Here is a 249,810-nt window from a genome sequence, read left to right on the forward strand (position 1 = left end):
CTTGGGTCACTTCAGCCGGAATAGAATCTTCTGGACTTAAGCTGTCAGTTTGACTGAAGCCACCCTGTTCCTATGAGCCCTTTTCAGTCAGCCTCACTCAATTAGGTACTGATAAGGTTCACCCCTCTGCTCTTCACAGCAGGCGTTCCCTTCCCTTTGTTATTTCACATTCAAATAAGTCTGAGAAATACTGAATTAAACGAGGCTAAATAGGGCTTTTTTTTGTGTGTGTGTGTGTGCTTTCGGTTTTTATTTTTTGGTTAATCCTCACCAGAGGATATTTTTTCCATTGATTTGTAAAAAACATATATTTTTACTGATTTCAGAGAGATAGAAACATCAATGATGAGAGAGAATCATTGATCGGCTGCCTCCTGCAGGTCCCCAACTGGGGACCGAGCCCACAAGCCAGGCATGATCCCTTGACCAGAACTGAACCCAGGACCCTTCAATCATGGGCCGACGCTCTATCCACTGAACCAAACTGGCTAGGTCTAACTAAATAGGCTTTATTTCTCAGAGTATTTATCTACAATCTGTTCATGTGAATTGAATACCATATACATAATTTTCCACTTAGTTGACTTTGAAAATTTCTGCTTCTCAGAATATCTTGCAGGACTAGCACTCCATTGATTATTTGGGGGGAAAATTGCATTAGTTAAATAGAATAAATCCAGAAGAAAATAAAATTACTACAATTTTGAAAAAATTATCTTAAACTTACTACAGATAGAATATAGCATGCGAGTTGCATATGTATAAATAAATAACTAAAAAATAGATAAGTATTTTATTATTATTACTAGAGGCCTGATGCACAAAAATTCATGCAAGAGTAGGCCTTCCTTCCCCCCACTGCTGGCACTAGCTCCGCTCCGGCACCTGGGTCCCCGGCTGCTTTGCTCTGGCCACCACTGCCAGGCACCCGAACCGGACCGGGGGCTGCTTCATTCCAGCTGCTGCCGCCACCCACCCAAAACCTGGCTGCTTCTCTCTGGCCGTTGCAGCTACCCACCCGGTTCCCTGTTTGCCATGCTGCGATGGGAGCCTGCGGGCTGATGGGGAGGGATCGAGAGGTGGTCAATGCACCTCATAGCGACTGGTCGAGTGGTCATTCCGGTCGTTATGGTTGCTGGCCTTTTATTATATAGGATTATTTGTTAATCTCACCGAAGGATATTTTTTCATTGGTTTTTAGGGAGAGTGAAAGAGAAAGGGAAAGACGGAAACATCGATGTGAGAGAAACACATTGATGGGTTGTCTCCTGCATAAGCCCCAACCAGAGCCCTGGCCAGGAAGGAGCCTGCTATCAAGGTACATGCCCTTGACTGGAATCAAACCCAGGACACTTTGGTCCACAGGCTGACTCTCTATCCACTGAGCCAAACCAGCTAGGGCTAGATAAGTATTTTAAAACCTGAAATTTTATTTGAGCTATAAAAATCTACAAGCAAATAGAAAGTAAAATATTAATTAGAAGCTGTTTCTGAATCCCTAGGCAATATAAACTTAGACTGACTCAAGGAGAAATATTTTCCCTTTTCTTTTCCTTTAGATCAACTGGCTGTCAGCTGCAGGCCACATATCATCCACCTAGATCTATATCTAATTTTAGGATAAGCGTTTTAAAAGATGCTTGGGTATTGTTACTTCTCAAATGTACTCAGTAATATTTTAGTAACTGAAAAGTAACGGGAATTTTTCTCATTAGTGGTCTTTGAATCAATAAAGCATACAATTTTTGTTTTAAGAATACATATTATTTCAGCCTGGGACTCCATAAATGAACTATTTTGAATGAAAATTAAATGCAGCTTGCATAGGTTTTTAATTTTTCTGAACTGACATCCATGCCAAAAAGGTTATCACCAATGTAGACCAAAGTTGTTTATCTCTTCTTCTGATAAAAAGCCAGTATTTATAAAGCAAAACATTTGGGAAGTGCCTAGACCTGTTTTGGGCAGAAGGTTCCATCTTGGCTGGATTACTGCCTCCCTTAGTGTGACCCTATTGCATCCCATGTTGTGGCCTTACAGGTGTCCAGCCGTACTTTTCAATAATGGAGGAGAGTCCTCATGTGCCTGTTACCATTAGAGATGCTAGACATACTGTATCATTTTATTCATTTGGGTAAATAATCCTTAATTATCACTCTAGGAGGATTAAAATCCCAACACATGTCTATGGGCTGTGATGCTTGTTGTTTTAGCTGAGTAGATTTAGATGGCTTGTTCTGAGTGGAGGGAACAGCTAGGGTAAAAACATGGAAATTACAGTGTTGTCAGGACCTCAGATTTGAGTAGGAGAGTGGCAGGAAATGAAGCTGTGGTATTATGTGGGGCCAGATCACGGAAGGTCTTGTAGACCAAACTAAAGTTGGTTTAATGCCCAGTGTCCCAAACTTGCATAAGGTTCAGGCCTATTTGAAGGGAAATAATTATCCTAAAGCCCTGATGTTTATTTAAATTTATATTATAATATTACTCGAATATGTACTTTCATGAATCCATGTATAAAGTCCTTCTACTTACAGCTCTTATGCTATTATAAAGTTAACTTTAATGTACAAATTATGTACATACAAGACTACAGAATCAACACAACACTAATTTAATGTGGTGGATAATATTGTTTTGTTAAAATTAGATAATTGCTATAAATCATTTTCTTCTTTTTAATAAGTAACTAAGTCTTGAACACCTCCATTATATTTGGGGCCAATTTGATAGTGCATCTCAATATAAGTACTTCAAAAAATTTTTAAAGCAATACTTTATTTTATTCTAACTATCAACTTTACTGCTAATGAGCTTGGAAAGTTATTATTACAAAGATGGTAAGTGTATAATACTTTCCTTCATAAAATGAATGTGTGATGTGACTTGTAATGTAACTATACTACTGTGTAATACACGAACACCCAGCTAATCCCACTGTAGCTCTCTACTAATACTGTGAAACCTTTGTGTGCAAAACATGATATGATGTTTCCTAGCTGGTTTGGCTCAGTGGATAGGGTGTCGGCCTGCGGACTTAAGGGTCCCAGGTTCCATTCCAGGCAGGAGCACATGCCTGGGTTGCAGGCTTAATCCCCACCAGGGGACATTCAGCCAATCAATGATTCTCTCTCATCATTGGTGTATCTCTCTCTTCCTCTCTCCCTTCCTCTCTGAAATCAATAAAAATATTTTAAAAAACCCACACACGGTATGATGTCATTTGGCCTTTGTTTGGCATTGTTTACATCGTAAATACTCTTCTAATTTTCCTGAGACCATTGAAAAGGTACCTTATTCTGTCACACTATACTGTTTCCATGATGTCAAATAAAAGATTTAATTAATTATTTTTTTAAAGCCTTATTCCATGAAAATGACTTTCATGGCAAAATTGATCTTCAAAAGAGACATTTTGTCTTTATAACTGGCAGAAGAATTCAATGTGAGTACCACAGCAGATGTGGGGTGATGGTTACCACTGGACATTAATTAGCTTCTGACAAGCTGGCTAGAGGAGGGTGTCAGAAGGCTATTGTAGTAGAGTGCTTCTCATGTCAATGGACATAGCACCGTCCATCCGGTTCTGCAACCAGAAACCTATGCGTTTCCCTTGACACCTCTCTTTCTCAGCCATTACATCTGATTCATCAACAAGGTCTGTGATTTTATTTCTTAAATTGCTCTCAAGTCCACTTTTCTCCCTCTTTTCCACCACAATCCTAGTCCAAGCCTGCACCCTCTTTTCTGGACAACAATCACTTCTAGCTAGACTCTTCTCTTCTATTCTAGCTGCCTTATTCTTTCTCCAGTCTCCCAGTGTCTCCCAAACTTGCATAAGGTTCATATCAACTTGAAGTGAAATAATTATCCTAATGCAAATTTGATTTCTGAATGCTTAACTAAGCATTCACCTTTAAAAAAAAAATTCTGTTAAATTGCACGTATCTCCATTGAGAGGAGAAATGGTTGTTTCTGTTATATTAAAACTTTCTCTATGATACTAGCTGAACTTTACTCAGCTTGAATTTACAGCTGTACCTTTCTTCCATGCCCCACCCACCAAACACACCCAATCTGTTCAACATGATAAAGTCCTTACACACAAGATGTCATGTTCACATACATTTGTTTTTGTTTTGTTTTGTTTTGTTTTGTTTTTTCAAAATAAAACAACAGTTATGCTGGCAAGGGTGTTGAAATAAAGGGGACCCTTATGTTCCCAAAGCAACATTATTTTTCATGTCTATAAAGTATACATTTATTTTCACAAATGTGGCAAATTGTACCCTAACAGGACTTTGTCACCAAATCATCGACATAGGTATGGAAATCATCATTGAACTTGATGAAATACACAGAGGGTTTGGCTTCCACTTGGTGAATGGTCATGCCAATCCGTTTGGAGCCATCTTCTTTGGTATATTCCACATGCTTGCCTATCAGGCCATCTACGGTTCCTCCTGGCTCTGACTCTGCTGGAGGAGACTCCCTGGCATGATACGGAGGTCTCCTTTTTCATACTCATCTGAAAGCTGACACAAGACAGGTGCATGTACAAGACAGGAGCCTTATCACTGGTGATATAAAACCAGGCTTTCATTATTGGTGCTTGGGCTAAGACCACCCCTCTCTATTCACCCTTAGAACCATGCTTGTCCTCAACCATATGTTCCACAGCTTTACCAATTATGGTATTTGCAAGGTTTGCATCACTGAGTTGAGATGATGCCACCCTGTCAGAAAGAATTTTAGGAGACAAAACTCTTTCATCTTTGTGAAGTTCCAGTCCATAGACACAGTCAATTCTATCATATTTTGTGAGATAAAGAGAGGAATTTATAGGCACCTGATCCAGAATGGCTCCTTTCCACTGGGTGAGGTGATAGGTTCATTGCCTTCCTTCCATCTGTGCGAAATTCTGTAGCCCATGATGTGCCTGTGGGGCTGGGATGAAGGTCTGCCCTATGTTTCTTTTGGAAGTTTTTTGTTGTTGTTTTTTAAATCGTGTTTGCAGACCCAGTGGCCCATCCTGCTGGTGACCTGGGTTGTTTCTCTTTGGCTACCTGTAGGTTGGGGGTCTTTATGCCTCTGTGACTTATTTGTGGTCCTTCCTTCTTTTTTGATATTAAAACTTTTAAATTATGAAATACTTAAAGGCTATCCAAAACACAGCAAATGATATTTGAAGCACTCATATACCCACCTCCAAGCTTTGTTAAATTTTAATATTTATAAGTCATTTTATTTTTTTAAAATATATTTTATTAATTTTCCACAGAGAGGAAGGAAGAGAGATAGAGAGTTAGAAACATCGATGAGAGAGAAACATTGATCAGCTGCCTTCTGCACATCCCCTACTGGGGACATGCCCGCAACCCAGGTACATGCCCTTGACGGGAATCGAACCTGGCACCTTTCAGTCTGCAGGCTGATGCTCTATCCACTGAGCCAAACCGGTTTCGGCTATAAGTCATTTTAAAAAGAAATAAAATATTACAGAAACAGGTGATGTCCTTGTATGTCCCTCTTTTATCTTAGGCTCCTCCCTCCAATGGTAGAGTTAACTATCTATACATTGAAAGTGTTGTTTATCATGCCCAATACATGTGTGTATCCTTAAACAATGTATCACATGTTTATAAAATTAATACAAATGGAGTCACACAATTTGAGTCTTTTTGTAACTTATTTTTACTCAACATTGTTCTTGTGATTCATTCATATCTATATATATAAAAGCCCAGTGACCAGAATGGCAGAACGACCAGAATGACCAGTGGCTATGATGTGCACTATGGCAGCCAACCAGCCTGATCCAGTCCCTGTCGGCCCCCAGGACCCCGATCAGGGATGGGGCTGGCTGACCAACTGCCTGTGGCACCTCCCTGCCCTGCCGGCCTGCTCAATAGGCCCCCATCGGGGCAGGCTGGATGGACCCCACCATGCACAAATTCATGCACCAGTCCTCTAGTTGATACATAATAGACCTTGTTCTTTGACTGCTATATAATGTCCCATTGTACAAATACCATAACTAGTTATCTATTCCTTTATTAGTGAAATTTATATTCTTTCTACTATTACAGATCATGCACAATGAAAGTATCTCCTTGTGCAGATGTGTGAGAGACCCTTTGAGTCACCTTTTCTCAGCTAATTGCATTAAGCCCTAATGTCCTAAGGTATTCATTGTTTGTAATGAATTCACTTCTCCCCTGGGCATCTAGAATGACACTAGCTATATGCTATCCTTGGGAGAAATAAGAAAATAGTCACTCAAATAATTTTGTGTAGGGTTTAATTCACTTGCATAAGCTTCTGCTGATAAAGGTTAGTCTAGAGCCATGGTCTGCGAACCGCGGCTCACGAGCCACATGCGGCTCTTTGGCCCCTTGAGTGTGGCTCTTCCACAAAATACCACGTGCGGGCGAGCACCGACAGTGCGATTGAAACTTCGTGGCCCATGCGCAGAAGTCGGTATTTTGTGGAAGAGCCGGTATTTTGTGGAAGAGCCACACTCAAGGGGCCAAAGAGCTGCATGTGGCTCGCGAGCCACGGTTTTCCGAGCCGCGGTTTGCCAACCACTGGTCCTGAGCATATATGCAAAAGTGGAATTCCTGGGTTTAAGAATGGGCATTAAAAACCATTAGCTTTTACCAAAATCTCTTCTTGTCTTCTGTCATGTTAATAGAGTTGTAGATGGCTCATAACTGCTCTGCTGAGCATTGCATTTCCCAGTTTTTTCTCAGATGTGACCATCTGACTAAATTGTCACCAATAGAATGTGATTAGACATGAAGTATCCAGCTTCCTGGCTGGTGCCTGAAGACCAACCAGCTCATACCTCCACACTCCCTTTTTCCCTCCTCCCACCTGGATGACTGGTGGTAGCAATGAGCAGAGCAACGTAGGAAGCCAAATGTTGAACCTGAGAGAACCACGTTCACCTTGGGTCTCTGACAAACTGCAAGAAGCAGAACTGCACTGCTGATCTGGTACCCTCTCCTAGAAATGAACTCCTAGCACGAGAGACATAAACTTCTTGAGTTCAAGCCACTGAATGTTAGGGATCTACTTGAGGTCTAACAATACATCCCACTTCCAACCCACTGAGTTTGCCAAATTGTTCCTTAATGTGGTTCTATCAATGGATACGCACTCTACCAGCAATGTGTGAAATATCCTGTCTCTCCAGATCCTTGACAACACTTGGTGGTGTCAGATTTTTGGTTTCCCAGTCAGATGGGCATAAAATGGCATCTCAGCACTATTTTAATTTCCATTTCCCTGATTATTAGTGAGATTCGGTGTCTTTTCAAACATATTTGAATGGCTGTTCTTGTTTCCCTTTCTGTGAACAGCTTGTTCACATCATTTCCCTGTTTTCCTATTGGGTTATTTGCCACTTCTTACTGATCCGTAGAAATTATTTGTATATTGTACATTTAAGAACATAGTCAGTTATAACTTGTGCTTTGTCTTCACTTATGGCATCTTGGACAGAAGTTTAAATTTTAATGCAGTAAAAATTTATCAATCTTTCCTTTCTTATTTGTTTTTGTATCTTAAGACGTTCTTCTCTACTCTCAAGTTCACATAGATAGTTCACCTTTTCTTCTAAATGTGTTAAAGTTTTCTCGTTCACAGTTTAGGTCTTTGATCTACCTGAAATAGATTTTTCTGTGTGGTATGTACGAAGCAGTAATCACTGAGTATTTTAAAAATACGGATAACTATTATCCCAGCACTGTTTATGGAATCTTCTTTCTCTTCCTACTGATTTGTAATGGGTTTTTTTTTTCTTTCCTGTTACAGATCAAGTTTACATATATGCATTAATCTGCTTCTAGGCTCTTCATTCTATTATACTTGTCTATCAATCCATCTTTGCCTAAACACACTATATTAATTACTTTAGCTTTATGACACCTTAGTGTCTTCAAGTCACTTTACCTTCATGTATTTTATATATAAACCACGACCTCCCCTTCATAGGTCTACGCTCAACCACTGAGTCCCGCATGCCCGAGGGGCTTCATTTTTTAAAAAAAATTTAAATCTCTTAAATGGATCATCATAGTACCTACACACAGGTTGTTATGGAGAGTAAAAGAAAGAAGAATCACATGTAAAGCACCAGATAGAGTAGGTAGGCACTCAAGAGTAGTTATGTTATGATCCTGTTGAAGGTACAGATGAAACAGAGATAAAGTGATCGATCTTTTTGGGAACCTGATTCATGTATAAAAAGAAGGGGATGAGTTGGCAGACTGTGCCTATGGCTCTTGCCACTCTAAAAAAACGGTGATCCTGCCCTAGCCGGTTTGGCTCAGTGAGTAGAGCTTCGGCCTGCGGACTGAAGGGTCCCGGGTTCGATTCTGGCCAGCGGCACATGCCTGGGTTGCGGGCTCCATCCCCAGTGTGGGGCATGCCAGGAGGCAGCCAATCAATGATTCTCTCTCATCATTGATGTTTCTATCTCTCTCTCCCTCTCCTTTCCTCTCTGAAATCAATAAAAATATATATTTAAAAAAATAAAATAAAAACGGTGATCCTGGCATTGTATTATCTAGAAACAGGCAGCACACACTACGCGTTGGGCAGTGGGATAAAAGAAAGGCGATATCAGAATGCAGGGTGGATTCCCGAACCAGCACTCGTAAAATGCCAAGTGCACGGCAGATAAGGTTTGAGACTGGCTGGCGACCAGAGCATAGAAACTGCGGTGACCTTCACGGTGTTGCTGGTGCACACACGACCGCACACCGGCCGGATCACCTGCCTGCAAACCCTGGGCTGCCGGACCCCACGGGGCTCCCGTCCACCCTCCCCGCCGCCCGCGAGGGCACGCGGCTTCAGGGAGGACTGCAGACCGGGTCGTAGGAGAACGGAGAGCGATGGTGCAGCGCTAGGAGCGCGGGGGGAAAAGCACCCGCACCTCCCCCAGGGCGACTGCAGTGCTTCTGGGAAAGAGAGTCCTTTGCCGCGTGCCCAGCCCGGAGCTCCTGGCAGGGGGACTACAATTCCCTTCAGTCTTGGGGATTCTTTGTGCAGCACGCCTGCGCAGTCTGGCGGCCAATGCCGCTATAAAGGCTTGTTTTGCCCCGGAGCTGATGCTTGGGAGCGTGGTCGAGTGGCCGGCGCGGCGGTCTGGGACCTGGGGCACAGGTAAGTAGCGGCCGCCGCCGCCCCCCTTCCTTCTCCCTCGGTTGTCACTTGGATCCCTCCCCTGTGTTTCCTCCGGGGCCGGTGGGCTGTGATCGGGATACGGGCAGTACGGGAGAAGCCAGACACCTGAGAAACGGGGCCTGGCCTTCCTCAGGTGTCCCGCCGCCCCCTCCTTGGGACGCGACCCCTCGGGGCACGTGGTGAGGTGCAGGCCTGGGAAGGCGTGTAGGGTGGGATGAGTGGTCAAGAGTGCTGGCTACACTCCCGGATGCGGCCACCAGGGGGTGCTGCGCCCGCAGCCCGTGGGTGTGGGTCGCTATCGGCTCGCCAGGCCCCTACTGGACACGGGAACGCCCTAGGGTCCAGGGCATCCCAGGCGAAGCTGGCCAGAGAGAAGCCCCCATCCTCAAGTTGTGGGGATGACGGCCTGGGACACCCCGGCTCAAGCCACACACCGGACACTCTGAGCTGCCAGCGACCTGAGAAGCCATCCTCTCGGGTTTTTGGTGTTTTTTGTTTGTTTGTTTTGTTTTTGTTTTTGCAAATGGGCAGATGAGGTTCGTGACTTAAGCACGCACAGCAAACCCTGGGCAGAGCCCAGAATGGAACCCAGATCTCTTGACTTTCATCAGTGCCCTTTCCACTTCTTACCACACAGAGCTGCATGATGCTTTGTATTTATCACACAGGGCCCTTTTGGTTTCTGCACAGACGTGGGGAGGCAGGAGGCACGGGAATGGTTGGCAAAGTTTCAGGTTTTGATGGAGGAGATAGACCGTTATACTGGGGTCCAGAAGTAAAAGGTGCAGAAGGTTGGCAACACAACAAGTGGATTGGAAGAGGGTGGTACATAGGAATCCTCCTTGTAGCCTCAGGTCGGGTTCTCTTATGCAGTTTCAGGGCCTGGAACCAGTTTTCCTGAGATGTTGGAAACCTAAGTTATGAAGGCAATTTGGAAACCCCAGTCTGGCTAATTGAAGTTCTTAATCCTGTGCAACCCCCATCCCCCAGGCAGTGTCATCTGTTTCACTGTACACTTGTATCACTGGAAGGAGAGTCTTGATACAAAAGCAAGAGTGTTAGAGGTGTTGAATGAATTGAAATAAAGCGATTGAAAGAAACTTTGGTTATTGTGAGTTCTTATACAACTGAGGTGATCTTCATGTTCCTCTTGACATGGCATTTGATCACATAAATGAATTCCTTTGGCCTCCTCCCTCCTCTCCTCCTGCCTTTTTTTAAAAGTAGGACTAATCTTTTCAGCTTCCAGAAATTAGCTCGGCTCCAGAACCTTTGGAGGGGAAGGTTGGACTTTTGTGACCCTGGTAACAAGAAGGATTTACTATTATCTGCATCCAGACACTGGGGACGCTGGCTGGTGCCAGGTCTGTTTATAGTTTGGGCTTAATGAGGTCTCAGTGACGTGAGTGCTTATCGTGCAGTTTGTCATTGGACAAGGTGACTTTTTTTTTTGAGATAAGGAAATAAGTAGTATCAACTCTGAGTACTCAAATCAGACCTCTGAAAGGCAAGAAGTCAAGCTTCTTTTTTGTGCTGGAAGCACTTACCTATGGAGGAAATTTAGTCCTTGTTTAGAGGATTAGTAAGTATTCTTTTTTCTGATACCTTAAAAAATGAAGTGTAGCTGTCAGAATTTGGTCTACAGAGTAGTACTTTTAAGTTGCAGTGATTGCTAGCAGGAGTTGATGGAATTTAAAAGGCAACATGGATACACTTCTTTAATTTCTAGTGAGGCTGGTATGAATGGGGTTTTCTCAGCTTGTATCTGGGAAGGTTTGAACCATCATAGGGTGGGGGAAATGTTTCAGAGAGGTGTGTGTGTTTTATTTTTTCAAAAGTAACGGAAGTTGATAACTGGTTATTGACTAGAATTAGGACAGTTTCAGGTCATACTAGGTAAGCCCTTCACAGGGCAGGGTGGGCAGTTTGCTTTGGTTATTGTTTTTTAGTAACAGCTTTGTTGAGATGTACTATCATTTATAAACCATGCATGGAAATTCAGCCTTTTGAAGTGTTTTGTTAGTATAGTCACAGAATTGTGCATCACTACTATCTGATTTTAGAACACTTTCATGTCCCAAGGGGCATTTGTTTTTAAAGTGAAGGCATAATATTGTTTTGTATGTTAGCTATGTAACTCCATGGTACTTTAATATCAGCTTCTTCATTATCTAATTATAAAAATTCAAAGATGGGATAGATCATTGCTAGAATAAGTGTTTTGTAAGTTTTCATTTAGTAAAACTTAGTAGGAGGAATGATGTCCATTTTTAAATTGCGAAGTTTATAATCCTTAGGACAAACTTAACTTGTTTCCAGAAAGTCTTTTTTTTTTAAAAGACCTATATATACTCGGGTTTGAACCTAGGTGAAGAAGTTGGGTGTCTCTTTACCAGTGTGTCTATTTTTCTTATCTTTTTTGTTTTCCTTAGCAGTGGGAGGACATATTCTTGATCCTATTACATTGATTTTTTTTTTTCTCTTGAAAATATGAAGTACTTGAAAAAGATTTTAAATATTTTTTTATAGATATAAGGGTAAAAAATCTCAGTGCTTTTGCCCTTTTCCCTATTTTAAAACATTTTTGCATATTATTAAGCACAATTTAGGAAATATCTGTTCTTGGTGAATTTTTAATTTCAGAAATTCTCAAGTGGAACCAGGAGTCTGTGCGCCCTGGCGTCTCCAGTCAGAGAAGATGAAGGACATCGACATAGGAAAAGAGTATATCATCCCCAGTCCTGGTTATAGAAACGTGCGGGAGAGAGCCAGCACTTCCAGACAGGACAGAGAGGACTCCAAATACAGGAGAACGGGGCTGGTCAGTATGTCCTTTCTGAGTTCCTTGTCTTAGCTGCTTGTTGTACTAGACCACACCTTCTTTTTTTCATGTAATGCATAGTTTAAAAGAAGTTTCTTTTTCTTTATTGGCTTTAGATCACTGTTAAGAATTTATGGGGAGCCTTTGAGATCTTGTTCCCTGGCATGTCAGTTTGGCACAGATAAACTCATTTAAAAAAGAATTTATGGTTACTTACGAAAGAGGAGAGGTTGGCTCTCCGCCTTCCACCTATTTCTCCCTTTGCCTTCTCTCTGCCACTTACGCTCACCTTTGGTGCCTTCTGCAAAGGCTTTGCTTAAGAGAAGACAACTTATGGGAGGGGAGGGGGAATGGAACAGAGGAAATCTGAACCATTAAGCTTCTTTCATGGGCTTAAAATTATTTTCTTCCCCTCTGCTTCTGTTGTCTGTGTTTAAAATGACTCCTTTGGAGAGACTCATTCAGAATTTAGACAGTACTTGGGACAATTTTAGATTGTTGTAGGATAATTAGTAAGCTTTTCAAGTAAATCCATGTAATAACCTCGTTTCTCCTAAGGGAAATAATGAATATACATTTTAAACAGGAGAAAATGTCTTTTTTCTAAGAAAAGAGATTATGCCTTTTCGTGACTTGCAAAACTAACGAAAAGGGGATGTGGGGATAACTGGGTTTAAGAAGTCATGTAATTGTGTTCGTGTATTTGTTTTGTGAAAACTTGAGAAAGATGTGGGCTTTGCAGCTGACACTGGAGTTTCATTAGCCTAACATTAGCTGTCCCTCTTTAGCTGTCTTGTTAATTAACGTTTTCTCACTAATGGGTGTTTTCTGTCCCTGCTATAATCTATACAATACTTTCCCATTCAAGCTTAACTTTGGAGAAGCAGAGATTCAATGTAATCAGTGTCAAATCCTTAAGGTGTCAGCTTTATAACTTTTTTGTGTCCTTTTGTGTAGACCTTGTTAAACATTTTTTAATATCTTCTGAGTTTTTGACACTGTTAGTATAGCACTTAAATCTAGAAGAAGTCACAAAGGTAACATTGGAGCAGGGTTTGAAGGATGATTGGTTGGTGATGCTATCAAGCTACTTATATCATCTGTGCCTTAATGGTTTATGAATAAAATAGCATTGACAGGCCCTGGCCAGTGTGGCTCAGTTGGTTGGGTATGTATGGAAAGGTTGCCAGTTCAATTCCCGGTCAGGGCACATGCCTGAGTTGTGGGCTTGATCCTTGGTAAGGGGTGTGCCGATTGATATTTCGCTCTCACATCGATGTTTCTCTCTCTCTTCCTCTCTAAAAATCAGTTTTAAAAAATCTTTGTAAAAAATTTGTTAAAATAGCATTGATGGTAGAATTGAACTTGTAGGATCATTGAAGATTACATGAGGTAATACATATAAAATGCTTAGAATGGTGCCTGCCACATAACCTGTGCTCAATAGATGTTAGCTCTTAGAACTAGTTGTCTCGATTGTAGGATGTGTAAGGGAAATTCTGCATGTCATGCTTTACTACGGGTATTGGGGAGCTATTAGATGTCATTGAGGAGGGTTTTTTCATCTTTCAATTTTTTTATTTTGAGATAACTGTAGAGACACATGCTGTTGTAAAAAAAAATGTAGAGAGATCCATATGCACTTTATCCAGCTTCCCCCAATGGTAACTTCTTGAGTAACTATAGTAGAATATCACAATAGGAGATTGATTGACATTAATACAGTCCATCCACCTGATTAAGACTTCACCAACTTTACATGCACTCATTTACGTATGTGTACGTATTCTGTGCAGTTTTTTCACATGTATAGATTTGTTTGAACCTCTACCACAGTCAAAAAACACCTCCATCCCATGCTACCCTTTTATAACCACAGCCATCTCCCTATCCTCTCCCCTAAGCTCTGGCAACCATGATTCTGTTCTCCATCTCTATTTGTCATTTTAAGCATTGTATATAAATGGAATCTATACTATGGAATCTTAGAGATTGACTTTTTTCATTCAGCATTAGTCCCATAACACCCATCTAATTTGTGGTGTTTCAATATTTCTTCCCTTTTAATTGTGAGCAGTATTCCATGTTATAGATAAACCATAGTTTGTTTAACCATATACCTGTTGAAGGACATTAGAATTACTTCTAATTTTTCACTATTACAAATACAGCTGCTTTGAATATTTGTGTGTAGGATTTTGTGTGGATAAGCTTCACTTCTCTGGAATGCCCATGAATGCGATTGCTGAGTCATATGATAAGTACATGTTTAGTTTCGTAAGAAACATCAATACCCTTTTTCATAGTAGCTGTACAATTTTACATTCCCACCAATAATGCATGCATCCAGTTTCTCTGCATTCCTGCCAATATTTGGTGTTATCATTATCTTTATTTTTTTGAATTTACATGGGTTACATTGGTCAATAAAATTATATGGGCACAATTCTACAATATATCATTTGCACATTGCATTGTGTACTCGCCATCCAGGCTCTGCTCTTTCTGTCACCATTTATCCCATTTACCTTCTTCCAGCTGACCATACCCTCCCCCATAATCTTTATTTTAGCCATTCTGATAGGTATGTCTGCTATCTCACTGTAGCCTTAATACGTGTGACCTAATGACTAATGAGGTTGAGCTGATAAGGAATTTTGAAGACTTGATTTTATCTTAGGAGGATTAGTTTTGAGGCAGTTAAGGAAAAAACAGCTGTCCAAGGAGAGGGAGAAAGTGCAGGGAGCAGTCAGGAGGCTCTTGCGCTAGCCCATGTGAGAGAGGCCCCGGGCGTGTCTTCAGCGTAATGACGAGGTGGAGGAGATGGGAGAAATTTAGGGGCATCTCTGGAAGGGAAGGGGCACATTGGGGTGCCTAGGATTGCTGGTAAGAATGAGTTTGCTTTTAAGCATGTTGAGTTTGAAGTGCATCCAGGTAAAATGATCAGTAGATGGATAGAGCAGGGCAAGAAGAAGAACAGGAAACAAATTTAGAGTCATTAGTGCGTCCATGTAGATCAGGGGTGGGGAACCTTTTCTCCGCCAAGGGCTATTTGGGTATTTATAACATTCATGGGCCATATAAAATTATCAACTTAAAAATTAGCCTACTGCTCAGCCAGTGTAGCTCAGTGGTTGAGCATTGACCTATGAACCAGGGAGTCATGATTTGATTCCGTTCAGAGCACATGCCCAGGTTGCAGGCTCAACCCCCAGTGGGGGGCATGTGGGAGGTGGCTGATCAATGATTCTCTCTCATCATTGATGTTTCTATCTCTCTCTCCTTTCCTCTCTGAAATCAATAAAAGTATATTTTAAAAAAATTAGCCTGCTATATTTGGTCAAATATTTGGTGATGTTCCCCACCCCTGATGTAGATGAGGCCTTGGGAGTGTGCAGGCTTGTCCAAGGATGGCTTGTTGAGCAGGAAGAGGTCGAACCTAGGAAGCTGGGGTGTGGTCCTGTGAAATTTCTGGGGACAGGGTCCCTCCCAATTGAGTAGAGAAGAATTGGCATTGGGATGTGCAGTAAGCTTTTTCGTTGTAAGTAGAGAACTGGAAATAGAGTCACTGTTGTACCTTTTGTCCCCAAAATTAAAGTTAGGCATCAGACAACAAGTTTACTTTATGTGATTGAGCCTTATCTTAAAGAAACAAGAAGGCTAATACCACTTTTATAAAATTTCAGGAGTCTGTATGAATTTCATTTTTGTTATCCTTTTATCTTTCTTAAACTTTTAAATTTGAATCCTGTGGGGGTTTTCTTTTTAGTTTGTTGTGTGTGGTTTTTTTGTGTTGTTTTTTTAGTTTTTACCACATCCTTGTACCCTCTGAACTTTTATTACTTAAAATATTTTTCATTAGTTGTTTTTTTTTTCTTTTTGCTTATCCTTGACCTAAGCAATAAAATCATAGGTTTATGCAACCAATATTTTTATACACACTAAAGTGAATACATCAAATGTTTTTAAAAGTTTACATACCACCTAGAATGCTCTTGGATTTAACCTGTCAAAAGCCAAAATTTCTTAAGATTTATTGATCTTGAATTTGTCTACTGTGTTTAACAGTTTGCTGATAGATGGAACCAAAAAGATGACAAAAGATTTCTGGTTCAGAGATGATATAAAAAATGGATACTTTAAGTAGTTGGGAAGCAGAATGGCTATGTACAGCACATCGTTTTTTAAAATGTAAGCTGGTAATTAGAGATTAAAATTTCATGTCATATAATCATAACCATCATTTCTATAGGAGTTGTTAGAGAGGAAATCTGGGACCAGACATTCCAGTTGCCAGGTATAGTTACTGTCCCTCAGAAAGAAAAAAACTACTCCAAGTAACAAAAGATCAGAATACATCTGTGACTCTTAATTGAAAAACAAGGTTTTACTCACCTCCATTAGCCTTTGATAGGCCCAGTTGACCTGAAACTGTGTTAAACAGAAGTCAGAAGCAAAGCGCCAGGAACAGATTTTGATTTTAAACAGGCCCTTGATTTTTTTTCACTCTGTAAGCAAAGTTGCAGAGTGCACAGTTTGCCCATTCCTTAGTATTGTGGTCAAATCTTTCCTTTGAAATACTCTTTGGGAAAATTGCTCTAATCATGCACATCTTCAGATATTTGTATCACATCTGCTTAGAGATAATGAAGGTAAAATAATGTTAGTCACCCTAAAGATAGGGTGACTAACACCTACTTTTGTTTAGGACTATTAAGTTAATGCTGTGGCCACACACAATTCCATGCTTAGCAGACATGCTTTAATCCTGAAGTGCTAATAGGGTGCCTTCTGTTGCTGTTAGTTCTTTGGGCCTAAGTACTAACATTGGCTGGCATTATTTCAATAAACATGAAGATTTATGTCTAGCCCACTCCTTAACACTGTTTCTGTGTCTGAGGCATGGTTCAGGCACAGCTTCTTTTCTTATGATTGCATATATATATATATATATCACATAACTCCATGAGCCCTGGTTTGTTTATTTGTTTATTTTAAGATGTGATATTTATTCGTTTTCTTAATTCAGTGAACAGTTGAGCACTCTCCAAGATACATGCACAACACGGAATGAAGTGGTCTGATGCAAATAAAGATAAGTTGATGCTGGGTTTGCCTGTCCTCCAATAGAAGCTTAAACTCAGAATCATGTACATAGATGACTGTAATGTAGATGCTGTGGAAATTAATATGAAAAAGAGAGTTCAGTCTGTGAGGTCAGGGAAGACTTCAGGAGGAGGTAACATTTGATTGGAGATTTGAGGAATGGGTAGAATTTGGAGAAAGGAAGAGCATGCCTGGCAGAAGAAAGAGTTGTGGATAGGGCCAACTAGGACTCTGTTGGCTTTGAGCATAAAGTGTGAAGTCACAGATGTAGAGGGATAGGTTGGTGAGTTTCAGATGCTGTGTGTGTTCCTCAGTAATAGGCCAGGGAATTTGGATTTTAGTTGCTTTAAATTAAAATTTAAGCAAAAGCAAGACAAAGTTACTTAATGCTTTATACACCTTTTTATTATGTAGTTGTTTTCTTACTGCTCCCAGACCAGAGTTTAGGGTGACTTGTTTTTCATTAGCATGTCTAATCTAGAAAAGGAGGAAGAGTGGAAAATAAGCAGAAGTCAACCCAAGTTCATGTGCCCTTATGACTGCTCTCTTTTTCCCCCTCTTCGCTCAAAAGTGTTCCATTGGTGGAATTTTCTTTCTACCGTGTTAGACTGTCCTGCCTCTAGGAAGATGAGAAAGCAAGTATTCACAAAGCCCAATGACCGTCACCTAGTATTTCCTTTAGTTTTGTGTTGGGCTGACCCTTTAACCTTGGTTGGAGTTTTCATAATTAGTGAGTTGAAATATTTTGAAGCTATACCCTAGAAATCACCCTTATCCCCTCTACCCAGAGACAGTTATTGCTATGAAGTAGTTTTGTTTAGTGCCTTACATTTTTGAGAGTTTGACTCTGAAAGCTTTTCTTTAGGGACTAAGGGTGTGTGAATGTGTCCGTGCCCTAGTGTTTTCAGAGTTAAGAGTATTACCTGTGAGTCTTCTTGCTGTTAGGAAGGAGGAGGGCAGGGTGAAAGAGATTTGTATTTGCAGTCTCTGCATTACTTTACTCTAGATTGGTACTCAGTGACTCAGCACATTTTCTCAACAGCCAGTGACGGGATGAGTAAGAACACCTGCTCTCTGCAGCCCCCTCTAACCCCCACATCCATAAAGCTTTATAGAGCTCAGTGTATGATCCGGGTATCTGGCCTGGTGCCAGGTGTTGGTCTCCAATAGCAGTCCAGGGCTCTCTGGTAGAGATGACAACAGTGCTGCTATTGGTGCAGAGCCCAAGTGGCTTTTCTGGGTGGTGACTGAACCTGCAGCGCATGGGTCTCCTGAGGTTGGCCTTGATCATGAGCTCTTTTACGCCCTCTGCAGCAGGGCTGCTCCTGCTTTGCTAGGAAATGCTGCCTAAGGGAAATAAATATAGCCTGTTGGCATGAGTAGTTAAAGGAGCTTCTGTTAAAAAGGAAGAAAAGTACTGGAACCAGCTTCCTGTTTCTTTTATTGTTTTGTTTTTTAATATGTTTTTATTGCTTTCAGAGAGAGGAAGAGAGAGGAAGAAGGGGATAAAAACATTAAAGATAGGAATCATTGATCGGGCCCAGCCGGTGTTGCTCAGTGGTTGAGTGTTGACCTATGAACAAGGAGGTCACGGTTCCTGGTCAGGGCACATGCACAGGTTGTGGGCTTGATCCCCAGTGTGGGCATGCAGGAGGTGGTTGATCAATGATTCTCTCTCATCGATGTTTCTATCTCTCTCCCTCTCCCTTCCTCTCTATAATCAATAAAAAAATATATTTTTTTAAAAAAGAAGAATCATTGATCACCTGCCTCCTGCATACTCCCCCTATTGGGGATTGAGCCCGAAACCCAGCATGTACCCTGATCGGGAATTTGAACCTTGACCTTCTGGTACATGGGTAGATGCTCAAGCTTCCTGTTTTCTTAAGCAGTTTTAAATACCTCAGTCTTGCCGAAACCGGTTTGGCTCAGTGGATAGAGCGTCGGCCTGCGGACTGAAAGGTCCCAGGTTCGATTCCGGTCAAGGGCATGTACCTGGGTTGCGGGCACATCCCCGGTGGGGGATGTGCAGGAGGCGGCTGGTCGATGTTTCTCTCTCATCGATGTTTCTGACTCTCTCTCTCTCTTCCTCTCTGTAAAAAATCAATAAAATATATTTAAAAAAATAAAATAAAATAAATACCTCAGTCTTTATTTTGTGGAGATAGATAACTTGGAAGTTACAGATGGTTAATGAAAACTTTTGCAATGAAACCTTGGTTCTGCTTTTAGGTAGCCTTCTGCAAATTTTTCTTTAATGCCTCACTATTCATTTCCTTTCTCTTAATCAAAATTAAAAGGTCAATGCCGGAACAGGAAACCAGCCTGCAGAAGGTTTTGCAATGGTTGAATCTGTTAATATAAAAATTACAGACTAATGTGTGCCCTGGCTGGTGTGGCTCAGTTGGAGCATTATGCTGAGCACTGGAAGGTCTCAGGTTCGATTCCTGGTCCAAGCTCTTACCTAGGTGGTGGGTTTCATCCCCGGTTGGGGTGAGAGGCAACCAATCAATGTCTCTTTCTTTCTCCCTTCCTCTCTCTCTAAAATTCAATTAAAAAAGAATTGCAGCCCTAGCCTATTTTGCTCAGTGGATAGAGCAACGGCCTGTGGACTGAAGGGTCCTGGGTTCGATTCCCCAGCCCTGGTTGTGCATGCAGGAGGCAACCAATCAATGTGTCTCTCTCACATTGATGTTTCTCTCTCTCCCTCTCCTTTCCACTCTCTCTAAAAATCAATGGATCAAAAATATGATTAACAAAAAACCAAAAAATTTGCAGACTAATGTTAAGTTAATTTGCCACAATGAAGCTCACTGATTAGCAGAATTAAGCTTCTCTCTCCCTTTGTTTTCCACCCCCTTTTTAGGGAGTTAGCCTATTTCGATAAGTTGATGTTATATATGTTTAAATTATAAGATTATTTTTAAATAAGCTGTTCAAAGAATCAATTTAACTCTGTTATATCAGATGAAAACTTCTGTTTGCCAAAGCAGACATGGTGTTTAGTGATCACTTAGTTTTCTTAATGTTGTCGTCTCACAGTAGAAGAATAGCCAAACTGCTCAAATCTTCACCTTTGTGTTTGCTTCTCACCATTGTCAGCAGTTCCAGCCTGATCTGCAGTCCCATGGTCACATGATGGAACCACTGATGTCTTATACTAAGCATTTAACATGAGCATACACATGACACTAGGCACTGAAGAAAGTTTCATTTATAAATTTATTTTTTAAATTAAATCTTTATTGTTCAGATTATTAGATTAGTTACTCTTTTTTCCCACCATAACTCCCCTCCTCCCAGTTCCCACCCCACCCTCCGCCCTCACTCCCCACCCACTGCCCTCATCCATAGGTGCACGATTATTGTCCAATCTCTTCCCTCACCCCCACCCCCCTTTCCCCCCCCTCAAGAATAGTCAGTCCATTCCCTTTCTATGTCCCTGATTCTATTACAATCACCAGTTCATACTGTTCATCAGATTATTTATTCACTTGATTTTTAGATTCACTTGTTGATAGATGTGTATTTGTTGTTCATAATTTGTACCTTTTTCTTCTTCTTCCTCTTCTTAAAGGATACCTTTCAGCATTTCATATAATACTGGTTTGGTGGTGATGAACTCCTTTAGCTTTTCCTTACCTGTGAAGCTCTTTATCTGACCTTCACTTCTGAATGATAGCTTTGCTGGTAAAGTAGTCTTGGTTGTAGGTTCTTGGTATTCATCACTTTGAATATTTCTTGCCACTCCCTTCTGGCCTGCAAAGTTTCTGTTGAGAAATCAGCTGACAATCGTATGGGTACTCCCTTGTAGGTAACTGATTTTCTTTCTCTTGCTGCTTTTAAGATTCTCTCTTTGTCTTTTGCTCTTGGCATTTTAATTATGATGTGTCTTGGTGTGGTCCTCTTTGGATTCCTTTTGTTTGGGGTTCTCTGCGCTTCCTGGACTTGTAAGTCTATTTCTTTCACCAGGTAGGGGAAGTTTTCTGTCATTATTTCTTCAAATAGGTTTTCAATATCTTGCTGTCTCTCATCTTCTGGCACCCCTGTAATTCTGATGTTGGTACGCTTGAAGCTGTCCCAGAGGCTCCTTACACTATCTTCGTATTTTTGGATTCTTTTTTCATTTTGCTTTTCCGGTTGGGTGTTTTTTGCTTCTTCGTATTTCAAATCTTTGACTTGATTCTTGCTACCCTCTGGTCTGCTGTTGGGAGTCTGTATAATGTTCTTTATTTCAGTCAGTGTATGCTTAATTCCTAGTTGGTTCTTTATCACAACATCGAGGGTCTCATTAGATTTCTTGAGGATCTCACTACATTTATCGGCGGTCCCACCAGTCTTTTCGAGGGCCTTATTAAATTTATCGGCGGCTTCTAGACAGTTCTTTAAAGACCTTAAAAGTGTGGTTTTGAACTCTATATCCAACAGTTTGCTTTCCTCCAATTATGTCGTTTGTGTCCTCTTTCTTTGTCTCGGCATTTTTTATGCTTCACTGTGTCGATAGAGTGCCTTTCTGTGCTAAGTGTCCCAATTACCTGAGGTAGACACTCTTGGTGCACCCCCTTGTGGGCTTTGTGCAGTCTTGTTGTAATTAAGCCTTGATTGTTGTAGTTACCACTGTGAGGAATTGACCTCCACGCCAATTGGCTGTGAGAATCAGCTGTGTCTGCAGTGGGAGAACTTCTGTGCTGGAGACACCCCTCTGGGGCTAGACTTGCTTCAATGGGGCTTTGGTGCTCACTCTATAAATTTATTTTTTTTAAGCCAAAGCCTGAACTTAAGGGATTTTTGTCAAATGCAAAAGACCAGTATTCATCTATCTAAATCTGTGGTTCTCAGCCCAGGCTGCATATTAAAGTCATTTGAAGAGCCTTTGAAAAAAATACCAATACAGGACCCTATCCCAGACCAATTAAACCAGTCTCTGGGGTTGGAGTCGGGCTTCAGCGTTGCTTTAAAGCTCCCCTGGTTATTCTGTTGTGTAGGCAGCACTGAGAACCTCTGCCCTAAATCCCTTGGGATAAAATCTCTTCCCCTCAACCAATGGGGCTCCAAGTGTTCCCTGTAAGGTTTTTTCCCCTGTGACTCAGGTTCAGTGTAATCTTTTGAAACCTTATCATTGTAATAACAAAGTTAATTTCACGCACCAGTGTAATGGGAACTTTGAATAAGTTCCTTGGAAGTTAGCATATTTATAAAACAACTAAAAGCCCTCAAATTTCTGCTGATTATAGAGTAATACCAGATTATGAACTGTGGGAAAACACCTGTTTTGCTATGGTGATGTTGTGCAGTTATATCCATTGGTATATTAACAGCCGATCCTCAGCACGAGGCACTATAGCATAAGGAGTGAACAGGTAGTTACCGATGAGGTGCATGAGTTATTCATAGCTGCTAAGTCGGAGAATTTTGCTGTCTCTCTTGATTGAAGTGGCCACTATTTGGAAGTTCTTAAGGGAAGAGCTTGAGATGGTCAGGATCATGTAAATACTCATTGGAGTAAGGATGTGTTGAGAATTGGGAGAGGAAATGTCCGTGGTAGTTTCTTTAACTTGGGGATAGGGACGATGGGAAAGCCGGATGTCAGCAGTCCTTGGGAGGACATCATCTTTTTTAATTTAAAAGAAAATTTTAATTTCCTTTTAATTTAGTTTTTAATATTTTGAGTCTCCTGAAACCTGTATCTAAAATTGTACAGCAGTTCTCCTTAAAGAGATGTCTCCCAAAATGTTCGTCATAAAGGCAGCTATGGGACCGGGACTTGTACAGGAAAGCTTTGACTTGGGCCAGAAAGGTTGATGAGAAGAGGCTGCCCGTTCAGTGTCTGTGTTAAGACCTGGTGATTACGGAGAGGGGAGGGGAATACCCTGTAGGATCTGAGGCCTGTCCATTCTGATCATACCCCAGGGGGTGTGCCAGTCAGGAGAATTGCAGCCTTCAATCTGCCTGCCGTCTCTGCATCCATAAGAACTTGGCTGAATCCTCAGTCTCCAGGTTTAGGAAGGCCACCTGCTGTTGTCCTGCTGTCAGGCAGGGACTGCTCAGCCCGGAGAATGATTTCTGGCCCCTGCTATCTTGTCCCAGAGGCCTCCATGCAGGGGAAAGCCCATGTCGCCCTGTCAGCAGACATTCCGCTCTGGCAGCCTGAGAAAATGAGATGGGACAAAGCAGACAAGCGGTGTCCCGCGGTGTGGTGGGTGCACCAATGAGCACAGCCACGGGGGTGGTGTGAATGCACGCAGCAGGGAAGTCTCTTGCGCAAGCATGGCTGTTTGCTCCTGGATCGAAGTTCCTTGTTTCCCTCACCAGATGGGCACGTAGGTGACTGTGTGCTTCCCTGACCTTCGTGTGAACCGTAGCAGACCCTGAACTTCATTGTCCCCTATTAGCTCTCCAGGTGTCCCCACCCTGCCCCAACTGTGTCACTTTGGTAGGAAAAAAAATACTCAGTGTCTCCTAGCCATGTAGTCCTCGGGAATATATAAATAGCAACAGTATTTCCTTGTCTAATGTTTTCTCAGCTCTGGATCAAACAGTATTTCCCCTTTGGAAAGAATGAACTGCTGGGGACACCTCTCCCTGTGCGTGTCTGTCATCTGGCCATGGAAAGGCATTCAGTGTGCAGACAGTGCCCCTTAAGAGAAACAAAGAGAGATGGGGGCCCTCCTCCCTTCTCAGGAGAGGCTTTAAAAAGTTACTTCTAACAAGGATTTAAAGCACCATAGCTTACAGAACAGGCCTCCTAAAATACATCACCTAGACCAGCGTACAAGCACTGTCTTAGCTGTGTAGCTAGCTAGAGCTACCTTAGCACGACTGACATTTGGGGCCACAGACACTTCTCTGTTTCGGGGGCTGTCCTGTGCATTGTAGGATGTTCAGCAGTGTCCCTGGCCTCTATCCACTAAATGCTAGAAGTGGCAAACGTCTCTAAACGTTGCCAGATGTGCCCTGGGCAAGCAAAATCGCCCTCCCTTCAGAACTGCTGGGCTACACTGTCCAGGACTCTAGCCGTGAGCCACATTAGCTATCAAGCATTGGGAACGTGGCCAGTCCTAATTGAGATGTGGTGTATATATCAAATACACACCGGATTTCCCCTGATGATCCTATTGTGTAGCCAGCCAGACTTAGTTTAAAAAAAAAAAGTGTAAAATAGCTCATTAATAAGTTTTTATTGATTACATGTTAAAAAGATAAGATTTTGTATAGGTTGGGATAAATATACAGGGTGTCCCAAAAAATGTATACACGCTTGAATAGCTGATAGCACAATTTTGAAAGTGAAATGTATTTTAATAAACACTGCCTTTATCATTATTCAAAGTATATGTATACACTTTTTTGGGACACCCTATATTATTAAAATTAATTCCACTCAGAGGCAGGGAGTGGGATGGGGTGGGGGCTGGGGGTGGTGGGTAAAAGGAGGGAGAATGGGGGACATCTATAATAGTGTCAACAATAAAAAAATTAATTTCACCTGTATCTTTTTCTTTCTTAATGTGCATACTAGAAAAATTTAAATGACATTTGTGGCTTGCGTTATACTTACATTGGGCGGCACTAGGTGTAGTGTAACCATTAATCTTGTTTGAAGCATTTAGTTCCTAGTAAAATACTGGATTTAAATTCTTTTTTGTCTTTGGAAAATTTTCCTTCATATAGTGGAGTTATGGAGACAGAGTATTTAAAATGTTATGTATTACCAGTTGGTTTTTCTGAGTACCCACTAGTGGCATATTACAAAGTGGTGCAATGGACATTTACTTTTTATTCAGTTTCTTCTTAAAGTGGAGAAAACTCTTTGTAAACGTCCTAAAGAAATATAGTAGCTTTCTGTTCACCCTTTGCAAGTAAAAAGGGTGGATCGTTCCACTACTGACATACACACATCCTTAATAATAAAAGCATAGCCCTAGCTGGTTTGGCTCAGTGGATAGGTCCCAGGTTCGATTCCAGTCAAGGGCACATGCCCGGGTTGTCGGCTTGATCCCCAGTGGGGGACTTGCAGGAGGCAGCCAATCCATGATTCTCTCTCACCATGGATGTTTCTATCTCTCTCTCCCTCTTCCTTCCTCTCTGAAATCAATAAAAATGTATTAAACAAACAAAAAAACTAACAATAATAAAAGCATAATATGCTAATTAGACCAGACAGCCGAAGGACCTTCCGGAGGTCCTTCCCGGATGAAGCTGCGGTGGCGGGGGTTGAGGCAGAGGCAATTAGGGGCGATCAGGAAGGCAGGCAGAGTGGTTAGTGGTGATCAGGCAGGCAGGCGAGTGGTTATGGGCGATCAGGCAGGCAGGCAGGTGAGCCGTTAGGAGCCAGTGGTCCCAGATTATGAGAAGGATGTCCGACTGCCAGTTTAGGCCTGATCCCTGAGGGGTTCTGGATTGTGAGAGGGTGCAGGCCGGGCTGAGGGACCCCCCCCCTTCCCCTGTGCACAAATTTTGTGCACTGGGCCTCTAATGTATATATATAATTAGTGCGGTGTTCAGATGATTTTATGTTTGTCTTACCTTTTCTCCTTCATGTATTAGATTTTATCTCTATTTTTATTAAGGTATACTTAATTTTATTTTTAAATTTAACTTATACAGTGGGGCCTTGACTTATGAGTTTAATTCGTTCCATGATGGAGCTCGTAACTCAAATTACTCGTATGTCAAATCAGTTTTCACCGTTACAATGAATTGAATGCTGGGCTGATGTTGTGGCGTTCACTGTGACGTTCGCTGCGCCAACTAGCGGTGGGGTATCTGAAGCTGGCTTGTAACCCGAACTTTAGCTCGCAACTCAAAGCAAAAAATCGGCCGAGAGACGCCTTGTATCTCGAAAAACTCGTTAGTCGGAACACTCATAAGTCAAGGCCCCACTGTATTTCTTGGTTGATAACATTGAATTGAGAGTTTGAGAGAACCAATTTAGAAGGTTATTCTGGATTTTCACCTTTTAGAAATACTAGAATGTACCCAGCATTAAGGCGGTGATTTTGAGGTGGGGGTCTGTTTGTTTACTCCTGCATCCCCAGCACCTGCAGCAGAGCCTGGTCCTGAGCCCCTCAACAAATATTCATTGAGTGATGGACTATAAAATCATGTCTTTTTCAGAAAAGCTAGCTGTTCAAAATATATTATATTACCTGGTCATTTCTTTAACTTTATTCCCCTTCCCTTTAATGCTAATTTCATTATACAAAAAGTTTTCCTCTTCATATTTAAACTCATCCATCTTTAATAGTTCCTGGCTTTGGGGGAAAATGGAGGCGATCCCCCTTCCATAGCTGGATTAAATATGCCATTTAATTTTCTCTGTCCTATTTATGTGATCATTTTTATATAACTTTTTGGGGTTAATTCCAAATGGATTAATGTATGTGTGAAACCTGGATATCAGTTAGTTCATCTCCAAAATATTAGTCCCCAAAATAGTCTCTGACTCACGTTTCTCTACCCTGTCAAGTTATTTATGTCTTTCTATAGTATAGCTTGAATAAATTACGTAAGTCTTTTCTTTTGGTTCATTTCTATTTTTAATTCATTCACCCTTAGCATATTGATAACTCACTTTACAAAATGTTAATGTGGTAGGATAAATTTATTTTTACCTTTAAACAGGAATCCTTTTTTTTTTCTGGCATGCTTGGCCAGGTCAGCTTTTTTAGGAAGCCTAGAGAGGAAGAGAAATTGGGCATCCAACCAGATAGTTACAAGCATGGAACATCTGTGCAGTTGCTGATGTTTTATGCTTTGCTTGCTTCTATTTTATGTTTAAATTCCAGTCTATAATGTATCTATCTTTTAGCATCTGCTCATCTTTGGCTTAAAAACTATCAGGAAGTACATTTTTGTAATTAAGTAAAAATAGTTCATTTACATCCTAGTGTTCCAGTCATGTACTTGTGACTTTGACTCTGGAAACTACCATTTGCTTATAATGAGATTAGTTAGGAGAGTCATAGTTTACTTTCATCTGATACTCACCCCAGGGAGGAGAGGAGAGCGGTCTAAAAGGGTGCATATGAGGTCATTGTGTACAGTCAATATTTGTTTGCTTATCTTTTTCTTTTAAAGGCACGTAACGTAGTGATTAGGAGCCTCAGCTATGGAGCCTGGATTCCGATCCCTGCTGTTGTGTAACACGTGTGCCTCAGTGTCCTCAGCTGTAAGATGGGGGTGATAATAGTACCTGCCTCATAGGGTTGTAATGAGGACTAAGTGAGTTAGTGTCTGTAAAGCATTTAAAACAATGCCTGGCACATAGTAAATGCCATGCTGGTTTGTTACAAATTAACTGTCATCTTCGAGGAAGCAGTTTACAGATACACAATAGTCATGAGATCTGGCTATAAACAAGGAAGATTGCCCTTGTGGTGGGGTGGGGTCTCAGGGAGTCAGCAGAGTTCAGAAGGCCCAAGCCAACCAAGATGTGGCCGTGTGAAGGGAGAGCGCTGCATTGAAATGGTAGCACCCGTCAAGTGAGCAGGAGAAGATGGCCCCACCTCAGAGCCACACAACTCAGTCTCTCCCTCCTGGAGAGCCTTCAAGAGAGTCTGTACCAAGGGCCTGAGCTGGCCACAGCCAGCTGACTGCTCTGTAGGGGCCTCGAGGGGTTGGGAAAGGGGGCGCGGTGGATCGCCCATGTGGGGGCTGCACTGGGTCAGGTGCTTGCAGAGGGAGGGATGGCCCCTGCCCAGAGCCTGTACCCAGCTCGGTCTCTGACACCTCTGAATTCACCCTCAAGAGCCCTCCAAAAAAGTCTACCCCAGGGGCCCAGGAAGCTGACTCCCTTGCAGAGCGTGAGCTCAGCAGGGTGGTGACAGGGAGTTGGGAGTATGGGCTGATGCCGTACGGAGGGGAGTGTTCAGCTCAGGTAAGATGGCGAGTGTGGGAGAGAAACTTAGCACAGGGACCCTGGCAGCTGTCCCTTCAGCTCTTTCCCTGGAGCCACACAGCCCGATCTGTCCTCACAGAACGCCAGTCCACTCCAAGCCATCCTCCCTCTGCTGGAGCCCAGGGTGAGTGGCCGCAAAGGAGATTTGGTGCATTGGCCCTTTAAGAGGGCGCCTGGGTTTCTAGCAGACCCGTCTCTCCCTGAGAATCCCTGCTGACTTTCACAGCCAGATGTTCGTGGGCTCCTCTCTGTCTCTGGTGCTCTAGTCTGGGGAGCCCGCATGGAGCTGCGATCCCACGCTCCCCACAGGGACCTTTGTAGCCGAGCAATCCCTCTGGATTCGCAGCTGCCACATGTGGGGGCGGGGCCAGCCCTTTCTACCTCTCTGCTTTCCTAGCAGTCTCCATGGGGTTTCTTTTGTAAATTCTTGGTTTCAAGACTTATGTTCAGTCTTCACTTGGTTATTCAGGTTGATTGTTCTGTATTTTAGTTGTGATTCCAGTTTGGACCTGGGAGGAGGTGAGTGTAACTTCCACCTTACTCTGCCGCCATCTTGGATCTCCAGGCTAAGCACTTTAAAATAAATAAATAAATATATATATACATATATATTTATTGATTTTAGAGAGGGAGGGAGGGAAGGAGGGAGAGAGAAAGACAGAGAGAGACAGAGAGAGACAGAGAAGGAGGGGAACATCAATGATGAGAGAGAATCATTGATTGGCTGCCTCCTGCACGCCCCACACTGGGGATCAAGCCCACAGCCCAGGCACGTGCCCTGACTGGGAATCAAAGGGGCTCATAGGTCGATGCCCAACCACTGAGCGTTTGAATTTGGCATTCTCCAGTACAGGAAGTGACTTACTACCTGGGGATGGCAGAACATGGCCTTGTTATTGAGAGTCAAAGAAACAAACAGGCAATAAGAGGATTTCGTTGTTGTTAAGTTTGTTCACTTTTTTGTTCCTGGGGTTTTTGTTTGTTTTTATGGCTATTAGTAGTCTTTATTTTACTTTTGTACTTTGTTTTTCGGAAGAATGTACCAAGAATGCTCTAGCCTCCCCCTCATAATGTGTCTGTGTTGTTTATCTCTGACATATACTCACTTGCTCACCACAAACCTCAGTGCCGGGGAGCCCCATGTGGGAGCTGGCCCTTCCGTCTCCCGGATTCCCCGGCTGTCTCTTCAGGCTCCACCTGGAGCCCCTGGCCTGCCTTCGGACAGGCCCTGGAGTGTGGGTTCCCGCTCCAGGCACTAGAGCCTCTGCCCTGGGGTAGGGGCACAGCTCCTAGATAGCCCCTGAGCTTTCTTGCAAGAAACTGGCCGGGGGCCCGGTTGGAGCGTCGTTCCGTACACCCAAAGGTGGCAGGTTAGATTCCGGGTCAGAGCACATACCCAGGTTATGGATTTGATCTCTGGTTGGGGTTGGGGTACATGTGGGAAGCAGCCAATCGATGTTTCACTCTCATGTTGATGTTTCTCTCCTTCTCCCTTCCTCTCTAGAATCAACAAAAGCATTTCCTCAAGTGAGGATAGATAGATGATAGATAGATAGATAGGTAGATAGATAGATAGATAAATTGCTTTTAAAAAAAGAAAGGAACTGGATGCTTTGGAGCCTGGAGAACTCTGCTCCAGAGTTCACGTGCCATCATTGTGTGTGTTGGGATGGGCTCGAGCCATCCAGGCGTTATCCAAGTGGGGTGCCCTGAGTCTCTTTCACACCACTGTGTTCTGGTGGGTTTGATTTCCTCAGCAGTTGGGCTCCCAAGATCTTGGCCTGGTTTGCAAGTCCGGCTTGGGTGTGTGGGGATGATTCTGGAAGAATGAGCTGGGCCAGCCACTCACTGCTGAGAGATAGGCCTGTTAGGTTTTTCAAAACAGGAGGTGCAGGCCGGGCAGGGCTGGGTGCCACGCAGCCCTCAGGAAGAGAGGGTGAGGGAGCAGAGGAGCCGTAGGCCTGCCCTTCGGCCCCAGAGTGAAGGAAAGGTGGACTCTGCACTGGATCTGCCAGCAGGACCGAGTGCAGCAAGGGAGGAGAGGCCACCTGGGAGCCAGGCTGTGGAGACAGCTGGTGGTGAGGGCTCAGGTACTTCACAGGAGCCCCGGGCCAGGTGTGATCCCCTGGTGGGTTTCCGTCTGCAGTGCCCAGGCTGGCAGAGCCACCACGGGGCCTTTACAGCCAGAGACCCCGAGTCCTTCCCATTGGTGCTTCTGCCTGAGGGGGTGTGGTTCCCACCTGTTTCCATCTCTAGTTGACTTTCTAATGTTTTCGGTTTTGTTAAACACCCACTCTCTCACCAGCAAGATAAGTAATGTGACTTCTGTAGGGGATTTATGTGCATCTGCACCTGGGATGTCTCTAAGGGGGAAGTACCTGAGATATTTGGGCAGATAGATGTCCCCTTGCCTCGTGACATAATTTTACACTTAAAAATGGCAAATTTTATGCTATATATATTTGCCACAATTTAAAAAATGCCATTTAATTCAGCCATTCAGTAGCTGCCCCGGTGAGGTCTGGACGGCCCTGGTGAGGCTGAAATGGCCCCGGTGAGGTTGAAACGGCCCCGGTGAGGTCGGGACGGCCCCAGTTAGGTTGAAACGGCCCCAGTGAGGCTGAGACGGCCCCAGTGAGGTTGGGACTGCTCCAGTGAGGTTGGGACAGATAACGAGGACCAGTATAGACTGATGAACAGGGGTAGATGCAGAGGCAGAGCAACATTGAACAGACTGTCAAACTACAGTGGGAAGCCTGGGGAGGGTTTGGGGGGGGGGATTAAGAGATCAACCGAAGGACTTATATGCATGCATATAAGATTAACCAATGGACACAAGACACCGGAGGGGGTAGGGACCGGGGGAATGTCAAGGGGGGGGGGGGGAAGGAGACATATGTAATAGTCTTTGTAATACTTTAAGAAATAAAAATTATAAAAAAAAAAATTTAAAAAAAGAAAAAAAAGAAATGATTAATCTGCAATGTAATCCTATATAATAAAAGCCTAATATGCAAATTCACCGAATGGAAAGACCAGTTGGGGGGGTGGGCAGGGCCTACGAGTGGGTGGTGCCAGGCCAGCCAAGGTGGGTACCAGCGGGCAGAGAAAGGCAACCAGGCACTGCCGCGCGTTCCCCCCCACCCCCCCATCGCCTGCCCGTGGCCTCCCGTAGAGGTTTATTCAGCTCGGCCTCACTGGCCTTTCTACTTTATATTCCGGTTCAACCACAGCATTTGTAAGATGAGATTGTGGGGAGCGCATGCCCTTCCTGCTGGACACAGGGACTTGAGTGCCGGCCTCATCTGCGTCCCCAGGTCGCCAGCAGAGTCCCCAGGTCACCAGCAGAGTCGCCAGCAGACCTTGGCCACGACGGGTGCCCTGCGCCCTCCCCGCCACCTTCCTCCTCGGAGCCGGTGTCCCTGACCGCAAAGCGGGCTCCCCCCCCCCCCCCCCCCCCGCCAGGGACCCTGACAGGAGGGAGGAGGGAGCCCGATTCCTCCTGGCCGGCGTCGGTGACAGAATATGTCTGAAGACCAAATGATATATGTAAATTTGATTTATTTGCAAAGTAATAGCTAAAATTCATGTCATTAAATTTCAGAAACACGGACTGCCTCATGCTCACATATTATTGATATTAGATAGCGAATCCAAATTACGAACGGAAGATGATGTTGACCATATAGTTAAGGCAGAAATTCCGGATGTAGATCAGTGTCCTCGACTTTTTCAAATTGTAAAATCAAATATGGTACATGGGCCATGTGGAATACAAAATCCAGATAGTCCATGTATGGAAAATGGAAAATGTTCAAAGGGATATCCGAAAGAATTTCAAAATGCAACCATTGGAAATATTGATGGGTATCCCAAATACAAACGAAGATCTGGTAGCACCATGTCTATTGGAAATAAAGTCGATAACACTTGGATTGTCCCTTATAACCCATATTTGTGCCTTAAATATAACTGTCATATAAACATTGAAATCTGTGCATCAATTAAAAGTGTCAAATATTTCTTTAAATACATCTATAAAGGGCACGATTGTGCAAATATTTAAATTTCTGAAAAAAATACTATCAATCATGACAAAGTACAGGACTTCATTGACTCCAGGTATGTGAGCGCCCTTGAGGCTGTTTGGAGACTTTTTGCAATGTGAATGCATGACCAATCTCATGCAGTCACAATATTAGCTATTCATTTGCCAAATGATCAGAATTTGTATTTTTATACCGATGATTTTGCTGAAGTTATAGATAGGGCTAAGAGGCATAACTTGACTTTGATGGTTTGGTTCTTATTGAGTAGAGAAGATTCCCACGTGCGTAATTATTATTATTAGGAGATTCCACAGCATTATGTGTTTGTAATAATTCTTCTTGGAGAAAATGCCAAAAGGGTGGGAATAAAGTATTAGGTAGACTGTTCACTGTGAGCTTTCAAAAACCAGAACAATATTACCTTAGACTTTTGCTTCTGCATGTAAAAGGTGCAGTAAGTTTTGATGATCTGCGAACTGTAGGAGGTGTAATTTATGATACATTTCGTGAAGCTGCTAAACATCGAGGATTATTAATCGATGACACTGTCTGGAAAGATACGATTGACGATGCAATCATCCTTAATATGCCCAAACAACTATGGCAACTTTTTGCATATATATGTGTGTGTGGATGTCCTTCTGATGCAGACAAATTATGGGATGAGAATAAATCTCATTTTATTGAAGATTTTTGTTGGAAATTACACTGAAGAGAAGGTGCTTGTATGAACTGTGAAATGCATGTCCTTAATGAAATTCAAGAGGTATTCACATTGCATGGAATGAAATGTTAGCATTTCAAACTTCCGGACTATCCTATATCAGCGGTTCTCAACCTGTGGGTTGAGAACAATGAAAATATATCCTGCATATCAAATATTTACATTATGATTCATAACTAGCAAAATTACAGTTATGAAATAGCAACAAAAATAATTTTATGGTTGGGGGTCACCACAACATGAGGAACTGTATTAAGGGGTCGCGGTATTAGGAAGGTTGAGAACCACTGTCTATATAAACGAATACAAATACATGTGATGAATTGTACAAGCGACAACAGGCAGAGGTTTTGATAATTTCTCTGAATGATGAACAGTTGGCAGCCTTTCAGACTATAACTTCAGCCATCGAAGATCAAACTGTACACCCCAAATGCTTTTTCTTGGATGTTCCAGGTAGTAGTGGAAAAACATATCTGTATAAAGTTTTAATACATTATATTAGAGGTTGTGGTGGTACTGTTTTACCCACAGCATCTACAGGAATTGCTGCAAATTTACTTCTCGGTGGAAGATCCTTTCATTCCCAATATAAATTACCAATTCCATTAAATGAAACTTCAATTTCTAGACTCAATATAAAGAGTGAAGTTGCTAAAACCATTAAAAAGGCTCAACTTCTCATTATTGATGAATGCACTACGACATCCAGTCATGCTATAAACACCATAGATAGAATACTAAGAGAAATTATGAATTTGAATGTTGCATTTGGTGGGAAAGTTCTCCTTCTCGGAGGGGATTTTCGACAATGTCTCAGTATTGTGCCACATGCTATGTGACCAGCCATAGTACAAACAAGTTTAAAGCACTGTAGTGTTTGGGGATGTTTCAGAAAGTTGTCTCTTAAAACAAATATGAGATCAGAGGATTCTGCTTTTAGCAAATGGTTAGTAAAACTTGGAGATGGCAAACTTGATAGCAGTTTTCATTTAGGAATGAATATTATTGAAATCCCCTGTGAAATGATTTGTAACGGATCTATTATTAAAGCTACCTTTGGAAATAGTATATCTATAGATAATATTAAAAATATATCTAAATGTGTGATTTTTTTTGTCCAAAAAATGAGCATGTTCAAAAATTAAATGAAGTAAATTTGGATATACTCGTTGGAGATTTTCACACATATTTGAGTGATGATTCCATCGATTCAACGGATGATGCTGAAAAGGAAAATTTTCCCATCGAATTTCTTAATAGTATTACTCCTTCGGGTGCAGTTATCTTGCTACTGAGAAATCTGAATAGTAAATGGGGTCTTTGTAACGGTACTAGATTTATTATCAAAAGATTACAACCTAACATAGTCGAAGCTGAAGTATTAACAGGATCTGCAGAAGGAGTGGTGTTCTGATTCAAAAATAGATTTGTCCCTGTCTAACACTGGCCTTTCATTTAAATTAATTCGAAGACAGTTTCCTGTGATGCCAGCATTTGCGATGACTATTAATAAATCATAAGGACAAACTCTAGATAGAGTAGGAATATTCCTACCTGAACCCGTTTTTGGACATGGTCAGTTATATGTTGTTTTCTCTCTCAAGTTCAAAGAGCGTGTGACATTAAAGTTAAAGTTGTAAATACTTCATCACAAGGGAAATTAGTCAAGCACTCTGAAAGTGTTTTTACTCTTAATGTGGTATACAGGGAGATATTAGAATAAGTTTAATCAATTTATCAGTCATTGTTTGTATCAATGTTGTTTTTGTATAATGTTTTTATATCATGTTTTATATCAATGTTGTTTTTATATCATGTCTTTGTTATATCATGTTATTGTTTATTTATTAATAAATTTATTGTTTTCATGTACATTTTACTAATTTTCTTTCATCTCTGACACTTCTGTTATAGAGAAAGAGCAAATAGCAATATTAAAATATTTCTTCTAATTAATTCACTTTCAATGTGCATGAATTCATGCACCGGGCCACTAGTGTCATAATAAAAGCAGATGTCAAGAGAAATATCTGATAGAATTCTATAATGCCTTCCAAGAGGTAAATATGTTCAATTAAAGTCATATACTCATGGGTTGCTTTTCAGTATTTCGCAGTACTTATCTGTGTGAAAAGACATTTTCAGAGATGAAATTGTAAAATCTTGTCACAAATCAGCATTAACAGAGGATGATTTGTAACCGATTTTGATGAAAAGGAAAACCATTTTAAACTCCAGTTAAGTGGCTGCTTCCCTGTGTTTGTTTCAGTGTATTAGGTAGAGCTGCTATGTCTCCTGGAATTGATAGAGTGTCCTTGTGTAGTAGGTGTCTTGTAGCGCCCAGTGGCTCAGCCTCCCTGTCACCTGAGCTGGGCCCTCTAGGTGGGCTGTATGCACAGTCTTGTTGTAGTTGAGCCTTGATTGCTGTTGGCATCACTGGGAGGAATTGACCTTCAGGCCAATTAACTGTTAGGACCAGTGGGAGAGCTGCTGTGCAGGAGGCACCCTTTGGAGCAGGACTTGCATCAGTGGGGCTTTGGTGCTCACTGAGTCTGTCCCCTTGAGTGTGTCACCTGTGGATGTGTACAGTTGTCACCTGGTATGGTCTGAAGCTGTCCACTGGGTGCACTGGCTCTGGAGTCTCCTGGGAGGTATAAAGTCAGCCACTGCCTGAGGCCACCCAGCAGGAGCTACAGAGAGATCAACAGATGGCTGCTATTTGTATTGGGTTGGAAGTGCCCAGGCGAGGCGGGGCTGTGAAGCAAGGCAGGCTGGTACTAGTGTGAGGTCTGGGGCCTCTTATCGATAGGTTTGGAGCATGCTGATGCCAGCTACTGCTTGTTTGAAAGGTTTTAGAAAAGTCTGAAGTCTGAGCCAGAATGTCCATTCATATGCAAAAGCTGCTGCAAACAGCTCGGGTGAGGCTGAAAATTGGATGGGATGGGGTCTCGGGAAAATACCAGGGTGGAGCAAACTGTGGGTCATGCTAATGGAAACTCAGATATGGCTGCCAGTCAGCCCTAGGATGGGAGAGGTCCCAGCACAGGAACAATGATCCCTATGAGCACCCCCATCTGGGAAAAAGGTGCCCCCCAAGTTCCTGCCCCATGCCTTTATTTAGTTCATTATTAGGTACCATAGTCCATATCCACTAAATAAGTGTTCACCTTATGCCTAAGGACTTGGTAGAGTAATTCTTTTCTTTGTGTTGACTCATTTGTCATTGTGTTGTTACTCTCTTGAGGTTGATCTGCCTTGCCTTTGACAAAGGAAAAAATGTGCTTCCCTTTTGCCTGGACTGTGTAGTTTCCTGATACTAAGCAGCAGCACCTCGCCTGTGAATTAAAGCTATTGTATTTGAGGAACAATCCACTGAGGCGCCCACGCCTGTGATCCCTCTGCATGAATCCGGCTCTCTCAGTTCAGCTAATATTTGGCATCTGTTCTGTGTGGAAAGGAGTTGGGGTGTAACAATACTTTGTGTAAAGCGCAGTGTGTTAGGTGCTGCAGCCCTTAACTCTCAATTTGGGGAAATATTTGTGATGATGTGAGAAAAGGATGATGTACTTAAAATCCTCTCTTGAGGAAAAATGCTCTGATTCTGCAACGGGAAGGCATGCGCTTTCGTTCCTTTTAGAGAAAATGGGGATAGCTTCTTGGCCACCCTCTTCTGCCACAGTCAGATATTGAACTTCATGCATGTCTGTTCATCCGATTAATTGATATTTATAAGCTTTATAGCAAATATGTATAACTTTGTATTTCAACTCCTGAGACCCTCGGCTTCATGCTGCAGAAATTTGGGTGTGGAGCTCTTTAGCTGTGCAGCCAGGCAAAAACCCTGTCCTGCTCTCCCTGTTGCTGATAAGAGGGAAGGACAGGAGACATGTGTACATCTTCTTCCTACGTGGCGGGGCTGCCTTATTGGAGGTGATCTTTAACTTTTTGTCTTAGAAAATGAGCAAAAGAATTTGCAGTTATTAGTGAAGTAATTGTCTCTCAGCCCATATTGGGAAATGAAAGATAAAGCATTTTGGTGACAAAAATATAAATTTTAGAATGTTCAACACAAAGAGTGAATTCTAATGTAAACTATGGGCTTCAGGTCAGAGTAATTGTGTCAGTATTGGCCCATTCAGTAGCACATGAGCCACACTAATGCAAGAAATGGATGGGAAGGAGAGAGGGCAGATGAGAAGGTACATGGGAACCCTGTACTTTCTGCTCAATGTTTCTGAACCTAAAAGTGCTCAGAAAAATAAAATGAAGTCTATTAGTTTAGAACAGCAGTTCTCAACCTGTGAGTCGCGACCCCTGTGGGGGTCGAACGACCCTTTCACAGGGGTCGCGTAAGACCAGCGGAAAACACATATATAATTACATATTGTTTTTGTGATTAATCACTATGCTTTAATTATGTTCAATTTGTAACAATGAAATTGGGGGTCACCACAACATGAGGGACTGTATTAAAGGGTTGCGGCATTAGGAAGGTTGAGAACCACTGGTTTAGAAGTTTTAGGTGTCTGGTTTTTAATGCTCTTAAACAGGTTCATACCATACAAGATGTTTAACCCACGGACCTTTGGAATGTCTCAGTTGAGATGCATCTGGCTTGCAGTTGGATCTGTTATGTTCCGATGTTGTGATGTCCTCTCTCCCTATCTGCTCACACAGTTGGAATGCCAGGATGCCTTGGAAACCGCAGCCCGAGCTGAGGGCCTTTCCCTGGATGTCTGCACGCGTTCTCAGCTCAGAATCCTGGATGAGGAACATCCCAAGGGGAAGTACCATCACGGCTTAAGTGCTCTGAAGCCCATTCGGACCACCTCCAAGTAAGAGGTTCTCCTGGTGACTCCTCTGTGAAGCACCAAAAGCAGTGCTGAAAATGCGGGCAAAGACTAGACCACTTGGGGGCCCGTTTCTAGTCCAGAGCTCCGTTTACTGAACAGCGTTATTATAAGTGCCGGCTGGCCTCTCGGCGTGTGTTGACAGTTTTGTGCTTTGGGTTTTCTCTCCTTAGACACCAGCACCCAGTGGACAATGCTGGGCTCTTCTCCTATATGACTTTTTCCTGGCTTTCTCCCCTGGCCCGCCTGGCCCACAAGAAGGGAGAGCTCTCCATGGAGAACGTGTGGTCTTTGTCCAAGTACGACTCTTCTGATGTGAACTACAGAAGGTAGGCGTCTCTGGTCCACCCTGGTGTCCCACGTACTGGATGCGTAGGGCCTGAGCTAGGGGTGTGGGTTCAGCAGTGTGAAGTCCTCAGCTCTGTCCTTTTAAGATCGGGGCTAGTGGGTGGAGGGAGGGCAGCTGGGATGACTTTCTCTTTGCTCTTCTGCTTTATCTCCTATTTGACCTTTAATCCTGTTTTAACCACGGGCTTTCTCTCTCTCTCTCAGCCCCGCTTCTCTTCCTGAGTCTACAGGGAGATTATGTTGCTGCCTTGTGACAGAATACATTTTTATGGTAGCTGATTGTCATGATTAAAATCTAGTTTACAACTCTACATCTTACCACAGGATCCTTCAGAAAGCGTTAGGGATCCTTGAGAAAGGAAGTTCTTACCCACAAACAAAGGCTGTGCAGGGATAATCTTTCTGGGTGGAAGGAAAGACTTTTGTTCTCATCTGTATTTTCTGTATCCTGAGAGGCTCCCTGTGCAGGGTAAAAATATAGGCACCCAGGGAGGGTATTTTTTTTTCCCAGAAGGTGAAGGTTAGGTGCATAATTTGAAAGGAAAGACTCTTGTGAGTGGTGTCAAAGCCTGGAGACAAAAAGTGATGGCAGGAGGGAAGCGAGGGTGTGCATGTTCCCTGGGGAGATGTGTAACGGAGGACATGTGCCCTTGTTAAGACTAGAGAGACTGTGGCAAGAAGAGCTGAATGAAGTTGGGCCAGAAGCTGCCTCCCTCCGAAGGGTTGTGTGGATCTTCTGCCGCACCAGGCTCATCCTCTCCATCGTGTGCCTGATGATCATGCAGCTGGCTGGCTTCAGTGGACCAGTAAGTTCTAACCATCCTTTCCGACAGTGCCCAGGGGCCCGGCCATGGCCAGCTCTAACACTCTTGTTCTGTTGCAGGGGTTGTGCTCACCTTTGGGCTAGTTAGCAGCCTTAGAGATGCCTCCAGTTCTAAGGGAAGGGAACAATTGCTTTTGGAGTGAGTGGCTTGTCAGCAGCTGGAAGGATGTGGGGGCCGAGTTGCCAGATAAGAAACAGAACTGGCTTGCTGTCCTGGGGCGGAGGGGAAACTGAATGAGTCCGGCTCCGCAGAGGACTGTGCTGCTTTGCTGTGTGTCGACATGAAATGACAGTCTTGGTTTGGGAAGGTGTGTCTCTCAGTGCTGTGTGTGGGCGAGAGCAGCCTGGTGTGGCATAGGCTGTTGAGCTAGTGCCGGTGACGCACCAAACACCTGGAGGCAGAGTTGTCACATGTTTGATGGTTCCGTAGCAAATGAGTCCTGAAGAAACTAGAGGACTGTGGAGGATTTTAGAGTGTAACCTGGAGTCCATTCTCAGTTTGGTCTATATTGTAAACTGCGGCAAATGTTGGGGTGGCAACTGTGGTTTTTTCCTTGTGTATACTGAAGCAGAGTAGGTAAGAGTGACGTTCACCTGTCTTCTGAACACCTGTTTCTTACACCTGCTGTGCTGCCTTACACTTGAGCCTTTGATTAAATCTATTCTCTATATATTTGCCTTGAGGCATCGGAGCAGTAGTGCTACTATACTGTGCATTTTCCGTGTGTGGGTAAGCTGGAGGTTCATGGGTTGGGTAAGTATGTGCCTAAGATGCATGGTGATTAGGTAAAGCTAATTTACAGTTTTTCTGCTTTTTTAAAAAAAATGTTTGATGCCTTTAAAAAAAAAGTTTTGACCTCTTTTCTGAAGCAAAAAACACTACTTTTCTGGTATTGGGTTTCTCCGTTTATTGACCAACTAACACATTTTTGTGTAAGTTTTAAGTAAGAGGGACTGTAACTGAATATTATGTTATTGACCAGAATGGCAAACGTTTTCGTGGGGCCAGCTTCCCCCAAGAAGAGCTTCTGTCATTGTTTCACTACAGGGCTGGTGGCTGCTCTGATCCTTCGTAGAATTCTTTCAACTGGGTAGCACGCTCTTCAGGCTTTATTGATTACATTTGGCCAATGCAAGAACTTCTTTGGCTCCTCTCACCAAAAACTATTATCCCATAGATGGTTGGGATTTTCACTTTTTACTTGGGAAAAAAAATTACCTATGCATGTTCACTTTGAGGGCCTACAGTCACTCCCTTGAGCATCTGAGTATTCCTTAATCTGTCTTTTAAAGCACAGCTCACTGAAACACTAATCTTCAGTAAATTCTCCTAGGTGCCAGGGAAAGCTGAGTCTTCCTAAAATAGGAGAACAGCAGCACGCTTTCCTTCTCTCTACCCTTGGGGAAGAGCACCGTAAGGCCTGTATTCGTTCATGGGATTCATCCTAGAACAGTTGAGAAAGCAATGGTCCTGACCACAGTCTCTCCCATTGACAAAAAGATTTAAAATTGTAAACAGTGCAAACTTCTTTTTTTTGGAGCTCCAATTCTAATAACTTTCTTTTCAATTGGAAATTGAAGAAACAGGCTGGCTTTGAGATTAGTACCAACCAGGCTTAAATCCTTTTGAGGAACATCGGTTTTAGATTTTTGCACATTTGCTAATATGGCACAACTTTCAAACTGAATTAGTCTGTTCTTACAGAAATCTACATAAGAGCCCCCCTCTCCCCCCATATATGGCATATTTCTTATCTCCCCTCAGGCCTCACTGACCCTTGCTGGCCATATGCAGAGCAGGTGAAACACAATCAAGTTATTGCGTTTTGTTTTTAAACTGCTGGCCAGCCAGGGCTGGACATCTGTGATCAAGATGATCCAAGGATTCAGTGATGCCAGTGGACCAGCACTCTGTGCAGGGTGTATCCAAAAGGGTCGCCATAACATTAATGGAATACCAGAATCTATGAGGATATGGTCCCCACCTAAGATGAGGGGCCAGCTGGCTGAATTTACAGAGCTGATTTGTGTGGCCTTCTTGGATTAAGAGTTTAAAAGACCAGGCCTGACCTATGATGCGTGTGTAAAGAATTAGCATCCTCCCTGTAGATCTGCCAGAGAAGGCTACCTCCTGCAGAGCTATCTCTTGGTGAATGCTCACTCAGCTCAAGGGCCTTTTGGGGAAAGGACAGTGAAAAGCCTCTAGAGAGGTAAGTTTTCCACCCTTCCGACCTCTCTCCAGCTGCAGCTTGCTTGGTGCTGTCAGAATCTGGATTTGGGGGGAGTCTCTCTGTAGTGGAACCAGTGACAGAAGCTGTTCTTTAGAATTTTCAGGATTGGCTGTATTCTGCGGTCAGAATGAGAGAGTCAAGCTGGGCAGAATCTCTCGCCAAGAGTTCAGGTAAGGTAATGTTTATTCACTGGGAATGTTTTCCACAGCCAGACAGCTATGCTGACAATCTCACATTTTCTCCCAGTTTGTTTAAATTTACATGATAAATTTGTAACTCTTTTTAAACATAATTTTGGTTGGATTTGCCATGAAAAACTTTTTTTTTTCTTTACCCCGTACAAAATGGTTTGAAATGTAATTGTTTTTTAAAAACCGTATTGTTGGAAATGCTTTAATCTGCTCTGCTGTTTCCTCTCCTCCCCTCCCCCTTTGAAAGTTTTGCATAGTGTAAGCATTCATTATGTCTCTTACCTTCCCTGGCTCCTCCGTGTGGGAGGTAGTAACGCTATTACCGGTGCTGAGCACGGCACCCTAAAGGTATGGGAAAGAAAGAACCCCAAACTGCAACCTGCTGTCTTTTCACGCCTTCCTTTGGAGACTGTTCCTTCGGGTGCCGAGGTGTATGAGAAAATGCTTTACTGCATCGCCATCTTGCTGAGTTGCTTCACGTGCGGAAAATGGGGTTCTGACCCTGCCACTCAGCGACTCAGTTCCACATTTTGGATTGCATACTGGAAAAGAAGCCAATCTTCTTGCTAGTAAACCAGCAAACCAGCTGTATGCAGTGGTGACCCACACAATGGATCTAAACCTAAAAATGAGGGAGGGGAAGGGTTGAATACGATAGTTCTTACAATCTGAAATCTCCTACTTATTAAATCAGGCTATTTACTGAGACTTGACGTAAATCTGATTGGTGGGGGATCTCTTAGGATCTAGTGGGCATCTGGTATTATTTTCCTCTCAGGAAAAATGAGAAATGCCAATTAACCCAGAGAGAGCCTGGGTTCTGGGATCAGCGTTAGCTTCTCAGGACAGTGGTGCCTGGCCTCCATTTTTGTCTGTCGTTCAGAGCTGGTTTCCAGCTCTAGAGCCCCCTTCGCTGGAAGGATCTGGGGTAGGTGGGTGGATGGGTTTCTTGTTAAATTTTTTTTTCCGTCCTTCTGGGTGGGGGATTGCTTTGGCTTTCTTTTGCTGTGGCTTTGTTTTGTTTCATTTTGGGCAAGATCAATTTTAGCTGCAAGGATCTGAAAAGACCGAAGGATGCCACCCGTTTTTCCTTGAGGCCTAGATTTTGTATTCTGTCCTGAGCAGAAGTCATTCCTCATAGCCTAGCGAACCAATAGTGTCAGCGATTTTAAGTAGAGTTGCCTCTTTGGAGAGGTTGGGGCTTTGTTTTGTTTTAATTCTCTTTCCTTAGCAGCAAGGTCTTTATTCCTGGAGAATCTACTCCATTGCAGACTCCCTGCAGCGTCAGGAGCACTGGTCGATTAAGTGCTGTCAGCTTGATGTTCTACTCGGGACTCTGGAAACAGATAATGGTTCTATTCTGTATTTCCACTGTGTGTGGCTAAAACAGCGGCCAGTGGCCAGATGACCTGTTAGATGGCTAGCCTTGTATACCTCGACTCTGTATGTTCCCATGTATGTTACCGCAATGCTCCTGTTGTACAGTGTCTGTGAGATGCTCTTTGAAGATGGTACTTTTTTTTTTTTTTCCTTTTTCAATAAAAGTACATTACCTCCCACTTCCTGGTATTTAATCCTGTTGCTGAATGTGCCTTGTGTGAGTGTGTGCTCCGGCGTTGCAGGACCTCAGAGCTGGAGGTGGCACTCGGTGGTCCTTGGGGGCTGGCTGCCTTCCTCACTGCAGGTGGTGTTAGACATGTGCTACCTGAGGTAACATGTTTTTGTTTTCGGGAGGGAGCTGGGAGCGGGGAGGGCCCGCGGGAGGGTCTCTGGATTTGTGAAAAGTCTGCTTTGTTTGCTCCCTTCTGTGCTATTAAACTGCGGATGTTTATTTTCAGGAATGTTTTGCAAATGCACTTCTCACTCTTCCCCAGTCCAACTGTAGGTACACTGTTCCTTTTTATCAAATAAGCACGTTTGAAACGATTCCCCCCAAAAAAGGTCTTCATTTCATTTAAAGAAATGTATCAATGTGTGGAGCTGCTGGAATAAGGTCAAATATATACTTTTTAATGACTGTGTGTTTAGAATTAATTTCAGCTCATGGACAGGTTTATGTTACATTAGAAAGAGTAACAGTTGTGGTGCTGTCCTTAAGGAAGAGCTTTTCAAATTAGAACTCCCTCCTGCAAGACGCCCTGAGGAAATTACTGCAGGCAGGCGCCAGTGACGTCTGGGCCTCCGAGGAGGTGTTTCCCTGCCTCTACGCTGGCCACTGAACAGTGGAGCGGCCTCCTCTTTCTAACTTAACATAAAGCTGTGGCGTGGTGTGTGGGTGCTGTGCAGGTGCTGACAGTGGCGTGTGTTTCTCCCTGTAGGCCTTCATGGTGAAACACCTCTTGGAGTACTCCCAGGGCACAGATTCTAACCTCCAGTACAGCTTGCTATTAGTCCTGGGCCTCCTCCTGACAGAAATCGTGCGCTCCTGGTCCCTTGCAATGACTTGGGCATTGAATTACCGAACTGCTGTCCGCTTGCGGGGGGCCATCCTCACCATGGCGTTTAAGAAGATCCTGAAGTTGAAGAGCATTAAGGAGAAGTCCGTGGGGGAGGTGAGTAAGGGTTCTTGGCTTCAGGGCAGAGAGAAAGCTCCCTGCTTGAGCTGTTTCGTTCCTTTAGGTCCCCACTTTGTCCTGTAACCTCCTCCTGAGACAAGAGGGCCACTCACTGCTCTCCATGTCTCCTAGCTCATCAACCTGTGCTCCAACGACGGGCAGAGGATGTTTGAGGCCGCCGCCATGGGCAGCCTGCTGGCCGGAGGACCCATTGTCGCCATATTGGGCATGATTTATAATGTAATTATTCTGGGACCAACAGGCTTCCTGGGATCAGCTGTTTTTATCCTCTTTTATCCAGCAATGGTGAGTAAGCCTCCTTGCTGTATTTTGGCAGCGTCTTGTTAGATAAGTTACTTCCATTGGGTTATGTTTAGTAGGCACCACTGAAGTTTCACATCTCTTACTGGAAATTTCCTCAAAGCTGTTCCTACGTTGGAAAAGTTTAGGAGGAGCTAGAGACAGTGCTCAGTCCACACAGGCAGAATCTGGACTTTGAATAGGAGCCTCATTAGCAGTGGCTCCTAATGAGATTTTAAAGAGAGAATTTGAGTGAAGCGGAAAACCAGCAGGTGAACCCTGCCCCCGGGTAACACAAGAGTGTTTGAGTCACTCTGTCTCATGTTGGCACTGATAGGGTCCTCCTCCTTCCGTTTGGCAGCACTCAATATCTGTTATTACTGTGAGAACAAATATTTGTCTTAGCTTCTTTTTTTTTTTTCTGGGTCAAATGGCAGTTCCATTTATTTTTTGAGGAAACTCCATACTGTTTTCCATAGTGGCTGCACCAGTCTGCATTCCCACCAGCAGTGTACTAAGATTCCCTTTTCTCCACATCCTTACCAGAACTTGTTGTTTATTGATTTATTGAGGGTAGTTATTCTGGCATGTGTGAGTTGATACCATTGTAGTTTTAATTTGCATCTCTGACGATTAGTGATGTTGAGCATTTTTTCATATGTCTGTTGGCCATCTGAATGTCCTCTTTGGAGAAGTGTCTATTCAGGTCCTTTGCCCATTTTTTATTTTGATTGTTTGTCTTTCTGTGCTGATGTATGTCTTAGCTTCTTTACAAAGGGATAAGACTTAAATATTTGATTCTAATTTAAAGGGCCACTTTTATTAAAGATAGTATAACTACATGACCCTCATTTTATTTATAATAATCTTAAACAGATTTATTCCCCAGAGAGACTAGACAGCTCTTAAATTGGATAAGCTCTGATTTTGGAATAACATCTCTTTTTTCTTTCAGATGTTTGTGTCTCGGATCACTGCATATTTCAGGAGAAAATGTGTAACAACTACAGATGATCGTGTTCAGAAAATGAGTGAAGTCCTCACCTACATTAAATTTATTAAAATGTATGCCTGGGTCAAGGCATTTTCTCAAAGTGTTCAAAGTGAGTTTACAGACTTCATATGTGCATGTGGTAGGAAGAATCCGGCTTCTCTGCTTCCAGATCACTTTAGCTACTAGGAACCTTAACGTCATAGGATCACAGTAACTTAAGTTCTTATAATACCTTATGAACTTACACTGATAGGGTTCTTGGCAACTTGTACCCATGACTTCATCTCACCAATGAGGAAGTTGAGACCTGAAAAACTATGATTTCCCCCCACCCACGAGGTAATTCAGCTAGTTATATGTATTTCATTCAGTTTCAAAGATCCCCGTCAATACTCTCATCCTGCCCGTAATTTTCGGGTCGGGTCATGGGCACATCACAGAAAACAGTATCCAGTGGCTGCTGAGAGCTCCGCCTCTGCCCTCTGCGCTCTGTGGGTGCATGTGCACCAGAGGTAATTAGGCATGAGATCCCAGGGAAAGGGGTGCTGGGCAAGAGGTCAAGACGGCTAGACCCAGCTCTGTTACTTACTCATGGGGTTTCTGGCCTGTTGTTTGATTTTTATCTTTTCAAGCAATTAATTTATGTCGAGTCATGAGGTTCTCAGTGCCTGGCCCTACCATGATCCGTAAATTCACTGCAGCCATAAACGTGTTATCTGTTAAGCCACAGCGCTTGGAGGAATAATTAGCAGAGACTGGGCATTCAAAGAGATCTCAACAAAAGTTGGAACAATGGGCCTTTAAAAAAGGTGAAATTTAAGAGGGATATATTTAAAGACACTTTAGAGTTTAAAAAAAGAAGATATAGTTACACATAAACTTAATTTAAATATAAAAGCTCTGTTAATTTACCATAACCTCAGGGTGAGCTAACCTGAAGACACTACAACTAAAAAGTTAAATGCAGTTTTAGGTTGGATAGAAGTACAGTGTTCAGATCGAGGAGGCTGTTTAATTTTCACTGCTTGGTTTGTTGGTTAAACCTTCAGGAACCTTATGTCCAGTTCCTAAGCTTTTTATGTGAGCAGCCATCAGAGCAGGACTACTCGGAAGTGTGCAGCATTGGATTAAGCTGCTTCATTAAGTAGTGACTTTGTTGCCCTTAAAATGGAACAGATGGATGCTAAGTGGACATCTGCCAAGCATGCTATTAGCAGGGTGACCGCTGATGGGCCCTCTGACTCTCAGGTCTATCGTTTTATAATCTTTCTGATATTCCACTCACCCTTCAGCCCCTGACTTTGGTATCTTTATCTGTGTGTGTTGGCTTGAAGAGAGCATTCTTGCTCATTATAGATTTGGACAAGGTGTATGATAAATATTAAAGCAATGAGTTGGATTTTTTTTTTTTAATATGACTAATTTGCTAGCTGATGGTAGTTCTCAATATGGCTAATTTGCTAGCTGAAGGTAGTTAGTTTCCAATAGCTTGAGCAGTGGTCATACCTTTCAGGTCAGTGCATAGCATCTCAAAAGAATTTCTTTAAGTTTAAAAATTTGTTTAAAAATACCTCACCACTTTATTATCATACTTCCTATGTCACACTCTCAGTACTCTGGGGGTTGCTCTGTGAGTAACGGTGTCAAGTTTTGCAAATATTTAAGAAAACCATTCTGCCTACAAAAGTTGTATTCCACTCATCCTGCTTTTTGTGTGGAAGTCTCTATCCCAGTGTCAGCTTACAGTAGGCTCTCTAGCAAATCTTAGTTCCTTTTCGTCCTGCCTCACTCCCCTCCCCTCCCCTTAAAAAAAAAAAATCTTAGTTCCTTTTCATTCTCCATTACTACTGTACTGTCTTTTCTGTAAGTGCCAAGACAAGAAATAAACAACAGTCAGGTCAGCAAGCAAAACTGCCAATTGCAGATACAATTGATGTGTTTATATTTATAACAGAAGGAATTTGCAAGGAGAATCAGACTTGGGCAGAAGATGATCATTGTGATAATATATAGTGCAGATTTATTCCTGTGATTTGATCCATTTCAAACCTCAGGCTTGTGTGTCAGCGTTAATGATAGGAATCGATAGGCCTAGTGACCTAGTCTTTGCATTGCAGGTGTTAGCGGGTTGTTTTAAATCTTGTGTGAGGCTAAAGACCGCCCATGTCTTTTTTGGTGGCAGAGGAGCAATACTGCAGGGTTTTTTTTACCTTGCTTTTTAGAGATTGGCTTCCTTTTTGTTCTTAGAAATCCGAGAGGAGGAGCGGCGGATATTGGAAAAAGCCGGGTACTTTCAGAGCATCACCGTCGGTGTGGCTCCCATCGTGATGGTGATCGCCAGCGTGGTAACATTCTCTGTTCACCTGACTCTTGGCTTCGATCTCACAGCAGCTCAGGTCAGTGAGCCCTCGGGGCTTGGGGAAATTTAGAAATACCACTCACAGAGATGCTCTAATCCTCTTGTTTCTGGATTTGGGAGTTCCCCCAATAACCAGAAGGCATTTTTTCATTTGTGTGATTAATCCGAGAAGTGGAAGAGTGAAGTTTCAGCTGTAATACACAAAGAATGGATGGGCTGTGTTTAGTCAACTCAACTTTGGGTTTAATTCTGAAAATACAGATCACTCTGTGGTTCAGATTTACTGAGAATTCTAATTGAAGGTCTCATAAAAACTCTACCTTTAAGAAAGGTGTCTGTCTCATACCAGCATTTGACAGTCAAGCTGCAGCCTTGCTTAACTTGAAGGGAAATTGATGGTATCTTGTGATTTGGGTTGCATGAAGGGAAATTGATGGTATCTTGTGATTTGGGTTGCATGAAGGGGAATTGATGGTGTCTTGTGATTTTGGTGGCATAGCCTAGTAAGGCTCAGTTTCTGCTCTTTTCCTCTCTTCAGGCTTTCACAGTGGTGACTGTCTTCAATTCCATGACTTTTGCTTTGAAAGTAACTCCGTTCTCAGTAAAATCCCTCTCAGAAGCATCGGTTGCTGTCGACAGGTTTAAGGTAAGTGGCTCCCTCTCCTCTTCGCATCAGGAGCCGTCCCTGGCAAGACTAATTACCTTTATTCCAGTGGGTCATACAGGCTCACTGCCCTTGGCTTTTGTTCACCTTCAGCCTTTTGGCAAGTTGGTAAGAAAGGGGCCATGGGGTGGGGGAGCTGGGGGCGGGGCGCGGGGAGAAAGGAGCCAGTGGAGAAGGCTGGCTTACAGGGTGGAACTAGTTACCTTTTCAGATAAATGAATTTGTACCTTGTGTAGATGGCCCACCTAGGTTTGGGCTCCCAGGATTTCAGTGCTTCTCTTCAGAGTTAGTCCCTTCTGCCTGGACCAGACATGGATATATGTCATAACTTACTGGGCCTTTCAGTGATTCAAACCTAGAGGATCAGAGCTGTCAGGAGACTCAGCTTTTTCTTACCTTGACCTACCATTTACCTCTACCAAAGTGCTTCATTTTGATTGGTCAATATGCTAAGCCCTTTTAAAAATATATATATTATATAATATATATATTATTGATTTGGGAGAGGGGGAGAGAGAGAGAGAAACATCAATGATGAGAGAGAATCATTGATCGGCTGCCTCATGCACGCCCCCTACTGGGGATCAAGCCAGCAACCCAGGCATGTGCCCTTGACCAGAATTGAACCTGGGACCCTTCGGTCTGCAGGCCAATGCTCTATCCACTGAACTAAACCGGCTAGGGCATGCTAAGCCCTTTTTGATACTTTCCTCTTCCTGGCCTGTGGATGCCACTCATGATGCAAGGACTCCAGTGACATGAGAGTCATAAAACTAGATCATGTTGAGAAATGCAGAAATACCAGGGTTTTTCTGGTTCGTTGATCATGCCTTTTGACGTTTTTTGTGTGCCTCCAGAATAATGCAAGAGGGAGGTATATTGGGGAGGGTGGGGGGAGATAGATGTTTGAAAGTGGATAATACTTTAAAAAAAGGAAAAGGAACAGCACTGGTATGGGCAGGGATTCCTGGACAAAGCCACTGCCAAAAGCAGCTCTTGCATTCCTGCAGCAAAACAAGTGGCATTCGTGGCTAGAAAGCGTGAAGCTCAGGCATTTGAGGGGTTCATATCATCACCTTAGATGTTCAGGAGAAAACAAATTGGGTTTACCTTTTAAGAAAAATGAATCAGAGCTTCCCAAATGATATTCTACTCATTTATGGATAACTAGGTGAATTTTGTTTAAGAATGCACCCCAAACAGGGGGTGAGGGTGAGGGCAGGATTGGGGGATGAGGGGACATTGGGGGGATAAGGACACATTTGTAATATCTTATTCAATAAAGAGAAAAAATATTTTTTTAAAAAAGAATGCACCCCAGCCCCTGCCCTCCCTCACCCCAGCCTGGCTGCTAGAAGGCTAAGAGCCAGAGCCATCTAAAGAGAAATGGTCTAATTGTAACTAGAGCTTTATTTTGCTGAAACGACAATATTCAGTCATGGAAGAAAGCAAATGATTCAACTATCAATGTGTCCCACCTCCTTGTTAGTGAATGGGTTTGGAGGCATTTTGGATGAAGACATAGGAGTTTGTGGTATAGATTTGTTCGCTCCTTGTTTCTCGAGAGCTCTCTTCACTTATTAGCGAGGACTTGTATTAGCAGGTGGCTTTTCTCATAGCTCTTTCCTCTATCCAGGAAGCTTCAGCGTTAATAAAGGAAACACAATCAGCCACAGCTCTGTTATATTCCCCATGAGACTTCAGTCCTTTTCTATCTTATTCCTCTTGCAGTTTCCTCCTTTCTAACCTCCCTCTCCCACTCCCCTCCTCCACTATTCCCTCTCCCTCCCCCTTCTCCTCCTTCTAGGATGATAACCTGTAGAAAGGTAATGAGAAGCCATCTTGTGACTGTCCTGATAAGATTGTCACCAGTATAGGGTTGCCAGCTTTAGCAAACAAAAACACGGGACATCCATTTAATAATTGCACGAGACATACTTAACACTGAAAAATTATTCATTGTTTATCTGGAATCAGAATTTAACTAGGCATCCTGTATGTTACCTGGCAACCCTACGAGTAGTCCCTTCTTCTGCTTAACGGATACATTCTGATTTGATTCTTCTGGTCAATAAGAGTAGTATTTTGATGGTCAGTGTCCTGTGGTAAAGTTGAGGTTCATGGTTTCTGTACCTCGAAGATTCTGTTGTCCTGGCAAGTGCAAATCCAAGTAGATATAAATTCAAGTATTGCGACTCAGCACCTCATGGCAGAGTGGCCCGAAGCTGAAATCCTCCTGGGAGGAGTGCGGGGCGGCAGGGAGCCTGTGAGAAGGGACCGTGGGGAAGGAGCATGTTTCTAAATTACCCACTGGGGTTTAAGAGGTCCTTTAGGAACTGTCCAGGGGAGAGAGATGATGGAACATATGGTTTACTGTGTGAAGGCGGTGACAACATTTGACAACTTATTCTTAGCTCAGTCTTCTAGGAAGGCTGTGACCAAATGAAACCAACAGCTGTGTTCAGAGGCGAAACCTGAGGGTGACGACGTGTGAAGATCAGCTAGGAGACTTAGAACCATGCCACTTCTGGGAAGATCAGGGAATAGGAATAAGTAGGAGATGTGGCAATTTAAGGGAGGAAAGGAGCAGGCTCGGAAGTTTCGGATCCAACGAAAAGCTTGGGAAGGGGACCGTGTGGTGCATTTAATGGCAGGGGGTTCTCAGTAACTGAGTGGAGAGTTCTGGCCCTAAAAAGTCATCTTTTCTCTAATAAATAAATAAATACATAAAATAAAGACTTTCTAATGTTGTTTTTACTTTTTTTTTTTTACTTAAAAAAGATTTTTTAAAAAATCATCCCAACTGGGATACCATTCTGTAGAGAAGACCACTGGTTGAAGAGAGTTGTCAGAAGTGGGTTCAAAGTCATGGACACATCGAAGTCCTGGGCTGAGATTGATTTTGGTCAGTGTTTCAGATCTGATTTCAGAAGTGTTCCAGTTTTCTTCCCCTAACAGAACTCAGTGGGACTCAGGGGATGCGTGGGGAAAGAGTTGTGTTCTCTTCCCAAGGATGTTTCTGAGGGAAATAACCTTTACTTCCACGCAAGTCCCTACCTTTGGTGGTTTGAGTTTCCACAAGTTCCAAGGCAGGATTCTGAAGACCTGAGACTTATTGGAAAGAAGGAGTACTCTACTGTCAGTAGTGCTTTAGGCTCTCCTTTCTGACCTCAGCGAGTGAGGCCTCGGCACTGTCTCAGCTCAGCCTCTCCCCTAAGACATGTGCCATGTTGTGGGTGAGGGAAGCACACAGGCTTTGAGGTTCTACAGCGGTGGTCTGGAAGGGAAGCAGTGATGAGGGTCTGTGTAGGGAGCAACATGCCCTGTGGTTTTTCTGCTTGCATTTTCCCACTGCTACTCAGCAACTCATGGGTGAAAACAAGGGCTGGCATATGGGCTAGTTAAATGCCCTTGGTCACATAGACTGGTAGAAAGCGAAGAACTAGTTTGGCATGTAATTGGTAGTGTAGAGCATTGGGCCATTGACAAGGTCCTGTTCCTCCTGAGGGTGTCCCCACACCCCTGTGACCTCTCGCTGGGTCTGAGGCGGGGCTACACTAATGAGCTACCTTTTGCCCTTCAGCTTTCTTCCACTGTATAGCCTGATGTGTTTTGCTACGTGAGTGTACGCCCTAGGCTTGTCTCCCTGGTCTTGATCCAGTGTCTCATCTTTGCACCTCTCTCACAACTCCTATCAGAGTTTGTTTCTGATGGAAGAGGTTCACATGATAAAGAAAAACCCAGCCAGTCCTCACATCAAGATAGAGATGAAAAATGCCACCTTGGCATGGGACTCCTCCCACTCCAGTATCCAGAACTCACCCAAGCTGACCCCCAAAACGAAAAAAGACAAGAGGGCTGCCAGGGCCAAGAAAGAGAAGGCGAGGCAGCTGGAGCGCACCGAGCATCAGGAGGCGCTGGCGGAGCAGAAGGGCCACCTCCTCCTGGACAGCGACGAGCGGCCCAGTCCCGAGGAGGAAGAGGGCAAGCCTGTCCACCTGGGGAGCCTCCGCCTACAGAGGACGCTGTACAGCATCGACCTGGAAATCGAAGAGGTAACCGCTGGGCCTCCCCGGCCCTGTCCGCCTCCCAGGTGTCCACTGTGGCACGAGCAGGCAGCTGCCGTTCCTTTTAGCAGAGTTCTGTTTTGTGGCTAGGAGTGGTTTTGAACCAATGAGCAATTCTAGCCAGCTCCCCTCTAAGAGGAATATTTCGGTATTTAACAATAGAAATGAATAACAACTAGTCCCATGAGATACTCATTTTATAAGCAAGGAAATGAAACATTCAAGTGGGTTTTCCAAGATTTTGCCCTGAGTAGGTTTCTGGTGATTGTAGTTGTATGTGAGCTGTAATCATTAGTTCTGGTTATTATAGCTCTGTGTAAGCTTCTCATTACCCATAGGCTGTTCACAACACAGAACCTGGAACATAACAGGAATTCTCAGTGTTGTTATTATTACTGACAATTCGGTTATAATTGTTTATTTTTAACGCAAGTAAAGGATCGTTGTGGTGTGTAATCTCACAGCCCAGGCACACAGGACTGGCGTCTCTCAGAGGCCCTCCTTTAGAGAGTGGCTGGAACAGACAGTCCTGGTTCAAGGCGTTTAAAGCACAGAATATGACTGGGAGTCAGAACCATGTTGAGGTTATTTCATACATAGGGTCCCGGATGTAAGTATACATTCACTCATTTAGCAGCCATTTTTTCATGACCAACTCTGCCAACACTGTTGCAGGGCTGGGGTCTAGCAGGGAAAATCCAAACAGTCAGACACCTCTGCCCTCCTGGAGCTTACATTCTAGTGGCAAAGACAGCAAACAAGTGGGGAATGTGTTCCAAGAACCTGTGAATTCCTGAGCCCACGTATAGTGCTGAATCCTGGTAATTTTTTCCTGTACGTACATACCTATGGTAACATTTAGTTTATAAATTAGGCACAGTAAGAGACTAACAATAATAACTAACTAGAGCAGTTATGCACTGTACTCTAATAAAAGGTAAGTGAATTAGGTGGGTCTCTCTCCAGTAATTTTTCTATTTTTCACCCCAAACCTATTCTGGAATCTATGTAACCATCCCTTACTTGTAGGAAATGGCTTGGTGTCCCTTGTTTCAGGGATCCCTTGCTGAAGGCTTCATGTGGCTCAGTGCTTTTTGGTGCAACACTTTGCCATTCAGAATATGTTTTCTGTTCCTGTCTTCCATCCACAACTTTAATGCCTCTTCCATCTTAACTGAGCACTTATCATGCACTGTGGCCACAACTTTTACAGCGTAAGTGGGACAGCAAAACTAGCATGAATTTCTTTTTCCTTATTCAGTTTCAGGGATGGAAGATTTGCTCTTACTGTAGATTTTAGTAACCTCTGCATATGATTTTTCCTTACTAAGTTGAGAATTTTTGCCTTTTCACTTACAAAAAGCACTTATCTTACAGCTGCTCTTTAACATATCTAAGTTGCCAGCACCACTGCGCTTGCACTTTTTAAGTAAAATAAGAGAACACAAGCACTTTGATATGGAAAGAGACATGGAAAGAGTTGAATTGACTAATGAACAGGGGGTGTATACAGAGTATATCTCAGCAAAGGAATGACTCGTGTCCAGGGCAAGACAGAGCAGGACTGCATGAGATTTCATTACACCAGTCAGAGCGCCACACTGTTTAAAACTTATGAATTGTTTATTTCTGGAATTTTCCATTTCATACTTTTGGACCACAGTTAACTGCAAGGAACTGAAACCACAGAAAGTGAAACCATGGGTAGGGGAGAATACTGTATATTGTATGTCAAAGGGTGATAAGGGCTGTGAAGAAGAGGTGGTAGAGAGTGCTGGGACAGGAAGCAGGTGGTTGTAGTGTAAATAGGTTGCCTGAGGGAAAGGCTTCCTTTAAAAAGTAATATTTGAGGAAAGACCTGCGGGGGTGAAGGAATGAGTCATGTGAATATCTGGGGGAGAAGAGCATTCCAGGCAGAAGTACAAAACCGCGAAGACCCTGAGGCCTATTACTGGAGCAGAGCAAGCAAAGGAGAGAGTAGTAGATGCCCAGGGCAGACAGGGAGCTAGGTGCAGAGCCTCCTGTAACGATTTCGGCTTTACTGAGTGGGAAGAGAAGCCATTGAGGGTTTGGAGCAGAAAAATATGTGACCTGACTTATATATGAGAGCAACATTCTAGCTTCTGTATTCAGAAGAGTATGTAGGGAATCAGGAAGGAGGCAAGGAGAACCGTTAACCCGGGAGAACATTAGAGGGCCTTGGACTGAGGGCAGTGGTAAAATAATGTTTACCTACATCACTGGTGCTGGGGTCCAACCCCAGCGGGTCCAGGGGTCCCCAAAGGCGTAGACGGAGTCGGCGAAGAAGGAATGACACGGAGACAGCGTTCAGTTGATCAGCAGCCTAGCCAGGATCTCTAGCCAAGTTCTGGTTAGGGTCTCCAGCCAGGTTCTGTGTCCATGTTCCCTCGCTAGGTTCTCCAGCCAGGTTCTGTATCTATGTTCTCCACTAGGTTCTCCAGCCAGGCTCTGTCCAGGTTCTCCAGCCAGGTTCAGTCACCAGGTTCTAGTCAGGTTCTCTTGCCAATTTCTGTAGTCAGGTTCAGTCCAGGATCTTTTGCCATGTTCTCTCCAGCGAAGTTCCTCTGTCTCTAGGTTCTGTGTAGGTTCTGTCTTCCTTGGTTCTGTCTTCTAAGTTCTGTGTTCTAAGTTCTGTATTCTAAGTTCTGTGTTCTAAGTTCTGTGTTCTAAGTTCTGACTCTTGCTGTCTTGTTGCATCTGTATTTATACCAGTTGATTCAATCCTATCAATCTCTATTAGAAAGGTTAGGGTGTTTCTTATCTTCATTCCAGGGAGTAAAGATTATGTAGCTTAAGCACGATTGTTCGTAGTTAAAGTGATTAATTACCCGCCTGGCACTTAGTTAAGAGGTTTTATTCCCTCCCTAACTTCAGGGGAAAATCCCTACCTGGGGAAACAACCTTTCTCAGAGAGGAGACCTTGGTTAAAACACATAGTGCCAAGAAGGTGAACAAACATATTAAGAACAATATGCCATATATGCCAGGTCCCTTGAAACAGCAAGGATGGACCGGCTCCCGGCACACTGGAAGTAGGGAGTGCTGGGTTCCAGTGTGTTTATCAAATCAGCAACTAACTAGAAGCACGTCACACAGTCCCAGAGCTAGACTGCAGGGAGAATGAAAAGCTCCCAGCTCTTGAAAGCTATGACCAAGAGGGGGAGGTAGTCCTAGGTGAGACCACTGGAAACAACTGGTGGTTGTTTGGAGGGCATTCAAGTCACTTAAAAAATGTGTGTGTGTGTGTGTGTGTAATTATATAAATTGATTTCAGAGAGGGAGAGAGATAGAAGTATCAATGATGAGAGAGAATCATTGTTTGGCTGCTTCCTGTATGTCCCCTCACTAGGGCTCGAACCTGCAATCCAGGCATGTGCCTGATTGGGAATTGAACTGTGACCTCCTGGTTCATAGGTTGACACTCAAGCACTGAGCCTTGCTGGCTGGCTCAAGTCACTTTTTTACTTCAGTTAACTCTTAACAGGCTTCTTATTGAATAGCGATGATCTTGTTTATTGAGGCAGCTCTATCACACTGCTAATCAGCTCTATTCAAGGGTTGGTCCTTATAGTCAATGGATGTTCACTCTCCTACTTTCTGTTGATCCTCGTTCTGCCCTTTCGAGCCCACATTCACAGAACTACACCTCTTTGAAGAGAGACCATAATTCTCCAGACCCCCCCTTTAGGGGGAGGAAGGGAACTTAGTGTCCTCTGATATCTCACTTCACTGTTGATGTCTCTTTTAGTCATCTGTCCATTATCAGAGCAGAGTTTTCTTTGTGGAAATCAAACTGACCTGAGTAGAGATTGAACCTGTGATTTGGTCTCCTCATTACTACCAGGCTATAATCTTTCAAACTCGTGGACCATATCAAAAACTTTGTCCCAGCCCTAACCGGTTTGGCTTAGTGGATAGAGCATTGGCCTGCGGACTCAAGGGTCCCAGATTCAATTCCGGTCAAGGGCATGTACCTTGGTACCGGGCACATCCCCAGTAGGGGGTGTGCAGGAGGCAGCAGATTGATGTTTCTAACTCTCTATCCCTCTCCCTTCCTCTCTGTAAAAAATCAATAAAATATTTTTTTTTTAAAAAACACAAACTTTGTCCCACATACTTTTATTAAGTACTGGACACTACTTGGTTCTACAAGGATAATTCCTTTCCTCAAGTTGCTCAAAGCCCATTGAGAGAGACAGTATTTAAGCAACAAGGCCAAGATCCAACAATTGTCAAGTGCTGGTGGAGTTGGGATTCAGATCGAGACCCATTTGCCTCCAGAACCCATGGTCTTTCTACCCCACCATTCTTCACTCCTCCCTTTCTGTGAGCCTTCATCCAGTGCAAGGTTCTAAACTAACGGCCCTGTGAAATCATCTCTGTTCTTAAGAACTTTTAACACTGCCCATTATTTTGCCTGAGGATATTCAGTTAATCACAGGAGTGGGTTCCCCTTTTATGTGGGATTGGTGGTATAGAGATTCCTCCAATTCTTGGGAATGTTTTGTAGAAAAGTGGGAGCAATATAAATAGTTTTTATTGAAAATAATGTATAGTCTGTAGAAAAAAATCATAATAAAATGATTTTTTAAGAGTTCTGTTCTCTCTTCTAAAAACAACAATAAAATAAACAATAAAAAACCATACATTGCTGCCCTAGCTGGTTTGGCTCTGTGGATAGAGCACTGGTCTGCGGACTGGAGGGTCCCAGGTTTGATTCCAGTCAAGGGCACATGCCCGGATTATGGGCTTGATCCCCAGTGGGGGGGGAGGGGGGTGCAGGAGGCAGCTAATCAATGATTCCCTCTCATCACTGATGTTTCTATCTCTCTTTCCCCTCTCCCTTCCTCTCTGAAATCAATAAAAATATATTTTAAAAAAAACATAGATTACCAACAAAACAGGAAAGGGGTTGGGTCTTTTTAAAAGTGATATAGGATACATTAGCATCTTTAATTTTTGCAAAAGCTTACACATCTGTTATCTTAGTGTATCTCCACAGAAACCCTATGAAGTAGGTGGCTGACAAGGGAGAAAAAAGTTAAGTGACTTGCTTGGTGATCGGGAAGGCAGTTTCCATATTGATGGACTGTAGTTGATGTGTTTTTCCTCAAAGAAATAGGAAGTTCCTAGAGGTGAGTGGTCAGTAGTCTTTTAATGACCTTCCCTCTCGCTCTGTTTTTTCCCAGGGTAAACTGGTTGGAATCTGTGGCAGTGTGGGAAGTGGAAAAACCTCTCTCATCTCAGCCATTTTAGGCCAGGTAAGATTTTGTTATTGTCCTTGGCATTTTTTGCTTCTTTCTCTGGACTTTGCTTAGCAAAGGCCTCAGAAAAACTGAATTTATTTCCTGGAGAGGATCAGGAAAGGTAGAAACAAAATGAACCCTTCATCTGCATCTCCCTGCTCCAACCCCATTCCCCACTACATTGCCACCCCTTCACAGCATTGAATCTGAAGGGAGCTGAGCGATCACCTGTATGTGTACACTGTATATTACAGTGTTTGAGAGAACAAGCTTTATGTGCAAGGACTGCACAGACTGGTCAGTGAAACTTTGTTCCAAGTTATAGCATCCCTCACGCAAGACAAATTGTCAACAATCAGTCCAAAAAGGAACCCAGAAACAAGGTAAAATGGGGAAATCAATTCATATCAATTACCATGACTGAAAACAATTCCAGGTGAACAGGTCACCATGCAGTTTCTTCATGTTGGAGGGGAGGGTTCACCATCATTGTATGGATACTCTGTAATACCAGTTGAGGTCGAACTGGAATTTTCCCCCCTTTGATCCTCATTTTTACAGAAGCAGCTGATCTAGCTAGTAGCCTGGATTAATTCTGTAGATGAGTTGGCCTGCCCTAAAATCGAGGCTGTAAATCCTTACAGCATCCTCCCCAGGGGATTCTGAAAGGGCCTTCCGCTTGTGCTTCCCTTAATTAAAACCATTTGCCTTTAGAACAGTGGTTCTCAACCTTGGCTGCACATTAGAATCCTTTTAAAATCCTGATTTCTGGGCCTCATCCTCCGGAAATTCTGTTTCTTTGTTATGGGGTGGGGCCACAACATTAGTAACAAAGAAAGAGAATTTCCGGAGGATGAGGCCCAGAAACCGGGATTTAAAAAAGATTCCCAGGTGATTCTAATGTGCAGCCAAGGTTGAGAACCACTGCGTTAGAAAGAAAGGATGTAAAGTAGCCCATAGGTTGCTGAATGAAGTGTTGGTTCATTCAAGTCATGGGTTGTCTGGGCTCCCATCGCACATAAGCAAGGAGACCTTTGATTTTCTTTGCTGCTGAAGCTCCCTGTGGAACAAAGGTGGGGTCTGGTTTTGGGTCCAAAAAGCAACCAAGGAAACTGCCAAAACTTTCAACTTCATTGTGGAATGTGGGGGGTTCTGTTGGCTTTAGGGGGATGGCTTTGCATTGTGATGCTATTGGATGGTGTCTGTCCCCCTAGATGACACTTGTAGAGGGCAGCATTGCAGTCGGCGGAACCTTCGCTTATGTGGCCCAGCAGGCCTGGATCCTCAATGCCACGCTGAGAGACAACATCCTCTTTGGGAAGGAATTTGATGAAGAAAGGCAAGGAATGCTTGGTTTCTGTCATGCTTTCTGTCTAGGCTGTGTGAGATGCAAGGCACCCAAGCCACAGGCTCAACTCCAACCATGTCCCTGACGCTAGGTCTCTTTATCTTCTTCAGATACAACTCTGTGCTGAACAGCTGCTGCCTGCGGCCTGACCTGGCCATTCTCCCCAACAGTGATCTGACTGAGGTACAAGCCTTCTGCTCCTGATGGGGGCGTGGGTGTAGCAGAGAGCATCCTGGGAGATGAGTGCAGGGCTCTTCTGGAGTCACCTCCTAGGAGTGCATCTTAAATGCGTAGGAGAAAAACCTACACAGATCCACTTTCACTGGTACTTTATGTTAGGAAAGCATTTATGCCTTGGGGGCAGGCATATCAACACTACCTGCTTTAAGCATATAAATATTTCATATGTCAGGTGGATTTTATTTTATTTTTTTAAAATATTTTTTATTGATTCTTTACCGAGAAGAAGGGAGAGGGATAGAGAGTTAGAAACATCGATGAGAGAGAAACATCGATCAGCTGCCTCCTGCACACTCCCCACTGGGTATGTGCCCGCAAGCAAGGTACATGCCCTTGACCAGAATCGAACCTGGGACCCCTGAGTCTGCAGGCCGACGCTTTATCCACTGAGCCAAACCGGTTAGGGCTGTCAGGTGGATTTTAAACAAAATCCCATTTTTGGTTCAGAGTTTGTGTTTTCTGCACTACTCATTTTTAAAACCATGAGTCAAGCATGTGCACATTGAGCTTCTTCCCTGAACCTCATTCTGCCAACCTCCTTGCTCAGATGCACTCTGTAGAGAGCCCTCTCCCATTAGAAAGAAAGAGACCGCTGCACAAATCCCTTTCTTTGGTTCTCTGCCCTGGAGCAGTTTCCAGAACTGTGTCTTTGGAACTGGCTTTTTGAGTCCTGAGACATCTCCCATGACCTGCCCCGGAGGTCTGTGGGCCTGGCACTTGTGTTTCAGCTGACTTCAGTTAAATCCCTCAGGTTTTATGAATGGTTTAATTAGTTCACCGGCTCTCAAATCAAGGTGCCCAGATCAGCAGCATTCGGTGACACAGGGAACTTGTTAGAAATGCAAGTTATTAGGCCCCACTCCAGACCTCCTGAATCAGAAACTCTAGGGGTGGGGCCCAAAAACCTGTTTTTACAAGTCCTCAGGTAATTCTGATACCTGCTCAAGTTTGAAAACCTTTGCATTAACTGAATGTTTTTTTAAGGACAAGATTTTTTTAAAATCACAGGGCCCATTACCATTTTACAATGAATGTATTCACTTGTCCATTTAGTAATGTTTAATCAGGTGCCTGTTGTGTGCCAGCTGCATGTGCAGACACTTCTGGGTGTTGGGAATGTAAAGGAATAAGACAATAACTTGCACCCTCAGAAAGCTTAAGTGGAGAGGATCAGACACCCACACATGAGGCTCAAAACAAGCTGATGAGAAAGAATCCCTTTCTTTTGAGTGTTAGTAAGGAAGAGATGGGGAAGGATTTTCAGAGGAGAGGATGCCAGAACTGAGCAGGAATAGAACAGGAGAAGGTGTGACATTAGTCATGTGTGTTCATGATATATCCACAATTTAATGGCTTCTGTCCCAGGGTGTGCCTGGAGATGCTGGGAACCTGCTTTGTATGCCAAGTTTGGTTGTTTAAATTCTATCCTTCAGGGCTTTTGAAGAGTTCAAGGAAGGTTGTTCATGGTTAGCTTTATGTTTTGGAAAGCTCATTCTGCCCATAGAGAATGGGCTGGAGTAGGGTGTCCAGGGGGTGGCAAGGCCAGATGAGGATTGATTAGTAACCAGATGATTGTGGGAGCGAAGGAGGTGTCTAGGCCGACTCCCCCCCTGTGGGCCCTGGAGGATCATAGTGGCCACTCATCCAGGCGGGGAATTCAGTAGAAGATGCCGCTTTGGGTGGAGGAGAAGAGTGGTGACTGGGGTAGTCACTAAACCCAGTTCTGGACTTGAGCTGGCGGCTCCACTATGCTTTCTGGGCTCCTATAGATCGGCGAGCGAGGAGCCAACCTGAGTGGTGGGCAGCGCCAAAGGATCAGCCTTGCCCGAGCCTTGTATAGTGACCGGGACATCTACATCCTGGATGACCCCCTCAGTGCCTTAGATGCCCATGTGGGCAACCACATCTTCAACAGTGCTATCCAGAAGCACCTCAAGTCCAAGACGGTTCTGTTTGTTACCCACCAGCTACAGGTATGGTGCTTTCTTCCTTCCCCAGGCCACCCACTGTGTCCTGAGAAATCAGACAAGAAGGGGGCTTGGTCCTTCTAGGTACCCTGTGGTCTTCTAGAAGTTCCTGGAACCATCAGTGTTCATTTCCTCAGCAAATAGCCGCCTGGCCCATGGTAGCAATAAAGCTCGTGGTACCCCTGTACCAGGTTGGCTATCTGCATCAGAGATCCTTGCAGCATGTTAGCTTTTACATATAAATCAGTAAGTGAAGGAAAGGGTAGGTAGAAAATAGAGTTTGAGTATGAGATAGTGTGGAAAGCTTTATGTTAATTTAAGCAGGAACTGTTCAGGGAAAGCAAGGTCTTCTCCCTCTGTCACTCCATGACAAGCAGCCACTTTGGAGAGCAGGTCAAGAATGTTGCCATCTATTTTGCATATGTTGTCAGGTTTGGGGGTTCACTCCCATCCTGCCACAGAAAGTCAGTAATTGTGTGTACTTCTGACTGTAGTAACAGGGTGAAGCCTAATGCAAGGCTCCTGTGGCTCCACCAGGAGATTTATGTCAAAAACTGGAGGAACTGTACTGGGAACTACATCTCAATAAACTAGAGCAGAGGTTCTCAGCCTTGGCATTGTTGACACACTGGGCCACATAGCTCTTTGATGTGGGGCGCTGTCCTAGGCCTCCCTGACCTTTGTCCACTCAATGGCCAGTAATACCCCTCTCCCCAATTATAACAACCAACAGTGTCTCCAGATATTGCCAGATGTCCCCTGGGGGCTCAATCGCTTCTAGGTGGGAAGTGCTAGACTAAGGTAGGGGTGATTGGAATATTTGCACAAATATCAGTAACACTGTGTCATCCCTGCCTTTGTCTCTAGTACCTGGCTGATTGTGACCAAGTGATCTTCATGAAAGAGGGCTGTATTACAGAAAGGGGCACCCATGAAGAACTGATGAATCTAAATGGTGATTACGCTACCATTTTTAATAACCTGTTGCTGGGAGAGACGCCCCCAGTTGAGGTAAGAGTTATGTGGCATTTATGCATCTCTCCTTTCTAGCAAGGGAGGCATGACCTTATTGAGGGTTGACCGGTCTCAGCTGAGTTCGGTGCCTGTGTTTTACTGGCAGAGCCCTATTTTCTGATGACCAGACTGCTGTGCTTTGGCTCACATACTAGTACTACTCTAGGAGAGCAGGATTGTGGGGCTGGTGAGCCAAGGACTTCTGTCAATGAGGACTTATTAATGAGGTCATGACAGGGAGAACAATATGGGTTCTGTGTGTTGTCAAAGTAAGATACGCCCAAACCTGTAGAGAATTCTTATGAATTTATTTGAGCCAAACTGATGACATTGCTGGGAAGCAAGATTTCAAATGCTCTGGAGAATGTCAGTTTGTAGATCCTTTTATACATTTGGAATTAAGGAGGGAACGTAAGGAAGATTACATGGAGGTGGGAAAAAACAGGGCAGGGATTAGATTACGTGACTGTTAACAAGAGGATGTGCTCTGTTGAGGGTGGTTAAGCTTTAGAGGGGTCTGGGAAAAGGGATTACTCTGGCATTTCAAAGGTTTATTAACCGACATGCACAAGAATAGGGCTTGCTTAAGGCAAAGATAAACCTTCTACTAAAGAAGTTCTAGGCCTGGGGCACCTCTACCCACCGTGACCTGTCCAGTTAGGGATTAATGTTTAGATCACCCTGAGGGGTTACTTTCATATGAAGCTCCTTTTTCAATAAACAAGTGAATAAGGAACCGGGGAAGAGAAATTCATCATTGCATACCTTTGAAAATGATCCGTGGTACCCTGGCTGCTGACTTTTCACTCATTAACTGACAACTATTATGTCCTAATTACTGGATTATGTCATCCTATTTTAGTCATTTAAACAGAGTTCTGTGACAAAATATGATTATCTCTTACCTTTACAGCTAAGGAAATGGAAACTCAGAAAAGTTAAACAGCTTGCTAATGTTAAACCACAAAATTCAACCGTGTAAATTTGAAGATCTAATAGGCTTTATCAAATGATTTGTGAATCAGACAGCGTCCCTTCTAGCAACTAGAAGGGCAGAAAGAGAGTGGGAAGAAGAGATTTAAAAAGTGGATTATTTCAGGCGAAGTCATCTTCCCTTTAGGGGAAGATAGGGGGCCTGAAGAGGCAGGTTACTTCACTAGTGTAGATCAGGAAATTCCAGACTGAGGGATTTAAAATTGCACTCCTGGGAGAGGCTGAAACTGCAGTCAGGTTAGGTACTAAGTCTTGGTGTGGCTTAGCAAAAGTGACTCCATTTTGAGCCTTTTTTTTAAAAAAAATACTAACAAGGGCACTTTGACTCTAAAGTGCTCTTTCTGGCATGCTGCCTGCCCCCTGTGGCAACACAGAAAGATGGCAGCTTTCCATGGCTTTACTCTCGGCTCCAAGTTAGGCAAGTCCAAGGGAGTACTTACTTAGAGCTTGCCAAATCGCCTGTTCTTCCTTCTTGCCAACCTGCTCTCACGAAAAGTCCTTATTCTGTGGGCACCTTGGGTCCTAGGAGTACACTCAGGCTGGGCTATAGGCTATTTCTTAGCTACCAGATCATTTTGATGTCTGTGAGGCTAAAAGCAGGCGGTTATTGGGATCTTTTCTGGGAGTCGTTGCGTTTCATCCTGTTTGATTTCGGGTGCAGTACAACTGTTCAAGACCAATTTGTTTTCTGCCTTTTGGAATAACTCAAGTATTATTCCAAGTGTCATCGGTAACTTTCATAGAGACACCCTAAGGCAGATTTGGATTTATGATCTCTCCCTGTGACCCTCAGAGTACTTACTCTTCAGATCATTTCCTCCTCACTGTAGATTCAGAGGAAAATGAGAAGAGAATCTAAAGTACGAAATGTCCAAGGGACAATAATAGACTTGGACGGTCTGTGAGTTGTAGCGGAGGAGCACACTTTCAGTTTGTCACCTAAGTCTCCTGAGCTTCAGTTTCTCCGTCTTACAAATGGAGATGGCATCTGCCTCTTAGAATTGTTGCATCAGTTAAATGAAATAATATGTAATGCTCTTACCCTAGTAAGTGGTCAGCAAATGGACGTATTCTCTTTAGACCAGCAGTCACCAAGCGGTGGTCCGTGAAGTCCAAAAGGTTGGCGACCGCTGGTTTAAGGAAACCTTTGTAGCAGCAGTCGCCAACCCGTGGTCCCGCGGACCACTGACAGTTCATGAGGTCTGAAAGGTTGGCGACCACTGCTTTAGACAGTGCCTTTGTGCATGTACTGCACTAAATAAAGAATTTAGGGTCTTGTGACGAGATAAGAGGAACTTGGAAAGGAGAGCGTTAACTGGTTGCTAATCTCCTGGGTTCAATTTGATGCACGTTTACTAAGCTCCTCTGTGCCCTGTTATGGGAAGTTCTGAGTGTTAGGCCCTGTGGAGTTCTAACCACGAGTGAGATGTCATCTCCCTCCTGAGGGACTCACGGTCTCAGGGAAGACCAGTGCACCATGCTCTTCACCAGGTCCAATTTACAGCCACTGTGCTGTCATGGAGTGCTACTAACAAAGTGCCTGGGGGAGGGGGGGTGTGGGGGCTGAACTCGATTCTAGACAAATCTGAGTTACCTCAGGGAGGGTGTAAGATTTTAATCTGTTTGAATGAGGACAACTGTGACGTGTTGGGACGAGAGGAGGGCTTTCCAAGTGAAGGACCAATGTGAACAAAGGGGAGGTCACAGTGATACAAGGAATGGCAGGAAACCCAGTTTGGCGTGAGAGTGGGAGCCCCAGGAATGGAGAGGGGCTTGCAGTTAGGCTGGGGCCAGGATGTGGAGGTCTTACAGAACCAGGCTGAGGAGTTAGAGGCTCTCCTCTGGTCGCAGCGGGAAATGATCAGCCCTCTGGTTTTATTTAGGGATGTGGGGATCAGAGGTGGGAGGAATGGAAATGGCCCAGCCTTAATACTTGGGACAAGTTGGAGTGGATGAGAACATAAAGCCTACTGTGTTTGGAATTAAAGGTCTTCAGTGACTTTGGGAGGGGCGATGTCAATGGAATAAAAGTGTAGGAACCCAGAGCTTAAAGATTGAAGGAGCTGAGGAAGTACAAGAAATGAATATAGGTGGTCCTTTTAAGAAGTTGGAAGGATTGCTGTTCAGTAATACCAGCAGCTTGACATGATTCTCTCATATGTCGCGTGGACATTTGTCTGAATGGCCATATCATAATTGGAGACACTTTTTTTTTTTAAATATTAGATTAATTCAAAAAAAGAAACCAGTGGTTCACAGAAGAAGTCACAAGACAAGGGTCCCAAAACAGGATCAGTAAAGAAGGAGAAAGCAGTGAAGCCAGAGGAAGGTAATGACCTTTTTTGAGATTTGTCATTAAAGTATATCAGAAATTATGCCCTGTGGTAACCCATGATGTTTGATAAGACTGTGGGTGTTTGATAACACTGTGTGTGGTAGAGTACCTGGCCTGATATGCCCGGAACAACAGCATTCTTATGTAGTATCAGGAGACTGTGAGGCACCTTCTGTTTGCTTCAACAGACCAAGGCAACAAGAATGGCCTTTGGTCCCATCCCTTCCTGTGCAGGGTGGGGTCAGGTACAGGTAATTATAGCTGAATCATCCTGAGTATGAAAAAAGGGGAAAGATATACCCGTCCTTCCGTGATTCACCTGTGCTTTTTAAAAATCAGTGCCCACCACGGCAGAGGTAGTCCAGCTCCAGGGACGCCTGCGTTCTCCCTGTTGGAATGGGGCGCTTCTTGGAGATGCCCCAGCACTGTGGCGAGGTCCCCCCTGGGTTTCTCCCACCGACTTTCCTTGTCCAGAGTCCTGTTCTTTCAACCCTTTATCTTATCAATTGAAACAAATCTTGGGAGTTAGAAAAGCAATTTACAATACTTCAGGTTTCTTCACCTTGGTGAATTTTAAGCTGCAAGTCAGTCCCCACTCCCCCCCCCTCACCCCCCTCAAAAAAAGAACGCAGTCCTGGTTTAAAGCTCTTTTTCTGTTGTATCATGTCCTCACCTGAGGTTTTGAATCTGAGGTTTTGAATCCTGGGTTTGCCTGTTTTCACTTCCTGGGTCTTAAAACTGCAGCAGGTGTTTGGTGTTAGGAGTGGACTGTCCTGGTTTACCACTCCCTGCCTCTTCTTTCTTTTAATAAACCAGGTAACAATTTTGAATTCAGGTGTGATTTAAGATAGCTTACTCACACGCACTAAACAAACACAGCCCAGCCGAGCCGTGTCAGTTCCTGCCAGAGGCAGTTCAGAAAGCCAGAATGTCCTCAGGGAGCATTTGTTCTCTGCAGAGCCGCCAATCTGGAGACGGGCAACTGTTAAAGTGCTCCAGGCCTGTGTGGCTTGCTCCACACAATTCAAAGAGTGTGATGAAGAGGAAGAGGTGTCCTGTGGGGCATCAGTCACCTGACCCTGCCAGGGAACCCCTGGGTGCTACCTTTGAATCTTGTCTGCCCCTACGTAGTCACCACGTCCTACTGAACTTACTCCCAAGACTCCATCCCTATTGCCACGACCCGGTTCTGGCCTTTATCATCTCGTACCTAGGTACACCCCTGTCCGTCCTCCATGCAGGCAGCTGGGCAATAGAGTTGAAAACAGGAAGCCAACCAACTCACCTTCCTGCATGGAGTCTTCAGTGGCCTCCTCCCATTGTCAAAGCAGTGTTTTCCAGCCTTTTTCCCTGATATGGCACACACAGAAAATGCCATTGTTTGCATGTGACGCTGGGGTGCATGGAAGAGGCTGCTCGCTGCCAGAGGTCACTAGACTGGCCATCCTAGGCCCTTCTAGCCCAGTAGGGCTGGGAGTCAAATCTCCACACACCTGTAGCCCATTCTCGAGAAGTTCTTGCCTGAAGGGTAATGTTCGGGTACCTCTGACAGAGCACAGCCTGCCTAATCCACCTGGTCCCTTGCCACTCCACCGGCACACACACTGCTCAGGCTGCGCTGGCGTGGTTGTCTGACTTCCTGTCCTGCTGTTTCCACGCCTGTGTGCTGCTGCTCACGTATCTCTTCTGCCCTTTATCCCCCCAACTGGCCGACTCTGGCTTACCTTCAAGGTGCTATATGGACTGCACATAAAGTCCTCCCTGAAACCTCCCTGCTAAGCACTGCACAGCTTCCCCAAGTCGGTTAGCTATACCTCCTGGGCGTCCCATGCTGCCCTGCATGTAGCTCTAGCATTGCATTTAACACATTTTATTAGCATTATGTGTTTATTTACCTGTCTGTCCTACCAGACCGTGGAAGGACCCTCAAAGGCAGGAACCTGGTCTTACTTGTCTTGACTATTCCAGGGTCTCATCCTGGGCCTGTTTATAGGAGGTGCTTAATGAATGAATGCTTCTGATAAAGAGGAAGTAATTCTGAACTAGAGTAGAGCCCCGTGAAGCTATAGGCTCTTTGATTTTGCTCTTCTATATAGGTGCCTTCATTTTGGAAAAGTAGCTTTTTCTTTTAGAGTTCATGTTTCTGTTTTCTCCCCTAGGGCAGCTGGTGCAAGCGGAAGAGAAGGGGCAGGGGTCCGTGCCGTGGTCAGTGTACGGTGTCTATATTCAGGCTGCCGGGGGCCCCTTGGCTTTCTTGTTCATTATATCCCTCTTCACATTGAACGTGGGCAGTATCGCCTTCAGCAACTGGTGGTTGAGTTACTGGATCAAGGAAGGAAGTGGGGTAAGGTTCCTCATTAATGGGAAAATTACATGTCTAAGAACATGGCCATCTCTCCATATTCCCTGGCCATTCTTAAGGAAACTAGTTTTCGATTAAAAGACACAATGAACAGGGGTCATCCAGGATGAAAAAGAGGGGTCCCTAATGTAACCTCACAATACAGTTGCTCCCTGACCAACTCAAGACGCAGTAGAGCTTATCGTAGCACACCTGTGGGCTGTCTGCCCTCGTCCATTAGAAAAGAGTGAAGGAGGGACAAAGCCCTCCTTGTGTTTGCCACACCAGGTCCCAGAGTCTTTATTCTGCGCCCTCCCCTGAGCTGAGAGTGGCCCTAAGCAGGGTTCCTGGACATCCCTGGGAGTCTTGCCTCACAGAGCCCTGCCTCCAAACAGAACAGCACAGTGAGCCACGGGAACAGGACCTCCGTGAGCAGCAGCATGAAGGACAATCCTCACATGCAGTACTATGCCGGCATTTACGCCCTCTCCATGGTCGTCATGCTGATCCTGAAAGCCGTTCGAGGAGTGGTCTTTGTCAAGGTACGCAGTGGTGGCCTCTGCTCCTGCTCACCCAGCTGACTGGTCAGGCCTCGCCCAGCCTGTCCCAGGTTCATCCTGAGGAGGGAGCTCCTTTGAGACACAGTGGCCTCCACTGGAATGACCTGTATCCCATCAGCCCCAGCCTTTTCCCATTAGCCACCTCCTCCCTCCGTGGCCATGTGCCCCTCTCCAGTTTTGGGAGTGGACGGCCTGTGGAGGAGGGACTGAGCCTGCCTGAGTGCCGGGTCCCCGGGCCCCCGGGCCCTGCTCACTTTGCACTCTGCTCCGCAGGGCACGCTGCGAGCCTCCTCCCGGCTCCATGACGAGCTCTTCCGAAGGATCCTTCGAAGCCCTATGAAGTTTTTTGACACCACCCCCACGGGGAGAATTCTCAACAGGTTTTCCAGAGACATGGATGAAGGTATTTCTCACCATGGTTCTCGATGCTCTCCAGCCTTCTAGTTGGCATTCCCCGATAATGCAGGTCTGTGCAGCCATACACTCTGAGAGCACAGTGGCTGCTCATGCTGGTACCAGGAACATTTTAGTTTTGGCATTTTCTTCAGGTTGCAACTTATCTATATATATAAAAGCCTAAATGACCAGCCAACTGGCTGACTGATTGACTGTCTGACTGGTAGCTATGACTCATACTGATCACCAGGGGACAGATGCTCAACGCAGGAGCTGCCAAGCTGTGGTGATTTGGTAGCTGTGGTTCTCGGGTGACGCACCCGGAACCAGAGAGGAGGAAGCCCGATTTCAAGGTGCATCACCCGAGAACCACCTTCTTGCAATCGGGGACCCCTCGGGGGATGTCAGAGAGCCGGTTTCGGCCCGATCCCCACAGGCCAGGCAGAAGGACCCCACCAGTGCATGAATCCGTGCACCGGGCCTCTAGTATTTAAACAAAAGCCACATCCTATTTTTCACGTTTCATCTAAGTTTTCATTCGATCTTATTTTAACCTGAAACAAATTCAGAGGCTTGAGTTAGTATAAAGGCTTTGGACCTTTGAGGGTCATTTGAGATTCCAAAACATTTATTTGGAGGGCGGTCCGTTGCTTTTTGGACACCTTCAGCCTCTGGCAGGTTTTCTGGATGCTGCATGGGCTGTGCCAGCACCAGAACTGAAATACTGCCCAGAGCCCAGACTACTAGTAATGCCACCTGTTATTTATTGAGGGCTTCCTGGGCGCTGAATGTCCTACAGGCCCTGTCCTGGTCCTCATGGCCGCCCTACACGGTGGGTATTGTTTCACCCATTGAATACATGAGAAAGCTGGGGCCTAGAAAGGTTAAATAACTTGCCCAAGATTGCACAGCTATCAGAGAGCAAAGTGGGAATTGAGCCCAGATCTTTTTGACCCAGAGCTAATGTTTTTGCTGCACTGTGTTGCTTCCATCGAGGAGTTTATTACAGGTGCTGATAAGCAGTGTAAAGCCATGGCCACAGGTAGCAAGAGCTCAAGACCATCACTGACACACAGAACTGATGCATAACATGATCCCATTTCTGTTACACACACACACACACACACACACACACACGGAGAAAAGACTGAAATTTAAAAAATCAGTGGCATCAATATATCTGAGAGTTGTATGAAAATACTCCAATCCCTCTCCCCTCCAAAAAAAAAGGTAGGGGGAGGAGATAGTCAAAAAGGAGATGAAGAAAATGTTGATAACTTTTCGAGTTTCTATACTCTTGACTTTTGGTTATGTTTGACTTTTCATCATGAAAATTTTCTTTTTTTTAAATTTGTCTTTATTGTTGAAAGTATTACAGATGTTCCTCTTTTCCCCCCATTGGTCCCCTCACCCCCCACTCACCCATCCCAAGCCTTCACCCACACTATTGTCTGCATCTATGGGCTATGCGTATAAGTTCCCCGGTTCATCTCTCCCCACCCAACCTCACCTTCCCTCTGAGATTCGCCAGTATGTTCCATGCCTCTATGCCTCTGGATCTATTTTGTTAACTGTTAACAGCAAATTCATTGTTTTTGGTGAGAATGAAGATTATGTGTAATCTTTCTTTGCATATTTTCAAAATATTTTATAACAAGCATATATTACTTTGTAAAAGGAGGAAGTATTTAAAGGGGTTGGGCAACATAGTGAGTTAAAAAGAGGGCATATCGCCCTAGCCGGTTTGGCTCAGTGGATAGAGCGTCGGCCTGCAGACTGAAGGGTCCCGGGTTCGATTCCAGTCGGGGGCATGTACCTTGGTTGCGGGCACATCCCCAGGAGGCAGCTGATTGATGTTTCTCTCTCATCGATGTTTCTGGCTCTCTATCTCTTTCCCTTCCTCTCTGTAAAAAATCAATAAAATATATTAAAAATAAATAAATAAAAATAAAAAGAGGGCATATGCCTGGCCGGCGTGACTCAGTGGTTGAGTGTCGAGCTATGAATCAGGATGTCACTGTTGGATTCCCAGTCAGGGCACATGGCCAGGTTGTAGGCTCGATCCTCAGTATGGGGTGTGCAGGAGGCAGCTAATCAATGATTCTCTCTTAATGATGTTTCTATCTCTCTTTCCTTCTCCCTTCTTATCTGAAATCAATAAAATATTTTTTTTTTAAATGAGGGCACAGGGAGGAAACAATACTTATATTTTCTTGGGACAAGAAAAATTAGAGCAATTAGGTCTCTAGATTTTTATTTATCTTTTATCAGACTGTTTAAAAGGCAACACACAGATATTAGATAAGATTTTGGGGAATGCCTGGCCTGCATGGCTCACTGGTTGAGCTTCGACCTATGATCCAGGAGGTCATGGTTCGATTCCTGGTCCGGGCACATGCCTGGGTTGCGGGCTTGATTCCCAGTGTGGGGTGTGCAGGAGGCAGCCGATCAACAAGTCATTGTTAATGTTTCTCTCTCTACCTGTACCTTCCTCTCTGAAATCAATAAAAATGTCTCTTTGTTCTTTTAAGTTTGGGTTCCGTGTTTCCAGTTTGCTGATCCCCGCAGCCTGACACTTGTTTCTTTACGGTTTCCCCAGTCGATGTGCGCCTGCCCTTCCAGGCTGAGATGTTCATCCAAAATGTCATCCTGGTGTTCTTCTGTGTTGGGATGATCGCAGGGGTTTTCCCATGGTTCCTGGTGGCAGTGGCGCCCCTTGTCATTCTCTTTGCAGTTCTGCACATTGTGTCCAGGTAAAGTGGAAGGGTTCGTGTCTTCCAGGGCAGAGGGTGGAGCCAGAGTTGCTGTCCACCCTCTGACCCAGAACTCCTTCTCTCTCCAGGGTCCTGATTCGCGAGCTGAAGCGTCTGGACAATATCACGCAGTCACCTTTCCTCTCCCACATCACATCCAGCATACAGGGCCTTGCCACCATCCATGCCTACAACAAGGGGCAGGAGTTTCTGCACAGGTAAGCGCTGAGGGAGGCCAAAGGGCTCAAAGCAGAGCCAGCATCCCTGAATTTAATCAGAGTCAAGAATAGGGGATTATAACGCTCATCACCAGTGATTTAATTGTCTCTGATTAAAGTTCACTTGCTTGGTGGAACTCCCCTCTGAGCAAACAAGAAGACAAAAACACAGATTTGGAGTCGGTTGGCTTTTGGTCCTGAATGACCATATTGGGAGGAGTTTTGTCGTTTTTTTGGCACTGTAAAAGACAGTCATTGATACTAGACTGACATTTTATTTGGTTGAACATTGTTTATATGAGATTTTTATGTACCTAATCATTGTGGAGATTTGTATTAATGAGATTAGAACTAACTCAGTGATTTCCAACATGGAGCACACGCCCCACAGGGGGCAATTTGATTATTAAGAGGGGATTTCGAGAATGAGTTATTAACAGTGAATTTTTTGCATTCCTTATGATTCTAGGGGCCTCATAAACAGTATATAAATATATATTGACATATTAATGCATTTCAGTCATCTATTATATGTTTTGAAACTTTATTTGCTATTTTTTCATATCACGTCATACTATTATTTTTTTAACAATTTCTTAGTGATTTCTCCCTCAGTACTTCAACTGTCCTTTCATTCCTTTATTTTCCTCTTTCATGGATACCGTGTTCTTTGGAAACTTCTTTAGACCAAGTTAATGGCCTTTTAGGCTTCTTCCACATGAATAGAAGTTCACTTTTTGAATAATAAGAATTATATGGGGGGCATCAGGATTTTAGAGATGCTTAGGTGGGGCATGGCCAAAAAAGGCTGGGAACCACTGAACTAACAGAGTCATTCAACAGAGGACTGGTTAAAGGAGCTGCAGTATCCTCCTAGAGTGGAATATTGTGTGGCCCTTCAAAAACTGAGACAAGCCCTGCCGCATAGCTCAGTTAGTTAGAGCATCATCCCAAAATGCCAAGGTTGTGGGTTCGATCCCCGGTCAGGGCACATACAAGAAGCAACCAATGAATCCGTAAGTAAGGGGAACAACAAAATGACGTCTCTCTCTCCTTCCCTTCCTTTCTCTCTCTCTCTCTAAAATTAATAAAACAAAACCCAAAACAAATGAACAACAGCAAAAAAAACATGAAGCAGCTCTAAAGGTACTGAATTAGAATGATTTCCAAGATATATTAGTGAAAGAGCAAGGCACCGATGTGTGTATGCTATTCTCCCTTTTAAGTGTGTTTGTATATATAACATTTAGAATATCTCTGAAAGGATACACAAGAAACTAATAGCCACTGAAGAGGAGAATGGAGTAGCTGGAGAATGGACAGGAGAAAACTGACTTTTCATGGTAGAACTTGTGTACCCTTTAAATAGTCTGTCCTATGCATATATCGTCTATTTCAACAATTAAGCAATTGATTTTTTTTTTTTAAATCTAGAGTAAAAAGATTAGGGTAAGCAATGTAGAAAAATAACCTTAACTTTCAGTGAAAAAGAAGAAAATATACTATGTACAAGTGTGTTTATGCCTGTGTGTGTATATATACATGTACATGTAAGTGCATTGAAAAAATGCCGGAAGGAAATGCAGCCAGATATTAACTCTGGTTTTAACTGGTAAGATTATGGACTTTTGCATTTTTCCCTTTATTGCGTTTTCTAATTTTCTCTAGAGAGCACATATCTTATTGTAAGGAAGAAATGTGATTTTTTAAAAGCAAAGCGCATTTGCTAGAAAGACTTCCTGCTCTGGAATCCTGGTTGTGACTCCAGATGGGGTTCCCCCTGCTCTCTGGGACCCCACGTGACAGCAGTGTCTCCCCTTCTTCACTGGCAAAGGTTGTCTGTGTGTTTTTTTGCTGTGGTTCAGCTCCTGGCTCTTTGTTCCCTGGCCCTGGGAAACAGTACCATTCTGCCCAACGGTGGCATGTCAGCAGCAAGTTCCACTTTACTGTGTTCAGTCTGAGGCTTTCCCTTTCCTGGCTTTGGGCCATTTCTGCAGTTTGCCTTGTAACCTTTCTTTCTTTGAGAAAATGACCCCTAACCTACAACATTTTTTCTGACGTTTAGCACAGCCTCTTTATTTGGTCTCCTTCCCCCTGCTTCCCCTAGGCTGTTAAAGTAGATATTTTCCCCTAACACCTTCAGTATGTTTCTTTGAAAGGGTAAAACTAGAAAACCCCATGTCCTTCTATCTGTGGAGCCTGGAGTACTCCGTACTCTTTAACTTTCTGTATCATTCTCTTCATTACAAACAGAAAATACTGAAGTATTAGCCCCCAGAGCTTTGACATCATCCATGACCTGGGTCACCTGGTGCCTTATTTGCCTATTAGCTGTTCTGCCTTCCTCACAGGTACCAGGAGCTGCTGGACCACAACCAAAGTCCTTTCTTCCTATTCACATGCGCAATGAGGTGGCTGGCTGTGCGGCTTGACCTGATCAGCATCGCCCTGATCACCACCACTGGGCTGATGGTCGTTCTCATGCACGGACATATTTCCCCTGCCTACGCTGGTCTCGCCATCTCTTACGCTGTCCAGGTCAGTCTCTGGGATGGGGCATCACCTTCGCTCCTTTGAGTCCTTCCTATATTGGCCTAGGAGAAGCATGTAGGGGCCTCTACTCGAAGTCACTGTTTCACCTCTGACTCCCAGAGTGCTTTGCAGGCTGCTTTACAGTAACCATCTGGGGTGGGAGAGGTGGTATCTATACTAATAAAAGGGTAATATGCTAATTAGACCAGACATCTTCCGGACGACCATCTGCACATCCTTCCTGACAAAGCCAGGCCCAGGCGAAGCTGCCTGCTGGCGGTCCTGGGCACCAGCGCCTGTGGCTGGCTGTGGCCCAGGAGACAGAGAAGCCGCCCGCCCCGTGGTCCTGGGCACCAGGGCCTGTGGCCTGGGTGAAGCCACCTGCCCACCGTCCCCTGCAGCTGCAGCTAGCCTGGGCGAAGCCAGCCTGGGTCCCGGTGCCTGTGGCTGGCTAGAGGGAGGGAAGACCGGGTCCCGAGTGCCTGCAGCCGGCTGGAGGAGGGAATCCTGGGTCCCGGTTGTGGGGCCAAGGCAGAGGTGGTTAGGGGCAATCAAGCCAGTAGGGAAGCAGTTAGGGGCGATCAGGCTGGCAGGCAGAAGCGGTTAGGGGCAATCAGGCAGGCAGGCAGGCGAGCGGTTAGGAGCCAGCGGTCCCAGATTGTGAGAGGGTGCAGGCTGGGCTGAGGGACACCCACCCACCCCCACCCCCTCACCCCTGTGCACGAATTTCGTGCACTGGGCCACTAGTGTAGGAATAAAGGGATTTAAGGCTGTTGCATATGTTTAAGAAATAGGTGCTATTTTCTTCATAAAGGTGCTTTTGAAAATAGTTTTTTAATGGTAGGTTTCTGAATTCACTATCCTATCATCTCTGGCCTTTTCATAGTCTTCAAAGAAATACTCTATTTGCTTCTTATTGCATTTTCCCCCAACACTGTTACATGTGGAAAGCTTTCTGGTCTCTAGGAATGGTTTATGGTTTTTAGCTCAAAAAACAATTGGGAACTTGAGCTCTGACTAGGTTTTTGAAGATGTTAAGGAATTATTATTAATTTTTTAGATGTCTTCATGGTATTGAATAGTGGTATTGTGCTTTTTTTTTTTTTTAATATATTTTTTATTGATTAAGATATTACATATGTGTCCTTGTCCCCACGTTACCCTCTACCCCCCACCCCCACCCCCCCCCCGCTCATGCCCTCACCACCCCCTTGTCCATGTCCATTGATTAGGCCTATATGCTTGCATATAAGTCCTTTGGTTGATCTTTCCCCCTTACCCCCATCCTCCCCTACCTTCCCTCCAAGTCCCGACAGTCCAATCAATGCCTCTCCGTCTCTGGATCAGTCCTTGTTCATCAGCTTATGTTGTTCATTATATTCCACAAATGAGTGAGATCATGTGGTATTTATCCGCTCTCCAGTTCCATCCATGCTGTGGCAAATGGTAAGAGTTCCTTTTTCTTCTTCCTCTTCTTAAAGAATACCTTTCAGCATTTCATATAATGCTGGTTTGGTGGTGATGAACTCCTTTAGCTTTTTCTTATCCATGAAGCTCTTTATCTGACCTTCTATTCTGAATGATAGCTTTGCTGGATAAAGTAATCTTGGTTGCAGGTTCTTGCTATTCATCACTTTGAATATTTCTTGCCACTCTCTTCTGGCCTGCATGGTTTCTGTTGAGAAATCAGCTGACAGTCGTATGGGTACTCCCTTGTAGGTAACTGACTGTCTTTCTCTTGCTGCTTTTAAGATTCTCTCTTTATCTTTTGCTCTTGGCATTTTAATTATGATGTGTCTTGGTGTGGTCCTCCTTGGATTCCTTTTGTTTGGGGTTCTCTGCGCTTCCTGGACTTGTAAGTCCATTTCTTTCACCAGGTAGGGGAAGTTTTCTGTCATTATTTCTTCAAAAAGGTTTTCAATATCTTGCCCTCTCTCTCCTTCTGGTACCCCTATAATTCTGATGTTGGTACGCTTGAAGTTGTCCCAGAGGTTCCTTACACTATCTTCATATTTTTGGAATCTCTTTTCTTTTTTCTTTTTCGGTTGGGTATTTTTTGTTTCTTTGTATTTCAAATCTTTGACTTGATTCTTGGGATCCTCTTTTCTGCTGCTGGATCTCTGTAAATTATTCTTTATTTCAGTCAGTGTATGCTTAATTTCTAGTTGGTCCTTTTTCATGTCCTCCATGGTCTCCCTATACTTATTGAGGGATTCATTAAATTTATCGGCGGTTTCCATAAAATTCTTGAAAAACCTTATAAACGTGGCCTTGAACTCTATATCCAATCGTTTGCTTTCCTCCATTTCTGCCATTTGTGACCTGTTTCTTTGTCTCCGCATTTTGGCAGCTTCCCTGTGTTGATAGAGTGGCCCTGCGCACCAGGTGTCCTGTAGGGCCCAGTAGCTCAGCCTCCCCAGTTACCTGGGGTGGACACTCTTGGTGCACTCTTGGTGCCTTGGTTGTTGTAGAATCACTGGGAGGAATTGACCTCCAGGCCAATTGGCTGTGAGAATCAGCTGTGTCTAAAGTGGGAGAACTTCTGTGCTGAAGACACCCTTCTGGGGCAAGACTTGCTTCAGTGGGGCTTTGGTGCTCACTGAGTCTGCTCCCTGAGTGTGTCCCTTATGGATCTGAGGAGTAGCAATCTGGATGGTCCCCCTCTGACCCCTGGGTACAGTGGCTCCTGGATCTAAGGAGGTGCTAATTCAGCCTCTGCCTGAGGCCACACAGCAGGAGCCACGAAGAGGCTCAGCTGTGAAGCAATGCAAGCCGCTGCGGGGCCTTGGGCCTTCTCTTGGAATTTCCGGGTCTGCCTGGTTCGGCTACAGTTAGGTACATTCACATGCAAAAGCCTCTGCCGCAGCCTGGGTGGGGCGGGGTCTCAGGGAGTCAAAGGGCGGAGAAAGCAGCTATGGCCGATTCTCCGCCCGGAGTTGCGCGTCTCAGTGTCCCGGTAACGGCTGCAAGCACCTCTGAGGGAAAGCCGCCCTCAAGTTCGCCCGCTGCCGGACAGACCAGCCTCTCCCCGTATGAGTCCTGGGTCCCCAGAGACTTCCTGGAACCGGAGTTCAGAGCAGTCGGGAGCTTGTGATTCAAAAAGGCAGCCGCGTCCTCAGGCGCCACCCCCTTTCCTCGCGCGCGGGAGCCGCCGTACCTCTGCACTTCACCTCCGCAGCGCCTCTGGCTCTCAGCGTGCTTTTCTTTCCTTCTAGTTGTAGAATTTACACTCAGCCAGCCTTCCTGTTGTTCTGGATGATGTTTGCTCAGTCCTTTTCGGTAATTTTCAATTGTTGTGTGAGGCGACAATTTCCCGGTGTTTACCTATGCCGCCATCTTAGTTTTTTCTGGTATTGTGCTTTAAAGATTTTATATTTTAGAGAGATACAAGCTGGAACATTTATGGATGAAATAATAGAATAGCTTGGATTTGCTTCCAAATAATATAGAAGGATGAGGTGATATAAAGGAAACAATATTATCTGTGAGTTGACAGTTTTTTAAGACAGATGTTTGGTACATGGGAGTTTATTATAATGACCCCTCTCCTCTTATACATGTTTGACATTTTTCCATATTGGAAAGATAAATTAAAAAGTAGCCAAAGAATCCCGAGAAGAGATATGTACCTGTATCTGTACAGATCCCCCAACGCTGTCCACGGTCTGCAGACTTCCCTGATCATTGGATGGGCAGTAGTAGAATCCTCCGTCTGAAGTGCACAGGGGCTCTGCCAGCACTTTCTGCTCAGCCTTCTTCCCCTTTGTTGACTTTCCTGGACGCCTGCCCAGTGGCTGTGCACAGGTTGATACGTACCTCCATTCGCTGTGACTGCCACAGCAGGTGCAGGTATAAGGATGCAGCTTCAGATACGTGTTACTGGACATGCAAAGATGGGTGGCAAGCCTTTGGATGCAGGAAAATTAGTGCCAGCAGTACCACGATGCCACCTGCGCTCACAGAGAATTATAGATGACTGGAGGTGGGGTGTAATGGGCATTGTCTTAAATGTGTAGAGAGTGACTCTGTTCCTAAAACCAGCTGCTGTATGTGCCCAGTTCTTATGATTGAGCTGTGGTCCCCTCGATGAAGGAGGCTTTCAGCGTAGACATCGATAATGAACTCTCTCGCATTTCTGCTTCTCACCATCAGTTAACGGGGCTGTTCCAGTTCACCGTCAGGCTGGCCACTGAGACCGAAGCTCGCTTCACCTCAGTGGAGAGGATCCACCACTACATCAAGGTCAGACTGCACCCTCACCCTTTTCCTGCCGAGGTGGATGTGCAAGGAGGCGGCACCTCTTCTCGGCCTTCTCGGCCCTCAGAGAGGACCAGTGGTCTCTCCAGCAGGCGTGGAGTGGAGAAGGACTTAGCATAAGAGTTTCTAAATCTATGTGTGAATCATCTGATTGAGAACTTACGTTCATCAGCTCATTTCCAAAATGTTTCAAACTTCGTTAGTTCAGTTAGGCTGGCTGATGTAGCATTTTTCTTGCACCGTATAAAACTATGTATTGTTTTCTTTCTTTTAAAAAAAATATTTTTATTGATTTCAGAGAGAGGAAAGGAAAGAGAGAAATATTAACAATGAGAGCGAATCATTGATTGGCTGCCTCCTGCACGCCCCCTACTGGGGATGGAACCCACAACCCGGGCCTATGCCCTGACCAGGGATCAAACTGTGACCTCCTGGTTCATAGATCAACGCTCAACCACTGAACCACACAAGGCAGGCAAACCATCTTCGTCTGGTTCACTTGTTCTTCACCGGGAGGCCATCAGGACCCCCGTGGTGCTTTAGGCAAAGACAAACGTGGGTCACTCTCTGGAGATGATCTTGGTGCAGTAGGTTTTGGGTGGGTCCCTGGCTTCTGCAGTTTTAAAAGCTCCGTAACTAATTCTAAATTGCAGCCATCGCCCTAGCTGGTTTGGCTCAGTGGATAGAGCGTCAGCCTGCGGACTGAAGGGTCCCGGGTTCAATTCTGATCAAGGGCACATCGTGGGGTTATGGGCTTGATCCCTAGTAGGGGGCGTGCAGGAGGCAGCCTATCAATGATTCTTTCTCATCATTGATGTTTCTATCTCTCCCTTCCTCTTTGAAATCAATAAAAATATATTAAAAAATAAATTGCAGCCATTGTTTAAAACCCAGTTAATGTAGTCAATACTGAGACTACCTAGCTCTTCCCACATTCCCTTAGGAACCCTGCAGTCTTGCCATGGGGCAGCGCCTAGTTGGAGCTCTGAAAGCAATTTTCTGTAGAGAGAAGCAGAGCCATGAGTGGTTAGGATTCTCAAATTTAACTCAGTTCTCGAGAGTTCTGATCTTGTGAACTGCCAGAGACTTTGTCAGCACTTATTTTTATTTTAAATATATTTTTATTGATTTCAGAGAGGAAGGGAGAGGAAGAGAGAGATAGAAACATCAGTGATGAGAGAGAATCACTGATCAGCTGCCTCCTGCACGCCCCCTACTGGGGATTGAGCCTGCAACCCAGGCATGTGCCCTTGACTGGAATCGAATCCAGGATCCTTCAGTCCACAGGCTGGTGCTCTATCCACTGAGCCAAACAGGCTAGGGCTTTGTCAGCATTTATATCATTGTTTACATGGGAAGAATACATTCCAAGTTCCAAGTAATGACTTACAAGCATAATGTTGAATAAATAAATAAAACAAGCATAGTGTTGAAAAACTTGCCATTCAGTTGCGAACTAGTGTGTTATGTAAACTGCATTTTCTCGCAGAGACATGCTTTACTGGCTTGTTTTGACAATGGACCTCATGAGTCATAGGATATTTCTCAGACTTACGAATGATGATTCTGGGAAAGAATGGCACAAAGCAGTCTGGTATGTCTGCTAATGGCTGTTCCTTAGGTTTACCCACTGGCCTCTTTGACCAGTGCTCTGGTCTGTGGATGATACATGGTTGTATATACAAATATGTAGGGTTTGCTTTACTCGCTGTTGGTGAGAGTCTCTGGCTGGAGAGCTGGGGGTGGGTAGTCAGCCCCAGGTTGGGGACTGGCAGTGGTATGGCGTAAATCCTGCACAGACCAGTCATATTTCTGAGGACTGGCTCCCAGTCCTCAACCTGGATGCCTGTCCCAACACGGACCCTTCCAGCTTGGAGCGTTCAACTTCAGTCTTCACCCCCCAGAGCAGTAGTCTTTGGCCCTTACTTCCCTGTAAGTCTGTAAGCCCCATGACTAGTCACTAGAAAGTTTTAAAACATTGCAAAGTTTGACTATTAATAACAAAAATTACAAGCTGTAATTACAACACAGAATTTTAAAGCTGGAATGAATTTCCAAGATTATCTAATCCAGTCCCCACAATTTGCAAATGAGAAACTAAGACCCAGAGTGAAGAAGTGATGTGTCCATTCACACAGCTGTTCGTGGCAGGACTGGGATTAGAGTCTGTTTCTCCTGGATTGACTGAGATATGTCAGAATGCCAGGATCTGATTACATGTTCAGTATTATTATTATTTTTTGTTAATCCTCACCCATGGTTACTTTTTCCATTTATTTTGGAGATTCGTGGCCCGGTGCACAAATTTGTGCACATTAAAAGGAAATTAATTAAAATAAATATTTTAATATCGCCCTTTCTCTGTAATAGAAGTGTCAGAGGTACGTTGTGCCAATAGTTGGTCTTCAGACATATTCTGTCGACACCACTTTCTTTCAGCTTCAGAATGTCAACAAAAACAATCAAATTCATGATCGATGACAGATCAAAGCTCACGCGAGCGATTGGCACCAGCGAGAGCTGTATATGTCATATGTACCGGACGGTTGGGCAGACGTACAGTCGGTCACTTAGTCTTTTATATGTATAGGTAGTGGAAGACAGGGAAGGAGAGAGAATGAGAGAGAGAGAGAGAGACATCGATGTAAGAGACACACCTATTGGTTGCCTCCTGCACACGCCCTGACCAGGGTCGGGGATCAAACTTGCAATCCAGGTACATGCCCTTGACCAGGAATCAAACCTGAGACCCTTTGGTGCATGGGCCGACGCTCCAACCACTGAGCAGCACCAGCCAGGGCTGATTACATGTTCAATAAATGTTACCTTTCTTTGGGTTTAAGCCAGTGGTTTCCAAATGGCAGAGTCCTGTTTTGAGTGTACTATTTTCAAACAAACTGGAGGGTTGAAGAGGAATAGAAGGGCTCATGGCCCCACCCTTGGCCTCCAAGGCAGTTTTGTGGAAGAATTCCTTAAGACAGGAGGCAGTTTGAAAGTCACTGCCCTGCTCAGCTGCTGCGTAGTAGTAGCCACTGCAGAATGAGTAGCCCTGGTGCTCTGTCCCTATCTAAGCATTTACTGCCAAGGGATCTTTCACAGCAAGGGGCCAGGGCTCCCACTGCTCCTGTGTGGGGGCTATGGTTGTCTTGGTTTAACTTCTCTGTGACAAAGCGCCCGGATTCTGGGCCCGTCTGACCTGACCACCTCTGTCTCCCCAGACTCTCTCTTTGGAAGCACCTGCCAGAATTAAGAACAAGGCTCCCCCCCCTGACTGGCCCCAGGAAGGAGAGGTGACCTTTGAGAACGCGGAGATGAGGTACCAAGAAAATCTGCCTCTGGTCCTGAAGAAAGTGTCCTTCACCATCAAACCCAAGGAGAAGATTGGCATTGTGGGGCGGACGGGGTCGGGTAAGGACCCTATCGGGGTTAAGTTTGTTGCCCGTGCTTGTTGCTTATTGACTATCACTCACCTCCCTTCAAACCAGGTCCCCATTACATGCATGCTTAGTGTGTCAGGTCTCACTGAAACCATTTCTCTAGGCTTATTTTCAACCCTGCTTTTCTAACACTTCGTGTTTTTTCCAGTCATAAAAGTACACATTCTCACTGTGGAACACGTGGAACATACGGCAAATTACAAAGGCGAAACGCACCCATACCTCCACGGCACGGAGATAATTACTGTTAACATTTTGGTGGATATCTTCCAGGTGTTTTCTATCAACAAATGCATTTATGAAAATGAGGTCATTTTACACTCACTGTTTCATGCCCTGCTTTCAAAAGCAGCAGGTATTTTCCATGTCAGTTACTGCTCCTGGCGTGATGTCTGTGCAGCATGATATAGAATCCGGTTTTATGGGTCACCATGGTTTATATTGGATAAGCTCCAGTCGTGGGCACCGAGGTTGCTGCCAGGGCTAACTGTTTTGAAGAGCCTGCAGTGGACGCCTTCCTTCTGTGAAGTCCGGTGTCCGCGGTCTCTGTGATGTATGGCCCGGGTGGCCTCCTCTATATCAGAGGCCAATCCAGCTCTAAACAGGGACCCTCTGTCCCTTTGAAGACAGAAATTTGTTTCTTGTTCTGACATCAGTTGCAAATAACTAGAAAATAGGCCTTCCCTTTAGGCGTTTCACTTCACTCATGCTTAGAAGTGCATTGACCCTCGGTTTCTAGGGTCAAGACTTCAGTAATTTATTTCTTTCCTTCCTGAATAACGTTTCAGAATTGTGTCTTGTCTCCTTTCCCCTTTTTACCCTTGTATAGGGGTCTCTCTGAGGCAGTTCTCAGTAGCTTTCTGGGCTCCATGTTCCTTTTCATCAAAATTCTTCTAGCTTTTTCCCTTACCTTTAAAAAACAAAACAAAAAAACACCTGGCATCTTTTCTGGCCAATTTACTTTAAAGAACCTGCCAAGAAGAAAAAAAGTCATTTCCTGCTCCCTGTTTGAGGAATTACTTCATGTCAAAGCAGGAAGGTGTTTTGCACTGGCAAGAGCATGCTCAGCAGGGAGGGCGGCTGCCCACGGCTCTCGCTCTGCTCTCCCCCTCAGGCTCCCTGGGGTGCCCTGCTCTCCTGAGAGCTCTGACTGGTGACCCTTCTGTGATTTCCCTTTCACACGAGTAAGACAGACTGAAAATTTCACCAACACTTGAGTAAACCATAAGTAGTGACAGAAGAGAAACAAACAAAAATAAAATAATCATAAATAGCCTGACTTACAAAGTCTAGACTTAATCCTAGTTCGCTTCTTCCAAGGCCCCTGGACCCTGGTCCTGCTGTGGTTGTGAGCACTTCGTTGCCTTTTTCACCAGCACATTCTGTCAGAGATTCAGAGAACTATAAAGCCTCCCAGTCCAGGTGCTCCAAACCGAGGCATCGCTTATAAGGATGGAACAAAATAACCTATTATTTGAGCCCCATTCCTTTCTAAGCTTGGATCTTAAACTGCTCCCTTGGCACTGAGGGAGAGCCCCCCCACTTCCTGGGTAAGGGGCCACTCACCAGGCCCCCCCAATCCTGAATACAGCCAGTCACTTTTAGGAGGAAAAGGCCTCCTTAACATCTGTCTTGCTACTTGGGCTTAGGTTCCCAACTCATTTCTGGTAGATGGAATGGAGGAGTCCTACCTTAGGCAGGGGGGCATTTCTCTAGGTTCCCAATAGGGAACAATATTGACAGCAGGGATATGGCTGCAGACTCGACCAAGGCAGGATAGTTATACCCTCAGTGACCACTGAGTAGATGAAGTCTTAAGGCTCTCGTGAGAGGTCTTCCAGAGCGTGGAGACAGGAAGAGGGTGGGCATCTTGCAGCCAAGGAAGTGTGGTCTAACAGCTGAAATCCTGTAGTTCTCAATCTAAACCATGGGCCTGAGCTGCAAGAAAATAGATAGACAGCGCTGTGTCAGGCTACTTCAGGGGTGCAGGGGACATTGGATAGAGCTTTTTAATGTTTATATGTTTTGACAGAGTAGTTTCAATTCTGAGAATCTATCCCAAGGAAGTCATCTGAGGTAGGAGCAAAGTTTGAGCTCTGACACACGCCATCCTATATAATAAAAGGCTAATATGCAAATTTCCCCTTGAGCGGGTGTTTGACCAGGGGGCGGGGCCAGCTGGCCAACCACCCGCGGCCCCTTCCCCTGGCCAGCCTGGCCCAATTGGCCCAGATCAGGGTGGCCGGCCAAATCCCACCCATGCATGAATTCGTGCACCAGGCGTCTAGTAACATTATAATACGTTTTAAATAAACTACACATCCAACATTAGAGGGCTAGATGAGTTAGAGTGCATCCACAGGATGGGCTGTATTGCAGCCACCAAACTTTTATCTTGACAAGTTAATAATATGGTTGAGTGCTTGTTATGTTATGTTCAATGGGAAAAGCTATTACAACATCATGTCTCTAGTATGCTCTAACTCTGAGAAAAAGACTAAAAGGAAATGTGTCATAAATAACAGTAATCATGAGAGATGAATGTGATCTTGAATTACTTATATAACTTAACATGAAGATTCAAGTAAGAACAGCTGTTCTGCTTATCACCATGACACTGAACTCATTGTTTTAGCTCCCAAACCTGCTTTTCTGCCACAGTTCCCTGTCTGGGCAGAGTCACCTCCAGCCGCTCATTGGCTCAGTCCAAAGCCTCCTTCCCATGTGTGTTTACCCAGCTTCTTCCATCCCCCAGCTGTTGCTACAGCGATGGAAGGCCTTGTCTTTTCTCTCTCAGCTACGTCAAAGGGACTAAAGAGAGAGGGCATCCTGTCCTCTGGTTTGCCCTCGCTCTTTGCCAGGAGACCTCTGTTCTCCTCATTTTGCTGAGAAGCATTAATCACCGTGCACCTGTTCCTGAGGTGAAAAGGAGGCATTTTCCCATTTTACTCTCATGGGAGTGTATTGGTCCTGCCCACTCCTTCTCGGACTGAGCTGTGTGATTTAAATGTATATGCTTAGTAGTTCAGGAAAATTCATCGGGTTTTCTGTTTGGTGGTGGTGGTGGTGTGTATGTGTGTGTGTGCCTCTGTTTCTGGCTATCATTTTATAATTTCTTGAGTTACTCAGTTGCAATGATGACTGCATAGAAACGGAAAAGTAGATTTTGCCCTGAGAATAAACCGGTTTCGTAAGTTGCTAATGGGCTACTCTTCTGCACGTCTCACTCATCAGGGAAGTCCTCCCTGGGCATGGCCCTCTTCCGCCTGGTGGAGTTGTCTGGAGGCTGCATCAAGATTGACGGAGTGAGAATCAGTGACATTGGCCTTGCCGACCTCCGCAGCAAACTCTCCATCATTCCTCAAGAGCCAGTGCTGTTCAGTGGCACTGTCAGGTGAGGACCTGAGCGCCCGTGTGTTTGTGCCTCATTTCAAGGCCAGGAGGGCATGTTAGAGCCTCCACCTGGGACCGAGATCTAGTGACCTCCCAGGCTAGTGCTTTTTCCACTGCGAAGGGCACCTCAGTAAACAACAGGGATCGGGGGCCTGCCGCATGCTGGTGGGGAAGTCAGAGGGATTGGGGCTCAGATCTTTCTCTGCTACTTCGGACAAGCTACTTGACACTCCTAAATTTGTTTCCTCATCCGTGAAATGGGGATGTTATTAAGACCTGTTATTGTCGAGAGTGAATCAATTCATACAAATTATATAAGCACAGAGCCTAGCAGATGATGGACATTCAATAAACAGTAGAGCCATTACCACCCTCGCCACCATCTCCCTCCATCCTTCACTCACTCCTCTCCTCGGTGCACTGCAAGTCGCAATTCCAGGCATTATTGCTACTCATGTTTTTCTGTTTTCCAGTATTTTTCCCACCTTTAATGCTCTGGAATGATGCCTCTCTCTCTTGCAATCTGCCACCATGCCAAAGATAAAATTCTTCTTGACCTGTTAAAATCGAAAGAAGGAAATACTAGTATATTGAATCCCATTTAATTTATCCTACTTTTAGCCTTAAGCTTTGCCTCCTAAAAACAATGGGTTTCCATTATTTGTGTCTATTCCTATTCATGTTGCTTCTCTTTCTAAATAAAACAATTTTAACTATATAAGCAACCCAGATAGGACTTCATTTTTTTATATAATATATTTTTATTGGTTACAGAGAGGAAGGGAGAGGGAGAAAGAGATAGAAACATCAATGATGAGAGTCATTGATCGGCTACCTCCTGCATGCCCCCTACTGGGGATCGAGCCCACAAGCCAGGCATGTGCCCTTGACCAGAAATCGAACCAGGGACCTTTCCATCCACAGGCCAACACTCTATCCACTGAGCCAAACCAGCTAGGGCAGGACTTCTTTTTTTTTTGATTACTCTGAAAGTAATATTACCATTTCCTCTTTAATTTGAGCAGTTTCCCCCCCACACAAAAAAGTGGTACTAATCTAATTTCGAATAACCAAGGGCGGGGTTCACACTTGTCTGAATGGCATTTGAACTCACTCATTCAGGGAGGTTTGGTAGATAAACTGAATTCTCACCTACTTTCATGTAGGGTCAACACTCCTGGGTGCATTTATTTTGGCATTTCTCTAGAACACTGATGAATTTGGACGGTACAGACTGGACCTGTTGATCCAGTCATTCCCTTTGGGTGCTGAGATAACAAGGTCAAATAAGCAGTGTCAGAAGAGAATTAGAATTTATTGAAGACTCAGACCTAAAATTAAGAAATTGGGAGTTATTGCCAAACCTGCTCTTCCTTCCTATAGACCTCTCTAGTTTCAGACACTATAGGAGTACCTTTGCGAATAAAATTGGCCTTATAATTTTTAGCTCAGGACAAAACCATACTTTTCTGAATTTTTTAATCATCATTTGGAAGAGCATTAGGATATAAGGCCTGTTAAACTTTAGACTTCCCTTGAGTATGCTGGCACCAAGAAGCCTGTGTTCATTTGAGAATTTGACAGCCCTTCACATGGGTCTGGAATCAGGGGCTTCTAGAATTCGTGGTAAAGAACTGACCTGCTGGTGTGTGCAGCTGGTGTTTGTAGAACGTCATGGAAGCACAGCTTTTGCGGGAGTCTGGGCCATTTGTTATCAGCTCGAGACTTGTTGCTCCTTGATGAACAAGCTCAGTAGTTGGTGTGCTAATGCCCTGAGTTTAGTTACTGAGCTCAGAGTGCTGCTTCTGGCATCAGCTGTGCAAACTTTGGAAATCATAAGTTTCATTTCTGCCATCTGTAATTTTGCCTTTATTTTTTTCCTTTCTAGATATATTTTTATGGATTTCAAAGAGGAAGGGAAAGGGAGAGAGAGAGAGAGAGAGAAACATCAATGATGAGAGAGAATCACTGACCTGCCGCCTCCTGCACCCCTACACTGGGGACCGAGCCCACAACCAGGGCATGTGCTCTGGCCAAGAATTGAACCGTGACCTTCTGGTTCATAGGTCGATGCTCAACACTGAGCCGTGCCGGCCAGGCTGTAATTTTTTGCTTTTTAAATCAGTGATAGACACCGAGAACTTCTATCCTCCTCTAATCTCTCAGGTTTCTTCTAATTCCCAAACAACATTTCAGCTTCTGGAGCTCTTTTGCTTTTCTCAGAAAATTAGAAAGCCTGTGCAGTGAGTTTCGCAGAGCAAGGGAAGGATGATCAGCTGTTTCCTCAGCTTCCTCCTGAGACTCCGAATCTGGAGATGTATCTCCACCACCATTAACCAGCGTTATGGGTGAGAACATCTCCTTGAGATGCCAACGTGCAATTAAAACATATAAAGAACGCTTAGAGGGGCCGGCCAGTGTGGCTCTTGTCTTTCTTTTTTCCTTTTGACAGTCTTAGTCCCTGTGGAACTGTCTTATAAAAAGGCAATTTCACAGTTTTAGATAATCAACAAACTGCCTCTCCTTCTTTAATTAAGAGGGCTCTTCCTAGCTGGCATCCCTGTAGAGATCAGTCTTCCTCATCCAGACCGATTACAGGTAGGACTTCATCAGAACGATTTCTGGTCCTGGTGTTCCAAGTTCCTGGGATGATTGTGTCCCTTGGAAATTGCATTGACTATATGGGTTAGAAACCACCAATATTGGAACCAAGGCATCTAATGTGTCCACATGGACCTTGGCAGTTTAACAGCTGCCAGTTATTGAGTGTCCTCGCTGTTCTAGGCACTGTACACATACTCTAAACCTACCAAGCCATTTCGCTATGTCCCTGTTACACAGAGAAAACCGAGGAGTAATTTGTCCAAAGTCACGCAGGTGGTAGGAGGCAGAGCAGGGGTTGACCCCAGTCTGTTCGGATTCTCTGTGTGTACACACTCTCCCTCCACGAACTGCTCTTTGCCTCTGTTATTACTGAAAGTACTTAAAAGTTGTGACAGCCTGGCTCCGTGGGGGTTGAGCATCAACCTATGAACCAGGAGGTTCAATACCTGGTCAGGGCACCTGTCCAGGTTGTGGGCTCAATCCCCAGTGGGGGGTGTGCAGGAGGCAGCCAATCAAAGATTCTCATCGGTGATGTTTTTATCTCTCCCTCTCCCTTCCTCTCTGAGATCCATAAAAATATACAGTGTTTTTTAAAAAGTAGTGACATATTAATACCTCTTATTAGGAGTCAGATAATGATAGGGATAAACTTTTTTATTTATACAGAAAATAGATGGTGTACATGGGATACAACAGTGAACAAGATCCAGACAGGGATCCTGTGCCACCGGTGGGCAGAGAGACAAAGGGACAGGGTGATGCGTGCCCTAAGGGTGAGCATAGAGACACCTCATCCAGGCGTGAAGGCTCAGGAGACACTTCCTAAAGGCAGCATCTGAGCTGAGACCTGAAGGACAAGAAGGAATCATAGCCCAGAAGTAAAACCACGGTCATAATAGCTGTCACATACGCAGTGCCAGCCCTCCGCAGGCCTCCCACAAGTGCTTTACACACAAGAAACGTGTGCACACGCAGTCCTCACAACAGCCTTTCGAGGAGGTGGTCCTTTACCCTGTCTTACACCTGAGGAACTGGGACGTAGAGTAGCTAGGGCTGACTTGGCCAAGCGCACACAGTTGTGATTGACAGGCACTGTATAGGAATCAGGCAGTCTGGCTCCAGAGTCCTAGCTTTTACCAGTGTCTCTCCAGTACAAGGGTGAGGAACGGTGAGCATGTTGCAAGCGGAGGGAGAGCACCTGTGCAGAGGGCCCGCGGCACAGAGAGCAGGGTCGGGCAGAGCCTCCCAGCGACGGCCCAGAGGACACGGGCGCGGTGTGCGTCTGCCATCTCCTCCGCTCCAGTAGTGCTCCTCCGTGATGTGAGCCTGCTTGCGTTCGCATGCCTGGGTTAGTGACCCTAGACATGAGCACAGACATGGCACAGAGCTGAGGTCCTCCCAGAGATGTTCCCATATGCCAAGCAAGATTTAGGAGCAAAGCAAATTGTACCTTAATCCTTTCCGATTGCCAGACTTACAAAACTTCATGTTGAGATTGAGACAAGACTCCCCACATCAGTGTTAACATCCCATTTCCACCAAATTTCTGTCCCACCACTGCCCTACCCTCGTCCTCCATGACAGAGAGCTTTTTGTCCCGTCTGTAACATTCCCAGCAATGCCTAGTCCTATTTTGATATCTGTGATTTCCATGCGGCAGACACTGTGGGGACAGTAAACAGGAATAGACCTCAAGCTGGTTTTCTAAACCAGAGGAAATGAAGTCCTTCCTCTTCGGTTGCCCTTTCCTCTCTCTCATTCCCTCTGCCTTCCGCTGGGTCAGCTCGTTTTCCGGGTCAGCTAGCTGTCAGGTCCCTGCTCTCCCCCTGGTGCATAGGAAGGAAGAGAGCGTCTCCCTGTGCATGCAGGGAGATGTATTTTAACATGTATGTGCTAGGAAAAAACCTGGCATGTATGCCAAAATGCTAACACCTTTTGTTTCTAGGGATCTGACTAGAGACGATGAAAACACGTATTGGCTTGTGTTTTGTGATTTGCATGTCTGTATTTCTTAATTTTTGTACGTAACTGTTATAAAAGTAAAAATAACATTTTATAAAGAATAAATTCTGTTCTCAGAGATCGTCCTGCCTGGGGCAGGCATCAGCGTCCACCTCTGGCTGCTTAGGGGAGGAGCCCTCTGTGACCTGAGGGGGTGTAAGCGCCCCCCCCCCCCCCCCGGGCTTGTTTAGACTTTGACCCCACAGCCTTCGCAGTGTGGCTTGTACATGAGGGATCCCTGACACATTCCTCTGTGTTTCTTTCTAGCTCAAACTTGGATCCCTTCAGCCAGTACACAGAAGACCAGATCTGGGACGCCCTGGAGAGGACGCACATGAAAGAATGTGTAAGAAGCCAGGGCGAGCGATGCTGTGGGCACTGCCCAGCCTGCCCGGCTGCTTCCGTCCAGCCTGGTCTGTCCTCCACCTCCAGGGTATCTGTGGAGGAACACTCTAGAGCAGGACTTCCCAGACATTCCAGAAAGGGCATAAAAGTGGCTATTTCCTGCCCGCCACCTCCTCCCTCTACCCCCACGCCCATGATCATATTACCCTGTTCCCACCCATTGACTGAAGACATGTCCATGACAACTACTCAGAATTCAGTAATGCTTTTACATTAACTTCTACTTTATTAATCATAACAGTACAGCAGGCTTTTGAAGTATCTTTCTGTGTGCGAGAGATACATCATTTATTGAGTCTGCAGAAAGCACGCAGTAGGCTCGTGGGTTCACAGATCTCTGCGGGGTGCTCAGCAGGTCCCTCCAGGGGCCACAGTCTGCAGATGAATATCCCTCGCCGGAGGAGGGTGTCCGTGCCTTTGCTTAAGTCAAACTCAGGATCCCTTGCCCTAACTCAACTAGATCAGCTCTCCTTTTCTCTCTTTTAGATTGAGCTTTCTCAAGTAATTTCATTTGAAGAGTAGCCTGCGTAGCTTACAAAAAGAAAAGTTTGACAGCCATGGGCCTAGAGCTTTAGACTTAAGAAAGACAGCATTTTTATGTTCCCCATTTCCTATTGCACGACCAACTTTTCAGTGGCTCAAAAATTAGGACCACTATCTGCCAGGATTTGGGGACATGAAAATATTGGAATTTCTGGGACATTTTGAGAGTAGGAGACTAACAGAATAGTATATTTGAAATAGGGGGTCCTAGAAAACCTGGGTCCTGGTCACGTGACCATCACACCTGTACCTTCTTTCTAGGTGAGCCAGGTTCTCGGCTAGTATTCCTCCTTCTGTTCCAGAATAATTTACCTTTGCTACTGGATTTTTGGCAAAAGCTAGGGTGTTTCTCCCCCTCACTTTTGGACCCTTCTCATTTCTACTTTCTTTCTTCCTAGATTGCTCAGCTACCTCTGAAACTTGAATCTGAAGTGCTAGAGAACGGGGAGAACTTCTCCGTGGGGGAGCGCCAGCTCTTATGCATAGCAAGAGCCTTGCTCCGTCACTGCAAGGTGGGCGGTTTGGTGGGAGCTAGGGGAGGGGAGGGAGGGACAGGAGAGAACAGAGAGGTGGAGGAGCACCCTTCCCTGTGGCACGCGGTCTGAAGGCATTCCTGGCTCCCAGCCCAGCGGCACTTTTAAGAGAATGCCCAGAGGTGTTTCTTGATTAACCTTGACACAATTTGGGTGTATGGGTGGGGTGTGTTTTTTTTTAAGTATGTTTTTATTGATTTCAGAGAAGAAGGGAGAGGGAGAGATAGAAACATCAATGATGAGAAAGAATCATAAGTAATGTATGGTATAAAATTCAAATGCTAAAATACTTTTTAGGAAAATCTAAATTAACCAGAATGTTTAAGGAACTGGTTGGATCCTCTTTCTCCTCTCTTCCCTGGCAGATTCTGATTCTAGATGAAGCCACAGCTGCCATGGACACGGAGACAGACCTACTGATCCAAGAGACTGTCCGAGAAGCGTTTGCCGATTGCACTATGCTGACGATTGCCCACCGCCTGCATACGGTCCTAGGCTCTGATAGGATTATGGTGCTGGCCCAGGGACAGGTACTGAGGCATGTGGCCTTGTCTGGGAGGACGGGGCTGGTTGGCATCTGAGGGTGGTTCTGAACATTTAGAAAAGCAGCCATAGCAGCTCTAGTCCAGTCCGTTTGGAGAGAGATACAGCCCCCTCCCAACAAGGCACTGAATTTGAGGCACTCCTGGGTTCTTGTTTTGCTTTACTACCTGTTATTTTGTTGCTTGAAAATAGGGGCACACTGACTTAGGTCAGCGAGCGAGTTTAGTTAGTAATTAATTCACATAGATAACAATTGCCCAAGGCGTGTTGAGACCAGCCACCAGGTGTCGTTTGCTTTTTGCAATCATGTAGGGGTGCCAGACTTGTATCCTGCTATTCCAAGCTTCCCCACAACCTGGCCCAGCCATGCCTCCTTCATTTCCCTCTCGTTCCTTACAAGTGCTGTTAGCCATAGGTAATCTTGCATCCCCTAAGCTTTTCCATCTTCTGTGTCTACTCATACAGTTCCACCTACCTAAACTGTCCTTTGCCCTTCATTCCTTTCCCATATCTACCTGCTTACAGCCTGCCTGTCTCTCAAGAAAGCCAGTGTCGCCGAAACCGGTTTGGCTCAGTGGATAGAGCGTCGGCCTGCGGACCAAAAGGTCCCGGGTTCGATTCCGGTCAAGGGCATGTACCTGGGTTGCGGGCACATCCCCAGTGGGAGATGTGCAGGAGGCAGCTGATCGATGTTTCTCTCTCATCGATGTTTCTGACTATCTATCTCTCTCCCTTCCTCTCTGTAAAAAAATCAATAAAATATATTTTTAAAAAAAAAGAAAGAAAGAAAGCCAGTGTCTCCCTGTCCACACATAGTGCAGTGTCTGCTCTAGCACCCAGCCTCCTGCCCTCCTGCAGCCAGTCCGAAGGAAGGATGCTTTGTCCTTAGGCCTGTCTCCCCTGGGAAGATCCTTTCCTAAAAGCGCCCCGGAGACCTCCCCTTTCATCTCCTGCCAAAAATGTGTCCATACCTTTGCCCTGCAAAATGGGGGCTGGGAAGTATGTGGCATTGTCAGCCACATCCTGGGAGGCAGGTCCTACCAGGATGTCATTCACTTTTCTACTGCAATATGGTTTCCAGTGACTGCATAGAAGTCCATCATAAGACTGGATAATTGACTGAGTTTATCCTTTACTCACTTTTTTTCTTTTTCTATTTTTATTAATTGATTTCAGAGAGGAAGGGAGAGGGAGAGAGAGGTAGAAACATCGATGATGAGAGAGAATCATTGATCAGCTGCCTCCTGCATGCCCCCTACTGGGGGATCAAGCCTGCAACCTGAGCTTATGCCCTTGACTGGAATTGAACCTGGGACCCTTCAGTCGCAGGCTGATGCTCTATCCACTGAGCCAAACTGGCTTGGGCTTCACTTCTTTTAAAAATATATATATATACTAGAGGCCCGGTGCACAAAAATTTGTGCACTCAGGGGGGAGAGGGAGGGTCCCTCAGCCCGGCCTGTGCCCTCTCGCAGTCTGGGACCCCTTGGGAGATAACGACCTGCTGGCTTAGGCCTGCTCCCAGGTGGCAGAGGGCAGGACTAATCCCTAGGTGCAGTCCCTGGTTGGGCTCAGAGCAGGGCCGATTGGGGAGTTGGGGCGCCGCCCCCTGTCATGCACAGAGCAGGGCGGATTGGGAGGTTGTGATGCCACCCTCAGTCACGCTCAGGGTAGGGCCGATTGGGGGGTTGGGGCACCGCCCCCTGTCACACTCAAGGCAGGGTCGATGGGGAGGTTGTGGCACCACCCCCTGTCACGCACAGAGCAGGGTCGATCAGGGAGTTGGGGAGCTCCCCCCTGTCACTCACAGAGTAGGGCCGGTAGAGGAGTTGGGGCACCGCCCCCTGTCACACACAGAGCAGGGAAGATCAGGGGGTTGGGGCGCCGCCCTCTATCACCCACAGAGCAGGGCCGATCAGGGGGTTGGGGCGCCGCCACTGTCACACTCAGGGCAGGGCCGATGGGGAGGTTATGGCTCTACCCTGTCACACACAGAGCAGGGCCTGTGGGGGGCGGGGGGTTGGGGCGCCGCACCCTGTCACACACAGAGCCGCAGGGTGATCAGGGGGTTGGGGAGCTCCCCCCTGTCAGGCACAGAGCAGGGCCGATCGGGGGTTGGGGCGCCTTCCCCTGTCAGGAACAGAGCAGGGCCGATAGGGAGGTTGTGGCCCCGCCCCCTGTCACACACACAGGCGCAGGGTGATCAGAGGGTTTGGGCGCTGCCCCCTGTCACGCTGATCCCGGTGCTGGGAGGCATATTACCCTTTTACTATATAGAATAGAGGCCTGGTGCACGGGTGGGGGCTGGCTGGTTTGCCCTGAAGGGTGTCCTGGATCAGGGTGGGGGTCCCCACTGGGGTGCCTGGCCAGCCTGGATGAGGGGATGATGGCTGTTTGCAGCTGGTCACACACCCTTCAGGGTGGGGGTTTCCACTGGGGTGCCTGGCCAGTCTGGGTGAGGCACAGAGGGCTGTTTTCAGGCTGGGACTGAAGCTCCCAACTGCTCTTTTTTTTCTTTTTTTTTTTATTCTGGGCCACCTTTAGCTCTGAGGCTCCAGCTCTTAGGCCTCGCTCCTGAAAGCAGGTATCTGGTTTGTTTCAGTTCTATAATCGAAACTCTATCAACTCCAGCTCTGAGATCCCAGCCGGCTGAAAGCTGGTTTCTGGCGTTTTGTTTAGCTTTTATATGTTACAATGTTTCTTAAACTGCAGGCTCAGAGGCCAGCAAGGCAGGCCGGGAACGTTGCAGTCCTCCGTCACTGAAGCAAGCAAGCCTCATGTTCAGTTTAAGCTGCCTGGCTGCCGGCCGCCATCTTGGCTGGCAGTTAATTTGCATATCGCCCTGATTAGCCAATGGGAAGGGTAGCGGTTGTATGCTAATTACCATGTTTCTCTTTTATTAGATAGGAGATATATATATATATTACTTATTTTTAGAGAGAAAGAGGAAGGGGGGCGGAGAGACAGAGAGAGGGAGCAAGAAACATCCATTTGTTCCACTTATCTATGCATTCATTGGTTGACCCTTGTATGTGCCCTGACTGGAGAGATCGAATCCACAACCTTGGTGTATCAGGATGACGCTCTAACCAACTGAGCTACCCAGCCAGGACTCTCACTTCCTTTTATTTTTTATTTTTTTGCCAAGTAGGTCTCCTGAGCTGTTCCTTTTCCATCTATAGGTTTAGATCAGCTTGCATAACTAGATGCCATTTGCCTGTTAAGCCTTTGACTTGTGCTGCCGTGGGTTCCCCCCACAGCCTGTACTATCTTGTCGATCGATTCCTGCACACCTAGGGCTGAATGAATTAGGCGAAGGGGGGTCTAGAGGTGTTGCTCTCCTACCTTTCCCTGGTACCCTGGTTAGTTTTTAAAAAATAAAATAAAAAGGGGCCCATGTGGACACGGCAGGGCTCCTCGCATTGTCACCCTGATTCCATCCTCAAGGGGCTTTTGGGCTTGCCCCCCTTCCTGAACAGTGTGTCCTCAAGTCACATCCTGATGCCGTCTCCTTCCTTTGCAGGTAGTGGAGTTCGACACCCCATCGGTCCTTCTGTCCAATGACAGCTCCCGGTTCTATGCCATGTTTGCTGCTACAGAGAACAAGGTCGCTGTCAAGGGCTGACTCCTCCCGTGCTGCCTCCGTCTCTTCCCTCTGGAGCCTCGCCGTCCCGGGGCCGGCGCTCTTCCTGTCCAGCCGAAACCTTGCCTTTCCCGATTTCACCTTTCGCACAGCAGTTCAGGATCGGCTTGTGTGTTTCACTTGTAGGGAGAGTTCTATTTTGATTATTGTATTGACTCCAGATTCATGTAAACAGACTTTAGTTTTTGTTTTTAATTGCACTCTAAAAGGTTCAGGGAACCGTTATTATAAATGTATCAGAGGCCTATAATGAAGCTTTCTACGTGTAGCTGTATCTATATATATGTATATATATAAACCTATACATAGCCTATATTTACAGTGAAAATGTAAGCTGTTTATTTTATATTAAAATGAGCACTGTGCTAATAACAGTGCAGATTCCTTTCTATCGTTTTTGTACAGTTTGCTGCACTGGAGATCCGGTTTTGCTACTAGACGACAGAAAGGGTAGCCTATTGTTCTTTGCCAGCTGGTTGTTTCATGGCGCCAGGTTTTCTGGGTGTCCGAAACGGAAGACGTGTGGCAATGGTGGGCCCTGCAGCGGCCCCCTCTGCCGCCTCCCCACCGCCACTCCGGGCCGGGGCGGCGCCGAGGCCCCGCTGGAGGCCATGCAGAGCGCCATGGATTCTCAGGGCTCCTGCCTTCTGTCCTGGTGTCACCTCCCTGTTTCCGTCAGGAGAGCAGTGGGGCAAAGCCCCCCACCCCTCTTTCCCTCCCTGCCTTCCTCTTCTTGCTGTTGTTTCTAAACAAGAATCAAGTCTCGCCGAAACCGGTTTGGCTCAGTGGATAGAGCGTCGGCCTGCGGACTGAAAGGTCCCAGGTTCGATTCCGGTCAAGGGCATGTACCTGGGTTGCGGGCATATCCCCAGTGGGAGATGTGCAGGAGGCAGCTGATCGATGTTTCTCTCTCATCGATGTTTCTGACTCTCTATCTCTCTCCCTTCCTCTCTGTAAAAAATCAATAAAATATATTTAAAAAAAAAAAGAATCAAGTCTCTTCACAGAGTGTCCCACTGCCTCAGGTTCCGCACGCTGGCCACTGCACAGAGCTCCGGCTCCCACACCCGTCGGCTCCCAGCCCCAGGGCCGACCGCTGCTTTTTCCGGGGGTCCTTCTTCATTTGCCTGGTCTGCGCCGCCACAGTTCAGTGACAGGGTTCAGGATTCCGTGGGTCTGTCTTCTTTTCTCACTGCAGATGTCGCAGTCTCCTCCTCTCCCCAAAGTCTGCGACTCCAAGCAGCTCTTGCTACTCAGTGTCTCGCACTGGTGTGGAAGTCTTTGTACTGTAAAGAGACCTACCTCAGGTTGCTGATTGCCGTGTGGTTCGGTGTGTTTCTGCAAACCCCCTTTGTGCCGTGGGGCCAGCAGCTCAGGTGGGCGTGGTCGCTGCTGTCATCAGTTGAATGGTCAGCGTTGCATGTCGTGACCAACTAGACATTCTGTTGCCTTAGCATGTTTGCTGAACACCTTGTGGAAACAAAAACCTGGAAAAGTGAATAAAGTTATTTTGGATTTTATAAAACTCTTGGTGTATAAACTAGTTCTCTGGGAAGGGAGCAGGGTGTCTTTGAATGACGGGAATCCCAGAGGCGGGCTTTTGAGTATCCGGCGATGGAGTTACATCTGAGAAGGGCCAGGAGCAGAGCCGGTTGGTTGCCAGGGGCACGCGGCCCAGCTGGCCTGACATCCCTGGGTGGGCCCTGGCCCCTAAGACTGTGTCACCAAACACAGCTCCCAGGCTGCCAAGGAGCGGGTTGGCTGTGGGCAGGGTGAATGCTTGGCCGAGGTGGGCGGTTGTGGTGAAATATATTTCAAATGAACGGTTGGTTAAGGGTTCTCAGCAATTCAAACAACATAACTGCCTTTTTGGCCAATTCATTCAGCTTACCTCATTGAGAATGAAGTGCCCATCTGAAAGGGTAATCATTACGGAGTTTCCCGATAGAATGCATTGATTGCAGCCAAGAAGCTTTTAGCCTGCTTGGTACCGGTTCGGCCGACCAGCAGCAGGGCTCATCCCCTGAACCCAGCCTTTTCGTAAACTGCTGCCTTGGAAACACAGAGGCTTGACTCTAAAGTTGAAATTTTCCTCCCACATGTCGAGTGCTCAGGAGCCACGTGGCCTGCGGCTACTGTGTCGGACACAGATGCAGAACATGCCCGTCGCTGCAGGGAGTTCTGTTGGACGGCACTGACATGAACACGCACTTCCGTTGATGCCTGGACTTACCTTCCCAGAGGAGAACGGGCAGCGAAAGGGCCTCCTGGTCCTTGTCCTGTTCAAGCTCTGCTGCACTGGGACTCACTCCCCCTCCTGTCAGCTCTGTTCTCACCTCGGGTGTCCTCCCACCTCTCTTAACCTGCTTTGCCCTCTTAAAGGAAAGCTTTTTCCTGCCTCTGCCCACTCCCTTTTCTCTCTGCACAGATTCTTTCCCTCCCACAGGTTTAGTGACAAAGCTTCCACTGTGGGCTTGGCTTCTCCTTGGTACCAGCCTCCAGCTACCTGCTAAGTGCCTCCACTGGGCATCACCGGTGCCTCAAACAGCTTCCTGAAAATCAGTGCTTCTTTAGTAGTACCATTGTCCTCTGGAGTCTATCAGGCTAGAGGCCTTGAGTTAATTTACTCTCCTTCCCCTTCCCAATAAATTCAGTCACTCCAGGTCCTGTGCATCACCACCACACCTTTCTCCTTCCCTCTGTTCATAATATAATTATAGCCTCATGGTCTCTCTGCCTTGGTGCCCCTCTCTGAGCCATTGTATTTACTACTGACAATATGGAAACCAAAAATGCAAGTTGGTGAAATACTTTATAGCCCAAGTGCCCATTGGTAGAAAGAGGCGGTGGTGCATTTACACAATGGAATACTACTTGGCCTTAAAAAAGAGGAAAGGCTTGCCTTTTGCGACAGTATGAACAGGCCTGAAGGTTATTATGCTTCGTGAGATAAGCCAGTCAGAGAAAGACAAGGATCATATGATCTATGTGGAACCTAATGAACAAACTGATGAATAAAATAGACACAGGCATGGGTACATGGAGCAGACTGACAGCTGTTTGGGGCAGGAGGCGGGGGTGCACAGGACTGGATGAAAGAACGTGAAGGGATTCGCCAAAAAACATAGATAACACATAGACACAGACAACAGCGTGGTGATGGCCAGAGGAAAGGGGGGTGGGGGAGGTGGAGGTGGGCTAAGTGAGGGTACCTGGGGTCGGAAAGAGACTTTGCTTTGGGTGATGGGCGCACGATGCAGTGTGCAGATGATGTTTTGTTGAGTTGTACACTTGAAACCTGTATGCTTTTGTGAGCCAGTGTCACCCCAATAAATTCAACTTTAAAAAATAAAATTTTTTAAAAGAGACTACGGGTGTAAAAGAAATCTTCAGGGCACAGACAGTTGCTTGTAGAGCGGCCCATATTCCTTAGCCTGGCAGTCAGGGTGTGCGTTATTTGGCTCCAACCCTCCTTTTCTACTCAGTAGTCCTAAAGCAGGCCAATATTTCCACACTTTTAAATCTTTGTAATTTTCTCAGCTTGGAATCCCTGGTCATCTTGTCAAACAAAAGCATATTTTTCTTTTTAAACTCAGTTCAAATACTATGCCCTCCACAAGGCCTTTCTCTTCCAACGAAATTCCTCTGTGTTCCTACAGCCCTTCGCTTACACATCTACTTAAGGTTTATTTGCTTTTACTTTGCATATTATAGTTGATTTTTTAAAATATTTCTGCCCATGAATTTAAACTTCTTGGAGGCAGTAAATCATCTTATTTTGTGTACCTTATCATTTCTGGCTTAAGTATTATGTTTTACATATAATAAGAGCCTAATAAGTATCACACTACACAACTAACTCTTGAATAGTGCCTATACATGGATGTTCAAAGAATATTTGTTAAAATAAGTAAGTGTTGCCCTGACCGGTTTGGCTCAGTGGATAGAGCGTCGGCCTGCGGACTTAAGGGTCCCGGGTTCGATTCCGGTCAAGGGCATGTACCTTAGTTGCGGGCACATCCCCAATGGGGAGTGTGCAGGAGGCAGCTGATTGATGTTTCTCTCTCATCGATGTTTCTAACTCTCTATCCCTCTCCATTCCTCTCTGTAAAAAAAAAAAAAAAAAATCCAATAAAATACATTTTTTTAAAAAAAGAGCAGCTCACATTTATTAAAAAAAAAAAAAAAAAAAAAAGAAGTAAGTGTTGTAGACTTCCATTTTGGTCATTTGAATTTGATCACTTCAAAGAGACAAAAAAAAACGTGGCATCAAGGAAAAGAAACCTTTATGAGGAATGACTTCAGGAAAACCAGAAAAGAGAATGCCCAGTGTTTGGGGAATGGCTTAGTGACATGACAGCTCCTTCCTAATTGATCACCTAGAAATAGGGCCTAGCATTGGAAGCAAATGAGTCAAGGGGGCACTGAAAGGCTGAGCTAACTGAAGTCTCACTCACACTGATCATTGCCTGCACTGTTGTGCACCATATTTCTTTTAATAACTTTTTCCTTATAATAAAAGTAATGCATGCAGAAAGGTGCAGTGAAGAAACCAAAAGCTGCCTGTACCCATTTTGGAAGTGGAACCTCCAGCCTCAGCCACCCCAGCTGATGGCACATAGATCAGAGATGAACCACCAGCTGAGCCCCTCCCAAATCCCTGAGCAAAATAAAATGTTTTTTAAAGCCACCTTTCTAGCTTTTTCTAATCACTAACATATATATATATATATATATATATATATATATATATATATAATTTTTTAAATAAAATAATATAAAGCCCTGGCCGGTGTGGCTCAGTTGGTTGAGTGTCGACCCATGCACTGAGGTCACCTGTTCGATTCCCAGTAGGGGGTGTGCAAGAGGCAGCCAATTGATGTTTCTGTCTCATCAATGTTTCTTTCCCTTCTCCCTCTCTCTAAAATCAATAAAAACATTAAAAATAATAATAAAAAATACAGGTTTAATATCAGCATGTAGGCCCAGGGGCTGCTGCCAAAAAGGTCTCCAGGCCTTGGACCTCCCCCAAACCAGCCATAGGAGTCCTCAGGCAACAGACTGTCCAAACTAACTCAACAAACTGCTTCCCAGAGACATAGCCAAAGCCTTGAAGAAATCAATGGGAGGGTTTTGCCCGAAGCAACCTCCATGTACATTTCCTGGGAGCCAGCAGCTGGTCAAGATGAGCCATGTACCATGTGATACAACCACTCACATTCACATTTAGATAAGCAAAAACAATGTTTGGGAAGGTACATGTCACCCACCCATTCCTAGGCATGATAGGGTTATGCCCATAATCACCCACCCGAGTCACCCCAAGTTATACTGACAGAAAGACCACCATCCACTCTGGTTTCAATACTTTGTCCTTGGCCAGTACTGCAGTCACCCTCAGAAACAGGCGCATGAGGAAAGCTGCTGCTACATCTTCCAGAAAATCTCTGTTGACAACATTGTCTGCTAGGTAATAGTCCACACAATAATCCTTTTCAGGGGCCCTGGCCGGGTAGCTCATTTGGTTAGAGTGTTGTCCCCCTACGCCAAAGTTGTGGATTCAGTCCCTGGTTAGGGCACTTACAAGTAACCAATTAATGCATAAATAAGTGGAACAACAAATTGATGTTTCTCTCTCTCCCTCTCAAATCAATTTAAAAAAAAAAAAAAAAGCCCTTTCAAAATGTGGTATCAGGAAATTCACTTCTCAATGATGAAATTTGTCAAAGTTCAATATATTTGGGAGCAGAGCAAGCAAGTCTCCCACTAGAGTGGAAACGCAGACGGAAGGCACTTCAGGTGGAGGGAACTGCATGGGCCAAGGTGTAGAAATGGGAAAGCAGTGACTGTGTTGATGGAGAGGTTGGTGTTGGTTTTCCACATTAAACCCATTACACAATGCCTCCTGAGTCTTTAAGACTTGAGCTTTGGGGACCCCATCATGGCGAGCTCTATGCCTGTGTTTTTCCTAACTCCTGCCCATGCACCTTTGTAAACAATCTCTTTACTAATCTATCTTCGTTTACCCAACTTGAGTGTACCGAGTATCTCCTGGTACAACTGTATGAGGCAGTTGGCTAAAATTATGATCTCCATAATTTAAAAAATGATAGGGAAAAACGGTAGGGGGCCCAGTCTTCTCCATCATGCCTGTGTTGGTTTAACTCTTAGAACTGTGGTTCAGGGCAGTTTTGACTCCAAGCTCCCTGCCAGGTTGGGATTATTCATTTATTATTAATTTAATCAAGCGTGAGAGTCCTGCTGCCACACACATTTCTTCTTAACAGCCCTGTCCTTTAGATGTTATTGTTATTCTTTTTTAAAATATGTTTTAATTGATTTCAGAGAGGAAGGGAGAAGGAGAGAGATAGAAACATCAATGATGAGAGAGAATCATTGATTGGCTGCCTCCTGCACACCCCCTACTGAGGATGGAGCCAAAACCCAGGCATGTGCCCTTGACTGGAATCGAAACCAGGACCCTTCAATCTGCAGGCTGATGCTCTATCCACTGAGCCAAATAGTCTAGGGCTGTTATTCTTTTTTTTTCTTTCTTTTTTTTTTAAACAGACTTGAAATTTCAGCTTAGAGCGCTCAAGTAACTGCCCTGAACACACAGTAAGTGACTTAACTGAGTTTCAAATTTATGTCCCTCTGAATCCAAAGTTTTTGCTCTTTCCACCACACTCCCTGCTATTTGTGTTGCTCCAAAGATACCTCTCTACGTAAATCAATGAACTAATGTGTAAAGTGGAGATGTTTTGCATTGATCTGCCAGATCGCCTGACACTGGACTGTCCTTGGCAGTAATTGGCCAGCAGTTCATAGGTCTGACGAATGTCTCCCAGAATGTGACGACAGGACCATGTCATCAGCTCCTCTAGCTACTGGCCCGGCAGGATGCTCCGTGTCCTGATTGTCTGAAGCTGTGCCGATTTAGGTCAAGTTTAAAATGAAAGAACCAGGGCCCTAGCTGGTTTGGCTCAGTGGATGGAGCATTGGCCCTCGGACTGAAGGGTCCCAAGTTCAATTCCTGGTCAGGGCACATGCCCGGGCCGCGGGGTCGATCCCCAGTGCGAGGTGTGCAGGAGGCAGCCGATGGGTGATTCTCTCTCATCATTGATGTTTCTAGCTCTCTCTCCCTCTCCCTTCCTCTCTGAAATCAATACAAAAATATTTTTAAAAAATTAAAGGAAGGGCAGTAACTGGTTTGGCTCAGTGGATAGAGCGTCGGCCTTCGGACTGAAAGGTTCCAGGTTTGATTCCGGTCAAGGGCATGTACCTTGGTTGTGGGCACATCCCCAGTGGGAGGTGTGCAGGAGGCAGCTGACCAATGTTTCTCTCTCATTGATGTTTCTAACTCTCTATCTCTCTCCCTTCCTCTCTGTAATAAATCAATAAAATATATTAAAAAAATAAAAGGAAGGAACCAGGGTTCAGCTCTGTGTACTACCACCTGAGATTAGAAATGTCCTCAGTAAGAGTCCATTCCTGCCCATTTGATTCTAGGAGCTGTTCTGTGACCAGGGCTCCAGGGGACAGTTAGCAGCCTGCAATCAATACCGAGCTTGTGCAACGTGAGCGAGAGATGTCTCCTGAAAGTGGAACCGAAGCTTGACCAGATCATTGAACGCTACAGATATTCCACGGAGTGATGATGACAACAGCAATGCTTCCTGACACAGCAGTGGCGTCTCACGCCTGTCTCTCCTCATTCTACCCGATCATGAACTTCAAATTGCCACTTATTGGGAAGAAGCTGGTGGAGAGTCCCCGGGGGGTAGCCCGCAGGCAGTGGCTCTGTAATTTGGGGGAGAGAGAAAGTTGCCTTTTTGTGTACCGGACTGGCTCTGCTCTGAGCCTGTTCCAGGAGTTAAGATCAGTCCGTCACTTTGCAAGAAGCCCGGACATCGCCCAGAGCAGGATACACATGATTTTGGAGGGAAAAGAGCATCTTGCCAGGAGCCTCTGCATCTGAAGGTGAGTATTAAGAACTGTTGTGAGACAGAGGTTACTTCATCCCAGGCAGGGAAAACGGGGAAATTCCCGGGACTATAGTTAGGGAATGTTTGCTCACGAGGCAGCAGCAAGAACATGTGCCTCCCAAACCCTCTGCTTAAAACCATAGAGGGACCAGGTCTGGGCTCCTATAGGTCTGGATGACCAGGACCAGGCCCCTCCCGTAAGCTGCAGTAATGCAACTGAAACAGAAAAAAGTGCCTTCTGAAAGTATTTACAGTGTCCAAATTCTGCATTCCTTACTGACTCCTATTTGAGATTCAGGCTTCAAACTTTGCTGAGTTTTGGGGGCGGGGGAGGGGGGGGTGTTTTTGTTTCATTTTGCTAATCCTCGCCCAAGGATATTTTTTTCCATTGATTTTTAGAGAGTAGAAGGGAGGGAGACAGAGAGAGAGAGAGAGAGAGACATCGATTGGTTGCCTTCTGCACATGCCTCCAACAGAGGCACGTGCCCTTGACTGCAATCAAACCTGGACCCTTCAGTCTGCGGGCCGATGCTCTAACCACTGCTCAGTTTTGTTTTTAATTTCAAGATTCCTTTGTCAAAACCAAGACTCCTATGGCTAGTCCCCTGGCCCCCACAGAGGCGGTTGATTTATTTCTCTGGTGGTTGTTAAATGAGCCCTCCTCAGAACCCCTGAGTGTCCCAGGTCCCGGTTCCATAACCAACCCCATCCTGGCTCCACCCTGGCCTCCTGGTCAGCCCAGGGCCCATGTGGAAAGGAGCAGAAATCACCGACAGAAGGAGCCTTTGGCTCCTTTCGGCTCCCATCGGATCAGTCAGATTCTCTTTCCAATCACTCACTTCTCCTTTGAGGAACAGTGAGGGCTAGGGTTAGGGTTTACCTCTCCTCTCCCCAGGCCTAGAGTGAAGCTTTTTGTCTCCCCTCCTTCTCATTACTCTATCTTTCTTCCTCTTAGTCTGTCTGCCATGTCATTTCTTCTCTCTTACACACACACACACACACACACACACACACACACACACACACACACACAGTGTATGTTGCCCTGTGCAGAACTTGGTCCCCTCCAGTCATGCCTACAGCTTCTCCATGCATCCCAAATAGGAATGCAGTGGCCATGTCTGGCCTGGGTTGGGAGCTTTTAGGGTAGAGGTGCTCAGCCACTTCACTGACGTGAGCCTGGAGGGAGGGAACCCAGAGAGGACCCACCTGTGGAGTCTCCATGAGGCCCCCTGGCCCCTGGGCGACTCACCCGCACAAGGGGTGCTCGCCACGCTCACTGCAGCCCAGTGTCAGGGCTGGGTGCTGGGCCAGCTGAGGCCCCCTGGGCCACACCAGCTCCTCTGTGCAGGGCACCATCATCTTGCCCAACCTGGCCTCTGTGCTCTATGACCCTGAGTATTGGGAGACCCCCCAACAGTTCAACTCCAGTCACTTCCCAGACAAGGCGGGAAACTTCGTGGTCAGTGAGGCCTGTCTGCCATCCTCCGCTGGTACTGGGCACAACGCTGTGTCATGGGTGGTGGGTAGGGAGTGTGGTAGGACAGGGACAGCTGCCACCCTCTGGCCTTTCCCTCTGCGTCCAGGGCATGGGGTGTGCCCAGGGGACCAGCTGGCTAGGATGGAGCTCTTCCTGATGTTTGCCACCCTTCTTAGGACCTTTCGGTTCCACTGCCAGACGGGAGCCAGGGGCTCAGACTGGAGTACATCTTCAGGGCACTGTGCAGCCCCAGCCCCAGCCCCAGCCCCAGGAAGTCTGTGCAGGACCATCCGAGTTTCCCTGTCCCAGGCCCTAGGGCAGTGATGGCGAACCTATGACACACGTGTCAGAGGTGACATGCAAACTCATTTTTTGGTTGATTTTTCTTTGTTAAATGGCATTTAAATATATAAAATAAATATCAAAAATATAAGTCTTTGTTTGCAAATATCAAAAAATTTCTATATGTGACTCGGCACCAGAGTTAAGTTAGGGTTTTTCAAAATGCTGACACGCCGAGTTCAAAAGGTTCGCCATCACTGCCCTAGGGAGAGTGCTCACAGCTAGCTGGTGGGTAGAGACCTATCCCCCTCCGTCTTTCCTTGGTGTCTCTTGGCTCCTGCCAAGTCGGAGGTGATGAAGAACAGGAGCCCACCTAGCTCAGCTGCTTATGAGTTCCCCCAACACAGTGGTTCTCAGCCTTGGCTGCACATTAGAATCACATTAGAATCCTTTTAAAATCCTGATTTCTGGGCCTCATCCTCCGGAAATTCTGTTTCTTTGTTATGGGGTGGGGCCACAACATTAGTAACAAAGAAACAGAATTTCCCGAGGATGAGGCCCAGAAATCAGGATTTTAAAAGGATTCCCAGGTGATTCTAATGTGCAGCCAAGGTTGAGAACCACTGCCCTAACACAAGCTCACTCTTCAGAGTGCCATTGGAGAGTAGACTTATTAAGGATTCTACAAAGGTAGCTCAGTTTGGGAGGTTTAGTTAGGTTAGTTACGCTTTGGCATGGAAGGATGTTACGAGGTTAGTTAAGGTTTGGCACTGAATCATTACACAAGGTTAATTTGTCAAGTCTCACAAGGTAGCAGTTAAGTAGGTTCGGTGGCAATGGCATTTGAGCAAAACTGTAAATATAACAATGTGTCCAAATACAATGATGCTGGTGTCTGATAAGCCCCAAACTGGGCAGCTTATTTTCTGCCCTCTCCTGCCCTCTGCTGACCAGAGGGAAGACGTGCCGGTCCCTGCAGACCTGGGACGAAAAAACATCCTATTCTCCCATCAGGTACAGCCAGCAGCCAGTGCCACTGCTTCCCTCCAAGTTCTCCACCAAGGACTCCGTACTTCCCCTGAGGATTGCCAAGATCTGAGACATTGTGTCCAGAAAAGTCTTGTTTATTTAAAAAGAATAACCTGTATTAAGGAAATAAAATAAGATGCCAGCTGGTCTGGTAGCTCAGTTGGTTAGAGCATCCTCCTGACACCCCACAGTTGCGGGTTCGATCCCCCGTCGGGGCACATACAGGGATCACCCAATGAATGCATGAATAAGTGGAATAACAAATCAATGTTTCTCCCTCTCCCTTCTCTCTCAAATCAATCAATAACAATAAGATGCCAATGCACACCTATTAGAATTGCTAAAAACAAAACCCTGACAATCCCAAGCTACTGGAACTCCCATACACTGCTGGTGAGAATGTAAAATGGTACAACCATGGATCTTCTCTGGCTGCTCTCAGGCCCTGCACACAGTTATCTGTTGGGGGAAGGGGGCGGGTGCTGGCTGGGCGAGAAGCCTGATAGATAGAGGCTTGGCTTTGCCCATGTGCCCACCCCGAGTCCACATGGCAGCGTTGCTTAGGTGAAGCTGCAGGGTCCTGAAAAGTCTCACCTTGCTCCTTTGAGTTACTTAAAAGACGGACATATGAGCAAGCCAATGTTTCTCATTACATTGGGGCCTTGACTTAGTGTCCCGACTAACGAGTTTTTTGAGATACCAGCTGTCTCTTGGCCGATTTTTGGCATTGAGTTGACAGAGTAATTTGAGTTAACGAGCTCCTTAACGAGCTCGGTCTCGGAACGAATTAAACTCGTAAGTCAAGGCCCCACTGTAGTAGGATATCAATCATTACTGTGCGGACGAAAAGGGGCCACAAACTAACCTGACAAGCTCGGGGGAGGCCTGTGTCATGGCCTCACAAACTGGGAGACTTAAAGTAACCACATAGGCTGGTCTGAAATGAACACTTTTTAACTAAAGGTGGTTCATGGTGGGTAGTCATGTCCTAAGGCAGTATTTGTCCCTAACAAAGGTCAATCTGTGGCAGGCAGTCAGACAGGAGCAGAGCAAGGATGATGTAGGCTAGCCGGTGGTCGGCAAACTCATTAGTCAACAGAGCCAAATATCAACAGTACAACGATCGAAATTTCTTTTGAGAGCCAAATTTTTTAAACTTAAACTATATCGGTAGGTACATTGTTATTAACTTCATTAGGGTACTCCTAAGGCTTAGGAAGAGCCACACTCAAGGGGCCAAAGAGCCGCATGTGGCTGGAGAGCTAAAGTTTGCCGACCACGGGGCTAGGCACAGAAGGTCACCAGGGCGGAAGGCCCTGGGTGCCTAGCAAAGGACAAATGTAGGGTGAGACCTAGTCCCCAGGTGACCTTTCCTACCGCAGCATATAGATGGTCAAGGGATTTGGACCCCCTGACCTTTCCTCCCTAGAGATAATATCTAGACCTCAGTTATATTTCAGCTCCAGGCTCAGAAGAGCAACCAAACCAGCTATAGCTGACCTCAGGGCCAGCTGCATTGAACAATGACCCGCTGCCCTGGTGCCAAACAATCAGTGGAGACCACAATCCTGAAAGGAAACACCTGGAGAACTGCTGACGATTCGATTGAGATCTTCCCCTGGGACCTCCCCTAAACTCTACACCCTTAAGGCCCTTAGGATGGAGGACCCAGCATTTAGCACGCAGGCCCAGCACCTTTCCCTTCCCTCCCCTCCATTTCCATTCCCCAGGTGTTACCATTACCTTCCTCACTCCCAAGCTCCAAGGGCCCTTCCTCTGCCTCTATAACTTGTTTCCTCAGCCCATTTCTTCTAGGAATTACTTCTTCCCTGTGATTTTATCAATAAACTAGTGGCCCGGTGCATGAAATTCATACACATTAAAAGGGAATTAATTAAAGGAAATATTTTAATATTGCTATTTGCCCTCTCTCTATAATAGAAGTGTCAGAGATGAAAGAAAATTAGTAAAATGTATATGAAAATCTCCCTCCTGTCAGAGTCTGGGGTGCACCATGGGACCCAGAATCAAGTCCCCGCCCACCCGCACACGCTTCAAAATCACAGGAGACCCAGACCCGGCCGCCCCCCCCCCCCCCCCCCCATCAAGTCCTGCCAGGCAGGGGCGCAGCCTCAGGTCCCCCAGCGCAGCCTCAGGTCCCCGGCTCCGGTGACAGGGCGGGGGGCACGGCCTGAGGTCCCCCACCCCGGCCAGGCTCCACGCAGCCTCAGGTCCCTGCTGATCAGTAGGACCATTTGCATATTAGCCTTTATTATGATGATGTTCTCTTAGAGTTTGAGTCTTGGCTCTGAATTCTTTCCTAGCCAGACCCAAGTACCAGGTTGCTGAACTCAGGTCCAATCTGACCCCGCCTGGTGCCGTTCTCCAGCCTACAGCAGAGGGCTGGAACTTTCAGCCCCACACAGGAAAGGGGTGGGGAGAGACTGAAGATTAATTTCTGTAAAGACTGGAACAAACAATTGGATGAGTTTTCCGGTTGGTGAGTACGTCCACGTGCTGGGAGGGTGGTGCACTCCGGTTCCGTGGGGACAGAAGCGCCTGTGCTGGGGCCTTCTGGATCTTGCTCTGTGTACCTCTTTATATGGCGATGCATCCGGATGCTTTATAATATCTTTCATAAGGTTTTTAATGGACTTTTTTAGAGTGTCAACGTAAGAAACATTCAAACCTGTGAAGAATTGTTGTGAGTTTATTTGAGCCAAACTGACGACAATTGCTGGGAAGCAAAATCTCCACAGATTGAGATGCTGCTCCAGAGAATGGCAGTTTTGCACCTTATTTTATTCATTGCAATCAAGAGAGGAGCTATATGTGGGTTACATGAAATCCATTGGTGATCAATTAGGGAGGTGGGAGAAAGCACAGCGGGAAGACCTCTGGGATTGGATAAACAGTAAAATGATAGACACATATGTACTTCTTTTACATAGTCGGGCATAGGATAGCTAACAGTCAACAATTAACTCAATAACAATGAGGGGCTGTGTGGTGTTTGCAGAGCGCTGCCTGTACTTTTGTTGTAGGTGGTGGGAATGCACCAGGTGTCTGACCAGTGGGATCAGACCAAGCCTGGGCTCAGCAACCTCGGTAATTGGGTTCTGGCTAGGAAAGAATCCAGAGCCAAGACTCAAAATGTAAGAGAACATGTATTGATAAAATCACAAAGATAGAAAAAGTAATTCCTAGAAGAAATGGGCTTAAGAAACAAATTTTTATTGATTTTTTTTTTTTTTTTTTTTTTAGAGAGAGAGGAAAGGAGAAGGACAAAGAAACACATTGATCTACTACCTCCCACAACCTGGGCACGTGCCCTGACGGGGCATTGAACTGGTGACCTCTTGTTACATGAGACGATGCTCAACCAACTGAGCCACACCGGCCAGGGTGGCCTAATGGTTCTCTCAGACCATCTGTCCACAGATCTCCTTGGGCATGTATTTCTCCTCTGTTGACGTTCTGCCCTGTATCTCTAGCACTTCTCCAGCACTATCAATCACCTGCTCACTGTCACTCTCATTGACATCTCGGGATTCCACTCCAGGTCCTGCTGTCATCCTAGTGACCCCAAGTTAATGTAAACAGCCCAGTCAACATCCGGGTCTCTCACTCTCTGAGCTTCCTCATCTTTGGTAACGTCCAGCTTCATTCCTCTTCAGCCATCAGCCTATGGCCACCCCAAGTTCTTGTCAGCACCTACGGAAGCTCTCCCTCTGAAATGAACATTTCAGTGTAGACAAAAAAAAAGGGGGGATTTATAGAAAATAACCTCTCAGGGTGATTTGATCATAAATTCCTAAATGGGTAGGTCATGGTGGTAGCACACCTCAGGCATATCATTTCTTTAGTAAAACGTTTATCTTTGCCTTAAGCAAACCCTGTTCATTGTTCTTGTGCATCCAGGTTAATACACCTTTGAAATGCCAGAGTAATCATCTTTTTAAGACCCCCTTGGAGGCATAACCACTCTCCAGGAGCACAGATGCTTGTTAACTATCCTGTAATTCAATCCCAACCTTGCTTTCTCCGACCTTCATGTGATCTTCCTTAACTACAAGTCCATAAAAGAAACTGTAAAACTGTCATTCTCCGGGGCAGTTTTTAATCTTGCTTCCGGGCAATTGTCATCAGTGTAGCTCAAAGAAACCATAAAAATTACCGACAGCTTTGGACTTTACTCTGTTGACACTAGGTCCCACTTAGGAGCTGGCTGTGTGTGCTCTGATATTTTACCCTACTTGAAAGCTAACACGTCAGCCTGACAGTTTTATGGATGCTGGTAGAAAACTCGAGACTTTTGAGTCAGAGATGAAGGACAATTTATTGCTCATAGCAATAGCATTAGCTAGAGTGTCAGCATTTCTGTGTTAGGTCCCTGAGTTCCAATTCCCATGGGGCAACTCAGGGCTGAGGGACACCTGCACACTCGGTGCAGGGCTGGGTTGCATTATAGGAGAGGAATGCTGAGGTCAGGGAATTGAAATCTTTTATAATAGGGAGTAAGTGTGCCTTTGCTCTGAAGGGCAACAGTATCTTTTTCTTCCAAAGTGCTATGGACTTGCCCTAGCCAGTTTGACTCAGTGGATAGAGTGTCAGCCTGCAGACTGAAGGGTCCCAGGTTCAATTCCCGCTCAGGGCACAGGCCCAGGTTGTGAGCTTGATCCCCAGTAGGGGGCGTGCAGGAGGCAGCTGATCCATGATTCTCTCTCTCTCCCTCTCCCGTCCTCTCTGAAATCATTAAAAATATATTTAAAACAAAACAAAGTGTTATGGACTAAGTTATGTCCCCCTTAATTTATCTTAATATACATTTTTATTGAATTCAGAGAGGAAGGGAGAGGGAGAGAGAGATAAAAACATCAATGATGAGAGAGAATCATTGATTGGCTGCCTCCTGCACACCTCACTTGGGGGATTGAGCCTGCAACCCAGGCGTGTGCACTGACCCGGAATCAAACCGAGACCTCCAGGTTCTTAGGTTGACGCTCACCCACTGAGCCACACCGACATGTCCCCCTTAATTTTAAAATTTATATGTTGAAGCCCTAATCCTCAATGTGATGGTATTTGGAGATGGGCCTTTGGAAGATAATCAGGTGTAGATGAGATCATGAGGGTGGGCCCCTTGTGATGGGATTAGTGTTCCTTGAAGGAGGGACACCAGAGCGCTTGCTGTCTCTCTGCCAATGTGAGGACACAGCAAGGAGCTCCCAGCAGAACTTGACCATGCTAGCACCTTGACCTCAGACTTCCACCCTCCAGAACTGTGAGAAATAAATTTCTGTTGTGTGAGCCACTGGCCTACACACTTCAATCGTTGCACTGTTAGCCACTTAGCCCAAGGAGACTAAACACAAGGCTATAAACCAGCAATTCTCAACCTGTGGGTCGAGAACAATGAAAATACATCCTGCACATCAGATATTTACATGACGATTCATAACAGTAGCAACATTACAGTTACGAAGTAGCAACGAAAATAATGTTATGGTTGGGGGTCACCACAACATGAGGAACTGTATTAAAGGGTTGCGGCATTAGGAAGGTTGAGAACCACTCAACAAACCTGTGCCTGTGCTCTGGAGAAAAACATCTTTTTTTTTTTTTTTTAAATATATTTTATTGATTTTTTACAGAGAGGAAGGGAGAGAGATAGAGAGTTAGAAACATCGATGAGAGAGAAACATCAATCAGCCACCTCCTGCACATCTCCCACTGGGGATGTGCCCGCAACCCAGGTACATGCCCTTGACCGGAATCGAACCTGGGACCTTTCAGTCCGCAGGCTGACGCTCTATCCACTGAGCCAAACCGGTTTTGGCTGGAGAAAAACATCTTTATCTTCCAAGGTTGTTTGCTTGCTTACCGCTTACCATGAAAATGGTAGATACCCCCAGTTCAGTTGAGATGCAAATCTACTGCATGTTCAGCATCCATCTGGCCCATGGCATTGCTGCTGTGGGACTTAGAGAACAAGGGAAGCCCATGCAAACACAATGCTCATACTGCTGTTGAGCTGTGGGCAATAAGCTTACATCTCGGACTCAAGAGTCTTCTGGTTTCCCTCAGCACCCAAACTTACTAGCTTGCAAAGAGGCTAAAATCCAAATTCCAGACTTGATACCTATGGCATAACCAAAGTGAATTTATTTTAGTTTCCCCAAGTCATGCCCTGGAAGACATCACAAATGCGACTCTTTCTATCTAGAACATTTTGGCCCTTCACTTCTCTGGCTGACCTACCTCAGTTTCTCTGGGGAGTCTTCTCTCCTGGTTCCTATTCCTCGTCTCTCGACTGTGTTATTTCCCTGTCTCTAAACTCCCACAGAGCCTTCTTCCCTAGTTGTAGCACTTTCCCCCAGTGTCTTGAAATTGCCTGTTTATTTACTTGGTCCCTCTTTTCCCAATAGAGTAGGATCTCTGTGATGTCAGAGACAGTGTTTTCTAAAAGACACTCCAGAATTAGTACATTGCCTGCCATACTGTAGGGATGCTTAATAAGTACTTATGGAATGAATGCAGTGCTATTTTACTAATATGCATAGAGCAGTATTAAAGCACACATAAAGGTCATCTAAATTAAAGTGAAGGTCTAGGAAGGGTCTTAAGGGAAACCAGAATATGTCACCACAATATATGCTTCTTTGACATAAAAGCTATTTGGGCTAAAGGCAATTAAGAAGCAGTAAATGAAGAAAATGTTTCCACTTTTCTACCTTAAAGGCAAGAAATAAATGTCTCATTTCCTGAAGACAGACCCTATTTTTTTTTAAACCTCACCTGAGGATATTTTCCCATTGATTTTTAGAGAGTAGATGAGACAGGGAAAGATGAAATACTGATGTGAGAGAAACACACCAATTGGTTGCCTCCTGCACGTGCCCCAACCAAGGCCCAGGTCCAGGGCCCAGGCTGGGGAGGAGCCTGCAACCCAGGTACGTGCCCTTAACTGGAATCAAACCCGGGACCCTTTGATCCGCAGGCCGGCGCTCTATCTCCTGAGCCAAACTGGCTAGGGCAAGACAGACTCTTATGAGCCCAGAGATCAGAGATCTGGCACCAGGGTAATATGCAAGCAAACCTTGGTAAACTAAGTCTTATCCACCTAGTCAAGGAAGATAAGGACTTCCTAGCCCTAGGTGGACTTCCTTTAGCCCAAACCTGCCTGTCTTGTCAGTTATTCACAAGTTATTGTTTCTTTTGTTGTAGGCAGCTGGAAGGCACTAGATGTCGGACCAGTGGGGTCAGATCAAACCTGGGTTCAGCAACCTCGGTTCTTGGGTTCTGGCTAAGAAAGAATTCAGAGCCAAGACCCAAACTGTAAGAGAACATTTATTTGGTAAATCACAAAGGTAGAAAAAGTAATTCCTAGAAGAAATGGGCTTAGGAAACAAGTGGTGGAGGCAAAGGAAGGGCCCTTGGAGTTTGTGAGTGAGGAAGCTAATGGTAAGGTGCAGGAAGGGGGAAGGGAAAGGCACAGGTGTGCTCCCAGGAGAGAGAGCGCACTGGGTCCTCCATCCTAAGGGCCTTAAGGGTGGAGAGTTTAGGGGAGTTCTCAGGGGAAGATCTCAATAGAATATTCAGCAGTTTTCCAGGTGCGTCCTTTCTGGATTGTGGTCTCCACTGATTGACTGGCTGGCACCAGGGCAGGGGTCATTATTCAATGCAGCTGGCGCTGAGGTCAGCTGTGGTTGGTTTTGTTGCTAATCTGGGGCTGGAGCTGAAATACATACAATGGAGGCATAGATGTTATCTCTAGGGAGGAAAGATCAGGGGGTCCAAACCACTGTGACCAACTGTATGCGAGGGGAGGAAAAGTCACCCACAGGTGATTGTCTATTGCTAGGCCACCCTGGGGACCTCCTGTAACTGGCCCATTGTCCTTGCTCTGCTCCTGTCTGTCTAACTGCCTACCACACTGTCTAATAGCGGTTCTCAACCTGTGGGTCGCGACCCCTTTGGGGGTCAAACAACCCTTTCACAGGGGTCTCCTAAATACATCCTGCATATCAGATATTTACATTACGATTCATAACAGTAGCAAAATTACAGTTATGAAGCAGCAACGAAAATAATTTTATGATTGGGGGTCACCACAAGATGAGGAACTGTATTAAAGGGTCTCAGCATTAGGAAGGTTGAGAACCACTGGTCTAAAGGATGTAAAAGCTTTCTTCTCTGGTCATTTCATTTCATAAAGGCTCCTATGGACACTGTAAAAATTCAGTAAGATTTGTGTGCTTTCTTCTGTTACTATGTCATTGTCAGCTAATTTTCAGACCCCGCTAGGGACCCTAAGTATCAAGGAAAACTTTTTCCTCCCGTATAGTTTCCTAGAAGAGGTGATGATTGGGGTTGGTCCGAAGGACGAGTCGGTTAGGTCAGGTCGGTTGAGAAGGGAGAGACACGAAAGGGGTCTCGGGCAGTGAGAATGGCATGTGAACTCGGAAGAAGTAGGTGCCTTTTAGAAACTGCAAATGGTTCAGTGTGGCTGCAGCTAAGGTCGGAGGGGGTGATGGAGTGGCAGGAGATAAAGCTGATTGACAGATAGCAAGAGCTGAATCCTGAAGTTTGAATTTTATCTAGCATCCATATTTTCAATTCAGGCTTAGACTTTTTAGTAAAGATATGCGACACATTCTCTTAAGTATGTCATAACATGAAATGGTGAGATGCAGAAAAAAATAGTAATTTAAGAAAACCTTGCCCTGACCGGTTTGGCTCAGTGGCTAGAGCGTCGGCCTGTGGACTGAAGGGTCCCAGGTTCGATTCCAGTCAAGGGCATGGACCTTGGTGTGGGCACATCCCCAGTGGGAGTGTGCAGGAGGTAGCTGATCGATGTTTCTCGCTCATCGATGTTTCTAACTCTCTATCCCTCTCCCTTCCTCTCTGTAAAAAAATCAATAAAATATATTAAAAAAAAAAGAAAACCTACTCACTTTGGACCTCTGAGCCACTGCAAACAGTAATAATACCAACCTCAGGAGTTTGGGGAGGATTTATACAATCAATTAGGGAAAGTGCCTGGCACATGGCATTACTCAGTAAATGCTAGTTTTCCCTCCTCTTTTTCCTCTGAGCTTTATTTGCAAAGGCGGGGGAGGGTGGGCCGCTCTCTCACGCCCCTCCCAGGTCGGGGCTCAGCGGTGGCGGGGAGAGCGGCCAGCGGGCGGGTCCCTGGTTCCTCGGGATGGTCCAGCCTCCGCTCAGACGCGCGGGGGCGCTCTAGGCTGTTCCGGGGCGCTCTAGGCTGTTCCGCGGCTCTCTATGGTTCCCCCCCCCCACCCGCCTCTGCCCCGGAAGTAGTTCCGGGCAGGGGTTGGTAAGGTCGGGCCATGGTGGGGCAGAGGTTGGGAAGATGGCGTGGCGAGGCTGGGCGCAGAGAGGCTGGTGCTGCGGTCAGGCGTGGGCTGCGCCGGGGGCCGCCCGCAGCTGCGAGGAGCTCTCCGCGGCCCTGGCCCGGCCGCGGCTGCTCGGACGCAGGTAAAGACCGCCGCTGGGCGTCTCGCCTCTGGGCCCGTAGCTCCGGCCGCGCGGGGCTCGCTTGCTGCTCCGGCTCATCCCGTCTCTTCCCGGCCCCGTCTTCCATCCATCCCCCTTCTCTCGCGTCCGCCCAGTGCTCGCTTTCCGTGGGGAGGACGGGAGGGGAAGTAATCTGTGGGCGTGCCAGCCTCATGATCCCGCGAGGAAGGCATTGGACACGCGCCCCGCCTCCCCCCCTTTTGATTTTTTTAATCGTCAAGCATTCTTTCAAAAAAAGTATAGTTGACATACAATACAATATTTTCAAGTGTCCAAGAGCGAGTCTCCAATATGCCTAGTAACCATACAAAGTTAATAAGATACTAGAGGCCTGGTGCACGAAATTCGTGCAGGGGTGGGGTTCCTAGGCCTGGCGGCCATCAGAGCCTGTTGGGGCTGTCTCCCCAGTCCTGATCAGGCCTGGCTGGCTGCCCGCTGGGGCCTGCCAGGCGGGGAGGTTGCTTGGCTGTGGGAGCGCACTAACCATCAGGGGGCAGCTCCTGCGTTAAGCGCCTGCCCCCTGGTGGTCAGTGCACATCATAGCAACTGGTCTACTGGTCATTCCCATTGTTCCGGTCATTAGGTCTTAACATTGCTTAGGCTTTTATATATAGATTGATTATATTCCCTGTCCTGTATTGTGTTTATTCTCGTAATTTATTTGTTTTGTAATTGGAAGTTTGTACCTCTTATACCCCTTCACCTTTTCACCCATTTCTGGACTCTTTTTTTTTTTTTTAATTCTCACTCAAGGATATGTTTTTATTGATTTGAGAGAGAGAGAAACATTGATCAGTTGCCTTCCATATGCACTCCCATCGGCCAGGATCGAACCCATGACCTTATGGTGCAGGGGGCAACGCTCCAAGCAACTGAGCCACTCGGACTGGGGTGGACTCATTTTTTAGGTGAAGCAGTTAGGTAGCTGGCAGGATGGTAGTACCGAGATTTTATTTTCTTTCTGTCTTTTTCAAGCCTGTGTTCTACAGATTACCGTATTTAGTGTTTAGAGAAGTGAGGGAGTATGGAATCAGAGGAGAGCATCGTTTTGCCTCTAGCATAGTCCTAGGAGAGGCTTTTCTGTTGAAGAACTGAGATAGTGGAATACTTAGATTCCAGATGATTTGGAAAGAAAATTACTCGAGTCTGTCTAAGTAGAAGCTGTGTAAAGAGTATGGTTTATCAGTATTTGTTGCTTTTGCATTAGAATAATTTAGGACCTGGTAGGGGGCATGCAGGAGGCAGCTGATCAATGGTTTTCTCTCATTGTTGTTGCTTCTATCTCTCTCACCCTCTCCCTTCTCTGAAATCAATAAAAATATATTTTTTAAAAACGCTTTATAAAACATTTGATGGGTGTCCCCAAAACTGGTAGTGAAATAAATAGAAGGGAGGGAGATGGGGGAAATCCATCGATTTATAATGGTCAGTATTCATAAAAGGAAATCGTTCATTTGAATTTGGAGTGACTCCAAGGGCTATACTTACATTAAATGTTCTGGAACCCCGGGGGGTGGGGGGCAGAGGGAGGGCGGGCTAAAAGGGGTCAATGGGGGGAAAAAGGGGGACATATATAATACTTTCAACAATAAAGATTTAAATAAATCTTCTGGAAATTGACCAAACTGCAAACAAATAACAAAGCCATTCTGTGCTAATTCAAGTTGACAGCTTGGAGTCCTCCAGCTTTTTAAAAAAAATTTTTTTTGTTTTGCCCTAGCTGGTTTGTCTCAGTGGATAGAGCGTCGGCCTGTTTCCAGGTTCAATTCCGGTTGGGTTCATGCCCAGGTTGCAGGTTTGAGCCCCAGTATGGGGCTTGTAGGAGGTAGCTGATCAAGGAATTGCTCTCATCATTGATGTTCCTCTCTCTCTCTCCCTCTCCCTTCCTCTCTGAAATCAATAAAAATATATTTTCTTAAATATATATTTTAAGAAAATATATTTTTATTGATTTTTAGAGAGAAACATCCATGTGAGAGCAGAACATTGATTGGCTGCTTCCTGCACACACGCCCCTCTCCTGGGGATGGAGCCCACCTCTTGGTTCATGGGCCGATGCCCAGCCAACTCAGCCACAGCAGCCAGGGCTCAGCTTTTTTAAAATTTATTTTCGCTCCATTTCCCTATATTTTTGCTTTCTCTTTTTTAAACATTTACTTTAAATTACAGTTGACATGCAGTATGCATTATTTTCAGATATACAATGTATTGATTAGACATTTATATACCTTTCAAAGTAATCACCACAATAAGTCAACCATCTGTCACCATACGTAGTTATTACAATATTATTGATTATATTCCCTATGTCGTACATTACATTTCTGTGATTAATTTTATAATTGGCAGTTTGTACATCTTAATCCTCATCTTTTTCTCCATCTCCCTATCCCCCTACTCCCCTGGAGCTCTTCTGCTTTTTACAGGACTGCAAACTCTGTGGAGGATGGATACAAATTGTTTTGTTGATTGATACTCAGTAACAGCCCAAACAAGTTCCCTCCACAGCTCAATGATTCGACTTTAAATCCTACCTGGGGGGAGTTTTGGCTCCTTTTGGGCTTTTGCGTGTGAATAAATTGAGGTGGTGATGATGCAGGCCAAGTGGGGAGGTTCATAGAGGTTTTGATGTTTGCAAGATGCAGTTCTGTTTCTAATCTGTTATTTTCCTCTATAGGTTTAATTTTTTTATTCAGCAAAAATGTGGATTCCGAAAAGCACCCAGGAAGGTTGAACGAAAATCAGACACAGGAACAAGTGGTGAAGCATACAAGAGAAGTGCTTTGGTTCCTCCTGTAGAAGAAACAGTCTTTTACCCTTCTCCCTATCCCATAAGGACTCTTGTAAAGCCTTTTTTTTTCACTGTTGGGGTAAGAGCTCATATTACTAGGAGTTACGTACTTTGCTGCAGGTGCAGTGTTAAAGTACCATTTGTCCTATTTGGATTCCTTAAAGACAACTGGAGGGGAGGGGTCAAAAGGATCTGGGTATCTTCGGGTCATAGATAATTACAGGAGAGCATGAATTTAATAATTGCTGTTAGAATCTGGTTCACTTATGTAAGCCCTGAAGAAGAAACTTATGGGCCTCTTATTTGGTATAACATTTCAAGTGATATTAAGTTAATATTTTGAATTTTCTTAAAAAATTTCTAGCCTGATGTTAATAGGCCTGATGGTACCATGAAAATGGGAAACAAGTGTTATTTTCACCTAATAGGTTTCACTGTGTCAGATATGTCCCTTCTGTTGGCTTGTATAAAGCCATGAAAATGAAGTATTGTTCTTGGAAGTATGTATAGATTTATTTCTCTTTTAAGTTTATTTTGTAATCTATTTTTTATAGTTTACAGGCTTTGCATTTGGATCAGCTGCTATTTGGCAATATGAATCACTGAAATCCAGGGTCCAGAGTTATTTTGATGGTATAAAAGCTGATTGGTTGGATAGCATAAGACCACAAAAGGAAGGAGACTTCAGAAAGGAGGTAAAGATAAACATTGCTTTCTTTGTTCTATTGATCACAATTCTTGAAGTGTGGTTATTTATGAAGTGTTTTTAGTTAATGACAACATTAAATCAGCATATGTGAAATCAGTACACTTAATATTCTTTGTAGTCAAGTATGTACAAGTATGTATTAATATTTTGTCTATCTGGCACTGTTGTACTTGACAGTGTTCCTGGCGGTTTGTCCCTCTACCCATGTGTATCAAGAATCACTAGGGAGCCCTAGCTGGCTTGGCTCATTGAATAGAGCGTCAACCTGCGACTGAAGGGTCCTGGGTTTGATTCTGGTAGCAGTGATTTTTATCCAGTACAATTTGTTTGAGAAATAGTAACACTAATTTATTCCATAATCCCAGATCCCTTAGAAAGTTACAGGTTTCCAACACGTCTGCATTATAGATTTTTGTTGGTTTGTTTTTTTAAAATATATTTTTATTGATTTTTTACACAAAGGAAGGGAGAGGGATAGAGAGTTAGAAACATCGATGAGAGAGAAACATTGATCAGCTGCCTTCTGCACACCTTCCACTGGGGATGTGCCCGCAACCAAGGCACATGCCCTTGACTAGAATTGAACCTGGGACCTTTCAGTCCAAAGGCCAACGTTCTATTCACTGAGCCAAACCAATCAGGGCTTTGTTGGTTTTTTAAAAATATTTTTACTGATTTCAGAGAGGAAGGGAGAGGGAGAGAGAAACATCAGTGATGAGAGGGAATCATTGATTGGCCGCGTCCTACACCCCACACTGGGGATTGAGCCGGCAACCCAGGCATGTGCCCTGATCAGGAATTGAACTGCAACCTCCTGGTTCACAGGATGGATCCATGTACATATTGATCTATAACATTTTATTTTAGAAAACCTTGTATATTTGTATTTGTATAAAGCCTGGTTCAATTTCATAATTCGCATGTTTTTTATTTAAAAACTTTAATCATGGAAAACTTTAAACAGATAAAAGAAGTAAAGAGAATAGTACAGTGCACTCTTATTATTCCGCTTCAGTGATAATTGACACATGGCCAACTTTGTTTTTCTTTTTTTTTTTAAATGTTTTTATTGAATTCAGAGAGGAGGGTAGAGGGAGAGAGAGATAGAAACATCAATGATGAGAAAAATCATCATCCTGCACGCCCCCTACTGGGGATCGAGCCCGAAACCCTGGCATGTATCCTGACCAGGAAGATTGATCCCTGACCCCCTGGTTCATGGGTCAATGCTCAACCACTGAGCCACACTGGCCAGGCAGCTTTGTTTTCATCTAGTCCCCTTTCTTTCTCTTCCCTCCCCAGCACTGATTACTATAAAACAAATCCTAGGCATATTTCATCCTTAAAAATTTCAGTGGGTGTCCCTGAAAGACTAGGATTCTCTGTTTCTCTTTTTTTAAACCTCGGTACTATTATTATACCTAAAAAAGGCTAATTTTAGTAGAAAATATTATCAGAATTTTAAAACTAGATTGGACCTTGGTGAATAATCACTTACTGGTACTTACCTATATTTGATAGGGTGGTAAGTGCTTTACTTTGTTGTTACTTCTCACAAGAATGCTATTACATATCTCTTACTATCTCTATTTTATAATCAGGAAACTGAGGTTTGGAAGTAATCTACTAGTAGATCACAGAGCTAATCAGTGGCTCTGGGTAGAGGATAGACCGTCTCCTATAAAGCACTTGTGCTTTCCACTCTATCACATGTATTATGTTTGTTGTTCACCAGTGATTTTCACATGCACAAAGCATTTTCTTTCTAGCTTTTCATTTGCCTACCCTGAAAGCATTTACCATATGGTGATGTGCATTTTCCTTCTGTTTTAGATTAACAAGTGGTGGAATAACCTAAGTGATGGCCAGCGGACTGTGACAGGTTTGTGTTAGCTTACACGTTTTAGCCATTCAAGGAAAGAGAAATCAAACCAAAAGGTACAGTATGTCACAGCCAATGGCTTTTGTACCATGCTCACCAATGGTTTAGAAGACATAGGGAGTCTCTGTACCTTTAGGCTAATATCACAGTGTAAGCAATAGTGTGGCATAAAGGTATACATGATGCTCTGGGTCAATTATTTTTAATTTTGATCTATCTTTGTTGTAGAATCCTAGCTTGTGAAATAGGCTATGAATAATTATTACTTCCGCTATTAAAAAAACAAAAGGGGACATTGATTAAGTACTTTCTTTATGCAGAATTCTTTATACACTTTCCCTTCCTCACAAGGTTGCTTACAGGTTAGTTATTTCCCTTTTTACAGATAAGGAAACTGGCTTTCAGAGAAGGAACTTTTCGACACTGCTAGTAAGTAGTAGAACCAAGGTTCAAAACCTGGTTCTGTCTGATTCTAAAGCGATTTTCTCTTTACTGTGTCATGCTGTTTACAAAATCCTCTTTAAATGTAAGCATGTCATGCATATCATCATGATAATTTTTATTCTTTGTAAATTTTTATAGAAAGACAAATCTGACTCTTCAGGATAACACTTGTTATTTGAGACCTATTATATGAACTTAGTTATTTGAGAAATTTGGGGAAATGGATTTGAAAGTCCTTTTTAAAAAAAATTTCATTTATTGATTTTTAGAGAGAGGGGTAGGAAGAGAGAGAAAAACACCCATTTGTTGTTCCACTTATTTATGTATGCATTCATTGGTTGATTTTTTAAAAAATATATTTTATTGATTTTAGAGAGGAAGGAAGAGGGAGAGAGAGATAGAAACATCAATGATGAGAGAAACATCACTGATTGGCTGCCTCCTGCACACCCCCCACTAGGGATCGAGCCTGCAACCCAGGCATGTGCCCTTGGCCGCAATCGAACCCGGGACCCTTCAGTCCACAGGCTGATGCTCTATCCACTGAGCCGAACCAGCTAAGGCAGGGGTGGGCAAACTTTTTGACTCGAGGGCCACAATGGGTTCTTAAACTGGACCGGAGGGCCGGAACAAAAGCATGGATGGAGTGTTTGTGTGAACTAATATAAATTCAAAGTAAACATCATTACATAAAAGGGTACGGTCTTTTTTTTTTTTTAGTTTTATTCATTTCAAGCGGGCCGGATCCGGCCCGTGGGCCGTAGTTTGCCCATGGCTGAGCTAGGGCCATTGGTTGATTCTTGATGTGCCCTGACTGGGGATCGAACCTGCAAACTTGGTGCATTGGGTCAGTGCTCTAACCAACTGAGCTACTTGGCCAGGGCCAGATTTGAAAGTTCTTGAACAATTGTGCACATAGGAAAAAAATAACTTCCTAGGGCCGTGGTCAGCAAACCATGGCTCACAGCCACATGCGGCTCTTTGGCCCCTTGAGTGTGGCTCTTCCTTAGCCTTAGGAGTACCCTAATTTAAGTTAATAACAATGTACCTACCTGTATAGTTTAAGTTTAAAAAATTTGGCTCTCAAAAGAAATTTCAGTCGTTGTACTGTTGATATTTGGCTCTGTTGACTAATGAGTTTGCCGACCACTGGACTAGGGAAATAGCAAAATATTGCTTTTTCTCAAATATGACTAGACCAAATGATACTCTTAAATTTTCTGTACCTAAATGGAGAAAAGGTGTTTAACTTTCAGTTTTTCTGTGTCCTCATTGGTACCTGATCTAGTCTTCAAGCTTATGGTTCAGACATTGCTTCCTACAGGAAGTGCATATTTTTTCTGAACTCATTGCACCTTTTAGAAAGTTATAACAGAACCTGCCTTACATAATTTACATGTAACATCCTTAAGGACATCAATGAGATTTTTCATTTGGTTATAGCACCTAGCACATAACTTGCACACAGTAAAGGCACTCAGTTAAAATCTGTTAAGTGAATGAATGTTGAGTGGGATCTTGAGTCAAAGGGTTGAGATTTTTAAAGATATGTCGTCGTCGTAAAGTAGGCTGATCAGTCAGTGAGGTATTAATAAAAATGACTTCAAGATAACTGTAATAGCACATCTGTTTCCAATGGAATTAATGGGTTTGGGTTTTTGTTTTGTTTTTTTGTGGGTGTGCTTTGTTTTCTGAAAGTATCCAAAATTAACTCCCTTAGGATAGCAAAGTTTTGATATCTTTGATATTTTCAAAGTATCTTAAAATTAGTTGATACCTTGTATTCTTTGAAGATGATGAAGATTTTATGCCATTTAATTTTGAGGAAACCTGGGATCAGAATTTAAAACCTTTCTCATGTCAATAAATAATTTATTCAAAGAAGTCGGTATAGAATTAAAAATCCGAATTCTTTTGCCTAGCCTGCTTTTTCTTTAGTCAAATCTAGTTATTTGACATGAAGAACATAGCAGTAGAGAGACAAACATTGAGTGTAAAGTGCTTCGAACCACATAAATGTGAATGATCTTTCTAATGATCTTAAATCCTTTTTGTCAGATTATCTTAGTGACTTTTTTTTTTTTTTTTTTTTGGTCTGTGCCTTGCGCGGCACCAGGACGGACAAGGCCACCCGCCCCCCGGGCCGCCAAGGGCTACTCTACCCCTCGGTTCTGGCTGCCGGGAGCAGAGGAGCTCCGGGCGGGCTAAGTGACTTTTAAAGGCTGAAGAAAGGTTCAGTGTGACCTCAGGCTTCTCTTGTGTGAAGTAATTATTCTGGTAGTAGTGATTCTAATTTTACAACATTTGGTAGTAAAGCTTAATAATAAATTAACTACATACTAAGATTCTCATGGTTAACAAACTAGTGCTTTAGTTACGTCTTGTCTCTTTTCAGAGGTGCCAGTTGTTAACTTGCTTAGCTCTCCTGATTGCTTTCCTTATTCTGGTCCTAAGGGAGGTTAGCTCAGCCCTGGTTTTAATTGAGGATAGATCTATGGGGTGACAGATTCACTTGTGCCACTCTCTTTCCTTGGATTTATAGATGTTCTCTGAGTGTTACACGGAATAGGAAGAGATTGTGGCTTTGTTTAATCTCTTGTTTGCCCTAAATATTATTCTCACCTGAGGCAGCCTCAAACTTAAAACATTTGCCTGTAATTGTATTTGACAAACGCCCTCTTGGAAAAGGGGTTTTGTACTTGATCTCCCAGGCAGGTCAAATATTGACGATTGCCTTGCAAGTGGATGGGGTCTTTCAGAGAACTATTATCAGATAGGTCAGATGATAACAATTGTTTAGGAATGAGGCTTTGAAAGAGTTCTAGGTCCACTCTGTTACCTCTGTTGGTTGCCAGGCTGCACTAGGAGAGTGGATTGTTTTCAAGGATAACTTACAGCTAGAAAGTGGGGGATGGGACTAGGCAAGTTACAATGCCTCAAGCTCACTGTTCTTAGCAGGATTCTACCATTTTTCTTAAATACTGGGCTGTTGCAAGTCTTTGGCTAGTTTGCAGAGTTCTGAAAAAGTAAATTCTGACAATTTTTGCCAATTTTTAAACTTTTTATGAAGGAGAGATTTCTTTACTTCATTATTCTCGCTGATGTAATCCAGTGCATCACTTTTTAAAAAAATATATTTTATTGATTTTTTACAAAGAAGAAGGGAGAGGGATAGAGAGCCAGAAACATCAATGAGAGAGAAACATCGATCAGCTGCCTCCTGCACACTCCCCACTGGGAATGTGCCTGCAACCAAGGTACATGCCCTTGACTGGAATCGAACCTGGGACCCTTCAGTCCGCAGGCCGACGCTCTATCCACTGAGCCAAACTGGTCAGGGCGCAGTGCATCACTTTTTAAAAAATATATTTTTATTGATTTCAGAGATGAAGGGAGAGGGAGAGAGATAGAAACATCAGTGATGAGAGAGAATCATTGATTGGCTGCCTCCTGCACACCCCCTACTGGGGATTGAACCCACAACTCGGGCATGTGCCCTTGACCAGAATTGAACCTGGGACCCTTCAGTCCACAGGCCAATGCTCTATCCACTGAGCCAAACCAGTAGGGCCAGCCCATCACTTTTGGTAAAGGTAGGCACTGAGGCAGCAGAAACCTTCCCAAATCAATAGCTCTGAGCTTATCCATGAAGTTACTGAGTCAAGTGGAGGTAGGTAACACTCCTTCTAAATGGAGATATAAGTAGAAACCTTTAGCAATTCCTGTCTTTTGATTGGAGCTTTTAGGCCATTTATATTTAAAGTGATTATTGATAGGTACTCATTTATTGCCATTTTATTTTTAACTATGTTCCTATGTTCTTTCTTCTTCTGGAAGAAACTGTACTTCTTTGAGCATTTGCATACTAGGTGCATGTACTGTCTTAATTTAAGCTTCACTACAACCTTCATGAGGTGTAGGAGTATTATCCTCATTTTATAAATGAGGAAACTGAAGTGAAGTGGGTGAAATGCTACAGGCCACAAAGCTAATAAGTGACATACCTAGGATTCAGACCTGTAAAGGCAATTTCCTTTCTACTATATTTTTCATTTATTGCAGCAGTTGCCAACTGGTGGTCCATGAGGTCCAAAAGGTTAGCGACCGCTGATTTATTGGGCTGTCACTGTATGACTGCTATATTTAATCATACTTTTTCATTTAGTCGTCACTCAATTCTTTAAGGTAGATTTTATTACCCCCATTTTACAAAGAGGAAACTGAGGCTGAGAGGTTAGACCTCTTGCTCAGGTTATAGTGTAATTAGCACAGTCAGTTCTACTGGACTCTTTCACCCATACCTTTGCGCTGCTTCATAGGCCAGGGATTACCACACCTTTTTCTGTTCACCTGCTGCTGGGAACAGCCTATGCTTTTTCCCTGGTAAGGAGACCTTTGTCTGGTGTCCGAAGTTTTAGAGTGACCAAGGTCAGACAAAATCCTCTTGGCTACCCATGTCTCTACTAGAAAGAGCTCTGGATTAGAAATTCTGGCTTGGCTACTAAATTTGGCTCTGTGAAAGCTTGTACCCCTTAGCGCCACAGTTTCCTCAGCTATAATTGGCCTTCAAAATGGGATATGCAAGGAAGAAAATACCTGCTACTTTTCTCATTTCTTTTTAATTGGTTGTGTGTTTATAATGAATAATAGTGGTTCATATACATGATTTGGGTATGTTTGTTAGGTAGTTCATTGGTGGGATGTCTAACCATAGATCCCTGGTCTATGAAGTGTGAGGAGTTTGGACTACAGTGTGTTCCAGGGCCAAATCCTATATAATAAAAGGGTAATATGCAAATCGACCAAACTGCAGAATGACTGGTCGCTATGACATGCACTGACCACCAAGGGGCAGATGCTCAATGCAGGAGCTGCCCCCTGGTGGTCAGTGTGCTCCCACAGGGGGAATGCTGCTCAGCCACAAGCCAGGATGGCAAGCGTAGAGGCCTGCCTCTGCGGCAGCACTAAGAATATCCAACTGCGGCATAGGCAGGGAGCGGGCCTAAGCCATCAGTCGGACATCCCCCGAGGGCTCCAGGACTGTGAAAGGATGCAGGCCAAGCTGAGGGACGACACCCCCCCCCCCCCCGCCCCAGTGCACAGATGCCATGCACCAGGCCTCCAGTTCTGTCATAATTTACCAGAAAGGTTTCTTGTATTTGGGTTGAAAACTTGGCAATGTTAATTCTTTGACTACTGTTGACCTTGATATATGTGGTTATTTTTCCCTTTTTCAAGTCTTTTCCCCAGTTGTAGTCTCTACAGCCAGAGACGCTCTCTACTTCCCTACAGTGTTGTGGTGCTTGTGATTTCCAGACGTGTGTGCTGTCACTGGTTTCTGGAAGGAACCTGAAGGAGCTTGTGGAACTGGCAGAGTAGGCAGAATAGTTGTGGCCATTTTCACCTTGGCAGCCAGGTTCAGGGGCCCTATCTTGCTCTCTTTGCATTGAATCACAATTGGAGCAATTTCAAAGCTCTGACTGATTTCATCTTTCTGATCGTTGGAAACCTAGGCAAAACTATTCTTGGTCTTCTTTACCCTTAGATATCCCAGTCACTGTGTACAACAACCTAGACCTAAGAGAGTTCTCTGGGAAGGCAAGGTATTTACCTCACCCCAAAGAAACTAAAGAACCCCAGGTACCACAGTAATCACTGCTCACTTCCTTTAGGCTAGCCCCCTGAGGTCTTTCCTCCCATCTGAGGAGGTTCTGCCCTTCTGCTCACCCGTCTTGCCTAGAGTTCCAGGTGCCTCATTAGGAGATGCACATACACAGTGCTCATACTTACCTTGCTATGAGTCCTTTTTCTTATCCTTTTATAAATACTGTCCCTCTCACCATCTTTGAAAGAGTTCCAGTTAGTTACCAAAGATGGTATAACAGTTGTCACAGTCCTCACTAATAAGAATCTGATAAAATTGATGGAATCAAGTCAGTTAGATGCAATACCAGTAAACACCATTTAATTTACTTTGGAGAAAGGAAAAATGCTTCCAGTTCACCTATGAGATTCCACCAATTGTAAGATGCATCCTGATTGCAGATGTTAAATGGGAAAAAACATCTTAGAATCTATGAAAGTGGAAGTTTCCTTCTGTACCTAACTCTCAAGTAGGAGAGCAAACACTGGAGAGACTAGGAATGCCAGGGAGTAGCTGAGAGCTTTATAGAGTGAGTGAGCAAATATGGAAGCCAGCGGTAACTCCAAGATGTAGCAGCTGGCAGGGTCTGAACAATGAATATCTTCTAAAAAAATCCTCTTACCAGAATGTTGGAAGCAGTCCTAATTATGATTGTAGATGTTGAAAGGGCCTGTTGCCTGTTGCCTAAAGAGACTGAGGAATGAATAAAGGTTTCAATTTTTTAAATTCAATTAGATGAGTGCTTACTATGTGCACAGAGCTGTGGTACATAAAATTAATGTAGTTTTAAAGTTTGTAGTTTTTTTAAAATATATTTTTATTGATTTTATAGAGGAAGGGAGAGGGAGACAGAGAGAGACACATCAATGGTAAGAGAGAATCATTGATTGGCTGCCTCCTGCATGCCCCACACTAAGGATCAAGCCTGCAACCTGGGCATGTGCCCTGAATGACTTCCTGGTTCATAGGTTGATTCTCAACCACTGAGCCACCCAGCCAGGCAAAGTTTGTAGTTTTCACATCCAATCCAGCCTCTAATAATTTTGTGACTAAATTGTTAATTCTGTCATTAAATAAACCAACTCAGTTGAGTGGTAGTTCTGGTAACATCAGTTCTTGCAGAAATAAGAAAATGACCCAACTCCCAAATGTAAACATTTTTAAAAGCAACTGCATAAATCTTCCACATTATTCCTGAACTCTTAGCCAATGTATTTTTCTCAAACATGTGGATCTTCATCTACATAGATAATATATTGATGTTTCATAAGCTATCCCTAAGTTTAAGGAGCGTACCATTCTCTGTAGAAAAAGAAGTGATGTTACATAGTTTTTCTCCTTTGGCCAAAGGACCTAGTCTGTACATTATTTCTGTTTATGGGTTGGCCATTACTAAAAAGTAATTATAGATCTAATTATTGATTTAGAAGAGTAGACTGTTGTGAAGAAGTAAACTATGGATCTGAGTGAGAGAAGTTAGCTCCTAGAGCATTTGCGATTTTTCAGGAATTCTCTGACTTTACCAACACGTGACAGTTTTGATACTTAAAATCCTTAGCTCACTTTTTCTCCCCAAGTGTATAATACTTCTATATAGTTGTGGTAGAAAATCTTATTCAGGTGGACTTCTAATCAGACTTTCTTTGCTTTTATTTTTAACTATCCTAAGTTATAAATATTTATTTTGTAGGTATCATAGCTGCAAATGTCTTTGTATTCTGTTTATGGAGAGTACCTTCTCTACAGCGGGGAATGATCAGATATTTCACATCCAATCCAGCCTCAAGTAAGTCTGACTTGTGTAATTTTATTTTGAGGTAGAGGTAATATGAAAGAAAGACGCTTTATGTTAACTGAAGGTTATAAAAAGGATGAGTTCTTATTAACAGTTATAAGCAAAATCAGAGGATAGCCTGTAAGCTCTTCAAGAACAGGGACCCCCACTTTCTTACTGCTATGTCCTGGGTACCCACAATGTGCCTTGCATGTAATAGATATCTAAATATTACTTAGTAACTTAAATTCATGATCACTACAAGTTTACTCTTATACATTTTTAAGTATATTTTTATTGATTTCAGAGAGGAAGGAGGGAGTGAGAGATAGAAACATCAGTGATGAGAATCACCATTGTTTACTACTCTTTGAGAAGACTGTTATTTACTAATTCTTTCTTCTAACCAACTTTCACCATAGTGACAAGTTACTTTCATTGAACTGAGAATTGTTACTGGTTGCTTAATAAGTAGAAAAAACCTAACCGGTTTGGCTCAGTGGAGGGAGCGTTGGCCTGCGGACTGAAGGGTCCCAGGTTCGATTCCGGTCAAGGCATGTACCTTGGTTGCGGGGACATCCCAGTGGGGGGTGTGCAGGAGGCAGCTGATTGATGTTTCTCTCTCATCGATGTTTCTAACTCTCTATCCCTCTCCCTTCCTCTCTGTAAAAAATCAATAAAATATATATATATTTTTTTCAAAAGGCTCTGGAGAGCCTTTTTAAAAAAAAAATAAGTAGAAAAGAGATTTAGCGTCGGCCTGTGGACTGAAGGGTCCCAGGTTCGATTCCGGTCAAGGGCATGTACCTGGGTTGCGGGCATATCCCCAGTAGGAGATGTGCAGGAGGCAGCTGATCGATGTTTCTAGCTCTCTATCTCTCTCCCTTCCTCTCTGTAAAAAAGTCAATAAAATATATTTTTTAAAAAAAAGAGAGATTTAGCTCAGCCCGTGTGGCTCAGTGGTTGAGCATCATCTTCGAACCAGGAGGTCATGATTCAATTCCAGGTCAAGGCCCAGGTAGTGGACTCGATCCCCAGTAGGGGCATGCAGGAGGCAGCCAATCTATCATTGATGTTTCTTTCTCTCCTATTTTAATTGATTTTCCGAGAGAGGAAGGGAGAGGGAGAACGAGATATATCAATATGAGAGTAGAACACTGATCAGCTGCCTCCTTCACACCCCTTACCAGGGATTGAGCCCGCACCCCGGGCATGTGCCCTGACTGGGAATCAAACTAGGTACCTTTTGGTGAATGGGACGATGCTCGACCAACTGAATCACACCAGCCAGGGCAGTTTATTTAACCTTTTTGTTAATCCTCACCTGAGAATATTTTTCCATTGATTTTTTTTTAGAGATAGTGGAGGGGGGTCAGGGGAAAGGAGAGAGAGAGAGAGAGAGGGGGAGAGAGAGAGAGAGAGAGAGAGAGAGAGAGAGAGAGAGAGAGAGAGAGAGAAACATTGATGTAAGAGAAACACATCGATTGGTTGCCTCCCACACGGCCCTGACCAGGGCTGGGGATGATCAGAATCACACCTGGGACCCTTCAGTCCTTGGGCTGACGCTCCATCCACTGAGCCAGACCGGCTAGCGCTTAATTTAATCTTTAACTGGCTCTGTTTTTGTTTCCCATGTTTGATTTCACAACAATAATGAAAAAATCTAAAATAGACTATTTTTACTAGTGGTATGTTTCACGATTACCAGTCTGTGTTTTTCTTCTCTCCTAGGGGTCCTTTGTTCTCCAATGTTGCTGTCCACATTCAGTCATTTCTCCTTGTTTCACATGGCAGCAAATATGTATGTGTTGTGGAGCTTCTCCTCCAGCATCGTGAACATCCTGGGCCAGGAGCAGTTCATGGCAGTGTACTTATCTGCAGGTAACAAGCTTTATTCCTGGGCTTTTCAGAGTGCACTCACTCACCCATGTGGAGAAGGGACAAAGGAAATGACTAGAGCCGTGTTCTACGCACAGGAAGTGCTCAGTATGCATTTGTTTCTCAGGTTGTACGCACAGAAGACGACCACAGACTGGTGGGGCTGTTGCTTCACTTTTGCAGATTTTCTCTTACTGTGAATTATTTAGCTACTGCTTCGTTTTAAATTAGTCAGTTAAACAGTAAAGTTTCATGTTGAACTTAAACATGTCCTTTTTATGTCACTAGGTTGTGGTTTATTTTATTTAAAAAATATTTTTATTGATTTCAGAGAGGAAAAGAGAGAGAGAAACATCAATGATGAGAGAGAATCATTGATTGGCTGCCTCCTGCATGCCCCACACTGGGGATCGAGCCCACAACCCAAGCATGTGCCCTGACTGGGACCTCCTGGTGCATAGGTTGATGCTCAACCACTGAGCTACTCCGGCTGGGCTTGGTCTCTTTATTTTACAGATAAATAGTTCCTGGACTTCCCGGCTGTCGCAGTCATCTGAATCTTTATTCAGTAACCTTAAGCGCATTTCCCTCAGTGTGTTCAGCTTCCAGAACGCTTTTCCCAGGGCTCTCCTGTAAGATTGTCAGGAATGAGTTTATTCTTGCAAGCGTACGTGGTAGCAGGGACCCACTTTGGTTGTGGTCCAGGAGGTAGCATCATTTCCTTATTTCAGCCAGGAAGTGGTAGTGTAGGATTCCAGGTTCCTGATGTTGCTAACTTGAATTGATTTGTTAAATTTTGTTTATCTCTCTTTGTAAAATGTACTTAATTAAAGCCATAAAGTATAAAATTCATCTTTTAAATCCCTCCATTTAAAGCAGGATATCTGGTAGTTATTCTGTAGTGAGCTTAGAGATGGAAGACCTAGGTTTAGATACTTTTCCTGCCACCAGCTGTGTGATGTTACAGAAAAGACTATATACCTCTCTGAGGATAATGATATGTAGAAAGATTAAATAGAAGCATCTACCACAAGGCCCAGAATGAGTACTTAATTATCAAATACTCGTGTTCATCTAGTCCCTCAGAACTAGAAGCTTGAGTGGTTTCTCTGGGTAAGATAAGGGTGTAGTTTTCCCCCAAGCATTAGTTGTATTGTAGGTCAAAAAGCCTTTTAAGTGCCATTAATACCTGCTCTGTAGGAAGTTGTTTTTATAAATGAGCCACACTCAGCTCAGGTGATGTTGGAGGCAAAGGCATCTGTAAAGGACCATCTATCTAAGTCTGCAGCAGAATCAGTGGGTGAGCTAGGTAAATAAGGACTCCCCAGTCCCGCTGCAGGGTTCTGATTTATTGTTTGGAATGCAACCCAGAGGATTCCCAGACAGTTGGTGAGTTTGGAATTAGTCTCTTTTCTTCACGGTATAGACGAGGAAAAAGGTAACTGAGAGGTCAAGTAAATGACTGTTACTCAGAAAGTTGTGCTGTCGGTCTGGCTTTTCTTTTTTTGTTTTAGAGAACTTTTAAATTTTTCTTTATTTCTTTTATTGATTTTAGGGGGAGAAAGAGAAACATTGATTTGTTCCACTTATTTATGCATTTATTGGTGATTTTGTATGTGCCCTGACGAGATCAAACCCAAAATCTTGGCATGTCAGAACAATGCTCTAACCAGCTGAGCTACCTCCGGTCTGGCTTTTCTTTCCCTGTAAAATACCTGAGTGAGACATGCCTGCACCTCCTACGACCCAGCTGGGTCCCCACACTGTTCGTCTCTGTGCATGGAGATCAGAAATGGGAACCATTGTGATACCTCACTAAAATGACTGAAATGTGCTTATTTCTCAGGTGTTATTTCCAATTTTGTCAGTTATGTGTGTAAAGTTGCTACAGGAAGATATGGACCATCCCTTGGAGCAGTAAGTATTTCTAACTTAAAATATTTTAATTTTACAGATAAAATTAAAAGTTTACAGAAGTTTTTAACTTCATTTTGAAATAATTTTAGAGTTACAAAAAGTGGCAAAATTAGTACAGAGAGTTCCTATATGCCCTTCACCCTACTGTTAACTACAGAAGGACCACACAGTTATCAAAGCCAGGAAATTAGCATTGAAACAGTTATTTCTATTAACTCTTAACTAATCTATTTCTAATTTAGAATTTATACATTTCTAAAGCCTTGTAAATTTGAGGCTATAAATTTTAACTATTGGTCATTTATATATGCTTACTGGAATAGAGTACATATCAAGAGTAGCCAACAAGACAGGAAATCAACCTAGGTGGCCATCAAGAGATGAATGAATAAAGATGTAACACACACACACACACACGCACACACACAATGGAGTATGAACCATTAGAAACAATGAAATCTTGCCATTTATAGCAACATGGATGGACCTAGAGCAGCGGTTCTCAACCTGTGGGTCGCGACCCCTTTAGGGGTCGAACGACCCTTTCACAGGGGTCTCCTAAGACCATCGGAAAACACATATATAATTACATATTGTCTTTGTGATTAATCACTATGTTTTAATTATGTTCAATTTATAACAATGAAAATGCATCCTGCATATCAGATATTTACATTATGATTCATAACAGTAGCAAAATTACAGTTATGGAGTAGCAATGAAAATAATTTTATGGTTGGGGGTCACCACAACATGAGGAACTGTATTAAAGGGTTGCGGCATTAGGAAGGTTGAGAACCACAGGCCTAGAGAGTATTATGCTCAGTGAAGTAAATTGGCCGCACCAGTTTACATTCCCATCAGCAGTGCACAGGGTTCCCTTTTCTCCACATTCTTGCCAACACCTGTTATTTCGTGTCCTTTCTATGAACGGCATTCTAACAGATGTGAGGTGATGCCTGGTTTTGGTTTTGATGATTTGTGATGTTGAGCACCTTTCGTTTACCTGTTGGTCATTTGTATGTCTGGGAAAATGTCTGTTCAGATTCTTTGCCCATTTTTTAACCCCTTTGCCCAATATTTCGTACAGTAGTAACTGAATGCTTTTTTTTTTAATCTTCACCCGAGGATGTTTTATTTTTTTTTAAATATATTTTTATTGATTTCAGAGAGGAAGGGAGAGGGAGCGAGAGATAGAAACATCAATGATGAGTGAATCACTGATTGGCTGCCTCCTGCATGCAACCCAGGCATGTGCCCTTGACTGGAATTGAACCTGGAACCCTTCAGTCTGTAGGCCAATGCTCCATCCACGGAGCCAAACCGGCCAGGGCTATTTTATTGATTTTTTTTTAGCGGAGGGGGCGGGGGGCGGGGGAGGTAGGAGGGAGGGGGAAGAGAAAGAGAGATGGAGAAAGAGAGAACGGAAACATCAGTGTGAAAGAGAAACATCAGTTAGTTGCCTTCCACTCACCCTGACCCTGCTTGAACCCGCAACCTTTTGGTATATGGGACAATATTGCAACCTACTAAGCCACCCGGCCAGGGCAGTCACTGAAACTTTTAAGCTTTGTGCTCACCTAGAAACTTGTGGCTTATTAGCTTTCTGGAAAAGTACTTCTGCTTTAGATGCTGAGGTCACTAAGCAGTTGCCTGCTGAGCATTTCACCAGTGTGTCCATTTGCAGTCGGGCGCCATCATGACGGTCCTGGCAGCTGTCTGCACTAAGATCCCAGAGGGGAGGCTCGCCATTATCTTTCTCCCGATGTTCACGTTCACCGCAGGGACTGTGAGTATTTTCATGAAGTGAGGTGTGGGGATGGTGGTGGTGTTTTTATATTGACTGAATTCTTGCCCTTAAATTAGAAATGTCAGTGCTGAAGGAAGCAAAGTTGTACCAGTTATGTTCTTTTTTTGCTGGCTTGCAGGCCCTAAAAGCCATTATTGCCATGGATACAGCTGGAATGATCCTGGGATGGAAATTTTTTGATCATGCAGCACATCTTGGGGGAGCTCTCTTTGGAATGTAAGTTTTTAGTGTAATTGATTGCTACGTGGCTTTTTCAGGTCATTTTCCTCTTAAAGAAGACAGAGTAAGGCGGGGCAGGTGGGGTTGGGAGGGCGAGGAATCCTCAATATAGTTTGCTTTGGCCTTGCCCAGTTTCACATGTGAGGTGGGACATGAGAATATCAGCCCTGCCCCTGCGTCAGTCACTTGTAGAGAGAGACTGGCTGTGCCTTTACCCTACCCTTAACCTCAGGCCACCCCCACTCCTCACCTGTCATGATTCCCAGCCTCTTTTGGAGACTGTTCCCCAGCCCCCAGTCTGGGCTATCATCTCCTTTCCCCACTCTCAGACCTCCTCTCCCCTGCCCAGACCCCACCCTGACCTCCATCGCACAGGTGCTAGGCAGACACTGAGTGGGCAGAGCTGTGCTTTGCCTGCAGTGAGCATGTGCGTGCGTGCACACTGTGTAACAGGCCAGTGGTGACCACTTCTGAGCATCTGTTACATGGCAGGCACTGAGCTACTGCCTCACGTTACACTGTCATTACCTCTATGAATGAGCTCAGTTGCTACAGGAAGATATGGACCATCACTTGGAGCAGTATTTTCATGAAGTGAGGTGTGGGGACAGTGGTGGTACTTTTTTTTAAGAGGTGTCCTTTTTTTTAGGAGAGAGGAAAGGAGAGAGAGAGAGAGTTAGAAACATCGATGAGAGAGAAACATCGATCAGCTGCCTCCTGCACAACTCCTACTGGGTATGTGCCTGCAACCAAGATGCATGCCCTTGACCGGCATCAGACCTGGGACCCTTCAGTCTGCAGGCCGACGCTCTATCCACTGAGCCAAACCGGTCAGGGCAGTGGTGGTATTTTTATATTGACTGATTCTTGCCCTTAAATTAGAAATGTCAAAGTAGCCTAGCAGAACTCAGTTCCAGAGCCCTTCCGCCCTGTCATACTTGAGTATCATTGCATTGTGGTCACAAGGTCCTTCACGTGTGCTTCAGACAGTGGACGCTCTGTATATAGCGTCTTTGTCACAGAACTTCCCCAGGACTCCTGGAGCCCTCTGACCAGGAGAGTCCCTTTAGCAGAGTTATCGTCTGTCTGATGTGCTGGATCCCCTGATGGCCTATCTTTTCTTGTATAAATGTTGCCTTTTGCCTTTACTTGGTTTTTACTTTGTTTCATGACAATGGGAAAACTGAAGTTTTAAAATTTTTTTTAGAAAAGAAGAATCTATTCTCAGTGGAGCAGTTTTGCCCAGTAGGTGGTAGAATCAAATGCCATTATGCCATTTTTAATTTTTAGTGATGATTAAAGAATAGCATATGTGAGTTCTAGCTTTAACATCAGCACATTATAAATAGTAGACACTGACCTGATATTACAGCATGAGAAACGAAGACTTATGAAAAAGCGTTCTGTTTTATGAACTCTAAATTTATCTGAATCCTTCCATGTGTACTTAAAGGATCTTATCCCCAGCAGGTTTTATTCTTCTGAACTATAATTAGGTGACTTTTTTCCATTCTGAAAATAATTGGATCAAATACATTTTAAGTCCAGGATCTGAAAGGCAGAGGAATCCATTTTCTTTGCTGTTTCTAATTTCAACTTCTTGTATTTACTCTGTCTCATCATATCCAGAACATCTTCAGATATAGAAGTCCTTGCTAATAGTAAAGGTTCCATTAGCATCCTCCTGCACATTTCCTTGACTTTATGTCCCTCCCCAAATTTTATGGTCTTCACCAGCTGTGGGCAAACTACGGCCCGCGGGCCGAATCCGGCCCGTTTGAAATGAATAAAACTAAAAAAAAAAGACCGTACCCTTTTATATAATGATGTTTACTTTGAATTTATATTAGTTCACACAAACACTCCATCTATGCTTTTGTTCCGGCCCTCCGGTCCAGTTTAAGAACCCATTGTGGCCCTCGAGTCAAAAAGTTTGCCCACCCCTGGTCTTCACCTTGTGCTGCTGCAATAATAATAGCTGACAGAGTGAATATGTGCGGTTGCCTAAGCTACGGACTGATGTGTGTAATACTCTGAAAATCCTGTGAGGTATCCTTTTTACCTTAAAGAAGGGCACTCATTCAAGGTCACAAAGTCATTGCAGAGCTAGAGTTTCAGATTGCACACCAGACTGAGGCTGTAAAAAAAAAAAAAAAAAAAAAAAAAAGACACCCAGAAATTGGTTGTTTTGTAGTGTTTTCCTAATTTAAATTTAGCGAAATAACCAATTTACATTTGAACTTACATTATAATCAGAAAGGTGTACTGGTAGGATTAACATATTTGCCTCTGCTTGAAATAAGTAGGTTAAAAATGTTTGGGAAGAACACGGTATTAATGGAGAGTTTCTGACAAATGAGTCATTTCTTGCAAGAGTTTTACAATTGCATTTGAATCTTAAAGTGATACTTTTTTTCTTGTTGTAAGTTTACCACAGAATTTGACTCTAAACCCAAAATAATTCTTGTTACATGACTATTAATTTGCATGCTTTTAAAAATATTTTTAATTGATTTTTGTAGTGTGAGAGGAAGGGAGAGGGAGAGAGAGAAATACTGATGTGAGAGCAAAAAATCAATTGGCTGCCTCCTGCATGCCCCCTACTGGGGATTGAGCCCACAAGCAGGGCATGGCAGCTTCTCAGTATACCGGGTGACACCCTACCAACTGAGTCACATTAGCCCAGGGCTGCATGTTTTTATTAATTTCTTTCTGTGAGTTTACTGGTCTTCTTAATTTTTCAAAATTGTAATGGTGACTTTTTATGATCAGATTTTAATTATTTTTATTGAATATTAAAATTTAGGTACAAAGTCAACCACTTATAATAAAAAAAAATACTCAGAACATTTAAAATGTTAAAACCTTAAACTGCTATTCTGATACACATGTAAAGCAAATAGTGCATTTTTTTTTTTTTTTTAGTCAGGTGTCTGAGAGATGCAAAAATCAACAAAATCTGGTCTTTCCCTCAGGGGACAAGAAATCTGGGGAAACCAGTACAAAAATAAAGGTTTCAGTAATAAACAATGTCATTAACAGCCATTTTAAATCAATCCCACCTCCTCCAGGAACCCTCCCAGCCTCCCCCAGCCCAGGAGAGGTAGATGCCCCTGAGTCACACTTGCAACTTGCGCTGCCCTGAGGTTGAGCACCTGGTCTTGCAGTACCTGGACCTGTCAGCTTCTCAAAAACAGGCCCTTCTCATTGGTCCCTCACTCTGTGCTCCTAGGTGGGCAGTGGTTAGAGCACAGGTTTCAGAATCAGGTTTGGGTTCTGGTCTCAGTTCTGGTGATTCCTAGTTGTGCAACCTGAGCTAGTGAAGTCACTAAACCTGTCAGTGTTTCATCTTCCTTAGCTCAGGCTGCTTTTAGGCAGTTTTTTAACAGGAGAATGGGGATTAGAATTGTACTTTAAAAGATGGGTAGAATTTGGATCAGCAAACGACCCTTTGCTTAGCCAGGTGGAAAATGGCGAAACATTTAAACTAGCCATCACTAGTAAGTCAGCTCTATTTCTCAATTTTCTTACCAGGATTAGAATTGGTCTGACCTGGTGGTGAGTCCTAGATGGGCCCTTAGAAGCTGTTAGCACTTGGGCAGATTACCTTCTCTCAGACTTGGCCTCCTCGTGTCTGTAACAGGAGACGTGATGCTTAACTTGCAGGGCTGTGGTGAATCCAGAGTAGTGTGTGTGAAGTACTTACACTTCTCAGTTCAGTCCCATGTGGTCCCACCCTACTTCGACCCTTTACGTACTCCAAATATTAAAGGTAAATCATGGCTATATATCACATAAATTAATCAGCTACTTTAATAAGCTAGATAGTAAATGACGGCGGCATTAATTTTGTAAATGTCATCATGGTACTTAGCATGTGTATGTCATACTGTTTGAATGTGGGCCTGCTTTGTTTTTCTTTTTCCCAGATGGTATATTACTTATGGTCATGAACTCATTTGGAAGAACAGGGAGCCTCTAGTGAAAATTTGGCATGAAATGAGGACTAATGGCCCCAAAAAAGGAGGTGGCTCTAAGTAAAACGGGTTGGACGACCCTGGTGCATCTGGTCCTTGCTGCCGGGAAGCCCCAGGAACGCATCGGCCCTGGAGTGACCGCGTCTTTGCTCCTGCCTGGAAGACACCGGCTTCTGCTTTCCCAGAATTCTAAACTGTGTCCTCAGTACATGTCTCACTAGAAAGTGAACTCTGACGATGTTGTGACATAAAGGTTTATACTCTAGTTTGTAAACAGAGGGTGTGTGTCTCTTCTGAAGAGCAGTAGTTTGCCCTGGGATCCTGTTATATCTGATGTAGGTTGAGCTGTGAACCCAGCAGGGTGCACAGGGGAAGACCTGATGGAAACTTGGAGGGGAATCTAGAATGGCTCCCAGGTTTTTGCACATTGGCCTTCTCACATCTCTGCTAAGCATTTACTCTTACCTACCTGCCCCTTTCCTGGGTTGACTAATAGGTAAAAGTTAAGAGTATCTTCTCTCTGACACGGTCTGAAACAACAGCTGCATTATTTTATAAAGTTTCCCAAGAGAGTTAATGTTTCCTGGCAGTTAGTGGCATACACAAAAAGCTATTTTTAGGCTTTTGCTTTCTTGGTTAACATTGAAACTTAATGAGACTTAAAGGAAGTATCTCGGATAAATTCAGACTAGAGCCTGAGCCTAATTGCATCTTACATTTGAAAAGATACATTCTTTGAATTTAAGCATTTTACTGAAATACCAGACAATGGTCATCATAGTAGCTTCACTTTTGTGGAACTAACTTGCCCTCATGATTGAGAGTTATTTCTAGGAAATGCAATTTGAGAATTTAAGTTTTTCTTGAGTAGATTTACAGAGGAGTTTGTTTTTTAAAAAATATTTTTATTGATTTCAGAGAGGAAGGGAAAGGGAGAGAGAGAGAGAGAAACATCTATGATGAGAATCCATCAGCTGCTTCATGCAAGCCCCCCATTGGGGATCGAACCTGCCATCTGGGCATGTGCCTTGACTGGTAATTAAACTGTGACCTCCTGGTTCATAGGTTGATGCTCAACTACTGACCACACCAGCTGGGCAGGACTGAATATTTCAGTCACCAAATCTAGGTGGCTAATTCCTGGTCCATGGAGGTCACACAGGGCAGCTGCTCCACTGGTGTTCACAGTATGCTCCTCTCCTGGAGCCTCCTACGCCATAGCCTGGCCAGGGGAGCCCTGTGTCCCTTGGCTGTGACTCCAAGCTAAGACAGGCAGTGGTTTGGAGAGGAACCCTACTGTGAGGGCTGGGCTGTACTGCACTTCTCTCTGAGGTGCAACACCTTGGATACCATCCAAGCAAGTGCTTGGAATGCAGCTCTGGGTAACCAGTGCTGTTTCATTAGTGTTACTGGTGTGATCGCTCTGCAGTGTGCACCGAGGCCAGGTGTCAGAAATTCAGGAGACCTTTGCCCTAGCCAGTTTGGCTCAGTGAGTAGAGTGTCAGCCTGCGGACCAAAGGGTTCTGGGTTCAATTCCCGCTCAGGGCACATGCCTGGGTTGCGGGCTCGGTCCAATGTGCATGAGGCAGCCAATCAATGATTCACTCTCAAAATTGATGTTTCTATCTCTTCCTCTTTCCTCTCTGAAATAAATAAAAATATATTTAAAAATATATTCAGGAAACCTTTGGTTGTGGCCAGGGGCTTGTTTCTTTTCTTTTTTTTTTTTTTATATATATATTTTTTATTGATTTTTTACAGACAGGGAGAGAGAGAGAGAGTTAGAAACATCGATGAGAGAGAAACATCGATCAGCTGCCTCCTGCACATCTACTGGGGATATGCCCGCAACCCAGGGACATGCCCCTGACCGGAATCAAACCTGGGACCCTTCAGTCCGCAGGCCGATGCTCTCTATCCACTGAGCCAAACCGGTTTCGGCCAGGGGCTTGTTTCTGATGCTTGCATGCAGTAGACTGACCATTAGCCTGGAGGATTACCCAAATTTAGCTTTGCAATAAAACAAGAATATAGGCCCAGGAGGGAAGGGAATTTATAGTGATTATAATGATCATTTACAATCGTCATTCCAGGGTTAGCTTCTGACTACACGTTGTGGCTGTCCATGTTACTAGCTCTTCCCCTATGTTTGTAGCATAGTGGCCAAAGATGTGGCAGTTTTATAAACTAAAAGCCTTCCACCATGCTTTCAAATTAGAACGTGGGAAAGGTCCGCTGAGGGCTAATGCCAATTCCCAGTGAAAAGTGGGTTGGTTGTCACACATTGAGCATTGTTAAAGCAAATGCTGGTGCCTCACAGCTGATTGGTGCGTTTTCTCTGGGAAGCATGGCCCCAAGTTTTCCCTGTGCCCCTCTCATCGCTGCGCCTCGCCTGCGTGACTGCGAGGCCCCGAGGTGCAGCCCCGCCCGAACGCGGCAGCCTCGCCACGGCCACGCGGTCCCAAGACAAACCCGCGCTGAGGCGGCTGCCCCGGGCGCTGGCTGAGGGCGGTCCACAAAGCCAGGCCTGATTTATTCGGTAACCGTTAGGGAACTCGGACTATATTAGGGAACGTTCTAGAAGTTGGACCTTTGTCAATGCCTCCAGGCAGTTTCGTCCACCCCCTGATCCCCGCTTCGGCGCCCTTCGGGTCGCGCGGTCTTCCCTGGCTCGCTCCGCTCCAGCTGTGCACACCGGGTCCCAGCCGCACCTCCCCGGTCCTCCCCACTCGCCTACGGCCACCCCCGGCCATGCTGCGGCGCTGCGGCGGCGCGGGGAGGGCCGCAGGGGCGGGGACGCCGGGCGGGGGCGGCGCTGCCCGAGCGCGGGGAGCCGGTCGCCGGGCGGGCGCGGGGCGGCATGGCGTGGCCCTGCATCAGCCGCCTCTGCTGCCTGGCGCGGCGCTGGAACCAGCTGGACCGCTCGGACGTGGCGGTGCCGCTGACCCTGCACAACTACTCGGACGTTGAGAGCGAGGAGCCGGGCCCGGGCGGCGCCGCCTTGCGCACGGGCGCGTCCCCCGCAGGCGCCCGGGACCCCGGCCGGGACGTGCCGCTCACTCAGTACCAGCGGGACTTCTGCGCGTGGCCCGCGCCCGCGAGGCCCAGAGATGCGACGCAGGGGCGCAGGCCGGGGGCAGGCGGCCGGAGGGGCACCTCTCCCGCACCCCCTGGCCAGGGGATCTACGTGCTCCCCATCGGCGATGCGGACGCGGCTGCAGCAGCGACCTCGTCGTACAGGTATGGGGCTGGGGACGGGGAGCGCTTCGCGTCCAGACCCGGTGGGCGCAGGAAACCGAAGCCGGGAGCCAGGAGGACGCGGGTGGGTGGGGGCGAGGGGGCGCCTGGAACCCCCATCCCACACGACTTCGAGAGCGGCGGGCGGCCTCGAAGATCATTCCCTTTGGCCCCTGGGTGCGGCAGGGGTCTCTTCGCTGCTCCCCGACCCGCCTCAGAGTGAATGAGCCAATACCTCCGCCGATGGAGAGCTCACTACCTCACCTCCAGCCCCGCACCCATCTCGGGCTGCGCCGTCAGAAAGCCTGCCTTGGAGGTAAATCTGCTTCCCTTTAACTCCCACCAGGTGGGCCCGGCCTCAGGAGGGGTGCGCGCAGGCGGACAGCCTCAGCTCCCTCTGGCCCGTGCGCTCTGGGGGATTGGGGGTGAGGCCCAAGCAGCTGGGCTGTTAAAAACACTGCCCCTTTGAGCAGTTACTTCGCTCCCAGGAATTGCCCTATGGGGGTGGAGCTAAGGAATACAAGGTCCGTTGCAACATTGTACAGCCGAAGGTGGAAACAACCCGCTGTCCCGCGGAGGGGCTGGATAGTTGCAGCTCCGCCAAAGGATGGGCCACTGGGAGCCGAGAAGGTACTGATAACCGAAGCTCCTCAACAGGCCCAGGTCAAAGCAGCAAGATGCAAACAGCATGCCTGCTACTCCGTTTTCAAAAGGGGTGTTGATGTACACATACAAGCCAGGAGATCGCTGATGGGTGGTAACCTGTGCGGGGGGGGGGGGGGGGGGGGGAGAGGGAGGGTGGATCATGCTAGCGAGGAAGGAGACCGACTTTGCACTATACTCTGTCTCACACTGTCGCTTTAAAAAGAAAAAGCGCCCAGGTGTTACCTTTTTAAAGCAAATAATATTTTGCCTTGACCGGTTGGCCGGCGGCGCACCGAAAGACCGAGGGTTTGATTCCAGGTCTAGGGCACATACCTCCGTTGCAGATTTGATCCTCGACCTCAGTCGGGCGGTGGGGGATGCAACCAATCCATGTGTCTCTCACAGGGATGTTTCTGACGCGCCCCACCTTCCTCTCTCCCTCCCACTCTCTGTAAAAAAATCAGTGGAAAAAATATCCTCGGGTGAGGAGTAACCAAAAATAAATAAATAAAATTTTAGAGGGAAGCCCTGGCTGGTTTGGCTCAGTGGATAGAGCGTCAGCCTGCGGACTGAAGGGTCCCAGGTTCCATTCCGGCCAAGGGCACATGCCTGGGTTGTGGGCTCGATCCCCAGTGGGGGGTGTGATTCTCTCTCATCATTGATGTTTCTGTCCCTCTCCCTTCCTCTCTAAAATCAATAAAATATATTTTTAAAAAATGTTAGAGGGGAAAAAACACTTCTATTATAAGCGTCCTTATAGCTAAATCTTTGTTCCTATAATAATTTCTTTAGTATAAATTCCTACTTGTGGTATTAAAGGAGCAAAGAGGTATAAACTTTCCACCTCAGTTTTATTTTCGAATCAACTGTATTTTTTTTTTCTTTAATCCTCACCCGAGGATATTTTTTCATTTATTATTTTTAAAGAGAGTGGAAGAGAGAGGGGAAAAAATAGCGATGTGAGTGAAACCTATTAATTGGTTGCCTCCTGCACGAGCCCTGACCAGGGCCTAGGCCGGGGAGGAGCCAACAACCGAGGTACTGCCCTTGACTGGAATCAAACCCGGGACCTTTCGGTCCGTCCGCAGGCCAATGCTCTGTCTACTGAGCCAAACCGGCTGGGGCTCGAATCAACTGAGGTATAATTTCCATACAGTGAAATACATCCACTGTAAATGGATGACTGGTAGAAGCCTGGGCACCACCACCATTATCAAGACATGTAGAACGCCTTCACGGGCCTGCAGTTTTTAAGAGCTCGATGGGGAGTGATTGTTAGCGGGTGGTCTGTGTTCATGGACTCCTGTTCTCGGCGTGTGGGAGTCGGGGCAGGGAAGGAGGTGGTGGGTCCTGACTGCTGCACTGTGGGGCCCTGAGCCAGGAGGAGGTCTGGGAGGGCAGCGGTCCTGGGTGTGCAGCGCCTTCACACGGCTGATGTTCTGGGGGCCAGCAGCAGGATGGGGTGATGGCAGGGAGCAGCTTCGGCTCAGGGCAAGGAGCACTTTCCAAGAGTCAGAAGTGACGGGCAGGGAGCAGCTGCCTCGTGTGGTACTGGCTCCTCCTCGCTGGATGTTTGGAGGCTGGGCTTTAGAAGCGGTCCCTCCTCCGTGGTGAGCGGATGGCAGGTCTGAACGTCCTGCTGGGTCCTCCCCGCTCCAGTGACACGTCAGGCACTAGCTGCCACTCTGCGTAGCACGTACTGGGCACCAGGCTCAGGACTTCCTCCGGCTCTCTCCCCAAGGCCTCACAGGAACCTCTGCAATCAGCTCCGTCTTGTCGAGCAGCTGGCACAGGCCCAAGGAGCAGGCAGTAGCACGGTGTGTCTCACCTCAGAGACCAAATGTGTACCCCACAAGCTATTCCCTAGGGCAGTGATGGCGAACCTATGACACACGTGTCAGAGGTGACACTTGAACTCATTTTTTTGGTTGATTTTTCTTTGTTAAATGGCATTTAAATATATAAAATAAATATCAAAAATTTAAGTCTTTGTTTTACTATGGTTGCAAATATCAAAAAATTTCTATATGTGACATGGAACCAGAGTTAAGTTAGGGTTTTTCAAAATGCTGACACGCCGAGCTCAAAAGGTTCACCATCACTGCCCTAGGCCCAGCTCAGTTTGGGGACAGACGGGCTTGCCCAGGGGAGGACCTGCTCCCCCAGGAGAAACAGAGCAGCAGATGGCTCAGGCAGCCGGTCTCGGGAACCCTGCGGCTTCAGAGGCAAAACTGACCCGATAGGGCCCTGGCCCGCTCGCCTCCTGGCATCCGAGTGCTGATCCCGGACAGACCCGGCTGCTCCCTGCACACGCGGCCCAGCTGCACCGCTGCCAAGAAAAGGCAGCTTTGTTGACTGCAGGGCCTGAAACCAGGCCAGGGCTGTGGGTGGGATGAAACAGGAGTGGATCCAGCCCACACATGGTGCTGCCCAGCCAGCTGGACACTTTCCACCAAATAGAGCCTCTGCGGGCCAGGTGCTCCTGTGGACACGGCAGGTCTCTGCCTTCCTGAGCTCACCGGCTAGTAGTGTTGACGTAATTAAAATAGGCCTTTTCTGCTCAGAGGAATTACGTCTTCATCTAAAGAATGCTACTCCAAGGACATGGAGGGAGGCGGTGGCAGCCCATCACTTGCCACCTCCCCCCAGGGAGCTGGCTTTCCCTGCTGCATGCCACCTCCCCTCCCTGCACCCATGCTTGAGTGCAGAGCCTTGCAAAAGAGGCAGACCATCTTGTAGGGTTTGCGATGGTCACTATGATTATTCTCTTTTGCACGAGTTAAGACAAATGGTTAAAAACTAGAAGCAACATTGAGCCTTATTTTCCTTCTCACTCGCAACCAGGGGCGGAGGACTTTGCTGTGCTGGGCACTCTCCAGGCCGGCACCTCCCCTGGGCATGGGGTCCTCAGTGACCTGTGCTGCAAGTGGGCACCTTCCCTGGCTCTGGGCCGCTGGGGCCCCTGAGGCGTCCCAGAGACAATGCAGGGAGCACTGGAGGGAAGGGCTGGGGCTTGGCTGTCTCCTAGGCCCAGCACACACCAGGTGTTTGCAGTTTGGGACGAATAAGACGCAAGTGCCAACAGTTCTTTCCTAACTCTCCGCGCAGCCAAGCCAGCTGCTCATCTGCAACATAAGCGTTAAGTTTCCGCTGCTACTTCCTTGGGGGGTCAGGTGAGCCAACTTCACGGAGCAGGTGGAGACTCAGAAGTGAGGGGCACAGCTAGGTGTGCTTCCTCCAGGACGCGGCTGTGCCCGGGCAGCACACATCCTTTGCAACTACAACTAGTTTTTGTGAGGGAGGAGCCCCCGGAGCCGAAGCAGCGTTTCAGCAGTGGGCGTGGCCGGGGATTCTCCACGAAGCACGGGCCAGGGCAGTGGCCCTGCAGGAGCAGGGGGAGGCGGCTGACTGTGAGGTTGTGACCCTGGTCTCTGTCCCAGGCAGGAATTCCAGGCCTGGACTGGAGTCAAGCCGGCAAGATCCACAAAGGCGAAACCGACCACGGTGATCACAGCCCACAGCTCGGGATGGGCCGGCGGCCCTGGGGCCGGATTCCAGGTCAGCCTGAGCTGGTGCTGCAGGGCCTGTGGGACAGGCCTTTCTCCTTCCCCATCCCCCGTCTCCCCCCAGATTAGGGACTAGGGGTCGGACTGCAGGGTGTAAATGGCATTATGGCTGGGGCAGCAGTGTCTAAACAGAAACCCAAGGTCCTTTGCACTGGCCAGGTGGTGTCCCCAGTGCTGGCTTCTCTGGTGAGCAGGTGTCTTTCCCGCCGAAGCCCCAGTCTTACCTTTGACGGCCAAGCAGTAGTGACAGGTTCGCGTGGAGATGGGAGGTGGGGACTATTCGGCTCCCGATTCCACCCAGAGGCGGCTTCAGGGAGCAGGATGGACGGTCACGTGCCCTATCTGACCGACTGTGCAGTGACCCTGCCCACTGGAGGTTCCCCTGAAGACCCTTCAGGTTAGTAACTTCAACTCACAGAGGACAAAGGGGGGCCCAGAGGAGGAACTGTTTCCGGAGCCGAGGGAGGGGAAGTGGAGGGAGAGGCCCACTGATCTGTGCCACGTCTCGTGTTTCAGGTCCCTGAGGTGAGGAAGACGTTCACTCCTAACGCCTCAGCCATCTTCCAGGCTCCGGCTCCCCGGATCCTCAACGTGTAACTCCCACCGAGGAGAGAGCCAGCGGGCTGGAAACGGGTGAGATCTGGGACCGACAGTCCCCTGCTGTCAGAGGGGGACGGCTCCTGCCTTCTCACCCTGGGGTGCACTCCCCCCAGCTGCCACCGGGCTGCAAGCCTGGCGCAGGACATGGCACCACTCAGCCCAACTCTGGACCTCAGCCATCCTCAGGAAGCGTGCGAAGTCTCCTGATCTTTCAGTTGCCCATTTGGGCCGCCCTTATTTTTAAACTGGAAGAACTCGAGGATGAATTGTTGTGAACTGAACTGGCCCAGGGGCACTGAGGCATGTGGACAGCAGGTCCCTGAAAGAGCCAGTCATGCCCGCTGTTTTCCTGGCTGCATGGTAACGTACAGCCTGCGGTAACCAAGGTAACGTTCTTGGCTGTTCCTACAAATGGTCCCACATGTTCAAGCTGTAGAAGAAACCTTAGGTTATCACCTGCATGTGATCCATAATTACCAGCAAGAAGTTACCAAAAAAACACACAGAAGATCAATCACAGGGTTTCAATTTTAAAGACATAGCTTCTTTATGGCCAAGATGACCCTGGTGTTTTTATTTTTCTTTTTTTCTGTTTTTTATTGATTTCAGAGAGGAAGGGAGAAGGAGAGATAGAAACATCAACGATGAGAGAGAACATTGACTGGCTTCCTCCTGCATACCTCCTACTGAGGATTGAGCCCACTACCCAGGCATGTGCCCTTGACCGGAATTGAACCTGGGACTCCGCAGGTTCAATTTCGTCCGCAGGCCGATGCTCTATCCATTGAGCCAAACCCGCTTGGGTGACCCTTACATTTTTAACAAAGAATTTCTCGGGATGCTTGAAGTATTGAATGAATGAATGCCATTTACCTTGTGGCAGGTGTCTGAGCCCACATTTTCTTACTAATTCCAGCTTCTCCCTTAACGTACTGATAACTAGAAGGGAACTACCATCCACGCTGGCTAAGAATTAAGAGCTCTTCTTTCTTTTGTAATTTTCAAATTTTATTTACTGATTTTAGAGAGAGGGAGGGAGAAATATCGCTTTGCTGTTCTACCACATTCATGCATTCACTGGCTATTTCTTGTATGTGCCCTGACTAGGGATCGAACCTACAGCCTTGGCGTATTGGGATGATGCTCTAACCAAGTGAGCTACACAGCCATGGTTGGGAGCTTTTTAAAAAAATTCTAATTTAATGTTATTTTAAAGATATATATTTGTATTGATTTCAGAGAGAGGGAGGGAGAGTTACATTAATGATGAGCATCATTGATCGGCTGCCTCCTGCATGCTCCCTACTGGGCATGTGCCCTGACTGGGAATTGAACTGTGACCTCCTGGTTCCTAGGTAGATGCTCAATCACTGAACCACACCGGCCGGGAGCTTTTTTTTTAAAAAGAAAACTGCAGTATTAGCTTCATTCCCTGAAAGTCCTAAATGTCATCTACACCAGCCTTTATTCTCAAGCCTGCCCTGCCAGTGACAGGGAGCTCACTGCCTGTTGAGGAGGCAGCTCATTTTGTCTTTGGAAAACTCTTTCCTTTAAAATTCCAGCCAGTGCGTCTGTGGGGAACAAGCCTGATCCCCTCTTTGCACAGCAGCCCTTCAAACCCTTGAAGGCGTTTATGTCCCATCTTTAAGACTGGAGGCACAGCCTAGGTCAATTTGGTAAGGAGGCACAAGGATTCCCTTTGGACTTTTCTCTCTCCAGCCCGAGGGGGACTCTAGTCTGGAGCACTTATTTCAGCCACAAGACGTGACATTTGGGTCTTAGAAGCCCTTCAGCGTGGAGGTGGGGCTGTGTTTTAGCTCAGGCTGCAAAGGGAGTGACCCCTCAGAGGTGCTACCTCTGGTAGGATAGCCCTTCCCCTCATTCCAGCAAAGGAAATGCTCCGAGAATCATTTTAAAGGCAAAACCAAAGCCATATGCTGACACAAAGGGTTCTATTATTTCAGACTTCATTGGTTTGCACACTAGATGTTGCTAAAAGAGACTGCTGCAGGGCATTCTGTGGGAAATGAACAGATTAATGAGAGAGTTTCAGATTTTACTAAAACGCAAAAATATACTGTATCAATTTTTTGTTTATTTCTTTAATTATAAACGAGCACCTTCTACGATTTCCTTCATCCTCCTCTTGATAACAAGCACTTGACTGTCTCCCGGCTGCAGCTGGTACCCTGGAGGCTCACTGAGCCCGAGAACCCTCGCTTGGCTGCAGTCCACACCGGTGTTGCATGTGGCCTCACAAAACCCACCAACCTCCCGCCACTTAGCTCCCCCACGTGCCCCCCTCCCAGGAGCCTAGGTAAACAACTGTCTTTGAAGCTAGTTTTGGGCTCAGATCTTGACTTCTCCATTTGCTAGCTCTGAGCAGTTTAAGCTTCCATTTCCTCGTCTGCAAAATGAGGCGAACCCCCTGACCTGGCTAAGAGTCTGGGTGTATGTGCAGGGTGCTTAGGATGGTAAGCAGAGTACAGCTTTGTAATAATTCTTTCCTACCCCTTTCTCAGGGAGTCAGCTCTATTCTCATGTGCAGCTTTGCTCCATCTCCCCCATGCTGACACAGTCCCTCCCACTCAGACCTGCCCTTCACACGGCACACCTGGCGGTGCCTTCCCTCCCCGAGCCTGCCTCTTGCTGGCATACTTGCATCCAAAGACCTTTTTGAATTGCACTAGAACAGGGCTTTTCAAACACCCCACCTGACAACCTTCCTAACCAGACTTCATTAATTAAAAGGACATCTGGGTTCGAAGAAACTTCCTCTCACTGGCTCTAGGTCTTAGTAAGGCCTAACGTGGCGCTACTGGAGTGGACTTAAGAAGCCACGGACCCGGCTGGTGTGGCTCAGTGGTTGAGTGTCTCCAGGTTAGGGTTCAATTCCCAGTCAGGGCACATGCTCATGTTGCAGGCTCAGTCCGCAGTAGGGGGCATGCAAGAAGCGGGTGATCAACGATTCTCATCATTAATGTTTCTCTCCCTCTCTGAAATCAATAAAAATATACTTTAAAAAAAGTTTTTAAAAAAAGGCAATTGAGACAACAGTTTCAACCATGTGGTCCCAAATCACATATATAATAATATACAGTGACAAATGCATTAGAATACTAATGGTAGATATCCTTAAGATGTGGATTTACGGGTAATTAAATTTTTTACTCATATTTACTAAAGTTTCTATATAATAAGCACTTTTGTATTAATTCTGTAAAGAGACAAGTTTTTAAAAATAAAAGTTCAATCTGTTAGCTAACGTCAGCCAAAAGGAAAAGTTCAATATTCCTGATTCCATAAGCAAGGTTAGCCCTGCCGGCAGCGCCTCCACCAGCTGGAGGCGGCCCAGAGGCCCCATGGAGGGAAGCCCCGCGGTCCTTCCAGCTGGTCATTCAGAGCAAGTCCCGCTCTGTGGTGCTTCGAGCTCAGAAACCCGCCTCAAATACTAATCCTTCTGCACCTGTGAATTTAGTAACGCCAGGACTTTAGGCTAAACTACGAGAGCAGCTTCTGAGGAAGCCTGGGCCCTGCAGCCCGCCCACGCCATCCTCCACCAGCAAGAGGGTCCTCAGCACGGGGCCGCTGTGTCGGGTCTCTGGCTGAGAGAACACGCAGGAAGGGAGCCCAGCAGTGCCCCGTTCTCCTTCCTCCAGGCACTCAGCTCCCTGAAGGTCGGCACCAGTGAGGTCTGGTCCCAAGAAAGCTCTGCACTTGGATGTCACAAAGCCCCTCCCTGTGAAGGAAGGGTGGACACAGAGCGGTCATTCTGAAATGTTTCTGCATTTCTGTAGTTTTTAGCCACCATGATAGCAGATGGCCATGCAGGACTCTCTCAGGAGTAACTTCTTCAAGACCTCAGTACAGACAGTTCTCTCCTGCCAGCCACACCCACACGTGTCAGGCAGAGCTGGTCCCTCTCCACGGTGGCTGTAAGGAGGCTCTGAACTGAGCTCAGCAGCTTTCCTTTGCCTCATGCTGTCAGAAATCAGTATGTCCAGTGTCAACATGGATCTTCCAAAATTTTTTCAGACACGTAGCTGTTATCCTTTCCTTGCACAGATAGCCTCATGTTCTTTTTTGGAAAGAAGAGGGAGCATTTAACACAAATACCTATATCTTTGCCCCCTCCTGGTTCTTTCTAACGCAATATAAGAACTTGACCAAAGCGTAGTGATTCAAATTCAGAAAACCCATCACAAATACTAAAAGATTTATTGTAGGTATTTCTGTTACACAATTATATTACACATTATGATACAAATACAGACATATGGGGGCTGTTAAATCATTTAATATTTCTTTTTCAAAAAGGTAATTTCTTTAGGCTTTCTTTCGTCCCTGTAGTCCGTCTGTTCTCACTGGGATGAAACTCTGTCCTGTGGCTGTCACATTCCATTGCTGAATGAACCCACGCACTTGCCCACACCCCATCCGTGTGTGACTAGCTGAGCCTTTACTACCTGTTTTACCACTAAGCCAGGGCACCCTTGCCTTACTGAACAGACCTCCCCCTGCATTTGCAATCCTCAGATGAATAAAAGTGGGTAGGTTTCTCATGGTGTCACCTCCCCACCTTCTTTTCCTGACAAATGTCTGCAGGACTCATGAAAACATGAGTTATGCTGCCTAGGTAAGTTCCTTTGACTCCGACTCACAGGTTTCAAATAGTCTTCGGCAGCTTCCTGACTGGGAATAAACTCATTACTTCCACAGACTGTTAGGAGGCCTGGGTAGCGGACCTTCAGTGGAACTGGAAGTCATCCAGGTACAGGGCTACCTTCCTCCTCACTTCTCCCTCCCACCTGCTCATGGATCATCTATTCTTACTGCTGAGCAGGTACCCCTGTCTTTCGGCTTCCGCAGTCATTTCTCCACCTTTAAGGCACTCACAAGTGTTTCTTTGAAACACTTTCCTTCGTGCAAAAAAACTTGACTGAGAAGGGGAAATGGAATCCACCGATAGGACAGACAGCCCTGGCAGGGCTGTCGCAGGAGCTGCTCCCGCTGGCCGTTCAGCCTGGTGCAGCCTGGGTGACCCGAGAACTGTGGCACCAGCTTGCTGCCTGGCACACACACGAAGCTGTGCGAGACTGCCAGGAGCCGGCATTGTGGGCATTGTCTATTATGAACATATTAAGAGCTCCTGGTTATACTTGAACCTTTCCAGACCAATGCTGGAATGTATCTGTTCCTTGCCTGTGACTTGGCCATCCCTCCTCTCTCAGACTGGCTGTAGTGATGCTCCCGTGCTCCATAAAGTAAGACTTCTGCTCAGGCTGCAACCTTCGGGTCTTTGTTTTCCACACAGCATTACCGCATCCTGTCACCGATGCACGTGGGCCGAGTGCCAATTCTCCACACCTTGGCTACTCGCTGAGTGCTGAGCCTAGTCCTTCAGGTGTTGCCTGGTTAACCGTTGGGCTGCCTATAACCCACCCACAGAATGGGCGAAATCTCTAGCCTGCCAGACTCATGTTCTCCTCCTGGAGGGAGAGTCAGGCCCAAGGTTCCCCCTTAAGGACGCCCCAAGGGGAGAAGGACCTGATACACAGGCCTGGCCCAGCTCTGGACCCTCTAGTGAGCTTTACAGAGAGTGGACAGATGCAAGCTGACAGCATGCACCCACAGCTTCACCCCAGAACCAGGAAACCTGTGTCCTAAAGGGATCTGACCTGGGACTGAACACTCTGGTGATTCACTGAATTAGGTGGAGGGAACGGTGCGTTAACCATGATATTCTGAGGCACATACACCTCCTCCCCAAACAGAAGAGTCATCACAGTGCAAAGCTTCGGCTGCAGCTACAGATCCTGCTTTTCTAGGGGTGTCTTCATTCCACTCACTGATCTTCATTCAGTATCCCCATGTGTTTGTTTGTGAGGAAGTCCAGAAAAGGAATGTTGCAAATGGCCTGGTGAATGTTAGTCACTGTAATTTCTTTGGGAATCCTGGTCCAAAAAACAAAGGCGGTTAGGTGCAATTCTCTCAAGTATCTACTAGTTTATCTAAAGGGCCATCTCCTGCACAGGCCCTGGTGGGGGTAATGGTAAGTGACAAGGCATGGCTTAGGCCAGTGGTCGGCAAACTCATTAGTCAACAGAGCCAAATATCAACAGTACAACGATTGAAATTTCTTTTGAGAGCCAAATTTTTTAAACTTAAACTATATAGGTAGGTACATTGTTATTAACTTAATTAGGGTACTCCTAAGGCTTAGGAAGAGCCACACTCAAGGGGCCAAAGAGCCGCATGTGGCTCACGAGCCGCAGTCTGCCGACCACGGGCTTAGGGCCACTTGGGGAGTGGCCGGGGGGCATTCTCTCTCTTCTTTCCTATTAATTTTTTAAAACTTTGGTGAAGACTTGGCCTACCCACTTTATTCAGCCCTATTTAGGGCTTAAATCTGACTTCCCAGCCACAGGTATGAGATGGACTTCAAAAAGCTGGTTGAATGATTAAGAAACAGATGCTGAGGACTGAGAAAAAGGATGCCACGTGCAGTGCAGAACAATGGTATTCTGTGGCTCAGTCTTTGCAGACTGAGAGCTGAGTCAAAGTACCCGGCTCTGGGCCTCAGTGCCTGTCTCCTGGGAAGATGGTAGCTGGAGTCCTGCTGGGCCACATGTGATGCCAAATGTTCTCATCAAAAGCACCAGTCCCCGCATCTCCACAATCAGTCCAGGTGGCGGGAAGGGGCCCAGAAGGCACTCAGCCCGCTCCTGGACTTCAAGTGGACAGAAAGTGGACCACCAGAACGCCTCTGTGCCCGATGCCACATTCCTGTGAAGTCTGACCTCGTCCTCTGACAGGCCTCTTTACGTCTGTCCGCAGTCACTCTTACAACTTTATCACAATGAGATAAAATATTTGTTTCCTCTGAAAGGAATGCCAGGATGTGGAACAAGGGCCTGGCTACCATTCTGTCAGGGCCCAGGAAAAGAACAAAACTCAGTGTCCCAATCAATGATAATGAGAGCGGCAGCAAGCTAGTGGGGAGCCTGTGAGTGGGCTTCGCAGCCAGGAAGCTCTGGGTCTGCCTCTAGGTTTATCATGGATGTGTTGGTAAAGCCAGGGAAGATCACCTTACAAAGCCAGGTTTCCCAATTTCCAAAAGGGGACTATGGGCTTTGCAATGAAAAAAAAAAATCAGGTAATATATGGATGCCTGGCCCCAACATCTGACATATAATGGACACTGTTACCATCTTTAATTGCAAAGAGCTGGTAATTGTCCAACCCTGGAGCATAGCACAGCCCTACTGAACGGTATCCACAGAGCCGTGACTGGGTAGATGCAGACTCTGGGCAAATCTGAGCTTCCACCACCAACAGATTTTCTCAAAATAACCAACTAGAACCTGGAGTCTGTCTGCCTCTGAGAATGTTCCAGGCACGGACACCTCCATCTCCTCCTGGACTGACTTAAGTAGAAAACATCTTACTGAGCAACTGAACGGTCAGGAAGTATCTGCAGGCCTGACACCATGGGCGCAGGGAGAGCGGTACCTGTGGTGGGATGCTGCCTGGTATCCGACCGCCAGCGCCTGCCTCAGGATGTCACTCACCAGCTGCTCTGTAGCCTGCAACAGAACACGCTGTTACTCTCGCAACGGCCACCTGCTCTGGCAAGAAGGGCTAGATCTGACCCCAGCCCGTACCCTACGCCTTGGAAACAACTGTGCCTAAGGGTCAGAAGTCCTCAAGGAAAAATTAAAAGTGGGAATAACAGACCACAGAGTAGGCCACAACGACAGAAGCCACGACGCCAAGTGGAACGGGGTGATTCTCAATCAGGAGTTGTTTTAAAGGAAACAAGGGGAGGGTTACGTGGCACCCTCTGCTGCGGGAAGGACACCAGGAAAGGAACAGCTGAACCCGGGCTGGGCTGGAGAAGGGCTACTTCTCTGCTGTGTTGTGATCTGTGCAGGAAACCCAAGGCACTGCCTTTGTCACCTCCTCAAGCAGAGAGAGCACCGACTCTCACCTCCAACTCCTTAAAAAGCACTCGAAGTAACACTAAAAATATCACAGTGACGTCAGGAAAGCAACTCTTACTGGAGATAGGTTTACACTTAGAAGAACCATACTTCACTTCAAAGTCTGAAGACAAAAAAGAGAAAACTTTAAGCCTGAATACGGTGAGAAATCTTAAAACTTGTGGGCCTCGCCGGTTTGGTTCAGTTGGCCTATAGATTGAAGGGTCCCAGGTTTGATTCCAGTCACCGGCATGTACCTCGTACCTCAGTGGCAGGTCGATCCCCAGCCCCAGGCCAGGGTGCATATGGGAGGCAACCAATCGATGTGTGTCTCACATCAATGTTTCTTTTTCTGTCTCTCCCCATCCCTTCCATTCTCTCTAAAAACCAATGGAAAAATATTCTTGCGTGAGGATTTACAACAACAAAACACGAAAGAAAACCTTGTCATCTCTGTTCTGTTTGTCCTTGTCCCTTACCCTCAACAGCTTGCCACCCGTCCAGCCTGCCCCACCTGGCTGGCGCTCTGCTGCCAGCAGGCACCCACCTTTAGAATCATGTCCTCCACCACCGACGCATACACGTTCCTGTGAAGCGCCACGGGCTGCAGGGTGACCCCAATCTGGAAGAGCCAAAGGAAGCATTAGCTCCTATCTGCACATGAGAACAGCCTCTTTAAACAAAGCACATTTCTCTGATACCCAAGGAGATGTCCAGCTGGAAAAGATATCCTATTTCTCACGATTCTAAGTGATGGTTAAAATGCTATTATAACCCCACATTTACCCCCACATCCTCTTCATGGGAGACCGTGATCAGGATTTGCCATGAATCCCGACAGTGGGATCAAAACACTGGAAAGTCTGGACTCAGACTAAGGCGCTGTTTGCAAAAGGTGGTGTAGATATACTTGGAAATAGTGCCTGGCTGCGTTTTTCACTTCCTCCTGCAAATGACAACACACACTGCCTTTCCCTGTGGGTCCTGAGTAACTGTAGGTGCAGATGCTGGACAGCTGCTGAGCTCTCAAAGGGGACAGCTGCTCTCCTGTGCCATCAGGCGCATCTGCACCGCAGACAGGGCACCGGGGGCTATGGAAATGCAAGGGGAAGCTCACCCTCTGAAGCCTGACTTGGAAAGATTATGATATGCCTCCTCACGAGAGAAAGGTGTTTCTACTGAGGCAAATGAGAAAAAAGGAGATGGAAAATAACAAAATCTACTGCCTTTGCTTTAATTCCACGCTCAGCAAGCACCCTTTTCACGTGTAATTAACTTCTTGCCCAAGGGAAACACAGCCCGAGTTTATCAGGTGAACGTCCGGGCATCTCGCATCTGGTTTGTGATCTAGCGTCACACAAGCCGCAGCCCCTACCTTCTGTGTGATGTCGCCAATAAACTCAGCCCCTGGTGTTGGTGGCAGGTAGAATTTCATTTCTTCCTGCTTCTCCTCCTGTTCTTTTTTGACGTTTATCTGCAATGGCTCTGAGAGGTTGAGGACGTCCACCTCCTCCTCGTTCTCCGGCTCTCTCTTCTGAAACTGCTGGAGGTCCTCTAGCTTCCGGCACAGGTTGTCGGCAGAGGAGAATGACGATGGGCACTCTAAAGGAGAGGTGATCAGTCTCAGAACAGCTGTGGTGACCAAAGAAAAGGACTTGCCACTTGGGTAAGACCAAGGGCCTGAGACCCAGAGAAGAGGAGTAAGTATCAAGGGAACTGAGCGTCTGGCCCTAAAATGCGATGGCTCTGTAATTATGAGAACTAGTAACTCATGAGGTAGACAAGCAGAAGGCACCCTGCTAGGTGTATGTTGATAGCACTGCCACCTGAGACGACACAGCCAGTACATAATTCTGACTCATACCACCCAAAACTAGACCATCTCCCCATCCCTCAAATATTAATGACTAATTTTTTTCACATTTTTAAATGTGGAAAATTTAGAAATGTGCAGTGAAGAAAATGAAAATCACCCATGTTCTCACTGCTCAGAGAGAAGTGCCGCTATCATTTTAGGTACAGCTCACACCCAGTCTTTCATAAGCTGATTTACACAAAACCTAACAAAGAGCATTAGCACTTCAAGCCGGCAGGGGCTCTAGGCATGTTCCCGTGCAGCAGTCGCCAACCGGTGGTCCGTGGACCTCTGGTGGTCTGTGAGGTCGAAAGGTTGGCGACCGCTGGTCTAGCGCACCCCCTCACTCTCTGGACGAGCGGGTCAGACCAGCCATGGGATGGAGGAGGAGCACCTTGCTCCTGGCTACTTCTGCTTTACTGACTGGGCGCCCACAATTCATCAGTCATATTAACGGGGATCCCATTATGTGTGGAGCATCATGCCTTACATTTACTACCAGTGAAGCACAGAAGTAACCAACGTGGTCTCTGCTCTCCAGAGCTTAGCTGCATAAATATGACAAACCCCTAGGCTCTGTATTAAGTGCTGCTGGAGATCAGGGCAGGGAGAGGTCGTCCTGCATTGGGGTCTTGGGAAAGCTCCGTGGGGGAAATGAGACTTGCACTAAGTCTTAAAGGACCCTCCCCACCCTCCCTGTGCTCCAGGTTTCCTCAGACGGGGAGGCAGAACTTCTGTTTTTCTACAGAAATGGGGTTTGGAGGAGAAAACAACCCTTCCTATTCTTTAAAAAAAATTATATATATATATACATATATATATAATTTTTTTATTGATTTCAGAGAGGGAGAGAGAGATAGAAACATCAATGATGAAAGAGAATCATTGATTGGCTGCCTCCTGCATGCCCCCCACTGGGGATCGGGCATGTGCCCTGACCGGGAATAAACTGACCTCCTGGTTCATAGGTTGACACTCAACTGCTGAGCCACACCAGTCAGGCAACCTTTCTTACTCTTTAAGGTGAAACTCAAAATATTCTCCCAATATATCTTTTAGGCACTGATCCCTCACCCCACAACACAGCTGCTTATGTTTTTATCATAAAACAATTCATTTTATCTGCAACACTGTTAGTTGTTTATGTCTATACGTCCTCCCAACGCTGGGTGGTACATTTCCTAGCCAAGTCCGCAGATGAAGTGACAGATAAGGCAGTGTCCCCAGATTCAGGGAGATCGGACCCGTCTAGGAGGGTTATAAGGTCACAAAGGAAGAGGTCACTTCTGCCTGGAAGAAAGGAGGTGGATTAGCACAGTCTTCCAAGAAGAAATGGTGCTGAGGAGGAGACTCCTGAACACACAGTGTGCCTATTGTATGACCTGGGACAACACTGCTGGTGGGACACGGCACTTGGGCATAAATAATTCTACAGGGGCTGTGTTAAGGGAGGGCAGAGTCACAGGGTCAGAAGTGAGCAAAGGCTCCTGTTCTCCACGGTAGCTCGTGGAGTCCTGAGTAAACTGCAGGGGTTGGAAGAGATGAGCGTGTGCCAAGGGGACAGGCCTCAGGCTGCTCCCCTGAAGGCTGACCTGGCTCGCTGTCGATCTGCGTCAGCACGTCCTCAATGGAGTCTCCGTCGCTCCTCAGGCTCTCGGGATCAGGTGGGGTGTAGCCGTGGCAGCGACACCAGTGAGCAATGTGTTTGGTTTTCAGGGGTGTCAGGTGGTGAAATCTGGGGTTCTTCTCCAGTATTTCTTGTAAGACCTTTCGCATTGTCATTGCTCTTTGCCACTTAAAAAAAATTTTTTTTGAATCATAACCAAATTCTTCAACTTAGTAGTGTTCAAACAAATCACCCAATTGTAAATCACCCTGCTAACTTGTTAGAATCATTTTTTTCTAAAGAAAACAATCTGTGTTAATCCTCAATTTAAAAAAAGGGGGAAAGAACTTTTACCTAGTGCTTATAAAATAAAATGGCTCTCCTCAGTGTAAGTTGGCCTACAAGGCGTTTCACCTGGTCTCAACCTATTATCTCCCACTTCCTCTCCTCCAACCTCCCCCAAACCCTTTGCAGTGACCTTCTCATAGCTCCCAAGCATGCCTCTGTACACCCTGTTTCCTCATAACCCCACTGTCTGGCACTGGAGGTACTCAATAAACACTTGACTGAATTTTAATATACTGAAATTCATTAAAGAATTTTGTAAAAGTGTTTACCAATGCAAAAAAAGAAAATGGACCTTCCAAAGGCTAGCTACAAGTCTTGAAGAACGAGCTATGTAACTGAGGAAAAGATTCTATCACCAAATATTAACAAAATAGGCTTCACATTTTATCGCTGGTCCATAAGACAAGCCTTGTGGAAGCGGGCAGAATGCACACGGTAGACATGGGTTACCTCGGCGGCTCTCCTCTTTCCGATGTTCCAGCCATAATACTGCTGCACAGACTTGGCAGAAAAACAGCTGGCATCTTCACCTAGAAGGCACAGATCCAGCAAACTCTGAATAAAACCATGATTTAATTCAAGCCTTATTTGTTGGAAGCATGTCCCAAAGTTTCTTTAGACTTCCTCATTGAAGTATGTTCCTTACCGGGCAAGTTCAGATGCTTCTCCTTAAGAGAAGGCATCTCCTTTGTGCGCATTCAAAACAGCACCCTTCTTTGGTAGAGAAAGGTAATCCACTGGCTGAAGCTATTAAAATAAGTGGAAATAAAACTCCTCCAGGAGCCAGACGACCCGAGACCTGGCTCTGGCCGTGCCCTTAACTTCGTGGGCGGGGACCTGGCGTCACCTCTCTGGGCTCCAGTATTCTCATCTGGAGGACGAGACTGCTGGGAGAGACGGTTCTGAACTGCCTTCCAGCTCTAATACCCTGAGGCATTTGTATCTAAATTTTTAAAAAAAGATTTTTGAGTGATTTTTTCTGCTGGGCTAGGAACATGTTATTGAAAGTATTCTTTGAACTGCCTCAAAATGACCCCTTAAACTTCAACCACGGAAAAAAGATACTTCCTTTGTTATTACCGTTGGGAGTAAAATGAGCAGGGCAGTCTGTACTCGGCCTACCATTCTCACACTTGCATGAATATAGTACGCTCATGTGCTCCATCCCTTCCCTCTAAATGTTCAGGGTGATCTTGCCCAAGTATCACAGGCAGCCTGCCCTCAGAAGAGGCTGCTACTGTCAGAACACCTGTGCTGAGAAGCCAGCTTCAGTCTGGCCAACAACGGCAGCAACAGGGCAGACAATCATGCATTTCGCAGCGACAGTGAGTGGAGGAGGGAGGATGAGAGGCCTTGGAGTCAAACAGAACTGGGGCTGTAGCCAACTTCACCAACCACAGCTAGTGACCCTCTGCAGTTACTTAATTTTACTACCCTTGATTTTCTCATCTGTAAACAGAGATGACAGCCCACAAGAGACTGATTAAATAAGACAGTAAATGCAATGAGCCTGCAGAGTCTGGCACATTGTAGGCAAATGTTAATTTCTTTCCTTATAAATAAATATTAAAAACGAATGCAGCTTTAATGATATACATAACACATTAATGATTTATATACAAAAAATGTGAAAAATTCCTCTTGCAGGTCAAACACTAAAGACAGTAAAAGACTAACTAGTTGACCAAGATACTATGAATTCTAAAACCCTGTAAATGAGCTATAGCTGTAGCCAAACCTCTAAGATAACCACTGCAGTATGAATTACAGTACAAGTGATTAAGTTGACTCAATATCCCAAGTAGTTCACAGCTTTTAAAAAATGCACCCATATATTTAGTATAAGTGTCTTACTTTTTGCAGTGATTAATGGGATCTTCTTTACTACTGCCGTTAAGAGTTGCTGGATAGTCTCTAAATGGTCTATCCTGAGAAGGAGAAAAGAAAATTGAGGTTGTAAATGCATATAACAGTTTCTAGCCATATATACACATAAATTTATATACTTATTCCCCCTTTCTGAGGGAGTTAAAACTTAAACTAATTATACAGGCAGTCTTTCCTTCCATAGACACCAGTCTCTATAAAAGGAGATCATTCTATACTTACAAAGAAAACATCAGATTAAATAAACAGATGAGACCCCAGGAATGGCAAATTATGCAAATAGTAGACATTATTTTACTTATATTTGTAAATAGCCACAGAACCTTTCTGCATGGTGACTGCCATTAGAGCAATAAATCCTGTAATAAAAATGCCTGTCTTAGTGTTATTCCAGTTCAAAAGCTGTCTACTATCGTGTGAAAACGGCTAATTTTCTACTGTCCCCAGCAGTCTGAGATACATCAAAATATATGGTCAGAGATGGGCACAAATTTGGAAACTGGAAAATCATATGAAGTTTTTTTGGTCTGTTTGTTAATCCTCACCTGAGGATATTTTTTTCATTGATTTTGGGGGTGGGGGGGGAGAGAGGGAAGAGAAACATCAATGTGAGATACACATCGATTGGTTGCCTCTTCCCCCACATGCCCCAACCAGGGCCAGGGACCAAACCTGCCAAACCCAGGTACGTGCCCTTGACACAGAATCAACTCTTTGGTGCATGGGCTGATGCTCCAACCACTGACCAACACCGGCCAGGGCATGAAGTGTTTTTAGAAGCAATGAGTGCGTATGGCCCATGAAAAGGCAGCTATTTAGGCAAGTACGTGGGTACTTGGACAAAAAATGTGTACACACCTGAGTAATTACATCATGTGCAAAGTATATACATGCTGGCAAGCGCTGGAGGGAGGTCTGTAATTCCACCTGAGGCTCCGGAGACAACAGGTAAGGTGATGCCTCAGGCCCATCAACGTGTAAAATGGAGACTCGGGAGCTGTGCATCAATACTTGATCATCACACGGACAGGTCTCCACCCGGCAAGGGGCTTAGTAATACACACCCACAACTCTACACACACTCAACTGTCCCAGGCATGGTTTTTTAAATGTTTCAGGAAAACATCCAGAGCACAACTCTCTTAGCAAGGACGGAAATAATTACTTAATAGCATAGTTCCCCAGCTCAGAACTCTCTTCTGTTTTCACTGCTGTCTGACCCTCCTGAGTGAGGCAGCTTGGCCCAGGAGTTTCTGGTTCAGTCTTCACTACAAGGGAAGAGTAACAAAGAGAGAGCTGTTAGGGAGCAATGATGGAAGGACACGTGCAGGCAGAAACAAAAGCCCTTCGTGGAAACCCAGTGAGGGAAGTGCCGCAGCAGCTGTGGTAGGGACACGGTGGGGGCCTGAGATGGCGCCTGTCATCACAGTCAGCAGACAAGGGAAGAACTGTTAGCTTTGGTCTTGTGGGTCTGTCTCAACTGTCCCCTTAGTCTGGCATGCTCCTGACTCTCCACAGCTACAAAGTCTTCACTCTTTTAAAATCCAGGTGACAATCCATGTCCATACAAAGTCCTATCCCCCTCCACACCCACCAACCCTGATCAGACATCCTAGACCAGGGGTGGGCAACCCCTGGCACACGTGCCAAACATGGCACGCCAGTAACTTTTGCTGGCACGCGAAACTCTCTCTTATAATCTTACATTTACAATTTTTTTCTTAATATCGACGTTTTTATTTTTCAGATAAATTCAGTGTAGGTGCATCTTAGATAAATAATTTTACATAACAAGTTATCTTAAAGACCATAGACATGGATTGACGAGAGGGGAAGAGCAATTTCTATGCCTCTGCCTTAACTCTCCCTGCCTTCCTAGATCCGACCAGTGTTTTGGTTTCATCCATATACGCTTTGTTCTCAGTGATGAATTTTGTTAAGTCTCGTAATAGGAGTAGCCTGGCGGATGAAAGTAGCTCGTGCATATCTCTGAAGGTCACGAAATATAAACCTGATTTAAAATCTCTGTCATCAGTGATGCAGCAGCGAAAGTCCCACTGATAATATCAAACGGAGTCATAAATTGTTTTCTGTTGGACTATCAGTGTCATGTATACATTAAAAAATAAATGTATTTTTCATCATCATATACTGTGTTTTTGTCGCTCAAATGAATTTTATTATTTCTTCAAGGTTCTTCACATACGTACACCTTAAGAGATATCAAGTAGGTGTAATATGTTCTCGAAAAAATTAGGGTTGGCACGCAGAAGAATTTTGAGTCAGAGATTTTGCTGGTTTTGGCACACACTCACAAAAAGGTTGCCCACCCCTGTCCTAGACTGAAACATTCCAGAATCCATTTATCCTGCATTTATCACTCATTACTTACTATCTCAGTCAACTCTCTTCAACATGATTACACGTTCTTGAAGGGCAGAAATGATGCTACATCTCTATGCTTCCCTCAATGTCAAGTCTATATGTAAACAGTAAGCATTTTTGAGGTGGCTGATCCACAGATGCTGAAAAATATTTGGGTTGTAGACCCAAGGGACTCATTAATGTCTTGCATAAAACCTGAGGGCAGATATACTGTGAGAAACTACATACCTTTTGTAACAGCTGCTGGAGCAGAGCTGGGGACAACTGCAGTGGGGGCGGCTACCGGCAGGATGGTAGGTGATTTGTTGGCAGAAAACGACTGGACCACTAAAGGCAAGAAAGGGCAGGGGAGGATATAATAAAGGAAGTATTGTATAATGAGGACGATCTAACAGATGAGAGCCCAATTTAGACTAACAGCACAAGACAATCACAGTGCAACTGAAATGAAGGTCCTTTTTAATAGTGATTTTGACAAGGCAGGCTATTTACTATTAGTACTAGGGTAACTGAATCATATCCATCAACTGTGAAAATGGGGATTTGTCATTAAGAAAATAAAAATCCATTTATGAAGTCTCATAAATGCTTATAGTGCTCCTCCTCTATTCAACTTTAGAAATGGGCAGCTATTAGAAGCCACAGGCCCCCTGGGTTGTACGGTCAGCCCTAGAGTTGGTGCTCTAAAATAGCAGTCGCCAATCGGTGGTCCACGGATCACTGGTGGTCCGAGAGGTCCAAACGGTTGGCGCTGCTGTTCTAGAGCTCAAGGTGCCAGGGAGAAGGTGATAGCCAAAGGCAGGCTGTGCAAGGGGGAGCAGTCACCACCTGACAGAACATGGACTTCCCCCACGACAGACCTGCAGACAACCACAGTAGGACAGCCCTGCTGAAGGACTTACCTTTATTCACGGGCATCAGTATAGTCTGCACACCTCCAGATGTATTTACACTGAGTGGTTTGAGCTGGCTGGGGATGGTCAGGACCGCCTGCTGGGGATTGGATTGACTGGAGTGAATCTTTAGCAATCCTAAAATAAGTTGGAAGATAGGGCCAAGCTGAAGATCAGATGCTTCCTTGAAGTTCCTGCCCTCGTGAGCATTTATATTTTCTCACAAGAGGAAGTTCTTAGGACACTCACCCTTTCAATAAACAAAGAGCTGAAGCATGAGGCCATGGATGTGACAGATTTCACAATGAAACAATGGTGTGATGATAATGATTTATTTTTGCCTCACAATCACAAATACAGAAATTTTTGGAAAAGCAGAATAGAAAAGAAAAAGTCACCTAAAGTTCTACTACAGAGACAACCAGTATTGAACATTTTGAGAGTTCTTTTTCATGCTTGTTTTCTATGACAATTTATTTTGTATATAGCTGTAATACGTACAAATCTGTATATAAAATTTATATTTTGATTTAGATAACTGCCATTTTTCTGCCATTAAAAATCTCCTCTGACTCCTGACTGCCTATAGAAAGTTTCCAAAATTAGTTTCAAAGCATTCAGAGTCCATTTTCATCTGGTCCCAACTGACCTGCATCCCCTCATACCATCCCTGTGTGTTAATACCTCACTCTGTCTACTCGCTGTCCCTTACAAGCGCCTATCTCTGTGCAGCCTCTATTTGTCAAACACCAGAGATTCTCAACTTGGAATTTTAGAAAGGGTCATCCTCCCCCACTTTCCTTTAAAGGTTGTTTCCACATTCCCATTTCCACTACAGAACTGTGCTAGGCATTCAGAGGGCCAGTAAAATACAAAGGGCGTTGCTGTGAGAGAGCACAACAGGTACAACACAAACCCCTGCTATAATGTCATTACTTAAAACAGCATCAGCAGAGAAACCAAAATGGCGGCATAGGTAAACACCGGAAATTGCTGCCTCGCACAACTACTTCAAAAATACAACTAAAAGACAAAACAGACATCATCCAGAACCACAGGAAGGCTGGCTGAGTGGAAATTCTACAACTAGAAGGAAAGAGAAAAGCACACTGAGACTCAGAGGAGGTGCGGAAGTAAAGTGCAGAGGTACGGAGGCACATGTGGAAAGGGCTGGCAACTGAGAACACGGTTGTCTTTTTCAATCGGGAGGGAGTCTCAAGCTCCCAACTGCTCTGAACTCCAGTTCCGGGTGAGTCTCTGGGGACCCAGACTCATACGGGGAGAAACTGGACTGTCTGGCATTGGTCGGAACTCGAGGGCGGCTTTCTCTCAGAGGTGCTTGCAGCGATTACCGGAACGCTGAGACCCGGGGAGCCTCTTAGGGTAGGACTGAGGAGCAACCATAGCTGCTTGCTCCACCCTGTTGATCCCCTGAGACCCCGCCCCACCCAAGCTGTGCGCAGAGGCTTTTGCATATCAAAGGCCTGGCCCTCTACAATCTGAAAATTACCTAACAAACTGCAGCTGGGTCAGAGAGGCCCACAACTTCCAAAAGAAGGCCCAAGGCCCCACAGCAGCTTGCATTGCTTCACAGCTGGGCCTCATCTGGGCATCTCCAAACCCCAAACAAAGAAGAGGAATCTGCAGATCTCTCCATAGCTCCTGCTGGGTAGCCTCAGGCAGAGGCTAAATTAGTACCTCCTTAGAGTTCCACCAGCCAGTGTACCCTATGGTCAGAGTGGGACCATCCAGATTACAACTCCTCAGATCCATAAGGGACATATTCAGGGGGCAGACTCAGTGAGCACTAAAGCCCCGCTGAAGCAAGTCTTGCCCCAGAAGGGTATCTCCAGCACAGAAGTTCTCCCACTGTAGACACAGCTGATTCTCATAGCCAATTGGCCTGGAGGTCAATTCCTCCCAGTGATACCTACAACAATCAAGGCTTAACTACAACAAGACTGTGCACAAAGCCCACGAAGGGGTTCACCAAGAGTGTCCACCTCAGGTAATTGGGGAGGCTGAGCCACTGGGCCCTATAGGACACCTAACACAGAAAGCCACTCTATCAACACAGGGAAGCATAAAAAATGCGGAGACAAAGAAACAGGTCACAAATGACAGAAATGGAGGAAAGCAAACTACTGGATATAGAGTTCAAAACCAGACTTATAAGGTTTTTCAAGAATTTTCTATAAGCCGCTGATAAATTTAGTGAGACCCTCAAGAAATCTAGTGAGACCCTTGAGGTTATGAAAAAGGACCAACTAGAAATTAAGCATACACTGACTGAAACAAAGAATATTATACAGAGTTCCAACAGCAGACTAGAGGATCCCAAGAATCAAGTCAAAGATTTGAAATACAAAGAAGCAAAAAACACCCAACCAGAAAAACAAAAAGAAAAAAGAATCCAAAAATACGAAGATAGTGTAAGGAGCCTCTGGGACAGCTTCAAGTGTACCAACATCCAAATTATAGGGGTGCCAGAAGAAGAGAGAGAGCAAGATATTGAAAACCTATTTGAAGAAATAATGACAGAAAACTTCCCCTACCTGGTCAAAGAAATAGACTTACAAGTTCAGGAAGCACAGAGAACCCCAAACAAAAGGAATCCAAAGAGGACCACACCAAGACACATCATAATTAAAATGCCAAGAGCAAAAGACAAAGAGAGAATCTTAAAAGCAGCAACAGAAAGAAAGTCAGTTACCTACAAGGGAGTACCCATACGACTGTCCGCTGATTTCTCAACAGAAACTATGCAGGCCAGAAGGAAGTGGCAAGAAATATTCAAAGTGATGAATAGCAAGAACCTACAACCAAGATTACTTTACCCAGCAAAGTTATCATTCAGAATTGAAGGTCAGATAAAGAGCTTCACTGGTAAGAAAAAGCTAAAGGAGTTCATCACCACCAAACCAGTATTATATGAAATGCTGAAAGGTATCCTTTAAGAAGAAGAAGAAGAAAAAGGTAAAGATACAAATTATGAACAACAAATACACATCTATCAACAAGTGAATCTAAAAATTAAGTGAATAAATAATCTGATGAACAGAATAAACTGGTGATTATAATAGAATCAGGGTCATAGAAAGGGAGTGGACTGACTATTCTTGGGGGGGAAGGGGTGTGGGTGATGCGGGAAGAGACTGGACAAAAATTGTGCACCTATGGATGAGGACAGTGCGGGGAGGGGAAGGACAGAGAGTGGGGTGGGAACCGGGTGGAGGGAAGTTATGGGGGGAAAAAAGAGGAACAACTGTAATAATCTGAACAATAAAGATTTAATTTAAAAAAAAAGGAACAGCATCAGCAGCTAAAGATACTTTAGCAAGCGGAAAGCAGTTGCTTTAAGGAAAGGAATACCTGAAGTACTTTCTAGAAGAAAGCCTTAAATAAAAAAAGAAAACCTTTTTTTGCATTAGATGAATGTTAAACCAATCGTTATAAGTACTTCTTGAGACATGCCACCGGAGAGTAAAACAATGACCTGATATTTCCATTTTATAAAAAAACACATTTTTATTTCAGAGAGAGGAAGGGATTGATCTACAACCCAGGCATGTGCTCTGACCAGGAATCGAACCATGACCTCCTGGTACTTGTGTTGATGCTCAACCACTGAGCAACACCAGCCAGGCTATTTTCATGTTTTTTAAATTCTTTTTTATTAAAATATTACATGCTTATCAGTTGAAAATAAAAAGTGATAACACGCTTATAACTAAAAATAGTCATTTGCTCTACCTCCCTAGCATTGTCTAGTTCATCAGTAGCATACACTTAAAAAATATATATACATATATATATTTTTTTATTGATTTTTTTACAGAGAGGAAGGGAGAGGGATAGAGAGTTAGATACATTGATGAGAGAGAAGCATCAATCAGCTGCCTCCTGCTGGGGATGTGCCCGCAACCAAGGTACATGCCCTTGACCAGAATCGAATCTGGGACCTTTCAGTCCACAGGCCGACACTCTATCCACTGAGCCAAATCGGTTAGGGCAGCATCCACTTTTTTTTTTCCAATATATTTTTTATTGATTTCAGAGAGGAAGGAAGAGGGAGAGAAAGAAACATCAATGATGAGAGATTCATTGATCGGCTGCCTGCTGCACGTCCCCCAATGGGGATCGAGCCCGCAACCGGGGCACGTGGCCTTGACTGGAATTGAACCCAGGACCCTTCAGTCCGCAGGCCGATGCTCTATCCACTGAGCCAAACCAGCCAGGGCAGTAGCACCCACTTTTAACCCTTTTGGTCGTTTCTTTTAATATTTATTTCAGTATTTCTTAAAAGAATGTGTATATTGTAGGTCTTGATTCATTTTGATGTTACATACTGACTATTAAGACTTAAGCACATTAAGGTACTTATACCCTTTCTTAATACTCAAATATTATTCTCTATCGATGCAAAGAATACCACGATACTGATTCCATTTTATTTTCTGGGCTTAATAATTTCCTCCTTCTCATTTGTTTAATTCTCTTTTAACATCTAAGTCTTCACTTCTTCAAGATTGCTGCAAACCACCCTTTAATACAGTTCTCCACATAGTCAAATCTAAATAATTTACAGTTCCATTTTATAAGAGATGTCCTTCCTGGAGCTCGCTGATCTGCTCCAATTTGGATGTTGCTTTCTAGGCCTGTGGCAAAGCTCTCATCCTGGGGATATCCTCCACCGTTACTCTGGAGTCCCCTTTGCCTTCCATGTTGGATTCTGTTCTCTTCCTCTATTTTGGTCTACAACTCCTCACTCTGATAAAACTTGTATTTTAGTCATGTCTTGAGACAGGGTTCATAGGACATACACTGGCAACCCTCACACTCAGTACTGTTTGGGCTGACTACAGAATTCTAAACTGTAAGTACTTTCCCCCTAGAATTTTGAAAAGCTGTATTCTAGATTCCGGCATTGCCGGTGAAAAGCCAATGATATGTAATTTCTGAACTTTTCTTTGTCTGACAGCTCTTAAGATCTTCTCTTTGGCCAAAACCGGTTTGGCTCGGTGGATAGAGCGTCGGCCTGCGGACTGAAAGGTCCCAGGTTCGATTCCGGACAAGGGCATGTACCTGGGTTGCGGGCACATCCCCAGTAGGAGATGTGCAGGAGGCAGCTGATCGATGTTTCTAACTCTCTATCTCTCTCCCTTCCTCTCTGTAAAAAAGCAATTAAAAAAAAAAATGTCTTCACATTCTTATATATATATATAAAAAAATCTTCTCTTTGTCCCTGGTGTGATTTCATGAACAAATTGTGCCTTGACGTGAGCCATCTTTCATTCATTGTGACTTTTGAACCTGGAAGTTCGTGCCCTTCAATTCTGGGCTAAATTGTTTCATTTTTCGGATCATTTCCTTCCCACTATTTTCTCTTTTCTTTCTGGAACTCCTTTTAGTCTAATGTTGCCGGGTTTCCCTTTTACATCATTGACTTTTCTTTCTTAGTGCCTACTTCTTGGTCCGTTCCCTGCTTCCACTTTGGGCCCCATAGTTTAGTCTAAAGGCTGCAGGCAGTGATCCTGTTAAAAGATAAGGCAGATCATGTTACCCTTTAGCTTAAAACCCATCAGTGGCTTCCCTTGGAGTAAAAATCAAAGTTCTTAGAATGAGCTACAGAGGCCCTAGTGATTTGGCCCCATCACCCTGACTTCATCTCTGGTGCTCTTTCCCTTGCCCACTCTGCTCCAGTCCCACTGGTGACTGATCTGTTCAAACTAGTTTATAATGCACACAAACTGTAATTAAAAAGTTACTGGTCAGTAGGAAATACTTTGATTCTGTTATGAAAATATTATTCAGAAAGTTTCATCACAGCATCTTATGAAACTAGAACATAAAGGCAGGGAGACTTCATTTACTGCATGCTAAAAACTTAGAAAAGGGGAGGGCATTCAATTCTTATAGTATCTGCTCTGGTTCTGACACGTGCCTCCAAACAGTTAGTACAGCAGAGCACTCCTTATATTAGATAGAACTTGATCACTTTCAACTGCAAGGTGGAAGTCATGGAAAAACAGATTAGCCTTAATCTTCTGGTCTCCTCTAACGACCCCAAAGCAAACAAGACATGGGGCTTGGTTTAGAGCAGCCGTGGGCAAACTACGGCCCGCGGGCCGGATCCGGCCTATTTGAAATGAATAAAACTAAAAAAAAAAAAAAAAAAAAAAAAAAAAAGACCGCACCCTTTTATGTAATGATGTTTACTTTGAATTTATATTAGTTCACACAAACACTCCATCCATGCTTTTGTTCCGGCCCTCCAGTCCAGTTTAAGAACCCATTGTGGCCCTCGAGTCAAAAAGTTTGCCGACCCCTGGTTTAGAGTCATGTACAGAATGTAGTGATGACAATGATTATAATAAGAACAACAATATCCTCAATCTTTTATCCAAAGGGATTAAGGTGTGTGTGTGCGTTTATGCATGATTAAGTGATACTCAGTTTTTTCTGTTTATCAGTGCCAATTGGTACACTGTTATCAATCTACAATAAGACATTAATCTGTTATATTACTATGGAAATTAAGAGTGTTCAGAAACTTTTATAACAGTTTGACATTGCTGTGACATTTTTATAGTATTTTAGAAAAGCATCTGGATTAGACTGTAGAAAAAAACAAAACTGATCTCTCTCAAGTCTGAGACAATGCTGCAAACTACATCAGCCCCTGGCATCTAGGACAGCACAATGCAATAAAATACATTAATATTTCTTCAGCAAAATACAAATATCCATATTAAGTAGTATAAATAGCCTATCAATGGAGGTTAAATTTCACCCTAAAATTAGTTATGAAAGTAAAAAACAAACCTTTGGTTTTCACAGCTTTTGAATTTTAGAATTGTGGATAAGGAAATGTAGATTAACAACAATGCTGACACTGAAAATGATAATAGCAGCAATTATTTATATACTAGAGGCCAGGTGCATGACATTTGTGCATGTGGGGGGTGGGGGGTTCCTCACCCTGGCCTGTACCCTTTTGCAGTCCGGGAGCCCTCGGAGGATTCTGACTGACGGAAGCAAGCCGTCCTTAGTGCTGCTGCAGAGCTTGTGGCTCAGTGGTGCTTCCCCTGTGGGAGCGCACAGACCACCAGGGGGCAGCTCTTGCATTGAACGTCTGCCCCCCCTGGTGGTCAGTGCACATCATAGTGACCAGTCTATTTGCATATTACCCTTTTATTATATAGGACTAGCTACTACATGCCAGACATGCATTAATAAATTAACTCATTCAATCCTCTCAACTTTATGAGGCAGGTATTATTATCAGGAAACTGAAGCAAGTTTTGTTTTGTTTTGTTTTTTAAAGAGAGAGGAAGGGAAAGGGATAGAGATTACAGAAACATCGATGAGAGAGAAACATCCATCAACCCCCTCCTACACACCCCCGCAACCTGTGCATATGCAAGTTATTTGAAATAAGGCTCCCAGATGTATGTGCTATGTTACCCAACAGAGCAAAAGGCACACTTTTCTGGTGCCCTTCAGTGTCAAAAATATATCATTCATCTTGTCAGACCTCAAGCATGTCACCCTAATACTACCCAACACAATAACTAATGTTAAAGAGTCAGCAAAGCTAATTTATATGTTTTGTTTGTAAAAGCAAAGAGATGTATGATATTTTATGAGTTCCATTTAAAACTGATTTAAAAAAAATTGGTACTTGGTAACAAAATTACACTATGAAAGCAGCTAAAATACACAATAAAGCTCCAGATGGCTAAGATTTTATTATGGCATTTAAAAATCATTAAATTATTTACTTAAAAATCAGTGCGCCCCTAGCTGGTTTGGCTCAGTGGATAAAGTATGGGCCTGCGGACCAAAGGGTCCCAGGTTCAATTCTGTCAAGGCATGTACATTGGTTGCAGGCCCCTCTCTGGCCCAGGCCCTGGTCATGGCTTGTGCAGGAGGCCACCAATTGATGTGTTTCTCTCAAATCGATGTTTCTCTCCGTCTTTCCCTCTCCCTTTAAAAAAAAAAAAATTGGAAAAATATCCTTGGGTGAGGATTAACAAAAATAAACAAACAAATCTATAATAATAAAAGCGTAATATGCTAACTAGAACGGACGTCCTCCCGGATAACCTTCCGGATGAAGCCGGGCTGCGAGGGAAGCCCGGGTCCCGGGTGCCAGAGGGAAGCTGGTGCTGGCAGCTGGGGGAAGGAAGGCCTACTCTTGCATGAGTTTTGTGCATCGGGCCTCTAGTGAATACAATAAAAAAATCAGTGTGGCTCAGATGGTTGAGCGTTGTCCAGTGCACTGAAAGGTTGCTGGTTTAATTCCCAGTGAGGGCAAACACCCAGTTTGCAGGTTTGTCCCCGGCTGAGGTATGTTCAGGAGGCAACCAATCCATGTTTCTCTCTCTCTCTCTCCCCACCTCTCACTAAAATCAATAAAAAAATATCCTTGGGAGAGGATTAAATTATAAAAATATTGTTTAAGACCTTCCAAAAATATGATAGCCAAAGAAGGAAGGGAGAAATAATATCATTATGACACAACTGACCTGACACTGTAGCCTTCCCGGAGATGGGGTTAGGTGTGGACACCAGGGATGTGGCACTGATGACAGAGGGAGCAGCAGCCTTGCAGGTTCCCATGGTGGCCTGGCTCACACACACTTGCTGCTGCCCAGCAGTTTTCATTATGGAACCTACAGTGGATGATGAACTGGGAGCTGTTCCTTCTGACTGCTCATCCGCAGGGCCAGGTATAACAGAAATACAAAAGAAAGCAGTAACTTATGGAGAATAGTGACGGCCATGCAGCATACTCAATAAATATTATCTACTAGCTATTATTGCCTACTTATTAAATGTAATGCCATTTAGAAAGACTGCTTCTCTAGTTTGGTGGTTCCTACATTTCTAGATTTCATGGGCCAGGAAATTTTTTAAATGAGGCGGTATCACAGGGTGACCACATTTATAAAAGATTTCATTCCTATTTATAGCTGAATCATATTCAATTTTATGGATCTGCCACATTGTATATCTAAATCAATAAGGAAAAGATAATAAATAACTCAATTAAATAATGGGCAAAGGATCTGAATAGACATTTTTCTAAAGGTACACAAATCTTAAAAAACAACAACAACACAAAAACCCCACAAGATACTCAATATCAGTAGCTACAGGGAGATGCAAATTAAAACCACAATGAATGCAAACTAAAACCACAGTTCACACCCACTAGACTGGCTATAATTTTAAAAAATGAGTACGAACAAGTGTCAGCAAGGATGTGGAAAAACTGGAATCCTCATACATTGCTGATGAAATCTAAAATGGTGCAGCCGCTTGGAAAAGTTTGGCAGTTCCTTAAAAACTTAAACATAGTTACTAGATGATCTAGCAATTCCTTTCCTAGGTATACAGCCAAGAGAAATGAAAATATATTATACAAAAACGTGTACAAAACGTTTATGGCAGCATTATACATTGTAGTTAAAAGGTAGACACAACACAAATGTCTGTCGATTGCTACTGGGTACAGAGCATTATTTTTCAGGATGGAAAAAAAATGTTCTTAGAATTAGATGGCAATGGTTGCACAACTTAGGGACATAATCTAAACCACTAAATTGTACACTTAAAAATGGTGAATTTTAGGAAATGTAAATTACATTTCCATTTTTAAAAAGAGTAATATGGCCCACTTGTGTGCCTTCTGAGTATCTTGGGTTTTTAGTGCTTTTATGTTTCATTATGATTTTGTATGTTCATGCTAATTCTCACCTGTTGTGCAGGACCATTTGCTGAGAGGGCCACAGCTGGCGAAGTGGCAGTTGTGATAACCCCTCCTGCTACTCTCAGCATGGTGGTTCCAGGCTTTGAGAGTTGTGAGGTGGCTGGCACAGACTTCAATGTACCATCAGATATTTTCATTAGAGAGGCCTGTCCCCCAGGGGCTGCCTGCAAAAACAAAATGGGTTGAAGTAATAATATTGCCCTGGTTAAAAGGCACAATTCATTCCTTACTTACAGATGCCTGCAGAATTAGAGCATGTCCAAGAAACTCTTGCTGATGAAAACTATGGGAAGTGTTTGTGCAAATTCTCAAGTTTATGACCTTGTACCTACAAATGTTCCTTTACCCCTAATATAGAACAAGAAAATGAATGCAATTGCAAGCTACTACTTGGCAGCAGTGTCTTCAGAGACACCAGGCCATTTGTTATTAAAATAATTGAGTCCAAAGTGCTCTTAAATATAATCTTTAAACATGAAAATTGAACTGAGAGGGCCAGATTTAAATGGGCAAATTAATGGTTCTTTAGGCTAGTACAGGATTAGCATTTAGTCCTGGAGAATCATTCAACAACTTATACTTTTAACAGTTTAAAACAAGGCTCAGCAACAGCATGAGTGAGCATGTCAGGCCATAAGATCTCTGTTGCAACTCCTCAACTCTACTTCTATAGCATTAAATGGGTGTGGCTATGTCCGAATAAAACGTTATTTATAAAAATAGGAAGCTTTGGGTATAATTTGCTGACCCCTGGTCTAAATGATTGCTTTGTGCCCCAGATTAATGCATCCTACAAATCATACCATTTTTCAGTCTCTGTGGGCATACTATGTCATTACATATGTCATTTACTTATCTTATATCATTTAATCTTTTCATAAACTTTATAGGGTAGATTTTAGTCCCACTTTAAAGATGAGAGATCATTTCAATGACTACCAGGGTCACACAGCTAATAACTGAAGGAGCCATGGTTAGAATCCAGGAGCAGCAGCCACAGCACAATTTGCATTAGAGTCTTACACCCTGAGTATCATTTCACAGTCACAAAAATGACTAAAATTAAAAAGAGTGATGATCTTTTTGGCTTATATTAAAAAGTGCCATGGAAACGTGCACTAAAGTCCCTGTAGCGTTCACTTCCTGTGTGTACAGTGTAGCTGAAATCATCTCTCAGTATTTAGCATCTCCTGCATGAAGTCCCTCCAGAGAAATATTAGAATGAAATGACAAGAAAATGTTTGTTTCTTCTAGGAAATATTATGTGGTTAGTTTTTTTCTCTCACAAATAGTGTAAATGTTATGACCGATAATGCTTCTTGCTCTGGTTTGGCAAATTTTATTAACTATATAGGACATTACTATTTGTAGATCTAAATAACTCAAGCTTTATCTTCTTATTCTACATATGTTTTCCCAAATCTCAAGATTTTATTCTTATTTTTTCTATACTACTTTATTGCTCATTTTCTCATGTAACCTTAATTTCTTTGTGGAAAGAATAAGGTGTAAATTTGTAAATAAATGCCACAATCACCATGTATTTGTGTGTGTGTGTGTGTGTGTGTACGTGTGTGTATTTACCTGGGTAAACAAAGTGGTTTTTTGTCCAGAGATAACTTTCAATGTTTGTTGTCCTTGAGCAGAAGATGTGCTGACTCCCAGTGTACCTTGGACCACTGACCCAGTAGTCAGCTGTTTTCCAGATGTCTGGGGTGATGGCTGGCCAACTAAAAATGTGCCCTAAGTTAGAAAAAATAAAGACCGAATTAGTAACTTGTTAAATTCAAATAACTTCCTCTGATCCTTTAAATCACAAGGTTCCATGTTACAAGCTACAATGCTTCCTTATTCTGCAACTCAGCCAAAATAACTGAAAAGAATAGTGCTCGGTGTCACTACCAACAGTTATCCTAATTCTCAAACTGTGCACAGTAGTTACAGAGCAGGTGTGGGAAACTCATGTAATCTAGTCCTGAAAGCTGGATTTAATCATTCAGAATGATTACTACCCATCCCTCTCAAAAATATGTCTGGAATTAAAATACCACCACTTTCCTTAGAGGAGAGCCAAGACTTTGTGACAAGGGGAAGAAGGCAGAAACCCGGTCCTCATCTTGAATCCAGCCTAACTCCAAATACCACAGTCTGATAGCATCTCTTTGGTTACTCCTTTCTGAGAGAACATTTTGAACTGCACATTAAGACTGTTTATTACCTCATGGATTTGGGAAGCATTAGCAGAGTGAAAATCTTTCTTTGTGTCAGAAAGATCTGGGTTTAAATCCAAAGCCTGCACTGGCTTAGCAGAGAAGCCTTGAATAAGTTACTTAAGTCTTTCTGAATCTCTACTCCCTCTTCTCTCAAAACAAAATATAGATTTGTAACATTTATAACAAACTAAGGGCCTGGTGCATGAAATTCGTGCATAGGTAAGGTCCCTAGGCCTGGCCAGCAATCACGGCCAATTGGGGCCTTCCTTCCTTCAACTGCCAGTTACGGGCTGGGGCCTTCCTTCGTTCTGCGCTGCCCCCTGGTGGTCAGCGCACGTCATAGTGAGCAGTCGAACTCCTGATCAGTGGAACTCCCGAGGGGACAATTTACTTATCAGCCTTTTATTATATAGGATAATATAGATTTACAACACAGGTAAAATGTCAGTTTTTGACTCCTGATCCCAGAGCTGTATTGGAAAATCCAGTATAGCTAAAAGCAGTTATTAAATAACAGAATGATTTAAAAGACACCAGTCATAATGAGCAGACCTGAGGCGTTTGCTTGAGGATGTAAGATGTGTAGGTCAGGTGCTGGGATATCCCTCCAGGCCCAGCGGGGCTTTGGGCTCCTCCTGTTCCTCCCCCTCCTCCACTGGTGCCACCTCCACTGCCGCTGCCTCCAGCACCACCAGCACTACTGGCAGCTGAGCTGGACTGTAGGTCTGCAAATACAATGAATGACAGCAACATTACAAAAAGTATCAAGAAGCTTAACAGAAAAACAGGTGAGCCCAGAGATATTTCCTTTACAGCACCATTCCCTCCCTTCCTATTTTTATTCTTCTTTCTCTGACAAGAATGAGGACTTCCTAGAATTGAAGAGTGACATCTATTTACTTTCAACTGCATGACATTTGACTAGTACAGCTCTGAGTACAATGAAGAACTTACCTTTGACAACTGTTTTGACTTAGTTGTGGAAGAGCATGAGAAAGTCTGATACTGACATTTTCTAACCAACTATTTTTTAAAAATATATTATTGATTTCAGAGAGAAAGGGAGAGATAGAAACATCAACAATGAGAATCATCAATTGGCTGCCTCCTGCACGCCCCCTACAGGGGACTGAGCCAGCAACCTGAGCATGTGCCCAGATTAGAAATCTAACTGTGACCTCCTGGTTCATGGGTTGATGCTCAACCACTGATTGATTTTAATCAACACTTCAATATACTCACTGACATGCTTCCAAACTTTTTGGCATCTGATTCAATTTCAGTGGAATTGCTAGAATTTAGTGTGCTTTTACAGTACTCTTTCTATCTCCCTGGAAAACATTAAGACTTTCTTCATATTTATGATGACTTCAGGGTCCCATTCTTTTTTTTAATTTTTTAAAATATATTTTTATTGATTTTAGAGAGGAAGGAAGTGGGGGGGGGGGGGGGGAGAGAGAAACATCCACAATGAGAATCATGGATCGGCTGCCTCCTGCAAGTCCCCCACTGGGTATCGAGCCCACAACCTGGGCAGGTGCCCTTGACCGGAATTGAACCTGGGACATTTCAGTTCCCAGGCTGACACTCTATCCACTAAGCCAAACTGGCTAGGGCAGGGTCCCATTCTTGTTAGCTCTTCAAATTCCACTTTAAAGCCTATGGACCCTTTTTACTTCCCTTTGGGTAACATACTGTACATTAAGTAACATCTAAGTAACTGATGAATTCTGGAATAAAGAAAAAAATTGGGTATGAAGAAAAAAATACCAGGTTAAGAGACTGGAAATCACCCATTAGACACAATAAACAAAATGGTGATTAGCTTACACACACTGCATTTTGGCAGCAGTGGCTAATTTCTAATGAACTTGAATGCTGTACTAATTGTATTTCTGATTCAGAGGGAAGTATTCCCTTTGACCTTTCCCTTTACAACACTACTCAAATTGTTTTCCTCTGTATGTCAAAGCAGTTTATATAAGTCTGATACACCACTTAATTCCTTGGGGCTTTAAGACATATATTTAGGCTGAACCAGTATTTCTCTTTCCATCTCCAAACCTAGCACACTTAAGCAGCATATCTGAACAATGGCAAGTGGAGATTCCTTGATCCAAGTCCTATTCCTGTCTCCTTTAAAATAGAAATAGGTTCCGGCTACTGGAAGTATAGAACTTCTCCCCAGGTATCACCTGTTGTCAGTTACCTCTGAAACGAAGACCTTTCTTCATTTACAGTTCACACAGACAGCTTTCTCCCATCACAGCCTCAAGAGCCATACCTCTTCAGTGTAATCCAGCCCTGATCCCAAACTCTGAGTAGATAAGCCCAAAATAATAGTGCCACCTTGTAAGACTATGATTACTTAAAGCCAATTCTTGTTAAATTATGCACATGTTTTAAGTGCATTTGGGCAAATACTACCATTATGCCACCAAAGCTATGGAAATGCTTCCTGAAACAGGTAAAAACTGAGCCTCAGGTGGATGAGATGAACATACCCAGAGACCCAAGAACCAAACGAGTTAATGATGGACTAACTAGCACTGTTGGTGGCTCGCAGGATGGCTCCTTGAGGGATGAGCAGCAGTTTTCCTTTTCCTGAAGGGTTCTTGCTGTTTGTTGTAAGGTAAAGTTTAGTGCCAGGTGGCAAATTTGCCAAGTTGGCCAAGTTAGTGGCTGGTAGCTGCAACGTTGCCATTACTAAAATGATAAAGAAGAAAAAGAGAAGAAAGACAGTAAGATAAAATGGAACTTAGGGCAATACAGACTCTAAAATTAAAACACAGAATAAAATACTTACTAAAAAGAGGTAACAAAAAGTAAACTCTAAAGTTTGTTTCTCAGATACACAATGCTTTAAAGGCAGATGTTCTTAAATATCATGCCTTCACTGAAACAACACATCAAAGCCTAGGACACATTCAAATGTTTAATATCTCAAAATGCTGCAATGACTGAACAAAGTTTTAAGTATGAAATACAACCCAAAGTGGAAATGAAGACAAATGAGAATTATTCTTCAAACCTAAAAGCAGTATCATAAGAAACAAGCTATATTTTTATTACTGCTCACACACACACACACACACACACACACACACACGCACACACACACACACCTTACTAGGTTTTCTAGACAGAACCAAATACCAAATAAAATCACTAGCAAAGAACATTTTGGTAGGCACTGCTGCTGAGTACCCCCAAACAGTATTACCTGAACCCTGGGATCCACTCTTCTGAGGGCCAGCAGCAGTGACCTGGGCTTTGGTTAAGGTTTGCACTGGCTGAGCGACAATGGTTCCTCCACCTCCACTCACAATTGCTTTGGCAACTCCTTGGGTCACAACTTGCTTTGGACCAACTGCTTTGGCAACGGTAGAGCTGGCCTTGGCTACGAGGATTTGGCCACCACTGATTGCCACAGCCTGTTTCACTGTTGAAGGTAAAGTAGACCCAACTGGCACCCCAACAACCTGTTCAAAACAGAGGAAAGTCCAGCAGTGCTCCTTTTCAAAGTCCTTCGAGAGCACTTAGAACAGAATAGTCACTGTGTACTAGCAAAGAACAAAGCACTGTTCTACATACAGTACTTGAGGTCTAATCCAATGTAGCAAGGCAACCTATGATAGATGCGAACAGCAATATTTCTTACAATTTGGAAATTATTACAATAAGAGGTTATAATTTTTCTCTTAACCCCTGCTACTATTAGTTGTTTTAATTATACAAATACGTGTTTTCATAGAAAATACAGAAGTGTAAGAAAAAATCCTACTTATTCAGAAAAAAAAATCCTCTCAATATTTTTAGTGAATTTACTTTTTTTTTTAAATTTTTCATCTTTATTTAAAATACCTGGAAGCATTGTAAACTGCAAAATATTCAGTTATTTTGTAACCCTAAAACACTGTTTATTAGCATTTTTCATGTACATTACTTCACAAAGATTATTCTAGATTGGTCTTAATTTACTTCTACATACTACTAATTATGTCAAAGAACCATGGCACTTTAAAAAAATCGTTGCCACTGAACCATTGGTTAGAATTTCCCTTAATGTACAGCAGTAAGCTTCAACAAATTACACTGGCCCTACCTGACTTGTGATTTTTCAGAGGAAAACAAAAGTTAAATAAATAAAATGTGAATTTACTTCCAATTCTTTTAAATATTCATTTTAAATCAGATTAGGATCACACATATAATTTTTAATTCTTCATCATATCACAAGCCATTAGCAGTTATTGTTTTTTAAATACATTTTTAGATAACCAAGTAATAATATATTAGAATTGATATACCATAATGTATGTAAACATTTCATAACTGCACGGATATTTAGGTAATTCTAAACTTTACATTATGAAAAACTGTGCAATAAACATTCTGATATATGAACTATAAACTCCACTATGAAAATGTAAATATCACCTCTTCGTTTTTTTAAATAACCCTATATATATATTTTTTAAAAAATATATTTTTATTGATTTCAGAGAGGAAGGGAGAGGGGGAGAGAGACAGAAACATCAATAATGAGAGAGAATCACTGATCAGTTGTCTCCTCCATGCTCCCTACTGGGGATCGAGCCTGCTACCCGGGTATGTGCCCTTGACCAGAATTGAATCTGGATCCTTCAGTCTGCAGGTCAATGCTTTATCCACTGAACCAAACTGGCTAGGGCAAATATCACCTCTTCCGTAACCCCTTCTATATTACCTCTATCTGGAACTATTATTTCTTTATCTCTAGAATTCCTTCCTAACAATGATGTCACCTCTTCCAACTGATTTTTTTTCTTTCAACTGACTTTTAAGAAGCCATCTCTTTCTATATACTTCTAATCTTTCCTAAAGATACACATTTGGTTAAAAATGGAAAAGTGTAAACAAAAAGAATATTTAAATGACTTTTTAAAAAAAGGCCCAGTACCCAAATTATGAACATTAGAAATATCTGGTTCTGGAAATACTATAGAGTGAACTCTTTCAAAGTGAGAAAATACTTCAGAGCTCTTTTAAGACAAAACAGTAGGATGCTCAATTAGAAGACACAATTTATTTCATAAAAAGACCTTCTCACCAGATCTAGATGAAAACATTTTTACAAGAATGGCAAAAGATCTGCCTTCAAAAGGCAAAAAAGAAAATAGAAAGTACTTTTACCCATCAGATTGGAGGGGGAAATTTTAAAAGTCTGATAACACCAAGAATTGACTGGAGGCCCTGACCGGTTTGGCTCAGTGGATAGAGCGTCGGCCTGCGGACTGAGGGGTCACGGGTTCGATTCCGGTCATGGGCATGTACATTGGTTGTGGGCACATCCCCAGTGGGGGGTGTGCAGGAGGCAGCTGATCGATGTTTCTCTCTCATCGATGTTTCTAACTCTCTATCCTTCTCCCTTCCTCTCTATAAAAAATCAATAAAATATATTTAAAAAAAAAAGAATTGGCTGGAGGATATGAAGAAACAGGAGCTTTTGTTCACTGCTTGTTTAAGTGTATCTGTACAGCCACTCAGAGAGGTACTGGCATATCTAATAAAACTGAGAATTCACATAAAACATGTTGTAGCAATTTTACTTTTAAGAATATAGTTGGCCCCTGAACATAGGCATCTGGGATACCATTACCCCCACAGTAAAAAAAAATCCAAGTATAACTTTTGTCTCCACTAAAACATAACTGCATCAGGTATCCCTCAGTATCTAAAGGGGCTGGTTTCAGGAACCCCTGCAGATACCAAAATCCACGGATGCTCAAGTCCCCCATATAAAATAGTGTAGCTCAAAGGATACAGTCAGCCCTCTGCATCCGTGGACTCCCAACCACAGATCAAACAGTACAGGTATTTCTTGAAAAAAATGTGTGAATACGTGGACCTGTGCGGTTGAAACCTATTTGTTCAAGGGTCAACTGTATCTTTGATGTAAATCTTCAAACACACAAACATTACATGTTATTTATAGCTATGTGTTTTTACATAATAAAAGTATGGACTGAGAAACTACACATTCAAATTCATGATAGTGTTGCTTTTGGAAAGAACAAAGTGGACTTCACCTTTATCAATCATGTTTTATTTGGGAAAAAAATGATTTAAATTAAATATGAACATGTTAATTTAGGGTGGAGGATATGTGAGTAATGACTATATTATTCTCTATTTTAAAGAATTCTAGCCACCACCGGTTTGGCTCAGTGGATAGAGCGTCGGCCTGCGGACTGAAGGGTTCCAGGTTCGATTCCGGTCAAGGGCATGCACCTTGGTTGTGGGCATATCCCCAGTGGGGGGTGTGCAGGAGGCAGCTGATCGACATTTCTCTCTCACTGATGTTTCTAACTCTCTATCCCTCTCCCTTCCTCTCTGTAAAAAATCAATAAAATATATTAAAAAAAAAAAAGAATTCTAAAGAGTCTTAGAATATTTCTAAATTAAAAAATAATGGTATTACTTAAGCCCTGACTGGTTTGGCTCAGTGGATAGAGTGCCGGCCTGCAGACTCAAGGGTCCCGGGTTCCATTCTGGTCAAGGGCATGTACCTTGGTTGCGGGCACATCCCCAGTGGGGGGTGTGCAGGAGGCAGCTGATCGATGTTTCTCTCCCATTGAGAGTTTCTAACTCTCTATCCCTCTCCCTTTCTCTCTGTGAAAAATCAATAAAATATATATAAAAAATAGTATTACTTAAGAGATGGGACAAAAAGATAAACCAAACACAACTGATGAATGGGATTTTTAAGTTAAATAATTACTAAATCATACATGGTTTCTTTTCAAAGAATGTAAATATAGAGAAATGCACTTGCCATGTGCTTGGACAATATGACTGATGTAAAGAAAATGGTCCCACCCTAGCCAGTTTGGCTCAGTGGATACAGCATTGGCCCTCAGGCTGAAGGATCCCGGGTTCTATTCCGGTCAAGGGCACGTACTTCAGTTTCAGGCTCGATCTCCAGCCCTGGTTGGGGCATGTGTGGGAGGCAGCCAATCAATGTGTCTCTTTCACATCAATGTTCTCTCTCTCTCTGTCTCTACCCCTCCCTTCCACTCTCTCTAAAAATTAATGGAAAAATATCCTCAGGTGAGAATTAACAAAACAAACAAACAAACAAACCCCTTCTCCCCCAGAAAAAGAAAATGGTCCCTTAATCACCTGACATGAACCACAGTATAATATAGAGCAGTGGTTCTCAGCCTTGGCTGCACATTAGAATCACCTGGGAATCTTTTTAAAATCCTGATTTCTGGGCCACATCCTCCGGAAATTCTGTTTCTTTGTTATGGGGTGAGGCCACAACATTAGTAACAAAGAAACAGAATTTCCGGAGGATGAGGCCCAGAAATCAGGATTTTAAAAAGATTCCCAGGTGATTCTAATGTGCAGCCAAGGTTGAGAACCACTGATATAGAGGACAGGTTTTTCTAAACAGTCACACCTGTTTCCCCAGTTTTGTTTCATCAGTTAGTAGCTAGGTAAGTTATTTAACCTCTTTGAGGTTTAGCTTTAGACACCTCACCTATAATATTTACCTCATAAGATTCCAAGGTATAAACGAGAATAAGTTTATGAAATGCCAAGCTAACCATGGCACTCACTAACTAAAGAAAGGTAATCCATGAAACTCCACAGATGGAGAGAAAAGAGCCACAGGACAAGCATTTGTCAATGTCTTTAGCATTTGTCAATGTCATCAGCATTTGTCCAGGGCAGAGGACTTTGATCTTAAACCCTAGATTGTTAGAGAGAAATTAAAGTATGTAACATCTGATGTCTGTTTTAAAATATTCTAGAAGATTAGCAAAAATTCTGATAATTGTTGAAACTGGATAACAGGCACATGGGATTCATTATAACAGTCTCTCCACTTTTACGTAAGTTTAGAGAGGAGGGAAGGAAAGAAGGAAGAAACAAAAGAAAGAACCAATTTTTAAAAAAGCAAGTTAGCCTAAAATGAAAAGAAATTCTCCCAGCTATCCTGGCATGGTTGAACCAATCCCTTAGGATTACCCAAATCTCTTTATTCTGACTACCACCCTCATTCTGCAGGCAATGGAGTTGCTGTGGCTGCAACAGAGCTGGGAAAGTCATTCCCCCTAGAGATGTGGAGATATAAAAACTCTTCTTACTAATCAAAAAGTTTTCTAATAGTAGAAAAATATTTTCTAATAGTAGAAAAATATTTTTGGTGTAAAGCAGAAACTGCCAGTTGAACTTCAATATTCATTCTGTTTTCTGTCTCACAGAGGCCCCAATTTTCAGCTAGGGATACAGTCACATAGACTATTGACTATATCTCCCAGCCCCCGAACAAGTAGGTTTGTCATCTGATTTCTGGCTAAAGGCTCATGAACAGAAGTGATAAGTGCAACTTTTGGGTTATGCTTCTCCCCTCCGCCCTTCCTCTTCTCTCCCGCTACTGGCCAGAAATATGAATATGATAGCTTGAGTTGAAATAGCTCTCTTAGCCCACAAGATGAAAATCAAATTTTGAGAATGACAGAGCAACTAAATAGAAGTCTAGATTCTTGATGACTGTGGAATCAATACAAAGCTGCCCACTGGTTCTTTATGTATGATAGAAATAAACTTACGTAAGTATGATTTTTGGATATCTTGGGTACAGCAGTTGAACTTTTTTTCCTAAGACAAGTCTTCACATTTTTTTTTTAATATATTTTTATTGATTTCAGAGAGGAAGGGAGAGGAAGAGAGAGATAGAAACATCAATGATGAGAGGGAATCATTGATTGGCTGCCTCCTGCACGTTGGACCGAGCCCGCAACCCAGGCATGTGCCCTTGACTGGAATCGAACCTGGGACCCTTCGGTCCGCAGGCTGATGCTCTATCCACTGAGCCAAACCGGCCGGCTAGGGCACATTTCTTAAATATATCAAATTTAAAAACCTATTGCATAAGTTAAATTATACATAATCTATTTTCATGTTCCTAAAGAAAGAAAAGTTCTTAAAGAAAATAATACACACATATTGGACCTATTTTAATTTCTTCCCCCAAATTCCATGCATCTGACTTGCTTTTCCCTCCATGTGCCAATCTCTATCCTTACATTCAATTGCTTCAAAATTTCCAGGATATGACACAATCTCTCCCAGAGCCAAATAAAACATGGTATCCTAAGTTGGCCACAGGAGGACAGTTTTTATTAGCCAAGCTTATCCACTAGGACAGTGGTTCTCAACCTTCTGGCCCTTTAAATACAGTTCCTCATGTTGTGACCCAACCATAAAATTATTTTCGTTGCTACTTCATAACTGTAATGTTGCTACTGTTATGAATCGTAATGTAAATATCTGATATGCAGGATGGTCTTAGGCGACCCCTGTGAAAGGGTCGTTCGACCGCCAAAGGGGTCGCGACCCACAGGTTGAGAACCACTGCACCAGGAGCATAGCACTCACAGGATAACAGCTCCTCCTCTGTTCTAAAATAACCAAGAATGAGTTAAGTCTGGCATTCTATTGGTGGGAATCCTACACACAGCTGTCTATGGACACCACAAGGAAGGCTCTTAAGTAGGACACTATAACCCCAAATTAGCTTTGCCCTTTTTTTTAAATAATACAACATTTTGGCCTAAAACCTTCTCTGTATTCCTAATTTCCTTCTAGTTTTACAAGGCAGACACTCTTTGTTCTGTATTGTTATAAATATACTAGAGGCCCGGTGCACAATATTCGTGCACTGGGTTGGGAAGAGAGGTCTGGGACCCCTTGCTCCTTACAGCTCAATTTGTTGCTCCTGCTGCCACCACTGCTGCGCTCACCAGCCGTGAGCCTGGCTTCTGGCTGAGTTGCGTTCCCCGTGGGAGCACACTGACCACCAGGGGGCAGCTCCTGCACTGAGCGTCTGCCCCCTGGTGGTCAGTGAGCATCATAGTGACTGGTTGTTCTGGTTGTTCCGCCATAATGGTCGCTTAGCCTTTTATTATATAGATCATTTTGATGCAATGTTTCTATTTCTGCCTTTCCTGCCCCCTTTACAGACCTTTGCAAGTCAGCAAGATTCTGTATATGCTTTTTTACTATCTATACTGCTTAACTCCCGCAAGAACCCACTAATTCTTGTCCCCTTGCATGTCAAAAGCAGTACTTCTCTCTACTCTCATGAATATGATATGCTGTGTTTTTATTGTGCTGAAGTTGTATTGAAGTTGTAAAACAACACCATTTGGTTCACCCTTCTGTTTTCCAGCAGTTTCTACAAATGCACTTCAGCAATAACCAGGGTGTACTTGCAGATAGCTCCTGATCTCGAGTCCAAAGCATGACTTAAATTTCCTGGATGAACAGTGATGTCTTTCCTCATGCTCCTACTGCTCCTTTGCAGTTCTTTCACATTCTTATGTGGCTTTCTTTTCAGGTGCCCTTAAACTTTATTCAGAGCATTCTAGCACAAACCCATCCACTCCCTCTCAGTTGTCATTGCCATTAGGTAGGTGGCAATGTGACAAAAAAGCCAGTAGAGCATTACTGGATAAGTGGATTTGCAAAATCCACTAACTTATCCTGAGCATAAACAGAAATGCTGTATTAATTCAAAAACCTACATCAGTAATACCATACCATCGCCAGGTGAAGTAAAATAGATTTTGAAGAACATATAGGAAGTATCTGAGTAGGAAGTCCTCATGGCAATAATTTGCTCACTTAAGAACATAGACAAAATGCTGTCCCTGACGAAACAACAGAGGGAGATTAGGATGCAACTGAGGCACCTGTCTTAGTGATTCAGGCTATGGAAGCCACAAAGTCAAATTTGATGCTGCAGCACAGTGGTTCCTAAATTTGCCTAATCGTGAGTCAGTAGGGGAGCTTTTTAAAAATCCAGATTCCCGAGGCCCCCAGGAAGATTCTGATTCAGTAAGTTTGAGATAGGGGCCTACGCATTTATGTTTTTAAATCAGAAGACGATTCTTATGACCAGATAAGTTTGGGAAAGTAGGTAACGGACTCTTACAGATTTTAGAACCACTTATGTAACACTATAAATTTAAAAAAAAAAAAATTTATCTTGATTTCCAAGATGGAGAGGGAGTAAGAGATAGAAACATCAATGTGAGAGAATCATTGATTGTCTGCCTCCTGCAGGCCACACACTGGGGATTGAGCCTGAAACCCTGGCATGTGACTGGAAATCCAAGTGTGACCTCCTGGTTCATAGGTCAATGCTCAACCACTGAGCCTCGCCGGGTGGGCAACACTATAAATTTTTATCTTGATCCCTCTGTAGCTATGTAGTCTAACCAAAATATCTAAAACCTTTTTCTACTTTAAAGTATTCCTCTAAAACAATTCACTCTCCCTAGACAGCCTGGCTCTCAAGTTGAAAAGCAAACACTTCACATAATATTCTCAAGAGCTTTAGAATATATCTGCCCTAAAAGTGAGATAATTGCCCTAACCGGTTTGGCTCAGTGGATAGAGCGTCGGCCTGCGGACTCAAGGGTCCCAGGTTCGATTTCAGTCAAGGGCATGTACCTTGGTTGCAGGCACATCCCCAGTGGGGAGTGTGCAGGAGGCAGCTGATCGATGTTTCTAACTCTCTATCCCTTTCCCTTCCTCTCTGTAAAAAATCAATAAAATATATATTAAAAAAAAAAGTGAGATAATTTAATTCTGGATGTTCTAAAAGCATGTTTAGGTTATGTCTCGCAAATTTTAATTAGTTCTGGAATAAGGAGTCTTGGAGTCAACAGACTTGGGTTCAAATCCTGTTGCTTATTAGCTATAAAACATGAATCTATGTGCAATTTTACAGTTCTCCCAACACATAATTCCCCACACCTCCAAATTGTAAAGAAAGGAAACTCTCCAAAGAGCCAAGAATTATTAAACAGATCACACAGCGTGGACATCAGAGGTATAAACTATGCACTCTCCTATCAGAAATAATGAAGTAAAACAGTAGGCCTTGGTCCTGTTGGTTACCCACTTTAGACTGAATCCTGTGGAAAGCTGTGCTCAGGAAGTCAATCACCCTCACTGCCAGAGATGACGTTGTGCCCTGTGCCTGGCTGTCCCAGGACCCTCTATAAGACATGCCCTGCCCTGGTCAATGGTTAAAGAGCAGATGGACTGCATGGTGACTAACTTGCTTTTCCAGTGGGGCTTTCATCTACAGGCTTTTCTGGGATCAGCAACCCTGTCACCCTGTATCTTTTCAGCACTTGTCAATTATTTAGACAAAGAATGGCCATACTTGTTACCTCCCCATCCCTACCCAACACAAACCTTGGAGGGCTGAATCTTTGGTGATTGGGCAGTCCCTTCTCCAGCAGCTATGACCTGTTTTTGAGGGGACACAGCTATCATGTGACCCCCTTTCACAGTCACATACTGGGGGAGTGGTGACTGGCTGGCAGCTCCAGTTGTGGGCACGTGAGAGGCGTCGCCAGGTTCCTGTTTGATGATTACCTTGCAACAAATATGATAATGATACTGAATAAACATCCCAAGAAAAGAACTACTAATATCTGAATCTATTCTGTTCACAGGAATGAATAAATTAATGAAGCCTGGTCTGTAAAGAATGGCTCCACCAGAAGAGTAAAACCACGGCTTAAAGGTAGCCCATAACAGCTACTAAAGGGACAAAGCAGGATCTGGATTTGATCCTGTGTATCTGCAAACTCAACCTACTCGTTTGTTTTAGATACTGGCACACTTGGCAGCAGAGAGAAACACACCGTGCTCTCTGAAGTTGCCATCTCCCTGGGCTCCAAGGGCTGGCCTGTGGCCACCACTGAATAAACGGAAGCATGTCTCCAAAATAGGATCTGGTCTTAGAACTGAGGCTGATTAAAAAGTTACATGTTGTGAGGTAGTGTCAACCAACTCCAACATGCCACAAAAAAGACTATGTAAGACCATACTGACTTGCAGGATGATCCCTGAAAAAATACTCACTTTTGTGAAAGCTCCAAGTCCTCCAGTTATAGGTTTGGGGCTTTGAACCTTAGGGTGACTCCCAATTGGGCAAAGAGGCGGCATAGATGCAAACAAAGAATCCTCCTGCTGTGAATGTAAAAATACATATTGCACAATTAAGATAAAACGAGTGACTTTAGATACTTTATAGTCATATTTAATACAAATCTGTAACATTCTCTAGCACGATAAACAATCAAAAACCAAACCAAAACAAAAAGCCCAAAACTCTTTGGGGTCTTCTAAGCCTCAACACCTGCATTTTAATATTATTTTAGAAACCACATGCGCCTGGCCGGTGTGGCTCAGTGGTTGAGCATTGACCTATAAACCAGGAGGTCATGGTTCGAATCCCGGTCAGGGCACATGCCCGGGTTGAGGGCTCAATCCCCAGTGAGGGGCATGCAGGAGGCAGCCGATCAATGATACCCTCTCATCACTGATGCTTCTCTCTCTTTCTCCCTCTCCCTTCCTCTCTGAAATCAATAAAAATATATTTAAAAAGGAAACCAAATGCAAAGCAAGACTAGTAACTTGGCAGGAAGCTACTCATTTGTGCCCCACTGTATACTAGAAGATGCCTATCATACTACCTCTCATATTTGGTCAACTCACTGGATTCTGGGTCTAGTCTCCTGCCAAATGGTAAGCTAGTAAAGGACAGGCGCTATGTCTTCTTTCTTTTCTCTCCCTAGAGCCTAGGCACTAAATAAATGAATGAAACAGCAGTCAGTGCTTCAGCATATCCTTTTTATAATACTCACAACTTGACTTGTTGTCTGTACTCAGAATAAATACCCAGGACATGGAAATTTTTCAATAAACATTTAAAAAGCAAAACAACAACACGCCCTAACCAGTTTGACTCAGTGGATAGAGCGTTGGCCTGCAGACTGAAAGGTCCCAGGTTCGATTCTGGTCAAGGGCATGTACCTTGGTTGCAGGCACATCCCCAGTAGGGAGTGTGCAAGAGGCAGCTGGTCGATGTTTCTCTCTCATTAATGTTTCTAACTCTCTATCCCTCTCCCTTCCTCTCTGTAAAAATCAATAAAATATATTTAAAAAAAAAAACAACAACAACAACAACAAAAAGAACTTGAACAAACAGCAACTGTAAAGACAGCAAAAGTCTACATTTAAAATACTGTCATTTGTCTCCAATTCTCAAATGCAAAATGCAAATCTCAGAGTCAATTTGTCATAAATAAATGTTAGGGGCAAGAAACAAAATTATTACAATTCAGACATTTGTATAAACACAGTGCTCACACATTACACTGAATTTAGAGAAAAACCTTGCCCTGGACCAGGAAACTATTCAATATCATCACCAATAAATTCTTACACTTAGTCATGTAAGAGATGATCTTTGAATTCTTGGCAATTCTCACACAGGAGTTTATACCTCAAAAACTCTAGCCTTAAGACAGCCATGACAATGACAAATAAGTTAAATAACTAACCAAACAGCAAGAATTGTCTTTGCCAAACAGTGAACAGATAGCTAGCACTTTGATCTGAATAAGTCAGATAACATTTGGAATTCCAAATTTCAAAGGACTTATTCCCTGAAAAATAAAAGAATAAATTTTGGAAAGAGGAATTATTTTCAAGTAACTAAATGGCTGACATGTGGAAAAGAAAATATATTTACTTCTTGCTGGTGCAAATATAGGAAAAAAGGATGTTTTGCCAGATGAATATTTTTAGAAGGAAAAATTTATAATAAAGCTGCCCCCGTCCACCCAAAAAATAGGCTGCCTCACCATAGTAAGTTTTCAAATAGAGACTGGGTTACCAATTGACAGAAGTGTTGAGAAACATTTTCTACATAAGGAAAAGATCAAGGAAAGGTACAGAAGTCTGGAGTAAGATGATCTTCAAGATACTTATTAGCCTGAAGGTTTTACTTTATGAAGTTTGCAATATCAACTAACAAATTACTGTTGAACTCAAACACACGATCTTTAAAACTAGCGAAGTGCAATAATGTAATAGAAGGTTACCTTGACAGATGTTACAAAACTACTTCCATGAATTTTAGGAATAGGGGAACCTGTTCCTTGGGAGGCTTGAGAGGCAGTAGAGAGCTTGTTTGTAGGACTTCCTGTAAGCAAGGCAGATTTAAAAGTTAAGTATAAACAAAATAAAATTTGCGAAATGGAACTTTAAAGCATTTTCCACCACACTTCCCTTTTCCTCACTATTTAGTTTTCATCTTTAAGGGTTGAAAACCTACAACCTTGAAACTGTTACAGAAGAAACACTTAAGGATTCATCCTACAAAGGTGACCACTTCACCAATCTGAAAAGGGACAAGAAGCTTGTAAGAATGTGTAGAATAGCCGAAACCGGTTTGGCTCAGTGGATAGAGCGTCGGCCTGCGGACTGAAGGGTCCCGGGTTCGGTTCCGGTCAAGGGCATGTACCTGGGTTGCAGGCATATCCCCAGTGGGAGATGTGCAGGAGGCAGCTGATCGATGTTTCTCTCTCATCGATGTTTCTAACTCTCTATCTCTCTCCCTTCCTCTCTGTAAAAAATCAATAAAATATATTAAAAAAAAAAAAAGAATGTGTAGAATAAGTAAAGTAGTTTTACTGTATAAAAAGATAAAAAGATACTATAACATAATGGAATTGGTTATTTAATGAGCCAAAATGTATACATTCAAGTGAATGCGAGCTCCTTCAAAGTAGTTTCACTAGAAGGAATACCTATTTGAAAATCCTGCCAACATTAAACATTTTATACTCCATCTGTACAACTGACTTTAGGCTCTGATAAAAATCACTTACATTATCTACAGTCAAAAATAAGTCAAGCCCGGCTGACGTGGCTAGGTGGTTGAGCATCGACCTATGAACCAGGAGGTCACAGTTCGATTCCCGGTCAGGGCACATGCTTGGGTTGTGGGCTGGATCCCCAGTGTGAGGTGTGTGGGAAGCAGCCAATCAATGATTCTCATCACTAATGTTTCTCTCTCTCTCTCTCCTTCCTTCCTCTCTGAAATCAATAAAAATATATTAAAAAAAAAAGTCAAGACCCAAAATGGTATTTGGTCACCTACCGGTTTACCAAACTTGTCTGCAAAGACGTTTGGCTGACTGCTAAAACTAAGTATCCTCAGAGCACACATACTTGGCATCCCTAAGTATATTCAAAAGGCTCTTAGGTAATTTCTGAAAGTAGCATTTTTTTAAAGGAGTTCCACAATTACAATCACTGTTAAAGGAACCAACTTTTCCAAAAACCTACCTGAAATGGCCCAACACACATGGGGAAGAAAGGTTTCATTACCTTACAATCATCTCTCTTATTTCATTTCTCTTTTTACCATTTCTCTTAATTAGGAGTGAAAAACTACAGGAATGTTTACACTTAGGAGCATGTGTTTAAATATTCTATTTATTACCTTCAATTAAACTAATGTTAGTGAAAGTACTTAAAAAAAACCTGAAGCGCAGTCTGTAGTTATATGAGATTATGATGACAAACATGGTGAATCCAAATCTGTCTTATTCTTCCTATTAGTGTTTTCTTTTTATAATGGTAGGGTACAATTTTCCTCCCAGATGCAAAATTTATCTTATTCACAGAAAAGTAAATATGACTTTTTTATTTGACTGGGGTGAAATACATATTGCTCACAAAGTTATTCTTGAACTAAAGCTTAATTTAGAAATAACCACATTGCTTGCAGGCCCAAAAAGAATGTCTTCCAAATGAAATAAAATCAACTCTCTCTTTTTAAATTAATTATGGCTCACTTTTAATCTTTAGAAACTAAAGAGAAAATGTAAGTCAATTCTTAAAAATATAACTTTTGCCTGGTTGGCATGGCTCAGTGATTGAGCATCGACCTAGGAACCAGGAAGTCACGGTTTGATTCCTGGTCAGGGCACATGCCCACGATGAGGGCTCAATCCCCAGTGGGGGTTGTGCAGGAGTCAGCTGATCTATGATTCTCTCTCATCATTGATGTTTCTCTCCCTCTCCCTTCCTCTCTCTGAAATCAATAAAGATATATATTTTTAAAAATACAACTTTTACAACAAGAGTAAATCTTCCTCAGAGAAACAGCACTAGTGTTACTCTTATATATTCCCTCCTCTTGTTTATGGATGGAGATTTCATTTTCCCATTATATGGCTACTAAGTGACACTAGGATTTCATCTTTAAAAAAGATCAAATCTTTTGGATCGCATACATATTGATCAAACACACACCTGTAGTGGGAGTGGTGGCTCCAATAACCTGCCCTGGCTTGTCCATGATAACATAAGGGTTACTAATAACAGAGCTGGCAGTGCCTTGCTTCACATGGACTGGAGTGGAAGTTGGGGTTCGAGGCAATGGTGATGGACTTGGCGTTGATATGGGGGAACCTTTATTAATTAAAAAGAGAAAAAAAATAAACTAAACAAAATAGATATATTCAACCCATCTAAGAAGATGCTGGAAGATAATGAAAGAAGGGCAGGGCTGCCAGGACCAAGGTGACAAATTGGGAAAAGTGAATGAGACTGTCGATTTCAGGGACTGAGCAGCAGCAGGAGCAGCGGCCTCGGCATAGCTAAGGCCAGGGACTAGTGTGCTTCATTCTCTACAGCCTTATCTGGTGACCAGCAGCATTAGCATCTGCATCATCTGGGAGCCTGTTAGAAACGGATTCTGAGGTCCTACCCAGACCTACCAAATATAAATCTGTATTTTAACAAGTTCCCCTGTAGGCACATTAAAGTTCAAAAAGCAGTGCTTTACATAACAGTGTGAAACTGTTGAATCACTAGATAATAAATCTCTTAACAACTTAGGCAGGTTGTATTTGAAGACGCTAAAATGAGGGAGGAAATTTGTAAGCGATAAATTGGATTTAGGAACCAGGAGTCTTGATTTGGGATTAATTTCCAATAGGAAAATAAGAAACTCACCCACTCAAAACCAAAGTCTCTGTCAATACTATGTCACAGCCACAATCCAGAGAGAGTCATGTTCCCACAGAATATGCTCTAAAGGTACCAATGTGCCATTAAACGTCCTCTACTGTCTTCTAGTGATCGAATTTGTCATCCTCAATTTCTCTAAACTTCAAACCAATTTATACATTCAACATCTACCTCTGAAGCAGCAAGTTCCAAAGTGCTTCTAATTGGTAGATAAAATTATACATTCTTTACTTCTCATAAACTTCAAAGACTTGGATCATATTACTGCTTAGTTTCCTGTTTTTAACAACAAAGGCTCCCTCCTTCCCCTTCATTTAAGTATTATACAGAAACCTCCCAGTGCCTACATACTTTCACTGACTCTCTTTCAGTCTTTCCTGAGGTGGTTTGGCCAAAAACATAAAGTATAGTCCTACTAAAAGTTTACCTAATATAAATGTGAAATTGTTGTAAGGCAATGGAAATTCAACCTTCCTGATAATAATTGAAATGAGTAATTTTTCTCATGTGGTTAGAGTATAAAAGATATTTCAACTCCAAACTAAAAGGCCTCTACACTTGTTCTATTACTAGTTGCTCTGGTTTCCATATATAATCACAAACCATAATTCCTACTTTAAGTTCAACCACAATCCTAGCAAACATTTTACCTGTGCTGATTCTAGATGAAAATTTGATCTCTCTGAATTTCATTTCTTGCTTCATTCAAAAATTGTTTCCACATAGATGACTTTTGTTTTTGCTTCCTGACACCTTTGTTCTGCTAATCAAAAGTGATTAGCTCACTTGTTAAATAAACAAAAACCTTGCTTAGAACTAAAAAAAAAATTATTTTAAACCACAGTATTTTGTTTTGTCATTCCAATAACTTTACACACATCAACTTCGCACACATCCTCTGTATACCTGAGACGATCTTGCAGCTCATGGTGATGGGCTGGAAGGATTTCCCAGGTGACTCAGGATTAGGAACCTGGCTCTGTGGCACAATTTTGCAGCTTGATGCAATTGGCTGAAAAGCTGAATTGCCATGAGAACAAAACATAACTTTCTGGGATGTTGTCATTTTGGTAGGTGTTCGTTCCAATGAAGATGGCAAAGAATAAAATGTAGTATGCCTCTCAGTTTCAGTATTGGCTGGTAATCCTGCTTGAAATGAAACAGGCAAATGATTAAGTCGTTAATATCTTTGCAATAATAAAATCTTACCACTGTGGGAAAAGAATGAAACAATAAAAAACCCTTATCATTTCAACAACCATTTAAGCCATTTACTAGTAGTACAGTAAATACAATCCACAGTATTTATTATCCTTTTATACATTTTTGGGTGAAGTGTGTTAAAAAATAAATTTCAGCCCTAGCTGGTTTGGCTCAGTGGATAGAGCATCAGCCTGTGGACTGGAGGGTCCTGGGTTCGATTCCCTTCAAGGGAAATAAAATAAAATAAAAATAAGTAAATAAATTTCAACTGAGTACATTTTTTAAAAAAAATACTTTTTATTGATTTCAGAGAGGAAGGGAGAGGAAGAGAGACATAGAAACATCAGTGATGAGAGAGAATCATTGATTGGCCGTCTCCTGCATGCCCCCCACTGGGGACCGAGCCCGCAACCCAGGCATGTGCCCTTGACCGGAATCGAACCTGGAACCCTTCAGTCTGCAGGCCGAGGCTCTATCCACTGAGCCAAACCCGCTAGCTAGGGCATCAACTGAGTAAATTTTAAAGGTTTAATTGGCTTTATTCAATGATGCATGAATCAAGCAGCATCCAATGTAGCAGAGAAAAAGCAGCTCTCAGGAGCTGTACAAAATGAAGGACTTTTAGAGGCAGAAGGGACCAGGAGCAAGGAAGTTATTGAGCAAAGAGCAGATCGGCTGTGGTAAGGTCACTTTTCTTAGGGGACTGTAGGGGTCTATCAGGCCAATTACCCATCTAGTGCTGACTAGGGGATTCCTGATTGACTGATTTAAGATTCATTTCTGGAAGAGGCTGAAACTATAAGTTTGAATTTGGTGATGTGAGCTTGGCATAGGTGACCACATTTGGAGCTTGTTGTCTTGTTTTTTAACAAATGTGAATATGCCTAGAATCATATTTTGTTAAAAAGTTTCTTTAAAAAATTAGGAAACATATTAACTATAAACAGTATATATAAGCTCATTCTGTTCTATTTTTTTTTTTTAATAAATTGAAACCTGTTTAAATTAGAGGAGAAAAAACTCCAAAGGATTCACTTAATCTAATGATGTCCTGTCTTATTAAATGCCCATAAAGAAGATGTAATTGAAATTTAAAGAGGAACAAAAGAATGAAAATATTAACATCATATTAAAATGCAGGCTAAGAGACAAACTAATACCATTTAGAGTCAATTTTATTTCTTGTACATAAGTTATACAAGTGAATACTTAATACTTAAACATTTATTGACGGTGAGTCTTATATTTTAAATAAGATTAGATACTTATTATTTAAGTTTCTTGTTCACATAATTGGGAACCAGACCAGAATTACAAGAAACTATAATCATCAAGGAATAAAAATTTAATGGTTTTTAACGCAGAAAAAAATACAATTTCCTTTCACCTGAAGAACTAACAAAATTCAATATATTTCTGTATTTGCTACATATAATCATAACATGGCTTAAAATACATTGTATTTTAATTAATATCTACTATATGCAAGAATTGTAACTCAATGAATTAGTTGCAATTTAATAAAAGGGATTGAGTGCAACGACAGGCTGGAAAGAAACATTAAGATCTATGCTCCATGAGAACTCATGGACAACAGTGTGGTGACTGCAGGGGGTAAGCGGGGGGGAGGTGGAGGTGGAAGAGGGCATAGAAGGAATAAGTGGTGATGGGAAAAATTAAATTAAAAAATATATATCTATGCTCCATGATATTGATGATGCTGGACATAATCACATCACAGGGCTGTTCTAGGATGGCTATTTATAGTTTCCCCTTGTTGAGCCAACGAGAAGTAGTTTTTCCATTAATGAAAAAGACTGATGCAATTCAAAAATGCAACTTTATTTATCTGCCTGATTTTAATTATGATAAGAGTTCCCTAAGTTGGACTGAAAAGCCTTAAGGTAAAAACAGGGAAATTATCTTCGTCATACTTTTAATGCCTATCTTTTCTCTAATATGGTTGTTAAAATACCCACATTCTCCTCCAGTGAGACACATCTACAAACCCAAACTAGAGCAGAAATTCAGTTTTACGATACGCCCCAACCTCATGAATTTTGTTCGACAAGCCTTACTTTTCTCTGAGTTACCTGTTGTAAAAGGAAGTCTCAAGAGAGACAAAAGCATTTAACAGAGAAAATGGTTTTATAAAGTTTGTGCTGTAAAATTCAACATTGATACTGCAAAATCAGAACTAATGTTTTGTTAGGGAATCATCCAGTTACAGGAAATGTTAATGAATTCATTTACTTTGGTGAGGAGGAGGAGGCAGGGTCACCTTATTTATCAACAGTGTATCTCACAGTAGAAGAGGTTTTGTTTCTCCCTGCTCAACTATAATTGAGACTGTGTTCAAGTCCCCTTCCCTAATGCACATATAAGTTTATTATTTGATTTTTCCAATTCACAGTTATTACTTTGATGTTTTGCTCTATTTTATCATGTGGGAAGAATGGTATCTATTCCTTAATAAACAATTTGTCATACTTAAAGTTAAGATTTGTGGCCCTAACTGGTTTGGCTCAGTGGATAGAGCGTCAGCCTGCAGACTAAAGGGTCCCAGGTTTGATTCCAGCCAAGGGCACATGCCTGGGTTACGGGTGCGATCCCCAGTAGGCAGTGTGCAGGAGGCAGCCAATCAATGATTCTCTCTCATCATTGATGTTTCTATCTCTCTCTCCCTCTCCCTTCCTCTCTAAAATCAATAAAAAAAAAAAAAAATTGTAAAAAAATAAAATAAAATAAAAAATTGTGGCATGGTCTAGTTTGCAACACTGATTTATTCAAGTATGTCCCATAGAGAAACATAGAGCTTTCTGTTGAATCTACAAAAATAGCAATATAACCATAAAAATAAAGTAATTTCTATTTTAAAAATTTAATGCTTTTTAGTGAGTTTTGTATTCTACAAAACATTAGAACTTAATGAAAGATATTTTCTGAGAAGAGTAATAAGCATTTTGGTATTTTCATAAGAGTACTGGGTAGAGGCAGCATGCCTACTTATGGAAAATTTCCTTTTCCTCAGTCTCTGAAGGCAGCAGTTCACTATCATATTATGTAAATGAGGAAAATAAATGCCCCAGGATGACTCCTCCATATAAGGAAAAATACATGAATGTACAAGAAAAAATATATTACCTTTCTCCACGGAGGTATCAGGTACTGCCTCATGTGACTGCTTTATTGGTGAGGAAGCTTTCACTGGGGCTGGAATGGTCAAAGGCAAAGACGGTGGGGCATCAGAGATGTCTGACTCCGAGGACTGAGGGTAAATGGAGTCTTCTCCAAGAGAATGCCGGTGGAGCTCAACATCCACTACCTACAAAATCGGGCAATAACTGGGCTCATGAATTCATCATCAGTGTCCCAGAAAGCCCCAAACCTTCTAAGAACATGGTACTCCAAGAGATGTGACAAATGATTTCTAATCACACTTCAAAGGCAATTTCCATCTCAAGAACTGAAGGATTTTACCCCAGAATATAACCTATTCTGGTTTAATAGATAATTATTAATACTAATCATAAAACTGAGGTCTTTCCATTTGTTGTTTCAATGCCTTAGAACACTCTTCCTCCAAATCTTTGCATGTCTGCCTCATTCTCACCATTAGGTCTCAATCCAATGTCGTCTTCTCAGGCCTCCCTAACCAACCTAGCTAAAGCAACTCTCTTGTCCCCCGGCTACTCTCTTCTTTATTGCACTTATTTGTAAATGAAACCTTATCTGCTTTTATGCTTACTGTATACCATCTGCCAGTTCTCAACACAACCAAGAATACTTGAGAACAATAGCTATCTTGTACAGAAATCTGTATCCCCACTACCCAGACCGGTGCCTCGCATATACTCTGTGCTCAAAAAATATCTTCTAATATAACACAAACTATAAATAGCTAATTATAATTATAATGACTACTGCTGATATATCATAAATTCCAAAAAAAGGTGGGGGGAGGTGGTAAGAAGAAAAAAAGTGAAGTTGGAGTCTCATACTTCCAGATTTCAAAACTTATATAATTACAAAGCTATATTAATTAAAACAGTGTAGTACTGGCATAAAGACAGAAATAGACCATTGGAACAGAATACACCCTCACATATATGGTCAAATTATTTTTAACAAGGATGCCAAGACCATTCAATGTGAAAAGGACAGTCTTTCACAAAATGGTGCTGAGAAAATTAGATACCCACGTGTATTAGAATGAACGTGGATCTTTACCTTACGCCATATACAAAAATTAATTCAAAATGGATCAAAGACCTAAAACAATAAAAATCTTAGAAGAAAACAGGGGCGAAGCTTCGTGACATTGGCTTTGACAATGATTTCTTGGATATGACACAAAAAAACATGTAACAAAAGAAAAAAACATAAATTGAACTATGTCAAAACTAAAAACTTTTGTGCATCAAAGGACATAATCAAGAATGAAAAATTTTTTTAAAAAAAGAATGTAAAGATCACCCACACAATGGGAGAAAATATTTATATTTCATATATCTAACAAGAGACTAATACCAAGAATATAGAGAGAACTCCTAAAATTCAACAACAAAAAAACAAACAACCCGATTCAAAAATGGGTAAAGGATTTGAAGACATTTCTCAAAAGAAGATAAACAAATGGCCAATAAACACATGAAAAGATGCTCAACATCAATTACCATTAGGGAAATATAAACCAAACTCACAATGAAATACCTGGTTACTATAAAAAAGACATAAAACAACAAGTGCTGGAGAATTGGAATCCTTAAGCACTGTTGGTAGAATATAAAATGGTGCTGCTGTTATGGAAAACAGTATGGCAGGTCCTCAGAAAATTAAAAAAAGAATTACAGTATCATCCAGCAATCTGACTGCTGGGTATCTATCCAAAAGAATTAAAAGCAGGGACTGGAACAAACAGACCCACGTTCTTAGCATTCACAATAGCCAAAAGATGTAAGCAACTCAAGTGTTCACAGATAGATAAATGGATAAACACAATGTAGTGTATACATATAATGAAACATTATTCAGCCTTTTTGGGAAGGAAATTCGGACACATCTACAATGTGGAGAAATCTTGAAAACATTATGCTAAGTGAAACATGCCAGTTACAAAAAAAAAAACCACTGTACGATACCACTTATATTGCATCTAGTGTAGTCAAACTCAGAGAGAGAGAAAGTAGAGGGGTGAGTGCCAGGAGCTAGAGGCAGAGGAGAATAGAGAATTATTGTAAATTGTTACAGTTTCAGTTTTCCAAAAGGGTGATAGCAATCACTGCACAAAATGTGAGTATATGTAATAATACTTAAATGTATACTTAAAAATAGTAAATTTTATGTGTATTTTTTTCACACTAAAAAATAAATGAGGGGGATATAAAATTTTTCTAAATTTAGCACTCATTTTTTTTCTAACTAAAAATGAAGATCAATTTTCAGTCTATTTGTTCCCAAATAATGCTATAGGGGAAAAAACCTACCGTCTCTGCTCCAAGAGTCTGCAAGCCAGTGTAAGTTCTATCCAGCTATTTAAAGACAAAAGGAAGAGTTAGGTTTCACAAGCGTACTTATACATATACTAGAGGCGCGTTGCAGGGAGATTCCTGCAAGAATAGGGCTTCCTGAGACTGCAGTGAAGCAGCCAACCGAGGCGGGCTTCGCTCCCTTCTCCGCTGCCTCGCTCCCTCCCTTCACCGCTTAGCCCTCGGCTCCCTCCCTTCTCTGCCACCTGGGCTCTCTCCCTTCTCCACTGCTTTGCTCCCTCCCGGGTCACGGGTCCAAGGCCTGGGTACCGCAGGCAGCCTCGCGCACTGGCGGCCCTGCCTCGCCGGGTCAGGGGTCTGGGGCCCGGGGCCTGCGGGCAGTGTCGTGCGCTGCTGGCCCCGCCTCGCCGGGTCAGGGGTCTGGGGCCCGGGGCCCGTGGGCAGCGTCACGTGCTGCCAGCCCTGCCTGCAGTATGCAAATTAGCCGCCATCTTTGTTGGCGGTTAATTTGCATATCGTGTTGATTAGCCAATGGGAGGCGTAGTGAAGGTACGGTCAATTACCATGTTTGTCTATTATTAGATAGGATCTTACCTAAAACCTCTTTCACCACAAGTTTTCATACCATAACTACTTTTTCATAATATAAATTCATCACTTCAACAAAAACCCTCTTAATATTGTGAGGAAGAATTGAGTAAAATTAATATAAACAACCTCAGACATACATGTAGTAATTATACTTTTAATATAAAGTATACACTTCGAACAACCCATTCTAAGGACAATCCAAACATGGAGGACATTTTACAAAAAAAGATGTTTACTGCAGCATTATCTATAATCACAAAAAATAAAAGCAATATAGGTTTCTCAGACCGGAATACCATAATAGTTCTCTTAGTTTGGGAAGTCTAATCTGATGGTGGTGTGCAGAATAAAGATAGATTAGAATTAAAGAAGCCAATCAGGAAACAATAAAAGGGCAGAATATAAGAAAGATTATGAAGAATAATGGTCTGCAACTAAATGAATATTTAGAACAAAAATGGAAGAAGCAAAGATGGCTTTGAGGGTTGACATAGAAATGACAGGAAAAATGATACTCTAGTACAAATAAAAATCACATGGTCACAATACAGGTGTTTAAGGTTTCAAGGCCAATCTATAAAAATAAAAGGGTAATACACTAATTAGACCGGACGTCCTTCTGGATATCCTTCCAGACATCCTTCCAGACGAAGCTGGGGCTGGAGGGAAGCCACTTGGGTCCCGGGTGGCTGCTGGCAGCCAGAGGGAAGCCGCCTGGGTCCCGGGTGCTGGAGCAAAGCCAGTGCCGGAAGCCAGGGGAAGGAAGGCCTACTCTTGCACGAATTTTCATGCATCAGGCCTCTAGTTGATATATAATATGTAGTAAAATTAAGTTTTCAAAAAACTTGACAAGAAATGCTTTAATTACCTCATTTTAAAATACTGTGCCTCAATCTTTCACCAGGAATTCTAAGTGATATGGAGAATACAATATGCAAAATTATGCAAACAACTTCCTTAATCATCGGGATAAGGGCTGGGCCCAGTGCTATAAAATGGTATATGTGATGTTTAAAGATAAAAAGAAAGCAAAACTAATTTAGATCTTCTAAGTAAGTGGGACCATATTTTGCTCCTCTGAACAAAGAGGCAGTAAATTCTTTATTTGATTTGAGTTCTTCTCTGAAGTCATAAAGCAATCTAATCTCACAGTAATCTCTAGAAAATAATGTGTACATTAAGTTAAGCTGTCTTACATTGGCTGCATAACAAGCAATGGAGGACAAATTTCAACATGCCTTAAGGTTGAAAAGTTGTATTTATAGAACAAAGGAAACAAAAAATGGATTTCTGCAGATGTACTCAGTTTCATTTAGCTCAGTTTTGGGAGTCATTAATGAGAACAATGTAGTAAGCCACAAGTAAGGGTGCTATAGGAGAAGTTCAATATAAGAAAATATATACAAGACTACTATAGTGAGGGCCTAAGCAGTGGTTCTCAACCTTCTGGCCCTTTAAATACAGTTCCTCATGTTGTGACCCAACCATAAAATTATGTTCGTTGCTACTTCATAACTGTAATGTTGCTACTGTTATGAATCGTAATGTAAATATCTGATATGCAGGATGGTCTTAGGCAACCCCTGTGAAAGGGTCGTTCGACCACCAAAGGGGTCGCGACCCACAGGTTGAGAACCGCTGGCCTAGAGGAACATTTTAAAAATTGTCTGTCTTCCAACTATAAAAAATATTTTTATAACTGTTCATTATGTAAAAATACTTTCAAAAAACCACACACAGATAAAAAGGCCATAGGAAATAGATGACAACATCATTACTTCAATTATGTACTCCAACATTTTGGTATATTTCTTTTGTGTTTTTTTAAAATCATGGTGACCTCATTCTATACATATACTTTATACTCAGGGCTTTTTGCTTACTATATAATGGTAATTACCCCCCTAGGCATAGGAAACACTTTGTAAAATATAACTTATAATAGCTGCATAACAAACCATGTGGATATATCAGAAAAGGATTTCTGACAATACAAATCAAAAGTTTTACAACCTTCACCCTGGTCAGGTGGCTCAATTGGTTGGACTGTCCTCCTGTATACCACAGGGTTGGGGGTTTGATCCCCAGTCAGGGCACATACAGGAGGCAACTGATCAATCCTTCCTCTCTCTAAAAATAAATAAACATATCCTCAGGTGAGGATAAATAACTAAAGTTTTACAACCTGCTACAGTACTTTACATTTTCTAAAACATGTTCACTTCAATTGTTACTCTTCGGAAATAAATATATTCTTTATCCTTAGGAGATAAACAGACAAGGCTTACTTCAGGAACTCCTCACCTAATGTCGTTGATAGGTTCTACAACTTTAAGCAAAACATCTATCTATAATAATAAAAGTGTAATATGCTAATTAGACCGGACAGCCAAACGACCTTGCGGACGACCTTGCGGACAAAGCTGGGGCTGTGAGGGCCAAGCCCCTTGCATGAATATCGTGCATCAGGCCTCTAGTAGTATAATGAAACCAAATCTACTATAGGTTAAATGATATATAAAAGAGTTAAGTTCCTATGACATCTCATCATTATAATGACACTGAATGAAGCATCATTTTAGGACTTTCTGTATTTGCCTTATTTTTTTTAATATATATATATTTATTGATTTCAGAGAGGAAGGGAGAGGGAAAGAGAGATAGAAACATCAATGATGAGAGAGAATCACTGATCAGTGACTTCCTGCACACCTCACATTGGGGATCGAGCCCGAAACCCGGGCATGTGCCCTGACCAGGGATCAAACTGTGACCTCCTGGTTCATAGGTTGACGCTCAACCACTGAGCCATGCCAGCCGGGCTGTATTTGCCTCATTTTATAGAAAAGTAAAATTTTTTACAAAAGAGATTAACCACAGGTAACACAGTAACAGTGAGATCTGGTCAGAAATTCAAGTGTTCTGATGATCTGATTTAAAGAACATACATTCAACTGTAAAGGCCCCCCCCTGCTCCCCCAACCTTCAGGGGACAAAGGAGTGTTATAGCATAACACACTCAAAAAGATTTATCCTGCTTCCACTATCCTTCACCTGGCTGCTTCTCTCAGGACTAACCTACTACGTTCAATACCAGGTGAAAGAGATACTTCATTTCCAGAGAACAATGTTTTGTTACAATACCTTCAGATTATGTATGATATCTATCCGCTTGTTCTGGCTGTCCTTAAAGTGAACTTGAACTCTGACAGGAAACTCACCCCAGCCCCTTCTGGTCAGGTGAAAAGGAGGCTCTCTATGGAAGAGCAGATATTAACACATTAATCCACGTGTAATCATTCTGGAGGAAAAGTTTTCTCATAATGGATAAGTTAGAAATTCACATCCTTCTGACAATCATTTACATTTCCTCATTTAAAGTTAAATCAGTATGCTGCATTATGCTAAAATGCTAAATTATAAAAGAAAAATTTAACTCAAACCTACATTAAATTTTCAATTATTGGATACTTAGAGCTAAGACACTTATCCTATATAATAAAAGGCTAACATGCAAATAGACCAAATGGCAGAACAACTGAACAACCAGTCGCCATGACATGCACTGACCACCAGGGGGTGCACGTGGAACATGGCGGGCGTTGGCCGCGGAAGGATGGTGGAGCAGGTGAGTGGGGGCACCAGACCAAGGCAGGGTGCTGGTTGCTGTCATTGGGGCGAGCCTCTGGTGGTTACTGAAAATTCTTTGCTCCCATGCACCGAGGTCCTGCCCAGCACCTGCACCCGCAGCCAGCGCTGGAGCCAATGCTCGTACCCACTGCCGGCGCCTGGCACCAGTCCAGATCATTCGGCGCCATAAGTGGGTGCGAGTTGTGGCTGCCAGCCCCAATCGCCCAAGGGCTTCTCCACCTACCCATGCTCCTGAGGGGTTATTGAGGCAGCAGCTGCCACTCGCACTTGCTGACGGTGCCGGCCCTGCTCCCATCCACTGCTGGTGCCAGCCCCAATCACTCCATGCCATCAGCGGGTGCGAGCTGGTGTGAGCGGAGCCAGCGCCGTCAGCATGTGGGATAGGTGGCGGTGGGAGCAGGGTTGCCTCAGACAGGGGACAGGGGCAGGGGTGTGTGGCCACGGTGGGAGGGGCCCGGGGGCACGGAGGATGGGCCAAAACCCACCCCTGTACCCACCGTAGCCTCGCGGCCCACAGTTCCTTTCAAGGTGCACGAATTCATGCACTGAGCACCTGGTACCATATAATACAATGTCATTATTTTCACAGATAAAGAACTAGAGTGACTGGATGGCCCAACCAGTGTGACTCAATGGTTGAGCTTCGACCCATGAACCAGGAGGCCATGGTTCAATTCCCAGTCAGGCACATGCTTGAACCCCAGTAAGGGGTGTGCAGGAGGCAGCCAATCAATGATTCCTTCTCATCACTGATGTTTCTATCTCTCTCTCCCTCTCACTTCCTCTCTGAAATCAATAAAAATACATTTTAAAAAATAAAGTTTTTGATGAATGTCACAATATGAGTCAGAATCCTTGATAGCTACTTGACAGACATAGGCTGAAATATTATGTTCGCTCATAATATTATGACACTCATTTATTCCTCCACTCTGGCAAAAACAAAGTAAGTCATGAATACACTATTTGAAAGTGACAATTTACTTGAATGTATCTGCTAACAGGACTTAAAAGATATTTTCACAATATGATCTTCCCCAAATAGTGACTATGATTTCAGAGGATAGAGAGGAACTCATGAGAATGCTAATTGAACCAATGAATTTTCAGTCAGAACCTAATTTGTAAAGGAAAGAAAAAGAAAATTTGATGGAAAAAAAGACTGGCAAACTGTTAATAATTGGTTTTGGATCCATTAGGGTTCACTATACTCTGCTTTTGTATATGTTTGAAATTTTCCTTTCTCTGAAATCAATTAAAATATTAAATTTAAAAAAGATAGATGTAAGACTAGAAGTGAAGGAAGAAAAGGAGGGAGGGAGGGAGAGAGGGTGGGACGAGGGAAGAAAGGATTTCAAGGGAGTGTTTTCAAATTAAATCACTTTTCTTCCACTTCAATAAATCTGCACTTCTTTAAACTCAAGTATGCTTACCTAACTTCCACAAGGTCATTTGGTTTATAGCTGGGATGAAGGAAAAACCAAACTTTCTTGACAAAATGATTAATGCTGGGTTCTCTACGAGACCCTCGGACATACACCATCCATTTGTGGGTTGATTGGTCATTTTCTTCTCTCTTATCGGGAGGTATATACCTAGAGGAAAAGAAAAAGAAACAGAATCCTTTTTTTCCTTCAAAAGCCTAATGAAACAATTAACACCTACTTAAAACAAGATTAAAAATAAATTACAAAAAGAAAACTGGGAGGAAAAACCAAGATGGCGGCATAGGTAAACACCGGAGTTTGCTGTGTCGAACAACCACTTCAAAAATACAACTAAAAGACGGAACGGACATCATCCAGAACCACAGGAAGGCTGGCTGAGTGGAAATTCTACAACTAGAAGGAAAGAGAAAAGCATACTGAGACTCAGAGGAGGCGCAGTACGAAAGTAAAATACTAAGGTGCGGAGGTGCACGCAGAGAGGGCAGGCGGCTGAGGGCGCGGTTGTCGTTTTCAATCGGGAGGTAGTCTCAGGCTCTGAGCTCCAGTTCCGGGAGAGTCTCTAGGGACCCAGACTCATACGGGAGAAGCAGGACTGTCTGGCATCGGTCAGAACTTGAGGGCAGCTTTCTCTCCGAGGGGCTTGCAGCGATTACCGGGACACTGAGAAGCAGAGCCTCTGAGGGCAAGACTGAGAGCAGCCATAACTGCTAGCCCCGCCCTGTTGATCCCGTGGGACCCGCCCTGCAGGGAGGCTTTTGGGGATAGCCTCGGGCAAAGGCTAGATTAGCACCTTCCTAGAGATCCAGGAGCCAGGAAACCCAGAGGTCAGAGTGGGACCATCCAGTTTGCAGCTCTGTGGAACCATAAAAGACACACTCAGGGGGCAGACTCAGTGAGCACCAAAGCCCCATTGAAGCAAGTCTTGCCCCAGACAGGTGTCTCCAGCACAGAAGTTCTCCCACTGCAGACACAGTTGATTCTCATAGCCAAATGGCCTGGAGGTCAATTCCTCCCAGTGATACCTACAACAATCAAGGCTTAACTACAACAAGACTGGGCACAAAGCCCACAAGGGGGTGCACCAAGAGTGTCCTCCTCAGATAATTGGGGAGGCTGAACCACTGGGCCCTAGAGGACACTTAGCACAGAAAACCACTTTATCAACACAGGGAAGCATAAAAAATGCGGAGACAAAGAAAAAGGACACAAATGACAGAAATGGAGGATAGCAAACAACTGGATATAGAGTTCAAAACCACACTTTTAAGGTTTTTCAAGAATTTTCTAGAAAGTGCCGATAAACTTAATGAGACCTACAAGAAATCTAATGAGACCCTCGATGTTGTGATAAAGGACCAACTAGAAATTAAGCATGCACTGACTGAAATAAAGAATATTATACAGACTCCCAACAGCAGGCTAGAGGATCGCAAGAATCAAGTCAACGATTTGAAATATGAAGAAGCAAAAAACACCCAACCGGAAAAGCAAAATGAAAAAAGAATCCAAAAATACGAAGATAGTGTAAGGAGCCTCTGGGACAGCTTCAAGTGTACCAACATCCGAATTATAGGGGTGCCAGAAGAAGAGAGAGAGCAAGATATTGAAAACCTATTTGAAGAAATAATGACAGAAAACTTCCCCTACCTGGTCAAAGAAATAGACTTACAAGTCCAGGAAGCACAGAGAACCCCAAACAAAAGGAATCCAAAGAGGACCACACCAAGACACATCATAATTAAAATGCCAAGAGCAAAAGACAAAGAGAGAATCTTAAAAGCAGCAAGAGAAAGAAAGTCAGTTACCTACAGGGGAGCACCCATACGACTGTCAGCTGATTTCTCAACAGAAACTTTGCAGGCTAGAAGGGAGTGGCAAGAAATATTCGAAGTGATGAATGACAAGAACCTACAACCAAGATTACTTTATCCAGCAAAGCTATCACTCAGAATTGAAGGTCAGATAAAGAGCTTCACAGATAAGAAAAAGCTAAAGGAGTTCATCAACACCAAACCAGGATTATATGAAATGCTGAAAGGTATCGTTTAAGAAGAGGAAGAAGAAAAAGGTAAAGATACAAATTATGAACAACAAATACACATTTATCAACAAGTGAATCTGAAAATCAAGTGAATAATCTGATGAACAGAATGAACTGGTGATTATAATAGAATCAGGGGCATAGAAAAGGAGTGGACTGACTATTCTTGGGGGGGGGGGGGGGGGATGAGGGGGATGCGGGAAAAGACTGGACAACAATCGTGCACCTAAGGATGAGGACAGTGGGTGGGGAGTGAGGGAGGAGAGTGGGGTGGAAACTGGTGGAGGGGAGCTATGGGGGGAAAAAGAGGAACAACTGTAACAATCTGAACAATAAAGATTTAAAAAAAAAAAAAGAACAAGCCATTCCCTTAAGGTCTGCCCATAGTAAAACCAGTATCTTTAGCCCTCCCTTATGCAGGTGATTTTATTTCACAAGGCCCCCTGATCACATTCTGTTAGAAAATATGGTCATAGCCTTCTATATGTCATCTATGCCTATAGTTATCCTTAGTGATGCAGTAGGCCCACGTTGCCTAATCTGGTTCTTCATCAACAGTATTCTGGTTCAGTCTTGATTCTTTGCTCTTCCATATATAAAAACCAAACCAGCCTCTGGATTTCATGAATCCTGTCAGGATTTTAATCAAAATCCTGTTATCTTTATTATACTGAGCCTTTCTATCCATGAACATAGTATACTAGTAAGTTCTTTTAAGTCTTTAAAGTTTTTATAATTCATGAAAAGCTTACTTGTCTCTTATTTACTGTATTTTTATTGCTATAGTAAATACATCTTTTAAAATCATGTTTTCTAATTTTGTGGCTGTCACACAGAAACAACTGATCTCTGTGTACTGATATTATATTCAACAACCTGGTGAAGTTCTCTCATTAACTCTAAAACTTTATCAAAAATTGCTTTATATTTTTCTATGTAGACAGTATCATCTGTTAAAGACATTTTATTTTTTAATCCATATACTTTTTAATTTTTTAAACAGGACTACATTAGTATCTCCAAGAGCAATACTGAACAGGAGTGGTGGCCCCAGACATCTCGTCTTGTTCCTAATCCTAAAGGGAAGACTTGAGTTCACCACTGAGTATAAAATATACTGTAGGTTTTTCAAAGATATTCTTTATCTGAGTTAACTAAATTCTAAGTCTGCCATGAAGACTTATCACAAATAGATGTTGAGTTTTGTCAAAGGTTGTTTCTGCATTTTTGATCAAGTATTTATCTTCTTTAATCTGTTAATGTGTTTATTATACTTATTGATATCTAATGTTATTCCAAACTTGCATTTCTTGCTCACAATAACCATTTCTATAGTTACTGAATTCAGTTTGCTCAGGATTTTGTTCAGTATTTTTGTATCTATATTCATAAGTGTGATGTCCTATAATTTCTATTTTCTTATGAACTCCATGTCAAGCTTTATAAACAGAGTTAGGATATCCTCATAATGTAAATTGGTAAGTGTTGTTTCTTTGTCCCCAGAAGATTTTGTATACAACTAGAATTATCTATTCATGCTGCCTGTAAAGCAATCTAAGCCAAGTGGTGTGGTTTGGTTTTGTCCCAGGAATGTTTAAAAAAATCAATAATTAAATTTACTTAGTAGTTCTATGACTATTCCAAGTTTCCTTTGTCGTATCACTTTTAAGTTGTATTTTTCTAGGGATTCTTCAGTTCATCTAAATTTTCAAATACACTTATCTCTTTAACAGTGCAGTATCTGAAGTTATGTCTTTTTTCAGTTCTAATATTTATTTGTATCTTTTTTCCTTACTTAATTCCACCATGTTTATGTATGCTGTTTATTTTTTTCCTCTCTAAATTCTTTTTATTTATTTATTTTTTTAAATATATTTCTATTGGTTTCAGAGAGGAAGGGAGAAGGAGAAAGAGATAGAAACATCAATGATGAGAGAATCATTGATTGGCTGCCTCCCGCATGTCCCCTACTGGGGACTGAGCCCACAACCCAGGCATGTGCCCTTGGCCAGAATCGAACCTGGGACCCTTCAGTCCGCAGGCTGACGCTTTATCCACTGAGCCAAGCCAGCTAGGGCTCCTCTCTAAATTATTTGCTTCCCCCACTGCATTGTCTAATTAAGCTGCTTAGTTCATTAATTTTAAGCTTTCTTCCTACTGTAGTCTTTTAAGACTTTAAATTTCCATTTAACTATCCCTTTAGTGTTAGCCTACAACTTTTGAGTTATTATTTAGTTCTGGTTATTTTTTTTATTTTTATTTTTTAAATATATTTTATTGATTTTTTACAGAGAGAAAGGGAGAGAGATAGAGAGTTAGAAACATCGATGAGATAGAAACATCGATCAGCTGCCTCCCGCACATCTCCTACTGGGGATGTGCCCGCAACCCAGGCACATGTCCTTGACCGGAATCGAACCTGGGACCTTTCAGTCCGCAGGCCGACGCTCCATCCACTGAGCCAAACCGGTTTCGGCTAGTTCTGGTTATTTTAATGTGATTTTTTTTCATTGCCTTAATGAGTTGTTGTGAGTGTTTTGAATTTCCAGATATATTGGAGGTTTTTTTAGTTATCCTACTGTCATTGATTTCTAGCTTTACTGCACTAGTGGTTAGAAAAAATACAAGTCCTTTGTTGAAGCTTGCTTTATGGCTTACTATATAGTCAATTTTCATAAATGTTCCTTGTATGCTTAAATTTTTTTTCTCGTTCTGTGTAATCTTCTATGTGTGTACTTTAGCTTTGTTAATTGATATTCCAACTTTTCATATTCATTTAAGTAGTTTGCTGGATGTACCAATTACTGAGAGATGTATATAAAGTCAGTGGTAGGGCATTTGGTAATTTCTGCTTGTGGTTCTATCAATTTCAAGACTGTTATCATTTTAAGACATTTTAAGACTATGTTATCAAGTACACAGAAGCTAAGAATTTTTTTTATCTTCTTGGTGAAGAAAACCTTTTGTCATTATATAATAAATCTTTACCTCTATGAATGCTTTTGGTCTTAAAGTCTCTTTTGCCTGATATTAATATGTTACACTGGTTTTCTTTTGGTTAGAATCTGCTAGTTTATCTATTTGCTTACTTTCTTTTCTTTTTGGGCCAAACTGAGGACATATGCTGGGAGCAAGATCCTATTTGCTTACTCTCAATCTTTCTGTATTTAGATGTCCCTGATAAATAACAGAGATCTGAATTTTAGGTTATTTTATCTCAATATAAGAATTACTATATTCTAACTAGTTAAATTCATATGCATTTTTATGACTGTTTAGACATTTAGATTTGTTATTACTAAATTATTTTATACGTCTTATTTTTTCTTTTCTTTATATCCCTCCTCCTGCCCCTGCTTGCCTTTTTCTAGAATCAGTTTTCCCCCTTTTTCTCATTCATTTTCCACCCCTCCCTTATTGTTAAAGTTTAAATTTCTCTATCTATTCTTTTAGTTGTTATCTTAGATATTGCAGCAAGCACTCCTAACAAAACGTAGGGTAAATCAGTATTTTTACCCTCTTCCAAAACAAAGACCTTACAATTTTCATGCCAATCACTCCCTCTACTTAAAATTTATGATTAACCAGTATTTTAGTTCTAGCTTGTCTTTAAAAAACCCCAAAACCTACAAATTAGACATAATTGTTTGAAAATGTCAATGACTGTTTCTACCCAATCTTCTTGTGGCCCAGTGGATCTATTTAGATTTCTAGTTTAGACCTTTCCTGGGCTGATCTGTCCTGTACTATATATAAAACCCCAGCTCTAACACTTCACACAAACTATTTAGTTTCCTTAGCTGAATACATGCTAACTCTAAAATAATCTATAAAACAGAAATCTAATTGCCTAATCATATTTTATGGTTCCATTTAAATACTTTCACATGGATCATTAAGAATCTTTGTTTCTAGTATCCTGAGATTTTATGTACCTCTTGTTTGTTATTAATGGTCCATTAATTGGGGCTTGAAAGATCCCCTCCTCGCCCCCCGCCCCCCCCCCCGTCTGATTTTCCTGCCAGATAATTACTGTAATTCCAAATCCTTTTTAAAATAATTGAATCTAATTATAATTTCCATAAATATATCAATTTATTCATCAAGCAAATATTTACTGAACTCCAACTAATATAAGGTACAAAATAAATAATACATAGTTCCTACCCAAAAGAGATTCCAGTCTGATTTGGGGAAAATGTACGAAAACAGAAAATGATTATTTGAGAAAAATGACAAGGAAAAACGGGAAATATACCTAACAGGGTTGGAAAAGGGCAAATAAGACTTTGTGAGGAAATATCAATCTTTCGCTATTTGAAGATTTATGATGTCTTTATTCATTCCTAGATACTTGGCAAAAATGTTCACACTCCCAAAAGATAGCATGCGATCATACTGTTAAAAGAGATAGATAGCTCTTTAACTTGGAGGAATTCTGTCTTCAAGAACTGGTCTGCAACCTTCTGCTATAAATTAAAAACACTTCAATTTGGCAACCAAATAAACATTTTTAGGACCTACCTACCTAAGTTAAAACTAGGTCAGAAGAAGTCCGAAGTTCCTCTAAACTTATCCACGCTTACATGCTTATTGAAATACACCATTTGTGTAAAACCTCATGTCTTAGAAATTTTTACCAAGCATAATTTACTCTATGTCAAAGATTGGCAGACACACTAAAGCAGAGTTCTCGAGTCTCTGGATATTACTTTTCTCTTAAAACAACTAAGAGTTTGCCCAGCCAGCGTGGCTAAGTAGATGAGCATCGACCCATGAACAAGGAGGTCAGTGTTTGATTCCAGGTCAGGGCACATGCCCAGGTTGTGGGCTCGATCCCCAGAAGGGGGTGTGCAGGAGGCAGCCAATCAACAATTCTCTCTCATTATTGATGTTTCTATCTCTCTCTCCTTCTCCCTTCCTCTCTGAAATCAATAAAAATATATTTTAAAACAAAACAACTGAGAGTTTGAAAACAAGAATTCCTGAGCTCTCTATCTATTATAATACTACAGGAGTATGCCAGAGTTCTATTAACATAAATAGATGACTGAAAATGAGACAATTCAACTGGATACTCACTTGGACACATTGCCCACTACTATTGTTTTCTTTACAAAAAGTCGTGAAGTCTCATCTCCTGTAAGATCAGCATTCCGCTGCTCTGTTTTATGGGAGCCAGTAATACTAGAGGTGTCCTGAAAGAAATCATAATTTTCATTTTCAATTTGGACAATTTTCAATAGGCAGAAACTGTAAAATCATACAAGGTATGAATAGAATAAATTGCAATTTTTTTAATTATAAAATTCTCTGGCTTCGTGGCACCTCAGAGCATAAAAGAATAATTTTACTCTAATTTTTGCATTAGTTGAGGCAAAAAGTTTGTACACTATTATTTCCATTTGTGTGTGCTCAATGGGCATACACATATGCTTTGTCTATGCAAATAGGGCGTGGAAGGATACACAAGAAACTAATTACAATGATTACCTCTGGGAAATGGTAAAGAGCTCAATGGAATTGACTTTCTTTTCAACCTTCTATACTATCAAAACATTTTCGATGAGAAGTAATTTAAACACAATAGTTCAAGTTTAATTATGGAGACAGACTGCCAGGGTTTAAATCCTGGTTTTTCCATTTAGTAGATGTGTAATCTTGGGTAATTATTTAACTTCTGTCTCAGTTTCCTCACCTATAAAATAAGGATGATAGTAGTTTTTACCTTACATGATTGCTTTGTACAATTCTTAGAAAAGTGCCTGAAACATAGTAAGTACTAAATATTTGTTACATAAACATGAGTATGTATATTATATAAAAGATGATAAATTTCTAAATCCAATGATCTATACAACCTAAATTCTTTTTAATTATAAAAAGAAAAAATACACAGTATTTTCCCAGAAATAATACTGGAAAAGGCAAGTAAATCCAAACAGTAAGAGTTCCGATTTTTTAGTGGCATTATGATTGATTTTCTATTATTTTTTACTTTTCTGTAGTTTAAATTTTTCAGCAATGAATACATGAATTTATAATAATAAAAATGTCCACTTTCATTTTTATAAAAAATAAATCAAATCCTTGATGTCTGAGTTTGTGAAAAGCAACCCTGAAATGTTTTCTATCATAGAACACCTAGATGAGAAAAACCATCAGTCTTATTTCCAAAGCCAAATATTGCCCTGGCTGGTGTGGCTCAGTTAGTAGGCATTGCCCCTGTACCAAAAGGTTGCTGGTTTGATTCCTGGCCAGGGCTGTTTCACTGTCACATCAATGTTTCTCTCTCTCCTTCTCCCTTTTTCTCTCTCAAAAAGTTTTTTTTTTTAATAAAAATTATTTTAAAAATAAATGAAGCCAAATATTATACCAACAAATTCAGAGTATCTTGAGATGGCAACTCCATAAACTGGCAGGATCAAAGAGCAATAAATGGTTTTCAATTCTATTTATCATTGTCAAATTTCCTCCAATTATCAAAGTATCTTAGAATATCAAGTTTCACAGAGGAAAATGCTAAAGAATCACTGCTCTTGCAAATAAACTTGACAGAGTGGAAAGACCTTGGGCAAGGTCACAGCACTGCCAACTCCTTAAAATTTCTTTCATATCCATGTGAATGGCACTAGGAGTGATGCCATATGCAGGGGCACTGAATTTTAAAATCAGAAAGACATAGGTGTAGCCCTAGCTGGTTTGGCTCAGTGGATAGAGTGTCAGCCTGCAGATTAAAGGATCCCAAATTCAATTCCAGTCATGGGCACATGCCTCGGTTGCAGGCTCGATCCCTAGCCCTGATGGGGGCATGTGCGGGAGGCAGCTTATTGATGTGTCTCTCCCCCTCCTTTCTACTTTCTCTGAAAATCAATGGAAAAATGCCCTTGGGTGAGGAGTAACAAAAACAACAACAACAAAAAGGCAAGACATAGGTTTAGCTCTCAGTTCTGATACTTGTGGACACATATAACTTGAATCTCATTGAGACTCAGTTTCCCCATCTCTAAAAGGAATATAATTAACTTATTTCCCAGGGTTCCTATAAAATAGGTTACATGAAATAACATGTACATACTCTTAATAAATATAGTTCCCTTTTCCTTTGGTTCCCTCCCGTCCATCCAACTATACCCTTCCAGTATTTCGACTTGGTCTCTGTTCCATGCTGTTTGAGAGTCTTTCCTCTATATCCATATTGCTGTTATTGTCTTTGTCAGACAAGAAGTCATTGTGTTGAGATAAAGAATCACTTTCAGAATGATTGGCTGATGGAGTTTCTGATCTCTGATTGGCAGGAGATGATGACCTAGATGGTGATTCCAAAAATTTCTTGATAGCAGGATGATTAAAAACCATTGTATCACACGTCTTTGATCCCTGCAAAAGTGAAAGCAATCAAAATAAACTTTAGTCAAATTCATCAAAAGTAGGCAAAATTATCTACTTTAAGATCATGCTTAAAATCTTTCAAAATCTCTCCAAACCCATAAAATAAAGTCCTAATTCCTTAACATGGTCTGAACCACCAAAACAAGAAAGTGATAAGTAACTATGCAAAGATCCTAACACCAAAGGCTAAAGATACAAGTCCTCTTTAGCCTTTAGTATTAGGTATATGAAAAATAAAGGTAAATACATAGTAACATATGGAAAGCAAAATTGGACTTTAAAAAAATATGTTTCAGTCAGAGCACTGTCCTGATACTGCCAAGGTTGCAGGTTTGATCCCCAGTCAGAGCACATACAAGAATCAACCAATGAATGTAAAAAAATGGAACAATAAATTGATCTCTCTCTCTCTCTCTCTCTATCAATAAAAATTAAAAAATAATAAGTTTCACATTGCTTTACATAGCTAGAACAGCTCTGAATAAAACATTCCTGTAAGAAATATAAAAATATATGCATATGTTAAATAGTTCCCATGTAGGGGAAAAATGTAGTATACAATGCTTTAAAATTATTAATACTGACATAAACTTTGCCCTCAGTTCAGTACTGAAGCCTAGGGTATTTTTCTGTATCTCATTAACCTGCATACAAAATACAGTGTGTTCTATTACCTAGTATGACACACTGTGCTACGTTCCTAGGAAGCCCAGCTTTTAAAACTTGTGCCATTCATACTGAAATATACAGATCTTGTAACATAGAAACCCACACACGAAAACTATATGTTCATGTTGACCAATTTCACCCTATCAATTTAATAAATAAAATTAAAAAACAAAAAAAACCTTGTGCTATTAAAATAATTGTTTAAGAAAGAAAAAGGAGCCAGATACTTGTATCTCAGAATCAAAGCAACAAAGCTGTTGAATTTCAATAATAAAGGTATCTTTTAGAGCTATAATATATTTTTTACAACAAACTAAAAATTATTATAACTAAATATCATTGAATATATCCTAATCAGAATATAAGATAAAAATCATTACATTTCTGGACCACAAAATAGCACAACTCAAAACTGCTAATGATGAAAAAAGAAAGAAAAAAGGGAACAAAACATTAAATGAATAATCAGCTCTTCAGAATAGCTACAGTCCTACGTCATACAACATTTGATCATGATGTCCATTTTGTTGAATCCAACAGCAAGCCACATAACACGTGACATCAGAATCTACTCTGGGTTAAACAGTGTCTCCAAAAATTCATGTCCACCCTAAACCTATGAATGTGACTTTATTTGGAAATAGGGTTTTTGCAGATGTAATCAAGTTCAGATGAAGTCATTTGGGTGAAGGTAGGCCCTAATCCAATTTAAAGTGCTTTTTTGAGGGAAATTTGGCCTGGCGTGGGTGGCTCAGTTGTTTGATTGCCATCCCATGCACCAAAAGGTCACCAGTTTGATTCCCGGCCAGAGAACATACCCGGGTTCTGGGCTCAATCCCCCGTAGGGGTGGTGCAGGAGGTAGCGGATCAATGTTTCTCTCTCACTTGGTAGTTTCTCTCTCTCCCTCCCTCTCTCACTAAAATCAACAAAAACATATTTCTTTTTTTAAAAAAGGGGAAACTTGAACATAAGAGAAAGAGAAGATATGCAGAGGGAAAACATCCATGTGAAGACAGAGGCAGAAATTAGAGTGATGCAGCTACAAACCAAGAACACCAAGGACTGCCAGCAACCACTAGAAGCTAGGACAAGGCTAGGAAGATTCTTCCTAAGAGTCTTCAGAGAGAGCATCCGCCAGCCAGCACCTTGATTTTGGACTGCTGGGCTCCAGAATCATAACCTCCTGTTGTTTAAAGCCAACCAAGCTTGTGGTAATTTGTTATGATTTGTTAGCTGCAGAAAAGTGGTTCAGACTCTAATGTTTTATGGAAACTCCTGCAATAGAAGAGACAACTGTCTACCACCTAAAATTAAATTCGAATAATACTCCAGATTTCTCTAAGACAACAACAGGAGTATCACCAATACCAGGCACCCTAAAGCTCCATGGGATGACATGAATGCCTAAATATGAAAGGTAACTCTTATCTATAAAAACCATAGGAAACGATGCAAAGCAGTATGCCATCATACCTCCCGCCATTCTCACAGAGCCAGTACTGTCCAAAAGAAGAATTACCTAACTCTAATTGAAAAAAACTTAAGAAAAAAAAAAATTTAAGAGTGAACAACAAAGTTATGCTGAAATTATCAAAATGTCAAACAATCTGTCCTATTGCCTTCAATCCTATCCACATCCTTTAGAACTGGAGTGATCTAGTAGCAATCACAGTAACCAAATAATTACACTCTTATCACCAACAGCAGGACAACCTGATTATTATATCTCCTGAAGTGAAACAACATGAGGTATATAGCATCACCTATGAAGCATTATTGCCAAAAATATTTAACCTTAAAATAATCCAGTATTTAGACTTGACTTTCAGTTTACAGGAAAAATAGAGGGAATGAAGAAATAAACAAGGGGAAAAATAAATTAAAAATGTGGAACATTCTACAAGATAAATGTCCTGGTCTCTTAAAATAAGTCAATATTCTGGGGGAAAAATAGGTGGGAGAACCGGTCTAGTTAAATTAATCTAGAGAAACTAAATAGCCAAATGTAGCTATGAACCTTGATTAGATCCTTGTTGTGTTTAAAAAAACCACCACCACCAACAACAACAACAACCAGCTTTAAAAGATATTTTGGGGACAACTAGGAAAATTTTTGAATATGGACTGGTTAACAGATAATAGCAGTGAATCATTCTCTTAGGTATTGTGATTACATAAAAGAATGGCCGTTAGGAAATATGTAATTAAATGTTTAGAGGTGAAGTGTCATGATGCCTGAAACTTATTTTCAAATGCTTCAGAGAAAAATAAAACAGATAAAATAAATATGGCAAAAATGTTAAAACTGTTCCTTCTAAGTGATGCATTAAGAGGTGCTTATTTAACTTTCTCTGCATATTTGAAATTTTTCATAAAAAGTAAGGGGGGATGGAAATCAGGGCTTCCTGAACAGGGCAAATCTACTGAAACAAAAAAATCCCATTCATTAGATAAAAGGTCAAAGGAAAAAAAAATCAACCTACAACTTACTCCAAAGCCAACCATAATCAAATGAAGAGAAAGAAGGCAAGTTATTTTTGTATCTGCAAAGCCTAACAACACTGCTAAATATTAGTAGGAAAGGGATTAATTAAAAAGAAAAAAATGTTACTTAGGATTATTGACAACGTAGAGAGGTACGATTAAAGGTCGAAGAAAGAATTATGGGTGAACACAATAAGTTTATGTACATTCCCAGGAAAGTAGGCTAGGCTTCTTGAATTCTAAAGGTCAATATAAGATATGTTTCAAAGGCAGGAATTCCACATCAACACTACTAATTTCCCCTTCACACAACCAATATGGGTGGCCAGAAATGACTGCATATGAGGAAAAGTTACCTCAGAAACTTTTAGAAGTCCTGCAGAAGCATAGTAGTTTGCGACAATGCAGGCACGAAGTTTATCCATCATCCTTCTTGCCTCAATCAGTCGCTAAAAACAAATGTCAACTCATTACTTTAAAAAATAGAAATGACAGGACGGATATATAAATAATTCATAAAATAAGAAATGCAAATGACCAACAAAAGCTCGACCTCTCTAATAATCAAAGACAAATAAAAATGACCATTTCCCACCAATCAGGTTGGCAAAAGACCTAAAAGAAGACAAAAACCAATGTTTTTGCAAGAGTATACAGACATATTAATATGTATATTTATGTGTACACATGCATTGTCATTGAAACATCCACAAAGATTTGAGCACAAGAGCAAAGAGGAATTATTTTGGGGATGAAATTTCAGGTAAATTTTTTTATCTTTTCCTGTAATTTCATTAATTAAAAAAAAGGGAGGGGGCATGTCTTTTTTCAAAAAATGAGAAAGCTCTTTAAAAAAAAAAAAAAGCAAAGGGAAAAAACAAACTATGATTCTATCTCAAGAGATTTTTTTTCAAGTCATCATGTGTAGATTTTTTTCAATAGCTTTGTGTGCTTTTTTAATTTGTCATCATTATACCTGGTCAATGACTTCAATTTCATGTTCCTTATTCTTCATTTCAAGTGCAAATTGCTCCTTGATAATAGTCTCTATCTTCTGCACAGCAGCATCTCGAGCTACACAAAGAACATAAAATAACCCATGGTCAAATTAATCAGTGGTTGTCTTAAGTCAGCAAGCAAAAAAGAAACCCAGGAAAATAGTAACTCTGAAGTGGAGAAACCTAGTGGCCATCATCTTAACCAATGACGAAAAGTGAACATCACAAATACTGGGGCAAACTGACGTCTGTGTTTTCTGATAGGATGCATTGAGAAGACTATATCACTCAGCCAAAAAGCTGAATCTAGTTACAGGGACAACAAACAAACCTAAACTAAAGGACATTCTATAAAATAACTGGCCTATATAATTCAAACATCACTATTTGAGGAGATTAAAAGAGACTAAAGAGATATGACAACTAAATGCACTGTGCAATCCTGGACTGGTTCCCAGAGAGGGAAAAATAGTTACTGTGGTTGAAAAGGGGCCACATGATAACCTGACAAGGTTAGGGAAGGACTGCAGGATGGCCTTGCAAGCTAAGGGACTTACTTAAAGTAACCACAGTGGATGGTCTGAAATTAAAAAAATTTTAACTAAAAGCAGTTAATGGCAGGTAGTCATGTCCCGGACTAGAATCTTCCCTGGCAAAAGTCAATGCATCTTCGATAACATTCCTTTGGAATGTCAGGGTAACTCCCCCTTTTTCCAGACCCCTCAGAGCACAATTATGCACCAGGGCGGAGACCATAAAGCCTCTCATTATTTTATCATGCTAACTGTGGACTGTTAACTATCTTGTACCCACCTATGTAAAAGATATATGTGTCTATTATTTTACTTTTCACCCAAACCCAAAGGCTTCTCCACTTTGCTTTCTCCCATCTCCCTAGTCTATCACCAATGGATTTTATGTAACTTACTTGTCTTCTCTTTTTATTATAATGTGTAAAATAAGGTGCAAAACTGCCATTCTCTGGAGCATTATTTCAATCTGTTGAGATTTTGCTTCCCAGCAACTGTTGACAGTTTGGCTTAAGTAAACTCACAAAACTTCTCTATAGGTTTGAATATTTCTTATGTTGACATTATAAAACACAATACTGGGCTAACTGGTACAACTTGAATAGGGACCACAGATTAGATAATGTACTGGATAAATGTTAAAATTTCCTGCTTTTGATAACTGTACTGTGGTTACATAATAGAATGTCCTTAGGAGTGTTTACATGTGTCCAATTTATTTCCCAATGATTTAGAAAGAATGACGTGTGCAAATACCTGCGTGCATGTATACACATGCATGTGTGTGTGTGTGTGTGTGCGCGTGCTCCCACTGGAGGTGAGGGAGAATAATCAACCAAAAGAGGCAAAATGTAAACAACTGGTAATTAATCTTAATTTTAAAAGTATGGGTAATTCTTGAAATTTTCTTGTTTGAAATTACATCAAAATAAAATTACCAAAATGTTAAAAAAAAAAAAACACATGAAGATTTTGAGAGAAATATTTGGTGACTTAGGAGAAAGAAGTAAAGAATTAGCTAGAGCAGTAACATGAGAGCAGTTTATAACAACACAGGAAGCTTCCTTCTGTAGAGAAGGATCTAGCAAGCAATTCATCAGTTTCTGACCACAACTACCCAAAGGAATGAATAAAGAAAATTCAAAAGGAAAGAAAATGCCTCTGAAGGTGATACAATTTAGATGATGACTACTCAAAGTAATATGCAACTCAAAGAGTTAAAAATATCAGAATATAAAATGTGGCTTGATAATTTTTAAAAATAGAAGAGCCAAATAACCACTTGAACAACCTGGGATTTTGCAAAACAACCCTGAATTTGTAAGATGAACAACAAAAAAAAAATCCCCATGCTTTGGAGTATATGAAAAATTACAGAGAAAATTTGGACCCCGTGATTACCCATGTCACTTTCTCCCCATAAAATAAGCCATTAAATTGGCAATTTAAAACTAGTAATGATATAAACAGTCTTATAGATGTCTGCATAAAGGCAAATGACCAATTTTTCTCATATTTGAGGTAAAGAGTATTTTCTAGTATTACTGTATATATCCTTTATACAAACCTTGTGTACAGAAACCAGCAGAGACTGAAAGTCTCCCTAGAGACAATGATCACTGTATGCTATTTTATTATAAGCTCCTCAAAAAGAAACTCTTCTAAATTATCTCTTTCATGGAATAAGTAAAAACAACAACAAAATAAAATACAGGGAAAGGAAGCATCCTACCAAATCTACTTTGAGAAAATTCTGAAAAATATGATTGGGAATTAGGTAGGATATGAACATCAAGAGGAAGAATAGCAAATTGTGACTCAATAACAAAAAAGTATCCCTGCTCAGGCTCAGTGCTTGGGAATTTAAACTAGATTAAATTGAAATTATGACGTTTACTAAAACATTCAGTTTTCCCTATTCTCATTTTTATTTTTAAAAAGTTATGTTGCCCGGCTGGTGTGGGTCAGTGGTTGAGTGTCGACCTATGAACCAGGAGGTCACAGTTCAATTCCTGGTCAGGGCATATGCCCAGGTTGTAGGCTCGATCCCAAGTATGGGGTGTGCAGGAGGCAAGCAATTGATGATTCTCTCTCATCACTGATGTTTCTATCTCTCTCTCCCTCTCCCTCCCTCTCTGAAATCAATAAAAATATATTTTAAAAAAGTTATGTCACGTGATACATTTGAGTTGCATGATACTTTCACATTTATTTTGTTTGTTTCTAAAAGGAAACAACATTTCCTTGTAAATAAAATTACTACTGAATGGGGGGGTTGCAGTGAAATGTTTTCATTATTTGGAATTAGATTTGGTAATTTTTGCTCTACAAAGACTTTGGTGGAGGATACAGTATGACTTGACTGCACTTACAGAGACAGGAATTTACTTTACTACTTAAACTCTAGGGGGTCTTCATCTCTGTTGGAGCTGCAACACCTTTTTATGACTTTGATGTCTTCTTTACTCAGCAGTAAGTATTAACTTACATAGATTTATCATTTAAATGAACAATAATAAATTTCAATAGTAATTTGTTTTGAAAACTCAAAATTTAGCTCCATTTTTAAAAATAGCTTAAAACATTCTGGGTAATTACAGACACTTAATTGATGATCTACTCTTCAACTTAGAACTACTAATTATATGATCTTGAGCAAGTAATTTAATGCTCTTGAGCCTGAACTACTATCCTCTATGTGCAGAGGTAAACTAGATCAATGTTTCCCAAATTTCCATCATTCATATACCACCTTCAAGATACCTACCAGATCTGAGAATCACGTGAAACATATAATTAAATAATATTTTAAAATAATTTTAGCCTTATCCTTAGCAACAGTAGTCATGCAACTACAAGTCTCATGAGACCATCATCGTTTTCTATAGATATTAAAATAATATATAACTATTAATATAAAAAAACCTGAATCCATGTACCACCTATAATCATCTCACATGACACTACACTGTAGTACACATAGCTTATATAAAACTTTATGATTACACCTAACATATAATAATGACTAAAACTTACAGCCTGTCTCATTACTGATGCTTCACAGTCTACCTGATTGTTCCTATCTTTTATGCCACACATGGTATATTACTATTAAACAGAGCACTTAGTTATCCCTCTCACAAGCCTCTTCAAATTATATACAACAGTGGAAATGCATTTCATTTTAGCATGTGCCAACAAAAAAAACCACATAATTTCCTAAGGTAGCTGAATTTCTACCTGAATTCTCAATTGCTTTATGCCGCTTATTTGGAAGAGCCACAGATACATCCTCATAATCAGGGTCAGTTTCTTTAATTGTTCGCTTGATTCCAGACATGATGACATCCGTTCTTCACTGTGAAGCAATAATAAATTAATTCATTAATAACACAGCTGGGTACTAGTACTTATAAATATATGTGTACACACATACAAAGGGAATAAATACTGACACTTAAAAGTCAGTGTAAATACGTACATATCCCTCTCAACCCCAAGACACAACTTCAAAAGTTTAATAAAAAAATCATCATGTCATCATGATCTGTTACAAAGCATGGATTTCCTTCCAAGAGAAAATCCTTTAACAAGGCAGCACACTGTTCAGACTTTTTAAAGGGCCAGGCTTTCACAGAAGGACATCGTAAGGAAAAGGAAAGGAAAAAAAAACAGACTTGAATGAAAACATGGTAGGCCTACACATTATCTTGAAATTCATAATGCATCAAGCATATTACAAAATATGAGCAATATAGTTAGTCTCAATAAAAAAATTATTATATAAATCCTCTCTCTGGTACTTACACAATACCTACTACAGAACAGGTACTCAATAAATATTGTTACTGATAGTTTACTATTACTCATAATAAGCTGTATAAACTTATAGTAAAGTCCAATAAATCTTCTAGATTGCATTGTCCTGATATATGAGCCACTACTCACACATGGCTATTTAAAGTTAATTAAAATTAAATAAAATTTAGAATTCGGTTTTGTTCCACATTTCAATATTTCACATTTCAGAACTAGCTACATTTTACGTGCTCAATAGTCATCAGTAGCTAGTAGCTACTACTATAAGCAAAGACATAGAAGAATTATATCATTGCAAAAAGTTCTACTAGACACTGCTCCTCTTCCAAACTGTGTTTCACTGAGCATTTATTAACATTTCATAAGTCATTGTAGTATATGCTGTCCAGAGCAGCACTATCCAAAGTAAATATGTGTGCCACAAACAAATTTAGTATCTTCTAGCAGCCTTATTTATTTATTTATTTGAGAGAGAGAGAGAGAGAGAGGATCAATTTGCTGTCCCACCCACTGATGCATTCATTGGTTTATTCTTGTATGTGCCTTGGCCAGGGATCAAACCCACAACCTTGATGCATCAGGATGATGCTCTAACCAACTGAGCAAACCAGCCAGGGCCTAGCAGCCACATTTAAAAGAGGGAAAATAATTTTAATAATGTATTTCATTCAATCAATATACCCAAAATATTATCATTCCAGTAATGTAATCAATGTAAACAAATTGGCAATAAGATACTTTTTACATTCTTATCTTTGTACTAAGTCTTTAAAATCCAGTGTGTATTTTAAACTGAGAGCACATCTCGATTTAGAGTAGCCACATTTCAAAGGTTCAATAACCAACCATGGCTAGTGGCTCCTTATTGGGCAGTCAGCTTCTACTGACATACAAAAAAAGAAACTGCTCCAGGGTGGTTACATGAGTTGCCCCTTAGTATTAATCTATGACATAAAAAAAGACAAGAGATGTCGAAACCGGTTTGGCTCAGTGGATAGAGCATCGGCCTGCAGACTGAGGGGTCCCAGGTTCGATTCCGGTCAAGGGCATGTACCTGGGCTGCGGGCACATCCCCAGTGGGAGATGTGCAGGAGGCGGCTGATCGATGTTACTCTCCCATTGATGTTTCTAACTCTCTACCTCTCTCCCTTCCTCTCTGTAAAAAATCAATAAAATATATTAAAAAAAAAAAAAAAAGACAAGAAGAGTTCTGATTTCCAAACCTCTGCTCTATCACTAACAGAGATTATGTACCTAACCAAAGACAAAAATACAATGAGTATTTATTGAGGTAATACAAAGTTTCAAAATAAAATTAATGAAGATGAAATGTTAACTCAAAAATATTTATTTTTTATTCACTCAAAGTTAACAGAAATAACAATTTAAATGTCTCTTGCTCGGCTGGGTGGCTCTGTTTGGAGCATGTCCAATACACCAAAAAAGTGGGTTCAATTCCTGGTCAGGGCACATACCTAGGTAGCAGGTTCAATACCGAGTGGGGGAGTGTACAGGAGGCAATGGATCAATGTTTCTTTCCCATCTCTCTCACCTCTCTCTCTCTTATCAATAAACATCCTCAGGTGAGAATTTAAAAAAAAATCTATTCTTTAAAAAAAGAAGTCTCTCAGCTCTTAGTTCAGTTCTTTCACCCATCCCAGAGACAGACTCACTTGATTCAGGTGTCAGACTCATGTACTGATATATGTATATGTAAATCCTGGATTTAAGAGAACATTTTCCCTATAACTGTTATCGTGCATAATAGCCCTAAGCTTTAAAATGTTTTAAAAACTTCAGTGTTAATAAACATATTTAATCAAGCCATTTAATGTTATTCACCATCATTACCTAACCTGCTCTAATTCAGAATATAAATAAGTCTTTATTTTTATAGAGACCCTGAATCTATTATTTTCTGTTTTTAGAGCTTATAAAAAGTGAGAGTAAAGTCTTATTCTTTTCTTTTAGCCTTCTCCATTTGGTCTGCAACTAGTTTTAGACAAATTGTCACTAAGAATTTCTAGTGAAATTCTGGGACAGTTTATGAAGAATACATTCTTTAAAAAAACCAATAAACCCCATTCCTTTTTCCTTAATGCAAATAAGAAAAAAAAAATAACACTCTTACTCTCAGACAAATCTAAAATCGGAGGCAGAGACAACCCAGCAGATCTCCAAATGTGTTTCTGCATCATACCATTTCCTTAGAGACCACCTGTCTTCCAGTTTTCCAAGAGTCTTATGGACTACCTGTGAAGATGAGTGAGTCCAGTATCATCTTCACTAACCCATTCCATGGAGCTCATTATCTGCATATTCTCTTCCCACCACCCCTCAAGTAATCTCAAGATTACAGTGGTTATTCCTCAGAAAGGTTGGGGTTTCTTGAAGAAAACAGTACTTTATTTTACCCTCACTTAAGGAATGAAGCAAAACCTCCCTTTTAACTTTTGCTCTGAAGCTGGGGAAATAGAAGAGGAAAAAGGGAAGGATTTGGTAGTGGAGGGGTTGGGTAAATAAGGAAGAAATCACCAGTGAGTTAACTTGTTCAGCCAAGGTAATCCCTATTTCACGCAGCCCTTGTAAGCAACCTTCTGCCATCTTTGGGCATAGACTTGAGCTTCCGATAAACATTATCGGAAGATTTAGGAGTGTACTGACCATCCTATCTAATAATAGACAAACATGGTAATTGACCGTACCTTCACTATGCCTCCCATTGGCTAATCAGCATGATATGCAAATTAACCGCCAACAAAGATGGCGGCTAATTTGCATACTGCAGGCAGGGCGGATCAGTGCCATCCCGCCTGCCCCACCGCCATCTGGACCTACTATTTGTGACCTGGGGCGGCGGGCGTCCCATGTGTGACCCGACCCGGGGCAGCTGGGTGGGGCAGCAGCGATCGGCCTGCCCGCCTAGGCGTCCCGTGTGCAACCCAACCCGGGGTGGCCGGGTGGGGCAGCAGCGACCCACCGGCCCGCCCAGGCGTCCCACGTTTGACCTGACCCAGGGCGGCTGGGCGGGCAGCAGCGATCGGCCGGCCTGCCTGGGTATCCCATGTGCGACCCGACCCAGGGCAGGACAGCGTGGCTCCTCTATCACCCCAGCTTCCTCATCACAGCTCCCTTGGGGGCCTAAGCCTTTAGTCGGACATCCCCCGAGGGCTCCCTGGCTGCCAGAAGGATGTCTGACTGCAAGCTTAGGCCTGATCCCCCGGGGAGTGGGCCTAAGTCGACAGGTGGACATCCCCCAAGGGGTCCTGGACTGAAAATGGGCGCAGACCGGACTGAGGGATTCCCCCCCCACCCCCCCGTGCACAAATTTTTGTGCACCGGGCCTCTAGTGTTTAAATAAGTCAGGTCTGCTTCAGTCTAGCAAGAATACTAAAGTATACACATGCTGCATTCAAATATATGCTAGCTAAGGCTAGGCACGTATGCTGAAGCATGCTATCATCATGATGTAATAAATAAGTGAATGGAATGTGTAACAAACCATGGTAATATGAATTTTTGGATTCTTCTTGTCTGGTTTCAAGATTTATGAAAAGGAAATGTGAACAGTTGTTAGATATTTTCAGATTCAACTCTGAAACAAAATGTCCTACTAATCCTTTTTAGGTTTTAAATAAAATGAAATAAAAAAGAATACTGAAATGTTACTGTGAACTGTTAAAAAAATCTGTTACTGTTTATAATTTGTCTGTGAGAAAGGACTTTCTCCATACCATGGAGTCAAATACTAATACAAATACAGAAATATCTGTAATATTCATTCCTGTAATTTAAAATTTTCATCTCATTGAAACAGCCTCATTATAAACAGTAAATGTTGTCCAGTTAACCTTAAAAAATACACATTTTTCCCATGTATAATGTAAAAAAGCAAAACTAGCCTGTATCACACCTATTCAAATAACATAAACTAGTCTGGATTTTTAAAAAAGACTGAAGACCAAAACCTTTTAATATTCTATATTTTGAAATAAACTCCAAGAGAAAAATAATTTTTTAAAAATTATATAATTAAAAACATAAAAATTAGGTAATATATAGTCATTAGATATTCTTAGTAAAATGTTTTAGTTCTCATGTCAGAGAAAACCTAGAATTTAGTCCTAGAACCCTGTCTTGCAGACATAGCTTACAAGGTGGCCAATTCTTAGGGGAAGGAGGTCCTTGAAAAATTTGCTATGTACTATGTGAGGTATCTTCTCAATATAAAATTCTATGATCGCCCGGTTGGTGTGGCTCAGTGGTTGAGCCAGGAGGTCAGGATTTGATTCCCAGTCAGGGTAAATGCCAGGGTTGCAGGCTCGATCCCCAGTAGGGGGCATACAGGAGGCAGCTAATCAATGATTCTTTTTTAAAAAAAATATTTTATTGATTTTTTTAGAGAGGAAGGGAGAGAATAGAAAGTTAGAAACATCGATGAGAGAGAGAAACATCGATCAGCTGCCTCCTGCACACCCCCTGCTGGGATGTGCCAGCAACCAAGGTACATGCCCTTGACAGGAATCGAACCTGAGACCCTTCAGTCTGCAGGCCGACGCTCTATCCACTGAGCCAAACCGGTTAGGGCTAATCAGTGATTCTTTCGCATCATTGATGTTTCTATCCCTCTCCCTTCCTCTCTGAAATCAATAAAAATTTATTTAAAATTCTATGATCTTTATGGCATTTGAATCTCATTAGAATCACTGGATTTTGTGCTCTCATTCAAGACAACTTTGCCCATCTGATTTAAAAAGGGGAATAGGGAGGAGCAGAACAATCATTTTCCATCTGCTTCCATATAGACAAATGTTTCTAAGATGTTAATAATGGTTTTTATAATTCTTTGGCCCTGTTTCTATAGTCTTCACTTCCCTCAAAATATTTTCCCCTTTGTTAACATGACAACCAGTGTTTCTTTATCAAATATTTGAATGAGAGAATCTGCAACCATTCTCCTCTATTAGCCAAAGAGACATTTAAAAAATATCTACAAAATCCAAAACAGAATGGGCAAACAAACTGTGGTATACCCAATGAACTCCTTATCCAAGCAACTATAGGAATGAATTTCAAAATCATTATGGTAAGTAAAAGAGCCAGACATAAAAGAGTGTTTAAAATGATTCCACTTATATGAAATTCTGAAGCAGACAAATTTATCTTTGGTGAATGAAATGAGAATAGTAGTGGGGTGCTGGTGGTGGAGACTGATTGGGAAGAGGAATAAGGATCATTCTGGGGTGATAGAAATATTTTATATCTTAATAATGGAGGGGGTTACATGGGTAATATGCAATCGTGAAAACTCATCCAACCATACACTTAAAATCCGTATATTTCAACTGTTTGTATATTTCACTATACCTCAGTTTAGGACTATAAAAATATATATCTGATCATGTCATCCCTGCTTGAAATCTTCAATTGCTTCTCCTAACACTTAGAATAAAATCACTCTCTTTCACATGACCTACAAGATCTTACATGAATTGGGTCCAGCCTTCCTCTCCATTCTTCATCATTAACATTCAGACATACTGGTTTTCTTTCTGTTCCCCAAATACACCTCAATCTTTCCTTAGGGTTTTTGGACTTAAGGTTCCTTCTCTCTGGAATGCTCTTCCCCTAGGTTAGTTTTACCAGATCCCAACTCAAATGTCCACCTTATCAGAGAAAGCCTTCCCAGATCATACCTTCCAATACAGCTCTCCCTATCTTTCCCCTACACAGTTCCTGTAAGGTCTCAATAAACTACTTGATGAATAAATTAATGGCTAACTAAAATATAAATATCCACAGGGACTATAACTACTAGTTTACACTAGCTTTCATCATGCTTTCCACAATACTATACTTACAAATCTATTTGTTTATATTGCTACAACTTCAAAAGCACTATGGCTAACTGTTTAAAATAAAGAGACGTGCAAAAATGTCTGGCCAGTGGTTGAGCATCAACCCATGAACCAGGAGGTCACAATTCGATTCCCGGACAAGGTACATGTCTGGGTTGCAGGCTTGATCCCCAGTACGGGGTGTGCAAGAGGCAGCAGATCAATGATTCTCTCTCATCACTGATGCTTCTCCCTCTCTCTCCCCTTCCTCTCTGAAATCAATACAAACATATTAAAACAAAAGAGATATGCAAAGTTATACACAGGCATGTGCAAACAAAAAGATAGCAGGCTTAACAAGATTAATAACAGACAATAATTTAAGGCAAAGAAAACGCTTAATAATGACTGCTACTATTAAAAGGCACAATCACAAAGATATATCATAACCTATACACCAAACAACATAGTGTCAAAATATACAATATATTTTTTAGCCCTAGCTGGTTTGGCTCATTGGATAGAGCGTCGGCTTGGGGACTAAAGGTCCCAGGTTCGATTCCGGTCAAGGGCATATACCTTGGTTGCAGGCACATCCCCAGTAGGGGGTGTGCAGGAGGCAGCTGATCAATGCTTCTCTCTCATCGATGTTTCTAACTCTCTATCCCTTTCCCTTCCTCTCTGTAAAAAATCAATAAACTATATTTAAATAGCAGCAGCCCTAGCCAGTTTGGCTCAGTGGATAGAGCGTTGGCCTGCAGACCAAAGGGTCCCAGGTTCAATTCCAGTCAAGGACTGGTACCTTGGTTGCAGGCTCCTCCCTAGCCCGGACCCTGGTTGGGGCTCATGCAGGAAGCAACGAATCGATGTGTTTCTGTCTGTCTTCCCTCTCTCTTCTACTCTCCCTAAAAATGAACGGAAAAATATCCTCGGATGAGGATTAAAAAGAAAAAAAAAAATAGCAGCAGGTTTTATTCCAACACCATCTAAGCTTCCCAAAGACTGTTCAATGTGTATGCTAAGAATGTACATCCATTTTAATATCAGACTGAGAAAAATCATTAGGCATAAAGAAGTCCAATGAAAAGAATCAAAATGTATTTCAATGTCAATTTAATTTTTTCCTATTTGAAGATTACTCATAAAACTGTCATCTCGCATTGATATAGTTAACATATACAGCTAATTTCCCCCACAAAATTATGCTTATTTTTCACACTACAAGCTATCTGAAGTAACCTATTATAGGAAAGATTCAGATTAAGGGAAATCTAAAAGAAAGAAGATTCTGTTCTGATTTTCATTACAGTTGGTACTGACAAAAACTCTATCCTAATTATCCTAAGCCAGGTCTTATACACAAAATTGTTTGAATACGCTCTCATTTGCTGGCCAACACAATCAATCTTTCCTCAACTCATCTAGAATTGGGAAAAAATAGGTATTTTAAGTAAAAATAACCACAATTTTACACTGGGCCAGAATGGTGGGAAGCTGACAGAGGCTGATCATTAGTGTCAAACTGATGTGGGCCATTCAGCTGATGTAGGCCATTCAGCTGATGTAGGCCATTCCCAATACGGCATGTTAAGAGCTGAGCAAAATGAAAAAGCTATACAAGAGCTCAAAAAGTATTGTTTCATTATTTAAGTATTATCTATTTCCAGGTAAAAACACCTATTTTTCCATTATAAACAAAACGGCTTAAGACTAAAAGTTGCTCTATAAAAGGTCAGGCCCAGGATCCATTCAGGCCAGTACTCTGTTTCTAATAATCTAACAAAGTAATAGTATGAAAAAGAGTTTAGAATGAAACAGCTGCCCTGACGGGTTTGGCTCAGTGGATAGAGCGTCGGCCTGCGGACTGAAAGGTCCCAGGTCCAATTCCGGTCAAGGGCATGTATCTTGGTTGCGGGCACATCCCAGTAGGAGGCGTGCAGGAGGCAGCTGATTGATGTTTCTCTCTCGTCGATGTTTCTAACTCTCTAGCCCTCTCCCTTCCTCTCTGTAAAAAATCAATTAAAAAAAACCACAACATATATAGAATGAAACAGCTATTCTAAATTATCCATGTCCTCCTTCTATTCATCAGTGGAAAGTTTGCCTTAGGTAATTTTTTTTGTTTTTTAAATCCACACCCGAAGGTATTTTGTCCATTGATTTTTAGAGAGAGTGGAAGGGAAAGGAAGAGACAGAGAGAAACACCAATGTGAGAAAGACACATCGATTGGTTGCCTCCAGCAGGCCCCCAACCAGGGCCGGGTGCCTACAGCCAAGGTGTGTGTCCTTGACCGGAATCGAACCCAGGACCTTTCAGTCTGCAGGCCAACACTCTATCCACTGAGCCAAACCGGCTAGGGAGGTAAATATTACTCTTCCTTTACCCTATCACTTCAACATAATTTTTCTAGAAGAGTGAACAATGGATATATAAGAGATATTTCAGGTAAATTCTTCTATACATACATACATGTATATTTAATTGATTGCAGAGCGGAAGGGAGAGGGAGAGACAGATAGAAACCACAATGATGAGAGAGAGAATCACTGATCGGCTGCTTCCTGCTTGCCACACACCAGGGACTGAGCCCGCAACCAGATCTTGTGCCCTGACCAGGAATCAAGCCGTGATCTTCTGGTTCATAGTTCAATGCTCAACCACTGAGCCATGTCGGCTAGGCTCAAGTAAATTCTTAAGTTTACAAAAAGGGGGGCCATATAATCTTCCAGTGACTTGAAGCCCTTTTCAGGTACTGATCATTGGAATCCTATAAAATGATAGTTCTGACTCATATGACAATCCTGTTGTATCATTTGTGAAGCCATAAAAGTTTTCTTTCCAAGAGAAGCAAAAAGGAAACAAAACTCGTCTACATATCTATGTTGGAGAGAAAAGAACAGGACTGGATCAAGATTGTGCCAAACTCTTGGACACAGTCATTGGGACTATATTAAACTGAGCCAAATCTTGCACACTTCACTAAACAGGGACTTTTCGCTGGAGCTTTCAAATGGACAATAAATCCTATGGGGACAGTGTTATGCCTTTCTATCTGGAGCTATGATTCTTTCTATAAAGGAAACAGCACCTTAAAGCCTAAAACATTTTTTGATATCTTAGGAAATTAGTTTGTCTTTAGATCAATACTGCCTAATCTGAAAAATCTACTCATCAATAAAAATCTACCTATTAATGAAAAATTTCTGGAATTAGATATAGTGATGTTTGCACAACTTTGTGAATACACTTAAAAAAACAAACAAAAACTGCCCTAGCTGGTTTGGCTCAGTGGATGAAGCGTCGGCCTGCGGACTGAGGGGTCCCAGGTTGGATTCTGGTCAAGGGCACATGCCCAGGTTGCAGGCTTGATCCCCAGTGGGGGACATGTGGGAGGCAGTCAATCAATGATTCCCTGTCATCATTGATGTTTCTCTCTCTCTCTCCCTCTCCCTTCCTCTCTGAAATCAATAAAAATATATTTAAAACAAAACAAAACAAAAATACTAAATGTTACACTTTACCAGAGTGAACTTTATGGCATATGAATTAGATCTCAACAAAGCGATTATAAAAAATAACAATAATAAACCCAATACACATTAATCTTAAACAGAAATCTATTTACAGATTTTCCTACCCCCGGTATGTGTGTGCACACTATTTGTGCACTAGCAGGGCTATCAGCTGGGGAATCAACATTCATTAGGAAGACCAGTTGAGGGGGAAGTACAGACTTTTAATACTTTTAAATTTAATTTTATCATGAAATATTTCAGCTATTCAAAAAAGTAAAAATGCTCAGTGAGGTGCATACAGTAAATTAAAAAATATTAGTAATTTACTATTTTGTAAGCTGGGTGGGAGCTAAGTAGTCATTTACTGCTTTACCACTATTCTTTAAAACATACTTCCTTATCTATGTGCTCTTTAGTATATATGATGTATATCACCATTTTTGAAACAAAACTTTAAAAGTTTAAAAAGTAAAGAAATTATGTATGTTCATACCATGGAATAAGTCAGTTCTTCTATAATGTGACAGACACATTTTTAAAATGTACCATGCTGTGTAAAATTGTATAAAAATCACAAGGCTTATGGGAAAAATGAGGTTTCAAAGTATGACACTCAAAATTTTTACCAATGACATAAAAAAGGGAGTCTAATTATAATGGTAGCCATTTTACGTGTGCTAAATGGTGAAGAAATCCTATATAATAAAAGGCTAATACGCAAATTGTCCCCTCGGGAGTTCAACCAACCGGGAATTTGATCACCCGCTATGACATCGCTGATCACCAGGGGGCAGCGTGGAATGAAAAAAGGCAGGCTCAGCCGAAACCGGTTTGGCTCAGTGGATAGAGCGTCGGCCTGCGGACTGAAAGGTCCCAGGTTCAATTCCGGTCAAGGGCATGTACCTGGGTTGCGGGCACATCCCCGGTGGGGGATGTGCAGGAGGCGGCTGGTCGATGTTTCTCTCTCATCGATGTTTCTGACTCTCTATCTCTCTCCCTTCCTCTCTGAAAAAAAACAAAAAAAAAAAAAAAAAAAAAAAAAAAAGGCAGGCTCTGATCGGCCCTGATTGCCGGCCAGGCCTAGGGACCCTACCCATGCACGAATTTCGTACACCAGGCCTCTAGTACATAAATAAACATGGCACTTTACCTTGAAAAAGACTTCAAGTTTGCTGTAGTAGTTAGTGGGCATTGAAAGTTTGCAGCTTGTGAGTTACTGTCAAGTGGCAGGAGGGTAATGTGAAATCAACAGAAATCTGTTAATGCCAGATGTGGATGGGTATGACTCATTACACAGCAGTAAACAGATTGCTGGAAGGTATCTGAAGTGTATTCCTGTGTGTATTCTTGTGTATTCCTTCCGTGGCTGTTAGGCAGGGTAGTTTCCTACATTTGCCTAGCATTTCTTACAGACAAACTTCACATTATATTCAAACCATTCCCTATTATCACAATTACACTAGCAAAACTGATGGTAGTACTGTAAGACTGTAATGAAACTATTTAAATACCTCTAAAATAAATTGTAAAGTGAAAAAAACCAAGGTGCAGAACAGTGTCTATACTTTGATTGCTTCTGTTATAAGCCAGAAGAAAAAGAGACAAAGAGATGCTGGTATATGTTTGTGTTTTTCTAGATCAAAAACAATTAACAATCATTGTCTCTGGGTAGTGGTTTTGCTTTTCATTTTATTCCTGACTCCAATGTTTAAATTTTCTAATCATGTACATGAGTTATTTGGGGGTGGAAAATGCCAAAAGGAACAATCTGAGAGGTTGATTATAGGTATCTTTATGTCTCTTTCTGTTTTCTTCTTACTTCTATGTATGTTAAAAAGAACACAATTAAGAGTGTGGAACAATAAAAAATGGGACAATCACTTTGGAAAACAGTTTGGCAGTTTCCTAAACAGTTAAACATACTCTGCCATATGACTCAGCTATTCCGCTCCTAAGTATTTACCCAAGAGAAATAAAAGCATATGACCATACAAAAACTTGTCTTTATTTGTGCTAGTCAGAAACTAGACACAACCTAAATGTCCATTAACAGGTGAATGGATAAACAAATTGTGATATATCCACACAATAGACTATTATCTTAAATAATGAAAGGCTAATATGCAAATCGACCGTATGGCAGAACAACCGGTCGCTATGACGCACACTGACCACCAAGGGGGCAGATGCTCAATGCAGGAGCCGGGCTCATGGCTGGTGAGCGCAGCGGTGGTGGCAGGAGCCTCTCCTACCTCCGTGGCAGCGCTAAGGATGTCTGGGGAGCGGGCCTAAGCCTTTAGTTGGACATTCCCCGAGGGCTGAGGGACCGCCCCCACAGTTCACAATTCTCGTGCACTGGGCCTCTAGTAAATAAAAAGGAATGAACTGATAAATGCAACATGAATGATACCGAGTCAAAGAAGCCAGCCTAAAAAATAGTATATTCCACAATGATCCCATTTATATAAAATGCAAACTGGTCTATAGTGACAGAAAGCTGATCAGTGGCTTCCAGGGGAAGGGGCAATGTCAGGGAGGGGGGAGAGAAGGATACCAAGGGGTATAAGAAAAATTTGGGGGATAATGCATATGATCACTATCTTGATTATGGGAATGGTTTCACAGGTGTATAAGGATGTCCAAACTTATCAAATTGTACATCTCATATATGTGCAGTTTGTGATATGCAAATTGTACCTCAATAAGGCTGGTTAGCCCTGGTGGGTGTGTCTCAGTGGTTAGAATGTTGGCACCTGTACCAAAGGGTCACGGGTTTGATTCCTGGCCCTGGTCAGAGCACATGCGGGAGGCAACCAATTGATACCTCTCTCTATATATCTCCCTCTTTCTCTCATACAATAAAATATTATTAAACAGATACAAAAAGTCACATGTTATATGACTCTATTTATATGAAATGTCCACAAACAGGCAAATCAATAGACACAGAAAACGGTTGCCAGGGGGAACTGGGATTGACTGCTAATAGATATGAGATTTCTTTCTAGGGAGATGGAACTTACAGAATTAGATTGTAATGGTTGCACAACCTTATGAATATACTTTGTGCACTTAAAAATTATGAATTTAATGAACAACATAAACTGATGAACAAAAACAGACCATCAAACCTCAGAGGGAAGGCAGGGGAGGGTAGGGGTAAGGGGGAGAGATCAACCAAAGGACTTGTATGCATGCATATAAGCCTAACCAATGGACACAGACATCAGGGGGGTGAGGGTATGAGTGGGGGGGTGAAGGGGGGGACAATGGGAGCATAAGGACACATATGTTAATACCTTAATCAATAAAGAAAAATACAAAACAAAAATGGTGAATTTTACATCATGTGATTTATACATCAATAAAAGAGTATAATACAATCTCAAATAAACTATTTTTTCTAAAACAAAATGGGTAAAAATTGCCAATGTATGTAAAACCCTAGCTCACTCTTCAGATAAGCAGAATAAACAATCCTTGTCTAGGAGAATGAGTTCTACCTCTCCTTGTCTGCAGTCATCAAAGTTCACATGCCTGAACATCTCACAATTACCTTCTAATGCAGCGGTTCTCAACCTGGGGTCGAACGACCCTTTCACAGGGGTTGCCTAAGACCATCGAAAAATACATATATAATTACATATTGTTTTTGTGATTAATCACTATGCTTTATGTTCAGTTTGTAACAATGAAAATACATCCTGCATATCAAATATTTACATTACGATTCATAACAGTAGCAAAATTACAGTTATGAAGAAGCAACGAAAATAATTTTATGGTTGGGGATCACCACAACATGAAGAACTGTATTAAAGGGTCGCGGCATTAGGAAGGTTGAGAACCACTGTTCTAATGGGTAATATTTCACCTCTGCCTTCTCTCCACTTACTAAAATGCTACTTCATCCTTCAAGAATCAAATTAAATTTCAAATCATCCATGAAGTGTACTCCAGCCTTTGAAAACTTTTTTTTTCTAACACCCACAGAACCGCTGATATAGAAACAATCTGCTTCTTAAGTCTTGTTTTCTATGAGGGAAAAGTACACCAACGTTCACTCTTCATTTGGTAGCAGAATACAAAAGAGAATGAAAGGGGACCAGGATTAAAGGAAGGGAGGGAGATTGGAGGGCAATTTAAGGAGGTGGCAATGAAGATTCAAATAAAAATCTGTGGTCAAATGAGAAGAGAGGAGGATCAGATATTCCTGAGAATCTATCCTAAGGAAATACTCTCAAGGAAGGGTGATGTACAACATTCGTGGGCTGCTTAAATGTTAGTTCTCCTCTTTCTATGTATTTGATAATAAAAAAACTGGAAATAGTCCATAGCAAATTATAGTGCATCCACTAAATGAATATGAAAATATTTTATTATGATCTTAATATGTAGAAAACCCTAAAAATCGCATACACAAAAACTGTTAGAATAAATGAATTCAGCAAAGTAGCAGAATACAAAGTCAACACACAAATATCAGTTGCATTTCACCCTGGCTGGGTAGCTCAGTTGGTTAGGGCGTCATCCTAACAAGTCAAGATTTGATCCCTGTTCAGGGTACATACATGAATCAACCAATGCCCTAGCCAGTTTGGCTCAGTGGATAGAATGCCAGATCATGGACTGAAGAGTCCTGGGGTTCAATTCTGGTCAAGGGCACGTACCATGGTTGCAGGTTCTATCCCCTGACCTGGTTGGGGCGTGTGTGGGAGGCAACCAATACACACACATATCAATGTTTCTCTCTCTCCGTCTTTCCCTCTGTCTTCCACTGTCTCTATAAAAAAAAAAAAAAAAAATCAATGGGAAAATATCCTTGGGTGAGGATTAACAAAAAAAAATAAGTAAAAGAAGGAGTTATTTGTTTAAAAAAGAATCAACCAATGAACACAGAAATAAGTGGAACAACAAACTGATATTTCCTTCTCTCTCTAATAAAAAAAAAAATCAGTTGCATTTCTATACATGAAAAATGAACTGAGCCTGGATGACATGGCTCAGTGGTTGAGCTTCGACCTATGAACTTGAAGGTCGCCAGTTCAATTCCATGTCCGGGTTACGGGCTTGATCCCAGTATGGGGCTGCAAGAGGCAGTCGATCAATGAGTCTCTCATCATCGATATTTCTAGCTCTCTCTCCTCCCTTCCTCTCTGAAATGAATAAAAAAATATTTTTAAAAAATGAACTATGGCCCTAGCCAGTTTGGCTCAATGGATAGAGCATGGGCCTGTGGACTGAAGGGTCCCAGGTTCAATTCCAGTCCAGGGCACATGCCTGGACTGCTAACTCGATCCCCAGTAGGAGGCGTTCAAGAGGCAGCCAATCAATAATTCGCTCCTATCGTTGAAGTTTCTGTCTCTCCCTCTCCCTTCCTCTCTGAAATTAAATATATATATATATATATATATATATATAATGAACTATGGGTCCTCACATCCCTCACATCCCCACGTCCCCTTATACCCTCGTCCCCACATCCTCACGTCCCCACGTCCTCACGTCCCCTTGTCCTCACGTCCACCCACGCTGACCTCCCACCGCTGGTCATGCCTGGGGAACCACGTAACCTCACAGTCTCTTTAAAAAAGAAAAAAAAGCCCTAACCAGTTTGGCTCAGCGGATAGAGCGTCGGCCTGGGGACTGAAGGGTTCCAGGTTCGATTCCGGTCAAGGGCATGTACCTTGGTTGCGGGCACATCCCCAGTAGGAGGCGTGCAGGAGGCAGCTGATCGATGTTTCTCTCTCATCAATGTTTCTAACTCTCTATCCCTCTCCCTTCCTCTCTGTAAAAAATCAATAAAATATATTAAAAAAAAAAAAGAACTATGAAAAGGAAACCATAAAAACAATTTCATTTACAATAGTATCAGAAATAATACTGAGGGATTACCTTAACCAAGGAGGTGAAACAACTGTACAATGAAAAGGACAAAATATTGGTGAAAGAAATTAAAGACATAAATAGACACATCCCATGTTCATAGATTAGAAGACTTAATATTGTTAAAATGTCAATACTAGCCCTAGCCAGTTTGGCTCAGTGGATAGAGCTTCGGCCTGCAGACTGAAGGGTCCCGGTTCAATTCCAGTCAAGGGCACATGCCTGAGTTGCAGGCTCCATCCCAGTAAGGGGCATGCAGGAGGCAGCCAATCCACGATTCTCTCTCATCATTGATGTTTCTCTCTCTCTCCCTCTCCCTTCCTCTCTGAAAAAAAATAAAAAATATATATACAGACAGTCCTCGGGTTACATCGGATTCAATGTACGTCATTTCGTAGTTACATCGCCATCTCCCACTTATTTATAAAAAAAAAAGTTCTGTCATTTCAACGTATGTACATATGTGCTTTATGTTTTTTATTATTTATTTACCACAAGTAAAGGTCAGGAATTGTTATCTTTTAAATTTTTCTTACTGTTTCACTTCATTACTGCTGTGTATGTGAGTGATGTAGGTGGGTTCCGACTTACGGCGAAAATCACGTTAAGTCACGCCGTAGGAACGATCTCCGACGTAACCCGAGGACCTACTGTAATTTTAAAATAAAAAATAAATGTCAATACTACCCAAAGCCATTTACAGATTCAATGCGATCCCTATCAAAATCCCAACGACGCTTTTTGCATAAGCAGAGAAACCTATCCTAAAATTCACATGGAATTTTAAGGCACCAAAATATCCAAACAATCATAAAAAAGAACAAAACTGGAGGACTTGCACTTCCTGATTTTCAAACTTACTACAAAGCTACAGTAATCAAGAGTAAGACATATGGGCCCTGGCCAGTTTGGCTAAGTGGAAAGAGCCTTGGCCTGCGGACTGAAGGGTTCCCAAAGGTACAGACCTCAGTTATAGGCTTGATCCCAATCCCAGACCCCAGTTGGTCAGGGTGTCTCTCTCACATTGATGTTTCTCTCTGTATCTTGCCCTTCTTTCTACTCTCTCTAAAAAACAATGGAAAAAAGTATCCTGGGGTAAGGATTAACAACAATAACAAAAAGAGTGTGGTAGTGGCATAAAGACAAATATAGAGACCAATGGAATAGACTAGAGACCAGAAATAAGCCGTTTTTTGAAAAATTAAATTTATTGGGGTGACATTGGTCAACATGATTATACAGGTTCCAGGAGTGGGTTTTCTGTTACAAGATCTGTATACTGCACCATGTGCCCACCATCCAAAGTCAAGACCCCCTTCTCCCCAAAAAGCCTTTGAATATATGGTCAAATGACTTATGGCAAGGGTGCCAAGGCCATTCAATGGGGGAAAGAGCTGTCCTTTGAACAAATGGTGCTGACGGCCGAGTAGCTCAGTTGGTTAGAGCATCTTCCCGATACACCAAGGTTGCGGGTTTGATCCTCAGCCAGGACACATACAAGAATCAACCAATGAATGATGCATAACTAAGTCGAGTAACAAACTGACGTTTCTCTGCTTCTCTGTCTGTCTCTCTCTCTCATTGTCTCTCTCTTTTTCTCTTTCTGACAATCAATTAAGCCCTGGCCAGTGTGGCTTAGTTGGCTGAGTGTCATTCTGTGTACTGAAAGGTCCCCAGTTCAATTCCCAGTCAGGGCACATACCCAGGTTGCAGGTTCGAACCATGGTCAGGGTGTGTGTGGAGGCAACCAGTAGATGTTTCTGTCATATCAATGTTTCTCACTCAAGTCAATAAAAACACATTCAAATATAAAATTTAATTTAAAATCAATTACAAAAATTTTTTTAAGAATGAAATCAGACCCTTACCTAACACCATAGATAAAAATTAACTTTGAAAGGACCTAAGACTTTAATGTAAGACATAAAACTCTTAGAGGAAAACGTAAGACAAAAGTGACACCCCGATTTGGGTCAGTAGATAGAGCATCGGCCTGCGGACTGAAGGGTCCTGGGTTCGATTCCAGTCAAGGGCATGTACTCAGTGGGGAGTGTGCAGGAGGCAGCTGATCGATGTTTCTCTCTCATGAATGTTTCTAACTCTCTATCCCTCTCCCTTCCTCTCTGTAAAAATCAATGAAATATATTTTAAAAAAAGAAAAGAAAAACGTTAATGTTTTTCATTTATTTTAGAGGGAGAGAGAAACATCAATCAGTAGCCCCCCACATCGAAGCCCCCCTCCACTACTCCCAGAGATCACCCAAAACCCAGGCATGTGCCCCCACTGGGAATTGAACCAGCAACCCTTCGGTACACAAGATGATGCTCAACCAACTGAGCCACACAGGCCAGGGCTCCAAGATATCTTTTTAATCTTTCTACCCTTCTCTATTTCCACTGTCATGGACCTAGTTCAAGGTACTGCAAACAGCATCCTAACTCAAGTGGTCGGCAAACCGCGGCTCGCGAGCCACATGTGGCTCTTTGGCCCCTTGAGCGTGGCTCTTCCACAAAATACCACGTGCAGGCGTGCACGTACAGCGCAATTGAAACTTCGTGGCCCATGCGCAGAAGTTGGTTTTCAGAAAGAAGATAGACGAAACAAGTATACAAGACGAGTGTGGATGGGAGAGTTGGAAGGGGTCGACCTCAGCGAACGTACCTCAATCAGATTGAGGACGTTTTTAGCAAAGGCCAGCTTAGGAGTACCCTAATTAAGTTAATAACAATGTACCTACCTATATAGTTTAAGTTTAAAAAATTTGGCTCTCAAAAGAAATTTCAATCGTTGTTCTGTTGACTAATGAGTTTGCCGACCACTGTCCTAACTGGTCTCCACACAGCAGCCGAATTGTGATCCTACTTAAAACCTTCAAAAGATTCCCATAAAAACTGAATTCCTAATCAGGGCATCATTTGTTCCTATCTTTGAAAAGAAAATACACAGCCAAAAATTATACACGCGATGATAATCTCTGTAGACCGGGAAACTATGGGTACTTTCTCTCACTTTGCTTGTATTCTTAAAATTTTCTGTGATGAATACTTGCTACTTGCTTATTAAGAAAGAGGAAATTGGGGGGATAAGGACACATATGTAATACCTTAATCAATAAAGAAAAAAATATGTAAAAAAAAAAGGAAATTATGTTCCTGAGGACTACTACTTACATCACATTTTGCATGATAACTAGAAAACGGAATGGAAAATTGTAGGTAATCTCGGTTATAAGCGTAGATGAAAATAGTAGCAAACATCGATCAAACTTCTGAGATTTATTGGTGATACTTTACTCCTCTGCTTTCTATTTTTTAACAGAATTACATTCATAACAGGGGAAACATGTGATGATATCAACTTCATTGTCTTCTGCAATCTGGCCACAGCCCACCGCACCAGCCCTCCTTCCAAGCACTCCCTCTCCCGAGCCCCCCTGCGGCCCGCGCGGCCCCGCACCCCGCCGCCGGAACCGGGGCGCATTCCAGGAATGCCCCAGCCTTTCCAAACCCCACGCATCCTTCGCGAAGGGGGGGGGGGGTAAGTGGCGACAGGTTGGAGGGAGACTCCAGGACTCCCGCTGGGAAAGCCACAACTTGCTAACGCTGGGGCCAAACCGGGTCTCCAACCCACCACAGGCCTCCGAGCTCACCCTCCCGAGAGCTCCGGCTCCGGGGGCTCCCGGGGCCCCCATCCCCTCGGCGAGCGCTGGGCCCCTGGGAAAGGAACCTCCCCCACACAGACCCAAATTCCGGGTTCCCGCTCGGGGACTCCCCGGACACACAACACACTCCCTGGATCCAGGCTCCTCCTCCAGGTCCTCTCCTTTCCACGCTCACCCGCGGCCTCCCCCCCTCGGCACGGGGGGCGGCGCGGCGGCGGGGTGGGGGAGGGGCGCGCACGTGCCCGCGCCGCCCCCGCCCAGACAAGGCCCCGAGAGCGGAGCGCGCTCCCCGCCGGTCCCATCCTGCTCCCGCCAACACTCACCCTTTCCCTGGTCTCCGGCGGAACGCAGGCCAAGCGGGAAGCCACGGGACCGCACGGGGAAGGTGAGGGAGCAGGTGGAACCCCGCACAGACCCCCGCGCCACGAAGCCCCGGCGACCCCGGAGCCCGCGGAAGCACAAGGCTTGGTGGAGCCCGCCCGGTTCGCTCGGCCCGCACGTCACCAGCAGGGGCGGGGCGGGGCGCGCGCGGAGGCGGCAGCGGCGCCGCGCGCGGCCTGGGGGCGGGGCCCGCTGGAATGTGGGCGGGGCCTTGAGGGGGCGGGGCTGGCCCGGACTCAGACCCAGGCCCGCGCTGCCACTTTTCCTGGAAGTAGGGGCTTTGGTTAAGGCAGACTTACCATCAGTTATCGTTTTCCTTCCTAGAAGGAAATGGAAGGTTCCAGCTCCAAGTTGAACAGAATATTCATTCTGCCAGCATTTATGAAGTTTACCTAGTGCAGTGTTGACAACCAGTGGCTGTGATTTTTGTGTGTCATCTTGTACCAAGCTTTGTGCTAGGAATACAAATCACTGTAGTTATTACCAGCCTACTTTACAGATGCAGAAACTGAGGCTTGGAAAGGCTAGGTCGCACAACTAGCGAGTGCAAATCCAGCAAGTCCAGGTTTCCTCTTAAATATCTCTTGAGCCGACCCTACCCTTCTCTTGCCCTGTACCACCCTGCCCAAACCCCTTCATCTCTCTGCTCAAGACTCCTCTAGCCTCACAACTGGTCTCCAGGGATCTGTTTTTGTCCTGTCCCCCTTTCATCTGTTCTCATTATGTAAAGACTAGAGGCCTGCTGCACGAATTCATGCATGGGTGGGGTCCAGCGGCCTGCCCCAGGGCAGATCAACTGGCTGGCAGGGGAGGGAGGAGGCACCGCAGGTGGTTGGCCAGCTGCCCCACCCCCTGGTCGAACTCCTGGTCTAGGGGACAATTTGCATATTAGGCTTTTATTATATAGGATTTACCACTGGAGATGGGTGGTAGGCTTAGAGAGGGTTCACTTTGCAATTGATTTATATTTTACATATGTTGTCAACTTTTTGGATGTATTTAATCCTCCTATATAATAAAGAGGTAATATGCAAATTGACCATCACTCCAACACACAAGATGGCCGCCCCCATGTGGTCAAAGATGACTGGCAGGGGAGGGCAGTTGGGGGCAACCAGGCTGGCAGGGGAGGGAAGTTAGGGGCAACCAGGCCTGCAGGGGAGGGCAGTTGGGGGCGATAAGGCCAGCAGGGAGGGCAGGGGTGGGAGGGGACCAGGCTGGCAGGGGAGGGCAGTTGGGGGCAACCAGGCCAGCAGGGGAGGACAGTTGGGGGCAATCGGGCCTGCAGGGGAGCAGTTAGGCGTCGATCAGCCTGACAGGGGAGTGGTTAGGGGGTGATCAGGCTGGCAGGCAGGCGAGCAGTTGGGAGCCAGCAGTCCTGGGTTGGAGAGGGTGCAGGCTGAGCTGAGGGACACCCCCGCCCCCATGCACAAATTTCATGCACCGGGCTTCTAGGGTTTAATAAACATGTTTTAATGAATTTACTTTGATCTCCAATAGCAAGCCCGGTGCATAGTATGAACTCAAAAAGTAGTTGATGAGTGAACGAATAAGAGGGCCAGTAATTGACTGGGGTTTAGGTCAACAAGCTCAGCAGCTGATGCTAGCAGGGCCATGGTTACCAGGAGTGACTAGGGAGCAGAGGCCAGTGAGGACCCAGGCTACAGCTCCCAGCTCCTGTCACTTTCTTGAAGCTTCCCTGTGATCCCACAAGCCATCGTGGGAAGTCAAGAGGGGGAGGAGAACGTTCTGGCAGGGCTGCACCTTTGAATTGACTGAATATTTACCCCAAATGAGACTGTTTAAGACCAGATAACTTTAATAGGCAAGTTTAAGTTGAGCCCAGTCCCCAGTAGGAATTAGAGCCCATGAGAAAGCTTGCATATTTATAGAGAAATAACATAGCTACAGATCTTTACACATGTGCATGCAATGTGTCCGTTTCAATAACAGATAAGCTCTACTAAGGAAAAGGGCAGGGTGCTGCAAAGTGGAAGTAGAAAAGTCCTCCCTGAAAAAAATATGAAATGAAACCTGAAGCAGTAGGAGCTGTGGGCCATGATAAAGCCTAAGACAAAGTAAGAGAAGTCCAGGGTGTTAGGTCTGATCAAATCATTGAATCGACACCCCCTCCCCTGGGAACTGACCTTTAGACCAATTCACAGGAACATTCCCTTTCCTTTAGACCTCATTCCACTTGCTAGACCACATTCCACTTGGCTAAATGCTAAATGCTAAAACCATTATCCTTCCCCTCTGGACCTTCCCAGGATTCGGACCCACCTAGAGAATTCTCCACCCAGAAAAACCCCACCTAGGGTCCCTTAAAATCTCTGACTCCAGTCCCTGGGTGCTGGTGCCATTTTGGGGTTCAGCACATCTGGTTTTCCAGATGACCTAATACATTTATAATTCCTTATCACTTTTGGTTTCACGTGTTCCTCCTTTGACAACCCTAACACAAGGTAAAGTAAGCAAGAGCAAAATGACTGGGATGGGGCTGAGTTAGAGGCAAGATCTCACAGGAAGTGGCATTAAGATTTTGATCTTTATTGTAAGAAAACAGGAAGTCATCAAGAGTGTTAAGTGTTAAATAGATCACGCCCTGGCCAGATAGCTCAGTTGGTTGGAGCATCTTCCTCAGGGCACATATAAGAATCAACCAATTGCCCTAACCGGTTTGGCTCAGTGGATAGAGCATTGGCTTACAGACTGAAAGTTCCCAGGTTTGATTCTGGTCAAGGGCATGTACCTTGGTTGTGGGCACATCCCCAGTAGGAGGTGTGCAGGAGGCAGCTGATTGATGTTTCTTTCTCATCGATGTTTCTAACTCTATCCCTCTCTCTTTCTCTCTATAAAAAGTCAATAAAATATATTAAAAAAAGATTTTAATTAAAAAAAAAGAATTAACCAATGAATGCATAAATAAGTAGAACAACAAATCGATGTTTCTCTCCCTTCCTCTCTCTCTTTAAAATCAATTAAAAGAAAGAAAAAAGCATTCAGACAGTTGCAGAAACTGAGGCTTGCAATTTCAATTGCCCAGGTGAAATATGAGAATGGCTCCCACTGGACAGTGGAGATGGAGGGAAGTAAGTGGATAGATTCAGCAACTGGGGATAAAATACAGAGAGACTTGGTAATGAACTGGGATGAAGTCCCTGCTAAGTCAAATGGCATATGAGAAAAAGCCACCTATCCTTCAAGCAGACAAAGACCTGTGCTGGGGCACACAGCTGGGCAAGTGGCTGGAGGTTGGATTTCAGGCCGCTCCTTAGCCAGGCCTCCTCAGGCATTATTCACCAGTACAGTCACTGGAGGTGGAAGAGGTGGGGAGTGGAATAGGGTGGGGGGTGGGTTGGGTAAGAGTCAGGGCAGCTGTGGGCAAACTATGGCCCGCGGACTGGATCCGGCCCGTTTGAAATGAATAAAACTAAAAAAAAAAAAAAAAAAGACTGTACCCTTTTATGTAATGATGTTTACTTTGAATTTATATTAGTTCACACAAACATTCCATCCATGCTTTTGGTCCGGCCCTCCGGTCCAGTTTAAGAACCCATTGTGGCCCTCGAGTCAAAAAGTTTGCCGACCCCTGGGTCAGGGGGTGGTTGGGGGAGGTTGCAGGAGTGTTGACACTGACCTAGCAAAAGGAGCCAGTAGTTTGGGGGAGCCTCACACTGGCGATTGCTGGCAAATAGCTTCTTGCATCAGAGAAACGGGAAGGAAAGCCTGAGAAGGGTGGTGGATGCAAAGCTTGCCCTGAGTGGGAAGGGGAAGCTGGCTCAGATGGAAAACTGTTGCTAAACTGACCAGAGATTTCCAGGCCCCAGGTTAGGAAGACCAACCATTCTTCCTAAGATTAGCAGGAACCTGACTCCTGGAGCCCTTAAGGTAATGAGGTTCCCCTACCAGGATGCAGATACTAATTAGACCTGTAAAATGAGAGTCTCACTTATTTACAGCCTCAAGCAAACTTAAATTAGTGCCCGGGAATTACATTCGGATAGTTAAAAATAAATGATTGTCCCCAGCCAGGTCCAAACAAGAAACCAAACGTTTGTTAGGCCTATTTGGATTTTGGTAAAACCATATTGAAAGGGTTAGCTAGCTAGCTTAATTAGCAAGGTTTAGGGAATAAGAAGGGCCCATTGGGGAGGAATGCATAGATGGAGGATTAAAGACGCAAGGGTGCTTATTTTATACAGAGGATAGAGAAATGCCACAGGAAGAGAGGGTCCAGGCAAATGGAAACATTTCCGGCCTAAGCAATTGAAACGGCTATAAACCAAAGACAGACAGGGGTATCTCTGGCCTGAGCAATTAAAACGGCTATACACCAAAGACAGACAGGGGTATCTCTGGGGCCTGAGCAATTAAAACAGCCATAAGCCAAGGACAGGGGTATCTCTGGCCTGAGCAGCTGGGAGCTCAAAGGCCAACTCCAACCAGCAAAATAAGGTGGGGAGAAAGAGGAGGGCACCACATGGGCTCTGAGCTTTGAAAACTAATTCTATGTAGGAGAATGACCAATGAGGAAAACATGGGGGTCCCAAATTAAGGAAAGGGACCAATAAGAAATGGGTCAGGTTCAAACAAAGAACTGCAGCATACATAAACTGGAGACAAAGGGACATGAGGCAGGATTTTTTAAATTTTCCCATTAGAGAGAGAGAGAGAGAGAGAACGCTTTTCCCATTGGGAGGCCCCTTTCCCTGGGGTCCCCTTTGGGGACACCCCTGCCCAGATGGAGTTTGTATCTACTTCCAATAAACTTCTATATTTTTTATTAAAGAAGCCTTTTGGTGTGTGAGTTTATTCTTTAAACTTTGTGAGGACAAGAACCCATGAGAAGAAAAGTCTGTACCCTGAACCCCATGTTTCAATATTCCACCCTGGTAGATCTTATTGGACCCTACCTTAACCACAAAGAAGCCATGTATTATGCTTCTCCTCCTGTGGATTGTACAGTCACCAAGGAACACAGACTTTGGGAATGGGGGAGATGATGCAAGACATGTTTCCATTCATTTTTAAAAAAAGATATTTTCCCTGAAAGGAAACTTTCCATGGCTGGAACTGGTTGAGTTCTCTGTTTGTTTTGCTGATATAAGAAACATTCAAACATATAGAGAATTTTTAAAAATATATATTTTTTATTGATTTCAGAGAGGAAGGGAGAGGGAAAGAGAGAAAGATTAATGATAAGAGAGAATCATTGATCAGCTGCCTCCTGCACACCCCACAACCTGGGCATGTGCCCTGACCAGGAATCAAACCCATGACTTCCTAGTCCATAGGTCGATTCTCAACCACTGAGCCATGCTGGCCTGGTGAGAATTTTATTTTACTTTTTTAAATTGATTTTTTAAAGAGAGAGAAAGGGAGAGGGAGAGAAACAGCAATGTGAAAGAGAAATATCCATCGGCTGCCCCGCCATGTGAAAGAGAAACAGCAACTGGGGCACCTCAACCAGGAATAGAAGCAGTGTATGGGACTACACTCAATCAAATGAGCCACACGGGTCAGGGCAAACCTGTAGAAAATTCTTAATGAGTTTATTTGAGCCAAACTGATGACATATGCTGGGTAGCAAGATCTCAAATGCTCCTCAGAATAACAGTTTTGCAGTTTCTTTTATACATTTGAAATTTAAAAGAGGGTGCAAGGAAGGTGGGAGAAAGCAAAGTGGGGATTGGATTACAGGGTTGTGAACAAGATTATGTGTGCTCTTGAGGGTTAATACCTCCTTCGAGGGATATTACTTCTGATATTTCAAAGGGGTGTTAACCTAGATGCACACCTGGGGGCTTAAAACCTTTCACTACAGAAGTTATATGCCTGGGCCATGACTACCCACCATGACCTGCCCAGTTAGGAATTTATGATCAGATCACCCTGTGAGGTTACTTTCCATAGAACACCTTTTTTTTCTGTCCACAGTTTCATATAAAAACGAAGCCTCTATATGTGGAGAAACTGGACCTCTCACACATTGCTGGTGGGAATGTAAGAGGGTGTAGCCGCTTTGGCAAATAGCCTAGCAGTTCCACAGAGTTACCATATGACCCAGCAGTTAATTAAGTCCTAGGCAGATACCCGGAGAGGCAAAACCATATGTACACACAAAATTTGTCCTGGAATATTCATAACAAACACATGAATTAATAAAGTTGTTAAAAATATTTTTAAAAAGAGGCCTCTGGGCATAGGCTCAAAATGTCTGAAATTACTTGTAAAGGTAAGGTAAAATAAATATAAAACATCAGTTGTAATGTGAGTTGTTTCTGATGGAACATAGACAATGTGAAAAGGGGAGCATACAAAACCAGTTCTACTTAAACTTGTGGGTCAAATTTTTAAAAACTGAAGACGTTTTATTTTAATTTGGTTACATTTCCTTACATATGTAATCAGCTTTTAGGTGCCCAGCTAATCCAGTACTGAGATAT

At 43.3% G+C, this 249,810-nt stretch overlaps 4 protein-coding genes, 1 non-coding gene and 1 pseudogene across 29 annotated transcripts; 4 read left to right on the forward strand and 2 right to left on the reverse strand.

The window, feature by feature from the left end:
- Nucleotides 1-4,290: 4,290 nt before the first annotated feature.
- Nucleotides 4,291-7,962, reverse strand: LOC118675757 (annotated as a pseudogene).
- Nucleotides 7,963-9,018: 1,056 nt separating this feature from the next.
- ABCC5 (ATP binding cassette subfamily C member 5) lies at nt 9,019-95,891 on the forward strand. Of its 5 annotated transcripts, none has more exons than XM_036347845.1 (30): nt 9,019-9,171; nt 11,836-12,013; nt 37,473-37,630; nt 37,819-37,974; nt 38,652-38,799; nt 43,557-43,790; nt 43,926-44,099; nt 45,049-45,196; nt 47,335-47,483; nt 47,985-48,092; nt 51,809-52,165; nt 57,388-57,459; nt 58,659-58,783; nt 58,903-58,975; nt 60,802-61,005; nt 61,867-62,010; nt 65,233-65,335; nt 67,501-67,685; nt 68,078-68,224; nt 68,516-68,645; nt 71,238-71,391; nt 71,481-71,609; nt 73,961-74,147; nt 78,294-78,383; nt 81,617-81,806; nt 85,070-85,229; nt 90,101-90,179; nt 91,180-91,293; nt 91,680-91,844; nt 95,381-95,891. In XM_036347845.1, exons 2-30 carry the CDS (start codon nt 11,891-11,893, stop codon nt 95,480-95,482), a joined length of 4,308 nt encoding a protein of 1,435 aa, XP_036203738.1. In that variant the 5' UTR covers nt 9,019-9,171; nt 11,836-11,890; the 3' UTR covers nt 95,483-95,891. The 5 variants fall into 5 exon arrangements, with proteins under 5 accessions (XP_036203738.1, XP_036203740.1, XP_036203739.1 ...); XM_036347846.1 differs by lacking the exon at nt 9,019-9,171 and adding an exon at nt 10,667-10,774; XM_036347847.1 differs by lacking the exon at nt 11,836-12,013 and having other exon boundaries at nt 9,066-9,171.
- Nucleotides 24,882-25,012, forward strand: LOC118677998. Its single transcript, XR_004974692.1, has one exon.
- Nucleotides 95,892-115,605: 19,714 nt separating the features above from the next.
- PARL (presenilin associated rhomboid like) lies at nt 115,606-139,137 on the forward strand. Of its 2 annotated transcripts, XM_036350240.1 has the most exons (10): nt 115,606-115,777; nt 118,494-118,686; nt 119,162-119,302; nt 121,150-121,198; nt 128,977-129,072; nt 130,792-130,941; nt 132,785-132,855; nt 134,543-134,644; nt 134,784-134,881; nt 138,814-139,137. In XM_036350240.1, the coding sequence occupies exons 1-10, from the start codon at nt 115,653-115,655 to the stop codon at nt 138,923-138,925; spliced, it is 1,137 nt and encodes a 378-aa protein (XP_036206133.1). In that variant the 5' UTR covers nt 115,606-115,652; the 3' UTR covers nt 138,926-139,137. The 2 variants fall into 2 exon arrangements, with proteins under 2 accessions (XP_036206133.1, XP_036206134.1); XM_036350241.1 differs by lacking the exon at nt 134,784-134,881.
- Nucleotides 139,138-140,723: 1,586 nt separating this feature from the next.
- On the forward strand, nt 140,724-147,595 carry MAP6D1 (MAP6 domain containing 1). The gene is made up of 3 exons (XM_036352772.1): nt 140,724-142,101; nt 146,184-146,301; nt 146,826-147,595. The coding sequence occupies exons 1-3, from the start codon at nt 141,722-141,724 to the stop codon at nt 146,904-146,906; spliced, it is 579 nt and encodes a 192-aa protein (XP_036208665.1). The 5' UTR covers nt 140,724-141,721; the 3' UTR covers nt 146,907-147,595.
- Nucleotides 147,596-151,108: 3,513 nt separating this feature from the next.
- On the reverse strand, nt 151,109-243,497 carry YEATS2 (YEATS domain containing 2). 20 transcript variants are annotated; one of them, XM_036348169.1, is made up of 32 exons: nt 243,304-243,496; nt 239,910-239,968; nt 223,501-223,618; nt 219,709-219,806; nt 219,089-219,181; nt 215,321-215,566; nt 213,269-213,384; nt 206,131-206,292; nt 204,191-204,302; nt 200,453-200,497; nt 198,111-198,291; nt 194,670-194,912; nt 193,044-193,202; nt 190,823-190,923; nt 188,796-188,903; nt 188,121-188,303; nt 179,080-179,338; nt 178,401-178,562; nt 176,409-176,581; nt 175,228-175,386; nt 173,631-173,807; nt 172,397-172,580; nt 163,875-164,003; nt 163,201-163,299; nt 161,753-161,855; nt 160,555-160,628; nt 159,151-159,230; nt 158,339-158,540; nt 156,267-156,571; nt 155,439-155,513; nt 154,422-154,495; nt 151,109-152,863 (listed from the first exon to the last, which is right to left on the reverse strand). In XM_036348169.1, the coding sequence occupies exons 3-32, from the start codon at nt 223,598-223,600 to the stop codon at nt 152,755-152,757; spliced, it is 4,311 nt and encodes a 1,436-aa protein (XP_036204062.1). In that variant the 5' UTR covers nt 223,601-223,618; nt 239,910-239,968; nt 243,304-243,496; the 3' UTR covers nt 151,109-152,754. The 20 variants fall into 20 exon arrangements, 17 of the variants coding, with proteins under 17 accessions (XP_036204062.1, XP_036204059.1, XP_036204067.1 ...); XM_036348166.1 differs by having other exon boundaries at nt 239,855-239,968; XM_036348174.1 differs by lacking the exon at nt 239,910-239,968 and having other exon boundaries at nt 156,267-156,493; nt 194,670-194,909.
- Between the last annotated feature and the right edge of the window lie 6,313 nt (nt 243,498-249,810).

Source organism: Myotis myotis, unplaced genomic scaffold (assembly GCF_014108235.1).
Source record: "Myotis myotis isolate mMyoMyo1 unplaced genomic scaffold, mMyoMyo1.p scaffold_m19_p_2, whole genome shotgun sequence".
In the NCBI taxonomy this organism is placed as follows: domain Eukaryota; kingdom Metazoa; phylum Chordata; class Mammalia; order Chiroptera; family Vespertilionidae; genus Myotis; species Myotis myotis.

Coding starts and splice junctions, on each gene's coding strand:
- MAP6D1 (XM_036352772.1), top strand. CDS start 141,722: ATGGCGTGGCCCTGCATCAGCCGCCTCTGCTGCCTGGCGCGGCGCTGG. Junction 142,102..146,183: donor GCAGCGACCTCGTCGTACAG/GTATGGGGCTGG, acceptor TCTCTGTCCCAG/GCAGGAATTCCAGGCCTGGA. Junction 146,302..146,825: donor GCCCTGGGGCCGGATTCCAG/GTCAGCCTGAGC, acceptor CTCGTGTTTCAG/GTCCCTGAGGTGAGGAAGAC.
- ABCC5 (XM_036347845.1), top strand. CDS start 11,891: ATGAAGGACATCGACATAGGAAAAGAGTATATCATCCCCAGTCCTGGT. Junction 37,631..37,818: donor CCCATTCGGACCACCTCCAA/GTAAGAGGTTCT, acceptor TTCTCTCCTTAG/ACACCAGCACCCAGTGGACA. Junction 67,686..68,077: donor GGATCAAGGAAGGAAGTGGG/GTAAGGTTCCTC, acceptor GCCTCCAAACAG/AACAGCACAGTGAGCCACGG.
- PARL (XM_036350240.1), top strand. CDS start 115,653: ATGGCGTGGCGAGGCTGGGCGCAGAGAGGCTGGTGCTGCGGTCAGGCG. Junction 129,073..130,791: donor CACATCCAATCCAGCCTCAA/GTAAGTCTGACT, acceptor CTTCTCTCCTAG/GGGTCCTTTGTTCTCCAATG. Junction 130,942..132,784: donor GGCAGTGTACTTATCTGCAG/GTAACAAGCTTT, acceptor CTTATTTCTCAG/GTGTTATTTCCAATTTTGTC.
- YEATS2 (XM_036348165.1), bottom strand. CDS start 223,600: ATGTCTGGAATCAAGCGAACAATTAAAGAAACTGACCCTGATTATGAG. Junction 158,541..159,150: donor GAAAGAGGAGAGCCGCCGAG/GTAACCCATGTC, acceptor ATTTTTTTTAAG/TGGCAAAGAGCAATGACAAT. Junction 154,496..155,438: donor TGGAGGACATGATTCTAAAG/GTGGGTGCCTGC, acceptor GTTCTGTTGCAG/GCTACAGAGCAGCTGGTGAG.